This window comes from Mesocricetus auratus, unplaced genomic scaffold (assembly GCF_017639785.1).
Source record: "Mesocricetus auratus isolate SY011 unplaced genomic scaffold, BCM_Maur_2.0 Super-Scaffold_100021, whole genome shotgun sequence".
In the NCBI taxonomy this organism is placed as follows: domain Eukaryota; kingdom Metazoa; phylum Chordata; class Mammalia; order Rodentia; family Cricetidae; genus Mesocricetus; species Mesocricetus auratus.
In genome coordinates this window covers 35,317,155-35,605,512 of record NW_024429202.1, presented here as the reverse complement: position 1 = coordinate 35,605,512, position 288,358 = coordinate 35,317,155, and the positions used below count along the sequence as shown (strand labels likewise).

The 288,358-nt window shown below is 45.2% G+C and overlaps 1 protein-coding gene and 2 long non-coding RNA genes across 8 annotated transcripts; 1 reads left to right on the top strand and 2 right to left on the bottom strand.

Moving 5' to 3' along the window:
• Positions 1 to 21,472: 21,472 nt before the first annotated feature.
• Positions 21,473 to 22,999, bottom strand: LOC121133284. Its single transcript, XR_005870104.1, has 2 exons — positions 22,684 to 22,999; positions 21,473 to 22,449 (listed from the first exon to the last, which is right to left on the bottom strand). It is a non-coding gene; the product is annotated as an uncharacterized LOC121133284 (long non-coding RNA).
• Positions 23,000 to 54,349: 31,350 nt separating this feature from the next.
• On the bottom strand, positions 54,350 to 174,448 carry Nck2 (NCK adaptor protein 2). Of its 6 annotated transcripts, none has more exons than XM_040729228.1 (6): positions 174,430 to 174,448; positions 155,222 to 155,293; positions 106,608 to 106,810; positions 85,475 to 85,716; positions 66,891 to 67,612; positions 54,350 to 55,675 (listed from the first exon to the last, which is right to left on the bottom strand). In XM_040729228.1, exons 4-6 carry the CDS (start codon positions 85,698 to 85,700, stop codon positions 55,481 to 55,483), a joined length of 1,143 nt encoding a protein of 380 aa, XP_040585162.1. In that variant the 5' UTR covers positions 85,701 to 85,716; positions 106,608 to 106,810; positions 155,222 to 155,293; positions 174,430 to 174,448; the 3' UTR covers positions 54,350 to 55,480. The 6 variants fall into 6 exon arrangements, with proteins under 6 accessions (XP_040585162.1, XP_040585161.1, XP_040585165.1 ...); XM_040729227.1 differs by lacking the exon at positions 174,430 to 174,448 and adding an exon at positions 173,831 to 173,849; XM_040729231.1 differs by lacking the exon at positions 174,430 to 174,448 and adding an exon at positions 173,450 to 173,626 and having other exon boundaries at positions 85,475 to 85,713.
• LOC110341876 lies at positions 172,860 to 200,620 on the top strand. The gene is made up of 4 exons (XR_002383875.2): positions 172,860 to 173,027; positions 193,119 to 193,310; positions 193,948 to 194,065; positions 200,316 to 200,620. It is a non-coding gene; the product is annotated as an uncharacterized LOC110341876 (long non-coding RNA).
• Positions 200,621 to 288,358: the final 87,738 nt, after the last annotated feature.

Here is a 288,358-nt window from a genome sequence, read left to right as displayed (position 1 = left end):
AAAGTCAATCCATCTAACGCTCTGTTTAACTTCAGATAGGGTTCCAATCCCTAAGAATTGAACATTAACCTCTTTTAAAGCCCAGTTTTGTGGCCAGGACTGCTGATTAAGGATAGTGACGTCACTTCCGGTGTCCAGTAATCCGTAAATCACCCTATTATTTACCTTAACCGGAAGTTTGGGTCTATGATATTGTATAGAAGTTTGCCAATATATATGTTTTGTATCTCCTCCTGATGTAATTGATTCATCCTCTGGAGCTAATGTATTATCCAGTGCCGTATTATTTACAATGGGCAGTGGATCTTCTAATTGTCCTGGGAGAGGCTGTCCTCCACTGTCACTGGGAATGACCGGATAATCTTTCTCTTCGGGGCTCCATGGAGCCCCGGAAGCCCGTTTCCCTGCTGTAAAGATCTACCTTGTCTGTCTATTGTGGAAAAGCATTCATCAGTCCAATGGCGCCCCTTCCCACACCTCCTGCATAGACCAGGAGGCTTAGGCCTTCTGTTTGATACATTCCTGGTAAAAGCATTATTTCTAGGAATGCGTTGTCTACAGTTCCTACTAAGATGTCCCATTCTACCACAGTTAAAGCATTTTGCATCTTTACGCCTATTTAAATTCTTTGAGATTGCCTTCCCTACCCATGCCTCTATATCATCACAGGTAGGGTATTTGGCATCCTGGTGCCTCCTCAAACCTGTAGAAATAGCTTCACCTACCCAAGCTCCTGTATCCTGACTTTTACATTCCAGGTTCGCTGTATGCAGGACCCATTCCTCCAAAGGCGCTGATCTTATTTTTAATGGCCAAATCACCTGCCTGCATTGAGGATTCGCGTTCTCATACGCCAAAGATTCTATAAGGAGACGCCTGGATTCTGGGTTCGCTACCTGTACCTCTACTGCTCTGGATAATCTCTCTAAAAATTCAGTGAACCTTTCCCTTGGGCCCTGTAATACCTTGGTGTAGGGTTGCATTATCTCTCCTGTTTCACAAACCTTATCCAAGGCATTTAAAGCAGCTGTACGGCACAAAGACAACATGTGCTCGTCATATGCAGATTGGACCTGCGTGTCAGCGTAAGGACCCTCCCCAAGAATCTTGTCTTGGGGTACTTCATGACCGTTCTGCAATTCCTGAATCTCAATTGCTTTTGCTTCTTGCCTCCACAAAGCTCTCCATTGAATTTGGCAAGAATTTTCGAGTACTGCAGAGGCTAATTGGGCCCAGTCTTTTGGGGTTACTTTATTTACAGTAGCCCATGAGGTTAGGAGCTCTCTGACAAAGGGAGAATGAAGACCATACATGACAATGGCCTCCTTAATATTTTTTAGATCCTTCATCTGTATAGGCTCCCAGTGATAAGCAATGGGACCATTTGATTGTTTTTTCGTTGCTGGTTTTTCTGATACAGATACTGGAAAAACCATAGGGGAACGCATAGCAACCTTAGGGAAATCATTCCGGCATTTGAGAAGCTTTGGGAAACTCCTGTCCTGACCTGTTGCCTGTATTTCTGATTCTGAAGTATCAGATTGAGCGTCTTCTAAATCCTGCAGTCTATTCATCATTGTTTCTCTGAGCTCTTGAAGTTCTTGGGACAAATGATTTTCTAAGGATGTCATGGAATCTTTCATTTTCTTACATTCATCATTTACATGTGATTCCAAATTTCTAATATTCTCATCCTTAGCAAGTACCTCAATAGCATGTAAACTGCCTTCAACAAATGATATTCTATCAGTTAGTTTACCATTGCTCTCAGACATGGAACAATTCTTTTCTGGTAGCATTTCAATTTTATGTTCCAGTCTTTGTAATTTGCTAGTGAAATCATCAAACATGGAACCGTGTTTGTCGTTAAATGTTTCCACATTATGTTCCAATTTTTCAATTCTATCTATGGAACACATTTTTCCTGAAAATAATTCAATTTTGTGTTCCGTCTCTTTAAACCTGTTCGTCAGACCTACATTATCATTTTTAATATCCTGAATATTTTCTACCAACCCTTTCTTACTCTCCTGCAATGAATTTTGCATTTCCTGAATCCTTTGTATTAAGATTTCAAAACTATCCTGCGATGACTGTATGACCTGTATAAGTTTATTCCTATTTTTGAGCCATTTCATTAACAAAATTATATTGATTATGAAGCTAATAATCACCATCGTGGGTAGGAAGTACCTTTCAGGTAGGTCCTCAACCCTTTCTAAAATCCCATCCATACAAAAAACAAGAAAATTCTTAACATCCTGCATCATAGTGTTAGCTGTTGACATTGTATAAAGCAGTTACGTTTGTTACCAATGGAGTAATTCAGGCCGAAATCAACAGGCTGCCAGTGAGAGAGCACGTGGCCGGAGTCAGCTGGCCGCCAGTAAAACAGCACGTGGCCGTGAGAGAAACCTTGGAATACCTAACCTTACCGGCAGGTAGAAGGTGCTGGTTCCTGGCGGCAGGAATCTTGCCTTGCCGAGCGAAGTGGTGAGGAACTTAGCGAAAGGAGAGTCCACGTGCGCCTGGTCGGGCCGAGAGAAGCCGTTTTTTTCTGGGTCCCGATTCCAATCCCGCTCCGACACCAAACTGTTGGCTTTACGGATGCTGTAACGATACGCGACACACAGTTACTGAAAGGGAAGCTAAGTATTTAATTTAGAAAATTACTCACACGATACCAAACCCCGAGAAGCCCAGCAGATCTCAGCTAGCGACTGGACCGGAAGCCGAACTCCAGGAAAAGAGAGCGAGACTTCCTGTGCGCTGTCTTTTATGCCTTCCCCCCGTAACGCCCCTAGCCATGCCCAAAAGTGGGCTTGGCTAGTGACGTAGTTCCGCCTACGTACGTATACGTCTTTACGTCCAGCCGTATACGTCTTTAGTCCTGCCTAAAGTGGGTGTGGTTAGCGGTGTGGTAAACCGCCCTTTTATTACCTCATCTGTATGCGCCTCTAGTAAGTCACATGTTTAATGGCGACATAGACTTCCTCCTACAGAGGAGAGACAATTATGCTCCTGAGGTCTCAGCCCTAGACCAGGAGATCATTGAGGTTGATCCTGACATCAAGGAGACGCTGAGGCTTCTGGACTTAGGCAGTCTCTCCAACCTGCAGGTCACTCAGCCTACAGTTTGGATGAGTTTCAAAACACCACGTGGAGCCGTTTGAATCTGCTCTGTCATATTTTCTTTTCTTTCTTTTTCTTTTTTCTTTTTTGTTGTTTTTTGGAGACAGAGTTTCTCTGTATTATTTTGGAGGTTGTCCTGGAAATCGCTCTGTAGACCAGGCTGGCCTCAAACTCACAGAGATCCACCCGCCTCTGCCTCCCGAGTGCTGGGATTAAAGGCGTGAGCCACCAGCTCCCAACCCATATTTTCAATAAACCTGAAAATAACTTTAAAAAAAAAAGATGAGAATGTTTCCAGAAGCTTCGATCAAGTAAATCCCTAGTGAGCAGACCTGAGCCTGAACAGGGCATGACAGGGTCTAAGATACTGCATAGACACAGGCAGGAGACTTACTGGTGCCCCACATGAGAGCAGTGTCTCTGGGCAGGTAGGTAAAGGGAAGAGCATCGGCAAGTCAGATCTTGATGAGCAGAAGGGCCCCGGGCATGCGGAAGTAGGTGCGTCCAGGCATCGGCATCTGAGCTGAGCTTTAAGAAAGTTCCTTGGTTGCCACGGAGATAATGTAGCTAGGTGAGAGCACACAGAATGTAGAACTGTGGGAACTTCTAGTGTTCTCCATAGCTATTTGCTTCCCCAGACAAGTCAGCCCATTCGTTAGCTGTGATCACAGCAGCCATTTCAATGGTGTCCTGTCTGAACTCCGCTAAAAGTCAAATCGGGCACTCAGCTAAAGGACCGTTTTTAACCTAGGTACACCTTCTGAGAACAAATGGCAGCAGTCACTTTCCCTCCTGGGAAATGAGATATGAATAGTGGGAGGGAAGAAAAGGCCTGTGGGGCCGGGCCGTGGTGGTGCACGCCTTTAATCCCAGCACTGGGGAGGCAGAGGCAGGCGGATCTCTGTGAGTTCGAGGCCAGGCTGGACCGACAGCCTCCAAAACAATACAGAGAAACCCTGTCTCGTAAAAACCAAAAGAAGAAAAGAAAAGGCCTGTGGGGCAGTAAAGTCAGAAGTGGGTGAACAAAGTTCATTTCCTAGGGATTGGTCCTCAGCGCTCAGACCTCAGCCAACCCATCCACTGATCTCTCGAGCCCACAAGGCTCTCATCCTTTACCAGGGGCTTTCAGCCAATCCAGGCCCAGCCACGTACCACACAGTACAGCTCAGGATCCTTGAAGCACAGCATCTAGTTCTTCAAGTGCTATTACTTTTAACCATCCATAGAAGATTTGAGATAAATTTAATAAAACAATAAAAGGGGCTTGTCCTCGAGGGATGGGCTTTTTATGATATCTGTTTCTTTTCTCTGTCATATTTTTACCGACTCACAGCTGGTTAGAGGCACAGTTCAGAGAACTTCTGAGCATCCTTCCCCTGGGGTCCCCAGCGGTTACACTCTAGGTGACTCTGGGCAGCATCAGATTCAGAATCCTGAAGTCTGCAGCATTCCGTGAACTTAACTATAGCTACTTGAGAGAGAGAGAGAGAGAGAGAGAGAGAGAGAGAGAGAGAGAGAGAGAGAGAGATTGTGCATGTGTATGTACACATGTACATGTAAACACATATGTATATAGTTCTACATACTTGTATCACATATAGAAATCTGTTTTCATATTTCAAAACTATCATAACCAAAGTGTATATTTTCCAATAAGAGAAAACATTACTTTCTCTCAGAAAAAATTCTGAGTTACGTGCATTACTAGGCACAAAAATATTTATTGTTAAATTACAACAGGAAAATGTAGGTCATCGAAGTGGCTTACTAGGGTAATTGAATGTTAGGGTAGCTTCTTAGCTAGAAGGAATCTCTGAATGAGTGATTGTGCAACTATGTGTAGTATTTAGGAGAAAGGAGGACATAGATATCATGGATGATATTTAATATATGAAAGCCAAGCTAGAATTAAAGCTGCGTGGCTGGGCTGGGGAGAAGGAAACACCAACGTGGGGAGCAGGGTGAACACCAAACTGCTCTCCCATCACTTATGTCAACTCTGAGCTCCACCCTGAAGACTGACTTTCCAGACATTATTATGTGTCACTTGGTGATTTTATTAAAGTACCAGTTCTGATTCCTTGCAAGATGAGGTACCTGACTGGGATGTCAGTGCAATAGCGATACAAGCTCTTGAGAGACAAAAACTACTCTGATTAAAGGTGTCCTCAAATGCCAAAGTATACCCTCAGTGGGGCAGGAGAAAGGTCCAGTAACATCCCTTGCCCTCTCAGATTCCATTTGGGTTTTTCAAACAAAGACAATAGAGGTTTAATCTTGAACACTGAGCTTATTTTAAGGCTCAGAGTTATCTGGTTGGGTCACGTAGTCACATAGGTGTAGTTACTGCCTCTCAAGGGGGTGTCTTGTTGATTTACTGCTTTCTGGTGCTGGAGAGCAGGCCCCTTATTGAGCCACCTAAGGGATGCGAGGACATAGCTCCAAGACGTTCCTCAGACACTCGCCTCTGGCTCATCAGCTGCAGATTGAGAAACCCCTTTTAGCTCCACTTAGCTCTTTCTCGGCAGCCTGAACAGTGAGGCACTTTATTCTTCTTCTGTGGTTCAGCAGTGGCTGTTTTTGTTATAGCTTTGGCAAATGGACGATAGCACAAAACTTCCTACTTCAAGTCAAGATGTCTTCCTCATGAGCCAATCAAACAGCAGGTTACAGTTTGTAAGTGATAGATCTCCATATGGTTCTACAAGCATCACTTGACTTTTGTGGCGCGTTCCTTCCTTTAAAAGTAATGGATCCTGTGTACGGTGTGTGTGTGTGTGTGTGTGTGTGTGTGTTCCCATATGTGTAGGCATACATGAAGGTGGAAAGGCTGAGGTTGATATGGGGGGGGTCCTCCTCAAGCTCACTCTGCCTTATTTATTGAAGCAGACAGAGCCTCTCAGTTGAACTCAGCTCTCCAACTCGACTAGTCTAGCTAGCCAGCTTGCTCCAGTGTCCCCTGCTCTGCCTTCAGAGTGCTGGAACTGCAGGCAGTCACCATGTCTGCTTGGCCTTTATGTGGGTTCTGAAGATCTAAACTGTTGTCCTCTTGCTTGTGTGGCCAGGACATTACCTGCTGACCTAACAATATAAACCTTCCTAACAATATAAAATTTTAAATGCAAAAAACTATGACAAATTTCCTCTACTAGTTTTACTACCTACAAGTGTATTTGGCTGCAGCCTCCTTCTACCCCAACAGAATCATGTGTGTCTCTCTCATGTGTGTGCATGTGGGGTGGGTAGAAGGGTTGTATACTTGTCTGTGTGTGTACATGCAGAATCCAGGGTTAACTTCAAGCATCTTCCTTCATTGATCTCCACCTGATTGTTTGAGGCAGAATCGCTCAGTGAACCTGGAGTTTGCAATTTTGGGTAGATGATCTGCCAACAAGACATATTTGTTTATGTCCCCCTCCCCCAAACTGGTGTTACAGGCACATACTGCCTCACCTCGCTCTCGATTTTACATGGCTTCTGGGGGCCTGAACACAAGTCCTCATGCTTGCATAGCAAGTATGTACCCTGAAAAATCATTCCCCTAACCAAGCATGTCAAAAAATCTTTAATGAAAATGTTGTTATACTAAGTGACACTTTTGTAATGCCTGCTGCTTTTTATGGATCTACAAGTCATTTGGGAAAGAAACAGGACAATTTTTATTAATTTCATGTCATTGGAATTGATCCATTCATGATAACATTTCATGATGATCCCTGGCCAGTTATAAAAACTCCTCCTCAATGGACGTATTTCAGTATTTATTCAGCCATCATGGCTGCATCCTCAGTCTTGAATGTCTCCCACAGGCACATGAAGCTATTGGGATGTGGTGGGACCTCTACAAGGTGGAACCTATAGGAATTCTTAGATGGTTAAGGTCATGACTTTGAAAAGGATTTTTGAGACATGGGTCTCGTCTTTCCATGCTTCCTGGTTGTGATGAGATAAGCAGCTACACTTCAACACAGGCACATTCTCCTTGTAACATGCTGTCTCTTCATGTCTTCATTGGAGTCAGTATCACCATGGAATGAATCCTCCAAGACCATGGACCAACATGAGTCTTTCTTTCCTACAACAAGGGAAAGTTGGCCAACACACTGTTCGTAGTGGCACACCCCAGAAGAGGGACCCTCAGGTGAGGAATTCTCTCCATCAGATTGACTTGTGGGTATGTCTGTGGGTCATTTTCTGAGTGCTAATTGAGGTGGGAGGGATACTTCTGTTGGTGGTGTCATCCCTGGGCAGATGGGCCCAGGTTGTAAGAAACGTAGTTGAGCATGAGTCTAGGTAAGCAGCATCCCTTGACAGGAGCAAGCCAGTAGGCAGCACGCAATCCCCATCCCCCAGTGTTCTCTGCTTCAGCTCCTGCCTCCAGCTTCCTGCCTGAGTTCTACTCTGTCTTTACTTCGTGATGGGTTGCCATCTGTTAACTGAAATAAAGCCTTTCCTCCCTAAGTTGCCTTTGGTCACAATGCTAATCAGCAACAGAAAGCAAGCTAAGACAATGATAAAGTTCTGACCGCAGCCACAGTTGTTCAACAAATACAACTGTGTGCAACAGACTCTCAGAGTCAAAGGAAACACTAATTCCTAAATATAGGTTGGATGAAATAGAATTATAGAGGGATCCCTCTTCTAAAAGGAAGCTGTAGATAATGATAAACCTTTTTCTATGGAGACTAGAAAATGACACTGAGCCAAAGCCTATCAAAACTTTTCCAACAAATGGTGCATACTGTGGAATACCATGGTGTGCTTTGCACCTATTCGGGCAGCATGGAGGGCAGACAGCCCTCAGAGACACACTAGAAGAAGGAGCTAGGCACATGTGCACCTAAAAGACAGTCTCCCAGAAGTGCTGATACTGGACCAGGAAGCTCTTTGGCCATAGAAAGGGACTTATGGTAGTAGAAAGGCATTGGCAGAATTCTAGAAACCTGACTAGCATCATGCCTGGGTCTGGATGGAGATGTTCTCTCTGGGGCCTTCTCTGTGCTCTGCACTTGCCATGCATTTTTAGAAGCCTACTGGTTTAGAACTGAGAACAAGGCCTGTCTGCATTTGCAGCTCTCACACAATCTGCCCAGTGACTCGTGTGAAGGGGACAAAGGCCATTCTCTCCCATTTTGATTCTTTCAGCACTCAAATACATTCATGTAGCTGAGTAAGACTGACCTAAAAGAAAAATCCCCTGTCCACAAGGCTTGCTTTCCTGCCACCTGGTAGGCATTGGACCATTTGACTCTTTGATGCACAGCATTCAAAACGAAAGAACACCGACCTTCAAGTTTCAGTTGGACCCTGAGACATTCTCTCCATCTGTTCTCCATTAGTGGGTGCTCCCCAGAAAGGGATAGCATGCTAGGAAGAAAGGACTGGCCTCTGTCTTTATTGGAGACAGCCCCAGGAACTTTGGAACTGGTTGAAATGATCTGGAAGGTGCTCCAGGGATACAGAAGTCAGTGGAGTGTCTTTGTCTACAGTCATCAGTTGCTGTCAAACAATGAGAACAAAAACTAAAGCAGCCCCGTTGCTCTACTCTATTCTCAGCTGGTGACAGTGGGTACAGCAGAACCAAGCAAACCTGGGATGGAGGCCAGCTCAGCCCGCATACCAGCTGTGTGGCTAGAGGCAAGCTGCTCACAGCTGATCCTGTTCTCACAACTCGAAAAAGGCTAATAAGCAACCCTAACTAACTATGGTGGGGGACTGGAGGAAGGCACGTATAGACAGACAGTCAGTATACAGGTGGGCAGACAGCAAGTGATTTACAAACTATCTATAGACATAATGTTCCTCTGAGCGTTCATTTGTTCAGTAAACATGAATGAGCCAGAGCCCTGCCTGGCACTGGGGACGCAGAAGAGGTGGTGATGAATGAGGTTAAGGATGTTCTTACCCCTGGAGTCTCCATTCAAGTGAGTGGAAGCAGAAAATCAGTAGCCAAATACACAAACAACATTCTTTTCCAGATTGTAATGAGGGGCTGTGTGAGAAAACACGGGATTTGGCCCCTCTTTATGGAGGGCCAGGGAGACTTCTCTGAGAAAGGTGTTTGCTCTGAGCCAAGAGCATGCAAATCAAGTAGAATAAGAGGCTGTTACAGCGGGCAACATGCAGGAAGGGGAACCAATGGATAGAGAGGCCATGTGGCTGAAGGATGGGGGAAGGATGATCAGGAACAGAGATTAAGAGTAGGCAGGGTCCAAATGAAGGGAGATGAAAGCAAGGACACGCTTACTATGATGGTGGGTTTCAATTGGGCATTGTCTTATTTAGGGTTTCTATTGCTGCAATGAAACACCAAGACCAAAAAGCAAGTTGGGGGAGGAAAGGGTTTATTTGGCTTACACTTCCATATCACTGTTGATTATCAAAGAAAGTCACGACAGGAACTCAAACAAGGCAGGAGCCTGGAGAAAAGATCTGATGCAGAGGCTATGGGTATTGTTTACTGGCTTGTTCCCCATGCCTTGTTCAGCCTGTTTTCTTATAGAACCCAGGACCAACAGCCCAGGGATGGCTCCACCCACCACGGGCCAAGGCCTCCCCATTAATCACTAATTAAGAAAATGTCTTTCAGTTGGATCTTATGGAGGCATTTTCTCAATTGTGGTTCCCTCCTTTTAGATAACTCTATCTTGTGTCAAGTTGACATAAAACTAGCTAGGACAGCCATGAAATATGACCTGTACTGTAGTAACTTCACATTACATAGTGTCAGGAGAAGAAGTTGTGAAATAATGATTGGGAGAGAAACCAATGAGGTGATTGTAAATCTGTGTTAGCATCTTAGCCCAAGGGAGATGGTGGTAGAGAGAGAAGGACAGCAGCAGAAGATTCTGATGGAAGAAAAACAGGGAGTGAGGGAAAGGAGGAAGGAAGGTGGTTCCTGGGTATAGGGAGTGAGCTGCCTATGATTTGAAATGCGGTCAGGTTTGGCATGATTGTGGAGGTTTGTGTAGACATCAAGAAGAAGGCTGGAAATATGAGGCAAGAGTTCAGGAAAGACAGTCCAAGTGTCTTATAAAGTCTGGGATCCTTGATAAAGTCTCTTATGGAGGGTGAATAGGAGAATAAGACCTGTTCTGAGCCTCTCCAACATTTAGGGGCCAGGCAAGAAGCTAGCCAAGATCACACACACACACACACACACACACACACACACACACACACACACACACACACACGAGATATGTTATTTCTAGAGCTAAAGTAAGGGACTAGTCAGTGCTCAGTGAATGGAGATTAAAGTCAAAGCAGAGCAGAGCCATGTCCTGGTGGTGTAGCATGCGCTTGGTAAACTCGACATGAGTTTTCAGTCGTGGTGAGCATGGAATGTCAGTCTGAAGTGAAGGAGTGGTAAACTAGAGTGAGGCAGGATGCTAAAGTTTTATTTGCTGAATTGAAGTCGTTCAAATTCTAAGGGGAAGAGAGCAAAGCAACGGCGGTCTCTAGAACCTGGGACCTTGGTAGACTGCAGAGCCCGAACTTGTTCACCTTGGCATAGTGAAAACCACTCCTTGGCAGGGATCCATATGTGATGCTTGACCTCTCCTGCTGGCTGCATATTTCTTGTGCTGTTTCTTTCCAACTGTTTCTCCTGATGAGTGTGTGGTGAAACAGGAACACTGTTTCACACAAAATTTCATAATAGATGTGAGGTGTCCTTTGGTTATAACAAAAAGGAAAAATTTCCAAAATCTACTAATTGTTGAGTGCCTCTGGAAGAAAAAGTGACTTAAGTTGTTTGCAGGGAATTCTTCCAGTTGATGGGAAAGAATTATTCATTGGGGCTAGGAGTGAAAACAGGAAAGGCAGGGCAGATTTGCAGTGTGGGTGGGTGTGTTTGCTAGTGGAGTTTTTGTTTTTCCTTTATTAGATGGGAAACAGAGCCCATGAATGAAAGATGTCTTCTAACTGTGACATCCCATGTTTGTAGATAGTTCCCAAGTAAGAGTCACAAGTTCCAAAGGGACAGCTGGGGCTTAGTCACTGAACTAACCTGTACTGAGAACCTTGAATGTAAAAGGAAAATTAAAAGTTAGCAAAAGATTGTAAAATAAAGTCTTGAAGATTTAGTGGAGAAATATAAAACCTAATAAGCTCCTTCAACTAAATAAGAAACTGGAAGCAGATAAGGTGTATTTATAGTGGTTACCCTGTCCCTGCGATAGTTACCATTTTGTTTTCGTCCAATCTACTTTTAGGGGTATTGTATCTTCTTGTTTCTCTTGAGTGTTCAGGTGTGTCTTTAAGTTACTAATATGAGATTTCTCCATTTTTAATGTAGACAGTTAGTGTTATGAAATTGCTTCTTAGAATTGTCTTAATTGTGTCCCAAAGGTTTGAATATTTTGTGTTATTGTTTTTATTCATTTCTTTAAAGTTTTACATTACCTTATTTATTGCTGTCTTAACCCGATTTTCATTCAGTAGTGATTTGCACTTCCATAAATTTTTAAACTTTGGGCCGGTTCCGTTGTTTATATTAAACTTCAGTCTATGGTGGTCAGCTAGGATGCAGGGTATTATTGATTTTTTTTTTACATCCGTTGATTGACTTTATGCCCTAAAATGTGGTGATTTGGGGGAAGTTACATGGGCCATTGAAAAGAAAGAAAATATTTTAGTGTTTGGACTTTATATTCTGTTAGATCCACTTGGTTTACGACCTTATTTAACTCTAGTGTTTCTTTAGTTTTTGTCTAGATGATCTGTCTATTGTCGAGAGTTGGGTATCACAATTACCCACTGTCACTGTGTGAGGGTCAATATGTGATTTTAGCTGTAGTAGTGATACTCTTGTCTGCCATCGTATTGGTGCATAAATGTTTGGAATTATAGCAATCTCTTAGTTATTTTTAACTTAGTGTTTATGGAGTATCACTCCTTAGCTCTTCTGATTAGGTTTTTTTCATGTCTGTTTTATCAGTCACTGAAATAGCTATACCTGCTTGCTTCTTGGGTCTGTCTGCTTGAAATATATTTTTTTCATCCTTTAATCTAAGGTGATGTCAGTTCTTGGTGATAGGTTATGTTTCTTGGATACAGCAGAAAGACGGATTCTGTTTTCTCATCTACTCTCTTACTCTATGTCTTTTTATTGGGAAATGAGGCCATTGATACTGAGAGTTACTAATGAGCCGTGTGAATTAATTCCTTTTATTTGTTGTGATGGTGTGGGGTTGTTTTCTCCCTCTGTTGACTAACTATCCTGGGATTATCTGTTCCTTGTGTCCTCTTGGATGTAGTTAACCTTCTCTCCAGTGTAAAGTGTTCCTTCTAGTTCCTTCAGTAGAGCTGGATTGGTAGAAAGGAATTGCCTAAGTATTTTTTACTAGAAAATGTTTTTTTTTTCTTTCTCTACCAATTGTGATGGATAATTTTGCTAGAAGTAGTAGTTTGGTCTGGCATCTCTGGCCTCTCAGAGTTTGTAGAACATCCATCAAGGCGTTATTGATTTTCATAAGTGGGCCTGTCTTTATAAGTGACTTGGTATTTTTCCCCTTGCAGCTTTTAATATCCCTTTCTTTGTTCTGTACATCATTTAGTGTTGGACTATTATATGCTCTTGGGGTTTCTTTTCTATTTCTGTCTATTTGGTGTTCATATGTTTCTTGTACCTTGAGAGGCATGTCTTTCTTTCAAAGAATTGGAGACCTTTCCTTCTATGATCTGTTAAAAAAAATACCTTCTGACCTGAGTTTTTCTCCTTCATCTAATGCTATTATCTGTAGATTTTGTCTCTTCATAGTGTGCCAGATTTCCTGGATGTTTTGTGTTTTTTGTTGGTTTGGTTGGTTGTTTTGATTTAGCATTTTCTTTGTCTGAGCTAGCCATTTCGCCTTCCTCATCCTTCAGACTCTGTGAGACATGCATCTGAAGTTTTTCAGTTCACATTTTATTTCGGTTTGGGTTTCCTTGATTATATTTCTTTGTTAAATTCTGTGTTCATGTCTTGAATTGGTTTCATTATTTCACTTCAACTGTTTGTATTTTCCTGTCTTCATTAAGGCATTTATTCACATTGTCTTTTCATCTTTAAACATACTCATAATTGCTATTTTGAAGTTCTTGTCTTGTGCTTCAGCTAAATTGCTTTCCTTGGGGCCTAACACAATAGAGTTGGTGGCTTCTACAGGAGGTGCATTGTCTTGGGTTGTTTATTTTTGTAATTTTGCACTAGGACCTAGGCATCTGAAGTTACGGTGTTGGAGGTATTTCTTAGTGTAGATATCTTGCTTCATCCAAGTTAGGTGGGTGTTCTATTCTTTGATTTTTTTTTGTTGCTCAATTTAGGTCCTAGACAAGTGTAGCAGTTATGGGAGTCCCTGAATCACAATGAAGTGTGGTGGCTGTAGGGTTCTTGGGAGAGAGATGTTCTGCAGATCACAAAAGAATGGTGATGGGCTAGAAGGAAAGATTGAGAGGAGCAGCAGGAAGAACTGGACAACCCTGGGTAAGCACCAAGAAGCCAATCCCCCAGGAATACAGATGGGCTTGGAAGAGGAGCTCCAGCATGCAGGACTAAGGGTCTAGAGAGTCCAGAATGGAGAACAGGAAGGAGAATAAAGGTACCTTACTGAGTCCCAGTGTGGTGTGGCAGCTTTGGGTCCCCAGTATAGAAAGGTTCTGTGGGTTGGTGGCGTCACAAAGGACTGGAGATAGGCTAGAACAAAAGGCTGAAGGGGTCACCAAGAAGAGCCAGAGCAGCAGTTTTCAACCTGTGGGTCACAACCATTGGAAAACACATATTTCCGATGGTCTTAGGAACTGAGATGCTGCTCAGTAGCAAAATTACAGTTATGAAGTAGCAATGAAAATAAAATTATGGTTGGGAGTTGCTAAGACCATTGTAAATATGTGTTTTCCGGTGGTTGCAACCCATGGGGAGACCCTCTGAACTGGAGGAGCCCAGGTCCATCTGGAGGCTGAGTCCCTAGGGAATGGTGCACTTTCTGCTGTATCTGAGGACTGTGTTCTATTTCCAGCACCCACAAGGAGGCTGTGATAGATGTTTATCTGTAACTCTAGCTCTAAGGGCTTTAACGCCCTCTTCTGGCCTCTGTGGCCACCAGCCACATACCTGGTACACAGACATACATATAAAATAAAAAATAAAATAAAATAAAAACAATTAAAGCTGTTCTCACCTCCATGGGCCTACAACCTTCACATTTCCAGAGCCTGAGAAGACACTGGGATGCACTGGAGTAGATCTCGTGACCTGAAAATGGGAAAGGCTAGCTTACTGCAACTTGTGTGCTTTTATAGTCTGTCCACAAGGCCATCCAGCGCACTATCCAAAACTGGAGACTAAGAGCTGGGGGAAGCCTTCATTGGCCTTACTGTGGCATGTCCAAGGAAATTTATCTAGTTTCCAGGAAAACACATCTAATTTTGGTATTGCTGCTTACTGACTGAAGCCCAGTAGCTTAGTTTGGGTTACTATTGCTGTGATAACACATCGTGACCAAAGGCAACTCGGGGGAGGGAAGGGTCTATTTCACTCAAAGCTCAATATAAAGGTTCCTCATCAAAAGCACTGGTGGGAGGAACTCCAGCACAGCAGGAACATGGAGGCAGGAGCTGATGCAGATGTCTTGGAGATGTGCTGCTTACTGACTTGCTTCCCATGCTGAACCTTATTTGAGAACTCAAGACCACAAATCCAGGAGAGGCACCACCCAAAATGAGTTGGGCCCTCCCATCAATAACTAATAATAACATTTTCTCTGGTTGAATCTCATGGACGCATTTTCTCAGTTGAGGCTCCTTCTTCTCTGATGACTCTAGCTTCTTGACATAAAACCAGCCAGCACACCGGAGATTTATGTCCATTAGAGGCTCTAGTTTGCTGCAAAACACTTGCCTGTGTCATTCCCGACCAAGCGATCTTACCCTGTCACTGTGGCATGGTTTGGAACTGAGCTGTCGCCAAGTGCTAAAGTCTTAACCCAGTTGGTGGCACTACTAAAAAGTGGTAGAGCCTTTAGGAGGTAGGGCCTAGTAGGAGGTTTGGCTTAGGTCACTCAAGATCATGGATCTGTAGGACCCCCATCTCTTCCTTTCGTCATGTTCTAGCCACAGTCAGGAGAACTGACACTGTAAGTGATCTCACTTACTGTTTAAAAGCAACAGACCAATCATCCACCAACTTCTGAAGCCATGAGACAAAAAAAATAATTTTCCCCCTTTAAGCTGATTATCTCGGGGATTTTGTCCCAGAGAAGACTAATGCATCTTTTTTTTTTCTAACAAAGTGTGTGTGTGTGTGTGTGTGTGTGTGTGTGTGTGTGTTTGGGTATGCATGTGCACATATGTATGTGCATGTACACACATGTGCCCACATGCATGCACATGAATGAACCATAGTGCTCACGTGGTAGAAGTTAGATAAATACTTATTAGAGTCAGTTCTCTATATGCGGGTTGCTGGGAATGCAACTCAAGCTATTTGCCTTGGCAGCAAGTAACTTCACCTACTGAACAATATCAATGACCCCACATACTTATTTTTTTCAATTCCTAAAAATTGAAAGCCTAATGCTTTCTGAACCAATGATATTCAATTACTATTGGCCTTGTCTATCTTTGGTAAATTTACTCTAGATTTGTATCTTAATTTGTTTGTGGTGCTATAACAAAATACCACAGACTGAGTGCTTTTTTTTTTATAGGCATCTATTTCCCATAACCCTGGGATACAAACGGCCCACGATCAAGGTTCAGTTTCTGGCATGAACTTTTTTTCCTCTGTGTCTTCATGTGCCAGAGCACAGAAAGGGAAGAGAGAATGAGTGTCCTGTCCTCCTGTGGCAGAGAGAGGAAGAGCAACTCAGTCCAAGGTTTCCTGAGGCCTCGTTCCCAAAGTCTTTAACCTCACCAACAAAAAACCCGAGCCTGAAGTCCTACCGTCTTCCTAAAGATCTCACCATTCAATGCCTTCACACTGGTAACACTTGCATTTTAGAGGTGATGCGTTCAAATCTTAGCTCTTGGACTGACAATCATAGTGCTACTTTTGGAGAGTTCTGCTCCATGCGCTGAACAGCATTCAGGAACACAAAAGGCAAGTTCTGTGCTCTACAATATCCACAGCAGCCACATAGGACAGCAAGTAGCAGGCATCACCTGGAAGAGGTCAAGCAAATGCAGTGAGAACCAGGAGAATTGCAATCGACATTCGGAAATAGGAATCTTCGACAAAGAAAGGGATGCTGAGGGGTGACGGAGTGAGGAGGGATTGGGGGAGGGGGCCTGTGACATTTGGCTTACTTTGGGCTTCTGTGATTTCCTCTGTCTTCCATTTGTCTGTTAATTGACCTTTCCCTTCATTTTACATCCCAGTTCTCCCTTCCACTTTCTCGTGTCTTCTAGCTTCTTCCCTGCTGGCCCTGCTTGCCTACCTTTAGAAGAGAAGTCAGTAGAGAAATGCAGCAGGGGCTTACCCAGAAAAGAGGCTGGGCAGGAAGCACCAGTGCAGCAAACTGGAGTTCCCTTGAAAGGAGAGAGCTACGAAAAAGCCAAGAATGACAAAGGAGACTAGGGAGTTGGCAATCTGCCTTTATTTAAAATGATTTTGGGGCATTGGCTGTTCTCTTTAACAGGCGATTTAGAACAATCATCAATGTTTAAGTGCCATTGCAGTAGCTGCTACTAATGCTGCAGCACCTTTGTCCCGAAGCAGTCAAGAATTATAAAGACACTGGTCTGATTTTTTGGATGATTAGAGGCAATTGCTCTCTGGAGCAGAAACCATGCTCCCAGGGCACAGTGAGCCATTCCGAGCACTGGAAGAGGCATCTACTCACTGGTCTTTGACAGCCTTGCTGAGTTAATACAGCTCCCAGAGCAGTGGATGAGTTATCAACCACCAATTCATTCAGGCTCATTACCTTGATAACCAGGACCCCGAGTGCACCAGAGCCAGAGAGTCTTCTCTTTTGCCTGAAAAGTGAAAAGATGCTCCAGGCTGTGTGTCAACACAGAAATAAAGCTGTATGTGTAAGTGGCCTTGAGCTTTGGTGCTCACTAAACACCCAAAAACAGGAAGATCAAACTTAATGTACATCCTCCCAGTGATACTGAGCCTAGATCACTTGGGATGCACTGTGACATCTCCAAGGGAATTGGAAAAGCAAGTTCTGCTCAGGAAGTTTGGGGACCCCATGTCTTTTTGGATTTGCATCCATAGTAGTGAGACATAGGGATTATCAAAATGCAGTATGGCCATCCACCAAGGGCAGGCTCTCCCAGGGTAGCTCTATAAAGGCCTTCCTTTGGCCAAAGGGATTTGCTTTCATTGATCCCATTCTGTTTGCCCTGATGTACCAATGAGACTTTCTGTAGTGCACAGTAAGGGACTACACATCTCAGAGCAGCAAGGAGACCGGTTCCTGAATGGCCTCACTACAAAAGAAAAGCAAAAGCAAAGGTTAAGGTGGTGGATATGCCAACTGATTGGATCGCTGCACTGGGCATACGTGAAAGCATTTTAGTGCCCTACTGCTGTACCAATCAGAAAAGCCGTACAAAGACATCCCAGGCTGCATCCATACCCTTTATTCTTGAGTTTGTGGTGTGTGCTGGCTAGATCAGACACATGTATAGGTAGCCGTGACCAGTAGTGTAGGAAACAAGAATAATAATAACCAACAGCTAAAAAAAATCTGTGTCAGTAGGTGTCACATCTACTATCGCTGTCTCAAATGACGAGGTTCTTAACAGAAAACTCCTAAAACTGAAGCTTACACAAGCCCAGCGGGTGAATAAAAATCTGCTTTATAAATATCTGTGGGTTAGGAGTCTGTTAGGAAAACGGCTATTTCTTATTGGATCCAAGAATCTTAGCTGCCTAGGTAGAGACAAGTTGCACAGAAAGACAGCATGACTAGAGACATAGCTCAGTGCTGAAGTGCCAACCAAGCACGCATGAGACCTTGGGTTCCAAATACACAGTCAGTCAGTCAGAGGCAGAAAGCTGCCTGGCCTTTCCTTTGGGAAAGCAATTCAAGAATCTAAACAGTCTTAGAAATATTTTTAATTATATTCCCAAGCATTTCATTCTAAGTCTTGATTCTGTTCGGAAAGCCAATTATAGAAGCCTGGTGTGGTAAAACACACTTGGAATCTCAGCTCTCATGAAACTAGGGAAGGAAGATCTGCGTTCAAGACCAGTCTGGGGTAAGATACTGTCTGAAGGTGCGCGCGCGCGCGCGCACACACACACACACACACACACACACACACACACACACACACACACACCAGAGAGAGTGGGGCCAGGGGCAACTCAAGGCTGGGTGGCACCCTCCCCACAAGTACTGTGATATCAGGCTGCTCTGGGAATCTTGTTCCTCCCTGGAAGTACCTTCATGAAGATCTATGCATCTTCCTGGTGCTTCCCCCACAAGAAGAGGACACAAAGAGGGTCTCTTTCCCAGGAAAGTCTCCTCTGCCTCCATTCCCGGCCTCATTCCAAATCTGATCATGTCACCACATCTAATTCCCTGAAAGCTAAATTCTAAAGCACAACTTCCCAGACACAGCAGCTAAGCACAGCTAAGCTAACGTCTCATTCAGATCAGTACCATGTAGGTTTGGTGACAGTGGTGACAGAAACAAGGATGGGATAGTTGCTCTGCTCCCTGTCACCACTATAGAAACCCAACCCACTGCCATCCGTGGCTTGTCCTCTTTGGATCCATGTGGTCCTTCCATACATCTCACCTAACTTTATCCAGACGGCAATGAGTACAATTACTGTCACCTCAATTCCCACTGTACTGCTCTGTCATACAGACAGGTGATGTGCCTCTACCTTGGCTAAGAACAGAGTCATGAACACTAGTTAACTCGCACATTGACCTGAACAGAACTGCCCCCTGAACGTAGTTCACTAGCATTAGAAGATACATTTTGTTAAATTCCTTTTTGTCGACAGACTAAAAGCCCTACTGTATCCAAAAGGGACTCAACAGAGGGGTATCTCAACTCCAGATGGTGTCTTCTTCCAAACAGACAGAGGCTCATTATCTCTAAGTTGCCTCAAGCATCACCAAGATTAGAAGTTTTCAACACTTCTCAGTCTTTTGGCTGAGAGCAAGTGATGATGAGAAGTTTCCAGGAGCATGTGTGGATTCAGGAAGATGTTGTCCCTGAACTTACGTGACACCCATTGTTCTGGATCTATACTGATCCTGGGAGCTGTTAAACAGCTGAGCACAAGAGGCCTGACTTACTTGGAATTTGGGCCAATAAAACTCATGTCATCCTCCATTGGGATCAAGCTTGAAATACAGAATGGACAGGTATTTCTGGGGTTGAGGACCATAGGCTATTGCTGGTCCATGGGCAAGTAGCTCAGGTTTTGTCCAAGAACAGTGCTGCTATCTGACCAGCACACCTCAGAGGGGTTTGGAGGTAGACACAGCTAGTTGGAAGGAGTCACAAGGGAGAAAGGGAAGGAGAGTTCAGGAGAGCAGGTAGCCTTCCAGGAGAAATGCTGCGAGAGCCATGATCTGACATCTGAAGAGCCGGCAATGGAGGCCACACCTGGACTTTGCACGTATCACTCTGCAGGCCCGGAATGAGCACTTCTCTTATCTCGGGTCACATCTTCCTAGATAACACAGAACTCATTGTCCAGGACTGCGAGTGCCTAGCCATTCTGTCTGACAGCCCTGGATTTCTCTCAAGCCCAGAGTAATCCTGGCACTCAGAGTCCTTCAGAAACAATATCTGTCCATCTTAGGGACAGCTGTCTGCCTGCTGGGTTCATCACACTTTCTTATGCTTAACACTAACGCTAATCCACTTCCAATGCCTTCTGGTTTAAATGTATCAATAGTCTGAGATGTGTGGCTGTATTAATTAGTCAGGGGTGTCAAGAGAAATGGCTGAACAGGTAGATACATGTACATTACAAATAACATTAATATGTTCTATGTATATACATACTATTATATATAGTATACATATAACTAATACATACTATTAATAATATATACTAAGAATATATAACATGTAGGGGATATATTACATGTAAGTAGATACTAATTGTTATACTATTCTGTATGACTATATGTCATATATATGTGTATATATATATATACTGTTGTACGTATACATGTACTAATAGATATATGATATTAAACTTAAAATCCCAGGCTGAGGCAGGAGGATGTGTGATAAAGGACATCCTGAGCTACATAGTAAGACCCTGTCTCAATTGACCAATGAACTGATTATTTGATTAATAAAAAGGGACTAGATTACCCAGTTGTGAACACTGAGAAGTCCCAAGATTCACAAATTGCAAATCAGATACCCAGAAGAACCAGTGGTCTAGTTGCAGTCCTGGTCTGAGCCCAAAAGCAGGGGAAGACAGTCATTGAGACAGCTGGCTTTCTATGACTCAGCTTTTGACTCATGCAGTTCTCTCACAAAGGAAAAGACACCCACTTAGGTTGGGGGCAGCCATCTTCTTTACACAGCCACTTAAGCTGAGGGAAGCCATCTGCTTTACCCAGCTTATCTAATCAATTCCATTCCAAATATCCTCACAGACACACCAAGAATAAGATGACCCAAATATCTAAGCACCCAGTGGTCTACCTAGTCAAAACACGAAGTTTTCTACATCAGTGGTCATGGGAGTAAGTGGTGGTACTTTGTGCCTTGAGAAGTACGGTGCATGGACTTGCAGCATCCATGCTTCCTGGGAATTTGATGGAATTGCAGGCTCTCCACTTCCAATCCAGACCTGCAGCTCCAGATGTTCTAGAGATGGCCTGGGGGGTCTGCTTGATCTTGCTCAGCTGTTTGTTTGAGTTTGATAACTATTAGCCTCCAGGTTTCAGAGCTCAACACTTTCCAGGAGGACTTCTTGATTGAGAATCATACAACAGCGTCATTTTTTAAAAAAGATTTTTAAATTTAAGTTAGAAACAAGCTTGCTTCACATGTCAACCGTGGTTCCCTCTCCCTTCCCTCCTCCCCCACCCTCCCACCAGTCCTCCCCCTCCCAGCCCCTCACCCAATCCCCACTCCATTCCCCAGGGAGGGTGAGACCCTCCATGGGGGATCTCCAGAGTTTGTCATTTCGTTCAGGGCAGGGCCTAGGCCCTCCCCACAAGAGTACAGGCTGAGAGAACATCCCTCATTGTGGGATGGGCACATAAGTCCATTGGTATGCCAGGGATAAATACTGATCTGCTACCCAAGACCCCATAGATTGCCTAGGCCTCCTGACTGACACCCACATCCAGGGGGTCTGGATCAGTCCCATGCTGGCCTCCCAGCCATCAGTCTCAACAGCACCATCTTATAATTGTATAACACTGTGCAATTTATTAAAGTTATCTATGTACATGTGATCTTCAGATTGACTAAAAATGGGTAAAGATAATATTGCAAAAGAAAAAAGTTGAAGCATCGACCTTGTTAGTCCTACCATCGTGCCACCTCATGTTATAGACATCTCCCTCTTCCTTCTTCCCTTTCTCTGACCCTTCTGCTACAGTGTATCCCCAAAGGGTACCATGCTGGGACCCGGTCTCCAGGGTGACAGCACTAAGAGCTGAGAACTAGGCCTAATGGAAGACTGCCTGATCCCTGGCACAACACCCTCGGAAGGAATTCCTTTAGTTCCACGGAGCGTTGGTGAGTCCCGACAAGAGTGGAATGCTGCCAGACAGTCCCCTTCTCAGTCCCTGGCTTCCTGCTTCGTCTCATGGTCCCTCCATCTTATACGTGCCTCCATCACTGGGTGTGCCACTTGCTATGTTATATTGCAGAAGGGGGTTAGAGGGAGCTATTAGAAGCTCAACAGATGGAGTCAACTGATTTCTAGCTTCAGAAGTATGAACTAAACAGACTTCTTTTTAAACCTCAGGCATCTAATTGCAGCAACAGAAAACAGACGAAAGCTCATGCCCGCTCTGCTCACACCCCACACACAGACACGCTGTTATTCTCTGTCATGAGGCCCAGGCTCCTTTTCAGGAATTAAGGCTTGTTCTCACAGCTGCCAGAGATCTCTCTTGGCCATCGCTCTGCGAAGCTGTCTTGCCTGAAGACAATCCCCTTGATCAAGCCCACACTTCCTTCATGAGGCCATACTCCATCCAGCGAGTAATAGATATAGGAGCAGGAAAGCCTAGTCCAGTGTCTCTTCCAGGTACACGGCAGGCTAGAGGCCATGCTGCTCATGGCTCCCTGTGACTGGTGGTGGATTCACAACTCAACAGTCCCTTCTTGGTAGGTTGTTCACTGGCCCTGTCTCCATTGGGTCCAAGGCAGTCTCTGAAAAACATCCTACTGTTAATCAGCATCTAGAGTCAGAGTCTATGACAGCTACCAAGCGAGTGGCTTCCACTACAGTAGAAGATGCATTGCTCTGGCAGTTGGCAGAGTAAACACACACACTGGCACATATACGCACTCACACATGCACATGTGTATACAGAGAGAGAGAGAGAGAGAGAGAGAGAGAGAGAGAGAGAGAGACAGGCTACACATCACATATCATTGGCCTACCTTCACAAACCACCCCAGACTTTGGCTTCCCATTGACAGCCTCTGGCTTTTGAAGAGCCCATCTTCTGAGGTGGCCTGAGCTGGCATCATTTCATGTGCCTGACACAAAGCCTTCTCTCCTCCTGCTCCTCAGCTGTTCCTCTGGAAATTGAGGCCCTCCCCAAACCCTGTCACTGCCTGTCCACACAACGCTGAGCATCCTGACCACAGAGCCACACAGAGGTTGCTGCTGGCAGCACAGAGAAGCCATTGTGTCCCTTGTTCAATGTCAGACATTCATATCTGTTTTCCCCTCCTGACAGGAAAGAAAGCTCAGGCATGCTCTGAGGCATGGCATCCTTGGCATCGGATCTGACATCATTTTTTTTCTGTTTCTGTTTTCAAGGAAGCCATTCCTAAATGACTTATTGTCTCCATGAAACAAGCCCGAGTCAGCATGGATTTAGTGTTGACCTTCCTCTTCCAAAAACAAAATCATCCTTTATGGATCGAGGGGCTGGCATGTTAGAAAAGTGTTGGCAGGGGGGGACAATGCACAGCAGGATAATTGTGAAGTCCTCAGTGAGAGCCACAGAACAAGAAAAAAAACTTAACACTCGAGTCATTGCTACAAAGGGAAGACCTGCTGCCTGCCAGAGCCAGGACTGCCTCTGATGGTCACATGCTAGCCACGGAAAGGACACCAACATCTAGCCCAACTCATTTTGCTGGTCAGAGCATAGGCCTTACCTTGTAGCTGATCCCTAGAAGTAAGGTGATGTCCCCAGGGACAGAGCAGCCAAGTGCCCCACCTAAGGTCACACGGAACCTCTGTTCCTCAAGCTCGTTCTTGCTGTTCCCACACCCTCATGATCACAGTTATTATTTTGAGCCATTTAGACCTTGTTACTTACTTGGAAATTTTTTATACATTTTACAATTTTAGTTTTAGAGATAATTGATTTGTATAAAGGAAAACGAGTTGCTCATTAAGATTGTCACTGATTACATGGGTGGCTTTAAATTTCACCAAGGAACAATTTGTAGACACGTAAGAATCATCTTGAAAACACCTTCCTTATTATTTTACCACTGAGAGAATAAGTTCTTTAAATTTTGTTGTGAATTATGCGTTATACACAACTTAAAGTTTTGCTGATGATTTTGAGTCCAATTCAGTAGCAGTAAGTACATATACCTTGCTGTACTATAATCACCACCACACACATCTAGAACTTTCCCATCTTCCCAAATAGAACTGTGTCCATATTAAATAACTCCCTGACCTTCCCTCACCCAGCCTTGTTTCTGTCTGTGAATTTTTCCCTTTGAAAATTTCATGCATGTCTATAATGTGTCTTGATCATATTCATTCCATAACCCCTTCTATTCCCCTTCCATTCCCACTGAACTCTTCATTCTTCTCAATGACTCCTTCCTCTACTTTTATGGGGGTTTTGGTGATGCACTGAGTTTAATCATGGTTGCTTGAATGAACATGGGTTATTTACTCAAGCAAAGACAACTTACCAGAGGCTACACCGCTGATGGAAGACAACTCTTCCTCCCTCAGCAACCATTAACTGATACCTCCTCAGGGAGAGTGGGGACTCATGAGCCCCTCTCCATTCCACAATGCAGTGTTATGGGCTCAATCTTGTGCAGGTAACAAGAGCTTCTATGAATTCAAAGTACAGTGTCATGTCCAGAAGACACCACTTGCTAACACTACTCTCTTTACTCTGGCTCTTAACCTTCTTTCTGTCCTCTCTTCCAGAATGTTCCTTGAGCCTTGGGATGGAGTGATGCAGATGCCTAAATTGGAACTGACTATTCAACAGTTGCTTAGTCTCATCACTTGCACAACTACTCATCACTTGCATTAACTACTGCTCACTGCAAATAAAAGCATCTCTGACCAAGGTTGATAACAGAATTAATCTGTGCGTATAAACAAATATTTAGAAAAGAATTTGAGAATATTCCTATTTAGCAAAGCAGCAGTAGTAGACTCTCTAACAGAGACTATGATTTCCTTAGTCATGGGCTTTTGATCATGTTTGCAGCAGTAGGCACAAATTCTGTTCTATGGAAAAGGCCTCAAATGCAATCAGAAAGTGATTGGTTGCTCCCATAATAATCATGCTACTATTGCCTAGCAGATCAGTATGTAGCACACAAGGATCACAGCTTGTATTTAGAGTTAGCAGCCTGACTACAATTCCTGTGGCCAGTGTTGTGTGTCTTATTTTGAAAACCCTGCAGAAGCACATTATGTCTTAGCTTCTTATGCCTGATGACATGGTCAAAAAGCTAGGGGTTGTCAGTCTACTCCATGTGATGATCAGCCCTCTGACAATGCATCGACTCAGTGAGTGTCCTAGGAGTCACTGGTCACTGTTGTTGCATTCATTATTCCATGGAGGATATATTTTCTGTTCTAAATAGACCTCAGATGAATTCATGACTCCATCAACTCTCCCGTGCTTGTGACTGTCTGTAGGTGTCATGGACACAAGAGTTAGCTATAAGACAGGCAGCAGGGGATAGTCAAGCAGCAGGGTTTTCAATATATATTTCGATGTAAGATACCAGGAAGGATGATGGTCTTCTCATCTGTGACATGTCCTGGAGAATCTGGGCTTGAGTCTCTGTCCTAAGGCATGAGGCCCATGGGTCTTTCCTCTACCCACCAATTCATGTGGACACTTCAGTGATGTCATAGTGTTCTCTGTTCCACCTGGATCCTACTTAAGAAGTCAAACCACATTGTTTGCATTGGATATTGTCATTTTTAACCAAAGAAGTTAGTGCAATGTGAACTAAAGGGTCAATGTGACAACACAGAGGCCAGGGCAATGTGAGACACAGGCCAATGTGATATCACAGAGGCCAGTTCAGTGGGAGACACAGGCCAATGCATGCCATAGAAGCCAGTACAATGGAAGACATAAGCTAATGTAATTCACAGAGGCCAGTACAATGGGCTACACAGGCCAATGTGATGTCACAGAGCCAAGTGCAATGGGGCATACAGGCCAATGGAATGTCACAGAGCCAAGTGCAATGGGAGACACATGCTAATCTAATATTACAGAAGTCAGTGCAATGGAAAATACTAAGTCTATATGACATCACAAAGGCCATCACAGAGGATGCACAGGCCAGAGCATGTCTCAGAGGCTAGTTCAATTTTTCAGTGTTCTTTCTCCAAATCAGATGGCTGGGTCATTCAACTCTGTGATCCTGTCAGATGTGTCATTTCACTAGGTAGATGGATTCTTTTATATGTCCCAAAGCTGGACTGTCTCAGTATGCAGGCACTATCCATTGTATCTTGTCACAAAGTCCAGATGCTGATGTTGTCTTGTTCTATTTATGCAGTCCCAAGTGGGAAGTATGGGATTTTTCTTTCCCTTTGTATCTCATCCATCTAACCCCAGGGAAGGTGTATTAGACTGGTTATCTTAGGTGACTGGTGAAAATGGGGCCTTCAAACTTAGTAAAATTTAGAAGTCAATGAGAAGAAACTAGAAGCAGAGACCAAACTGGAGTCCAAATCAGTAGAAAAACCAAGCTTAGACTAGAGTGCATTTCAGGAGTATGTGGTGTGACTACGAGAGCTTGGGAAGGAAGAAGGAGCATATCTCAGTAACTGCCCAGGAACAGGGAGAATCATGGTAATGTGGGGCTTCTCTGTGGCCCTTGGAAGATGATGGCTATATTGACAAAGGTAACACTTACTTCTTGACTCTGAGAATCTTCAAACTGGGAATTCAGTTCTCGGCTGAGCCCCTGATTGTTGAGTTACATAGAGATGAAGACATGTAGGCAAATCTTATTCATATGTGTAGCTCGGTATAAAGAAGGGGATGGGATGGTTACAGAATGAGCTGGTGAGTGCTATATAGGAAGGGGTGTATGAATGTGTGCCTGTATGTATACATGAAAGTGGTTGTGGTTGGGGTGTGTGCTAGTGTGTATGTGGGTATGGCTATGTTAAATAGAGTTAAATTTATGTGTGTCTGTGGAATGTATAAGACTGCACCCAAGTATATGTTTGAGTGTTGTGTGTTAGGAGTGTCAGTGTCTGAGGGCCACGTGAGTTTGTATGTGAGTGTGCTTATGAGTGCATGCATGTATGTATGTCAGGTAGGAATATGTGTGTTGGGGGTAGTAAGAGTGAATGCTGGGTAGTGTCCAAAAGCACTCCTTTCAAGGAATCTGGACTGTATCTAGAAGTGAGTATCCCTCCCAATTTCTTACTTCCAAGACAGATATCCTGGGACTGAGTTCTGGTGCTCCGATCACATGGCTTTCCTCTTTTCTATCTACTAGAGAAAGACATCCTAGCATGTGCCTGATTCATAGGGATTTGCCTGGCAAGATGCACACCCTCTACTCTAGTCAGTGATTTAAGGGATGAAGGCAAACAAGGTCTGCTTTCTCAACTTTGACTTTCACGCAAGGGTGGGGAAAGGGTATCAAAGCTGTTTGGTGGATAGTGGACTATTTCAGAAGACCAGAAACTGGCTATCAAAATATGAATGGAGTTTTCAGGGCAGACCACAAATCCTCAGAAGCTATTTTTCAATATTTAACAAATTCAAATTATATCAAAAGCGGGTGGAGAAGGGGGCTGTTCATAGTCAACTATGAAGAGCTCTTGGTTCAAAGGAGCAGGTGTCTATGCAGAGTCACACTAACCCTTTTAACTGTCATTTCCTGTGGACTCCTAAAAGTACCTGTTCTTAGGTTAGAGAGATGTGCACACTGATCTCAGGAAGAAACACAACTTGGTGAGATTCAGCGAACGTTTATTGTGATAACCAAGATACTCAAGAACATTTCCAAACACTGCATTATTAATCACCTAAAAACTCTCTAACAATCCTATTTTCTTTGTGCTGTCTTCTACATTTTCCATTTCTATTTAATTTAAATTAATGTAATTGTTTCTCTAGTTACCCAGTCTTTGGTCAGAGTGTTTAAAGGGTATTTGTGAGCCGTGGAGACAGATCAGTCAGTTAAATCCTTGTCCCACAAGCCAGAGGATCTAAATTCAATCTCTAGAACCCAATTTACCAAGGCAAAGCAGAGCAAAGAAAAACAAAGCAAAAATCAGTCATGATGGACCACACTGGTAATCCCAGATCCAAATAGATCGATATAGGTCAGTCCTTGAGGCTTACTGGCTAGTGAACATAGCCTACTCAGAGAGCTTCAGGCCACTACTGAGAGCCTATCTGTGATACACACACACACACACACACACACACACACACACACACAGAGGGGGCAGTGTTTTTTCTTTCAAATGGGCCTTGGGGAGGGAATGGCTGAATCCTTGAGGGCTGCCTTCATTTCCCTAAGTCATTAAAGAAATCCTTGCAGGGGCTGAAGCAATCCCCACAGTCTTGACCCTGAGCTTGATCTTCCTGTCTCAGTTTGCATACTTGTGTGAGTCTATCTGCAGCAGCAGATTTGACAACTTGGCAAAGCATGGGCATAGCACCAGGAGGGCTACTACTTGGTAACCACTTCCAGAATACCAAAGACGTTGTGAACATGGGTACCCATGTCTTTCCTTAGCTCCAAGCTTATGTTTATGCAGCAGGCCATGGGCACAGTTATCCCTGGGATCCATTTCATCTGTGAAGCTTCCAGAACACCCCACTAGCATTTACTGGGTTCCTAGATCTTATGCTCTCTCCCTCCAATCCCAACACTAAGTGCTTCAATGGTGGAAAGACTACTCCCACAGTGGGAGACCTGGGCTTGAGACCAGTGAGCTCACAGGGATTGTTTTGTGCAAGGATTTTGGCTATTCTGTGAATGGTCTGGGGCTTTTGAAATTTATTTCAAGGTTCCTAGTTTTCCCTAGGTTTTAACCACAAGTGTTTTCAATCCTCATTTCATGTAGAATTAGACATCTGGAAGGGATTCACAATGTTTCCTTCATCTACATTCCTTATGAATGGAGATAGTAGGTGTGGGATTCACAGCATGTCCTTCATCCTTTATGAGCGAGGATCAGTAGGTGTAGCCATCTGGAGGCAAAGGCACACACCCACCTTCTCCTTTTCTGCTATTTGCTGGTCTCACTGTCTTGAAAAAAATCCAGGGGTTTTCAAATCCCTGGTCTTATGTATTTTACCCGTGTGTCACTTTCAGCAGACTTGATTGTCCTACCTGCTTCCTAAAGTGAATGAACTAACTTGTCCCCACACAGCCATGCTTAAGCATTGAGAGTCATCATCCCCTTAGGGATTTCCCACTGGAGACATCTGATGCTTCCCATCCCCTGCTATAAACTCTGTTCAGTGAGGGTGTCTCTGGGGTCTTCAATTCCCCTACCTTTACTTCCTAAGTACCTGGCATATCTCTTGGTAGCTGTAGTCACTCAGTAAATATTCCAGAATTTCTACTCCCATTATTTCTACTTCTCAAATGTCTTTCCTAATCTTCCTAGAACACCCCTAGCTCCCAGGAATAAACCAAGTATCAATGTTTTTGTTGCCACCAAGTAAACCTCCCTGTCCTTTCTCTTCAGCTTCAGTGTCAACTTCTTCATCCAGAGTGAGCACTGACCTCCCTGGTCATTCTAGACTGAGGACGGTGCCTTTGTACTTCCTGAGACCAGTTACTGCCACTGCCTCAAGTTGTTCAAAGTTCCCTCTGAATGAACTAATATGAGGGATGTTTCCCCTTGCTCTTGGAACCCACCTTACCCTTGCCTGCAGACAGTTGGTCATCTGGAGTTGTCCTGGCATGTGACATTATCCATCTTCACAATGCATTCTTGTGCTTGCAGTTTTGTCTTTCAGGGTCTGTAGACTTGGTCTTGCTTTTCTGGGGGCATTTCCATGAAACGGAGCTGGGAAGCGTTTTAGAGTACATGCTCCTCTTGGAGAGCTCGGCAGGGTGTCTTGTAGGAAAGAATCAGCTACTATAGAGTGCCAGCCTAAAGGGAGGCAGGAGAGAGAATATAGTAGCCAATATAGCTGAATGTGGCAGGGGTGTATGACCAAGACTTACCTATTATTTTCTCTATTAATTTTTTCATTTATTTTGAATACCAGTTTGCCCTCCCTCCTCTCTTCCTGTTCCTTCCCCCACATCCCATCTATCCACCCCCTCTCTACTCCTTTTCCATTGAGAAAGGGGCAAGCCTCCCCTGAGAGTCAACAAAGTATATCATGTCACATGGAGGCAGGACCAATCTTTCCCGCTGCATCAAGGCTGGGCAAGGCATCCCTGCATGGGGAATATTATCACCACAGGAACAGGTTCCAAAAGAAGTCAGCTCAAGCACCAGGGAAACGTACTGATCCCACTGCTAGGGGCCCTACAAACAGACCAAGCCATATAACTGTAATCTACATGCAGAGGGTCTAGGTCAGTCCCATGAAGGCGCCCTAGCTGTCTGTCTAGAGTCTGAGCTCCCATTAGCTCAGGTCAACTGTCTCTATGGGTTCTCCCAAGACTCACTTTTTCCATATATGCTTGAAGCACATCAGCTTGTGAAGCAGGCGGAGATGGCTCCTTGAGAACTGTCTAAATAGTAGGCCATGGGTCCAGCCTTATCACCAGAGAAAGCCTCGGTGCTTTTCTTTCCTCCTAGCCCATCACTTTTCCACTGAGTGTCTTCTTTAGAAGTGAAAACTTTTCTGTAATTTGAAGCGAGGTCACAGAACTAGCTCTTCCAGGACTCTACAACCAAAACTTTGTCTCCAAATAACTCTGGATTCATGGCCCCAAACTATTTCCGAAACAAGTCAGTTCTTGCTAAAGGGAACACCTGTGTTCTCAGAAAAATGAAGCCACAAAGCACGGGATCTCGTGTTTGAAAATAACCAGTCTCCCCACAGAAATAACAGAAGCCGGGCCCCCTGCATGAGAACATAAGGGGTGTGTTTGGTGACTTGAATGAGAAATGTTCCCCATGGGTAGAGCCGGTTCCTAGTTGGTTGCACTGTGGGGGGATGTTTAGGAGGTGTGGCCTTGCTGGAGGAAGTATGTCACTGGGGATGGGCTTTGAGAGGTTAAAGCCTTGCGACATTTCCAGCTTTCCCACTCTGCTTCATGCTTGCTGTTAAAGCGGTAAGCTCTCAGCTTCTCGCCACCATGCCTGCCACTTACTGCCATGTCTCTGCCCTGCCACAGTAGATACCCGTCTCTCTGAATCTGTAAGACAAACTAAACTCTTCCGTAAGTCATTTCTGGTCATGTGCTGTATCACAGCAACAGAAAAGCAGCTAATATATCATGAAATAGTGATGCATATGAGCAATGCCTGAGGCTTCCCCTGCCCCTCACTGGCCTTACCCCTAGTCACATACTCTAACCCTAGGATTGTCCCCCATGCCAGTGTAAGCCTAGAAGACTCCTTCTCAGGGCTTAGTCACAGTTTAGATCATCTACGATCCTTTTTATCAAAATATTTTTCAGACATTAATTTTGGACTTTTTAGTCAATAGACTTTTTAAAGATTTATTTTATCTGTAATTACATGTCTACATAGTGGTACATGCATGTAAATGCGGATGCTTGCAGAAGGCAAGAGTCAGTGTTAGATGCCCTGCATGTGGGTGCTAGGAGCTGAATTCAGGTCCTTCTCCAAAGCAGTACAGGTTCTTAACCACTGAGCCATCTCTCCAGCCCTGCAAACGACTTTTTAACCCTGTCAGACTATACAAGGGATTACTGAATCTCTCCATCTCTCCTTTTTCCTGTCCTTTTGGACAATTCAGGTTTTCTATTTGTTTGGCTAGTTGGTTGGTTTTGTTTTGTTTTTTAAGTAAAAGGTAAGGAAAAGCAGGGAAAGGGGAGAAGAGAAAGGGGGGCAGGAAGTAGGGAAGCAAGTGGCTCCCAGGACTGTGTATGGAGCATTATGGTAGCTGAGAGCACAGCCTGGGCAGCTCCTTCCTCCTTAGTAGGGGGAATGAGATAGCGTTGCTGGTCAAAGAGAAGGGGAGCTTGGAACCTCAGGCCGCTGGACACAGGGAGCTGCTGTGGCTGGTTGGATGTGGTGCCTTGCCACAGTCATCTCTAAGCCTGTCCTACTGAGGACTCACTCTGCCATCGTGGAGGAGGGGAACCTGTCACACGTCTTGGAGCCGGAACTTCTGTTCCAGAGCCCCATCTGATGCTCTCTGGTCTCAACACAGTGAAGAAATGACTTCTCCCTCCGGTGAGGACCTTTCTCACCTACAAACCAGGGTGGCTATGGCAGGCATGCGCCCTCCTGTTCCAACCGAAAAAGCAGGTGAGTTGAGCAGAAATTTGGCCTGGTAGGGTTTCAGGTTGGAAGAGGTGGGGGAGGGAGTGGAGCTGTTCATCTTAGGGAAAACACAGCAGGAAGCTGTGGGTGGGACATTCTTAGTGACTGGATGAGTCTCATGCCCTGAAGGCAGCTGCAAGACATCAAGCCTGCAGAACCAGACATGTATGACCTCGTACCAATAGTGGTCCCACTACCCTCCAGGAGGTGAAGTAGAAAAACACAGAGGACTCCCTGCAACAAGCCCACTCCTGAACCTTCTCTAAGCTGAGACACAAGCAGACCTCATACTGGTCCCCACCTCCACCAGCTCCCACCTGTCTGGATAGCAGTGACACATGAGTTAGAGAAGCTTCCAAGCAGGGTGGGCCACAGGAAAAATCATACACTGTCCTCACCGGGCTCCGGGGACTTGGATGTGGGGCATGGAAGCCTTCAAGTAAATATGTGAGGGGTGGAAAGGGAAGTATATTGCAGTCAAACCCACACAGGTCTTAAGATTGAGCCTGTCCAATTTTAAGGCTTGTCAGAACACGCCTCTACCCCCCATGGAAAATTCCTTTCTGTTCAGAAAAAAAAAAAGTGTGATGCTTACAGGCTACTCCCCTTAAGCTATTGTTCATTTCCCAAGCTTGAATGAGACAAAGAGAATTGGCAGAGCTACAAGGACAGATAGCCACACTCCCGATCCAACCCTAAGAGCGACTGCTTGTGTTCAATTCTCTTTCTGTAACAAGATCCCTGAGATAAGCAAATTAAAAGGCAGAAGTTTGATTGTACCTGAGGTTTTTGAGGCCAGTACATGGTTGGTGGGTCTCATTGCTTTGGGAACCCTGATGAGTCAAGACATCACCGTAGGAGTGAGTGACAGAGGGAATAAACTAGATAGATCCCCAGCAGGCAGACAGATGGGAAAGCGGGCCGTCTCTAAAAGTCAGAGATAGCAAATGCATAGCTTCTTCGTCACCCTCCAGACTTGAGACAGAGCCCTGGCAGGGCTTTTCCTCTGCCAGCCATCTCTCCCCACTTCTGAGTATGTTCACCTACAGCTGTGGGCCTGTTTCTCATTCTTCTCTAAATGAACCCATTCGAAATAGGGAAGGGAACTTATCCCCGGCCACAAGAAACACTTAAAAGCTCCATCTGTCTAAGGGAAAAGCCTTTCTGATCTACAGGGACTATCTCTCTCCCTGAGCCTTGTTCTTTGTAAAGTTTATCACCTGTTGCTGCCAGCCGCATCTGAGATTTCTCCTGCCTTTTAATTCTTTAATTGGCATAGAAAAGAAACCCTATCAAGACCTCCTAGATAATAACAGACACTTCTCACCAAATGAGGGTCAGAAAGTAAAGAAATAGAAGAAGGGGCTATGGTCCTGAAGAGGGCATGTGTCCGATAACCTAATTTCCTACCTTTTATTCCTTCAGTGTTTGGGGATCTGGCCTGGTTATACAGCTAAGCTGGGCTGGACCTCTCACAAGTCTTCCTGCTTTGGTCTCTCCATGCTAGGATTATAGTGTACTGCCTAGTTCCCACCTAGTCCACATATCACAGTGGCCTGGGGACCAAGCTCTCACACTGGGAGTTTGGAGGTTGTTCAGACATAAACTGTAAGCAATATGTAGACAGGCTAGGAGTAGGTTTGGGGGATCCTGGGAAGACAGGGGTCACAAGGTAGTTTCTCAGAAGTAAAAATCTGAACATATTAGAAACACATTATAAAAAGCTTACAGGATTTCATAGTAAGAGTTTTCACACTAATTTTCTACTCTCCAGGGGCAGAGGAACAGGGAAGGAACCCAATCATACGCACCTAGCATGGCAAACCTGTGTTGCAGCTCAGAAAATGATCCCCTTCCCCAATATGGCATTTTGACCTGCTTGCTAAGAAATCTGGTCTGAAACAAGCAGTCTCAGAGACAAGGTCCCCCACCTCTCTCTTCTGAGACTCGGGGAAGGAAGGGGCTTTCTCTGAAGTCCTCTTTCCTCCTCAAGTCCAGAGCTTCCAGAGAATTAACTTTCAGGAAAGGTCAGAATTGACCCAGAACCCAGATGAACTTTTCTCCTGACCATTGTACTTCTTCGGGCCTATTCATCTCTAAAAAAGTCATTTACAGTTCCTCCAAATTAAGATAATTTGCCAAAATTTATCTCAATCTGAGCCCTTAGGAAAAACCTCTTGGTGTTTCTAGCATGTTCTGTTCTGGACCACCAGATCCCACAGTAGCGAAGGAGATGCTTCTGTAGTGAGACACCTGCCTCTCAGAGTGGCTTTCAAAGATAACAGTCTGGAAAGACCCCCCACCCCAACAGGGTCTCTAGAGACCCCTGAAACACGTCTTGTCTTTCATATGGGTGTTTCTGAGTCGTCTTTGTGGCCGAATTCATGAGGCTGGTGGTACTAGTGATCTCAGAGCAGAGAATTGGTCCAAAGCACACATCCTCATGGCAGGAATTCTCAGAGCCTATAGTCGTTAGCATGACTCCCTGAAAGCAAACCATTGTACACAACCATGATGGTTGACATTGATCATTATCTTTCTAGATTATGTTCTTTGAGGTGGGACACCCAATTTAAATACAGGTGGTACTGTTCCAGACAAGGAAGCCAGACTGAATGAAAAGAGGAACGTGAGTTGAAAACCAACATTTGTCACTCTTTGATTCCCGGCTGTAGCACAATGTGATCCACCTCCAGCTCATACTGACGTATTTATCTTCTCTGTCATGGTTGGCTGCATAACCTAGAACTGTAAGCAAAAATAAACCTGAAGTTGGTTTTAGTCAAGTATTTTGTCAAATGACAAGTAACTAATCCAGTGACATTTTAAATTGTCCAGGACAGATCCCTCTCCTTTTTACTAGCCACTGAAGATCCATTGAGGAAGGTTGTGTGGGCTCTGATTTCTGCATTTATAACAAGGGCCTCTTCCACTCCGAAAGAAATGCTCAAAGGTCTTAGGGGCATCAACACTGGACCCTCTGGGAAGTAGCAATTGTTTCTCCTTCCTGGTATTGTGCTCTCCAGCATCTGGCTGATGACACTGGATATGACAATGACAGGCAGGAACTTGTTAACAGTGGATGGAGTGAGACTATTGTTCTCAACCTGGTTTTGACATTCTTTCTCTCTGAATCACAGAAAAACACAATTGCCCTCTGACTTGTATGAGTGTAGGAGATCTGGAAATAACACATATATGTATATGTGCGTACACACATATGTATATATGTCTGTGTATGTATATTTAATTTTATACAATTTAAGTGCTGGGGGTAATGGAGAGAACCTCATAGCACACCTAATTCACTTAACTCGGGAGGAAACTATATAACCAATTTCTAAAAGATGGTTTTAAGATTGTGAAGTGTTACATTAAGAACCATACTCAGTAAGTCATCCCAGAATGTCATGGTATATAACAAAGCCTATCTTCAGCTTGGTTTCAGAAAGCCGCTAGCCAACGAGGGCTGAGCTTGGCTGGAAGGGAATCAAGATGTTCATTTGTCTCTATTCATCTTGCCAGCAGGGCTGCTAGCCTGTCCCATTGCCTGCCCTCCCTCCACCCCCAGCCCCTTAAAGCTCTGAGATGCCTCCCAAATCCTCGGTTCAGACAGCAGCTCAGCTGACCACCCCGTCACAGCTTTCAGCTTCAGCACCCCGCACTCGCTTTAAAATAAAAGAATGGCAAAGTCAAATGTCACCTGTATGAGGTTGGTTGCCATCCAGGCATCTTCTTCCACTTGCTTCTTTGGTCCCCCTGGTTTTGTAATGAGTGAACAATCATTTATTAAACACTATGGTCTCATTGTGCCCGGCACAGGGCTACCTCTGAGCCATGAGGTGTGCCTCTTCTGGGTTTGCATATGTAATGTAATGGAACCTTACCTGAGGTTCCAGTTATCTTTGGTCAGCAAAAACCTGAAAACATGCAATGGAAAGTCTCAGATATAAGAGTCATAAGTTTTTAGTTGCACACTATTTTGAATAGTGTAATAAAATCCTAGCCTGCTCTGCTGTGTCCCTTCTGGGCCATGAGTCATCCCATTATCCAGTGTCTCCACATTGTATTGCATGTACATATGGAGGAAATTACAGCTATCAATAGCGAGAGACAGTGTGGGTAGACTGGAGTATCCGTGGCTCAGGCATTCACTGAGAATATACGAAGTATTCCCTGGGACTAGGGAGTAAGAAACTGGGTAAAGGAAGTCGGTGGATCTGGGTTTTCAAGGCCAGCTCTGCATTCATTTGGTTGAGTTCTTTCTCCCTCTTCATCATCTTCATGGTGACTAAATTAACTATTGACCTGTCTTGGAGAGGACCTCTGCCCGTAGCTTCAGGTGACCTTCTCTTTTGAAATGTGAAGATCGCAGTGCCATTGCCCTGCAGAGGGCCGGAATACCCACCCTCTTCCAGCCGCCACGGCATGCCCTCTGTGGCCAGCCCCAGAGCAGAGCCATGTCATGACTTGGCTTCTGCAAGTTTGAACAGGGCCAGTCTGCCAAAGGCCTGCAGACACCTGGTGTCAGCTGACAATCTCGTATCACAAGTCAGGAAACAAAAGAGTAATTCAGCTCTGGAGAAAACCTGCCAGACTTCCACACACAGTTTCCTTCTTGAAATCACTTTTTCTCCCCATCACAGAAACGAATTCAAAGGAAAATGAATAATTGCCAGGCTATTCAGAGCCATTGGTCCCCTACAGACAGGGTTGTTCCTGCATGAATCCATTAATTTTCATTTCCAGAGTTTTCAAATGTAAAACAAATGTTTGATGTAATCTGCACTGCTGCTCTGTGCTAATTAACCACCGCCTACCACCTAATGGTGGAAGCACTTCATCGATCAGTAATAAATTTGGTCCTTAGGAGATTGCCTTTATATTTGTTTGACTCATGGGAAAATGGCTGCAAGTATTTTGTGAGGGTTCTTGGCTGCTGTCTCCCTCCCTGGCTATAATAATAGTAACTACTATTCCTGTTTTGCCTTCCTGTAATTCTCACTGGACAGGAGGGGGCTCAGTGCACATATGCTTGAGGCGAAAAGGGAGGTTTGCGATCTCAAATTACTGACAAAATACATTCAAGTCCAGGAACACTTCCTCACCATCCTGACCACAATTTATGAAGTGTCCTGTGTGTTCTGGGAGCTAGTGCGGTGATGATGATGTGAGCCCTCCTATGATTGAAAGAATGTCTTTTATCATCCACTTTCCCTCTTCTGCAAGATAAGGTGGTTGGGTTCCTGCCAGACCTCATAACGTAGAGTCTACTGCTCACACACAGCAAATGGGAGGCTTGGGTAGCTTTCTAGCCACCATTTCCCTGTTGCTCAATTGTTGATATATAATGGGTCTGGAGTGAGCCTGGTCTGAGGCAGGAACATGTGGGTTGTCGGTGTTTTGTCACTCTGCTACAGTTGGATGGCAAGGCTCCTACCTGAGTTTTCTGTCACATAGTCTTCATGCTGCTTTTCCTTGGGGGTTGAGTTTCAAAAAGAAGAATCCACCCAAGCTGGTTTAAGTTGAGAGGATTTATCCCAGCTTGCTAAATGGCATAGGAAGTCCTCAGTAAAGCTGAAAGAACATATTGTAGTCACCTAGCAGAACCTGTTTCCAGCAAGGATGCTGGCTGAGAAACCTGCCAACATCCCGTTCTCTCTGTCTCAGACCCACCCCCTCTGTTCTTACCTCGGGAGCAGATATTGCAGGGTGTGACTTTCTGGTCACTAGGCTGGCTCCAAATGAAATGTCCCCACGTGCATCAGGAGGTGGATCTCTGGTGAGGTCAAGGACTCTAGTTTCAGGAGACTTGAAGAAGTGAGTTCTTCACCTACCTACCTACCTCTGCAGACTAGAAGATTCCAGGCATGCACTGTTAGATGTTGAATGGCAGCTGTGCCCATTGTCAGTTTCTCCAGAGCCTGTACCTGTGTTTGTATTCACTTTTTTAATGTGGGGAGTTTTACTGGGGGAAGGGAAAAGAGTGTAGGAAAGGGAAGGAAGCGAGGGAAGAAAGAGAGATAGGGGAGAAAGAGAAAGAGAGAAAAAGAGAGACAGAGACCTGCCTGCTTCTTCAGAGAAATGCCAGAAAGAGAACTGTATTCACATTTCTGAAAGCTATCTGTATAGTGAGTTTAACTCTATGGGACACTGGGGACCTATTTCTATTGGCCAGAGACCAGGCAGGAGCCATTACGTGCTAGCTCATTCTAGTTCAACGACTTTTCATTAAACACATTTCTTTGCACCATTCTCAAATTCTGTGAAAAGCCTTTTGCTCTCCCCAGAACCCCTCTATGCTGCTTATAAGGGAGAAACTCCACCCTACAGTGAAAATGGTGCTCCAGGACTTAGCAAGTCCCTGAGCCGAGTCACCCAATCTCCTCTGCAGCCTGTGGGTAGGATGTTAACGTGACTGGCTGTGGCTCTCTTGGTGCCGGAAGCTGGAGAAAGCACCTTAGAGACAGTAGCTCAGATGATCAGAGAGCGGCATTGATGGTGGGAGTAAAGGAGGAGGCCAAAGAAGCAACAGAAGGGATGCCATAAAATGGCAAGAGCACTTTAATGTCACTTGAATGCCATCTGTCCCTCCTCTATCCCTGCCACACACCTGTCTTTGGGCTCCATATTCCAGTGCCCTTGTAATATCCCCATTCACTTCTACTTGAGTCGCCCTGTGCCTTCTGAAGCAGAGCCCCAAATAGTGTTTACTGAATGTATTGAGTGTGACTCTTCTGGACCACTGTCAGGCTTAGAGAGCCATGCGTGTTCCTAACTCACACACACGCTGTTAGATTTCTGAGGCAGCTTAAAGAGACAGAAGGCAGAAGAGTGACCAGTCTGACCTTGGCAGGTGGGACTGCTTATTTCAACATCAAAAAATGGACGCAGAGGGAAAGAGGTATCTGTGAAGGCTGAAGGGGATACTTGGAGTTTATAGAGGTGACTTGGGGTGTAGGATATTAAATGCAATTGCTGAGGCTATATGCAAGCCTAGTTACTCACTTCTCCAGCTGTCTAGACAAGGAGTTTTATTCTTAGACACTGTCTTGCCCAGGCTAGCAGGACATATGATATATAATGAGTGACTGAGTTTTACAATGGCCATGATGGGGAAGGGGCTGGAGTTTCAACATTAAGGACTTGGTCAGAGTCTGACAGAGTTTGTCAAAGGTTTGTTCTAACCACACACACACACACACACACACACACAGAGACAGACACAGAGATATATATATATATAAAGAGAGACAGAGACAAAGAGACAATGACACTTCTCTAGTTTTAATGTTGTGTTCCCTTTGCTGCTACAACTTGGTAGAGCTGTCTATACTTCCATGTACAGTTCTGGTCTTAATTGTGTCTTACAAAGAATCCAATCAGGGTGCTGGAGAGATGGCCCAGACTAAAGCTCTAAGGGATCCAATGCCATCTTCTGCCTTTATGGGTACCAGGCACACAAGTGGTATAGATATACATGTAGGAAACTCTCTCTCTCTCTCTCTCTCTCTCTCTCTCTCTCTCTCTCTCTCTCTCTCTCTCTCTCTCTTCACAATCTACACACAATTCAATTGGGGTTCTCATTCATTTACTCTTTCTCCTCTTCCTCTTCTTGCTGTGGTTCAGTCTCAAGAGTTTCCTCCACTGAATTGCCATTCTCATTTATCTTCTGGATACTCAGAGAGTGTGACTCCTCTTCCACTTCGTGGTTAGTCCTGGTCTCCCATTCATTTCATCATAGCCCTCACATCTTCACACTTCCGTTGCTTCTGGACCCCATTCTTCCATTCTATCCATTTCCTTGTACTTGTTCTTATTATAGGAAGCTACGCTTCCCATAGGCTGGCTCTGGTTATTTGAGGGTACTGGTGAGAACACTAAGCCACCCCCAATACTTTCCACCATCAACCTAAATGGCAAAGTTTTGCAGATGAGTTGATTCATCAGGAAGCAAACTTTGTGAAGGTGGGAGCAGGCTGACACCCATCAGCATCCCCAAGATGGTGTTTAGAGGTATTTATATGCTAATGAACCAGGTAGATGGGGGAGTTGGGGAATGGGGTGTAAGTAAAGAAAGGTGCCATAGTCAGTAGACTTCATCGCTTTTCATTGGACACATGCTGACAAAACAGAGTTGTTTATCTGCTCTGTGCATAGAAATTTTCTGAGCCCTTTGACAACAAAATGTCACTCACAGACCCCTGCAGAGGTTCAAGTGAAGAGTCAGGGACTCCTTTCAATTTAAACTTTAGGCTATCTCTGAATCCCTAAAATATGCATGAAAGCAATCCAAAGATACAACAGACAGTGGAGGTGTTTTCTACAATATGGCCGGCAAGGGTCTTGTCTTCAGGTTATTTATTTATTATTTATTGATGTGAAGAGACACTATGGCCACAGCAAACTTTTAAAGAAAACATTTAATTGGGGAGTCTCGTTTACAGTTTGAAGAAGTTCAGTCCATTATCATCATGCTTGGGGAGCATGGTGGAGAGCCAGCAGACACGGTGCTGGAGCTGAGAGTGCTACCCCCTTGACTCAGAGACAACAGGAAGTCAACTGACCGGCACGCTTGAGAAATTAGATCTCAAAGCCCGCCCCCACAGTGACACACTTCCTCCCACAAGGCCACACCTCCTAACAATGACCATGCCCTTTGGGGCTCTTTTCTTTCAAAGTGCCGCAGGTCTGTTACTCTACTGTTCAGTGAAGAGGGGATGCCAGTGATGAACTCATGCAGTCAAAAGCTAATGAAGTCAATGGAATTCCCCATGGTCCAAAGGACAGAATGTGCTCTGTCCAGTCTCTGAACCTTAACTGTGAAGGGCAACTGACTCAGACTTCCTGAGTCAGACCAGGACAGGGCAATAGAGGAGGTGTAAGCATTGTTTCTACCTGTGGGGTCTGACACATTATTAAAATCCTCTCAAACCACTCTCATTATGACAGATTCTATAGGGTTATATACAAGTACTCTTCCTAATACTCATTTTCCTGTAAAGAAGAAAAGACAACGGGGATGGGAAATTTTGACTCCCTAATTAGCAGCTTTGGCACTCTGTCTCGTTAACTCGAACAAAAGGACTTCCAGCCTAAAGACCACCCTCATGTGTGCTCCAGCCATCTTGAGAGGTGACCAGAGACAATGACATGCAAAAGAGTGCAATTGATCTCTCTGGCTCCTGAAGGAAAGACCCCTCCCTACTAGGGTTGTTCTAACAGTTCCTACCAGGAAATTTGCAATCACAAACATGGCCAAAGAGGGCGCACTTTCCCTGGCAGAGTGGTTGAGCAGATGGGTTGGAAGTCTTTTCTCCAGCTGTATAAACAGGCTGCTTAGACAGTGAGTGTCCTATTTCCCCTGGTGTTACAATTCCAGGTCCAACAAAGGTTCCTCTCAGTTGCCTTCTCTTTCCCGACCTACTTTCAGTGGCATAGGCTGAGCAGGAAACAAAGAAAAGTGACGGAAAACAGGTCGGGGTTGCGGGGCAGGCCTTGAACAGTAAGTATCACCAGCCCTCAGTGGATGGGTTTCACAGGCCACACATAAACTTGGCTATGGTTGCTGTGTGGACCACTTGAAGGCTTGAAAACTGAAGCGAGCACTCATCTCCCCTGATAACGTGGTCCCAGATGAGAAGCAAACCTGATTTCCCAACGACTGTGCACTGCCTGAAGCTGGATGGATGTACATTTTGCAAAGCACCATGGGAATTGCAGCCTCCTGCATTGCATGTTCCTTGTGGACCCAAAAGAGCCAAACACTACCGCTGAGTTCACCACTTGTGCTGGTCCTGGATCATGGGCCTCTAAACAGTCCATTGTGTGTTCTTTTATTTATTTATTTTTATGTGCACAGGTGTTCTGTCTACATGCATGTCTATGTACTACATGTATACTTGGTGACTGAGAAGGCCAGAAGTGGGCATCTGACCCCTTTAGAACTGGAGTGAGAGATCATCATGAGCTACTTTATGAGTTCTTGGAAATAATCCTTGATCCTCTAGAAGAACAGCCAGTGCTCTTAATGACTGAGACATCTCTCCAGAACCCTGTTATGTATTCTTGAGCCTTGGACTTTCCATCATAAAGGCTTTCACTACAACTTGACAGATGAAGAGGTCCCATGGCCTCACTGGTAGTATCAGTGGCCAACACCTAATTTCTAATATCTGGCATCCATTTCCCATGTACGGGGCAGCTTCATAGCGCAAAACACCTGCAACTGTAGATTACTGAGGAGTACTGTGGAGGCCTTTGTGTGGCCCTCTGTGACCTCCACTCTCTACTTGTTGTCCCCTTAGATTCGAATACACCTTGAGATGCCAGTATGGCACCACAGCCTTGGACTGCCTACTGATCCCGCCCGAAGACCCCATCCTTCACAATACCACCCCTGTGGGAGGGAGTTCCTGCGCCTGAATGATCCTAGCCATGCCTGGTGCCCAGCTCCCACAGGGACATCTGGGTGCTCCAACCTCCAAGGGCTGTCTCAACAAATGGATACCTGCAACTGTGCTGGCAGTAGCCACTGATGCTGAAAGAGCAGCTAAATATTTTGAGAGTGACCGGGGCAGGAAGAAGGGGAGACAAAGCAGCGATGACAATGGAGTGGAGATCCGAGAAAGGTGAGGTGCCAAGGAAGGGATCCTGCTGTCCCCTGGTCACCAGAAGAGCTCCAGACAGCTGCTTTGTCTTCAGGGCTGGGAGACTCATCTCCCATGGGGACTACATTGCTTGTAGGGCTGAGGAACTTTGCAGGACTGTCCTATTTAAAGAATGCTTTCTGTCTCTTCTGTTGTCACTGCTCAATGCTGCTAAGCATTTGACAGCTCCTAGCAGCTCACATCTGAAGCTCCTTGTCTACCCATGATTTCTAACTAGATAATTCACAGAACCCTTGGACAGGTGGTTGTTGATGCGCCTATACAGGAAAAAAAATGAATTTCATGCTGGGGCTTTTTACAGTGGGAGATTGGAAGGAACTGGGGGATTGCCAGCAAGAGAAGCAGTTTTTCTTGTCCTTTTGGCAGGTGGAGCACCTCTGAAAAGTCCTTAGACCTGATAATGTCACTTACTTATTTATCAGAAGATGCAACTATATATATATATATACATATATATATATATAATCTGAATCTGCAATAGAAATTGTTAGAATTAATGACTTTAATGCAAATGATTGCAAACATGTCTTGCTAAAATCTCTCAAGTCAAAATTTTAAAATAAGGACTCTGGATTACAGTAATGGCTTTCCCTGTAATATGTGGAGTTGAAAACATGGTGGTTACTGATATCTCAAGGGTAAATGAGCTCATTTTTTTTTCATGCATTAGCCTTTGAGATGATACAGTCACAGCTTCAGAAGCAGAGTGCAATAGGCCAACTCATTGTCTCAGTGAAATCCGGCTTAGCTCGGCTACAATTGCATTTTACACAGAGAAGAAGAACATTGCTTGATCCCAGAAAGCTTCCAGGTCAGGAGTCTTGAAAAGGGATTTTCTGATTCAAAAATTAGCATTCGGTTACTGGTTATTTGATGCTTCAAGTTCAGGAAGTTTGCCTGCTTCTGCCAAGGACTGTGTGTGGTAGCCAGTCTCTAAATTCGGTTTCTACTAGATGTGAGTTTTCCTGGGCCCCACCCAGAAACTCCAGTGGGGACCAGAATCTTGATTCATCTATGTTATGGGAGTTCTGGTGTCTGCTAAAGTAGACCCAGGGCCACTGGTCTACAGAACATGGGAGTGAAATTAAGGCCACTTCCATTGTCATTTTCTGTGTCTGAACTAACACCTGAAGTAAAAATGAAGCAAGCATCCCCCACTTTCCCCTTTTCTTCTTTTTTTCAGTAGTTTTTTTTCCTTTTAAATAAGGCAACTTCCTGGGGGTTGAGCAGCTCATTAAAATTTGGATAACACTATTCACTTCTAGTAGTCAAAAAAGTCGTGTCGAGAGTAAATAAATGTATTTTATCTATTAACACAATAGAGTCATTAATTGGTAATAAGAATGGATGAAATAGAGGCACAAGCATTGCATTTTACTTTTATTAATGGAATATGGGCAAGGAAGCTGAGTACAAACTAGTCCAGTGTGATTTCATCTAAGTAGAATTTTAATGCAGGCGGAACCAATCTATGCTGCTCCAGGATGCTTCCACTGGAGTTGAAACGGTGGACAGAGTCAAGAACAAACTGTTTCTAAATCAATGGTCCTCTCTGCAGGGAAGAACTGTTTCTTAGAGGAAGAGATTTATCAGTAATGGGTTCTGGGGGCCCAGTAATGCTCTCAGATGTGTCCAACCTTTCGACATTGCAACATGTCATTGTTATTTAAAAAGTTTGTACCCCAGACTGATGACTGGATGGACAGCATGGGACTGATCCAGACCCCCTGAATGTGGGTGTCAGTGAGGAGGCCTAGGTAATCTATGGGGCCTTGGGTAGTATTTATCCCTGGCATACAAATGGACTTTGGCTGCCCATCCCACACTGAGGGATGCTCTCTCAGCCTGGACTCTTGGGGGAGGGCCTAGACCCTGCCCTGGATATAATTACAGACTCTGGAGATCCTCCATGGAGGGCCTCACCTTCCCTGGGGATTGGAGTGGAGATTGGGTGAGGGACTGGGGGGGCTTGAGGGGAGGAGGAGGGGAGGGAGAGGGATTGGCATGTGAAGCAAGCTTGCTTTTAACTTAAATAAATAAATAATGATGGAGGGCAGAGGATACAACTCCATGATAGAGGGCCTGGCCTATTGTGCCCGAGGCTTTGGGTGATACTCCCATCTCCAACAGAAAAAGGTTAGCAGTGACTGGAAGAGAAGAAGGAACCACAATCAGGAAGGAAAGTGCTTCCGGTGTACCTTCTAATTCATCATCTGCAGCAACATTCCCTGTTCCTCAACAAACCATGCTTTTCGTTCAATACTTATCTTACAAAATAACTAAATGCCAACACTGAAATTTAGAAATCTACTAACTTTAATCTTATTTGGTAATAACAGACTCATGAGTATGTTAAATAATAAATAATAGGTTAAAATGAAAACTAGGGTTTAAAAACTTATGTTGATACATCTTATGCACTGCATGTCTTAGATGGTATAACTGAGTATTTTAAGAGTGCAATGCCAAAATCTAATCGCCTTTTCAGATATCAGGCAAAATAACCTGCCACTCAGCTGAATTTGCTATGAAAAGAATTATAGACATCACTAAATTCTACAAGATAGCCAACTCTAGTTAGCCTTGCCGAAGGAAGCTGAACAAAAAGATAATAATATTACGATTTCACTATTATAGGTGTTATGTCCATGTCAAGAATATGTGGAAAAATACCTAAGCACTGAAATCTGCCAGCAGCTAAGAAGATTAAATTTCAAAACTCTTTTGAACCATTAAAAACCAATTATAGGTCACAGCAAACAATGCAATTTCACACCATCTTGAAATACTGGTAGTCCCTGGTACAATCACGATATTCTGAGCTGGGCATGTGCTGCTCAATCTACGGCAGGAGGATCATGAATTCAAGTCCATCCTGAGCAACTCAGCAAGTACTCATCTCAAAAAAAAATATTGGTTATTTCCAAGTTCAAATTATGGAGAACTTTTAAAATATGTCATATAAACCATGTATTTATACACAGTGAAATATTTTAGCTTTCTTTGAATCTTCTAATGAAACTCCTTAAAACCTAGACTGTAGATAGTATTTTCTCTTGGATGTGTAAAGTGTATATATAATAAACAGAACTGCAAAATTCTAGAGAAGACAGAGCCCTGTTTAAAGCAATAGTGATGTCTATAAATAGTTTATGTTTTAGATACAATTAAAGTAATTTCAAACAATAAATATTTTAACGAATGTAAATAAAAAATAATAAAATAAGAAGCTTGTGTTCCAGTTAGTTGTGATAGCAGCAGCAGCTGCAGCAGCAGTTGTCACACACCTTTAATCCCGGGACTCAGGAGGCAGAGGCAGAGGCAGGTGGATCTCTGTGACTTTGAGGCCAGCCTGGTCTACAGAGTGAGTTCCAGGACAGCCAGGGCTACACAAAACAAACCTTGAGAAACAAAACAAAACAAAAAAATGTATGCTCTGGAACTGTGCAATGAAGTTACCCAAAACAACAGAACAAGGGACACGGAAGAATCTAACTCAATGTTGTGAAGTAAATGTATGCCTTTGTCTTGAGCTGCACGTAGCTATCCTCAGCCTCGTGTGGCTGTGCATGGTTTATGGGGCACAGCTGGACATGTGTCTGCGGTCCTTTTCCTGACTTGGGTGGTATTTTGTGGGCATTTGTTTTACAAACATGTTAAACAAGGGGCTGATTGTGCATGTGTGGTCCTGAGTTCAGATCTCCAACACTGACCTCAAAGTCACGCTGACAGTTTGCACCTGCCTCCCTAGAACTGTGGGCCTGGAGGCAGGAAGATCCCTGGAGCTCTGTGACCAGACAATCTACATGAGCTCCAGGTCCAACGAGAGACCCTCCCTCAAAAATCAACAGGGACACTCTTTTTGACCTCTGACTTCCACATGCATGTGCATACATGTGAACATACACCAACTTGAACACACAATACACTTCACGCAGACACACAGAGATAAGTCTATCTCTTTGTACGGGGATGATGTACTCCACAGTTGAGCACTATCTTCAGAAGAAAGGTACGTTTCCATGTCAGTCTAAGAAGGGAGACCTTACCTGGACAGCCAGGCTCTAATGGAGGGCCCCTCCCTGGCCACAGCTTTTCTCCTTTACCCAGTGTAGCCTTTGAATTTGCTCTTAGTCCTTGTGTGTCTTGCTAGACATATGTTCTCACATATATAACCTCAGAGTATACAGCCCTGCTCTGTATGAATTTGTAATCATGGATAATCATGCACTACCTATAACGTTTCTGTGTATGGTTACTCAACAACAAATCCACGCACACTCCCAACTATGTCACTCATTAGCACTGCTGATGACACCACAGTTTACCTACCTACCATGTCATTGGTCAATATCTGGTTGATTTTAACTATTGCAATCTATTCTATGCAGTATCACTACGAACACACTTGTATTTATTTCATAGTCTCTGTGTCACTGTATTCACATATATACACTATGCTATGAATAGACCAGAAAGGTTCATTTATATACACGGAAGATAATACATTATGGGATTATGTATACAGTTGTCCCTCCGCATCCATGAGGGAGTGGATCCAGTAGCCCTGTGTGGTTACTAAAAATTCATAGGTATGTAAATCCCTTATTTAAAATGGCATGGTATTTGTATATAATGTATCTATATTTTCAATCATATAATTTAAAGATTCTCTGGGTTACTTTTAATGTACAATGCAATGTAAATGATTTATAAATAGTTATATTGTTTTGTTTAGGGAATAATAAAAAGAAAAAAAGGTCTGTACATGTTTAGTATAGACAGGATCCTTTCCCAAATATTTTTCAATCTATAATGGAAACCTAGGGACACAGAGGACAGATATTATTGTGTAAATATATGTATATACATCTATCTATCTATTTACCTATCTATAGAATTTTCTGGTGTGTCTAGCAGTAGAATTTTTGTTATTTAATAAAGTTATATTCAACTTGATTATGATATTGCCTGTCCAGCTGGGGCTGGAACAATGACTCAGTGGTTAAGAGCACCGGCTGCTCTTCCAGAGGATGTGGATTTGATTTCCAGCACCCACACAGCAATTTACAACTGTAATTTCAGTTACAACCCTCCTCTGGCTTCCACAGATGCCATTTACACACATGGTGCACAGACTTAGAAGCAGGGAAAATATCAATAATAGAAAAAAATTTTAAGAAGTTGTTGTTCGTTTGTTCCTGAAAGAAGTTAAATCCATTTCTATTCTTATTCTAGAGATTAGTTCAGTGTTTAAATTCTTGATGGGAGTGTACAGGGCCCTGGATCCAGCACTCAAACAAACAACAAAAATCACATTCCTCAACAACAGTACACAGTGAGTCCCAGCATTACACACTGTGCACGATAGGTAGGAAAAGATAGACATTTGGCTTTAGTCTCATTTTTGTGTTTCCTGATCCTCTCATGCCGCCATTTATGTTCCCTTGGCTATACCTATCCCTTTACTCGTTTGCACATTGCACATATCTGTTTCTCTTTTAAAGCCCTTACTAGTAAAATATGTTAAATATATTTTCTTTCAATGCCTGATCTATCTTTGTATTCTTCTGCAGCCTTCATGTTTGTTTCTGAGATGAGGTGCCACTGTGTTTCTAAGGCTGGACTTGAACAACTCAGGCTCAAAGCCACCTCTGCCTCCCAAGAGCTCAGACAGCAGACAATTCGGTGTGTCTGCTTCTATACTATTGTTAGAAGATTAGTAATCTGTTGTGAGATATTTAATTACACTATGTAAAGATATGTCACTATGATCGATTTAGTAAAAAGCTAAATGGCCAATAGTTAGGCAAGAGGTATAGATGGGACTTGTGGACAGAGAGAGCTCTGGGAGGAAGAAAGGGGGAGTCACCAGCCAGATGCAGAGGAAGCAGGACATGCAGGAGGAGAGGTAAAAGCCACCAGCCACGTGGCAGCATAGAGATTGATAGAAATTCATTAATTTAAGTTGCAAGAGCTAAATAGAAACACGTCTAAGCTAAGGCCGAGCTTCCAAAATTAATGAGAAGTCTCCGTGTCATTATTTGGGAACTGTCTGGAGGGACAGAGAAAGAGAGAACACTTTTAAGTTCTGGATTACCTACCCTGTGATATGGATAAGATTAGATGTCTGCATTGTGGTCTGACCATGCAACCTCTCCCCAAAACCCTGCAATGCCCCGACAGTTCCCACTCTGAGTACTTCAAGGCCAAATATCTGGACAGCAGCAGGGCACAGAACTTCCTCCATTTTGCAGTTTTTGACATTATCTAACGAATTCCTGTGATGGTAGAAGAGATCTAACTTCTGGAACTGTAGGGGCCAATAGTTTGGACAGTTTTCCTCTTGTCCTTTTCTCCCCTTTTCTTGAATATAAGAATTCTGGTAATTTGATTTTTAGTTTTTGTATATCCAATCACGTAATTTCCTCTCCATTTTGGAAGATTTTCTCAACATGATTGTCCAGTCTATGAAGCCTGTGAGTAAGGTCACCTTGTTCCCAGTAATTCACTTCTGATTCTCTTACTCTTCCAGTCTGATAGCATTCTATTGTTTGAGTCTACCATATTGTGAGTGTAGTATTGTGTAGAACTTGGGGACCAAGCTGGGGGAACTGGGGCATTGAGGCAAGCTAATGGCCTAGGGTAACACTGTCACACAGAATTACAATATGATTAAATTATGCCACTTAAAAATGTTTGAAAGTGAAACGGAAAAGATTCAAATGAACTTACTATTATTAAGCCCAACATATACAGTTTTTTATGCTTTCAACATGCAATCAATATAAAATAGTATGAGAGAGCTTCTATTCTTTCTATATTTGGTATGTATTTTACACTTAAGCATGTCTCCACTCAGATGTTCCACATTTTCCAGTGGCCCAGTGTGTACAAGTGACCTGTGATAACAGTGTAGCTCAGTTCGGGTCTCAGGAAACTGCACTAGCTCACTCCTAAACTTCTCAGGCTCAAGAATGTCCTTAACCTGACTCATCTTCCAGGATGACCATTCCTGGGGAGGTGGCCCTGGATTACACAAGAAAGCAGGCCGAGAAAGCCAGCGCACGGGAAGCAAGCCAGTAAGAAGCACCCCTCCATGTCCTCTGCATCCGCTCCCTCCATGGCCTCTGCATCAGCTGTCTCCAGGTTGCTGCTTTCTCTGCTCCTGTCCTAACTTTCCTAGGTGATGGGGTTCTAAGATGAAATAAAGCCTTTCCACTCCAAACTGGTTTTGGTCAGTGTTTTATCACAGCAATAGAAAGTAAACCTGGACAGATTCTGGGTTTCACTTAGACCTTAGCCGTGCTCCATTGGCCTTGTCCCGTAACTACTGCCCAGACATGTGGCTAAAAAATGTGCATTATGTAGATATTAATATAGGGAAGGATATTGAAGAAAAAGCAAAAAAAAATTGCTAACTGTTGAGCATTGGACAGTTCCATGTCAGGTGTGCATAAAAGAAGCTGTTTGTGGAAAGCCCACACAACCAGACCTATGGGTAAAAATACCCATAGCCCAGTATTTCTAAGTGCTTTACATGCAATAAACCACCTTGTATTCATAACTTTCCTAATTGCCTCCAACAAGTGGAGTTCACAACCTAATGGAAATTTATGTCCTTAACCTCCATGTTACCTTAACTTGAATAAATAAAATTTGTGTCTTAATGGCCTAGTGACCTTCACCAATCCACCTAACTCCTGCTTTACATGTTTGTTGCTTTGGTAAGGGAATACTAACCCTGGGTGTCTGTGAGGAATGAGAAAAAGGCTGCATATAGTGGCTGTTTGATAACTTCTGTTCTAAATATCTCATTATGATCTCATTTAATACTGACATCACTTGTAAAAAAGGCATCTGAATTCCAAAACCATTAAGCTACTCAATAAAACTACACAAGATAGCGGTGAGAAAAAAATGTGCATTATGAAATGATACACTAATTATTGGAAATGCCCAGTAGCCCATATCTCTAATATTTCCAAATTTAAACTTTGTATAGGACATGGACCAACCCCATTCTGATCACACTGGCTCAAGAACTGCCATGGATTAGGCTACAGTGTGTAGGGCTTGGCCTTAGGGCCTTTGCATAGGTAGGAAGAGGCAATGCAGCAGCTAGAAACACAAGCTGGGACAGTAGGCAGAGGTAGGAGCCATGGCTCAGTGTTAGGAGGCAGGGCAGTAGAGTAATAACACCCCCCATCCCTGTGCCCCTGCTGTTACCCTCCACCTCCATCAGCAATAAGGAAGCTCCACCCATGGCACTCAGGAAGCTCCGCCCAATCAGGTCCCAGGCAGATGCACTTGGTGAGTCAGCCTTGGCCCCACTGCCTCCTACTGACTTACAGCTCACACAGTAGTCCTTTTGTGTCACTCTATTTAGCAGTGGTTTAGGTTCTAGCCAAGGGACTTAGCCAGGGGACTTCTAGGGACAGAGAGAAACAACTATGAGAGCAGCCTTAGTGCAAGTCTGTTCACAGGAAGGAATCCCTAGGGTTGTAGTCAGTGTGCCTGTGGCTGAAGAAGGACAATGCTGACTAAGCAGAAATGGATCCTGCCCCTCGCCTGGACTGAAGTTCGGTGGGTGTTGGAAACTGAAAAGGAAATGTTTCAAATAGGTAGGAAGCTGCTGTAAATTTTCATCGGGTGTTCAGGCAAAAATCCCTGAGCCTGTAATCTAAGAGAGATTTGAGAGGTCCACCGATGATGTAATGGTTTAACCCAATGGGACACTTGCATGCATTTGCTTTTCTATTGCTGCTACATGTAGAGACCTACCTGAGATTGCTTAAAATGAAAAATTACGAGTGGGTTAGGATAGCCAAGGGACTTCTAGGGCCAACACTCATACTGCCCCAAGGCGATATTTAAATCCATTTTTCAGGTGTTGACATTTCTGATCAGTTATTACTTGATGGGTACACTACTCTGTCGCATGTTTTGATCACCAAGCTTGAGGCAGCAGCAGCTTCTTTCTGAGACATAGAACTTTCAATATCCAGCTAGAGATGGGGGGTTAAGGGGGAGCTGAGCCAAGTCTTTGGCCTGAGGTGCTAAAGCAATGTCTCTCCAGGGGTACTGTCTTGCAAAATATGACTTCAGGTCTTCACACACTTGGAGATAGACAGTGTAGAAGGCTTTGAGTCCCTGTGGTGTTAAGACACTAGACACACAAGCTCTATGATCCAACCTGAGGGCTCCCATGGGGATGTTAGCAAGGATAACTGATGTTTCCAGCTACATCCCATTGGTGGAGATCCAGATCCACTTAGCTTCATCCAGTGATTTCTATTGACACTGGGTGAGTCTTGCTACTCTATAGACTTCTTGCTTAGATCCCAGATGGATTTACAATACTCTTCCATGGAAGCCTACCTAGTCCATACCTAACACTTTGATACTGGTACATTTCCTGGGATACTATTTTCTTCGGGGCATCTTCCAGTGTGCTGGGATGGAAATCCAAGGTGTAAAGGGAAGGGGCTCTCAGAAAGGTATGGTATTCTTTGTTCCTTATTTTCTTCCTTCCACCTGTATGCAGATTCATTCATGAGGGTCAGGAACTCTCTCACACAAATTCATTTCTATTGATCTCCTGTCATGGAGACTTAAAGACTTGCCTTCATGGGTATACCCACTTGAGAGCCTATCCTTTTGGCAACTTCTAGGTGTGGCAGGACACACTTCTTGAACTCTTCTGGCTTTTGGTAGGGGCAGGAGTTACCAAGGCTGAGAAGAATATGGCAAATGTCATATCCCGAGGCAGTAGATTGGCTACCATATCTCAGATCAAAGAGCACAGAGACTATGGAGCAAGGTCTGTCAGCATGGCCCATAAGGCCAGGAAGTCAGTTTCGGAGGGAGAGATTCAGGTGAGGAACAATGGGGAAGTGTTCTTGACCTATGACACACCAGGGAGGTGTGCTTTCTCTTGCCTCAAGCAGAGTGATTTGTAATTTAGGAGCATCACATGGTGGTGTGGACATGATGTCTCCTGGAACTTGGGAACAAGAGTAACCTTTGAGCCTAAAGACCAAAGCATACAGTGGGAGCAGGAAGGAAAGAACGATGTTGGGAGCAGTCTGCTCCTGCCTGGAGCGTTACACAGATGTGATGCATCCCGGAGAACTCTACAGAACACTACCCTAGTTACCTTAAAAGGGAACTCATGAGTTCTGCCAGAAGCTTAGGAAGACTCCCCCAAGGAAGTTCAGAGACTGGGAAGAGTCCACCAAAGTCAGATGGTGGTCAAACATGACCATGTGAGCAAGGTGATGTCAAGGACTGAGAGTCAGAATAGGAATCCAGAATTGGGTCATAATGGTCATGACTCACTTAGTCAGATGAGAGGCCTCACTCTATGGAGGTCACTGTATGTTACTGTTCAGTATTCTGGCCTGACCACTATATTCTCCTGGGGATAGGGGTCAGGCCTAGGCACTGGGAGGTGTTTACCTATATAGTTTTTGTTAGTCAAGACTATGGACCTGAGGAAGAACCCAGGTTGAAAAAGACACATACGGCCCATGCCAGCTCCCCCAGATGACTTCTCCCTGAATTGCTGTGCAGTCATTTGAGTCACACTGGCAGAAGGCCCGAAGATAACACCCAGCAGGGGCGGCATGACAGTCCAAGGCAACTTCTGCCATCTCCACGGGTGAGAACTGATGCCTATGGTAATGACCTGTGCCACTCACCTGAATGAAGGCCTGTTTGCTATAACCAGTGGACCCCACCTCAGTCATCAGTCACACAACCTCAAGTGACTAAAATACACAATAAAAGGACAGGCTCTTAGGGTACAGTTCTGTGTCAGGGTTCCTGCTCACCCATGGAGGAGCCATGTGCATTGTGAACAGACTTCAAACCTGTCTTCACCTTTAGAATGAGCATGTCAGTTGGGTCACTGCACAGGGTTGTGACGAGTTAACAGATGACACCAAGCCCGCACAGAGGACACACTCCTGCATTTGGCAAAGTAGACAACTGAACAGCAAATACTCATCGAGAGAGCAAGGTTTCCATAGACAGCCAGAGGACTGCGGCTTTAGCAGTTCTGTAAACTTCATACTGGTAAGCCACTCATTTCCAAAGAAGGAACCTCCAGCTTGATGTGTTGGGTTCTCCTGGAGTTCTGCCACTAAGACTTGGCATTTCATCACAACAATGGGGACAATAGGGGCTGGTGAGATGGCTCAGTGGGCAAACGTGCTTGCTGTGCATGCCTGATGACCTGAGATTGACCTTTAGATACCATAGAAAGGTAGGAGAGAGCCAGCTCCTCTGATTTCCACACGCATATCCCCAACCCTCGCACAAGCAATCAATGTACTAAGCTCTTTTGAGAGCGCTCACTCTCATTTGTCTTTGTGATACATGTGAATTTGCGAATATGTCCATGCCATGCGCACTTGGAGACCAGAAGAGACCATGGGGCCATCTACTATTTTATCGTTCGAGACAGAGTTTCTCACTGAAGTCAGTGCACGCGGACTGTTTACAATGCCTAACCAGCGAGCTCTGAGGCTGTCTTTAGTGCTAGCGTTAGACACATCTGACCAACACTTGATTTTCTGTGGGTGGATATGAACTCAGGACCTCATGCCTGGGTAGCAGGCACTGCACCCACCAAGTCATCTTGCTTTTGTGATGGGTTCCCTGTGACCCCTGCAGTCGTCTGTCCCCCAGAAGAGAGTCAGGTCTTCCAAAACACAAACATACAGCTTTGTCATGATACTTTTTTTTTTATTACAATATTCAAAAAACTGGGTATGCAAGTTTAGGGGATCTCAAGACCCCTTCTTCAATCATAGGAATGTGCCATCTCAAGACTCTATAGTCAAACTATAAAGAAGTTCAAATGGAAAGAAAAAAAAAGAAAATGCAATTTCTTCATAAACATTCTGTTACTACCAATCACATACTCTTTTGTAAACCCTGAAAAATGTTTCCCTGTAAAGCAAATAATATATATATAATATACATATATTATATATATATATATATAGTGTGTATTATAAAGTATTGGTAGCTCACATCCCGAGAGATCAGCTGTTTTCCTTAATCATCTGTTATTAGTGTCAACAAACGGCTACAGATACATATTACTCTGAGAATTAAATACATAACTGTGAAATTCAAACAAGCCGAAGAGCAGGAGGGAAAGAGCACTATGCGGATGGCACACCGGGGGTACAGTACCCAAGTTTCTTTCTTCCTGCAGTCGCCTCTTTTGCAGGCCAAAAAACCAAACCGAACCAAAACAAAAAAACAACCCTCTTTTATTGCAAGCACAGCCTCAAAGGCACTGGGCAGGTCCCTCCCCACCACCTCCCCAGGGTTTCCAGTATTGCTATCCGCACATTCTTGAACTCCTGCAGAGCCTGCAGCCAAAAAATAAAATAAAATAAAATAAAATTGCAGGCCCTGGACCAGCATGGCTGATGGGAGGCACCAAGCACCCATGGACACAGCTCTCAGAGTGTGCTATTCACTACATAACAGACTTTCTGCCCTCCGAATAAGCCCCAGTCTTTGTGAGTGTGTGTGTGTGTGTGTGTGTGTGTGTGTGTGTGTGTGTGATTTCAACAGACTGCTTCCAATTATAAAGGAAAAAAGTGAGCAGTTTTGCTCCCTTTGACCCTCACCACCTGAAGGTGGCCAGAAGGTGGTGGTTGTGGGCGTGGCTACGAGGGCTTGGGTGTCTATGGTTGACCGACAGGGCTGCAGAAGACACACTGGGCCACGGAGGTGATCCAGGCTGCGTGGGTGGAGGTGGCTGGCAGCGCTGGGCTCTGGGAGGCGGAGGTGGCAGCGAGGGCCCACAGTGGGCAGGGCATGGAGAGGCCGATGGCTGCCTTCACTGCAGGGCCCGGACGAGGTAGAGCTTCTCCCCGTGCTCGCTGGTGAAGATGGGGGCTTTCTTGTAGTGCTCCACGAGCTCGTCCATGCTATGGAACCGCCGCTGCCCAATACAGTAGACGCTGTCCACCAGCTGCACCTTGAAGTGCTTGTTCCTCCCTGACGCTTTGAGAGACACAGAGAAGTCACTGGGCTAGGGAGGAAGCAAACGGGAGTTACCAGCAGGGTAGACACCACCGAGGGTCTGCCTGAGCAAGCACTGTGTTTACCCAGAGATGCACAGTCCTCAGACCGACAGGCAGCCCAGGGCTTTCCAGTTTGCAATCAAACACTAATGAAATTCTGCCTCACATGGATTCGGGGGATGAATGTACTCTCTGACAAGCAGGAACTCATTATAGAGAGAATGACAGTGGGGGGGGGGTCAACCTTGAGGCGGAAGAACCCTGAGATATCTATTTCCCCAAGTTATTTCTGACAAACTGGGAATTATTCAAAATGGCTTTCACGCAGGCGGGAAACCGGGAACTGTTTCTTTTTATTTCTGTTAGAATTTAAACTCTTTTAAACAATAGATACTGTCAAGGCAGTGGATAGGTTGGGTGTATTTTAAACAGCCTGCTATGTCCCAGAGATGGCTCCATGGTGGTTCAAGCAGATTTCAATGAGAAAAGTCTAAATTCTGTGATGAGTTCAGTTCCTTACTGACTTGAGTATATTTTGGCATATGCTAGCATTTTTAGTAAAATTGGCCACCCCGTACATTTACTGAAAGTCAACAGGAAGGCTACTGAAAGGTATCAACTGATTCAATGTTTACTTAACGTTGGTTGTGCCAGGCAGCCCATGCCCTGCCTATGGGCATATGACTCTTTAAATGACACCCGTAAGGAGGGCGAGTATGGAGGTCAGTCCACGACTGCAAACCATGCTACCTTCTATAAAGAAAAAAGGGTATTCGTGAGTTCATGAGCTGGGGGACAGAATTTTAGGTGTGTGCTTTGAGTGCATGAAGGAGCAGTGCATTTGTGAAAGCTGTGGAATGTGAAGCGTGTGTACATCCGTGTGTGTGGATACATGAGTGTACATGCGACTATTGTGATCTATTTGCACACTTGTGATGGAGCCAGGAGAGGACTCTACAGAGGAGCTGAACTAAGTTATGGGCAGCCGGGCTTTGCAGGCAGTGTGTATGGGACATACTGTAGAGACAGGAGGACTGGTTTTTCTGTAGCACTGGGGCAGTGTGGCTCAGGAGGAAGTGAACAGACTCACACTCCTGGACCCTTTCACTTCCGCCTACGGTGTTCTTGAACTGTCCTTTGTCCTCTAGTTAGCCATTCCCTAAAGGATATTCTCAAACATTCTAAATCCCTCTAAAGCCTGCTTGCCTGGGCAGGGTCAGGCTGCACCTCAGGACTCACCCTGAAGCAGTAAGCCCACACCCATGACAGGACCTTTGAAGCCTGCTCCTGCTTTTGCCTTCCCTGGGGACTTGCTGCTACTCAGGAGCCAGGAACTAGCCCTCTTTTCCATCGGGTCTTCTATGGGAAGTTCACAAAGCCCAGCAGTTTATCTGATGGGGTGGGCAAGAACAGCAGACAAGTTGTCCATGCTTGCCCTTGGCCATTCTAGGATAGAAGCCTGGGGCAGTAGGCTCAGCCACCAGCCACTGATGTGTGAAGAAAGGAAAGACAATTGATAGTTTGAATTTATGTTACATCTCCATGCTCCGCCCAGGGCTGGATGGCAGGCAGGAGGCCCAGCAAGAGATGGGCCTCAGAGTATAGGTTTTTAGTATCAGGGTCATGCATGAGCACCTGGGTGGATAAGACACAGAACCTGACGTTTTCTTCAAAGGATCATGGACTCTGACGTCACAGGTGAGCATGCCAACTGGCCCCATGAACAACATCTACAACACAGAGACCCTTTTATGCTCCAGGAACTCCAGTGATGCTGAAAGCTGCTTTCTTTTGGATCACTGATCCTGCCTTCTAGTGTCAGTATAAATATGGTTACTTGAGCAAAGTGATATGCTATCCCAACCATGGAACTGGTAACCAAGACAGTTATAGATGAATACAAGTTAGAAGTATGCCAACTAGCTTAATCAGCACCATCTACAACAGATACCCATGAATGCTGCAAACTGCAGTTTGATGCCTTTTGGAATACTCAAATTGCCAGCACCACTGCTGGTGCCTTCTGATGCCAGTATTAAACTTGAATGTAACCAGTGATATTCCAACCATTGACCTGATAACCAAGATAGCTACAGATGGAAACAAGTTAGCCTCAGTAGGCTCTGTGGCCCACTTGGAAAGTAAGCAACAGCTACTACCCAACAGGCACATACTGCCTGTTCACAAGCCTAGGCACGGGCACTAAGGTCACCAGGAAGTCATTAGTTTCGTACAAGAACACACACAAGTTGGGAGCTGTTCATCTCTCTCCCAGTGGCCCCAGGTTCTCTTTATGGGGGGTTATATTTTAGTTCCAGGCTCTTCACTATTAATACTCTACAAGTATATTTTTTCTAAGCTAAGCTGGGGTGTCCTCCCTGTGACAGCTTGCCAGAAAGATGATTCTTTAACCAATCATGTCAACGAAGCCTTGTTTTCAGGGGCGGTAACTGGGGGTGACTGTAGTAGGCATATGATGTGTCTGGTATTTGTTAATTAATAAGACTTTCCAAACAGGGAAATTTGCTTTTCATCTGAGATCCTTAATTTGACACCATGATGTGTGTGGGCTTGTTACCGCGCGGCAGTAAAATGATGCAGCCGGGAAGGGGATTTTTAATTTCATGGGCTTCTTGAGCTCAAACTGGAAAGTCAAGGACACACAATCAACTCATGCTAAGCAGCAGTGCCGGTGAGTCTGGAGTGTTCTTAATTCAAATCGAGGAGATGTTCCCTCAAGCAACCTGAAAATGAGCTACACCAGTAGACATCCCTTCATGTTACAGGTCCAGAATGCCTCTCAAATATTTAAGAAGTATTTTAGATTTTAGATTTTTTTCTCTTCTTTTTCTATGGCCAGGTTCTGCCCTGGGTGAGTGTCTGTTTCTGGAGCAGACCCGAGAACCTCCCTTGTAAAGTCCCCAGATAACATCCCTGATGCTGATCTGGGGACCACTGAGCTCTGCCATCTCTGGGCTGCACTTAATGTTGATATGCTCTCCATCCCAAAGAGAGGGCAGTCTCTCGGCTTCTTATCAAACCCTTATCAATCCCCAGATCTTTTCATTTGGGAAATGGATACCTTTCTTTCTACATCAGTAGGGTAAACATATTTTATCTAAATGAAGAACCAAGCGTGAGAGGTAAAATGGGCTGTAATGATTAATATCCATACTTCACTTCCCCTGGGTGTCCGATGTATGCCATTTTTAAGTCAAAACTGACTGAAGTGTTTTCACCAAAGCTGGTAGCACCTGTGTTTACACAGATTATCTTCTAGCCTCAAGCCTCTATTTACTCCACAAGCCTAAAGGTAACCCATAGGCAACACCAAGTATGCATTTCATTAGTGTGACAACACTTTTGTAACTAAAGGACATGCTTTGTTTGTTTGAGGTAGGCTTTGCTCTGTAGCTCAGGCTGACCTGGAACCTACCATGTAGCCCGGGATGGCCTCAAACTCTTGCTGATATTCATCCTACTTCAGCCTTGTGAGTGCTAGGACCACAGTTGTGAGCCACTACGCCCAATAAGTTATAATTTCACCATAAAATAAACAGTGTTCAGGTGGCTTCCCACAAACTTCCATGCCACGAGGCAGGACTTCTCAGGTCCCAGCATCAGGATCACCGGGGGAGGGGCCTGGTACATTGCCTTTCTAGCAAGTTTTGTGGCTGACAAAGACAGTGCTGCTTGTCTGAGAAGCACTGCCACAGAGCGCTGAGGAATTTCACCAGGGCATCTCCTTTAGCCCCTGCAGTGGATGCTGTTTCGTGTCTGCAGCTCACCAGATAGCTAGATCTTTAAAAAGTGAAGCAGAGTGCAGCAAGGAAGGCTCGCATGGGACTCCACTGTGGTCACCACACACTAAATCTAACGTGTGAAGCAGACTCCCTGGCACTGAACACGCTACCTTCTTACCCTGCCACTCCTGCTGTGACTCCAGGCTTTGTTAAGTGGCAGGAACGTGAGAAACATCCTTAGGACTCTAAGGAGAAATACAACAAACAGTGGTGAAAGCCACTCTGAGTGACGTTGAGGGGCAAGGAGGTGGCCTGCGGCTCGCCGAGAAAGCATGAGGAACCAAGTGTGGATCCCCAGAACCCATGGAGCGGGGGAACATGGTGGTGCACGTGGAGCTCCGGAGCTTGGGAGATGGAGACAGGGAGAGCCTGGCTGAACAGATGAGCTCTGGATTCAGTGAGAGACTGTTTCAACAGATTGGGTGAAAACAATTGAGAAAGGCAACCCCCCCCCACACACCATTAACAGGTTATATGCACCCACAGGAACAGGTAGACACACTACACACATACAGGTATAGCCAAGGCTACAAGTCAAAACCACTCTATATTCATTAGACTGTTCCTGGTTTGTTTCCTTAAGCAATAAATGTTGCCAAAGATGGAGAACTTGAGCTCCTGTGCATTGTTGGCAGAGATGGAAAATGGTTCAATCACTGAAAAACATGGATAGGTTTAACATTTGATTCAGCAAACCTACTAAAGGGTATACACAAGAGAATTCAAAGTAGAAATAGTTACACACCCACAATTACAGCAGCACTAATAAAACAATAAACACACTGGAAACACTTAAAAAAGTTCACCACCAGATAAATGGATACACAAGGTGGACTATCACTCAGCACTAAAGAGGGACAATTTCTAAAACATTGCTACAGCACAGATGAACTCTGAGGACATCAGAAGTGAACTAAACCAGGTACAGAGAGACAACCACTGTATAATTTCATTATAAGAGGCCCCCAAGCATAAAAAAAAAAATTAAGAGAGGGTGGGAAGGGAACCCCAGGGAAGAGGGTATTTAGGGAGTGAGTGTTCACCAGGGACAGTGTCGGTCTGGGACACTAATAAAGCTCTGCAGACTGACAGCTGCAGAAAGAGGTGAGAAGTAGCCACTGACAGAACTGCACACTCAAAAACTGTTGAGAGACAGCCAATTTGGTCTTAACGACGTTTTACCACAAAAAGTAAAGATTAAGTGATGATCTGCAAAAGATCTGTGACAATCTCGACCGGGACTCCAGGAAACGGAAGTAACAGAATGGGTGGGGAGGCTGTTCCCTTCCTACCACAGAAGCCACCAGCAGTGGTCATGAGGAGGAGGCACCGTCTTCAGGTGGTGTGGACGGTGCCTCCTGGAGATCAAACATAGCTTTTGCCTTAGGCCACCTGGTGACTATTTCGTTTTTTTCGTAGGGACCAGGAGAGACCTGAGAGATGGTCCCAGGCATCAGGGATCTCCGGACTACCAGGCTCATTCTTCTATGAATGACATCTTTGCCCATTGTTGAAAACTCCCAGGCACACTGACTGCGGCTGTTGGAGCCACTGTACCTCTCTGGAGCAGTTGACATTTATTTATAAGGTGGAAAGCAGGCAAAGGACAAGTTGTAAAAGAGGCTATAAAGCGAATTGCTACTGTAGTTTCAACTGTGTCACAGTTCTTTCGTTTTTTTTGCAGATGCTAAGTCTGTAAAAAGGGAACCGACAGTGAAAGTGTAAAACTGTTGAGCGAGGTTCCATGGCTTTGGGATGCCCCACCCCCTTTCCTTTTGGAGACAGGGTTTCTTTGTGTAATAGTCCCAGCTGACCTGGAACTCACTCTGTAGATCATAGAGATCCACCTGCCTCTGCCTCTTGAGTGCTGGGATTAAAGGCGTGGGCCACCACCACCCAGCTCAAGATGGCTCTTAACAAAAATGGAGGCTTATCCAGATGGTGGGGTTGGGGCCTGGGCAAAGTGTTTGTGAATGAGCTCTGTGACTGATGGTTTTGTCTGCAAGTTCCTTACAACAAAGTTATTTGATAACTGACCATTAACATTTCCCGTGGAGTTTCGTTGGGAAATGGCAAAGAACTCTTGAAAGGACACTGTTGTGACTTCTCACCTGTGAGATGGGGACCCTCTGTTTAAGAGCATCTACACCCGGTTCTTCACAGCATAAAGATGGTACTCACCCTCAGTCTGCACTGCTCTGCATGTGTTTTGTTAAAGACAAACATGTTCCAAGTCACACTGTTTCTAAGATTTCATCTCAAGACTACTTTAAGCAGTATGCCAGTGAGATTTGCACTAGGCAAGCTAAACTCTTTTAACTCCTATATGGGGCAAATGAAGGTCTCCATCTCCTTCAGCAAGGCAGACATACTCGGTGTCTTTTGAATAGCAAAAAGGTAACCCCAGAAGCTCCACTCCCTATTTGCACAGCTCACTCAGGCATTTGAGTGACTCAAATGAAAAAGGTGCATTTGACCTGGGTTTTTAAGTTTCCTTTTTCCAGTTTACTTTTCCATATTTGGGGTGACAACCATTTCTACCATATATGAGCAATTTTGTATGAACTCTCCGTAAATCTTCATATGAAAAGGAACTACTGATCGAAGGGATTTTAATGAGAACATTTCTGAACAGTCTTAAGGCTGAAGTGCTAATTTTAATAACCTTTCTTAGTCTGAAAAGCTGCATTAGCTGACAGTGGAGGACCTCTTTTCCCCTCACCAAGCTGTCAGATCTGAAGAGGCAGCATCTGGACCCTGCGGCAGTAGCAGCAATGGTACTTCAGAGGCCACGGGCATGACCCAAGCCAGCCAGCCAAAATGAACCCTCCCAACAGGAGTGTGCTGACTAATTTTAGGTCAGTTTGACACAATGTAGGGTCATTTTTGGAAGAGGGAACCCCAAATGAAAAATGTCCCCACCAGATTTGGCCCGTGTGTGGGATGCCTGTGGTACATTTTCTTTACTGATACTGGAAGCACATAGCTCACTGACAGCAATGCCACTCCCGGGCTGGTGGTCTGGATGCTAGATATAAGAAAGCAGGCTGAGACGGGCGGTGGTGGTGCACGCCTTTAATCCCAGCACTCGGGAGGCAGAGGCAGGCGGATCTCTGTGAGTTCGAGGCTGGGCTGGACTGACAGCCTCCAAAACAATACAGAGAAACCCTGTCTCGTTTAAAAAAAAAAAAAAAAGAAGAAGAAAGCAGGCTGAGCAAGCCATGGAGAGAAAGCCAGTAAGTAGCACCCCTCCATGGCCTCCTCTTCAGTTTAGCCTTCAGGTTTCGGATTTGACAACCTTTAATAACACACCGTGATGTGGAAGTATAAGATAAATAAACCGTTTCCTCCCCTAGTTTCTTTTGGTCATGGTGTTTATCACAGCACTAGAAACTCTAAGACAGGGAGAGATGAATATAGGTGTTGCTCAGAACAGCCTGCTTTTCCCTAATGCCTAGTCAGTCAGGAGGGAAGCTAGAAGTTGAGCAGTGAAAATCCTAGAGGAACTCACTTGTCTGCCCTTGTCTTCCAAAATGACCCAGAAAGAGCCTACACTTTGACAATGAGATCTTCTGAATTCTCCAACCCCAACACAAGGCAAACATAGCCACTTTATTTTCAAAGCTGAGAGGAGTTGTAAAAAAACAGTTCACAGAACATTTCAAGGCATGAATCCCACTTAACAAGAGCTAAGGACGCTATGAAAATTAAGCTTTCAGACAAAGTTTTAATTTCTACCTTCACACATTTCTACCATTCTAAGGATAGTGTATCATCCAGAAATGATGTTTTAATAACTGCTGTAAAATATATGAAAACATCTACAACTCACGATAGGGGCTCAGAGTGTAGCTCAGTGTCAGAACTCTTAGCTAGCATGCACAGGAGAAACCCTGCTTCTGTCTCCGGCATGGGCCAACCAAAATTAATGTAACAAGTATCAGTGGACCGGCAGCATTGATGACACCAAGGACTGTGTCAAATTGAAAGTTCTTGGGCACCATATGTCCCAGGTCAGGAATGCTGAGGGGGTGGGAGGGCAGTAATCTAGACATTCACAGCTCCTGAGGGCATCAAGATCTGAACTGCATTGTAAGAATCCCCAGTTAGACAGATGGGTCAATGAAATTGTTGTTAGAAATATTTCTATAAGAAATACATTCTTAAAATGTTGCAACTCATTTTTCTTAAACTGTGGCTAGAAACCTTTCTAGAAGAATAAAATGATCTTGGGCTGGAGAGATGACTTGGAGATTAAGAGCACTGTTGATCTCTGAGGATCCAGGTTCCATTCCCAGCACCCCATTGGTGGCGCACAACCCTCTGTAACTCTAGTTCCAGGGGCTCCAACGCCCTCTTCTGGCCTCCAAAGGCACCCTACATATGTGGTGCACAGACACACACAGGTAAAACATCCATAAGCATAAAATGACTTAATATATTAAATCTTTTTTTTTAAATCAAGGGTTAGGGTTAGGGTTCTCTACCTGAAACCAAAATGAAGCATGACAAACATTAGTCCGTAATTATTATCATAGCACATAATGCATCGCATGGGAATTATTAGTTCTCTGGGTTCAAAAGTCTACAGAGGGAATGCTCCCTACACTACCCTGATACTGTCCTGTATTAACCCAGCAGTGGCTCTATCTTTCAGAATGTCTCCTTACTTTGCACCCAACACCTTCTGAGTATTAGAAGCACAAGGGATCTAGCATCCGAGAAAGAAAAACAACAACCGAAACGAAACAAAACCAATAACACCCTGTACTGCTTGCCAGAATTGAATTAATTTTACATACAGCCCTGTAAAATCTCCATAGAACCAATGCAGGCAAACACATAAGGATTTGATGCCCGTACAGGGCAGGCAGGGCTTCTGTGGATTTTACATACAGCCCTGTAAAATCTCCATAGAACCAAAGCAGGCAAACACATAAGGATTTGATGCCCATACAGGGCAGGCAGGGCTTCTGTGGATTTTCTGCATGAGGCAGACTGACAAAGAACAGCACTGTGCTTCCCTTAGCTTTCAAGAAGAACTGATCGGTATAGGTAAGAAAAGAGAACAAGGGAGGAAAAGAGGCTAAGAAGAGAATGAGTGGTGGGTACCAAAGCTGGGGATGGGACAGTCAAACAGTTTGCTTGGTTGTTCAGTCCTCAAGTCCAGCACACTTCCAACAGAGCTCTGAAATGTCTAGCACTCGTCTGCCATGGAAGGCACAGATGAAGCAATGTCCACTTGCAATAAACCCTCTCTCCTCAAAAGCGGACTTCTGTGTACCTAGACATGAGTAGATTTTTAATTTGTCAAAGGAGAAAACCAGTAGGCATTTATCAGGACAGAATACCAACTGGAGCTCTGTTTACCTTGCAATGAGATAGATTTTAACTGACACCGGTCAGGAAGACGAGTTCCCCAAAGCTACTGTTCCCACTCAGGAGTCAAGTTCACTGACACAGAATGGAACTGCCAACAGACAAGACAGTAAATCTGTACATGCCTGTTCTTTCATTAGCGGATAAAACACAGCACAGCCTGGAGCCCCTTGTAACAGGTCCTTGGCACAGACACATACACGGCTTAAGGGGCCCCAAGATCTTCGGGATGGAAGCCACACAGCTGTAGGCCACTCAGCCAATCTCTGGAGATGATACACATTCTGATAAGGCCTTTGCCCCGACACAGCCCTGGCAACAAAAGCTCAGCTTAAGTTAGTCAAAGTAAGGGATGTCCACAAAAGGGGTTAAAACAACTTGTAAATAATCAATGCCTCCATCATCAGGAAGAAGGTTGCTTAAGTGGACACAGAAGATTAACAGGTCTTTTTTGGACCAGAAACCCCAGGGGACCTTTTACTCATCTGTTACTATGTGGTTCTTGCCCCCTTCCTCCAAGAAACCATTTCGAATTCAAACGTCTGGCTCACAAGCACTTGGACAGAGCATTCTGCACTCAGATTGGGTTTTCAGAGCCTTCCCTGTTCCTGCTCTGCAGTATGAGAGACACCACTGTCCTTAATTCCTCACAGGCCCAGAATGTGATCTAAAGGCATGGAGCCTCCGATGTGTGAGGAGAATGTCAGGTGAAGTCCTGCCAGCAACGATGAACCCTGGGCTCAATCAGGGCATCTCAGTATTCAGATTTCAGTCATAGTCAGCATTCTGGGTCCTGCCTGAGAACATCTAAGGCTGAAGCCGGCCCTGAAAAGCTGCTGACACCATAAAGGGATTCGGTTCCCGCTAGCTCCATGCTCCTTCTGCTACAAAGAGCAGGCTTCAACAGCCCCTCTCCAGAAGGGGCTGCGACCTCACCTCTCAGATCAGTCCTGTGGGGCAGGAGTGCACACTGCTCACTGTGCTAGCGGAGCAGAACACACGCATTCTGCTCTTACACTGTGCACTTAAAACATGAAACGAAAAGCCTAGGTGAGTCAGTTAACATTTGAACACACCCGACAAGACTCCTGCTTGCAGGTTTAGAAGAGTCACTGGGAAGAAGCTATCTCCAAAGTGGGTTATTCCCAGGAGGCACACGCAGGAAGGCTGCCTGTGGTAAAGCTGTCTGCTTCTGTCAGATCGTCCCAGTGAGCCATAAGCCCCCACAACCAGCTGCCTGCTGGAGGATTGACTGTGCCAGACAGGTGGCCTTATTCCCCATTTCCTCCTCTCCCCCGAGCACTCCGGGTTTCTGTCCAATCCTGTTTGTAAATACTTTAAGAGTTTTCCAGAGATGAGCTTTTCAGTGGGGCTGCCTGCAGCAAAGACAACCCTGGGATTACGTGATTGACAAAGAAAAGCAAACCAGCACCAAAAGGCTGCATGAGAAGCCGGGCACCTGCTAACTGAGATCCAGCACTGCGTGCTCAGATGCAGACGGTACTGACAGTAATCACAGGGGCCTTCCCAGGGAAGGAAAAGGAAGCCTGCATCTTTAAACTTGAAAGGCGGAGCCCTACTACAGGGACAAAACCACCCGTGAGAAGGAATGGCAGCAGGGACCTCAGTCTACCCAGTGAACACAGTATTTACCTAGCTTATATGCCCCCTCAAACACCAATGTGTCACTGCACATATAGTCAGTGACTATGACAAGAGAACGGCACACCAGTCATGTCACCCACATAGGTGGTTGGGAGGGTTCCAAGAACTCCAGTGGACACCTGAAACTGTGGTAGATGAGAACCCTAAAAATAAGTTTCTTTTGTTACATCCATTATCAAGTCTAACTTGTAAGTAAGACTTGGTAAGATATTTAACAATGTCGAATCAGGCAAATGGACTGTACTGAAAGCTGTAAGATCATTGACCATCCTCAGACCAGGGCTTGCACGAGTCCCTGAACGTGCAGGTGAGGGAACTGTACACTTAGGTTTCTCCTGGCAGTGTGGCCCCAGCAGAGGGGCGGCCGGGCACTTACCGAGGACTCGCTGTCCCTAATGAGAAAGTCGCCCTCGACGCCCCGCTCATTGAGCGCGCACTCGGCCTGGTGCCGCGTCACGTTGCCATAGTACCACTCACGACCAGCGAATCGCCCGCTGGCTGAGGGACCGGTGTAGCTGATCTGCGGGGTGTGCGTGGGGTGCAGTGCAGGCCCATCACTGAGGACCATCACGTAGTTCTTGGGGACCAGGCCCACCTGGCCCCGGGCATTTTTGCATTTCCACCACTCTGGGTCGTTCTCGGGCTTCTCAATCACCTCCATGGTCTCCCCCTTCTCAAAGCTAAGCTCCTCCTCAGTGACGGAGCTGAAGGGGTACAGCGTCTGCACCACGTGCAGCACCCGTGCGCCTTGCCCATTGCTCAGCGCGGCGCCCCGACGAAGGCTCAGAAAGCTGGGGGCCTCGGCTGCAGCCTCATCTGCCTCCTCCAGCACGTAGTTGGAGGGGAACCAGCCGATCTGCCCGTTGAAGCTGCCGCGCCACCAGCCATCGCTGCATTTCTCCATGACGGTGACACGGGAGCCCTTCACCAGCGACAGCTCATCCTCTCGCTCGGCTACATAGGCGAACTTGACGAAGGCGGGGATGTTGAGGTCATAGATGCGGTCAGCACCGCTGCCATTGGCCGGGTACTCCGCATCAGTGCTGGGCGTTGGGGATGCATCCCGAGCGCTCGGCTTCCTGCGCGTCTTTCCTAGGCCTGTGAAAACATGGCAGAGGGCTCAGTTCGCACTGGACACATGTTGTACACCATGCCCACACCTACACTATTAGGGCATGGAAGTCCTCCCGCCGGGGGGGAGGGGGCGCACAAAGGTTGGTTACAAACGACAGTTACCAGCTGGAAAAGAAAATGATACAGCTAGTGCCGCACTGACATGAAGCTACTAAAAGCTGATACCTACCCACCAACAGGTGACACAAAGAAGAGAGAAAAAATCCTTCTGGAAGGATGGCCAGCTTAGAGAACCCCTGGAGCTCAGGACTGAAACAATTAAAAAAAAAAAAAGACAAAGAGAAGGTGCCTGCAAATTTGCACGGGGTTAAGAAGTTGGACTAAATGAACGGGGCAATTCTACAGAGGGTCAGGTCATCGCCAGAAGGGCTTGGACCTTGCCCTGCATCCACTTAACCTCCCTCCTGAAGTTCGTAACCCCGCTCCAAGGCCCCTCCTCATTGGTTCCCCTCCTCATTGGTTCCCTCCTATTACCTGCCTGCACGCTGCCCCTTCTCATTTCCTTCCCCACTTCCAATGCATCTTTGATCACAAAACACTGGACTGGTTTTTCTACAACAGACTGACGGCTGAATTAGTAAAAGATCCGCTGACATACTAAGTCCAAGGCGGGTCTCTGAAGACTGTGATGAAGTGGACCCTCAGATCAACTCAACGGGCTGCCAAAAGCTGACAGATGGAGGTTTAAGGGAACAAGAAAATCTTCAGAGAGCACCGTGGTTAGCTTGGGCACACTGTCTTCAGCCACATGTGAACAAACACTGGCTTGTGATGTGAAACATACTCCTTTCCATACACAGGGGGGCGATTCTGAGAAGTCCTAATCTAAACATGCTTTTGATCCAGTTATGTTTGTAGACTCCAGAAAATTCTAGGGGAGGACAGTATATTGGCTAAGAGCAGGGAATGCATTGCAGGGGGCAAGACTTCTCCATTTTTCAGGGGACACTCTCCCTTCAGCTCTGCTTGGAGCATTTTGTGGAGCCCCTTGTACACTCCCCTCTTCCCCAGTGACCTCCAGGAGTTAAGCCCTGTCATCTTTAACTCGCAGAAGAAGCAGGCTGGCCCTCAGGGTTGCTTTGCCCAGGGTACAGGTCCAAACGAAGAGCTGTGCTACATCATCCTCCATCATTCAGGGGGGGCACCCACCCAGGAGCATTTGAGACGATACAAACTGGTCAAAGTGGATTCACTGGCCCAGGTAAGGTGACAGCATCTGCTGCTTCATTTTGGACCACTGCATCTGATTCAAGTGCGTGGGGACATAAAGGCAAGTCAGAAAACTTAGATCTCCATTCTACTTAAGAGTCATCTTGGTTTGCAATCCCAGATTCAGTATAAGCCGCACCGAGTCTTCTGTGTGTATCATTCTTCTTGTGCAAGCAAGTTGCACTGGGTTAGGGCCTAACTCTTTTTTTTTTTTTTTTTTTTTTTTGGCTTTTTGAGACAGGGTTTCTCTGTAGGTTTGGACACTGTCCTGGAACTCTCTTTGAAGACCAGGCTGGCCTCAAATTCACAGAGATCTGCCTGCCTCTGCCTCCCGAGTGCTAGGATTAAAGCCGTATGCCACAACTGCCTGGCAGGCCTAACTATTCTTAATACTCTTGTTTTAATTGCTATTTTAAAGGCCCAATCTCCAGATAATCCCAGTTTTGAGGTGGGGGCGGGTCAGGGTTTCAACATATATATTTGGGAGGGTTTAGATGATGCATATGAAACACAGAAGTATTCCAGAATCAAGATGTTCTTAACAGAATAAGGGTTTTGAATCTCTCTGATCAGAACAGTACTTTGTCACAAGAGGTCAAAAGTTCTTTTCAAAGATTCTTGGCCACAATCCTAGTGACGCCAGTAGGCCAGAGGTGTAGAAAGCCTTCTGGGAGTTGGGCCTCCACACCAGGTACTCTCATGGCAGCTGCTGGGACAGAGCAATCCAAGAAGCAGCTGTATAGACTGTGTGGTGGTGGGTGTGTCAATATCCATGGATGTTATCCCAAGCCTCACAATTTTCCCCAAGCAAGTGGGCAATCCAAAATGGTGAGAGACGGGGGAACTGGACGGACATTCCCAGACAGTGATGTGGCACAGATCAATTAATACACCCAATCGTAGAGTATTTAATTCACAATAGACCAGATGCCCAGCTCTGTCAGAGCAAACTGGGGTGTCAGTGGTTCCTTTTATGGTAGAAATGGAAACAGTTCTGGAGTCTCCAGTTAGAAGTAGGCAGAGCCCGAGATTTTAAGATAGGAGAAGTAGCATGAATAATGGGTGAGGAATAGGGGTAGAGTAGCAAGCGCAGACAGGCTGGGACAGGCTGGGGAGGTGCTGGGTGGGCAGACTGTGCATATGAAAGCCATGCAGGGTGCTGAGAAGGGGTCCACCCACCCACTTTTCTCCCCCATTATCCCTGCCCTGGACCTGCCCAATGGTAGGGCTAGAGTCATAGGAAACAGAAGGGACAAGGAACCCGGAGTGTTGGCACAACAAGCTTTAATCTGCCCTCCTCTCTCCACTGCTGAGGACCTCAAGGAGAGCAGTTGGTCTGGGGTTGGAAGCAGCAGGGAGCTGGGCACCCAGAGCAAGATGGCGTTACCTCCTGTGTGAGGACCCAATAGAAGCTGCAATCCCAGGTTCAGGCTAGCCTGGAACAACTCCCAGGCCGCTCTTCTGGCCTTGACTGCCCTGAGGCTGTGACAAGGCCACTCGGGTGAAGAGGGAGGGAACATATTGGCTCCCCCACTCCCTTGCTCTCTGTGTGTACATTCCTAGCATGTCTTCCCACTTCATCCCTTCTCATTAACCTCACTCCATCTATTTCTGTTATTTATAACAAAAAAACACAATTTGAACTCCAGTATGTGTTAACTTTTTAACACAATACTAGGACTTTTCTCCTAGAATCTGACATACTTCTTCAATGAGAGACATAAGTTATCACACTTATTTCTCAAGGACCCAAGCCACATTTACCAGCTATAAACAGCAAACCCATGTAAACACGTCAGATGAGAACCCCTATTAACCAGGGTGTCTCCTCATTCCATTGACACCATATGTAGGGCCTCCTAGTGCCATCTCCAGAATCCTTCTCAGTAGTGTCCCAACAACCAACTCCTGATGCAGGCACCAATGGTGGGGTCCCTCCTGATATGCTCAGTACATCTCACCCAGAACAAACGTGCCTGGTACAGCCAACTTACACTAACCCAGACACAGTGTCCACGGTACATCTCTACCAAACATTGACCTTTCCAGTTCTCGTACTAATCACAGAATCATCCCTCACAGAACTAACCCGAGGGTGTGAGCTTTGCAGCTGGGTGTGCTGTCACAGCTTGCTTTGCGTAAATCATATGGATGAGGATATCCAGAGGGAGCCCGTGAGGAACTTTCCTACTGCTGACAAGCTGTGTGTTGGGTCAGTGAAATTATCATGTTTGTGCAAAGTAATGGCTTTACCGGCAGCATGTTCAATAATGCATAAACTGAAATACTTTGGCATGGGGAAAAAATAGAACAAAGAGGGAATAGAAAATCCCAGCCGAAAAAATCCCCAAACAAAACACTTCCAAGACGTTTTGTTTTCTAGGTCTCAGGATTGAGATTTTAACATACGCATTGAGAAAATTCCCAACCTTCTGAAATCTATTACCATAAGTGCATGGCATTGGGCTGAGGGTAGCAGAACACTTACCATTTCCAGGGCCCTATGTTTACTTCTTCCAAAAGAAAAATAAAGCTGTGGCATTTACAATTAAGAAACCTTAGAGGCCCACACGTACAATAACCTGATACTACATAACACCACAGGCCACACAAACTCATCTCCTAAGTTCTGGAACCTGGAAGTCTAAACTCACAGAGCTGACAGACTGGGTGAGGTGCCCCCCCACCCCCGTTTCACAGCAGTGAAAGTGGGGCCTCCTGGTGGGGAGGGGAAAGCAGGTGTCCCTAAAGCCTCTTTAAAAAGGACACCAATCTGCCATTTTTGAGGCATCCCAGTGGCCCTATACCTCCCAAAAGGAAGTGGGGATGGAGTGAGGTTTGAACACATCAATTGAGACAGAACACAGATGCTCAGGTCATAGCAGCCTGGTCAGTAGTTTTCAGCTCCTGCTGTGGGCAGTATGGCCAGCCCTGTTGTGTACTGCCAAGGAGACTGAGGGGCAAGTGCCTATGTCCCTGACATTTCCTCCCTACAGCACCCCTGAGCAGCTACAAGGCTGTTTCCTCTCAGAAGGTCTAACTGGACCAGCTGAGTTGTCCCAGACTAGGCAGCAGCCCTTCCCGGCACAAAGCCACCCAAGGCGGGTAAAATATGCCTGCTATAGAAGGTGACCAAGATCCTACTGAAGCCACCTCTCTAGAGACGTAAGGAAAGACTAGCCACAGATTGTACCAGAGTGTCACCTGTACTTGATAAAATGTGCACTGTAGAATTGTATTTTTTCTGTTCTGTGAACAGACAACACTGTTTAAATGGTTAGCAGCTGAGCTAGATTTGAAAGTGGATGACGCTTTCTACTTTTGTGACAAATTTTGGCACCAGGTGTAAGCTCTAAGGTCCTGAGCTACAATTTTATTGATGATAATAGGCACATTTTAACTTTCCTGAATAAAATTACATACCCTAAAGACTGAGTTCTAATAAAAGTTTGAACATGTCATACATTATTAATGTCAGTCATTTTAAAGCCCGAACTCTTTAATGCACCCCTGCCCCCTGAAGATGAAGGCTATTACAGCAAACACCTCTGAGACTTGCTCTGTCATCTTCCAGCTGGAGCCCTGCAAATTTAAGATAAAACGTCAAACAAACTTGATAGCTCGGAAATATATTCAAGCTAACTCATTTAGATGGGGTGTGTGTGAATTTTGGGAACTCTGAGGGGCAAATCACTTAATTTTGCCACTAATCGCAACTGTAACATAAGTGATATTTAACCAAAAATATTCCTTACACTTAAAATACAATTTAAACTGTTGTGATTAAAGGGTATCAATGTGTAGGGATTTCCTCCATTAGAGCCAGGATCTATTATTTAAGTCAACTAAAAAATTAAGAAAGGCCTTTATTATTAGAGGCCATGAGATCTGACAAGATTTGAGTATGGAAAGTGACCACTGTACAGTTTTATGTGAGATGAAACATTTAACACTTGGCTAGTGGGAATCTTCACGCCACCGTCCACTGATTTGATTTGCATCCAGTTTTGTGGTAATGCTGGTAAGACCAACTCGGTTATTTCAGAATAACGTTGAAAATAATTTGACAACCACAACAAAACCACCCGAATAAGTGAAAAGACAAACTCTTAAATATGCTATGTGTGCTGGCTGGTGCTTTGTCAACTCAAGTTGAGAGTCATTTGGGAAGAGGGTACCTCAACTGAAAAAAGATGCCCCCAGCAGATAGGCCTGTGGACAAGCCTGTGGGGAATTTTCTTGATTAATAATACTACGGGAGGGCCCAGCTCAGGGGGGAGGATGCCATTCCTGGGAAGCAATCGAGTAAGGTGTTCCTCTATGGCCCCTGATTCAGTTTCTTCAGTGAGGGGTTTTTAAGGTGTGAGGTGAAATAAACCCTCTCCTCCCCAAGTTTCTTTTGGTCACGGTGTTTTGTCACAACAACAGAAACCCTAACTGAGACACTAACTGTGGGGACATCTGGACAGGTTGACCCTGTAAGATAATTCGGTGACTCTAGTTTGAACCTGGTCCGCACTTTCCTAACCCCTCTCCTACTCAAGGCTTTTCCACCTGCACTGCTGGGCCGGGGGAACACATGTTGTTCGAGCATTCCAGGGAGCATGAGGGAAAGCCATGGGCAGCATATGCCAGTGGCACTTGGCACTTAATGAGGGTGGAGGCGAGCAAGATAAGACCCAAAGAGACAGAGTCCCCACAGCATGGACCAAGCTCCTGAGTCCAACACACATTCTCATGATATAAGCTGACTTCAGTATATTTCTTTTTTGAAAGCTAGGTTTCAGCTGATCTTGTCTCATCACTGGCAAGTCCTGGGAAAATAAAACAGACTTCCCCCATCTTCACTCCCCACCCCCACCTTCTTAAATGTGCCAAACCACTGATGCCTACGTGCGAAACTTCTGTCTGTGGACAAGCAGGCTGAAGAAAGATGCTTTTATGGTTTGGGGCCACCTGAGTTTGGTTGTGGGAGAGGCAGAAGGTAGCACGCACATGCGCTGTATGTGAACCATGCTCATGGGCCCCATGAACCACTAGGGTGGCACACATTGTTTTCTGAGCCTAGGTGTCTTAGGTGTCACTGCCAGAGTTCTCATGAGCAATCTAAGACCAGGCAGGACACCAAGCAGGCTGTCTTCTGCAAGCTATCTGACTTGGTGGAGGTAGCCCAAATGCATATTTTTGTTTGTTTGTTTGTTTGTTGTTTTTTGAGACAGGGTTTCTCTGTGTAGCCATGGAGCCTGTCCTGGCACTCACTCTGTAGACCAGGTTGGCCTTGAACTCAGAGATTCACCTGTCTCTGCCTCCCAAGTGCTGGGATTAAAGGCGTGTGCCACCAACGACCGGCCCGACCAAGCACATTTCACTGTGGCCAATGTCTCAGACAGCATCGAAGAGACCCCACTTGTGGTTTAGGAACACAACAGGCTCTTGGGTACAAACCAATTTTAGACAAAGTCAAGTTTATATCCAAGGCACAGATGTGGTCAGTTCCTTTGGCCCTACAGACACTGGGCTGGGCCAGTAATGATGGGCACATTTACAGCACAGCAGAAAAGGGATCTGAAAGACCAGACCATCTCAGTCACAGCATAACCACTAAGGGTGGACAGAGGACAAGGTACTACCCAGTGTCGAATCCTGAAGAAGAGTATCAGTCTACTCCACCAGTGTGGGCTTAAGGGAGTGGTCTGGGGGCAGAACCACATCTTTACACCACTGCATGATCTCCCACACAACAGGTGGCTCTTAGGCCATAGAAGACTTCTAGAACATTCTACCAGACTATAGCTATCTCAACATCCTCCCCCCACCCCATCCCAACTACTGAGCTAGGGTCAGCCATGAATGCAGGGTAAATTTCTATAAACAGCAACTTTGCCTATGTCCCTTTTTTTCCCTCTGTCTTATCAAGAAAAACCTCTGTCCATTCAGTGTTCAGTGCTCAGCCCAAAGCAAAGCAGGAAGAATGTCCCCTCTGACCCCTTGGCCATCACAGACCAGTACAGAAGAATCATTCATGTAGACTCCAAGTACAGAAGCCAACAGCAACTTTTGCCACTATTTAGATCTGTACCCTAAGCTGAATTTAACCAAAAATCCTGCTTAAGATAAAATGCTGTTTATATTAAGTTATGATCAGAGGCTACTAATGTGTGGCCATTTCTTCCCTTACAGTGAGGGCCTATTATTAAAGTCAACTAAAAATTATGAAAAGCTATACTAAATGCCCCTATGGTGACAAGTACAATAAAAAGGACTCAGGGGAATGTCTCCATGAGTCTGTGGCTTCTGAGACTACATGAAGCAGAGGAGCCTTCCTAGATAAGGACCAGGAGTGCCCATGACAGGAACTGCAGGCTATTTGAGTCAGGAACAGATAGGCTTTGAGATGCTCCGAGATGTGGAAGTCTGGGTTCAGCACAGAGAGCAGGGGCAGGAGTTCAGAGGCTGCTTAGAAACTACAGAGAGAGGGAGTGTGCAGGGGAGAGGCAGAGCTCTCCCCAGAGGCTAACAGAACAACACTGGCAAAGCAAAGGCTTGTCATCTGGACATTCCTGCCTCAGTAACTTGCTAATGGGAAATCCCCTTTATCTGGCACTAGGGAGCCATCATTAGGAACCTGGGAATTCTGAATTCTAAAGGCTAGGCACCAAAGGCAACACACCTGATGCTTTCCCTCTTCCTTCAAGGATCACAATCACTCCATCCCATATCACCCCAAGACCTCAGTTGTTGTCACTGGGGTCATGTGGTGTCTTTATGTTCTACAGAGGGGAGAGTATGAATCCTCTGGCAGCCGGGATACGTAAACCCACAGAGATTGAGAGTGGGCAGGAAACTTATCCAGGAACTTTTATTCCTCCATGTTAACTCTGGCTTTGAAAAGTCAAAGGCAATGCCTTCTCCACAGGCTGAGTTGATCCCCAAAGTCCCTTTGTGGGTCACAGACAGTTGCATGGCAAGATGTCCTGGGCACATACATGTGCAATGACAATGTCCAAGGAGTAACATGGGCTTTCCTCCACAAGAGGGGGGTTTACCCCAAAGATCTGCTGAGCTCCTAGATCTGTCTGGAGTATAAAACACAGCAATGGAGCACCCTACAAGGAAGCCAGCTTGTCCTCAAGCTCTGAGGGCCACTTAACCATCAAAAAACAAACAACAAATGCTCAATTAATGAACTCCAATTTCCTCTCTCACCACTACCATTCCATACACTTTGTCAGCCATTCCAAACCAGTGCTGCTGACTGCTAGAAGCCTCGGCAGGTCAATCCCCTACCCCAGCATACACCCCACAGCCTTCTCCTAGAGCTATTTCTTCTCCTCGCCCTTTGAGAAAGCTCAAAATCTTACTGTGTGCCTGTAAGGGTAGAAGATGTGGCCAATGAGGGGTTGCACTAATTTCCCACGGTCCTCTCCTCTCTCCCGACTCTGAAACTAATGGTGACTCCTTTGTAGGAGTGCATGCCTTATAATGAAGTATTCTACCGAGTGTCATATAAAACTCCCAAGTTCAGAATGAATACTAAGGATGGAAGGAACTGGGGAGATCTGTGAGCTTGGTGAGCGCATCACCACCTGTCTTCTCTCTGCTCAGGAAGTCCCTCTTCCCCTGGGCAGATGCACGGAGAGTCAGCTCAGGCATAGGGGTGTGGGGGCAATCGCCTCTCTCCACAATCACACGGTTCCTTGAGCATAGGGCTCTGAACTCTGAACCCCCAGCACAAATGTAAGTTGTTCCTTTGTTAGCAGGCAGGTAAGCAATGTGATTAAACATTTAAGGTTGGAAAAAAATGATAGAGATTTTTTTAAACAAATGCAAAACCCAAAGAGTAACACAGATGCCGATGAAAATACCTTAAGTTTTCATTAAAATTTCTGATGAAACTGCATATTCAGCGCCTCGCAACACATATACCCAATCCAGGAGTATGACTATTTTGAATATGCAAAAAGGGTGAGATGAGGCACAGATTACAAGTGACATTCTCCAGTATGACTGGAAGTGTCAAACCACCAGCAAACGGTGAGCACACACCTTATCTTCCTAAGATTGTATTGGATCTACACAAACTGAACGTTACAGACTAAGATGAGTAAATGGTCAGGAGGAAGACACGGGGAAACAGCTCTCCTGGAGCACACACCTTATCTTCCTAAGATTGTATTGGATCTACAAAAACTGAACGTTACAGACTAAGATGAGTAAATGGTCAGGAGGAAGACACGGGGAAACAGCTCTCCTGCAGGACTGTCTGAGTCACATCTGGGACCCAGCTCCCATGCTGCTTAGCTCTTGAGAATTCTACAGCACCTCTTGCGTGGTCCCTGTCATCGCCTGCCTCAGATATGGATGGTTGGGGAGCGGTGCCAGGTGGGTGAAGTAGCTGGGGAAAGCCCTGGATTTAAGTGACTGGCACACAGTAAGAACCCAAGTAGCAGTTGCCCAGGGTTCGCTGTAAACAAGGATTTCGACTAATGCTAGAGTTGAAATTTGGAAGTGAATCAGTTGGAGAAACGTAGAGGCAAGGCTTTCTCAACTGAGCTGCAAGGATTTGTCTTCTATAGCATTTCCCAGGGGCAGGAGTCACCCTTGGGGGGCGGCAGTAAGAATTAGATTATGCACCAGAGTGTCCAGGAATCATCCAAAAGAGGCTACTCGGTCTACACAACAAAAGTTCTTAGTGTCGGGAGGAAAAAGGCCCCATTTCCAAGGCAAGGGTAGCTGCCCAGACTACCTTTAAAGCAAAGTGGACAGGTGACTGATGCCCAGTCCTCCAGAGACCTGTGTCCCTACCTCTAAGTCCTCAGCTACTGATGGCCTACAATGAACAGTGCCCAGCTGGGACACAAGGGGCACAAGCTCCTGGCTTTGGCTAAGCCCCAGCCATCTGACTTTCATAGCAAAGTATAGCAAAGTAGTCCGTAAGTACTTTCTAAAAATCAGAATAAAGTCTAGAAATCAGCATAGTGTTCATAAACTACCTACACAGGAAAAAAGTCACAGTGGATCCAAGGGCCCTTTCGAGGACCACCATAACTAACTTTTACCAATGCTACATGGTAACTTAGCTTACCAGTGTAAATGGTATGGAGCTGGTCAGCTTCAACCATGACAATGACTACACATTCCAACTAACTCTACTCACAAATATCTACTTGCAAATTTTACAAGTCAGCCAGTCAACAGCTGTGTTTCCTAAGGAAACAAACAAACAAGCAAACACAAATCAAGCAAATTACCTACAAATAGCCATTACCCAAGCCATACTTCCTAGAAGAAACAGAGGTGGTGCAGCCTCAAAAATACGTAAGAATTGTCATGCAAAGTGGCTTCCGCAGCTGTGGAAACCAACAAAACCTGAGCATGTTTGTAGAGCCTGTGAATTCGGGAACCGAGCAGAGAAGCAACAGCAGCCTGGAAGGATAACCCTTTAGGCCAATGGTTCTCAACCTTCCTAATGCTTCGCCTCTTTAACACAGCTCCTCGTGTTGTGGTGACCCCTGACCATAAAGTTATTTTCATCGCTTTTTTTGTAACTGTTAACTTTGCTACAGTCTTGAATCGCTAATGAAAATATCTGCCACGCAGGCTGATATGTGACACTGGCAGAAGGGTCTTTTGACCCCGAAGGGGTCACAAACTACAGAATGAGAACCACTGCTCTAGGCTAAAGGTCACACAGGTGAGCACCTTGGCTAATATGTAGAAAAGTTCCCAGCACCACCTGTACTGGCTGAGTCTACTAGTAGACTTTGGCTCTCTGTGCACCTAGCAGGAGCCTTTGGATGCCCACCTACCCTCTCCAAACTATCAGTAGCAAGCCAGAGGAAAGCTGGTACCAGCAGGGAAGTATGGGGGGGTGGCGTTCAGCAGTCAGTACAGCTGCATGGTGCCAGTTAGCAATGCCCCAAGGATCCTCAACCACGGAGAGAAACATGCAGTAGAGAAAAGGAACATTTCAGACATATGGATAGAAGCAAACAACAAATGCAGGCCATATGGGCAAGGCAGTCAGAAACACAGGAAGACGGTTTTACTCATTCCCAGGCATTTTTAGCCCATGTAGCTCTGTTCCACGGCTTGAATTAACTCTTTAGTTCAGAGGGGGGGCGCTCTTTAGCAAGCTGCCACATCACGTGGGGAGACTGTATCCCGAAACACAGAGAGTCCTCAGGATCCCCAGGGCAGTGCACCAGGATCCGCCATGGTCGTCAAAACTCATGTCCCCTCATATCCTTTATATAGCTTGGCAGAGTACTTGCATAGAACAGAACTTATGTCCCCCATGGATGTCAAGTATCACCCAATATAATGTCAGTGCCATGTGGATGATGTACTGCATGTATGGAATAATGACAAGAACAGATACCTGTACATATTCACATAAACACATAACACTCCTGATTATTCAATCTGCTCATAGCTAAGTAGAACCTTTAACGGGTAACCTATACATAGACACAGGCTCACAGTACTGAACCTGACTTTCTGTCCTCAATGATGACACAAGGGGCTACTACAGTCCAGTGGGCAGAGCAACAAGGGTTTCATGCACCCCACTGATAGTTCCATACCTGTTTCTCCAAGTTTTCTGGGGTACACACTCCTTCCATATCTCATGGTCTCTCCTAGCTTTTGTCCTATTAGTACATTTTTTCCCCTTCAAAACAATCTGTCTCTATTTTCTAATTTTCCTCCCACTAATCTGTTGTAAGTTGTTTTACATTTTTGGGGTTCTAAATGCTTGGAAGCTTATGACATACAAAACCAAATCTGAATTTATCCTGAAATGTCTGGCAGCATAGTACTATAGAGGTTTCCATAGTATTTCAGCAATGATACATGTGACAGCCTGTTTCTATTGTGAACAGTCTGGTGAGACAGAGTTGTAATGGATTCTAAATTACAATGCATTATGTTTAATTCATGCTTGCACAACAGTAGATATTGCATGGCGGAGAGGGTGAAGTCAAGACAAAACACACCTCGGGAGAAGCTGGACATCTGAGACAGAATTGAGATCTTGCCTTTTCAATGGTATAATACAAAATTTCCAGGGGGAGCGCTGGACTTTGTCCTGTTCTTTAATGAAGCCACTCCATGGAGTGACTTGGCTAGGAAGCATGTTCCGGGCAGGGTGGCTAACAGCATTGTTCTCATTCCTGAAGAACAGTCAGTACAGAAAAGCCCACGACTTCTACAACAAACGCACTGCCACAAATCAATGTCTCTCTTAACAGGGTAAAAAGAATACAAATGCTCTCAGCATCCCCCGAAAATCTAGAAATACAGGGTGTCAGAAAACTGCCATTCCCTGGCCAATGCCAGGCACCCTACAGACAGAGTCCATGTGCTTTGTACTAGCTCCATTGAGAATAGCCACTAGTCATCAAACAACCTAACTGTAACGCATACAAACACCAAGAGATTAGATACAAATGCTAATAACTCTTTCAGAGGACGGAAAACCCAGGGGATATGATTTCTTCTAAGTTTTTCCACATATTCCAATTTTCTGAAAGGCACGCCCATTTTAAAGGCCGGAGACAACCATATGATAATTTTATGATAGTTTTTACATTTTTAATTAAAATATAATCGCACTACTTGTCTCTTTCCCTTTCCTCTCTCAACCCCTCCCATGCTCTCACCATTTCAAATTGGTAGCCTCTTTTTTCTTTGGATCATTATTGCTACATATATATTATTATATAAATGGGCAAATATATAAATACAACCTGCTGAGCCAATTTTCATTATGTGTGAGTAAATGAATTCAGGGCTGACTGCTGTGTACTAGCGACCATTACAGAAAATGACAGACAGGAGGCAAAGACCAATGGACTGCATGGATCCACGCCCCAACTGATTGATGGGCAGGCAGCACAGCTCCTGCTCAGGGAATGCCCAGAGAAGAGGGTGGCAGAGCCAGAACACCAGTAGGTCTGCTGTGAGACTTCCCCTTGTAGAAATAGCTGTGCAAACAAGACCTGAACGATGGCTCCAGACCAGTCTGGGCAGCTTCAGCAAGCAACAGGCAGCATGCATTCCTCACTCTCATCCTAGAGATACTCAGAAAACAGATCGACCACAGGAAGTTCCACGTCAGGCAGGGGCACCATTCTGATGAGGAGCCAGCAGAATATATGGGCACCTGTGGTTTTCCTGTGCCTTCTATTGGATCATAGTGTATACTCACCATACTGTCTGGTCTTTGAAAGGCTAATTCCAAACTGAAGTCACTACAGTTCTGCAAATGCTCCTGCAGAACTGGGGTTTGTGTCATAGTATCCCCTTGACCATAAGATGCCTTCAGGCCTAGGGTGGTCTCTAAAGAACTCCCTAAGTGTGCCTGTATGCTTTGAACGCACAGCAAGATGAAAGGAACCCTGTTTCTGTGAGTCATTTGAGACTAAGCTGCTGAGACCACCCCAGTACTACACACCCACCAGACCTGGGAAATTTATCCATTCATCATCATCATCATCATCATCATCATCATCATCTAACCTGGGACTTCCCTTAAGCTGTGCTAATCAGAACCTGGTTTTCTATGTCTAAAATGAGGAAGCTATTGTTTCTAAACTGTTCTCCAACATTTCATGATGCTAACTTGTAGACATTTCCAATCTATTGCACAGGGAGGCCTGCCACTAAAACCAGACGCTCAAATCTATGAAGACAAGCAAGTCAGTCGGTCAGTCAGAGGTGAAGTGCACTCTGGATCTCCTGTCTGCTGTCCTTAGGGAGATCACAGGGCCATTCTCACGCCAGGGTCAAATTGGCAATATCAAGGCCAGAAGTAGCCTGGGCTGGCTCACTGCTGAGCTCAGAGCTGTGTCAAGACACTGCCTGAAGAAACATCCTTGAAAAGCCATCACTCCTTGCTTTGCAGGGGAACATTTTCTTGACTGTTCATGACCAGGAGTCGAACATGAAAGGAGATCCAGCAGATATAAACGTTTTGCCCTCATGAAAGAAAATACAAGATCAGATTGTTTTACTCAATTACAAATCACTGAAAGAATGTTAATATTTTCAAAGAGATGTTTTTGTCAAATGTGCCATTGCCTTCAATCAGCTCGAAGAAGCACTGCAGGTGACAAGACTTTAAGTCTCCAAGGCACACAGGCAGCCACACGGAGCCACCGTCGCCTCCCTCACAGGTAGAAGCTCTAGTTCGTAGCATTGCGGCTCTGTGGGTGACTCCTCTGCAATTTGCTCTGCAGGAGGCATCAGGCATGGAAGTCCTACCATGGACCTCCAATAGGGTGGACTCCTATAGCAGATAAATTCCACATGGATGACAGCACGCAGTACAAGAAGCTAAGGGATGCAGGGGAGGTCAATCCTGGTTTGATACCTCCACACAGCAGAGAGGCTTTCCATTCTACACGTTCTGACTTGGAGGACACATGCATCCGTAACTAAACAGGGAGTCACAAGCATGTAGACTCCGAGGTTTGTATTACAAGAGACACCTGGGAGACAGGAGGGGCCACAGAAAGCACCTTCACCTTTCTGTGGCCTACAAGCTGGGTGTCAGGCTGTGGAGAAAGAAGCAGTCGCACACGGAGATCAATCACAGACGTGTCTCCCCCTTCTTCTTTCTGGACACTGCTTCAACAGGAAATGTGTGTTTAGACCACAAGCTTCCTCTGTCCAATAGCAAAGGCGATCGTGACTGTAATGCCGTCAACACACACACACACACACACACACACACACACACAGAAACCATAACAAAATACTAAAAGTGGGGGCCAAGCCAGGGGGCCCAATGGTTAAGGGTGCCTGCTTTCAATTCTGAGGATCTGATGAGTTCAATCCCTGGGGCTTGCACGGTAGAAACAAGGAACAGACTGTGGTGGATTATCCTCTGACACCCCCACATCCATGCTGTGGCACATGCGCCCTCACTTTGCACATGCATGCACACATCAAATGCAGAAAAAAAATTTAACGGGGGCCACTTCTCCCTGAGTCCCAAAGGCCCCTTGGCTGTGAAAGCTAATTCCTATTAATAAATAGATTATCTAGAAACAAATTTTTATCTGCATTTTTGCAATCTTTCATCCTTAATACAAATGTTTCCAAGGAACCATGTGTTGAAACTGAGACGGAAGTTCACAGAACCGTCACTCACTGAAGAGATCTGCTCTGCTTGGCAAAGCCCCGGAGGGCAGAGTCAGAGCCAAGGGGAGGAAGTTTAAGAAATGTAAAATCTTGATTCTATTTAAGGAAGCACTTTCTAACAATCTGTGTTCTCCAAAAATGGAACTGGCCTTCTGTAGCTGTCTATGCATTCCAGCAGGGATTGGGTAGCAATCTGTCGGGGACAGGGGAGCAGGCCCAGCACCAGGATGGGGATGTGCTGGTCTGCTCTGTGACTTGGGAGTGTGGCACGAGATAAACTGACCACACCTGGGGAAATCTGAACATCTGGGCAAAGATGAGGCCTGGAGCCCCAACCAGAGGCCTTGTCTTTCCTCCTGAGAAAGTCCGCAGGCAGGGGCTACATGACCTCAGGAGGCTTACTTTTCCCACTTCCAAATTATGTGCATTTTGTGGTTTACAGAATTCTGAAGATTTTTTTTTACTAAGGCAAAATATGTCAACAATGCTTATCATTGCTACAAAGGGTGTGTTAGGAGATGGCTTGAAAGTCAGTCAAAAACTCTCTGAACAACACCAACTCGGCTTTTTTTTATCATACGCAACTAGGAGTCCTAAGACTAGGGCAGTTCTTCCCAGTGACATTCTCAAGCAAAGAAAAAGAATGCACAGGGGAGAGAATTCAGCAGAAAAAGACCTCGGCAGAGTCTACACTGGCCACAGACATCCTGAGAAAAAGTCCATGTGCAGCACACAATACTGAAGGCTTCACCCACTGAACAGTGAGCATAGACCTTTAAGGACTGTACAAGGAGGAAGATGGGGGCCCCGAAACACCCACCCACCACATCCGGTATGACTTTGTTTTCAGTTTTCTCTCACCTCCGCCCCCTCTAATGAAATTAATCCTCTTCCAGTAACACAAAGAAAAGCCTACATATATATACTTGGCCTGGGTGATGATACTGGCCCACTTCCACTGGAAGTGACAAGCTCTGGCTACAAACACCATTATACTAACCCGAGGAGGAACCAACTGTAAGCTTGACAGCTCAGATCAGTTGTCCTTCCACAGAGCTTTCCTGCTTATATTCCTGGGTAATCTGAAGCAGTAACCATGGTTAGGGGGCACTGTGTGCACACTCAGGTATGCTGGCCACCACTGTGGTAAGAAGCATCTCCTGCTGGACCAGTGGCTACAGATTAATGTGGTTCGAATGCATCTCCTTACCTGGGTCCCTGTGTTGAATTTAATCCCCACTGAATAGTAGTCAGAAGAAAGAAACTGGTTCCTATCACACTGCTTAGAGGTGGGACCTTTGGGTGGCAAAGGGAACTAGATAGAAAGTGCATAAATGAATTCTGGTGGTTCTACAGAGGAAACAATGTCAGAAAACACACACATACACAGTTCTCTATTGCCCCCAGTCTCTACCATATGATACCTGTATCACACTGAAACTTTGCCAAGAAGGCAATACACATACAGCCACTTGACTTCAAGTAAGCCAAATTAAGCCTTTTTATTTATAAAGCGACCCACCACCGTCAATCAGTTTGTTATAGTAATAGGAAATGCACCAGAGGAAGAAAGGAGGCATGAATGGGAAGGACCAGAGAGTATCATAACTGAACAGGACTTGTTCAAGTATCCGCTTGTGAGGTTTCTTATGTCACATTGCTCATCACCCAGCTACACATCAACTAACTGCCTGAAACTGTGATATAAAATATCACAAAAGCGAAAACAGACCAAAATACACCTGTCTTCTCCTTCTGCCTGTACAAAGGCCAATGCATGGGAGTGTGTAAGAGAAAAGGGTTGGTGCATTGGCAGGGAAAGCTATGAAACTTGTTGCGAGTCAAGTCAGGGTCTTTGAAAGTTTGGATGCAAGGAAACAGCTGTGAAGGGGTCCATAGCACACAGAAGTGTTGATTTACCCAAGATCCTAAACTCTAGTAAGCTATACAGAAAATGGTAAGTAGAGTCTTTAACTTGATCTCTGTACAAAACCCAAGTAGGAGGCTGCCAACATGAACACCGGCCCCAACACACACACACACACACACACACACACACACACACACACACACACACACACACACACACACACACACAAATACCACATCATGCACCCTACACACCACAAATACACATACTACACTCATACACACACTATACACCACACTCACACCAAAAAACACATTACATACACACATACACCCCCCACAGCGCACCACATATACACACACTAAACATACCATGTTCACACACACCACACTCACACACACTATACATCACATTTCACACTGCATCTCTCTCTCTCTCTCTCTCTCTCTCTCTCTCTCTCTCTCTCTCTCTCTCACACACACACACACACACACACACACACACACACACACACACACACACACACACGCAGAAGCAGCAATGCTATCCTCTGGCCTCAGCGATGGCCTAGCTGTGCCAGGTGGGCTGTGGACGCTCACCTAGCGTGTCCTTGAGATTCTTCACCAGGGAGCCCTTCTTCAGGCTGTTCTTGCGCTCCACGTAGTTGGACGGCACGTAGCCCGTCCTGTTGGCTGCGTTCCTCACCCGCCACCAGGTCTTGGAGTCATCCAGCAGCCACAGTCTCTCGTTCTTCCTGATGTCGAGCTCCTGGTCCTGCTGGGCCGTGTAGTCCCACTTGGCTATGACAATGACTTCTTCTGTCATCTTTCATGGAGTCCTTCTGCCAGCAAAACATTTAAAGATGCTCATTAGCTACCTGAATGCCTCGTCCAGACTTGAAAAATTAGACAATGACAGCTCCTATGACCACACTGCCGCTAGTCTCCTCTAGGCCCTTGAAACTCTCGTCCTTAAAATGACCTTCCAGCAAGCTCTGGTACTGCTGAGAATCAACGTCTTGTAACCAAAGCCTACAGTACACCTCCCTGCACTAGATGAGCTGAACGTTTTACCGAAGCCAGATGCAAACTAAAAAAAAAAGCTCAAAAACAGAAATCTTATAATTAAACAGCTGATAGGTTTACACTTGTGTCCTCAGCATATGCTCAGGGTTTTGAAGATATTTAGCAAATATAACATGCCCAAACTACTTGTACAAACTCAAATTCAAATTACTGTTCTACTAATGCAACGTGGTACCCTGAGACGGATGGTAAAATAGAGACAGAAAATTGGTGGAAACACTGCTGAAATGTAAACAGAGCCTGGGCAACAGCAACGCACCCATGTTAATTAGTTTTGACAACTCGTGTAGCACGTTAGCATTGGAGAAATTAGCTAAGGGGTATACAAGAATGTTCTGCACCAATTAACTCTACAATGCTCCTGTAAAACTGAAATTAGTTTTGAAAACTGGTATCCACGCAAAGCCTGTATTTAGATATTTAGGCTACTTTATTCATAATTGTCCAAACTGGAAAATAACCATGGTATCCTATAGTAGGTGAACAGATGAACCAACTGCCTACCTGACAATGGAATATTTAAGCGCTGGGTAAAGAGCAGATGCCTCTTAGAAGTGAAAGCAGACGCTGAAGCCAGCTAGGCTGGGCATGAGGCTTTAGTCTTGGGGCTCCTCTGGGCAAACTTTACTGAAGAGTCTGGGAACCCTGTTCTCAGTGGCTTTTGTGTCTATCTTTGCATCACCCAATGTTAGCAAGATCCTCTACCCCATACCCGATCGGGTTCCTCGAACACCACCATGCTGCAGGCGATGTCTGGTCACCTGGCCTCTTCAGCAGGAACCCTGTTAGGCCTGCTCATCTGGGATCCCCTACTGCATTTCCTCTTCCCCTCCAGCTCTACGACCTCACACTTACCTTTAGATGGGGAGCTCAACTCTGTCTTCCCAACTGTAAAACTCCCTTACAGTACCCCCTGAAAGTCTGCCTTGACATCTCCTAACTAGCTTTTCAACAGCAATTCCACTATATAACATTCTGGGTAAAGCAATAAAAAGAAAGAAAGAAAGAAAGAAAGAAGGAAAGAAAGAAAGAAGGAAGGAAGGAAGGAAGGAAGGAAGGAAAAGAATGCAAACAGAACGGTGAAGGTGTGTAACTGAGAATATGTGTCAAGACACATCTGTGGTTCAGATCAAAAGGCGCATTAAAACCATGCCAGAATCCAGCTTATTAACACGACAGATGCCGCACAAATGTGATGAAGTCAATCCGGGAAGTAATAAACAGGGAAGAATACAACACATCCAGGCATCGTCCACTTCCGCAGCTCCGCTCTTCTCAGGCAGAAGATGCGCAAGGGTTTTTGCAGCAGAAAAGTCAATATCCAATCCCTCTACTGACCTGAGATGCCTCCAAATTACACAAGGAACAATGACAAGATCCTGCGCCCAAACCCCTTTGTCCTCCTGACCATGAGTTCAGAGTTACAGAGGAACCCATGCATGTGACTCACGGAGGCATGAAGAGGACACTTACTGCCATATCCAGGCACATAGGTATAATACATGTCTTCTCACTTACGAATTTCCACATGAGGAGATAAAAATGCAGTTTACATAGTGTCCAAGAGGGTGGAGTTTACACAAAGTTCCTCGAGAGCTGGAGGCCTGCAATCAGGGGGCCCCTAGCCCACACCTTGTAGCTCATACACACTGATCTCTCAGTCAGATGACACCCGTGAAAATCATCCGAGGCGGACATCTCTTTGAAAGTCAAGGGCAGGGACGACAGCAGAAAGAGGAATGGCGCTCGCTAGGCGGTTCCACTTAAGCACCAGATTTGCTGCTCACTTATAGAATTTCCAAAATGATTTAAAATGGGAACAGATCATCATTTCAATCAGCTGATACCCAGCCAACCAACAGCTCTCTCCCAAATGGCCTGCTACATCCACAGTAGCGACAGGAAGAGCAGGCGGCGTTTGCGTCCGTGCAGGCTGAAAGCACAAGGCTCTATAGAAACACATCTTCCTGCTAAGCCATAGACAGCACAGGATACTGGAGGGGCTGGAAATGTGCGGCGTTTGGTAAGGAATGCGGCGGGCACCCAGCACAACTGACCAAGAGAAAAGCCGTACGTGCCGCAGGTGGCCAGACTGGAAGCCCAGGGGCTCAGATACCTCCAAGCGCCCCAGATGCTGGACATGGAGGTACAAGATTTGGCGTTCATCTGGGTGGGCCCCAGTCTTGTTTTTGTGGCATCTTTCCTTGCTATGCCCCAATTCTTATGCGCTACTCTGTGTTATCACATATTGAAAGTATTCAATTTATTCTTTTATTTTATGGGAGTTCGTGGTTAAGATTTGTTTCCGGTCTTAGAAAAGACTGGATTTCAGAACGACATTGAAATAGGACCATGAAGACTTTCAAAGCCGGAATGAAGGCATTTTGCATTAAGAGATGGCCGTGAGTCCATGTGGCCAGGGGTAAAACATCACAGTGTAAGTGCTGTATTCCGGTGTCAAGTTGACAAGGGGTGTACTTGTGGTGGCCAGTTTAAACTGTCAACCTGACTGGACAAAAAACAAAACAAAAAAACCATCACCACCACCAACAACAAAAAACACCTCAGAGAATTAATGAGGCACAGGGATATGTTTGACACATTTGTGTTTTTCCAAAGAGATGTCTAGTTGAGGGAAAATCCACCCTGAATATGTGTGACACCAATCCATGGCTGGCATCCTGGACTGAATACAAAGAGAAAAAGGAGAATAGAATGGCAGTTAAGGTCCAGCATTGTCCTCTGTCCTTCATTTTCAGGCCACAAACCAAGCTGCTTCCGGTGCCCTAGCTTCCCTACCATGATGGACCTCGATCCTCTGAACTATGAAGCCAATTAAACCCTTTCTCCCTTGTGGGAGGTGGCTGCTTCCTGAGCCCTTCCTCTGGCAATTGTATCCAAACCTCCAGAAAAGGGCCAGGTACCAGGACACCCTCTCCCTCTCCACCTGTGCCTCTACCTTACCCCTGCATAATTCTCAAGTGATTTTCACAGGCTTTTAAGTGGAACCAAGACACAGAAAACTGAGCCACTGACTGTCTCAAGGATACTCAGTGGGTCAACTCTCTCAGCATAAGCACAACAAAATCAGACATTTCTTAAACTGTCAGTTGAGAATCCAGAAAGGTTGCATAAACCCTTCATGACACATGTGGCCACAATAAGACGTTTTTGAATGTGCAACCAACTCCCTACAGTCTTGGTTCTGCACGTGTAACACACCATGCAAATCCAATAAGGCTGCCCAAACCCTCAGCTCAACTGACCTGAGATATTTGCCCCATCTATACAAGAATCTTCTGTTTTTAAGAGAAACAGAATGGTTTAATTATTGGGGTGGGGGGCACTCAACAGTCTCCTGCTGTCAGCCTTCTCTGCATGGAAGTTCCAAATTAGTATACTTTGGGATGTAGGGTTGGTATCATGTTAGAACACTTGGTTTTTTAAAATGCTGAGTTGCTAACCTGAGTCTCATAAAAACACTGATAATAAACCCAGGCTTGGTAATCCCAACAGAATCTCCAGTAATTTCAGGCACGGCCCTACACACACTTCTGCTATTTTGTACAATGTATATGACGCAGTGGTCTCTGCATTGATGACTGCAAAAGAAAAATACAAATCAATTTGGAAAAATGTTGAAGATGGTCTTCACCCTGTAGAACCAAGTATCAAATAGAGGTTTAATTCTTCGTGTAGAAATAAAGAAGCCCATTAATATGGAAACTTGTTCTCCAGTGACATGGGATTGTGAATGAAGAGTTTAAGAAGCCCTGCTATGAGAAATAAATGCTGAAACCTGATGAGCACATGACACCTGTAATTTAACCCAGAGAACAGTCACCACTGTGGGCAGCATCCTTTAGGAGACTGAGATTCAGAGAGTGGTTTGTGTAACTACAGAGCCAGGATCTTTACCTAGAACTACGGCTCCCAGATCTGTTGGGTAACACAAACTGGAATTCATGGGTGAAGAGGAGGAGGAAGAGGAGGAGAATGAGGACGAGGAGGAGGACAGAGGACGGAGGAAGAAAAGGAGGAGGAAACCTTAAGGTTGGGTAAGAAGGAATGGGGGGATGGAGAGGCTGCCTGGAGTGTGTGTGAATATGATCCAAATATATTTTATGAAAATCTCAAAAAATAAAAATAGTATTCAAAAATAGTAGCAACAACATTTACTTAGCTTGTTTTAGTGATTAATAAAGATCTTAATAAAGATTAATATAGCCACTGGGGGACTGGCAGTCTAAACATGAGATTGAGGACATAAGGATTTCACAAACAAAATTCAAAATATACACATAGATGGTCAGGAGGGCAAGACAAGCCTAACACTTTATTGGCAGGATATTGACTTGAAACTTTGGGAATACATGTGGGTGCATGTATATACAGACACACCATAATGTGTATATGAGTAAGTAACTGACTCAGAGAGAGGGTAGGGGTGGAGGGACAAATTGAGACCAAATGGAGACAGATACCACCCCAATGTCAATTTTCAATAAAGTCTGAATTATCCAAATCATGCTAACAACTTCACTGAGGGTCTCTGGAACTTTTTATTTTGTGCGGTATATCATGTCTTGGGTGTTGGAGGACTGCAAATGATCAATTCGCGAAAACTCACTCAATACAGGCTTGGGAAGATGTGGTAAGCATGCGTTTGCATCCCAACAGTTGCAACGCTGGATCTGTAGGAATACAGGGCCAACAGGAAGTACTAACTCCATCTGCTCCCTCTGAGATGGGGAGACAGCCCTGGATGATCCAGCAGACTCCGGATACCCACAATCATCCTGGCTACTCCGAGGAAAGCCAGAGAGATTTAAAGTTGCTATGCTGCAACCAAGAGATGAATCGGTCTCCAGACACTGGAGAAGACAGTTCCCCTAGAGCCTCCAGGACATCCTGATTTCACCTAGTGAGACCTGTATCGGACTCTGCCCTCTGAACCACAAGAGAAGGAGGAGACACTGTTTCAGGACATGTACTCTGTGGCCGTTTGCTCCCGCAGCAACAGGAAGCCGATCTCAGTGGCAAGTCCTTTCTTTGGAAAGGGGAGCTTTCTATATTCTCCCTACTTATCACAGTGTTCCTGGTCTTTGGTTCACGGTCAGTGAAAAAAAGCCCATTTGCATTAAAGAGATTGACTCATGAATGGGTCTTAGAAGCAACTAAAACTCTTGATTAACTTCTCAAGATGTGTGCAGATGAACTTGCCAGATGCCAACTCATCTGACAGCACTTGGCAGGGCCTGTGGGAATCCTGTTGGGGGACAGAAAGGCCAGTTGGTGGCTTTCTGCAGCAGTGTCACTAATTGCAGCTAATACACGTTAATCCTACCTAGGACACAATATGGGATCTAGTGGCTGTTCCAATTCTTACTAAGTTAATTACGCTATGGCAATAGTCAAGGTCTTACCACCTCCCTAAAACAGAAAAGCACACCACATGTAAAAGAGAACATACACAATAGACAGTCCCATGTACAGCTGAAGGAGCATGAGGGCCTGGCACCACCTGCACCATCAACGGGTACATGGCAGTCAACGGAGACCCATGGAGCAGTGTTTCCCACGGATGAGTGCAGCGAATGTTCATAGGGACCCTTTGAAATAGATGTTATCTACAGATTCGTTTAGAAATGATGAAACGGAGGCTTGAGGGTGTTCAGCAACTCACTCAAGTCCGTGAAGTTAGAGAGCAGAGGATCTGGGGTTCAAACTCACCACAAGGCCCTTCCCACAAACCCAGGGCTTCATCTACTATTCTCACTGCCTGCTCGTGTGACTTGGAAGTAGAATTTTGCTGTCTCTCGAAAGAAGAAACCCCAGGGGGAAGATGGATGCTGATAAACAAAAGCCGAATTCAATTTTCGTTTGATAAATGAGTAGGTGGAATTACTTAGGAAGAAACGCCAGGCCCTGAGCTCCTGGGGATGACTCGGGACAGGATTTGTGGTTTTAATATTTTATTAGAGAGAGGCAAAGTCTCCTGGCGGTGAAGCTCAGGCTGGATGTCACAGGGAGAAGTCAGCTTGCCTCAGTGGGTTATCTCAGAGGGGCTCTTTTTGTGGTTTGTTTTCTGGCTTTGCTGGATAATGGCTTGTGAGGTCCCTGCCTTTGAAGTTGTGAAGGTTTCCCTCGGGAGTCCCCAGTGTGATCCCTTCTAAGATATTTTTCTCCAGTGCAGAAAGCCAGGGATGTAAGCCAGCCTGGACCACCAGAGAGGGTGGCTTTCGAGGGGAGGTGGCTGATGACTCACCACTGTCACTCCCTTTTTTTCTGTTTCTGTCTCAGCTATCCTACTCCTCAGCTTCATGTATGTATAGGTTTAGTTTCCCTTGTATGGCTTGTAGGGGGCAGTAGACATGGGTTGTTAACCTCCATCACTCTCCATCTAATTGCTTGAAACACAGCTTTCACCGAACCTGGAGCTATCCATCTCTACTAGACCGGCGGGTCAGTGAGCTCCTGAGGTCTGCTAGTCTCCATAGAGACTACATGTGCATCACCGTACCCAGCATCTACATGGGTACTAGGTTCCAAACTCAGGTTCTCGGGCTTGTTCAGTGGGTACCAACAAGTCTTAGGAATACTTCAGCTTCCTTCTCCCAGGGCTCCCACTGTAGCCAATACCAACGGCAAGCTTATAGCTAGGGGATTTCCAGTTACCCAAAGTACCTACCAGGATATATTTCACACAGAACTATAATCCAGCTACTACTGAAAACAAAAAGTTAAAATACCAGCACTTAGCACCTAGGGTAGGTGAACACCCAGCTTCTCCTGATAGGCTGAAGTGTCCCCAAGTGTCCCCACTGTCCTCCATCCTTCAGAAGCCTGTGAGAACTTCCCACTAGTGATGGGGCCTCCATTCCCCTGTCTCTGTTTCCAGAGCTATAGGATCCCCAACCATGAGACACAAAGGTTCGATGTCTTCTCCTTCTTGCTAGCATTTATTTCTAACAGCAGCCATCCTACTAGGTGTGAGGTACTCCCAAATCTCTTTATGAACCTTCTCAATGCATTCTTATTTATTATCTCAATAAAAAAAGAAAATTTTATACTGACAGTTTCTCCCTAACATCCTATTTCTGTCTTCCCATCCTATCAAAGGATCCTAGATTTGGCCTCTCAGGGCTGCTAAGGTGCCTCCTGACTGTGACAATGACCAGACACTCCCTGCTTTGAGGAACGCCAGTCAGATGCTCTGTAAAATGACCTTCCATTAGAACTCTTATGATACTTTTCTCCTCAAGAGCCCTGGGCGGTGGTCTGGGGAACTGACATAGTTAGGATTTTATTGCTGTGAAGAGACACCATGACCACGACAACTCTTATAAAGGAAAACATTTAATTGGGGCTGGCTTATAGTTCGGAGGTTTAGCCCATTACCGTCATGGCAGGAAACGTGGTGGCATGCAGGTAGACACAGTGCTGGAGAAGGAGCTGAGAGTTCTTCTACATTTTGTTTCCATGGCAGCAGGAAGAGGACTGGCTTGGAGTTCCTGAGACCTCAAAACTCACCCCCTAGTGACACACTTCCTCCAACAAAGTCACACCTACTCTAACAAGGACACTCCACCTGATAGTGCCAATCCCTATGAGCCTATGGAGGCCATTGTCTTTCAAACTACCACAAGGAGGAGAGCACCATGCTTCACCAGTGTGCTGAGGGAGTACACCCACCATCAACACGCATGGCTGGTGGTCTAGGCCTTGAGTCAACTGTGGCTGCCAGGAGCTCTGGAAGCCAGTACCTTTGTCCCAGTGGTGCATCCCAGCATTTTGAGTTTATGTATATTTGTTTGCTTTCTTAGCATAAAAAGAAACCCACAAGCAGTTCCAGGCTTATTACACCTTCCACCCCAGTCCCAGAATCTATGTATCCTATAGTGTGCAGCACTGTCTACACCTACTTCTATAGCACACATGCTTTACAAAGCAGAGACTTTTTTAGGTGACCATAATGCAGACAGACTTTCAAACTTGTGTGCTACTCCAGGCTCCTCAGTCGTGGCCCTGCAGAATGCAAAGAGCTATGCTGTGAACCTGACCTGGATACCCAGAACTCTACCCAAAATCTTTCTTCTCAACCTCTCTAATCTTCCTGCCTTTCTGCTTTCTGGGATGAAGGATGAGGAGCCGCCAGGAGAATACATAATTGCTCCTGTACCTGGGAGCACTCCAGAGTCCCCTGTGTTACCAGACTGAGCTGCCTGTGGCCCTGTGAGGCAGTCTGCCTCCTGAATGGAACCTGTCTCAGCTCCCCGGCTGTAGGATCTTTCTAAACCATCCCATCTCACATGTGACAGCATCCCCTAGCCCAAACCACATCTATGGCATCTCTTTCCTGTACAGCAACACGACACACTTTCAACAGCTGTCTACCCGGCCATCTCTACCTGCTCTCCATTTGATCTGCAATTGAGGCTACCGAAGGCTTTTATCCCTTCCATGTTGCGCCACCCTATCCAGTGGTCTTCACTACAGCAGCAGCTATGGCCGGCACTTCTGCAAACCTTCCTCTTGCACTGAGCTGCCCTGCAGGCTTCTCTTTCCTTGCCGTTTCTTCTTAGTCTCCTGTGTTTCTGTCCTGGGGCAGCCTCTCCTCCATCTACAACCTTAACTTTTTTTTTTTTTTTTTTTTTTGGTTTTTCGAGACAGGGTTTCTCTGTTATTGTTTTGGAGGCTGTCGGACCAGCCCGGCCTCGAACTCACAGGGATCCGCCTGCCTCTGCCTCCCGAGTGCTGGGATTAAAGGCGAGCGCCACCACCGCCCGGCCTACAACCTTAACTTTATACTATCCACATGCTGTTTTCCAGCTCCATCCCCCTACAGCCAGACTTCTACATTCAGCTGCCTAAAGCACATCTCCATGTGGATGTCCAATGCATGCTTTAAATCTGGGATGTCTAAATCATTTGGATGCTCCCACTCAAAAAAAGAAAAACCAATGCAACAGACAACAAAAACTCCGGAGTTGCTTGCATGGGGATTCCATCCTGGTACATGAAATGCCACGTAACTACTCAACTGGTGTCAGGTCAAAACTCTGAGATGTTCTCCCTCTCTCTCTTCCCCGCCACTGTACCAGCAAACCCCGGCATGCAGGCTGGCCTTGAAACTGTGCCTCAGCTCTAATCGCTTCTCTTTCGCTCCAATGCCCAGCCTTGCAGCTCTGCTGTACCTCTCCAGGCCTGTTCAGATCCTCTAACCTCATCTCTACACCTCCTTCAACTCACAGGCTGTTCCCTAGGTTCTCCAGCAAGCAATTACCCTGGGACAGATTAAAAAAAAAAGGATAAAGGTTAATAAAGCACACGAAATGCCCAAGGAACAGCCTGAGACTAGGTGTCTACCTGGTTAAAAAAAAATCTGCACAAAAAAAATCTGCACACTTTTAATAAAATTCTGGCATTTAAAATAAACACTTGTGTTTGTCATCACCAGCCCTATGATTTATAGATAAGCTGTGGAATGAGGAAACAACAGGAAAAGTCCTATTAGCTCACACGATCTTCTGACATGAAAATGCTGACTTTTACAGAGTGGTTATCCACTGTCCGCTCAGGTAAAGACTGGAGACTATTCTAGTTAACCAGAGGGTCTAGCAGGAGCAGTCAACCTTCTGAGAGCACAATATAATGTTGTCATCCAAGAAGCTCACACTTCAGATGGTACAATCACATTTTTTAAAAAATGCAAAGATTCTCCGAAAATATTAATATTTTTAAAAGTGTGTATGTGTGTGTGTGTGTGAGAGAGAGAGACAGACAGACAGACAGACTATGTATACACATGCTTGCTTGTGCACATAGCTGTGAGGGCCACATAGAGGGCATTCAATCCCCTGGAGTTGGAATTGCAGGTGGCTGTAAGCCACGTGGGTGCTGGGAACCGGACTGCAGTTCTCTGAAGAGCAGCAAGCTGTCTTGACTGCTGAGTCACCTCTCTAGCCTCTCCTGTTGGACCACACCCATAAGACTCCTAGGGCAAGCCCATCAGCAGGTCACAGACTGAACACACCTGGCGGCACCATGGGCTAAATATGCACATAGGAATTTTGGATTTAGAGATCAAAAGACTGAATATGCTTGTTTTCAGATGGCTGCTAGGAAGCAATGTAATGACAAATGGCTGGTGTCTAGAATAATGAAAACCCTTACAATGCTGAGAAAAAGACCAAGAGAAAAGGCAGGCAAAGCATAGTCGCTGAGACAGACTGCACAGATGGTGAATGCACATAAAACAGCACTCAAACTCATTCATCACCTGAGACCACAGCAAGAGCCCGCTTTAACACTAGCTGGGGAAACCAGAAAAGACGGCTGGTCGAAGGGAGTCCACATGCTCCACTGAGGAATGGGCGGGGTATGCTAGGAAGCAAGTCCGAGTGATCCTACAGAGCTGATCGTGGACGCAAGTACAAGGCTGCACTCCCACTGACAATCGGTAAAGACACTTTCAGTGTGTTCAGGGACAAGGGACATACACAATGACACTCAGCAGCCATAGAGATGATGATGGTGAAAGACAAGAAACAGCCCAATCAGCAGCCAAAGGGACAGATGGGCAGTGATGTCACACAGCTCAGCATCCTACAGCAGTGCAAACAAATGAAGCGATCATCTCTCCCTGCAGTCACAAAGGTGACTCAGAATACAGAAACAGCAGAAGTCTAAGACTGTACGATTCAAGCAAAACTAGACAATGTGACTTGGGCTTACATACATAGATGCTGGAATCAATTTTTAGAAGCAAAGGCAAACAACTAGTAAGCAAATAAATGAGGAAAATCCTATGGGCAGAAGGAACAATTGGGAGTGCTGATGTGCATCTAGCCCTGCTCCCATAGAACAGCATATCAAGAAGGAAGGCGTCACTGCAGAGGAGAAATGTGACAGGTGCCCAAAGTCAATGCCAACAGTAAAGTCATGCTGTGGAGTTACTTACAGAACCCATCTGATTATGAGAAAAAAACATGAAACAATGCCACAAAGGGGCCTTCTACAAAATACTGAACCTCTTACAAGATATACCACCCAAGACGCAGTACCTAAAGGGTTTGGTGACTAACAAGGTGGTGTACAGGATGACTCCCGGGACAGAAAGTCTGTTAAAAGCCCAAGGGAAGCGGAGCATTCGGTTAGCAGCAATCTAACAGGCTCACCATTTACAACTGGTGTACGGTAATCAAGTAACACAGGCAGTGTTTGTTGTCAGTCAGCAGTCCCCGAGGCTTCTTGGACACTGGCTGCATGGGTGTGAGAATCCACTTTGGACTTCAGCACCAACCACATGACTACTGATAAGAGCCGGAGTTTCTAAGTAAGTCATCAGTCCAAGTCACAGAGAAATGGAGTGTATGAAGTCATACTCAGCTAGATTTCTATCAAAATGACATTTCAGTGACCATGACTTTCCTAAGGCCGCAGCCAATAAGAACAGCGGGCAATCGCTGTTCTCCACAGAACACATTCTGACTTTGGCTCACTGGGTGCTCACCATGCGTGGAGTTCACCCCAAAGCAGCCTTCCCGGGTTGTGTCAAGCCTGCTACTCTACAGACAAGGAGACTGAAGAGCCAGGGACCCGCTCAAGATAAAGAGCAAATGACATGGAAGCCTGCGTCTTCTGATCCAGAGTCTGTAGATGTAATAAAGAAGGTACTTCATTTGCAATATCTGACATAATTTACAAATCCTTGTTTGCAAAGCCATTGTTTACAGCCTTGCTTGTTAGGCTTAGCGGTCAAAACATAGTAAACACTGCATTCATTCCACATGTGCGTGCGTGTGTGCGTGCGTGTGTGTGTGTGTGTGTGTGTGTGTGTGTGTGTGTGCGTGCGTGTGTGCGTGCGCGCGCGCTCATTGGGGGGTGACTGGGATTTGAATTGTAGTATTCTTGTAGTCATTACACATGGCCTCAATCTAGTCTATTTGAGTAACATTAGTTCAATCCAAATTACTGGAGATTATAACCATGAGCACAGCTAGGGCTCCAGGAGAGAACAAGAGAGGTACTGCTGACAGACCTTCTGCAGCAATCCTGAGGGGGAGTTCCAGCCCTACCCCTGCCCTGTCTCCTCCCTTCTGTGAGTCATTCACTCACAGCAATAAAACTGGAAAGTCTTAGACTCCGAACTACAGGATCCTGGAACAAGGGACAGCAAGATGGCTTTCCCTTCCTGTGCGCCAACTTTTAAAACAGCTGTTTAAACTTCCATCCTGAACTAAGCATAGATTCCCAGGAAAGTCCCAGGACTGTGCAGAATTCCTTGAACCCAGCAGCTGTTTCTTCTAAGGCTTACATGTTACCTAGATAAGGACACTAACGGCAGGCCTGTGTAAGTGGTTCTGCCAGCTCACTGTGTGGGGGTTCCTGTAGCCACCAAACCATCACGACGGAGAACTGTCCCATCAACAGACCCCTGCTCATGGCCACACTCGACAGGCCTGTGCAAGGCCGTTTCACAAGAGCCAGAATATGGAATAGAAGAGGTTCCTTATCACATGGCGGCCAGGCAGCGGAGAAGATGCCACATCCTTCCACTACCCATTGCCAATGATCTCAGCCAGACCCCACCTTCGAGAGTTTCCACCACCCCCAATAGTCCCAGCAGCTAGGGACAGAGCCTCTAACACAGGAGCCTCTGGGGACACTTCCTAGAAAACACTACTGTAACCCCTCTCTTGCTTTATTTTAATGAACATGTAAACCATCCTTCCAATATGCAATGTAGGTGCATAAACTTGTATACATATACAATGCTCTACAATGTGCCAAGGTAAGTGGTTCAAGAATGCTTTCAGAGGAACAGACAGAGCCCAGGACTTCCTGTGACAGATAGTGGTCCTGTGGGGACTAGTGAGGAGCAGCTCAAACTGGGTGTTCCTGGTCCTTTATCATGCAATCTACTGAAACTTGGTTCTGATGTGGGTACATGATACTTATCAGTTTTCTTTATTTACAGAGAAAACAACTAATTGATAAGTTATTCTACATCAGCATTGTCCTTATTCTTTTTGGGTTTTTTTTGTTGTTGTTGTTGTTTTTTGTTTGTTTTTTTGGTTTTTCAAGACAGGGTTTCTCTGTGGCTCTGGAGGCTGTCCTGGGACTAGCTCTTGTAGACCAGGCTGGTCTCAAACTCACAGAGATCTGCCTGCCTCAGCCTCCCCAGTGCTGGGATTAAAGGCATGCGCCAAACGCCCGGCTAAGTTTTTATTCTTTACACGGTCAAAGTAACATGTTTCCTCACAAGCAATATCCAAATTGTTAAGCAATTCACTTGAGGAAGACAGACCACAGAATCAGCCTGCTGAAGAGCCTTGGGCTCCCCAAAGCTCCAGCAGGCTCTCACAGAACCAATGATTCTAATTCTAGTCACAGTGACATTAGAACTGCAATCTTGAAGGCAGCAGGGTCGGTTAGAGAAAAGGCAAGCGCCCATTAGTCTTAGTCATTGCTCTATTGCTGTGAAGAGACACCACAGGCAAGGTAATTCTTTGAAAGAAAGCAATTAGCTGGGGGGGGGGGGGGGGCTTGCTTTCAGTTTCAGAGGTTCAGTCCATTAGCATCATCTCAGGGAGCATGGCCGGCACACATTGTGCTAGAGCAGTAGCTGAGAGCTATATCCTGATCAGCAGGGTGATGGGAAAAGCTCAAAGCCCACCCCCCCCCCCAGTGACACACTTCCCCTAACGGGCCACACCTCATAATCCTTCTCAAATAGTACCGCTTCCTGATAACTTCAAATATATGAGCCTATGGGGGTCATTCTTAATCAAACCACCACAGAGTGCACACGCTGCCCTCAGTAAGGTGAGCACAATTTCTCATCCCCAGTGTTCTGTGGCAGCCAAGAAAAGGGTCCCAACTGGCATTTATGAAAAACCTGGATTTATAAGTTCAGTTCTAACCAGGTGTCCAAGTGGAGGCCTTGGAACACGGGGGTGAGGTTACTGCATATGAAATGTGTGGACTAAGCGTGCCTCTGTGTGATCGAGACGGGTAAAGATAGTATGTCCGCTGCTGCTTACACACCACGTACAAAGAGAGCAAGGGTAAACAGAACCCGGAGCGATGACTGGCAGAAGACACAGCTATGTAGAAAAATGGAATGCCAAGTCTGGAGACTCCCGCCACCCGTGTCCCTGGAAGACACAAAGTGCCTGAGTACTTAGGAGGAATGCCACTGCTCCCTCCTTTCTGGTTTGAAGTTCACATGGGTCCAGGGCCACTCCGGACTGTGGCTTGTGCATCTTGTAGTCTGCACAGGCCTTCAGACAAAGTTACAGAAGCCTGTGCCCTGAAACGGCTGCAGCCTTTCAAAGACAGAATCGCCTTGAATTCCTACAGTTGGCATCGCACTCAATGCTCAGCAAAGGACCTGCCAATGTCACGTTAGGTGTGACCAAAAGTCCTGGAGGGGGCATGTCACTACACAGGGAGCTAAAGCTGACCTCCAGGGTCACAGACCTTGAGGTCAGCTTCCACCAAAGCAAATTCTAGGGTCTCCCTTTGTTTCCATGTAAAAGAGCTTTTGGACACACACAGCACACAAAACCTATCCCCCTAAACTGTTGTCTCCAACAGTGTGGTTTTTTTCATGTTTTCATAGCCATTTTAAATCTTGGATACCACAAACATTGCCAGTGACCTGGGAAAAAAAGGAAAGAGTCAAAAGGAAAATTAATCCCGACAGGAGGAAGCTAAAACTCGGGCTCCCTTGGCTCCTATAGAGAGATCCACCACAGGCATGTGCTTAGGCTCCCCCACACTGCCAAGGCTACAAGGACCACCAGGCACTGCTTGCTCCTGTGTGTACTCTTGGGGGGAGTACACATGGGGACACTGACCTACAGTCCTCAAATTGGCAAAGCAATTCACTTTTCAGTTACCTAGTCCCTTTGTGAAAAGCCTACATCATCTGCTCTGACGCATACAACAGGAGTGTGTTTACCTTCTGCTCTGACACACACAAGGAGTGTGTTTACTTCTATCCTGACACATACAGTAGGAGTGTGTACACCTTTGCCCTGACATACACAGCAGAAGTGTGTACACATTCTGCCCTGACACACACAGCAGGAGTGTGTACACCTTTGCCCTGACATACACAGCAGAAGTGTGTACACATTCTGTCCTGACACACACAGCAGGAGTGTGTACACCTTCCGACCTGACACATATAACAGGCGTATGTGCACCTTCTGCCCTGACACACATAAGTGTGTTTACTTCCGCCCTGACACACACACCCTTTCGTTTTCCTAGGAACAGTCAAAACAGACCACTCTATTCTTCCTGACTTCAGAATCTCAAAAGCATCTACACTTTTCCATTTACGGCTGAGTGGCTGCTTCCTCATGACTGTCCTCTATGTTCAAGGCATCTATGTCCCTCCCAGTCCTGCACACAGGCAGGACAACTACACCACAGCTGGTCTCTTACAGAAAAGCCACTGAATGACTATCGGGAGGGATGGTATACCAGGTGGACACACTGGACGAAAGGGCGATTCATAGCCTGAGTGGAGCCCGGCAAGGAGAGAGAGTTCAGCGGAAGTCATAAAGCTGAAACTGAATGGATTGTTTCTGGAATTCCCTACTCACTTTTTTCTGGGAATGGCTGAGTATAGGTAACAAACTACAGAAAATGATGCCTCGGATAAGAGGAGAGAATATTTTCATTTAAAACAAAGCAGAATATTAGTTATTCTACTCCTACTAATCTGTCAAAAAAGGAAGGTAGATATAGGCAGAGACTTGACTTTTCAAAAAAATTGTTTCTCTGGTTTTCTAGGAAGCTGTGGTACAGGGATGGCGTCAGTGAAGAGAGGCAGCTGGGGAAGTGTGACTTGTCACTACCCCAACCACAAGTGAATGGTCATTCCACTGACCACACATGGAAAGGCTAAAAAGCAACACGGAAAGCTATGCTCTGCAGAAGAGCCCAGAGGCAGTGCTAGAACACAGGAAGAGGCTATCGAGCATCAGGCACTGTTGCCTCTGTGGGTGACTCCTGTCAAGGCAGGTCTCACTCAGTCTGAACCGGTGGGCCAAGAGGACCCTGAGCCCCAAAGCCTGTGGGGTTAAGCAGCCTAGAGAATTACCTCGGCTCAGCTCAAAAACTGCCACTGGGGTCCCTGTCACCTCCTTCTCACTGTCCCTTCTTCCCTTCACAAGCTTCTGAAAAGGATTCTTCACCTCCTACTTACTGGCTGGGGATTTTCCTACGGGGGGGGGGGGGCAGGAATGAAAACACAAACAACCAATCAAACAAACAAACAAAGGAAGTTGATGTAAAAAACTTTATGTAAAAGGCTTTGGGGCAGGGGGAGGACATTCTCAGCCTCCTGGATACTTGGGAGCACTAAACTCTGGCCAAAGTATTTCTCTCACAAAGTCTGAAGTCCAGGGTCAAGATAAGCAAGGGTACAGTTGTCGTTGTCATCTCCAGGGCATATTACAAACAGTAACATAACAGTAAGGGAGGGAGGAAGCCCCGCCCTGCAGCAGGCCCCGGTTCAAATGCTTACCTTACCTACTCACCTAGTACATGAGCAATCCATCTGCAGAAAGGCCAGACCCACCAGAAAGGGCAAAGCTCTCGCGGTCCCTACCAAGGTTCTGTAACCATCCCATTACAGTAACTATAGAGGAGGCGATGCAGTAGGGCTTTTGTATGCAGCTGTAAATGCTCACTGAGCGATTATTTAATCAATTATTACAGATCAGTCCCCTATAAAACCTGCAGCATCAAAGAGACTGTGGCCTGGACTATCACAGGCTCCTTTGTTTCCACAGAAACTCAACAGGTCACTTGCAGCCAACTGCAGCAGCAGCAGCAGGAGGCCTAAAGCCCTAAACACCCATCAGACAGCTTAATCTGCAAAGAGCCTTTGCATGTGAGTCACTGTAGCAACCTCCAAAACAACAAATTCAGGTCCGTGCTAAAAGATAAGGAAAGAACAATCCAAGACACGTTTTCTACATGCATTAGTACGGCTTGGATGTGAGTTGAGGCTCCTCCAGGGTTCATGTGCTGGAATCCCCACTATATATAATAAGGAGGTATAAAAGAGGCTGCAATTTAATCTATGACTCTTAGAAGACTGTCTGGAATTAGACATGATCATCAATATGCAGATCCATGCGTGACTGACTGTTGGTGGCCTTTAAAGGAAATGGAGAGAGAGAACAAAGACAAACTGTCTCTTGCATGTGCATATGACATCGTGGACACAGCCCTGGGACTCTGCCAGCAAAAAGGCCATCACCGTGGAGGTACCACAACTGGGAGCTAAGCACACTTCTTTTCTTTATAAATGTTCCCCTGGCCTCAGGAATTTTGTTGCAGTCATACAAAACAGACTGATACATGTTAAGCCTTAGGAAAATTTGCTTTTATATAAATTTATATAAATGTGAATGTAAGTCGTGAAACTTTCCCTCATTAATGAAATATTACTGGATAGTAATCTTAGGCTTGGTGCCCTGTTTTTCTCCTGCACTGTGGTATCTATGCAGGGTGGAAAGGGATGGACACAGCATCACGGCTTGTATCTATATCGTAGCAACCACTGACAAGTGGGTGAAATCCAATGGACAGCATGCCTCCTCTCGGTACAGTGCACAATGGCCCCACAGCATCCACCCCACCTCCAGCAACGGGGAATTTCAGTTTTCATGTGAAATATCACGTATACGTAAAATGAGGAGAGGGAAAACGGGGTGTGAGCATCCTGTCTCCATGGTCTCCATTCTCCAGAGTGGGCAGGCCAGAGGTTCCCCCAAATTTTGGGCCTTTCCTTCAATGAGGTAAGACCACGGGGCAGGAAGACACAGTCCTGGAAACGAGCTCAAACACCCCATCCTCGTGTAAGCGCTGCTGCAGCCCAGCCCCAGGTGTAGGCCTAGTAACTTGGTATACGCCTTTGGTACCCAGTAACTAGGAGATGCATTCAAGAACTACCATCCACCCCAGTCATCACTCTTCCTAGATGGCACCCAGTGTGGCACACTGAGGATGCCATCCAGCCACTGTGCTTCCCTTCCTACTGGTACTTCAAAAGATCACCGACCAGAAAGTATGTCTCCTGCCCCACAACCACTGCCTCTAGACTCATAGCCACTCAGGCCACCAGGCCTCCCCTGTGCCAAGCAGGACAATTAAGATTCTACCCACTGGATCCAGTATAGCATCCTTGGGCCTTCCCAGGCTTCCCCAAGGGCAGTGCTTCTCTGCCCCAGACAGACAGGTGATAGACGCAGGGTACAGCCCCATGAAGTCTAGCTGGTCCTACCTAAGCTCCCGCCCTCGCCAGCCAGGACACACAGAAAGGTATCTGGAACCGTGTTTTATCTGGTTTTGTAGTTGCTAAAAGACAGTGCGAAAACAACAGCGGTGAAACGGCTTGGAATGTGGCAGGCGCTCGCCGTGTTTTTATTTATTTGTTTGTTTGTTTTTGGTTTTGCGAGACAGGGTTTCTCTGTATTGTTTTGGAGGCTGTCGGTCCAGCCCGGCCTCGAACTCACAGAGATCCGCCTGCCTCTGCTGGGATTAAAGGTGTGCGCCACCACCACCCGGCTAACCTGCCGGGTGTGTTTATTACACAACTGCTACCACAAAATGGAAATGCTTTCTGTATAGATTTCGTCCTGTTTGAAACAAACACAGCACTTGAAATCACCGCCTGGCCAGTGCAGTTCACTAGCCGAGCGTGCAGGCTGGTCTACAGCCAGGAGCCAGGAGAGTCCTCTCCCGCCTCATCCGTCCGCGGCACTGACAGATCATTACAAACTTCCTCATATGCAGTGCCAGTCTGTTCCTAATGAATTATTAATGAATTCTGGTGACCGGATATGAAAAGCTGTAATTTCTTCTAACTTACACGCCCATGAAATCTGACAAACCGACTGACAGATGACCTGACCCCAATAAGGCTCCATTTCAGTGACCATTTCTAAGACCTTGAGTCACTGGGGTTTGAGAAGTTTCTTCTGTAAGCGAATGTGCTATGATCAGGATATTCCCTACCCTCCGTGGGCTTATCTAGGGGAGGGTGGAGAGTCCTGCGAAGGCAGGAGGTGATTGGAAGCTCAACAGCGCCCTCCGTGGGCAGTGATGTGATAACAAGCATGGGGGGGGGGCTGGGACTAGGGTCCCAAAGTCCGAGTGTCAGCTGTGGATCCAGGCCAGCACCTAATTCTGAATCCACCTCAAACACACAACACACCTGGGACAGTGAGCCACTTTCTCCACAGCAAATCATAAAGACGCCAAGGTAAAACACTGGGGCATTTCATTAATTGCACCCTCATGAATAAGGCCTATCAGCATCGTGGAATTCCAAATACCCACATTGTAACAGTCACAGAAAGGACATTAGCAAGTTTCCAGACTAATGTTTTAAAAAGCATCCAGGAGAGACAGCACAAAGTGTCTCAGTGGTCATTAGACCAAATGAAAGAGAGACTTCTAACTCATATAAAGGTACATTTACAGGCATCATTATGCCAAACTCTACAGATCAAATCACAGGTTTGGGATTATCTTAAGACAATCTGTATAAGAGAAACAGCATCAGATTTGCAGAGAAAGAGAAGGCCAGCGGGGTGGGTGCCGGCCCTGCAATTCTGAGGCGACCCTCTCCAGAGGACAATACACCTTCTCACACGGTGTTTCTATCAAAACAGTGGGAACACCGAATGACCGGTGAGTCACCGGCTGGGGATACAGTTCAGGTATAGAATGCTTGTCTAGTATATACCAATCGCAGCAACACGCACACGCAGACACTGCCCCCCACCCCCATCTCTCTTTCATATATTTGTCCCCCAGCCTCATCTTTGTCCACCAGTACCAGTGTGGGGGCTCTGCCGGTCCTGGCTACACAAGGTTAACCACAGTCAGCACTTCCTTCTAACACAGCTTGAGAGCGCATCTCTCCTAGAGACTTTATGAGAGTCCCAGGAACCTTTTATTTATTTGCATTTCCCCTGATGTGAACTTACCCTCTCAGTGCCAAGCTGGACTTGAACCTGACCAGTCTGAAGACCACTTTCCTTCCTGGCTGTATGTTTCCGGTCCCCAGTTAGTACACGGGCAACCTCAATTCAAAGCACGTTCCAGAACCTCACTGCACGTGAATTGGATTACACACTTCTATGTAAACACTCAAAACCACCCGCTCTCAAGTCAGAACAGTAGCAACCTAGTTTTTGAACTATGTTCCCTCAGAGCTTAAACTTAATGCACAGTTCAACAAACCAGGGCCATCACCTATTGCTGTAGGAATAGTTTAATAACTACTATGCAGAGGGCTAGAGAGATGGCTCATTGGTTAAGAACACTTGCTACTCTTGCAGAGGCCGGATTCAACTCCCAGCACCCACAATGTGGCTTACAACCAACCATTACTCCAGTTTCAGGGGATCTGACACCTACTTTTGACCTTCACAGTGACTAAGGCACACAAATAATGCACATAAACATCCAAAAACATCCATACACATCAAATAAAAAACGTTAAAAATTTAAAAAAACTATTATGCAATTTACGCACTCAAGGCAAAAAAACAACAAAAACAGTCAACTACTTTGGCCTCTTTTATGCAGAAATTTACAGGCTTACCTTTGGCACGCAGTTGCAAGAGGTGACTGGCAAAAACGTAGCACTCTTCAAAAAGATGAGGTTTGTTTTGTTTTTTTTTTTCCCAGCTGAGGACACCTTGAAGGTTACAAAGCTGCAGTGATCCTCTGAGAGCCTGTGTCAGTTCAGACCCCAGCAGAGAAGTATGAGCTGGAGCAGCACTGTAGGAGAAGATTCTATGGGATCTGTAGAGAAAGAGAAAGGCTGTATTAGCATTACATATAGACATAGGAAACACCTATTCTGTTAGGTACGCTTGCTTGTTTGAGCTCACCTAACCATTAAAAGAAGAAGAAAGGAGAGGAAGACACTGGTGAAAAGGGGCTGGAGAGACGGCCCAGCAGTTAATACTGCTTGCAGCTCTGGAAGAGGGACCAGCATTTGGTCTCAGCACCCATGTTGGAGGCTCACCACTGCTCACAGCTGCAGCTTCCCAGGGATGCGATACCCTATTCTGGCCTTCTTAAGACACCTGTTCTCACATGAGAAACACACGCTCACAGACACACACTTAAAAAGAAATCCCCAAACATCTGGTGATTGATTGATTGGGGAAAGCCCCTCCACACTGAGAAATACCCATCTAACACGAACACTTGTCATTCCCCTTTGTCAGCTTCCTTCCTCCACATGCTCGCCTGCAGGGTACACACACACACACACACACACACACACACACACACACACACGCACGCACGCACGCACGCACGCACGCACGCACGCACGCACGCACGCACACGAGCAGCAGGGGAAGAAATGGCAATGAGGAATGGAATCCCAAGCATCTCCAGTGCTCTTCTCTACACATGCCCCTCACAACACTGCTGCCCCAATCAGAAGGAAGGCTTTCAGATGCAACAGAGGTGGACCACACAGAGCCCTGTCCAAAACAGTCTCTTACACTGCCATTTTTACCAAGGTGTCACCAACTGAATCCCAGTCCTAGGGCTAAAAGCATCCTCTGCCCCCATACCAGAGCTACCTGGCAGTTAAGGGGCAAATGGCTCGATTGTAAAGGTAGCCACATTCCCTCCGGCTTGTCCAGCTGGTCCTGCATTCACTGTGCACACACTTGGGCAAACACCTCTGGTTTCCTCTACCATTTTCAAGGGGACACTAGTGTGCTCTGCAGATTCCCAAGCAAGTTCACTGGCATCTTTAATCACATTTCAAACCCAGAAGGGTCCTGTCTTGACAGTTCACTTGGAGAAGATCTATTAATTCACCTCTAGGAATGATTATGACCCAAAAATGTTAAAAAAAAAAAACCCACAGAAAAAATTGAACTCTATTTTACTGGAGTAGGAAGTGATAACTCAAGCAGAACTATCATAAAATGTTACAAGGCAAGTTCATAGCTTTTGATTTAAAAAACGAATCCCTCGCTATACATTTTCAAGTTCTATCCCAAGAGCTGGATGGTTTTAACAATACGACTTACTAGAAGGAAAAAGTCGTAAGCAAATGCAATGAACATCCTAGGTACCTTTCTCTCCGTCAAGTGTTAAGTGTAAGATGAAATGAAGTACTAGCATCTGGACACACGTTCTTACTCTACTGCTGACACCACTGGCCCTGTTATTTATGTGGCTTAGCTACAGCCCTGCCGATCATCTCTGTATTTCTAAGTTCCAGGTGCTATTCTAGAAGAAGGTTGGATTTTTTTTTTTTCGAAACAGAGTTTCTCTGTATTGTTTTGGAGGCTACCCTGGAACTCGCTCAGTAGACCAGGCTGGCCTCGAACTCACAGAGATCCCCCTGTCTCTGTCTCGCGAGTGCTGGGATTAAAAAGGCGTGCACCACCAATGCCCAGCCGAGGTTGGATTTTTTAAGATTTTAACTGAGAAGAGGTTCTTGTCTGAAGTCAGACTTTCTAAAGTCTATCTGTGCAGTGTTTGGACACACATGAATGCCTCAACTTCACAGGGTGTTAACTCCCTTGGGGACTGTGGAGGTCAGCTTTCTGTAGCTATGACAAAAACACCCAAGGATAATAATTGACTTTGATGGAGGAGAGGTGTATTATGGCTTGGGGTTTTAGAGGATTTAGTCAATAGCAGGCTGGCTCTGTTGCTTTGGGGCGGTGGCAAGGCAGAACACCTGGGAAGGAGTACATGGTAGAACAACCCTGCTAAGGACGTGGGAGAGAAAGTGAAAGAGAGGAGGTAGCCTGGCTCCCCACAACCCTAAAAGGACTCAGGAAAGAGGACCCAACTTCCTTCTAGACCATGGCTCTCAACCCTCCCAATGCTTCCACCCTTTAATGCAGTTCTCATGTCGTGGTGACCCCCAACCATAAAACTGCTTTTGGGATTACTTTATAACAATTCTGCTATTGTTACTAATTGTAACGTAAATATCTGTGTTTTCTGATGGTCTTAGACAACTCCCGTGAAAGGTTCATTCAACATCCCCCTAAGGGGTCACTACCCATTGGTTTAGAACCACTGTTCTAGACTTTACCTCCTAAAAGGTTCCATCAGCTTCTAATGGTGCCATAGGCTGTAGACCAAGCTTTAAACTCATGGTCTTTGTGGGACATTTAAGATCCAAATCATATAGCAGGGCATGGACAGTCTTCCTTACTAGGCTTTACAGACGGAAATTCACCCGGTCTTTGTACCCCCTTTGCTTCTTCTGATGGTGTGTGGAGAAGAAATGCTTCCAATAGGAACAGGGGTGCAGGTGCACCATATCCACTGACCATGAGCAAAACTACGAGGTGGAAACCCTTGATGTCCAAACACAGTGCCTGTTAGTACAACAGGCAAGGAAAGCCAAGAGGCCTCAGGGCATGATTCGAGATGGCCGAATAGTTGGGATGGTGATGCAACTGCTTAGAAGCCATCCTAAGGTGCCGGAAATCCTCCCTTATGCAAATATGAGAAATATTTACAGTGTTTTCCACGAGAAAAGCAATGGGCTGTCAAACCATCCGCATACCAAGTGTGCACAGAAATAGGGATAAACATGGACTAAGACCTCACCATGGGTTTAAGTGAAGTTCATCACTGTCTTTGTTGAATCTGGGACTATCAGTTTATTCAAAACTTTGGTTAAGTAAGTACAGTTCAAATCAGGTCTTAATGACAATCTGTGATCTAAAAACACTGTTATGCAAAAGCCATCAGCCTGCTTAGATAATGGCTACCAAACACATGCAGAGTAGGAAGACCTCACTGGAGAATTTATTTAAGAATCTCCTGAAAGTCATCATATGAGAAGATACGAAAAGGTGAGTGTGTGCTGCTTTTAAAAATGCATCTGCACTCTCCTAGAAGTAAAAAAAATTAGATCAACATTTAGACTATATGTATCTTAAAAAAAAAAAAAACCTTTAATTTGGACCTCAGTACTATAACAGTTTTTCCTCTGTAAGATCCAAAGGTGGATCAGATCTAATTCCTGTTAACACTGTGATTTTCTTTGGTTCAACTAAAGCTACCCCTTGGGCTTAGTACAGTCTGCTGCAAGGTGTGTAGAGGCAGAACTTGTTTCTTAAAGAGGATGCTCCAATGAAAGCTTGACCCCATGGGTTGCAAAGCCTGGCAGTGCTTTCTCACCCAGCTTCAGGATAGACACAGATAAAAAGCTGAGTGCAAGCAGACCTCAAATACTCTTTTTCTTGTTGTTTCATTTTGAGACAGGGTCTCTCCTTGTAGCCTTAGCTGTTCCAGAGCTCATTATGTAGACCAGGCTAGCTAGGAACTCAAAGAGATTGATCTGCCTCTTCTTCAAGAGTGCTGGGATTAAAGTCATACACCAACACATCCCCGGCCATTCCAAATTTTTAAAGGCCTGCTGCTGCGTGTTCTGTGTGATGCAGGGCTACTTCCTTCCAATCTAGGGTCTGATATGGACCCCTAATGCTGGCATCTATAGCTAACACACTTCTCTCCAGCTTGGTCCCTTTGAGTTAATACAAGGGTTAGGTATGCATATTTTATAGGCTTGCTACTACTGGACATCGGGACTCCCCTTGCTTCAGAAATGGCCAAACCGTCCAGATGGCTACCATAGAAGTTACTCTTCAGAAAGCTCTGGAAATCTACTTTTCCTCCCTGTCCCACTGATAGAAACACAACAATGGGCAGAGAAGAAGAGGCAGTGGTACCACTGCCACACTCACTAAGGCTGACCTCAGCCTCAGCAAGCTGCACAGCAACCTGGAGCCTGTGCCCATCCTTCCGCCAGGAGCCAGCCCATAGGATGCAGCAGCTAGAAAGGGAGCGAATGTTCTCTCCATACAGTGATCACCATGAAAAGGCTAGCAACTGCTACTGGTGACTACTGCCTTCCTGGAGTGCTCCCTATCCTAAAAGACTGGCTTCAAACCCAACCAAGCAGATAGTGCCAGCTTTTGTGGAGACTGGAGCCCATGGGGGCACGGTGGCTTCCATTTTTAAAGTGACTGCATGTCAACGCAGCCATGAAAGACCTGCTGAGTAACAATGTCTGGCTGGGCTAATAGCACACACAGACCAAGGCTCAGGTATGTGGTTAAATACAGGCTAAGAAAATATTTCTGATTCTGAACTATGTGCATACATGTTATTAGGCTTGCATCTCTAATCCAAAGACCTGAAATTTAATATGTACCAAAATATGAAACTATTTGAGCACCGAAAAGACTTCAGATTAGGAAAGACAAAATGTGAATATAAAACACAGAAAGACCCCCCCCCCAACCTGCCCAGCTCAAATCAAAAGAAAGTTCAAGGTGATTGTTTTTAATCCTTTATATAAAAAGAAAAGCTCATGTGAATAGCAAAGCCTCCAGGCTCTGGAACATCTCCTTGCTATACCTTACTCAGTGGAAGACACTGGTTTCTGACAGCGAACAGAGCAACAAGCCAGCTTGAATGATTTCACTACAGTCCAATCTTAGCTTCTCTGGCTAACCTGATCTTGAGCAGCTCAGAGCCTGTCCATCTGAGTCACGAGTCAAAACGGCTCAAGGAGGATGACCTCAACACTGTCTATCATCCACAGCACCAAAAAGGCACCAATCAGGGTCCCAGGAGGGCTGAAATCCACTGGCTAGTCACAGGATTCCAACAGGTCCTAGAGAACCCTGAACTTTCCGTCAATAGAGAGCTCTCAGGAGATGGCAAAGTACCAAGTTTTCTGTGCTGACCTGAGCGTATACCAATTCTAAAGAGTAATGCCGGTTATCAGATTAGAGGGCATTCCTGACAAAGCCAGTATTGAGTCTAACCTCTGCAATAATGGTTTCTGCCTTCAAATATCCCAGGAATGAGAAAAAATCAAAACTGCAAACAGCAGGTCAGCCCTTAACAATTACAATTCAAATACGGAACAAAAAAGCAGCAACCAGCGGGGGAGAACCACTGAGCTGCAGTTCCAGTTTAGTCAGATGTATTTATGCTTCCTCACACACCGTGTGTGCGTGCGCGCGCATGAGCACGCACACATGCATGCGCAGTGAGTACACTCACATGTATACATATCTTATGGTTGTTCCTTAGGAGCTGTCCACTTTGACACACACACACCACCAAGACAGAGTTCTGGGACTCACCAATCCAGCTGGGCTAGCCCACAAACCCCAGGGATACTCCTGTCTCTGACTCCTCAGTGCTGGGATTACAAACACAAACAACTATGCCTAGCTTGAAGATGGAGCTCAGGTTTTAACTTGAAAAGCAAGCACGTTACCATACAGGCTTTCTCCCCAGGCCCTTCAGAATCTTGAGGACCTGACAGGACCCCTCAAGAATTCTTTCTGTTGTTTGAAAATAAATGACAATGGATCTTACACTATCAAATTTTGATCATGAGACAATCACGAGTTTATTAAAGCGTATCTAAAATAACAAGAAAGTCGTACTGCAAATCTTAAACTGAACTTCAATATAAATTTTAGAATCATCTGAAATGCAGGCTCTCTCGATACATGGCGAATGGTCTGCTAAGTATTTCCCTACGCCTCCCCTTTAGTTCAGTCCCATTCCCCTAATCAGGAGCATGTCTTGCAATGCCTCTCAGCGGCTTAATGAGAATCTAATCACATTCAGCATTTGGAAAAGGTTCAGCAGGGTTCTTTTCCTCTCTGTGGTTTTGTTTGTTTCTTGACACTGGGTCTAGCTACACAGTCCAGGTTAGCCTCAAACTCAAGATACACCCCTTCCTACACTTTTGTAAATACAGGTGTGTACATCACAGGGTTTAGTAATGGTCAAGATGTATACAACACTAACAAAACGTATGCACACACACACACACACACACACACACACACACACACACACACACACACTTTTCTTTCTTTCTTTCTTTCTTTCAGGAAAAGGAGGGAAGGAGGAAGGAAAAATGAATTCCTCCTACCTGACACAATTCAAGTACATTTCATGACTGAACTAATTTAGCCTAACGACAAATATATGTCAAACACTAATTACTTCCCAACCCTTACCTTTGGAGATAAAGAACTGAATAAATGAAACTGTAAGAATGGCCAAAGCTGCCGGGCGGTGGTGGCGCACGCCTTTAATCCCAGCACTCGGGAGGCAGAGGCAGGTGGATCTCTGAGTTCGAGACCAAGCCTGGTCTACCGAGTGAGTTCCAGGACAGGCTCCAAAACAATACAGAGAAACCCTGTCTCGAAAAACCAAAAAAAAAAAAAAAAAAAAAAAAAAAAAATGGCCAAAGCTGACAATGGTAGATAAAATCAGGGCTGCAAATTCTGCCTTTGACATGTTTCTCCAAGTTCTCGAACATGCACAGCACCTCCCTCCCATTAAAACACAAACAAAAATCTCTCGAAAAGGGAGCCAGGAAGGCAGAGGTAACCACTGCTAAAGCGGTCTTCTCAAGTGACAAGTTCAGAAGGATGAGAAACACATTTTCACTCAGCTTTAAGTACGCCATGAGAGATCTTTAAAGAGGCGCCTAAGCTAAAGTGAAGCAGTCAGGGTGGGATCCTGCTCAGAGGACGAGGCACGAGGTCTGTACTCCAAGGAAAGCCTACATGAGGTCATCTTCTAGCTGAGGAAGGTCTCAGAAGAAATCAACTCTCCTGACACCTAGGTTCTAGACATTTGGCCTTCTGAACCCTGAGAACAGACCTGATGCTTCAGCCACTCAGCCTAGCTTGAACCTTCCCTGAGACTGTCAACTATGATCTCTCAGGACTTCCAAATATTTTATGAATGAAGCTTAAGTCAAGCATCAAACAGAAGCCCTCATCTTGGGCATTGGCCAGTGCCTTCCTCCTGTACGCAAGAAACAGACTCACCAGCTCTCCATATTTGCCGTCTCTCAAACCCAGCATCAGCACCACAGCCTTTAGGACCTTACCACCCAGTCTCCTCTACACCTTCGCAAAGCCCTGAGGCATCACCCACCGCTGCTGTACCATAACCAAATACATGCAACAGTAGACACAATACATGTCCACTGCCATACACTCTGTCATCTGACCTCCACAATTACAGGCACATACACAACCTGCCCTGGGTGAGTTTAAAGTAAATTGCACGGACAACTTAACTGACCCAGACAACTCAACATACACACCCCAAAAACCATGTATAACACTATTACCACATCAAAGCAACTATTAATTCCTTAATATAAACTTCCCAGCTGTATTGTGCATAACTGTCTTTTTATATATAGCTACTGAACGAGGGCACGAGTCCTGTCCACAAACTACAATCTCTAGTCTGTCTTTTAAGGCACTGCATTTCATCTTAGTGATAGGTGCTATGGTACTAAGGTGTCCATTCTGCAGAGATACAAGATTGGGCATCATGTGGATCCAGGCTCACTGGTGTTTCCATACGCTCCCCAAGCCCTGGCATTTCTCATAGGTTAGCAGTTTACGTCTAGAGACCCCTTAGATGGGAGAGATTATCTTGATAGAAGGGGCAGGGCCCTGACTGAGTGGCAGACATGAAGAATTCCCCCATTTATTCAGTGCTTTAGCAAACAGGAAGTCCACCCCTTCCTAGCCCTGTCCTAGCCCCTGCCTCTATCCTTACTACAACTTTCCTGAGGGGGCAAGGCTTTCTCCTTTCCTCTTGGCTTAGGGTTCCTTCTGGAAAGAAGTAAGTATACAATATATTTTTCTGGCTGTGTAAGGGCACATGAAATCTAAGTCTAAAAATTACAAAATCCCCTGAAGCATTGCCGAGGTCAGGTTTTCTGGTTTTAACCACCTCAAGGAGTCTCTGTAGGGCCTGGAGAACTACAGAAAGTGATTCCATATACCAGGGGATGCCCCCAGGAAACCCACACCACCCTGGAAAAGTGGCATTCATGTCCCCAAATGACCCTGCTGAGAAACACAGCACCATTTGCTTCCCTTTCCTCTCATTTTTAAAAGACAGCCTCCATGTAGCACTCAAGTGGACCCTGACCTCACTATGCCATCCAGACTGCCACCAAACCCAGGACCCTGTTTCTGCCTCCCTATTTCAAGGACTACAGGTGCACCACTATGCCTGACATTCTCTGTGTTTTTTCTGGAAAAGTCACATTTTTTTCCACATAAAGAACATTTTATTGTCTTATATAAACCAGAGTTTCCCTGTACCCTAGAGCTGATCAAATCAGAAACCTCACAAACCTCACCCCTGCTATTCAGTGAGAGCACCTGAGTGCTATTTTAGAGCACATATTAATTTATCCAGGCAAATGCTGAGCCTGTGAAGCCTGCCAGCCACACATCTGTGTGTCCCAGAATGGAACTAGCCAGAGCTCTGGGCTGGTCAATGTCCAGGTTCTCATTAACTCAGGATTAAAGGCACTGTACCTCCAGGTAAGACGGCTATGTCAGGACAGGAAGCACAGCTGGAACTCTACCCTTATATCATAGTGTCAGCTGCTATGGTCTGGATCAGGCCTATGTGTCTCAAGCTCGCCTTCAAGCCTGCACTATTACGAAGTAGTAGTAGAGCCTTTAAGGATGTTAAAGCTAACAAAAGAATAAGGAAACAGTGTCCACCGAGAGACGAATGGCCAATAAAACGTGAGAAACATGCACACTGCAGAACATTACTTAGCCCAACAAAGGAAGGCATAGGAGCTACAACATGGGTAAGTTGGAGGACTTCACGCTCAGTGAAAAATCTCAGATGCAGAAAGACAAACAGGGCAGTCTCGATGCACAGAACAGCAGGAAGCTGGTCCCCAGGGAGTCTGGATAGGGATCTGTGCCAACAGGTGAGAAATTTCAGGAAAAACATGCGTAAGTCCTGTAGCTCTAATTTCAACTTATTTTTGATAAAAAAAATAATAAGTGGCGTTTTAAAAAAGCTAATGGTTGTAAGAATTTAACGTGGAGGTTTCTAATTATTGTAACTGAATTGAAATGTAATCCATTGTGCTTTTTACGTCCATTTAGCTGTTGTAACATATTCTGAATGTTGCCAGAGCACAGGCGCCCACATTCTTTCCGCGTGCCAGACCCTTCGCAACCACGAGTCTGTGTCTGCAGTTTCTTCTCTGCCCTGGAAACATCTTTGTCTCGGCTCCCCACTTCATTGTCCACCTCAACCCTCACAGCTGAGGCATGAATGCAGAGAAGCTGGCTCTTCTGGAAGGCGGCCTTCTATTCCCACAGAAACCACGGACCACCGTCTAACATGCCTGCAACTGTCCAGAGAGGAAGAGTCACCACAAAGAGAATGCAACCTCCCCTGTGCCAGTGTCCAAGTGGCGCTCGCTGGCCAGTCTTGCAGAACAAACTTCCAGGTTGTTTGGGGAGACGGAAGGCGGGGTGTGCTACTGTTGTTGTGTGTTGTCTGCCTGTTTTGTTGTGTTTACTTTGGATACAAATTCTCACGTTAGTCCAATAGTTTAGGTTGGCCTCCCAAGCGTTGGGTTTATAAGCCTGAGTCACCATACCCAGCTAACTGTCACTTCTTAATTGTTTATTAACTCCGTAAGATCCGCTGCTAATACCCGATGGACTGCGGCAGTCAGTGCCACTTTGGGCCCTAAATCTTTTCTTTTCAAATGTCAGTTCCTTACAGACTATACTCTTGAATCAGTCTCAATAGTCACATGCACCTTGAATTCATAAAATCACAAACATTCCACAACCAAAGGATAGTTATACTTATTAACTATATTTCTTAATTTCAAGGCTCTTTATTTATTGTCCTCTCTCTTCCCCGCCCTCTCTCTCTCGCTCTCTCGCTCTCTCCCTCTCTCCTTCCCTTCCTCCCTCCCTTCTCTCCTTTAATTTGAGGCAAGGTCTCACTATGTAGTACTGGCTGTCCTGGAACTCACTCTGTAGCCCAAGCTGGTCCTGAACTCACAAAGATCCACCTGCGTGTCTCTCTCTCTCTCTCTCTCTCTCTCTCTCTCTCTCTCTCTCTCCTGAGTGCTGGGAGTAAAGATATGTGCCACCACACCCAATCTGTTTATTGCTTTCAGGTCTGTCTTCATTTTGTCTTTGAGATAATGTATCCCTCTACAACCTGAAGTGGCCCAGAACTCACTATGTAGACCAGGCTGGTCCCCAAGTGATGGGATTAGTTATACACCACCACACCCAGCCTATTTATTGTTCTCAAGTATGTCTGTCATGATTTTCTATCTTTTGAGATAAGGCGTCCGTCCCTCTGTAACCTGAAGTGGCCTGGAACTCACTACATAGCTCAGGGTGGTCTCACAGCCACAGCAATCTTCTTGCCTCGGCCTTACTACAGAGATGAACTACCACAACCACGGCCATTTTGTTTATGAAACAAATCAGCAACAAGCCAATGAAAGGGACTGAATCACAGCACTTCTAAACTCTAATGTGAGTGTGAGTGAGTGAGTGTGTGAGTGTGTGTGTGTGTGTGTGTGTGTGTGCATGAGAGAAAGACAGACAAAGAGAGACAGAGACAGAGAGACTTCCTATGGCAGCAGCCCAATTAATGTAATTCATAAAGAACCATTCAGATACTGTGTCTGGGCTGAAATCCAATTAAGCCATTTCTGTGTGAATATCCCCAAAGAGCCACCCACTGAGCTGGAAGTGGAAATAGCCATAAATGCTCGGATTAGCTGTGTCAGCGCTTCTGAAACTGAAGTCACACAAGAACACAGAGCTCGTCAACACGGCAAGCCCTTTGGCCAGCACAAAGAACTAACGGGCATGACAAAAAGCACGTGGAACCAAGCCAGACCCCAATCCAGCCAGGTCTCCGAAAACCCTCACCCCAAGTTGAGTCTACCCATTTGTATATATTTTTAAATGATCATGCTGCAATGTGATGTACTAGAGAAACAGTCTCACAGACAGACTTTGAACTTTCTCTGAATTCGTAATTTTCTTCATCCGCCTTACAAAGTATATTCTTGAAATTAGTAAATCCCAAATTCACCCCTGCTTTTGTGCATGTGATTTGTCTCATGAGAAAATGTGCAAGGAAAGCCAAAGTAAACAAAAAACAACAAAACCAAAACCAGAAAGATCTGAGGCAGAGGGAAGGGCTTCAATAATGAAATTAAATTACTCCTTCACTTTGCCATCAGAATGCCTGCAGGTTACCCCAGTGGGAACCGGAGTGCTGAGAGTCGATGAGTTCAAGAAGCAGAAACTCATGCCGTCCATCTTCATCCCAAACAAATCCCACCTGAGACCTACAGAATTAGAATACATGATGCCACTGACCAAAGCTCCCCAGTGCTCCCCAGTGGTTAGGCAAAAGTAGAGGAAATGAACAAAGGCCAACTGGAAACACCTCAAAATACAAACAGAAAGACTGGCCTGGGTGAGGTCGCTGGCATCCTTCTGCACGCCATGCAGAGGACACAGACTGTTTCAAACTGGAAGCAAATCCCAGGTCCACAGCCTGTAGGAGTATAATGCTGAGAACACACTACTTAACTCAGAAGCCATGTTTCCTCAGAGCAGGGGTTCTCAACCTTCTGGTGCTTCGACCCTTTAATATAGCTCCTTGTTACTTCCTAATTTGGCTACTGCTATGAATGGTAATGGAAATGTTTCTGGAAACAGAGGTTTGCCAAGGGGGTCTCGACCCACAGGATGGGAACCACTGCCTTAAAGACTACATCAGTCACCTTGTTGGCAGAGTTAAACGGAAAGTTTCATTTATTAAACCAAACATACCGCACACCTGCCACTCGTAAACATTGCCCTGGCCTTCAGAAATAAGCCCAGCCTAGTGGGGGTCAAAGGGAATTACAGCCTGGCTTCTCCATTATCCCCTGCAAGAAAATCTACTAAGCAAACAAACAAACAAAACCCCTAAGCTTTAAGTTTGCTTCTAAAACTGCTCTGGACTATACAAACTATCAGTCTTATAATAACCATTCTATGGAAACAATCCCAATGACTGTTAATAGTACCATAATTGTTTTAGATAAAATCTAAGAAAGTGTATCTAATCTTCCTTCGCAGGGACTGACCTCGAAAAAGGAACCAGAGAAGAACTTTCCTAACTTGACAAGCGAAAACTAGTAGGAACTATTCTTCCAGATATACTTCAAGTTAACTCATTCAACAAGTATTATGGAACAAATACCAGCCCTGAACTGGATGCTGTCAACCTTCCCAGCAGGTACATATGCAGGAAGATGAAGCTGCGACCTGATTCGGGGACCACACACCAGCCCTGGAGCCGACATGCTCCATCGCACAGCTGAGTCTAAAACTGGGTGAGAAAGCACATCTTTCTCGGGAGATGTGGAGAGTAAAGAGAAAGGAATGTCTTTCTGATGTGTAAATGCTAAGTAGCATAAAAAGAACCCCCATAAATGCCTGCCCACAGGGGTTCTATTGCTGCAATAAGACACCATGACTAATAGAAACTTGAGGAGGAAGGGGTTTATTTCAGCTTACAGTTCTCAGGTCAGACTCCACCACTAAGGGAAGCCAGGGCAGGAACCTGGAGGCAGGAGCTGATGCAGAGGTCATGGAGGGGTGCTGCTTGCTTACTGGCTTGTTCCTCGTGGTTTTTTTCAGCCTGCTTTTTTGTACCATCCAGGACCACCTGCCCAGGGATGGTACCACCCACAATGGGCTGGGCCCTCCTCCATCAATCATCAATCAGGAAAATGCCCTACAGACTTAATTACAGGATAATCCTCCAGAGACCTTTTCTCAATTAAGATTCTTTCTTCCCAAATGACCCTAGCTTGTGTCAAGTTGACAAAACACTAGCCAGCACAGGATCCAATCTTATGCAATGCACCCTGAGATCAACCCACTGTGCCCCTGTGAGGAAACACAGACAGTCAGCAATTCACCAGCTTCAACTCTCTTAGAAAATGCACAACAGAAAGAAAAAAAAGAGAACCATCAACAATGGGCTGGGCCCTCTCCCATCAGTCACTAACTAAGAAAATGCTCTACAGCAGGATCTTATAGGGGCAAATATGCTCACCTCATGATGTCAGGAAGCAAACAGAAAATGTCCTCTTGAAGGGTATGCCCCCAATGATTAACTTGCTTCCTTTAGATGCCGCTCTAAAGGTTCCACGACCTCAAGAAACACAGACCAAAGTCAGACAGAACTTTCTCTCAAACCTGAGCTGGGTTTCGACCTTATACCTGTTAATCACACATACACCTCTTGGTTTGTGGTACATGGGTCTGAACTCAGGGCCTCTCGTACATAACTCTAAACTGCACTAGCGCACATTATCCAAGAATTCGTTTCCTATGGTTTCGGTCACTCCCAATTAACCACAGCAAGAGAATATTATTGTCTTGACTCAAGAGAGAGCACATTCACACCAACTTTATTATAGAATGAGGATCCAAAGGTTCTATCTTATTAGTCTCTTACTGTGCATAATTTGTAAGTTAAGTCTTATTGTAGGAAAAAAAGTAAACATAGCATTTGGTACTAGCCAGTTTCAGATGTGAGCTGGGATTCTTAGAACACACCTCCTGAAGACAAGGGAGGGATACCACATAGCTCTTCTCCTTGCCCTGTTGGCACTCGCGTTAAATCCTTGGAAGCACATGCTTCCGTGTTCACAAGCTACAGAGGAGACTTTGATGTTGACAGTCCCTTACTGAACATACCCTAGGTGCCATGGACATATATTACTACATTCAGTTGGAACAGCTGCGTGGCACCTCGTTACCCTCATACACAGCACAGAACTTAGATAATGTGCACCCAACTGACAGAAACAGGTGGTGTAGTCAGAACCGGGTGCCTGCTGCTTTCAGAGTATGTGACCTTCAAGTGTGTTCACTGCCCCTGTGTTAACCTAGAGACCAAGGACAACAGATCACACAGATGACCACCACACTGACTCCTCCTGCCTGCCACAGGGCGTGCCACAGGAGGAAACACCTAATGAACTCCATCCATCAGACACTGGTGCAGAGACACATCTAATGACACATCTTGCCAACAGTGTTCTCAAATAAGATGCTCCTGTAACCCGCTACCAAACTCTGCACAGGAACGACAGGGATTCTTACAGCCTTTCTACAATTTTTTGACTTGGCTTTTAGCCTCTCTAAGAGCCTATCTAAACACACACACTCACTATGCCACTAAAAGTTTAAATCAAATTTCTCACAAGCATACTTATTGCTTCCTAGAGCTAGGAGTATAGTAATAGTGAGCAAGGGTGAGTCCATTAGGGACCAACGGCTTCCTGCAGTGAATATATGTGGCCCACTTATAGACTTGAGCTGAGGGGAACCATCCACCCTCTTTCCTATGCTAAACTAATTCAGTGGCCTTCAGGCTGCTATTGTCTCATTTTCTTATAGATCATCAGGGTACAGCTGGTCCTTGGTATCCATAGGAGGCTCTTTCCAGGACCTCTTGGCTGTCAAAACCAGCAGGTGCTGAAGTTTTCTAAGATAGCTCTTACAAAACTATGTGTCATATTTACAAGTCACATATACATGTACCTAGATTATTTATTTAATGGTTAATACTGTGTAAGTAGTAACACTATCTATGGAAAAAAGCAGACATGTGTTCAGTAGACTCAATTTTTTGATCCAAATATTTTCCATATGAAGTTGGTTGAATCCAGATTGGCTGAATCTGAGGATGTAGAACATTGACACAGAAGGCTGACGAAACTTATTAACCTCAGGCTGATGAAACTTACTAACCTCAGGCTTTAATATATTAGCATTCTGTCTCTGCATTTGCTTTAAATTACAAAGTTTTCAAAGAACTAATCAATTCTGCTTTGGCATGGCATGGGAGGGTAGTAGAAGCTAATGAAATGTGGAATAGTAACACAAAAAAACAAGACCAGACAGTGGGGGGGGGGCAGGGGGAACTTCTCATTAAATGCCAACAATGTACATGAAGGTGAAGACACATCTCATACTTACACCAAAGTGAACCCAAAGCACCTACAATTTAGGGAAAAAAAGCCACAGGAGGAACATGGAAAACTTTCATTACCCTCGAAGAAAATTGCAACTAAATCTCCAAATGGTAAAAGAGAAATTCAATTAGATAAATACAAAACCCTTTCTCACATGTCAATACACTGGAGGCAGACTCAAAAGACAAGTAAGAAGCAGGGGAAAAAGTCTTGCAGTTTATGACACCAGGGACAAACCTTCCTGACACTGCCAGGGGTCCCACAAATTGGTCATAAGGTGAGCAAGTCAAGAAAACACAGGCAGAGAAAAACAGAAAACACATGGTTGTCTGATGTGGAAGAGGCTGGCCTCAGGAGAGACGTCAGCTCAAGAGACACCAAGACATCAACACTCTGTTCAGCCATCAACAGGAGACCCATATCACCCCCTTCCAAGGCTTGGGGAATATCATGGAAGGAAGAGGAGAAAGAATTTAAGCCTCAGATGATGGGAAAAGAGGACCTTGAGGTCTTCTGGGAATGACATGGATGCTATATTCATGAGGTTACCTACAGGCCTGCACAAGATGAGTCCTACCCCTATTCAATCACAGATGGGGGTTAGGGCACTTGTGGGACTCCAACCACTTCCAAAGGAGAGTGAGTGGCAGTTGATGGCTCTGGGGGTAGTGGGGGATTGTTATCTATGCTTCAGTGAATCGCAACACAAAAACAAGGCTGCACGGTGGCACATGTCTTTAGTCCCAGCATTTAGGTAGCAGAAGCAGACAGATCTCGAGTTCAAGGCCAACCTGGTTTACTTAGCAGGGCCAGGGATACAGAGTGTGACCCTATTTCAAAAAATAAAACAAAACAAAAAACCCAGACCCCAAAAGGCATGATAGTAGGAAGCTTGCTAAGAGAATGAGAGCTTGGTACACAGGGGATAAAATAGGGTGGGTGGGGTAAATGGGACCAAAATGTGCTATATGCATGTGCAAACCTTCAAAGACTAAACTACTGAAAAGAGACATTAACTCTCACCTGCCAAACTGGCAGGGTAGGATGAACAACACCTGTGCTGCCTCCAGATGAACTGTTTAGGGGAAGTGCTGGTATTGAACAAAACAGGAAGGGAGTAGGCAGGAATTCTCTCAAGTATTTCAGCAATGTTTTGTACATCTAAACTTATTTCAAAATAAAAAGATTTAAAAAATGAAGATAAATGCTTCAAGCACGAGAATGTTATGATGTCCAGGCTGGAGAGGTGAGTTGCGTTTGTGGGTGTCAGCAGAGCAGACAGGCCAGGGGACAGTGATGTGGTGAGACAGGAATAGCTGAACGCCTGTTAGCAGGTGATAGAGCACTGGTATGCTGGGATACTACCCACCACAGACTTCTGGTTTCCAACAGGCAGGAGACTTCGAAAGGCCGGTTAACTGCTGTTGTTTTCCTCTGACATACTTACCCAGGAAAGCGCAAGCACTGCCTCACTCCTTGCCTGGGCAGTGAACAGTGTGTTCCCATCTTATTCTCATCATCCAGGCTCGTTAATCCACACGCGTTTAATTACCGGAACCTCAATGGGCTCACTCCAGGCTTCCCAGCTAGGCAACCCATAAAAACATTTCTATTTTTAAATATATAAAAGGCACAGATCTTCTGGTTGTATTTCATCTCCTTAACTGGTCTCCAAACTTTGAAGTTATATTTTATTAATTTGAAATATAATTCCACATCTCATAAAAATATGAGATGTGCAAGGTGGTGCCTTTAATCTCAGTACTTGGGAGGCAGAAGCAGAGACACACACATCTCTGAGTTCAAGACCAGCCTGGACCTACATATTGAATTCAGGACAAGAAGGACTACATAGTGAAACCTGGTCTTTAAAAAAGTAAAAAGAATTCAATCCAGTGATTCTATCTATTCATACAAACTATCCTCTTGTGAACAAATGTCTGTATAAAAAGATACAGAAGAGTTGCAAGAGAGAAATCATGAACGTGGCCTCTGGGTGACAGGAACAGAAAGTTCAAGTGTGGCTCATATTAATATGTTATTCTTTCAAATAAAATGTTTTGCAGCAAAAGTATCCACAGTAGAACAAGCCCTTCCCCCAAGTTAATATGACCTCCATTGACATCCTAAGGACACCTGTGTTAAAAGGCTCTCTGGAAGCCAAATGACTAATATTGGCTCTGAAACAGAGACCTCAAATGAAATGAATTGAATCAGGTTTAAACAGCCATCCTCAAATGGTCATGTTGCTTACACCTGCAAGTGCCTCCAGCTTAGGAAACTTGTGAAAGCCTAAGTTAGTAACAAATTAATAAGTGAGTTGACACCAAATACCCGAGTTTCTGGACAGCAGATTCACGAATAAGTTTGCTTCTTCAGAGCATGGTGTTTCTGTGGGAAAGCAAGAGCAGCCAGGAGGCTGCCATGTGGACACTTTGCCTCATCTGTTTGGTGGTCCAGAAAGATTGGGCATCTGCTTGCCTAGCTGCTGAGAATCAAAATGAAGTTGTCTCTCAGAGTCTAACAAACTCAAGGACTTCTAACTTCCCTGCTAGGACACCCCTCTCCTCTCCCCGTACCCAATGAAGAAAACACTGCTTCCTGGCTTCCCTCACAGAAGCTCTGAAGAATGCCTTCCACTGGTCCACTCATCCTGGCAGCCCTCTACAAGGCCACACCAACTCCTTCCTTCCCCTTAGAAAAGCCTGGAGGGCATTTTTTATCCTCGCAGCACAATGATTCTACAGGGCTGGTGGACTCATCCTTGACCAGAACTGCAACTCAGCACCAGAAAAAGTACATGCTGGTTATTTCCTACTTAGCAAACGTATCAGGCAACATCATCGAATCTTGTCATATTTAAAGATTCCATCAAAAACCTGACATAGGGACTTAAAAAAGTAGGTCCTCTGCAGGATTCTGAATTTGACCAGAGAGCAGTTCAGAATATCTCTTTCTTATGAGACAACACAGAAGGTGCTGAGATTTAAAAAGGGTGGTGAATATGCTGGGAGGCAAAGGCCTAAAAATGAATAATTCTTTTTTGCCCTAGGGGCATACATTCAAAACAGAGGTTTGTGAAGACTAAAGCCATTTCTTAAGGATTGCCTGGAAGCCAGCAGCCCCACAGTCACCCAGGTACACAGAGCCAGCAACAGGCATGGGGAAACCTGTGGAGAGACTGTTTCCTGAATCCGACTATAAAAGTCTCTCCTGGGGACAAGGGCAGACAAGCCTGTGAACTGCACTGGAATGGCAAGAAGATCTTTATATATAACCTTCTGTGATACCCACTGTACTGCTTTTACTTTTGTCAACGAGAAATGCCGGCCAGCTGGAGTTAGATTTGTTCTGGTGTGGTCGTTCCTCCACCGACATTCATTTAATCCATATGATGGTGTGGGCAAAGCTAAGCAACGTTGCAAACTTCTGGAACAGCATTAAACTAAGGGGACACTCTTCTTCATTATTAGTCAATGGGAAGTGTCTCGGTGAAGTCCTCAAGCTCCCAAGGAATGACCAGATAGACTAGCCCTGACACATGAATTCTGCACACATCCAGCATGCCCAGACATGATCTCTGTGACTAAACTGTATTGCCAGTGTTCTACAAGGAAAAGGAACACCTCCCCCCACCCCAATCATCCATGCTTATATACACAGTTAAATTACTGACTCCATTTCAATGGAACTGAGTGGAGTCATTCAACAGTTGAGGCAGGATCCAAGAAATATGCCATTAGGTGACTTCCTCACTGAGGGAATACCTATCTAGGCAACCCAACTCCATGGGTCCATAATGATGTATGTGGCTTGGTTGTGTTTCATGAGATAGTAAAGTGGGGCAAAAGGAGAGACGGAGAGAAGGAGAGAGAGAGAGAGAGAGAGAGAGAGAGAGAGAGAGAGAGAGAGAGAGAGAGAGAGAGAGAGAGAGAGAGAGAGAGAGAGAATATGTGTGGATCAACCCAGAGTTCTCCAAGTCCTCACAAGTCTTCCCTGCCCCAATCGCAAGCACTTATATGTGACTTTGAACGACCCACCTTCCAGGGGAGAATATCTCACAAGGAACCCTGAAGAGAAGGAACCTACAACACTGCTGGTGTCCTGTGCACCTAACTCAGTCTGCTCCCCTGAGGCCTGTGGTCAACTACAAGTAGCTTTCCCAAACCACTCAGCTGCATACAAGACTTATCCTAGAAGAAGTCAACAACATGGGTAAATAAGGCACTGTTAACACTCCCATGACTTCCTAAAGTCCTAGCTGTGGACGTCTGGTTTTGCTGAAAAAGCAGCAAAGTAAAAGAGGAAGGAAGGCAGGAAGTGAACGGGGTTAGGGGGTGCGTCTGGAGGAAAAAGCACAAGTCTTCAAATGTCTGGTTGAATCTTACAGGTTTTCTCGGCCTTGGCATACCATCATTTGGGAACAGGCAGTGCTTTGCTGGGGAACTGTCCCCAGCATCACGGGGTATTTAACAGAAACTTCCACTCTCTTTGGAGTTGGAGCAATCAAACATGTCCCCAGATGTTGTCAAATATCCCTTGGGTGTTAAAATCATCCCAGTGAGAACCACTGAACCAGACGACATGTAAATTACGGAAGCAGCAATAAGCAGACAGGGATATTCATGTATTTTCTAACTATCTTGGCATATGATTAAAGTATTTAGACAGACGTTGCTGTAATTATCCCTTCTAAAATAACTGAATAAATAGCACGTTCAGTGAGTCGATGTCAGGATTAACTCAATTTCAACATGCCAGAGTTAGGAGCAAATCTTGAGACTCTAGCTTGGGCAAAGTAATTTTCCCTAGGTGTGCTGAGAATGGAGGCCAGAGAACAGGAGTTCCAACAGCCCACCCGCAGACGATGACAGGCAAGGGTGCATTTGTGTGTCCCAAGGACTGCTAGGCCAGGTAAGGAGCACAGCCACTCAGACACACTTCTCAGAGCAGAGAACCAGGGAAATGGAGACTCTGGCTGTGGCTCCTCTCAGGTAGGTGGAGGGCAGAGGCTCACACTCAGACACTCCACCTTTCACAGTGCCAAGGCCTAACACCTGCCAGCCTGTGATACTGAATATGTGATACTCACCAGGCCCTGCTCTGACTCAGTCATGCACGATGGACTAAAAATAGGTGGCGAGCAATTACACAAACTGCAGGAAGTCCAGAGTGGGTCTGTCCGTCAGTGTGATCCGATCAACAAACTCTAATAACAAGGATGGCGCTCTCTCTCTCTCTCTCTCTCTCTCTCTCTCTCTCTCTCTCTCTCTCTCTCTCTCTCTCTCTCTCTCTCTCTCTCTCTCCCTCCCTCCCTCCCTCTCTCATTTTCCTGTCTGAATTCTTTTTCTCTTCTTGGAAATAATCTTCTATCTTCGCATGATACACCTTGATTATAGTTTCCCCTCCCTCTACTCCTTCTAGTTCCTCCTTACCTCCCCTCTCACCCAGATCCACCCTCTTTGTGTCTCTCATTAGAAAACAAGATTCTAAGGTAGTGGTTCTCAACCTATAGGTTGTGACCCCCCCCCCCGCCCCCCCAGGGGCCGAATGACCTTTCACAGGGCTCATCTCAGACCATCAGGAAAACATAGATTTCAGAACACATTACATTTCATAACAGTAGCAAAATTACAGTTATGAAGGAGCAATGAAAAGATTTTTATGGTTGGGGGTCACCACAGCATGAGGAACTGTATTAAAGGGTCACAGTATCAGGAAGGGCGAGAACCACTGATCTAAGGGATACAATAAAATAAAACGTAACAAAAACTAACACATAGGAACAGAACAAACAAGCAGAAGGGAAAAGAGCCCCCCTAAAAGGCACAACAAACAAACATAGAGACCCACTCATTCACACACTCAAGAATCCCATTAAAAATACTAAACTGGAAGCCATAATATATATGCAAAGGACTAGGGGGTAGAAAGAGAAATATAGTGTATATGTATGTATGTATATGTATGTGTGTATATGTGTGTGTGTATTTCAAAATCTAAAAATAAGATTAAAAAATGTTCCAATACTACATTATGAGACAAGAAACCTCCCAAGATGCCACTGACTTAACTTCGTTTTCTGCTGGTCATCTACTGCTGGACATATGTCTTCTCCTTAAGTCACCCTTCTCCCGTGAGACTCCCATGGAGAAACCTTAATTTTCTTTTGCAAGTGGTCATCAATTGGAGATAGCTTCTGGTTGAGGATGGGGCATGCGCCCGCTTCTACTTTCAGCTCTAAGACCCCATCCATCTGGTTAGGCCCTGCGCATGCTGCCTCAGTCTCTGTAAGTTCATATGTGCAAGGATCCTGTTGATTTAGAGAGCTTGCTGACTTGGTGTCCTCCATCCCTTCTGGCTCATATACTCCTGTCTCCTCTTCCACAGGGTTCCCTAAGCCCTGATGGAGGGGATTTGAAGCAGACATCCCATTTAGGGCTTAGGGCTGAGTGTTCCGAGGTCTCTCTCTCTCAAGTACAGTTCCTTTGGGGTGGGCCGTCGCCATGCCCACACGCTCAGGTCTATAATGGACTTTGAGGAAGGAGAAATGGTTTCTTGTATTCTGGGTTTACAAGTCAACTTCCAGCCCTTCCTGTCCTACATACAGGAAACAGTATTCTATACAGGGGAGGCAGACAGAACCAAGAAGTTAGACGAGAAGCGGATTCCCCTCCCTAGCAGACAATATGGGAATCCATTACTGTTACACCCTCATTCCCATCTCCATCCTCCAAGGTGACGGCTTGGTTCCGGGTTCATTGTGAGAATTTTCTTAAGGAGTGTGTCCATCTATGTTGCACTTCTGTGTCTGGGGGAGAGCAGTGTTACGACCTGTGCAGCCCTCTCATCACCTGGGGACATTTTCAGAAATGCAAATTACTAGGAACCACTCCTGAAACTAGATGGCAGTGGGTGACTAGCAGCTGCTGTCTTTAAAAGACCTTCTGTGGGCTGGTGAGCTGGCGCCAGGCCTGACAACCCAAGGAACCCTGAAAACAGTGTGCGGAGAACCAACAGCACATATGACATAATCTTCTAACTGTCATATGTGCACAGCATGGCACATGAACATACACACCAAACAAACAAATGTTTAAAAAAAAGAAACTGTAACCGGACGGTGGTGGTGCACGCCTTTAATCCCAGCACTCGGGAGACAGAGGCAGGTGGATCTCTGTGAGTTCGAGACCAAGCCTGGTCTACCGATCAAGTTCCAGGACAGCCTCCAAAACAATACAGAGAAACCCTGTCTCGAAAAAACCAAAAATAAAAAAAGTAAAAAAAAGAAACTGTAAACAAAGGAATGTCTCGTCCAGAGAAAACCAACTTCAAGTATCCCAGACTACAAGGTGGGTCCTGAAAGGCAGATTGCGAATGCCCAGTGACGCATGCCTCCACACATTTTACTGCCTGTTAGGACTTATCTAACAAGAGAATCGTTAGGACTCAGGAAACCCTTTCTCAACTGAAAAGAACACCATTATCTAGGACCCAAAGAAACGGGTGTTCCTTATTGCATGAATGTTTGTGAGACACCTGGCCTCTCGCTGCCTAGAGGGAAAGGGAGCCAGACTGGAGTTCTTGCTCAGCTGAGACAGGTAGGCAGGCTGAGTTTTGCATCTGAGGCAACCGGTGTCCACTGGGGGGAAGAGCAGAAGTGGGCACTGAGAGATTCAGTCATAACATAGTCTAAATAATGAAGGATCTCTTTAGAATTCTAAGACAATGTCTGTAACTGGAATAAACAGACAAGCACTCAAACCAGCAAATAAAAGATCTGCTTTCCTGTCTATGATAATCTTGTCATAAACAACAGAATTAATGCAGATGGCTTTCAATTTAGAGCATGGAGCACCACATTACAGTAGCAGGTGACCAAGTTAACTTTCAGGAATGAAGAAGAGGAATGAAACCAGAGAAAGAAGGCATTTTGTGAATGAATAGCATTGGAAGAGAATAAGCAATAATATAGAAAACCCAGGGAGAAAGCACTTGAGAAAAACCAGTTAAGTCCCACAGGCCAACTGCAGCACCCAGGAACTGTACAAAACATCACTGGGTGATATTAGGAATCTCTGTTGCTTACAGCGTTTGTCCAAAGGGGTTGGAGATAACAGTAAACTCCATGATTACAAGCATTGACAATTCCAATGCAACAGTGGTTCAACTTAATGACTTTTGACCTTGGAAGAAACACTGAGAGAGACACTTGGCTACCTCTTTTGGCTATCAACTATTGAATTGGAATTTCTCCAGGAGTCTCCTGGCAGGGGAAGAAAAGGCTGAAGTGTAGTGCCAGCTACACAGGGGATAGCTCCTGTCCCAGGAGGTTGTATAGTTCTGACAACTTGCCAGGCAACTTTATAAGACAAACCAGTAGCCCTACTGATGGTGGGCAGAGCACAAGTTGACTATTAACTGCTTAGTTACACATACTGCTTGACGTCTATTCTATCTAAGCCTCCTTGTGATAGATTTGGAGGTCACCCTATCTCTTTTGTGTGAAACTCTTCCTAATGTGGTCACACTGAATAACTCTTTTTCTGCTTTTCACTACTTCTTATCTGTCCAATGGCCTACTGCGGATGGTGTTTGACCCTAGCTCCTTAGGGCTGCCAGGGTCCAGGCTGTAACCTAACAACTCTTGTAGGAAAAGAAATACACAGTGAGTAGAGAATAGACTTCAAATCTGGATCTTTTCCTAGGCTAGCAACATGCAGTAGGACTCTCTCTGGGGAGGATGTGCAGTGCTCATGACCTGGAGAAACCCTCAAACTAGCACACTGCTATTGGCAGCATTATTTCAGACATGATAGTTAATAAATTCCATGAGATGATCAATACAATAAAACTGGTTCTATGTTAGATGCCACCTGCCCAACTGTGTGCTGATGCAAGAATTATCCGGATATTTAAGGTAATCCAGGCTAGGTTATTTGGTAAGGTAGGTGTGTTAAATGCATTTTCAACTTACATATTCTCTCAGTTTCAACTTAGGATGGGCTTACCACAATATGAAACTGTAAGTCAAAGAGCATCTGCACACAGTCTAGAGTAAGAGGCTCAGAAGTCATCATTTCAACTCTGATTGACAGGATGAAGCAGAAATACAACCCTACCATAGCCTTGGGCCTTACTTTGTACAATGGCTTTATCCCACCAAAGAGAGTTTTATGGCTAAGTTAGTTTCCAGGGCAAAGGAAAAGAAAATCCTTTAAACCAATGACAGCCACAGTGCCTAGGTTTTCTAGCTTTTGTTTTCAATTTACGTAACTGACTAAAAGAGACGCATTATGCAGAATTGGCATCCCTCCTCCAAACCTCCCACTCCTCTCCTTCCCAGTAATTCAGATGAACAAGAGAAAGCAAGCAAAACTAAAAACTTTCAAAGCCCAAGTCATCATTTTTGCAGCCTGGCCTCAGAAAAAGGGGTATCCCAGCCATGCCATGTCACTGCCTAGTAGCACATGAACGCCACAGTTCATGTGCTACTAGATAAGCAGCAGAAAAGCCCAGGCCCATTTGGTCCTCAAAATAGGCCCAAGAACAGTAAGTATGTCAGGGGTCTGCATGTATGATTCTCATAGAATGAGCTCAGCTTACAACCAAAATTAAAACAAAAAACAATGGACTCAGCCTTCCCATCCAACTCCTCAGTAACATCAGGAGAAGAGAAAAGGGTTTTGTTCCCTGGCATGAAGAAGTCTAGCCAACAGGGACACCTTTCTGGATGAGTTACGAGTACCTCAGCACCTCATAAGATGGCATCGTCACCATAGCAAAGTACCAAGAGGGGCTCAAGGACTTAGTCAGCTAAAGTTGCTAGAAAAAGTAATGGACTGGGGTCTTAAACCACAAGTATTCACAGCCCAGGTTTATCCCGTCTGCAAGTCCAGGGTCGGGCTGCAGACAATTCCTGGAGCTATTCTCATCCAGGCTCACACTGGCCTCTTCCAGTGCCCTCGTGTGGTACAGAGACAAAGACCACCCTCCACTATGTTTGTTTGTTTGAGTCAGGCTCCCACTATGCAGCTTAGAACACAGAAACCCACTTGCCTTTGCCCCACAAGTGCCAGGATGATGGGCATGTACCACCATGCCTGGTTAGTATGACTTCTGGAAGGCTCTAATGTCAACATCTGGGTCCCCCACTCTTAGTTAACTCTAGAGGCCCCACTTCCAAATACAGCCACTCAGTTGCGCCACTTACAATCTGAGGACACTGCATTCACAAAGGATTCAGCCCCAGGCTCTAAATGCAAGCATAACAGGACGGGGTTCTTTCTTACACCATGGTAGGCTCAAGTTTTTTGAGTGTGTACAAGGAAAAAAGTCATCCAAATCCTTGAGGAGGAGAGCCAAGTGACTCAGGGCTGAGTGTAGAGATGAGCAGGGTCCCTGTGGCACTGATCTGGAGCAGGACCAGGGAAGGGGTCAAGCCAGGGTTACACCTTCCCACCAGGAGGGTCTCTGGAGGACACTGAACTGCTAAGGCTGGTCGTGTACCACCACCTCACAACCTTACAGGATGCTACCTTATGGGATGCTACTGGCATCCCCACAGAGATGAGGGACTGAGCAACAGATGGCAGAGATATAAGATGAGCCTGAGAACAGGCACCTCTAGAATGGTCAAAGGCAGCAAGGGGGGGGGGGGAGCCTAGGAGTGAGCATGGTGTGGGAGGGAAGCCATGTCCACAAAAGCAAGACCACGAACGTGACAATGGTAGAGACACTCTACACCCACACAGGAGAGCAAACCAAGCTACAGCCACCACAGGCAAGATGCTCTGAACATTTCACCTAAGGATGTCATATCAAGTTCCCATGCCCTGCAATAGGCCTTCCTTTTGGTGCCTGAATGTCTGGACAAAGCTCTCAGCTAAGGGCTGGCTTGGTGCCTCAAGTGTAGAGAGGAACAGACACAGACCCAAGAGTAGACCAGGGCCACCACCAAGAGGCCTACCCTGCTGGCGCAGCCTGCAATGGCTGCTCCCAGGGCTGATGGAAAGAATGGGCTTAGAGACTGCCCACAAGCGGCCAGTGCTCAGACTGTGCGGACTCAAACAAGTGGCACCTGACTGACAGGAGCTGTTTGCACATGGCATTCTTCCTGCACTGGGTGCTAAGGCTATCCACAACTGACTGCCCTGTCCACAACGCCAATCGCAGTGCCCTCAACAGCAGAGACTCAATAAAAGGCTGGCTGGATGAATGAATTAACTAATGAATGAATGAGAGAAATGTAGTGGATAGGACACGTGAAAGGGACAAATAAGGCAGAAGACAAATGAGAAAAGAGACAGGCATGAGTGAACACATACACACACACACACACACACACACTTACACTTGTAAGTCTTAGTGTATATGTCTATGCCTATAGGCATATACAAGAGGGTTAAGGATGGCCCAGGTTAAGAATTTGTGTCTTCCTAGAAAATCATGTGAACCAAAACATACTATACCACTCTAGCTGTAATATGTATTTGCTTCAGCACACCGGATAAAAACAGATAAATAAAAAGACTTGGCACTTACTAACAATTATGCATCTGGCACCCAGGCTCCAGCTAAGCCCTTGAATGGCATTTGTGTGCAATTGAGTTCTCCCAGGCTTTGCTTAAAGAGCAGCCGGGGACTCACGACTGAGCAGACCCAAGCACCTGAGCAGACATGGGTGACAAGGATCCCACTCGTGAGAGAAGGAGCCTCTTGCCTTTGTGTGCGAGGAACTCCAGCCTGTGGTGACACCTGAGTTCTGACAACTCCCAAGGAAGCATGTAAATAGGATTGTCCCTCAGCTGTCTTCTGGATGAAGCTTTGGATGTCAGTTTCCTCTCTGTCCTTTGGAATGGCAGTGATTTCATTCCCGTCTTTCCGCATGACAAACACCAGGATGACTTTCTCCTGTGTCCACAGACAGCTCAAGATCTCCCATTAAGGATCTTCATGCGACCAAGTGGACTCAAAGGCTCCGACCACCCCAGGAGCCAAGCAATACCACATACACATGACTGTAAGCTTTAGGCACCTATATGCCCCTTGTCTCACCCATGCATCCTGTACATTAGTAAGAATGTTGAAATGGGAAACACCAAGAACACCAGGACCTGGAAACACTCAGGGCCTGAAACAGCAGCTGAGCAACAGCGGCTGGGCAGGGAGACAGACTCACCCTCTGAAAGCAAACTTCTGGCCATTGGTTTGCAATCCCACCAGTCTAAATGAGACACCACTGTTGAGGAACACTCACAACTGTGAGATCTACAGACATTCGTGACGTAAATGACAGTGATTATCACAGTAGATATGAGAATGACACAAAATACATCGATGCTCAGCTACGTTCCAAAGATCTGATAATCAGTCTAAGCTGCACACTCCCTAACCCTTTGGCGGTCCTCTGGAAGGCAAGCCCAATGTGTCTGTGTGGCGTTCCTTGCTGTGCTGAGAATTCAGTGGAAGTACAACATTTCTGGAATTGAGCATGCTCCCTTCCTTACATAAAACCAGCACTAACAGAATGAACCTAGAGAGGCTGTCTCAAACTGTGAGGTACACACAAGGGGTTCCCGCCTCCTGGCTCATCCAGGCACATCCACCCAAGCTGAAACCCCTGCTATCAGGGATGTCACTGTCACAGAACCGCAGGATGGCGAATTTCCACTACAACTACTTCAGTCAAGGCTTTCATGACTGAACGTGAATTACATCACAATCAAACACCATGCACTGAGTTTCAGAGTATGAGCAGCATGCCACAGGTCACAGAAGGAAAACTGCCCCCAAGCTTAATAAGGCTCAGATGGCAGTAACAGAGTGACCCAAACTACTGTTCTCAGTATGCTGTAGGCAAAGGAGCTCGGTTATCCTGAAAATCTCCGATTTATCGACATTTCTCTGCAAAGCAATAATACTCGGAGTGGGAGGGGGGTCAGGAAGCTCCACTTTCTGGAAGGTTCCACTGGTGAATTCCCTCTTAGTCACAGGGCCTCACGGATGAGCTGAGCTGGAACAGGCTGCCCTGCTGTTTGCCTTTTGGAAAACATGAGGCCTTAATTTGTAGCCTTCTCGTGGGGGTGGAGGGAGCCGTGGGCAACCTGAACACATGTATGCAGGGCTATTACCCAGCGCATTTATTAGGCTTCCTCGGGCCAGCACATTTTTACAGTTCTCAAAGGAACAAGCTGAATCAAAGTTACCATTGTTCACCCGTAATGGCCATTCCACCAGCCACTGCCACCAACTGTGGGATAGACTCCGGTGTACAGTCTACCCACTAAGGGGATGGATGCCTGTGGCAGAGGTGTTACTTAGCCAAGTGCAGCCCCAGCTACTCTTGTTCTAAGTAAACATGTGTCAGGGGCCGGGGAGATGATTCAGTGGATAAACGCCATCACTACACAAGCTTGAAGACTTGACTTCAATCCCTAGGACCCACATCAAAACAGGAGCAGCTGCCCCATAGCTCCTTACCACCCCCCCAACACACACACACACACACACACAAAATCCACCAAGTATGCTCCTCGTGAGTTCGACGGCACTGGCCAGAACATGGGCGTCACCTCACACCTAGCTCTGCCCTTTCACACAACTGACAGGGAAGTACATCCACCCACAGTGCCAGCAGCAGTGACATCCCACAGGGACAAACTGCCACACGGGTTCCACCAGCGCTGCCTCCTATCCTGCGGATCTTGGCTTCTCTGCTCCCTAAGTCCGACAACCTAACATGTGACAATAGCATCTTAGTCGACTTTTGAAATAGCTTTGGTGACTTCACCCCTCTCCCTCTGCTCCAAAAGTGTCGACTTCATCTACAAAACTCTCTAGCAGCTAAGCCCAAGCCCCAAGAACTGAGAAAGCAGCTGGCCTTGGCACTCACAGCATGGCACTTAGCATGCTTCCTCCTCAGCCACTCATCCATTTTCTTAACGAGGAATCTGGGCTTGGTAGAGTGTGGGAGAATTGCCCAGGAGGGCAATCTGGGTCATGCGTTCAATCCCCACCAAGATCAACATCCATCTACTTTCCTAAAACTCTAAATGGCACTCTCAGAGACATACCCAACTTCCCAGCTGGACACAGGCCTGTACTCCAGAGAACATCACTCTTACAATGTACTGGCATAGGCCCTGCATCACATACTGCTCAGTCCAGACAGTGTCCTGAGCCAAACACACTTGGAGAAGGGACAAATGGGGCCCACATACTGTGAACATGCAGGCCACATACAGACCACAAAAGGCAAAAACTTTCACCCCTCATATCCATGAGTGATTTGACCCAAGGAACCCATTTCTGCCCCCAAGGGCTCCATCCATAGACTCTGGTTCCTTATTTAACACCGCCATGTTTGCGCAAACCCACCCATGCCTTCCCACACAAACACTTCAATGATCTCTAAGTGACTTATACTTAACACAATGTAAATGTCACAGTTACTGTATTATAGAGGGTGACACCAAAAATAAACAGGCTGTCCACGTTGAACAGAGTTGTAATGCGTAAATATCCCACATCTACAGACAATACAGCCCAAGGTTTTCTTGCCTATAGCCAGGAGGTGCCAGGCCTATTCCCTTCCTTCCTGAGAGCCCCACACAGGACCTCAGGGCACTTCTCACTATGACCCCCCAGTGGCCCCCACTTCTTCCCTCTGTTTTACAGGAAACAGGTTACCCACAGATGACTTTGTGACCCCATTTGACCCAAGAGCCTCAAGCCCAGCAGCACCTATAAGCCAAATACAGTAGCAACCATTGGGACAGGTCAGCCTGTGGCCTAGCCCTAAGAGATGCTAAGTTCCCTTGCCAGACACTTCATTCTCCAAACTGTCTCTTAATAAGAATCCTCAAAAACAACACCTCCTGCCTGTGGAAAGACAATAACTCTGAAGCCTCAAGGATCACTGGCCAGCCTTCCAAAATCGTTACTGCTGCATGGAATCTAGTCACAGAAAGCAGTGAGGTTAACGTCCCATTGTGAGCTTTATTACTAAGGCTGTGGCCTTAGAGCCCTGTGCAGAGAAACAGATTGACCTGTGTCCTTACCTATTCAGTCTCAAGAAACGGAGGGGTTGGTAGACGAGGTTGGCGGAGCACACCTGTAAACCCTGGTACTCAAGAGGCTCAGGCATGGGGACCCAAGGGCAAGGGCAGACAAAGTGTGACCTTATCTCAACATAAAGGTCAAGGACACGGCTCACTGGCTCACTGGTAGAGTGCTTGCTTAGCATATGCAAAGTCCTAGGTTCCATCCCCAGTACCAGAGGGGGAAAAGGGACAAGGGGGAAGGGGGTGGTGGTCAAGGGATTAAGAACAGCCAGTCACACTGCTGGCCCTCATATAAAAGAATAGAGGCAGAGGTTCAGCTGTGGATGATGCCAGGCAAACTGCATGTGTTTCATGCCAGGGTAGTGTGCCTGGCCACCAAAGAACACTGGAGGCTTGGGGGGGGGCACAATGCACAGTGAAGCTCATACTGTGTAAGGAGGATCTGTGTGGATAAATATGCACGTGTCCCTCTTCATGCCACAGAAGAGCAGATGGGGAGGTCACACAAAGAGGGAGAAAATGGGGGTCAGCTGAAGACCACAAAATGCCTCCAGGGAAAGACGATGAGCCCAGCAAAACCACACCAGGAGAAAGGCGGTAGTAGACAGAGAACACAGAAGCAAAAGAAACTGGGACCAGTGTGAAACCAGCTTGAGTGTCAATTACGCAGTCCACCATGAGACAATCTGTCTCGGTGACTTCTGCAATTAAAACATAACGTAACCTTCACTAAATGAAAATGCAAAAACAAATAACCACTAGACAAGCCCCCACGGCATCCTTTAGCTCTTAAATATGCCTTAAGCACACTTGATCCAGGCCCTAGGCAGGGAAGTTCTGACATCACCCAAGGAAGTCTCAGAAAAGGTGTGTTTCCCCTAAGCGCCTTGGCCGGTTTCAACCCATCAATTATCAAAGCACCAGGTTCTTAATTGCTCTCCTGAAAAACTTCAAGTAAGGAGTACATCTTCGTCTCTTTACAGGCATGGGCAAGTACATATACTCCTCTATTGCTTGCTAGAGACCAAACACAGCTTATAATGTTGGGGATTTAAGTAACAGGTCTATGAAAGTGTCTGGAACCCACCAGAGCCAAGGCTGTGAGTGAAGCAGAGTCAGCCAACTCCCATGCCACATAAACCAAACAAGACAAACCATTTTCAGTAAAGGAATTTATCTATACTGACACAGCAACAGATTCGTGAAGCTGCCGAGTGTTTTGCTTCTAACAGACTGCCCTTCCTCACGGTGGCCACCCGTTCAGCCTGAAAAGTGACACAGTGAGGATCTCCCTCAGGTTTACCTACCACAGTGAAGATGCGCTATTCATTCTACAGACAGACCAGCAACCATCAGGTGAGCCACAAGAAGACCATCATGGGCATGGACAGACTTGTGAATGATCAAAGAGGCTGGAGGGTGCTGCCCCCAGAAGGAAACTCCAGATCAGTTCTGTAAGACTGAGTTGTTCTCAAAGTGAGCCTGGCTCCTTCCAAGCCCGGCTTCCCTTTTCACTGTATTAACTCCCTGTCACATGCCTTCAGCTGCAATGCTATCACTGGCCATGATGTCTTGTGCAGAGGCTGCACAAAAGGCTAGCCAAGCAAGCTCAGACTTTCTGCCTCCAGAGATATTAATAAGCCCTTTGCTCTCGGTAAAGCATCCAGCCTCGGATATTTCACTGTAATCATGGGAAACAGACTAAGTCCCCACCAGGTAATCCCTGAAGTTGTCATCAACGTATCTGGGCACATTATTTCGAGCAGGCACCAACTCAACTGCCAGCTCAGGAGATTCCATCAAGCTTCCTGAATTTGGGACAACTTGGACCTTCAAACGTAAGAGAGAAAGTGGGTCCATGATCCCCAGAGACTATGTAAGAGGCTCCCAAGGCAGGTAAGACAGGCCATCTTAGCCTAGAACTTACCACAGTACTTACAGTAACTTCACCACCGTTTCCACAAACTATTACTTATCACTTCAAAGAAACCCCTATGTTGACCCTGCCATCTTGGGGGAGCTGGTTCTAAGGCACAAGCCCATTTTGCTTAGCCAGCAGCTTGGACAGAGAGCAAGGGGGAAGTTGGGAGGATGTGGAAACCACACTTCAGAGCTGTTACTTTCCAGAACTCTCTAACTTACTTGCAAGTCCCCACAAGGCAATCCTCACCATGTTGCCCAAACCTACAACTCTGCCAGAGACGGCAGCACTTCCCACCTGAGCCACTGGTGAAGAAGGGGATACATACCACTACCTTCTCCACCCATCAGTGCTGCCTTCAGCCACAGCAGCTGTCTCTCAGCACAATTACATGTCTGGTAGGAAGCATCCTAGTTAACAGACCAGCACCTTCTTCTCTGTGCCATGTAACACAACAGGCAAAGGGATATGAATGCAAATCCATTCAAGATGTAAACACCTCCCAGAGGTTCCCCGTCTAACATCATCACCCTGCAAACAGACTCCCAACACCTGAACTTCAGAGAGAAGAAAGCCTCAGGTACACTGCCTGGCAACTGTTTTTCTCTATGGTCAATGGCTTCCAGGCTCAGAAACTATGGGAATCACATTATTCCACACCCATTCCAACATGACAGAGGCCATAAAGGATGAGGATGAACATTAGAACTTAAATACAAACTCCAAATTAAAACGGAATGTATGAAACTGTCACAATAAACCCATCCTTCTGTATAGTTATCATGTACTAATGGAGAGGGAAGGGGAGGAGAAAGGCTAGGAGGGGAGGGAAGGGGTGGTATACTTCCTTTGGTTCAATTAATATGTACAAGAGCCATGAGAAAATGAGCATATATGGAAATAACTACGTATTTATAACTCTCAGAACCCAAGTAAATAGAGTCTAAAAAGCAAAGAAAATATTGAAAGTTTCACTTTAAAGGTTATTCAAATAATCTATAACAACTACTATTCTACATTTATCTTGCAACCAGAAACTTGAAGTGTGCTTTGTTTCTAATACATACAAAATATGCTTCGTTAAAATAGCACCATATACAAGGCAAAGGGTGAACTAAATAAATGAGAAGAAGGGTAGCTTATGACTAGGAATGAGTTCAAGAATTGAAGGCATGCAAGTCATTGAGACCCAAGGCGACTGCTCAGGGTGGGATGGATGGATGTGTAGGTGGCAAGTGGGTGGGGGATGGGCCGCTAGCTACTTCATAAAGCCTGCCTGTAGACGCCACATGCTGGTTTGGTTTGGTTTCTGGACAGTTCCACCGTTTCTACAAAGAAATGAATGCCACCATCCGAATGGAGGAACCCACAAAAGCAAATTTCTGCAAGGGAATTACCACGGGCATGTGCATGAGTGTGCATTTTAAACCAACTGGCTGGGTACAAAAGCTACATTATGAAAGCAACAGGATTATAACTCTGTTCCCCTCCCCACATACGCCACACTCAAGCAACTTCCCTTCTCCATGTGCCTGGCACAGGGCCAAACATGGAGCATGGACTGTAAACCCCTTCTCTTCAGGGGCCCAACCCTGGGAAAGTGAGCACTGCGTCACACCTGCTGAAAGGGTGACGTTACCTTACTCTGACAGTTAAAACCTCTACAGAGCAATCAACAGAGAGTACCCCTTTGTTATGATTTACATTTGGTTTAAATATGTCTCCCAAGGGCCAATGTGTCCAAACTGAATCTCTCCATTGTGAGTTCTTGATGGGAGGAGGACGAGCCAGAATTCTCCCTCTCTTTCCTCCCTCATGCAATGCTCTGACTCACACCCAAGACCATCCTGGGACTCTTTCAGCAAGGAGCCAAGGCCCCTTGACCTCCAGAACCTTAAGCCAGGATGAAGTTTTCCTTATTACTCTATTATTGCCAACAGAAAACAGAAGAAGGTGCTCTTAAATGGGTCTTTTTTTTTCTCCAGAAGAGATTCTAATTTTATTCTCAATTCTTAGTATGACTTAGTCTTACTACTCAAAGCTGATACTTGAAGGCAAGTGAAATTCTAAGTTTAAAAGGATATGGTCTCAGAGCAAACTCTTGACGCTATTTTTGGGGTTTTTTTATTCCCCAAACATGAGCTGATGCACATATTGACCAAGAACAGTGACAAAGGTGTTGATTCCAGTAATGGTGACCACAACTGACAGTCACTGTATCCTCTGTCACCTGTGACAGAGGTATCACCTGATTTGTTAGTAAATCTCACTGGACTCTGCCCAAAACTACTGTGCCTCCTTCCTGACCACTGCAATAATCAGGGCAGGTGTATTTTTCTGTGCCTCCTTCCTTCTCCAGGAAGCAGTCAGCTGGCAACTAATTGAACTAGGGCAAAGATGCCCCTCCCTGAGGGGTAAAATATCAAACAGACCAGGAAAATTTGGGCCGAACATTTGCGCCTCTATGCTGTAGATGGAGGCCACTTGCCACCACAAATAGTGAGAGAGGGACGGCCAGCCTACAAGAGACAACCAAAGTGGCGCTAAGAGCCACTGGTTGCACCAGGTTCCCGAAATCCACTTCAAACCTAGGACAGTGAGCCACAGAGGCCTAACAAGTGTCGTGTTAAGTTTTGGTTTTATATTTTCCAGTTTTGGCAGGTCTGTCTCTCTGCATCATTAGCATAGTTTCAATTGCCCAATGACACTGACCCATACGATGACTAAGCAGCAGCTACTTCAAGCTACCCACCCCCGGCCAGGTGTCCAACATTGGGTCATTAAGTCCACCTACACTGAAGAGAATCTGGTACCAAGTGTGTGTTGAGATCAGGACCTCACAGGCATTTCCCCACAAGGCTGGAGCTGAGGGCCTGAAAGCTGTATTTCATAGATCCTTGTCAGGTGAATTCTGGCTAGGGGCTCTGCCAGAGGCCCTGAAGTGATCCTACGGGACAAAAGGAAACACAGATCCCTGTTTCCCTTCTCCACGGCCGAGGACAGACTACCAGGCTTCTGCTCCGTGGAGGCAGGAGCAATGAGACAGGCCTGAGAGCAGGCTCTGGGAATCCCCTGTCCTCCAGCCACAGATGGCTTTCTTATTTTCTGATCTTTGCTTCCTCCAGCCCTTCGCACCGCTTCATAACCATTCTCTGAACTAGACGCTGCCTGCACAAAATACCTACAAGGTTTCTACTTACTAACGAGGGCCACGGGAGTGTGGCACAGGTCGCCTGCAAACTGAAGCTACAAGTGATGACTCACATTTAGTCAAAACAAGAAAGAAACCCAGGGGCTGTGCTACTCCTCAAAGGGTTGCTGTGGCATGACTTTGAAACATCCCTGGAGCCTGGGCAAAGTCCTTCCTGCTGGGGCAGCTGGGCTGGAACCAGCAGGGCCAGCTGGAGGAGGAAGGCAGATAGCTGGATAGCCTGCTCACTACCACTAGCTGAAGAGAGAAGAAAATTCACAAGCTGCTTTCCCTGGTCATGTCAAAATGTCCCAGAGGTCCCCAGGTGGGTCAGGGGACAATCCAAAGCAGTCAGACTGCTGAAGTCTTCCACTGGCAGGTAGTACCACACCAGAAGCAGTCCTTGGAGACAGCTACCCTGTACTGTCCCACTGTCTCTGTGACAAAGGCCTGCCCATACCCCAAATCTTCTATAGGTTGCTGTAATTTCAAGGTATCTTAAAGCTTGTGGAAATGAGGGGCAAAGGAGAAAGACAGATGTTTCACAGTGGGACAGAAGTTGGGGTGTCCCCACCTGAACCACTGAAAGATACACAGGAAGTAGTAGCAGGAGCTGATGTCAATCCTACACAGCAAAGCGGGCCCTGGGGATCCCTGGGAAGAACCCAGGCCTGCCACAAGGGCATCTTAAGCAACAGAAACATACAAGTAGAAGCCTATGCAGTTTTTAGCCAGTATTATGGTTCCAATGTGCTTTCTCTGGTTCTGAGAACAGCAGGCCTCATGCTCTCATTTACACAGAAGGAGACAAGCATTATTTGTGTATACATATAGGCACGCGCACACACACGCACCCACCCATCCCCACACTCACACACACACACAGTGGCTCGATGTAGCTGTGACAGCCTGGACCCTGGGGGTGAGATGCTCCTGTGATGACAGCTTGGAGGGCGAGAGAAAAAGGCGTGGGAGATCTAATTTTCAAACTGTTTAATTCGCTGATCCTTCTTTGCTTAGAAGGCAGCATGAAACAGCTCTCTTGATGACTGCAGAAGCCTCTTAAGGTAAGCCATAAAACAACCCAAAAGTAGACAAGAAAAAAGCAAAGTGCTACATGGCATCAGGGGAAAATAAGCAAATCATAGGGGGAAATAACTATGTGCAAACAAAACCAATTTGCAATTAAATCTTAAAAAAAAAAAGACATCTGGCTGCAGAGGGTCTCGAAAAGTTATCTAACACACTGGTCCACAATTTCCTTCAATAACCTAACAGTGAACACACAATCAGGACAAGGAGTGGGGATGAAGGTGGTGCCCCAGTGGCCACGACTCCGCCCTGATTCTGCAGGATTCAAGACATGTCACAACTCGACATTTCCCAAAATTACAAGAAGAGGAAACCTCGTAACAGAAACAGTCAAATTCACATCAAAGCAGGTCATGCGCCAGACTGGACAAACAGGTAAACCCCATCCCGCAAAATCTGTCACACTCCTTTTTTTTAGAAAACCAAGCTAATATCAGATGACAAGTTCTACACAAAGCCACCTGGTGATGATTTTAGAAAGCATTTTCTCCCAACAGTGCTCAATGCAAAACTTCTTGGGCCGTATGTCTTTCATCATACACGAGATTTGAAAAGGGTGGCTTTCCAGATGATGGACACAGACACTCCTTGATGTCTTCATGGGGGTCTGTAGATTCAGGGTATCTTCCCCCACCAGACAACAATCCCCGAATGCCAAAGTCCCTTATAAGAAAATGGTACAGTGTCTATAAAGAACTTACACATGCGCCCACGTTATGTGCAAAATCTAACACGCTGTAATGCTATGTAGACAGCATGAGAATATGCTCTTCAAGGAATTATGACAAGAAAAATGTCTCAAGTGCTCAGTACACATGGGAGCAATCGTGTTAGATCTAGCTGCACCGTACAGGCCGTAGCATTTTCCTTCTGAGGCTGGCTGAATCCAGATTCCAGGGACACAGTCTATACCCATGCTACTTTCCAGAAAAGGAAAGACTTCCCTGTTTGAGGTACCACTTACAGCAGGTACCATGTGGGTTAGTTCTGTTTCCTGTTGCTATGATGAAATGCCCTCTGACAAAATCTACTTAAGGGAGAAGGGTTTTTATTTGGCTCAGAATTCCTCATTACCACCCATCAATGAGGGGACGTGAAGGAGGCCAGGACCTGAAGCAGCTAGACATATCGGCATCCCCACTCAAAAGCAGAGAGCCGTGAGTCAATGTGTGGGCAACAACACTGCAGTTTTGTTTTCTTCTTTTTATTTCATCCAAAACCCAGCCCATGAAATAGTGCCACCCACATTCAGGGTGGTTCCAACCTCAATTAACTCGATTAGGAAAATCGCTCACGAGTCATCCTAATGTAGACGTTTCCTCATTGGGACTTCCTTTTCAGGTGATTCAGACTGTCAATCACCACACCATGGTAACAGCTCTATGGAAACTGGTTACCTGCCCCGGCAGCTCCAGGTACAGTGCAGGGTAACACAGAGGTGAGGAGGAAGAGGAGGAGGAGGAGGAGAAGGAGGAGGAGGAGGAGGAGGAGGAGGAGGAGGAGGAGGAGGAGGAGGAGGAGGAGGAGGAGGAGGAGGAGGAGGAGGAGGAGGAGGAGGAAATATTCCTGGGTGAAGCAATGGCCTGAGGAAGACAGAAACTCACTAGGAAAGCGAGAAGGCAGATCTGCTGAGAGCACGGGATGATTTGTTGGTGAAGAAATGAGAGAGAATGACAGCTGACTAAGAAAGAGGAAAGCCCTTGCAGTCACCGAAAGGAAGGGGAAGTCCCACACACGTGACACGTGAGATGAAGGCAGAAGCAGCCAGGAAAACTCCAGAAGGTGGGAGTTGGGAGTCTGGGATACAAGACAGGGCAGGGAAGTCTCGGGCTCTGAGGCAGTATTTGTGTCAGCGTCCTTTGCATTCCCCTTTATACTGGTGACTGTATGCTAAGCCGATGGTGACATGCAAAGTCTGATTCAGCACTGCCCACTGCTCAGGGCCAGTCCCAGTGCGAGTGAGAGAGAATGCAGGCAGGGGAGAGACTAGATGACTCTTGGAGAAGCAGTTCTGAGACCTGGACCCCTAGCTAAAGACGAAGTCTATGTAGGACAGTGAAATACAGAACCGTATCCCAGGGAGAAACAGCACATGTTTTCCTTCACCTCGGCTTCCTACTTTCTAAACACAGGCAGATGATGGGGCTCCGCGTTATTCACACGAAGGCTGGGCGGGCTGTCCTGGACCAAGCAGGTAAGCTCACCTTGCAGTCCAGTCTTAAGGAGTTAAGAGTCAACTATCTAAGTTAAGTAAGGCCTCGGTTCTCAAACTAGGGGGTGAGAGAGAGCAAGCATTTCCAAGAGGCTACTAGGAAAATACCAGAATGAATCACTGGGCCTCCCCCAGCTACCACACTGCCATCCTTAACACCATCTGCCTACAATCCTGCCACCTCTGCCTCCAGCAGAGTGAATGAAAAGGGGGACTCTACCAGCCCAAGTTCCCCAAAACTGGGAGGCTAGGGAGTTCCCGGACACTTAACAAGCCTGAGTTGAGAGAAGCAGGGAGAGGAACTGACAGGTAACCCCCGAGAGTGCCCATGGACTGGGGAAAGCCGAAGCCCCAGGGTGCTTCTGGGAACAGCTGTAGGCAAAATATAGATTTGAATGACAGGTGGGTCTGAGAGAGGAAAGGCAGTTTTGAGACGGGGACTTTGACTCTGGGCAGAAGAAAAAGGCTAGTTACCACTGCCAGTACCACCATACTTTTTCTAGAAAGGTTTACAGACTCAAAGAAAGTCTCAACTGCCTTCTTATGAGAAATACCAGCTTTTAAAACATTTTTTTTAGTCCTAACAAAATACTGGTTTCTACCCTAAGGAGCAAGGTAAGAGGAAGGTGAAAATTTTCTTGACCTATCTGTCCAAATCAGGTCCCAAGTCTCTTACTAGAAAGAACCACAGTTGTAAAAGGACAGAATCTCGGTGTAAGCATCAAAACGACACACAGGGACGAGAAGCAAGTGACACACCAGGCTGGTGCACAAAAACCCAGGCAGCTAGCTAGTCAGAATGACTTCCTTCAGTAGCAGAAGTGTTTTAAATGACCAAAAATAGGCTCTCAAAAGTATTTTCTTCAGCCTGCTAACCATCTTCATGTTCAAAATATTGAACACCAATTCAGGAGCCAGGGGAATAAATGGCTTGATGGGTAAAACACTTGCTGAGCAAAGGTTATGGGGCTGACTTAGCACCCTCTAAAAATGTCAGGCATGATGGGGCATGCCTGTAATCCTGGTGTAGGAAGGCAGGGCATGAATGGGAGTATCCTGGGGGCCTGATGGTCAGCCAGCTTAGCCAATCAATGAGACCCTGTGGAGAGCAAACTAGGAAGACATCGGACATTGACGTTGGCCTCCACTGGGCATCACTCCCACAGGAACACACCACACACACACACACACACACACACACACACACACACACACACACACACACACCAGCTCAATTCACTGTTGCTGTTCCCAACCCAGGTATCATCGCCCGCTGTGATACCACATGACATCAAGTTCTGAATCACACCCTGATTCGTTTACAGCTCTTTCTAGAACGCTGCTGACTCTACAGGCTCCTCCCTCCACAGACACTATTTTAAATACCATCATTTACACAAACACACCCACACACACGCTGTAAGTTTCATGCCTTCTTAACTACAGAAAAACTGCTTAACCTGGCTGTGTATCTTATCCCCTAGAAAGTAAAAGTCAGATGCAAACACCATATCCTTTGCCAAGGATCTCCGCATTAGAGCGAGGCCACAAGTGTGCTTATACCCTAAGACACTCAAAGGCCATTTCAGCCACACTCTTCAGTTTTAAAAAATCTGCACAAAGCCATGTCCAGAATAGGAAACGCTTAAACCTTTCAACTCTGAGACATTCCTTCAGCAGCTACGTTCCGTGAGCATCGGTCACCACTCTCTCCTATGCTGGCACTACTCCCGACATTGCCCACCCGTGCTGCATATATGAGGTGGAGAGAGCGCTTGAGTGAGGTTGTGCACAAGGCACTGCTCTGCTTGTCTCATCTGGAGTTGAACAGACTCTCCGCCACAGAACCACACCCCCCAGCCTTGTCCGAGTTCTAACTCTCCCTCATCTACAAAACTCACCTTCCAGTGACAGCAACTGAAACAGCAAGAAACACTCTACCCGACAAAGGCTGACTACAGAAGGCAAGATCTGAAGATGGAGCTCAGGCCCCGGAGTCCTGAATTTAGCTTCAGATAAAAACCTAAAACAAGAAACATTAAAACTCAAGCAGGCCGGGCGATGGTGGCGCACGCCTTTAATCCCAGCACTCGGGAGGCAGAGGCAGGTGGATCTCTGTGAGTTCAAGGCCAGGCTGGACTGACAGCCTCCAAAACAATACAGAGAAACCCTGTCTCGTAAAACCAAAGGAAAAAAAAAACCTCAAGCAGGTGTAGCTCAATGACTGAGCTCTCTCGCCCAGCACACACTCAAGGTACCCGGGTTTCTACTCCCAACACGAGGGGAAAACAAATGCAGAAACATCACACGAGTCAGAAGAGAGGCTAACGGCTACCCTGAGGACTTACAACCTGCTGCTACACTAATTTTTACCAGCAGCACCCTATCCCCCAAACCTGGCTGGGCGAGGCCGAGCTGTCTCTCAGGGCCGCTGAGGTTCTGAGGCAAGCTCCCAGGTTGGTGGGATCCACCCAGTGTCCACAGGGACGGTGGGCAGGAGGGAGAGTTGAGCCACATAGCCCGTTTCCCAGAAAAGCCACAGGGAGACTTATCTCCTGCAGCTCAGTTAGTCTTCAGCCAGTTATTGTAAGTGCAGTCACAATGCTCCATTTAAAGATCCCCAGTAATGTTGCTATATTTTCCTGCATTTGCTTCCTGAGAACCGAGATGTGGGGGAGTTACCAGCGCAGTGTGAGGTTCAGGGTTACTCAGACAAGGGCAAGGGAGAGTGGAAACTAAGAAAGCCTCAGCTGCTCACAGACAAGCGTTTTTAAATAGGTCTTGCCAGCTGGGGACGGGGTGGGGATGGAGTGGGAAAGGAGTGGGCCTTGAGCCGGTGCTGCCTTGGTCACGGAAACAATAAAAAAAGCATCCCTGGGCTGGTTTTTTGGCTTCTGATACAGAGCTCCCAGAATAACACTCGGAATTTCCTGAGTGACCGTGGCTCATGAGCCCCGGCAGGCCACAATGGAGCCTGTGCCTGTGAAGGGATGCGGCACGGGGATCCCGAGACAATGAAAGAGTGGGGAGTGTCGGATCTACATTCACTGCTCGCTGGTGGGGAAGGTGGACAGTGATGGGGTCTTTGCTCTTCAACGTGGGATTGGGGACTTTGTGGCTCAGTAAGCCCCCTTGGGGTGATATCCTGAAAGGAACTGCGGAGGGCAGGGGAACTCTGCGGCCCCTCTCAGGCTGCACCCACACCGTGTGCATCCTCGTTCCCGTCACTCCCAAGCTCCCAAGCTGCGTGCTTCCTAATAAACCAGCTATAGCTGATGTCTGCAAACTGTGTGGCTACAGGTGTACCGAGGGCCTTTCCCGGGTTGGGGTTGTTGTCACGGGACATTCGTGAACAGGAAGGGGGAGCCGCGGGAACTTGCAAGGGATCAGTCAGAAGCAAAGGAGGTTTTCTCGAAGCTGGCATCTGGGGCGGAGGGGGGGGGTGATACCACGTCTTGTTGGGCCAAGCGCTCATACTTGTCAGGAATGTACCAGCCTTGCACAGTCAGCGTCAGGAGTGGCTATTACAGGACAGTCAGCTGGTACTTGAGGACGAGACTGTCCACTATGGGGAGGGACTCTGGAGTCTTCAGGAAAGGCTGGCAGGTAACAAATTTGTTACACTGACTATATGTCGGCATAACGTGGGTTCCACTGGGTTAATCCACACATTATTAAACCTGTCTGCTTTCTTTTACTTTTTAAATGTGGTTGCAGGGGTCACTGAAGCTACATCCGTAGCCCGCACACAGTTTACAATCTATTCCTACTGGATAATACTTTGAAACGGATCTCAAATTTTCCCATGGAAAAGAAACAAGTCTACAGATTGAAGCATGGGATGAAAGATAGGGGGTGTTGCTAACATTTAGGAAGGGCTTGTTATCTTCCAGGAACCACACAGTGTTTCAGGAACCTTCCGCTGAAGGCTGCCTCCTCCTCCTGCCCCAGAAAAGAGTAGAGTTCTAGTGCCAAGAAAGAGACAGGCAAGGCTCCAATACAGCAGCATCCCACTCCAGTCCTGTATAGCCCTACACACACGGTAAACAGGCTTCTTTAAGAAAGGGTCTAGTAAAGACAGTATCTCAGCCTTCGTAGGTCCCAAGCTCACCATTACTCAATTAGACAATGCTACCACGAAGGCGGCCACAAATAGCACGCAATTGAACAATCCTGGCTGTGTTCTTTTCTTTTTGTCCTTTGTGTGTTTCTTTGAGACAGGGACTCATCTAGCCAAGCTGGCCTTGAATTCCTGATCCTCCAGCCTCCATGGTCCAAGTGTTAGATTTATGTATACTACCATGCCTGGCCAGGCTGTGTTCTACTAAGATGGATCACACAAGAGGTAGTGAGACAGATTCAGTCCATGGGCTGTTTGCCAAGCCCTGTTCTACACACGAAGACAGAAATGTTCCTAAATAAATGTGTCTTATCGGGGCACCAAGTTAGAGCATCTACAAAAATGCCTTCCACAAAACACCAGGGAAACACTGGTATAAAACACTGCTGGCTGAGTTAACTAGCTGTCAGGCTTCTAATCTTCCGCTGACCATGTAGGCATGTGCACTGGACGCTTGAGGTAACAACTGAATGACACTAGACTCTAGAGGCAGCAACTGAATGACAAATTACATTCATGCATTCCTTTCTTCTTTTGAAATGTGGTTACCAGTAATGTCAACACTAGACCTCTACTTCATCTATGTAGCTTACATTCTATTGCCTATGGTGGCTCAACGATGTGATAGCCATAAAATTAAGGGAATACAGAATGAAAGGAGACAAGACTCCACAATCAAACACTCTGGGCTTCCAGAACAGAGCCAACAGCACATATAGAGAGGGGAAGGTAAGCACGACTGTCCAGCATTCAGAGTGGGGACTTCACCTGCACGACATCACAGAACTCACTGCAATGGGAAAGCACTTAGAGGGACTAAAGCCCCTGCAGGCCCTCCAAAACAGAAACACGAAACATGGTTTGTGGATGGAACAGTGCTCAGTATCGGAAAAACCAACCCTTGGTTCCATCCACTACCGTCATCATCAGTCCAATTTAGAGATGAAAGCTCCACTTTCCTACCTAAGTCTCCACACGGGGGCCACACACCTAGGTGGATGGAGTTACACTACACACATCGGGGTTCTCCCTGAGACCAACACTTCCCTCCACTCCCGAGTCTCGCCAGCATTACGCATCAAGAAAACAAAGGGACTAGTCCACCATTACACTGATTTGAAGGCATTAAAAACTATTAACAAATCTAACAGCACTCACTGCAGAAGGAAACAGAATGGAAACCTAGGCAGGCCATGGGAGCAGACGCAAGGCGCGTGACAGAATCACACTGGCCTGCAAAACCCCAAATCCCCGGGTTCCCTAGTGCACGCCACACTGTGGGTTGACTGTGGGAAGAGAAAGCAGGCCTTGGGGGCGAGATTATCTAAGGCAGGTAAAGGCCAGAATGCACCAAGTTCTCCTACATCTTCCAGTGCCTAGGACCATCCTCAGCAGAGAGGGTTCCCAACTGCAAAAGACGCACAACTTGTGTGCAGTTCATACCATTAGCAAGGTGGCGTCTCATACCCACTGTTCCCCATTAGCCCTCCCTCCAATCATCTCCTCTTCACCCTCCCACTTCCCTCAAAACAAACAAAATACAAAAAAACATCTTAAAAGGTACCCCACAAAGAAACTTTTCTGTACTCTTGGAAAATCAGGGAAAACACCATAAAAACCTCATGAAGAATCGGAATAGTCATTTGGGGGAGTTAGCAAATGCTAACCAAGAAGTAATAAAAAGAGGTGTCTCCTGCGTGCTGTATTGGTCACCTGATGCTGCATAATAGAACAGTGCATATGCAGCAGCTGAAAATGCAGCAGCTGAAAACACACAGCCTATTACTGATCTCTGGGAATCTAGAGTCTGGGCATGCCATGCCCAATATGCACACCTACAAAGAAGCCCAGTCACAACACATCTCCTTCTGAAATTCAGAATCTAAACAGTACCTTTGGTAGACTATCTGCCCATTCCAGGCACAACAAATTAACTGAAAATAATTGTGTGCCATGCAATGAAATTTCAGTCATTGACAGATCACAAATGTAATAGTGGTCTCATAAGGGTTAATGGAACATAAAAGTTCATACAGCCTGGTGACATGACAAAATATATTTATGGTGATGCTGATGCAACACACCTACTATGCCACAAGTCACATGTAAGTGCACATGCAATTGTGTACAGGACTTTACACTTGATGAGAAAGGACTGCTCACAGCATATATATTTACTGTATTACACGTTTTATCATTAGCCTATACTCTTACTAACATTTTTCTTTAAAAAAGAAAGGGAGGAAGGAAAGAAAGAAAGAAAAAGAAGAGGTGACTATAAACCACTCTGCCACCTTTTATTGGCAGTGGTCTTAAATACTTGGAGCTTACTGTGTCCCCTGATTGCCCATGCTCTCTTGTACTCAATTTAATCTTTTGTTGCTCTGTCATCATGACTCTTCACACACACACACACAGAGAGAGAGAGAGAGAGAGAGAGAGAGAGAGAGAGAGAGAGAGAGAGAGAGAGAGAGAGAGAGAGAGAGAGAGAGAGAGAGAGAGAACAACCTACCGACAAGAGGGACAGTCACTCTTGAGAGAAAAAGATAAGCCAAGACTAAGAGAGCGTTTCACCTGCTCTCACTCAGGGAGTCCATTCAAAGAATGGGTGGCATTCCCCAGAGGAAACATAAAATAGGGCTGGCCACGGGAGCCATCAAGAGGCAGGGATAAGTCAGTGAGCCCCAGTACTACCCCTGAAATTCAAGACTGCTTAAGAGGAAACCAATTCTAAAAAACACAAGAGTCACAAATCCTAGTTGCCTGGAAGCAGCAGCAGTGTTGGTATTAGCTGACCTAAGACAAGATCATCTAGGGGAGATGAACTCCAATGCTGTTGTGGAGCAGCCATTTACACTCTGACTTCCAAGGAAGCAAAGACTGGGTAAACCTTGTTTCTGTGCTTCTGAATACTGGTGTGACTCTGATGGCCCATCACAGCAAAATGAATCAAGAGCCATAAAGTTATCCCTACTAAGAAGCTCTGCAGCCTCCTCTTAGGAGTTATGGCAAGGAAAGGACTCTGCTGCAGAGAAGTATAAAGAGGCATCATGTCTACTGGAAGAAAGCTTCAGTGTCCAACTCCATAGACGCCTTGCACAGGGATGGGTCTGAACTCCATAGATGGCTTGCACAGGGACGGCCCTGCAACTCCACAACCATCCTGCCCTAACAGGAAGAAACACTACAAAGATGAGCAGTAAGACAGAGAGCACATATTGAGATTATACAATGATACACAGTGCTCACAAATACAAAGACTGCAAATGTGCAAATTAGAAGAAATTTCAACATGAGAGGGATTCTTTTTTCACAACTGTCTTGAGGAGTCTGTGTGTGTTGTGGTCATCTTGGCAGTGCATGCACTTAAAAAATTAGAATAAAGAGATGCATTCTATAATGAAGAAAAAAGTTACTATGTCATCCTAGTCATTCCAAGAATATACCACAGAAAGCGAATAAATAAGCAGTGCCAGAAAACTGTATCTCAGAAACCAAGGTCTTGGATCAGGCAGGTGTGGTACAGTGGTAGAGCATTTGCCTTATCTGGGGTCCTGGGTTCCACCCAAAGCAATATATAAATAAATATAGAAGTAAATAAGAAAGGAAGGAAAAGGGATGAATCTGGGTCTCACTGAAGTACTTGGGAGTTCTGTTTGTAGCTACCGATCTTTTCACCTGGCAAAGCTATAATCCTCTTTAGACATCCACAGCTGGTTTCTTTCCCAGACAGACAGGACTGGCTATCCAATTCTGAGGCAGCATCACTGTGTTTTGTGCTTGAAGCCTGAAACAGCAGTCCTGGGAGGGTAGTCACAGATAAACATGAGGAACTCATGGCCACAGAGAAAGGAGCATGTCCACTCCAACTGCACGGCTAAAATAATTAAGGATGTCTTCCAGACACCATCCATTGATGGGGATGTCCTGTTATTTGTCAATAAAGCACTGTTGGCCAATAGCGAACCAAGATAGGAGGGACTAGGAGTCCAGAAGGACTCTGGGAAGAAGAAACACAGAGAGTCAAGATGTAACACCATGGGGTAGGAAGCCCGGAAACCTCTCCGGTAAGAGAAATACTTAGATTAACAATTGTGGGGTAATTACTTAAGTCAGAGCAAGCCAGTAAGAAACAACCAAGGCCAACAGCTTCATAATTAATATAGCCTCCTGTGTGTTTACTTGGGACTGATGCGGCTCTAGAACCAGGCTGGCGGGAAGGCTTCTCCCAAGGAAAAGGCTTCTCTTTACAATCCATTAACCTGGAAAATGCAGGTGCAACAACACGCCAAGAATCATCATGGCTATGGCCGATGCCAAGCACGGTGGCAGGGGCGTGCAAAGATAACACGCCCACAGGAAAATGGTCCGGAGCAAAGCTGCCAAGACTAGTACTTGGATAAATTGCTTAGCTTCTTCAAGCTGGCCACTTCATCTGTTAAAGGCTGAGGGCAGCCTCGCAGGGTTATTGAGAGAATCGAATTAGACAACAGGTATGAAATGCTCAACCCCATTAAGTACTCAATAAATATCATCTCCTACTGGCATGTCAGTGTGCTTTGAGACTGTACCTTTGTGCAGGCCGGCACTGAAGGGAATGTCTCACCTCTGCTATTTACAATGCTGTGCCCAGGGAAGCCAAATGCAAGCAGTATGTGTGCCAATTCTTATCCATGAATTTCACAGCATTTGTCTTTAAACACAGGGTCAAAAGAGCCAAGGGCTGCTTTGCCACAGTACCCCAGAGAGCCAAAAAGCCTTAATGCACAAGATCTTTTAAAGTTAGTGACATTTCCTGTTCCTAGAAGTCCCAACCCAACTGCCAGAATATTAAATAAGCACTTATCCCAAAACACATTTACATTAGTGTTTTTAGCCCAGGAAACAATATATACTTTCCTACTATGACAACTTAAACAATTAATTTCATTTATTTAAAGAATAATGGAGCCTTTTGTAACTTAATAAAATTATTTTTACATTGTTCCTTTGGATAATATATTTTTTATCTACCTGAGGGAAGATAAAACATTGCTAGGCTGGAAAGAGTTCTGCTTGGTAAGGAAACTGAGTTACTTTGCCGTAAGGCCTAGGTAGAGTACCTCTGGCCAGTGGCGAGGGCATCATCAGAAAGCAGGATGATGCTGGTCCTTGCCAGGCCAGTCCTCCTATGCCATAAGCATGTAACTACTACTCATTTTTTTTTCAAATGACACAATACCAAAACCTAAAGACTCTTTCTCAAGAGTTCTGGTGTTTTAAATGGTTTTGGTTTCAGGCTATTTAAATATCACAACAATTATTAATTCGGTATTCAAAACCAGATTTGATATAGTCACCTCGAGGCTTCTTAGTGCACACAATGAACCACAGGGTACAGTGGTAGGTCTAACAGGAGAACAGGAAGGGGTCTGTCTGCAGCATACAGCCACCATAGAATCACAGGAAAATCACTGCCATTTCTCCGGTAATTGCAAAGATTGTTAACTGTGCCACTAAAGTCACACTTAAAGGAAATACTAGGCATGAACTAATAGCTGATCAAAATTAAAATGCCCCCCCAAACAAATGCCCCTGAAGTCATCAGCAGAGGGATGTGGGTGGGCTAAGGACCCTTCCCCGGGAATTAACTCTGAACTCTGTATTGTAATACACCAGCCCCTGCCCTCTGGCCCCTACCCCCTGATTTCACAAACCTTTAGATCCCAAACTCAGGGCTGGAGCAGAGGTGAGCCGGCTTTCAGAGGAGAGTTTCTGAGTTGCTGAGACTGTAAGAAGAGAAGGCTAAGGTGAGATTACTGACTACAGGCCTGCCCCACCCTCCACCCCCATGCTTGTCCAGGATGTACTGGAACCTGCATCCTCCGGCCAGGCCCCCCCTCAGTTTGAATGGAGGAGATATAGAGAAAACCCTGGCTCAACCCCCCCTCTCATAGGCACCTGGGGCTTCCAGCAGCCGTGTGACTGGAAAGCCCCAAGGCAGGCAGGCAGTTACACAAACCAGCCCTGAATGTTTCCCAGCCCCATAAATGTCACCAGGAATCAAGTAAGTGAATTCCACACAAAGCCACTGAAATTCACATCTATAATCGCTAACTACTGATGATTTTTCTTTAAATACAAAACAAACAAACAAAAAAAAAACCTACAAACAGAAGCAGGTGTGTGATGGCCCTCACCTTTAGTCCCAGGACTCTGGAGGCAGAGGCCAGCAGATTACTATGAGTTCAAGACCAGTCTGGTCTACATAGCTAGTCTGGGCTGCATAGGAAGACACTGTCTCAAATAATAAATAAAACAAAAACTAAACAAATTAACACCAGAAATCTAGCTAGACATACGCCTGAAATCTCAATGCTTGGGAAGATCACTTGATTATCACTTGAGACCAGGAGTTTGAATCATGTGTTAGTAAATCCCTGAGGCCTTTTTTTTTTTACAACAAAGTCTCTCTCTCTCTGTGTGTGTGTGTGTGTGTGTGTGTGTGTGTGTGTGTGTCTGTGCATTTCTGTCAGATATCTGCAGATTAAAATAGACATCAATTACAACAGAAGCATGAACTGAAAAGAAAGCAACTACTGATTTTGTACTCAGGCATTTTAATGCACAAATGCAGCACCATGCATCATATTCATATAAAGGGGATGCAAGGAGGCATCTGTCATTCTGCAGATACAGAGCGGTAAGCTGTTCCCTGACCTCACACTCAAATGATATCACTACTGGGGTGGAAGGAGATGTTCAGACTTGGGTATTTCTTTCAGATAAGCTTAGTTTTAGATGGCATAGATGTTTGAGACATTTTGTTCATTGACACAAGTTAGTTTTGTTTTAAGTTTGAATATCTTCTTTAGGTTAATAGGGGAATTGTAGGAAGAGACTTTAGGACTGCGCCATTAGCCATGCGGTACGCTAAAGACCCAAATGGATGTGATAATGATAGGGCAGTGAACTATGCCACTAGCCAGGCCCACTTTTTGGTGGCTAGAGTTGTGTACGGAGGTTCTAATAAAAGACTCCGCACTCTTTCTTTTCAGCTTCCGGTTTGGTGGCGGTACTTGCCTCATCTTGGTTGTATTTCTCCTGTAAGTAATTTCTACAATAAGCAGTTACCTATACCCTCAACGAGTGTGCCGTTTATGTTACAGTTACACTGGGGGATCATGGGAACAGAAAACTATAGGCCTTGGCTATGACCTTGTATGCACCCAAGAGAAGGGCCAAACACCCCCCCCCCCGGCCCCCGCAAAGATGACAGCTCTAGAACTTCAGATTGGTAAGCCAATAGAGAATTCTCAAGATGCTCCCTCAAGCCAGCTTCCGAGCCAGCTCCTGCCCAAAGCATACTCAAAGCCTCCCACAGCCCTTGGCCAGGGGAATGGCCTGGCTTAGCAGCCTGGGTAGCAAAGGAAGCCAGAGCAGGCTCAGGGCAGACTAACACACCACATAGAAAGCAAGCAAACTCTTTACCTGGAGGTACCTGGTCTCAGCACTGGATTTGGATCACTGTGCTAACCCTATTCCTACCCAGAGCTTCCAGGGGCAATACCCGAGACAAGGACCACCCAGACCCCAAGGTCGCAGAGCCACTTTAGGCCACTGTCCACCACCTACTTCAACCAGGGGATCTGCCTCAGGGATGTGAAGCTATCTCATGGCATACCCACTGGAGAAGCTTGCAAACTGTTTCTCACTTACTTGAACACTGTCCGCACGGGGTTTGGGTATCCCTCCCTCCCTTGAAACACAACTACTTGGTGACAGACTTAGCATTTCAGGACCTCCATTCCTTGGCGAAGACCTTTCCAGGGTAGGTCTCAGAGCTGTCATTCAGTTTCTTCCTGTACTACAAATCTGAAACCACCAAACTGAGAACTGAAGTTGTCTGTCTAGAAAGAAGGGACCGTAGGCTCATAAAAAAGGAGCCAGTCTGAGGTAGTGGAAACTGTGGGAGGGGCAGTGTCTTACTTAGGGTTTCTCCTGTTGTAATGAAACATCAAGACCTAAAATTAAGTTGGGAAGGGAAGGGTTTATTTATTTATTAGGCTTACACATCTATATCACTGTTTATCATCAAAAGAAGCTGGGGCAGGCACCTGGAGGCAGGAGCTGATGCAGAAGTCATGGAGGGGTGCTTCTTACTGGCTTGCTCTCCACGGCTTGCTCAGCCTGCTTTGCTATAGAACCCAGAACCATCAACCCAGGTATGGAAACAACCACAATGGGTTGGGCCCTCCCCATCAATCCCTAATTAAGAAGATGCCTTACAGCCAGATCTAACAGAGGCATTTTCTCAGTTGAGGTTTTCCCTCCGCTCAGATAACTCTAGTTTGTGGGTGAAGCTGACCTAAGACTAGCCAGCACACACAGGAAGATAAAAGTTCCTTCATGGAGCCTCGGGACTCAGCGTATACAGCGGCACAGGGCTTCCACACAAGCCAAGTGACGAGAAAGGCTGGGATGTTAATCCACAGCAGAGGCCCTCAACTTCCCATGCAGATCAGAATCACCTGGGAAATCCGTTCAACAGAAGATTCCAGACCAATCTGTCTCAGAAGAATGAATCATTAAGTCCAAAGCAGGCCCCAAGAATTTTCATTTCTCCACATCCGGAAACCACATTCTCAAACTCTGATAAAGCACCACCCTCTTGCATCCTCTACTACTAGAGACAGAACCATTCCAGGTGCAAGAGCTCAACTCCCAGCTCCAAAAATGACTTTTCCCAAAGACCAGGGATGGAAAGAAGGAAGATCAACTTTAGAGAAACCTATACCTCAACCAGGTGACGAGATTAACATACAGTTGCAAACCATGCTGACAGTGTATGTCTACGACAGTTTAACCGTCAACTTGACACAATCGAAAATGACCAGGGTAGAGAGGCTTGGTCTGTAAGCACGTCTGTCTGTGGGAGATCTTTCTTAACTGGGTTAAGTGAAGCGGGAAGGCTGGCCCTGAATGTGGGCAGCACCCTTTCATGGCTGGCCCTTGAACTGCAGGGACAAGCAATGAACTTGAGCAGTAAGCACACATGAATGGATTCTCCACTCTCAGCTGGGGGTGTGACTAGCTCCTGCAAGTTCCTGCCTTGACTCTCCCAAAATTGTGAGATAAAATCCACAACCCCCAAAGTTTCTTTCTGTTGCATTTCATAGCACAGCAACAAAAATGAAACAGTCCATTGCCCGTGATATGGAGAGACTGGAACTTCATCCCTCAGCCCACAACCCCAATCTTACTATGAGGAAACCAACTTAATGACACTCAAAACAACTGCCCAATGTCCTTGGAACTATTGGGGGGGGGGGGGACCCAAGCCTCGGAAACTATGCCAGACTGTAGAAACCAGAAAGATAGGCAATGTGGGACACAAAAGGAGGTATTCATTACATAAATCTAAACACAGCACAGGCTTTTGTTGACATCATTTATCAACACTCATCATTAGAGGTAACCGGGGCACTACAGGAATGCCACACAATGAAGTGAGGAAAAGCAGTGCTGGGTATGTCACCGTCATCTGAAAATATTCTAAAATGTGCACATGGGTATGGCAGTACATACCTGTAACTCCAGCCCACAGGGCTAGCTAACATGAAGATCTCCAGTTCAAGCTTGGCTACATAGCAAATTCACAGCTTGCTTGTGCTATATAGGGAGATCCTTGGAGGGGGGGGTCATCGTATAAATTATAAAATAGACATATGTACCATGGTGGACTTGAATAGTAACAAACTGTACTCTGGTAAAATCTGTGAATCACAGTACTCAAGAAAATAAAGACCTTGGAGACACTGCCCGGTGGAAGGGCCTTTGCCCAGCAAGTTCAAGGCTGTGGGTTCTAGGTTCTGAGTTTAACACCAACTTTTCAAATTAAAAGAAAAAATAAAAAGAAGAAAAACATTACTTTTTAGCTTAATACAATAGAATGAGGCTTTCACATGACTGAAATCTAACAGAACATACTATGTATTCTTGAATACACACAAGCAAACATATCAATTTCTTTGATGAAATTGAACAAATTTTCTCCTTCTCAAGGCCCAAAATCAGGAATCGAAACGCGAAGCCTTAACCAGAGTCTATCATTGATTAATCACAGTATTTCACAAATTACAATAATCCATGTCATCCAGAGCCAAAGGAGATGGAGGTTGCTTCAGCGTGAATTAGTCATCAGTAATCATGATCCTACTTACATTGAAAGACAACACTAGTTTGTTTTCCTATGCTAAACAGGGCTTACACATAAAAGGTGACATCAGGCCATCTCTGGAAAACAGTTTCATAATGCCTCACCTTCAAGACACCTTTGTGATCTGGGCACTGGATTGAGAAGTCCCCGGTTAGAAAGGCTACAATGACAAAATACAAAAGAAGGCGTGGAGGAGGCCCTAAGTGCAACCCTCATTCGAAAAGAAGCATCCACACTATCAACAGTTTTGAGTTACAAAGGAAGCAGCTTCCAAATCAGACCTAGAAGAAAACAAAACATGCCTTTACAATGGCTGCCCTGGGCTGATCTGCACCATCCACTGCTCCAGAAGAAACAGCAGACCTTCCTTCTCTAAATTAAAAAGTGAGGGCATGAGACTGCTGTTGTGGCCTGTGCCTTTAATTCCAGCACTCAGGAGGCAAAGGCAGTTTCGTCTACAGAGAGGCCAGTTTTGTCTACATAGTGAATTCCAGGCCAGACAGGGCTACACAGTAAGACCCTTTCTCAAAAACCATAAATAAAACAAAAACCATTAAAAAAAATAAAATGTGAGGAGATGCATTCATACCACTACCAAGCAAAACGTGAAGTTACCAGTGTGCCACCTGAATGCTGTCGTCAGCTAAAAGCAGCAATAAGTGATGTCACTGATTTTTTAAGTAAGTAAACAATAGACAAGTAGTGTTCACATTATCTGAAAAGAACATGTTTAACTGACCCGAAAAACAAGAGTCCGCTGTGCGTCCACAAGGGTCTAACGCTCACCTGGGTCCTTGAAATGGATACATGACAGAATGAGGGTGCTGTCTGAGTAGTCACCAGCGGTCACAACCAACTCCAGGGAGCAACCCCACTTGGGTGTCCATTCTAGCCTCCATTTCTGAGAAATGTGGAGAAGCATCCTCCTCCTCAAAATACTGGAACTGCAGTGCTACTGGGGCTGCAGAGGGTGGGAGAGACTCTGTGGCATCGCTGTCTCTGACACAAAGGTGAAGATGGGGATTTTTTACTACTTGCCATAATAAGAATTAGAGGTGACTGGGAACCTGTACGTTCTCCAGGCTAGTTTACATCTCTGAGGGTAGTCTTTGTCTGGCTCCCGCAACCCTGGCACATAGGTGGTATCAATAAACATTCACTAAGAGAACATTAACTTATTCAAAATACAATCCTAACAGCAGCGCATCACACAGGCCAGATGAGGAAAAACAGAACACCTTTGTGACCGCCACACCCACCCACTTCCAGCCCTAACCACGGTCCAGGATCTGATGATACAAGTAGCAGGCCTCTGTATCTGCCGCTCAAATCATTTACTCATGCTGCTTGAAGGAAACATCCTACCAATCAAAGAGTATGGCACTCTAAGTTTAAAAGTCCTAAAGGCAGGCAGGCAAGAGGGCTCGGGAACACAGTGGCAAGCCCTTGTTTCACAAAACATGACAGGTATCAATTGAAGGTGAAAAGTAACTTTGAAACTAGCCAAATCAGTACCAGAGGCCTCTACTCAGCCTATGAATCAAGACTTCAAACATTCAAAGTTAAGTAAGCCTATTAATCAAACTCTGAATGATACGATCCAATCCAGCTCCAAGTATAATGAAAAACCCAAGAAATCCTCACCCAAGGCAGACGCTTAGGGGCTAACGGAGGGCCAGGAGCTATCAGAAGCATCCATCCACAAGATTGCCAGACTGCAGAGCTCTCTCCAGAGAGCCATGGACCAGTTTGAGTACCTTCTTCATCTACAAAACATCCAATTCACAACAGAGGACTCCTCCCACCCACGCTGGAAGAAGAAATGACACTGAACAGCCCACAAGTAACAAAAAGATATACAGACTGATCAGCATCTGGTAACTTCAGAAGTTCCCAAGGTTTCCCAAGAGTTACCACTAACTGCCCCGAGGACCCTCAGCCACCTGAGACACAACTGAAGAAAAGATAGGCTATGTTTTTAAGGCTCTCAAACCTGAAATTTCACCAACTGTTGCTACTGTATTTATCCTAGTAGCAGAACAGGAAGAGTGATAAGGCATTCAGTCAAAAGAGGAAGAGGACAAGGACAGGAAATAATCAACACAAAACAGACAGCTATGAGGACTAGGCAACTCCAACTGGCAGGCCTCCTCCTCATTTCTAGGATTTTTTTTCCTCCTTGATCAAGAAAGGGCCTGTTTACAAAGGGAAGAAGTTTCAGACAGTCATCATATCCTAGCCTGGCTAATCAGTAGTTCTGTAGACGCTGGGAGTCAGCAACTAACAGCCAAATTGGAATTTTTCCTTTCCTTTTCCTTCCTAAGGTCTAATTTGTGGTATCTGTGTCCTCTCCTTTGAAGAGAGTAAGGACCATACAAAGACAGACATCAAACATTCAACCTAAGGCATGCACCCAGCTCCAAACATACCAGGCTGAGCCCCGAAGCCCATGAACCTCAGTAATAAACACATCTCTCTGGATAATCATCAGTGTCAAGTTTCTAAGAAAACAGATGTCTCTGATTAGCCGTTGCTTAAGGAACTGATAAAGGGCCCTCCATCATCCCCACATCAGTGGGCACTCTGAGAGCAATGGACCTTATTCACATCCCAGCCAGGTGTCACGATGCCATCATCAGCTCTTCCTAGGTAAGCGGTACAAACATGCTGATCAGACATAGATAAGCAGACTGGCAAACTTTAACACTGCTCCAGACAAAAAGAGTCGATCACACAGAAGTGTCTCCTTTACATACTTAACGACACAGGTGCACAAACGGTGTCCGGGAGTTCTAAACATGCATTATTTTCACTATGTTGGTTAGAATGGAAGAATGAAACTGTTCTCCTAAAAGCAACCATGAGGCCCACTGTCACTGATGTAAAAAGCAATGGAGAGAGAACAGCATTCACTCACCTCAAGACCGATGAACTACGGACATCTGAGCCAGTTAGTTCCTGGCTGTGGAGACAGGCCTGTGTATCACAGGATGTCAACACCCCAGCCTGCACCCACTAACCACCTGCAACACCCCAAATCATGACAACAAATGATAATGTCTCCAGACGTTTAATGTCAGCATGGGAAAGCTGCCTGGCTGAGAATCAATGAGTTTTTAAAGACATGGGTTGAGGATGTTCAAGCCTCCATCAAGTTTTTAAAGATATTAACCTTGGAAAAGGCAATTTTGGTTTTGCAAAAGTGGATTGCCTCTATTTCCCAATCCAATTCTAATAGCAAATCAGATCCTGGAATGAACAGAAGGATGTGCATATCAGTACATTCTCAGTATGCTATACTCAGTATGTCAGAACACATATTTTCTCCCTCAGGCATGGAGCCCTGACCCAGGAGACACATTCATGAAAAGAGAATCCGCTTCTACAGAAGACAGACTCGGCTTTTCTTTGGATGACTGAGTGCATCGGTACGTGGTACAGTCAAGTCTGAAAAGAACGCCCAGACTCCTGACCCACAAGCGCCTCATCAAACACGCCTCAGTTCTGCCCAGGCACAGCAGAGGACTCATCAGAAGGGCGAAGAGTCTACCTTCTAAAGCCAAGCAGGCTATATCCCAGGGAGACCACGAACAAGGACACAAAGGGTAACGTGCGAGCCCAGGTGAACAGGCCACGTGAAAAAGCCTAGAGGCTGCACTGAAGCCCACACCAGAGTGAAGAAATGAAGGGAAACCCCAAAAACCCAGAGAGGGGGAAATGAAGAGAAGAAAAAGCCCCAATTTACTATCTAGCCTGCTAGACTCTGCAGAGGTTTGTTTCTTTAAATTCACTGTTAGCCACACCAAGATTCTGGAAACCTCCTAATATAACTCCCAAACCCTTTATTTCTTGCCGTAAAAAAGATAGATAGACAGACAGACAGACAGACAGAGTGAAATGCTTTTACATTTTCAAACATTAGTGTAGTTTATGGTTGTTCCGTCAACATCAAGCTGCCTTCTATCACACACAGTAAAATAAAAACAATTTATTACCAGTTCTGACTGGCCCTCCTCACACACACAGGCTTGATACAGCTTATAAAATGATTATCCATAAAATAGACCCAGCTGAGGGAAGAAAGCAAAGAAAAACAGGCAGTAAATGCTTCCTCAGCCAGGCTCCTTAGTGACATAATTAAGATCTCTGTTGACTTAAGGACATTCTGAAATATCCAGCCAAAATTCATAATTACTAAACTGAGGCACATCCTTGAAGGAAAAAAATGGAGACATAGACAGACTATTATTTCCATGCACTTTTCATCTGCTCGTGGAAAAGTCTCTTGATAGCCCCAAGGGCACTTCCGAACACTACCAGCCAAGTTTGGGAAGGTCTGGTACACAAAAACTCTCCTGGAATGGCAGCTAGTGCCTAGGTCCCGTGGGGGCTCTGTAGCAGCTGCTTCCAAGAATACAGACTAAGAGGTAACCCGGCCCTCTAAAACTAGAAAAGATACCAAAGCCAACTAGGAAATCCTCAAGACCCTCTCATCAGATGGCCACAGAGGAGCAGTCAAGAGAACAGTGTAACCCTTAGCAGTCACCTCTCCAAGGCCACTGAAGGACTTTTATTTATTCACTGAGTCCTTCCAAAGTCCAGAGCCTCCTTCCCAAGTAGCTGATAAGAAGTTTCCAGAATGAATCTATATCCAACTCCACTCCCTACCAATGATTTTTTTTTTCTCAACGTCTTTCAAGTCTTATCAAGATGCTTCGTGCATCTTGGACACAACAAAGGGACGGTGGCCTAGTTTAGAGAGTGAGGCGGTCAGAGAAGGCAGTGCCAGACCAGCAGCTCAGCAGTTGTGACATCAGGCAGTCAACCCAGTCCCCTTGCTTTTCTTCCCAAGATAAAGGCAGAAAATGCCACACTCAGGTCTGGTGAAGGTTCAGTGAGTTATTGTCTGTAATGCACTTACAACAACAGTTACTACTACAGTGTCTGGTGCAGTGCTCCTGTGTGTGTGTGTGTGTGTGTGTGTGTGTGTGTGTGTGTGTGTGTTTGTTAAGACCACTCAAAACTATGATTTTACCTTCTATACCTACATACAGATTAAGTACTTAGCACTGATCAAAAATATGTAAAAACTCATTTTATGTCAGCAATGCTAATCTCTAGAATTAAAAACACATTTTAAAAAGATTTGTAAAACACAGAAGGTACATTGATGACATATATGTACTGACTTGTAATTCAACATGATTCAGTACCCTAAAATGTTTTAGAGTGAGATACATTCTTTACACTACATAGGCTGTGCATCCAAAGAAAAGCATAACCATCGTGGCACCAGTAGTCCCCTAAACTGTGCCTACAATCCTAAGTACCAGTTTTAGCCACCTTCACCTGGAAAATGTGGGCTGAATGAAGCATAAACCATGAAAAGTGTATCCCCAAGTTTCCCAACACTGCAGCTGTGGGGCCACCCAAAATGCACCAAGAAGGAAAAGTACTTGCTATAACTACACCAAGTGTGCTCGATTCTGAAGACTTCACGATAGATAGACAGACAGATAGATAGATAGATAGATAGATAGATAGATAGATAGATAGATAGACAGACAGACAGACAGATAGATCAAATCACACATTATGTTTTATAATGATTATATACATAAATTAAACTGCTTCAGATATACTGGGTAAAGAAAAACACTTGTTTCTTTTTACATTTTCAGTGTGGTCCTGAGAACACTTAAAGTTACATCTGGAGCTGGCATTGGTGACTCACATGGCATTTCAATGGGATGGCACCGCTCCTGACAAATGATGACTTCATGAGGACCATACAGGGAGACACTGAGCTAAAAGACACATACCCAACGGTGCTTTCTGCAGACAATCTCTTGCCATAAAGAAGAGCCAGGCTCCAGCTGCCCTGTATGCAGAGTCACAGTTACACAGGAGCGCAGGAGTCTAGGGTTCACCCTCAATGGCCCCAGTGGGCAGCAGCGTCTAAGAGTGGTTCCTCACCAGAATTAGCACACCGCTGTCAGTACGTCGTTATAGACAGCGGTAGCTTACGGGAGAAGGAAGGATTGGAGAACAGAGAACAGCACATGTGTACATCCATGCATGTATACATCCGCATCCGTAACACCAGGGACTTGGGACATCTTGGTGTATGGAGCCTGGGGCAATGGGAAGTCACCAACTGCAAGAGGGTGGCCACAACTGAGTGTCAGTGGACAATGAGCAAACGGATTGGCAGGAGTGGTTGGAATCTGTTTTGATGTCACAGTCAAAGTCAAAGACGTGAAGGCGACCGATCGGTTGCAAGCAGAATCAACAGGGCAGATAACCAGATTGGGAGGACAAGGAGGAATTCAAGGATAAATGAGTTGATGGATGAAGAGGACGGTAACCAGAAGGCAAGGCAGGCCAGGAGATGGTGCAGCTTGGGACACTGAAAGTTTTAGAAATAATTAGGAAAGATAATTGATTCTTTGAACGAATGAAAGGACAAGCGAATCAACAACAACAAAACAAAACAAAACAAAAACGAAGCAACAAAGGAACCATGGACTAACAGACTTACATGGATGGAGAGTGATCACAGGTTAGCCCCCACCCTCCAATGTGGCCACCTAGAACAGACTAGCCTTGATCATAAACACACACTGATGATGGTTATGTATGTCTCACTAAACACCACCATGCACAGCCTGGGAAGGGCACACACTGGCCCACATGCTCACAACACTGTCACTGAAGTGGCACACTCTGCCCCACACTTTACCCCCTGGGGGGGGTGTTAGCAAATGCATTCCTTTTCATACAAAACCCACCATGTTCTCCGCTGTATTGATCAAAGTCCTCATTGAGTGAAAAAACAAAAACACAAGTGAAACACAGTTAAGTGCCCACAGCCAAACCACATGGTGAGGGCGAGCATCCATAATGGACTGAGTCAAGTCCTTTCGTCTTCGCTCTGCTTAAAGCCTCAAAGGCCAGTGCCAAGGCTTCCTCCCTGCCGAGGGATTTGAGGGCTAGACTCAATGAGTTGACAGTCTCTTTTTTACTTCTTATTTTTCTGTCCCTGGCAGTTGTCCTCAAAGATAAACAGATTCTAGGGCGGGTGGTAAAAGCAACTGCCTGTCCTAAAATCAGCCATTGGAGAACACAGAGTTACACTGTGACAGATGGGATTGATGCCCCAGATTCACACGCTGGGAGCCCTAACCCCCCCAATTATCATACAATCCTCTGCCTGCAGCATGGAAGATTGGTTCCAGACCCCTAGGGTACCCAAATTCTCAGATGCTCATATCACTTCTGTAGCAACATCACACAATCTCTGCACATCACCATGCACTTCATCCCATGTATTTTAAGTCATTCTAGATTATATAGAGATCCTATAATGTCGATGGTAAGGAAACTGTATTAACAAATACATTTAAGAAAAAAACTGTATATTTAGTACAGACAAAAATTTTGCAATTGGTAAAAACCACAGATGTTGAAAGCCAAATGTAACTGGACACAGAACGTTAAAGAAGATATTTTGAAGCTGGCAGGTGGCATCACCTTTAATCCCAGCACTCAGGAGGCAGAGGCAGGAGGATCTCTGAGAGTTTGAGGCCAGCATGGTCTATATAGCCAGAAATACACAGTGGGACTCCATCTCTTAAAAGAGCAATATTACTGTATTGGGGCTGAAGAGACGCTTACTGGTTAAGAGCTCAGGCTCTTGGAGAAGATGAGTTTGGATCATGCACCCATGGTCAGGCAGCTCAGAACTGACTAACTCCAGCTTCAGGGAATTCAATGCACTCTTTTAGCCCCATCGGGTACCTGCACTCACAAACATGTAATTAATAATATTCTAAGTAGGGGAAGGTTACAGTTATGACTGTTATTAAGAGTGGAACCCTTATCTAATAGAACTGCTACTCTCCTAAGATGACAAGGGCACAGCAGAGAACCCTTAGTCTGTGCTTATGGACGGGAGGGAGGGAGGGAGGGAGGGAGGGAGGGAAGGAAGGAGGGAGGGAAGGAAGGAGGGAGGGAGTGCCAGTTAAAGACAAGAAGGCCAGTAGGAAGAGCCAATACCAGACAATATGATAACATTGTCCTCCAGCTTCTAGAGTGCTGAGTAAACTCGCTCTGTTGCTTCCTTCAGCCATCCATACCATTCTACTACAAAAGATAAAGCAGACCAAAACACACACTAAGTAGGAAAGAATACCCTGGAGACTTTCGAGGCAGCTCTGGCTCCTAGAAGTGAAGCAAAGGACACAAAGTCGTGGCCATATCTCATGTCTGCCTCCACACAAATGGTTCTTCTTCCAAGGGCCCCCACGTGTGAACTGCCCCAACCACGTCTCCATACACCTGCAACATGGCCCAGAATAGATCTGCGGGAGGGCCCAGCTCACTGAGGGTGAGGCCATCCCTGGGCTGGTGGTCCTAGCTTCTGTAAGAAAGCAGGCTGAGCAAGCCATGGGGAGCAAGCCAGTAAGCACCCTTCCATGGCCTATGCATCAGCTCCTGCCTCCAGGTTCCTGTCCTGCTTCAGCTCCTGTCCTGACTTCATTGGTGAGCTATGATGTGGAAGTGTAACCCAGACAGACAGACAGACAGACAGACAGACAGACAGACAGACCCTTATGTTCCCTGACTTGTTTTTGGTTATGGTGTTTCATCACAGCAATAGAAACTATAACTAAGACTACCAAGGGCTATGACAATACTCCAGGACTCACTGACACTGTGGCCTCATCTGCTCCTTCTGAGAGGTGACAGGGCATTGAGTAAGAAGATTTCAGCCTAAATCCACAATCTACAACCCCTGGCAGTGTCCTGGATCCCAGTCTTTCGCAGATGTGAGTCAGACCTGATTATGCCATTCTGTGCAGAACACTAAATACCAAACACACAAAAAGCACTCTGCAAACTGTAAATCACATTGGTATCTTGTTCTTGTCTCATTATATTGAAGTTTAGGTCTTCCTAACAACTGTTAGCCAAACACATCTATTTCCTAAAACGGTGTTAAAAGAACTTGCAATACAGGTTAAATGTGCCTCATCCACCTGTTTGGGGACAAATGTGTGTCAGTCTTTGAGGTATGTTCATTATACGCCACCCTCAACCAGAACTCCTGGGCTAAAATTTATGTGTTTATCCTGCTGATGAATTAGTGATTTACTATCAGACTTTGGAGGAAATAACATCCAAGTCAAAACAAGAAATCCATGTGTTTCATATACACTTTATATATGCACTGAGTACAATCTTAGGCAGTATTTCTAGTCCACCTGAATTTAGACAATCTATCACAAGGTCAAGGTGGAATTTTCCATTTGTGGCATCATGGAGGTTGCTCAGAAAGCCTTCGGTTTGGTAGTGCTTTCTCAAAAAATGCCAATCATCCTTAGCTATCAGGGAACTACAAATTAAAACTTTGAGACTTCAGCTGGGCGTTGGTGGCGCACGCCTTTAGTCCCGGCACTCGGGAGGCACAGACAGGTGAGTTTGAGGCCAGCCTGGTCTAAAGAGCAAGTTCCAGGACAGGATCCAAAGTGACACAGAGAAACGCTGTCTCGAAAAACAAAAACAAAAAACTTTGAGACCTCATCTCACTCCAATCAGAATGGCCAAGATGAACAAAACTAACAACAAAAGCTGGTGAGGTTGTAGAGAAAGAGGAACCCTCGATCCCTATTGGCGCATGTCCAAAGCACTCTCGCCATGCTACTCCACAGATACCTGCTCAGCCATGTTTATTGCCCCCCCCCCATTCACAATGACCAGGAAATAGAAACAACGTAAATGTCCTTCAACAGATGAATAGATGTGGTACATAGATCTGTGGAATACTATTCAGCAGTAAAGAAAAATGACATCCTGAAATTTGCACTTTAGCACTTCAGGTTACAGGTGTTCAATGTGAAATCAAACTGGGTAAATCTGAACCTTCTTCTCTCAAAAACCCTACCAATACAGACAGCAGGAAGGAGGGATCTCACCAAAGAACTACTTCCTAGCAAAATAACCAATGCTCTGGCCAGAGCTGTCTCAACAGGCTGACATAGGCAGCCTTATCTATTGAAGCATCAAGCATTCAAGCTAGGCACGATGCCACACACCTGCAAGCCCAGCATTCTGGGGGCTGCAGCAGAAGAATCAAGTTTGAGAACAGCATAGGCTACAAAGTGAGAACCCTGTCTCAAAACAACAAAAGCCATTCAGGCAGCCTATGCCATGGCTCTGGGGTGGGGTTTGATTGGCTAGAGGAAGTCACAATGCAGGTACACAGAAAGGATTATGTAAGATTACCTTCAGGATATGCAAAAGGGGGTATAAAGCAATCTCATGGGTTTTTGTTTGTTTGTTTGTTTCTGTCTTTAGGTTTCACTGCAGGACTACAAATGACTTGCCTGATCAGAGAATTCACCAAACAGAGGCCACCAGGTAACATTTCCCCACTGTCTGAAAGTCCTAGGGACCAGGCTATGTATGGTGCGGCAGGGTTCTGAGCAGAGGCTAAGATTCTGATTTCATTACCAACCTCAATAGCACAGGCCAGAAACCAACAATGTGTTACTAAGTGGATCAAGGGGTGCGCCCTACACCCTCCAGCCCACAGCAGGTTAGGAAACAACGGAGACAACTGGGAAGAAGGCCACAAATGCCAAAAGGAAACTATCCAGAAAGTTCTCTGGGAAGTCCCAGGGCACATTCGTTGCCTCTTAGGTGAGATGCAAGATAGTGAGATATAGGAGAGATAGGGCCACTAAAAAGATGAAACTTGCCGGGCGGTGGTGGCGCACGCCTTTAATCCCAGCACTCGGGAGGCAGAGGCAGGGGAGATCTCTGTGAGTTCGAGGCCGGGCTGGACTGATAGCCTCCAAAACAATACAGGGAAACCCTGTCTCGTAAAAACAAAAAATAAAAAATAAAAAGATGAAACTTAAGATTCTCATACTCATGGAAGCTGTGAAAGGGACCAGATCCCTCTAGGGCTGCTCATACAGGTACAAGGCAGAGATGGGAAATACCACTGTGACCCTAACATGTCACAGCTATGTCAATCTAAAGAATGTTTTTCACTACCATGGCCTGGAGGACTGAGAATCTTGGATGGAAGTATACTCTGGGGAGGGGGGTGTCAGGGTGAGTTGGGGGGGATACAGAGGGTGTAATTCCCTAATAAGACTTTACCACAAGGTTCTCGTCGATATAACCTTAGTGAGTTGCTAAAAAATAAAGTCTTTTTAAAAGTCACACTATTCCAATGGCCCAAAGAAATGAGTTATTTTCGCCACGGCTGTATACCTTTGATAGCCTGTTTTAAAACGGTGTTTGACCACCTTCTGAACTGCCTTAATGTGGGCACTTAACAGCACAAATAGCATCATTTTTTTCCTACTTCTGTCCTTTGAGAACACCCTGAGAAATGTTTCCATCACTCACTTCAGGAAAAAGAAACAATTCCGAAGCACCACTTGAAGCCCCTCTGGATAGGAAAAACTAATTCCCTAAGTCTCTGGGGGAGCTGTCAAGAGTTCCCAGTCCATTTGTAAGAAAAGTTAGCTCCCTAGTTTCCCCAAACGCCGCTCACTATCCTGCTCCGCACGTGCGGCAAACAATCTGGAATTCCTCTGTCATTAAACTTCATTCCGAACATCAGAAAATCATTTCCACAAGCCATGTCAGCCCCCAGCGCACACTGCGAGCCAGTCGGTTAAGAGAACCATGTGTGCCATACAGAGCAACGGAGCCTGGCCTTGCCAGGGCACATTAAGCTAATTCAAGAGATCAAATAAAGAACTCCGGGTTGCTATGCAATCAGTGAGTCTTCGGGTGTTTTCAAGGGGTCATCTAGTCTGCTCCAGCAAGAAAGGCGAACGGAGACTTAACAAGGATGAAAGCCCATTTCCCCAACACCTGGGAGCCGCTGTTTGTTGGGAATGTTCAGCACCCCAAAGTACATGACAGAGGTCAGGACTATGACAGGGTCAACTAGAACAGAGAGGAAGAAGACTGAAGCAAGGAGCATGTAGGGAATGCAAAACGGAAAGCCTGGAATCAGACTACGGGGAGCTGGAAACCACCTTGTACCTACTCTGCCCATTTTAAAGGGGCCAGTCTCTCCGCAGGTGGGCGGATCAGCCTTCAAGCGGTCAGAACTCTTACAGCAACCCCCCACCCACAGACTGCACATCTAAGAGGCCGAGGGCAAGGCAGGTAGTGAGCTGTAACTCGAAGCTTTACGACTGCACAAAGTTCTCAATTTCAGCCTCAGACCAACTGGGACCTTTCTTTCTTCAATCAAAACTACATTAACCGACAAGGATGCAAGAAAGTTTAAGGTAGGATTGTCCCTCGTGGTCACTTAGGAACGACCCAAAGGTCTAAAACCTTAACTGCCTGAAGTGCATTTTCTCCTTGTGTCTACCTTCGCAATAATAAACTGGGCACATTAACGAAAGACTGTTTCTAAACCTCTGTATCTATAAACACTTGGAAAGTAATGGAGGGAGTGCCCACAAGCAGTTTAGACGTTTTGATAAAGTAGTGACCTTTACACTAGAAAACCACTGTTGAAAACTATACCCAAAACCCAGGCTTGAAACACGCAAAATTACTTTCATTCCTCCTCAAAATCCCTGCAGAAAAGCCTGCAAAGGTTGAGAAGCAGCAAAGGAGTCTACAAGCCATGACCACTGGCCACTGGGCTGTTTCATTTGGGGGTCAACCAAGGAGCAGGCCTGTGCACCTCCAGCCGAAACTGGGACCTGTTCATCCCAGACACAGACTCAAACTTGGCAAGATTAACCTTAAACCTGTTAGCAAAATAAGGAAAGCCAAATAAGGGACAAACTGCCGACCTGAACAGGCTAGGGTTGCAGAGCCCACTCCACTTAGCGCCCAGCTGTGTCCCCAAGCTGTTCACAATATTACTGTAAGTCACGTCTGCTATCCATTAACCTCCACCCAGCGTCCCGCGCACACCTCCGGGAGAATCGTTACTGTGTATAAATTACAGCGTTTTGCAAATAAAACCCCTCCACACAATGCCAAGCTAACAGCGCTCAAAAGGGAGGTGCCGTCGGGGCATTCAAAGTCCCACATCAAATTCTTGCAAAAACCAGTTGCTTAAATCGCCCTGAATAAACCGAAGGGGCAGGGCAGCTGAGAGAAACTTTGGCTCAGGAGGTTTAAGCCTTGGGAACCGGGGGCAGGGCGCAGGGACTGGAAGCCGGCACAAAAGCGCCCTGCACCGAGGCACGGACCTCTTACATGAGACGTGACAGCAGCTTTGTGCCGGATCACGAATAGTTCCAAATACAGTAAGTTCTCCCCGGCCATCGCAGCCTCTAGCTTCCTAGCGCCGGGGCCCTTGGATCCCAGGCTATTCTTCCCAGGCACGCGCGCCTGGCGACCCGGCCACTGCTCGGTCCCACGCCCGCCCGAAGGCCAGGGCTGCTTGTGCTCCCGAGAGCTCTCGGTCCTGGTCCCCGGTGTGAGCCCGCCGAGGGCGCCCCACCCCCACGCCAGCCCGAGGCTGGGGAAGGCAAGGGCTCGCAGAAAGGTGTGTATCCGAGGTGCGGGTACCCGGGGACGCCCAGGCCGCGGCGGGGCCGAGGGCACCAGCGGGGCGCGCAGGGGGACGCGCTCCCTGCTCCTTCCCGGGCGGTCCCTGCCCGCCGGCCCATCTCTCCCAACTCTGCCGACCCGCCCAAGTTTGCAGCCCCCTCGCCGGTCGCCTTACCTCGCTGCACACCGCACGCCGAGGCCGGAGGGCAGAGGCGCGGGTCCCGGGGCGGCGGCCGCGCTGCGCCCGCCCAGATGCCGCTCTTTGTCTACGCCGCTCACTCCTCCCGCCGCCGGGCGGACGCTGCCGGCCCCGGCGGACCCCGCCGGCCCGGGAGCCCCGAGCCCTGGCCGCCGCCGAGCCCTCCCCGCCGCCGCCGCCGCCGCCGCCGCTGCCGCCGCCCGCTCGGCCGCGCGCCCCGGCCTGCGATCCGCGGCGGCGACCCTCCCGCGCTGCGCCCGCCTCCGCGCGCTCCCCACCCGCCCGCGCTCCTCCCCGGCTGTCGTGACGCCGCCCAGGGGCCGGCCCAGCTCGGAGCGCGCCGGGCGGGGGACCCACCTGGGAGTCCCGGCCGGGCCCGGGAAAAGCGCCGCCTACGGGCTTCACGCAGCCACCCGCTCTCGATCGGAGTTGGGGGGCAGGCGGGCAGGGGAACGAGGAAGAATGCAGCGCGACTTCCAGCCCGCGAGTCCCATCGGGTGGTCTCCGCACCCCCGCTGTGCGTTGGATTCTTACGGCGACCACCCCCTCAGCCCCCCCTCCCCGGAAGCATTCCCACGGCACTCTCAGCCCAGCTGGCCTGGTGTCCGTCAGAAAAGTGACTTACATAAAAATGTCACTTCCTCCCAATAATTGCTTGTGGGCATTTTTTCTTTATTTATTTGCCTTGCGTCTATTTACTTTCCCAACTAGACACTTTTTTTACTCCATCCTCCCAGGCGGGACCACTTCCTAGGGGGAGGAGAGGAAACCCGACCTCCGCTGCCTCCCCGGCGCCCAGGCCAGCTCTAAGGAGCCTGGGATTTCTCATTTAGTGCAGGAGGAGGCTGGGAAGGCTTTAAAAGGCGCCCTCACTCACCCAGCCTTGAGTAGTGGCTAACCTGTAAGCAAATTTGGAAAGCTAGAACAAGGGGAAGGAACGCATACTCCTTACACACCGGAATCCAGATGTTTCTTCCCCAAGCTCCTTCTCTCATGGTTCCCCAAAGGAAGCCCTAATATTCAAATGAATTCAGTTTCTGGTTGGGTAGCTCACATTTATGTTAATGAGATTCTACCCTGGCCCTTTGCTCCTCCTTACTAAGGCAGAAACAATTCACCCTGGTTGACCAGTCAGCTGCCTCCCTCCCTAAAGGAAGTTTCCAGGCATGGGTAACCTGGGGAAGCTTGGCATTGTAATCATAGCGCGATTGTAGGCTCCCTGAACTGTGTCACCTTACACGTGTGTTTCACAACCTTTCTCAGCTTCATCACATGAGATGTATGCCTGCCTCCTATTTAAAGTATCTGGCACACAGCCCGACAAAAGAGCATTAGGTACAAAATCAGCATATCCGACATCCTCTTCCAGTCGGAGATGCTATCTCCATTCACTCTTTTGTGTAGACCTCATCCTGCTAATAACTAGCTTTACAATAAGGAAAGCAGAACGCTAATCGTTCACTCTAAATAAGGTAGGACAACAGGGACCCAATTTTGTTAGCTTTTGCTTTGAATAGCAGCCTCAGACTGCTTCTCTCACCGATTCTTTGCTAAGTCCCTAGGGAGGTTTGAAGAAGAATGGCTCCCACAGGCTCATATATTTGCCTGCTTACTCTCCAATTGATGAACTATTTGGGTTAGGCGGTGTGTCCTTGTTGTTGGAGATGTGTCTCTCGGCTGCGTGTGGACTAAGATGTACTTCTCCGCTGCTTCTCCAGCACCATGTCTGCCTGCTTGCTGCCATGCTCCCTCCCGTAATGACTTAGTCTCTGAAACTGTAAGCAAGCCCCCCAATTAAATGCATATGTGTGTATATGAATTATATATGTGTGTGTGTGTGTGCATACATATGGTGTCTCTTCACAGCAATAGAATACGAACCAAGACAAGTCCCCAATGGCATCTTGCATCTAAATTCAATAGCTCCTTCTCAAACCCTAGACCATCTAGTTTTCCTTCAGACAGATCACACTTGGGCTGTGGTCTGAAGTCCAGCATCTTGTGATAAGGTGTTTCATTCTCATTCTTACTTTTCTGGCCAGCCTGTCTCTCTCTGTCTGTGAGGAGTTGTCTTCCAAGCATCTGACAGCAGTATTCCCAAAGAGGGTATGGTCTCTTCTTTCCATTGTGAGATGGATTTTTTTTTCTGTCTGTATATGTGTGGTGTGCATACATGTATGCATGAGCACACATGTGTCCTAGTGTTTATGGAGGCCAGATGGCTTTTGTCTGGTATTCTCCCTGGTAGCTCTCACTTGAACCCGTAGCTCTCTGATTTGGCTACTGCAACTAACCAGACTGCTGGGGGAATCCTCTGTCTCTAGTTCCTGAGGGCTGCATATCCACCTGGCATTCACGGGGATACTGGGAACACAAACTCTGCTCCTCATGTTTACCTGGCAAGTACTGTATCACTAAGCCATTCCCCCAACCCCTGCAATATGAAAGGTCATCTTTTATATGCCACTATTTCAGATAACTATACTCTTAAAGAATTCCAGTTTATCTGCATTATCTCAAGGCTAGTCCACCCTGCTAGGCCACCTAATGTCCTTCCTAAGCCAGCTCTTTATCCCACAGCTTCTGCCATGGCCTAAAGTAGTGATTCTCAAACTTCCTAATGCTGTGACCCTTTAAAATAGTTCTTCACGCTGTGGTAACCCCACACCTGTAAAATTATTTTTGTTGCTGCAACATAACTGTAATTTTGCTACTGTTACGAATTGTAATGTAAGTATCTGTGTTTTTGGTGGTCTTAGATGACCCCTGTGAAAGAGTCTTTCAATTTCCCAAAGGAGTGGCAACCCATAGATTGAGAACCACTGGCCTAGAGTGATGTGGGATGTCCTCCCATATGCTGCGAATATGTGTTGCTTTTATTGGTTGATGAATAAAGCTTTTTTTGGCCTATGGCAGGGCAGAATATAGCTAGGCCAGAAATCCAAGCAGAGATACAGGGAGAAAGAAGGCAGAGTCAAGAGAAGACAGCAGCAGCCACTGAGGAAGCAAATACAGATACATAGAAAACGATACAACGCCACAGCCCCATGGCAATGCCTGGATTAATAGAAATGGGTTAATTTAAATGTAAAAGTTTGCTGTAAAAAACCAGAGCCATCAGCCAAACAACTATAGTTAATGTTAATCCTCTGAGTGGTTATTTTATAAGCAGCTGTGGGACAGACAAGACAACAGAAAAGTCTCCAGATACACTAGAGTTTACTTCAACTTCCAGGAGAAACTACATGCTATCTAGACCTCTTCTTGGCCCATCTCCCAACTGCCTAGCACCCTAGAGAGAAAACAGAGGGGTACCCCACAATCCCATGCAGTCCAAATGAGATTCTTGTGGCTCACAATTCTTAAACATTTAACTGTGCCTTCCCTCCCATTTCCATCATGAGATCCTGACATTTACATTATGCCCCAGCAATACTTACCATGAATTGTTACTGAATCTGGACATCTATCAACGCTAATGCCCGTTTCACGTCTTCAAAGCCCAAAACAGTGAAAGGGCTGAGGCAGAACTATGTGTCACAAGTCTCTCTCTTCCCGTTATTGCTGCCTTCCAGGTAGTCATGCCTGTTTTCTCATATTCATACGGGGTGTCGGTGGCATCTTATTAGCCTTGCTAAAATGCCTCTCTCCTGTCATCTCTCCTTGCTAAAAAACAAAACAAAACAAAACAAAAAAAAAACCCCTCCCCAATGCCCACCACAGTCTCATCAGAGATCTTCATGTCTTCACAAATCGGGAGACTGGAGCATTTCTTCCTAGGAAAACTTGGGAGTTAGCCCTAAGAAACCTACACTTCCTTCCTGGCGCTGCTGCTATGTTGTTAACGTGTGGTACTGGCACTACCTTAACAAATTAGACAAGATAATATAAAGCACAGTTTGTCCTTCCCACACTCTGAAGCCCAGAATCTCCCTCAAAGGCCACAGAGAACAGCCCTTCCTTGCCTCTTCTGGCAACTCATGCTCTTCCATTCTGTGACTTGCGTCTGCTCCATTCCAATGTCTGCTTAGCTCTAACATGCCTGGCCCCCAACCCAGCCCACCGTCTCCTCTTCTGTCTTCCTAAATACACATGCTTGGATTGAAGATATACACACACACCATTTGCGAAGACCCTCTTATTAATTAGAGTTGAGCTCATGGGTTGCAGGCAAATACATTTGGGGGGCTACCATTCAATTCACTAAAAGGCCCACCATGGAGGACATATTTTTTTTAAGTTTGTTGCATTTTAAAACATACACTGTATATGGTTTTGCATTCCACTTCATTGCCCCTTCTTTTACTATGAAAATGTCTTTGAAAGAGCAAAATGTATGGACCTTTAAAATCCCATCAACGATGGCCGGGCATTGGTGGTGCATGCCTTTAATCCCAGCACTCGGGAGGCAGAGGTAGGCTGATCTCTGTGAGTTCAAGGCCAGCCTGGTCTACAGAGTGAGTTCCAGGACAGCCTCCAAAACAATACAGAGACACCCTGTCTTAAAAACAACAACAGCAACAAATCCCATCAACGTTTAGCCCTGTGATCTATTTTCCAAAGGCAACTTACCTTTAGTTCCACCATAACGATTTCCTCTTTAACTCTGCTCACTAGAAAGCTCTTTGTTTCATTCACTCCCCAAGGTGCCTCATGGAGCCAAGCCAATGTCTACCTCCCTACAGTACAGACGCAGCTGGGAATTCCCTTTCCCTGTCCCTTCCTCCTTGAGAACTCCATTCAAAACCCCCAGCAGCTCCCTCTTAGTAAGGTAAGGCTGTGGATGCCACCCACTGCAGTCAGACTGCACAGGCTCAAGGTGTGCTGACAAGCCTGCTGCGTGAGCTCATCGGCCTCTGTGGACCTCTGGTAGCGCAGTGTCCCCTCATATTCATGAATAGCTACTCTGTGACCACCTCACCCACTGGAATACCGAAACCCGCAGAGTCTGTAGTATCTTACACAAAATGGTGTAGGGTTTGCATGTAGCCTCCACACATCCTCCTGCTTGCTTTGACTAATCAGTAGATGGCATGCAACACCTAATACTATATAAGTGTTGTGTAAATAGTGAGAAGGATGGGGGGGGGTGGAAAGGGCTCCAGCACTTCCCACCAGTAACTGCTAACCCACTTGGTTCTAAGTCTTGTCGTACTTAGAGCCTCCTAGTAAATTCTCTTGCCCTACTTATGGTTGCCAGGGTCACTGTCTCTTCTGACAACTAAAACCCCTGGGTGGCATTAACTGTGGGATTTTGAAGAGTGAAGACAGGAGTTCCTAGTGGGAGGACTTTAGGACTCAGCCGTGGGGAGGACCGTAGGAAGGGATTGGGGAAGCGGATGCCAGGGTGAGGATCCAAAGGTAAGGTCAGGAATGAGGCAGTCGAAAGGGGACATCAGCAAACTCCTTTGGCACATGTACCCAAGAGTTCCTGGTTAGGAAGAATGGGAATACATGACCATTACTCAGAGAGGCAATAGCACCACTAGAGTAGAGGAATGGATGGGGAGATGATTTAGGAAAATTGAGAGAAAGGACTCTGAAAGTTTCAGCAGCTATGGGGACATGGGTCATCAAGAGAACAAGAGGAGGGCATCAAATCTAGCCTAAGTACCCAGAGGTAGATAACTCGGAGGGTAATTGCTGGTAGCCATGTCAGAGGAGCACCTGATGGTACCTGACTTCAGGGTGTCAACCCACCAGGAGTAGAATCCCTGATGAGTGAATCTTTGAAAGGCAAGGTCCTGACACCAGAGACTCCAGAAGGTCTTTTGCTTCTGCTAGGCCTTCACATGTTTGCCGCTGCCATCTTTTTCTGGTGTCTAGTATGGTGTGAAAGGGTGTGGGGAGATCCCCACTGCCTTCGATGTAGTGTGTTTATTTCATGGAAATAGCTCCTTCTTTTTTTTTTGGTTTTTCGAGACAGGGTTTCTCTGTGGTTTTGGAGACTGTCCTGGAACTAGCTCTTGTAGACCAGGCTGGCCTCGAACTCACAGAGATCCGCCTGCCTCTGCCTCCCGAGTGCTGGGATTAAAGGCGTGCGCCACCACCGCCCGGCTGGAAACAGCTCCTACTGAGCGCTTTTACCTGTGGATTATTATGAAGATGATTTCCTCCTAAGTTGTGCTGTCTAGTTGATAACAATAATGTTAGTTTAAATGGAGTTTTATGATTAAAAAAAAAACAGGGATGTGTCACACAGCTAGAACACATGAGTTGCTATTGAGGAACCTTATAGACTGTGGCTTAGATTAATGATTAACAAAAATAAGTGAGTCCCAGTAGCCCAGCTAGTTTAAATTCTTTTCACCTTAATGCTGGGAGATGTGTTCACAGGTTTTGGAGTGAATCAGAGCTGAAACAAAGCTTTGAAAATACCTTAAAGTTGGACTAAGTTGTTTTCGTCAAATAGCATTGAGGTGAAAAATCCAAGAAGACAATCTAAAGTTTAAGAAAGGCACATAGTTCAGCATAGTTCATCGAGGAACAAGAAGATCAGGGAACAAGAACAAAGCAGCCCAATTATCATTAGCTGAAGTGCCTTTCTTGCTAGAACTGGTTGATGACCAACGATGACGATTACTTTCTTATACCCATTTCTGCCCTCAATCTCCTGATATAAAAAACTATTGATGAGTGGGTATGCACCCTAAAAACTTAAAGTAAATCTTATGGGTTGTCTCTCATGTATAAAGTCTAGATCTGTGATTCCTTATAAGATTGTCTTTCAAGTAATAAAGTGATTTGTCCTTTCTTTGTAACCACAAAACACAACCTGCCAGTAAAAGAATATCTTGCATGCTTACACACTGTTAATCTATAACAAGTTGCTTGGGTATGAATGTACTTGGGTTCTTGGAATAATTTTTTTCACCTGTAATATGTAAAATGTTTACTCATGTAAGGAATATGGAAAACATGCTGTTTTTTACTTGAAAAACAGAATGTAATTTCTATATTGCCTGAAAGATTTTGCTGGGGTATATAAGCTGTAAAGAAGGAAGAAAGATAGAGTTAAAATGAGTTAGAAGGGAAACATCAAGAATGAGAGAAGGAAATTGCTAGGAAAATAAAGAATAGAGAATACAAAAGAAGAATAAAGAAACCATCGAGAGACTGTATGTCTTTTCCCCTTACACCCCCCCCCCCCCCGCAGATAAAGGTCTAGCAAGCATCACTCTGTGGATTTTCCTTTGAGCCCTGTGCTGCTGGAGGCTGGTCCTCCACTCCCCACCCCCACCCCCAGGCAGAGATAGGTAATGGTACTGATATCGGAAGCAGAAAAGTTGGCATTGTCTTGTGAGGCATGAACCTCTCTCTCTCTCTCTCTCTCTCTCTCTCTCTCTCTCTCTCTCTCTCTCTCTCTCTCTGTGTGTGTGTGTGTGTGTGTGTGTGTGTGTGTGTGTGTCTTCTGTCCAATCCAATGGATTTATTTATAGCCAACTTAATGTAAGCAAGGACTCTCCTGGAGGCTCACAGGTGATCAAGTGACAGTTCCTGCCCTCAAGTGACTTTCTCATAGAAAATTATCTGTTGCTGCCTTAAATAGTCCTCTGGAGTAATGAGCCTTGTTCCTCTGTAATTGTGCCATCCATCTTGGTGCAGATCTAAACACCCTGAGGGTAGGAATGGAGGCTGATATTCCTGCACAACCCCAGACCAGGACAGAACAGTTTGTAAGTCTGTCCTGACGGTTAGAAATCCCACCTTCCAAACAGAGCAAAGAGATAAGAAAGCAAAGGGGCTAGGAGATTTTTAAAACAAATTCTAGTGGGCTTGCAGATATAGCAAAGGACAGTTGCATGACTTTCAAGACGGTGTGGTGATTTCTTACCCAGATGCTCTATCTGTCTTACTCCCTCTTCAAACTCAAGAGGGAACAGACATGTTAGAGACCTCTGGCACCTTCTCAGTGGCCAGCAGAATGAACAATTTTGAAAAGCCAATCTCTTGGTTGGAGTGTAGAGTTAGTTCTCAGTGGGAGAGCTTGTGACTAGAATGCACGAGGCCCCAAGTTCTACCCATGGTACCACAAGCAAATAACACCACTGTAAATCATTAAATTTCATGCCAACTCTCCCCCAAAATAAGATGTCACCTACATAGGATCAATATAAGTCTCCTGCTTCTAAATGAATTATGATCTGGGCTTCTGGAAACATCTGTGCACATGTCACTGTTTAAATTAAAGGGGGGAGATAAGGCAGCCCTACAGAGTTGAATATAGTTTAGGACTGAGCATGCTCGACACTTCCTGCTCTTTCAGTGTGCATTTTGTGAAAACATTTGCTGCGAAACTTTTAACCTCGAAGGCTAGCTAGCACTAGAAAATGAAAATGTTTGGACTTCACATTGTTTTGAATTGTTAGCACCAGGGAAGAATTCATTTTGGACAAAAGCAATTTGAAGAAGAAAGCTAGGATTTCCACTTAGAATTCCACCTTTCAGGTGACTGTCATGTGTGTGTGTGACATTTCTGCTGGCTGCAATCAACCCCCAATTAATCAGAACACTGCAGAAGGAGCTACTCTGCAAAATTGCATTTCTGTGTTGTTTAAAGATTAACTAGAAAGTTCTGTCGTCAGGAATATAAGTTGAAATCTTAGGAACAGATACATTGCAAATTGGTGTCACCTCAGAAAGCACCTCATAGCAAGGAGAATGGTCCCCAATGCTGGGACCCTCTGTGCCTCAGAGTCACTGTTCCAGTATTCACCTTCATCCTGCAGTGCTAAGTGTGTAGCAGAGTAGGTGGTAAGTTTGTGAAATCAAAACCACCTGCTAGTAGTGCTTTTTTTAAAGAGATAACAAAATTATCCAGGTGTGGGGACTCCTGTCTGTAATCACAGCATTTGGGAGGCTGAGGCAAGAGGATCGTGATTTCTAGGCCATTGTGAACTGCACAAGAAGCTCAAGGCCATCCTGGGTCACATAGCAAAACCCTTTCTTCCAAAATAGCAAACAAAAGTTAACAAGATTCACACTTTTTTGACAAAAAGTGTTGAGAGATTTCCAGTGACTGAAGGTTTCAATTAGCCAAAGTCTGTTTAGCCCTCATTTGCATGCATATTTTAACAGGAAAGACTTTTAAAATATAAAATCTTACCACAGCGCTGGCAAACGGATGCCTTCCTTAGTCCCGCCCTTCATCAAAGAGTAAGGAAGTCTGTTTTAGGGCTTTCGTGATATGACCCTTGTGACTTTGCTGTTTGTAGAACTCTGCTCAGAGTAACAATGTCAAATTCAATGAAAGTTTTCAGACTAGAAATGGGTCGTGCTTGAGGAACAAACCTGAGTGGTTTATAAATGGTCTGGGCCTGTCCAGCTAGACTGCACTGTCCATTCAGGATCCAGTGAGCTCTCTTGTTCTTACTCTATGACCCTCTGTGGGGGCATGTAGCCAAGAATGTCCTGTTTTCTAGTGATTCATGTCTGTATGACATGGCACACTGCTTTAGAGGCAAAGGATATCATTGGACCCCTGGAGTATCTCATTGGCATGTCACTCAAGGTTGGAAGTTATGGATGCTTTGAAGGAAAGGTATGAAAGAAAGGACACCTACAAATAGAATACTTTCCTTTCTTGTTTGTTGTTGTCTTAACAAACAAACAAATAAGGTATTGCCATGTATCCTGGACTGACCTCAAACTCATCATCTTCCTGCCTGGCCACCTGAGGGCCAAGGTTCTAGGAATGTACCACATGCTCAGCAAAATGTCAATTTTAAATGCAAACAAGTTTAGATTTGAACTACAAGCTATCATCATTGATCTGAAAGCCTGTCTTAAGGTTTCCATTGCTGTGACAAAACACCGTGACCAAAAACAAGTTGGAGAGGAAAGGGTTTATTTGGCCTGCACTTCAGCATTGCTGTTCATCACTGAAGGAAGTCAGGACAGGAACTGAAACAGGGAAGGAACCTGGAGGGAAGGAGCACACCTTAGTGGGGCTGGTTGCCACAACTCTTTGCCCTGGAGCATCATGGGCTAGGGAAAGTGAGGACACTTTCTTTGCTCTCTTAGGAGAAATCCATTTCCATCTATGGATTACACATTCTATCCCAGAACTTCTTGGAGGAGGTCAGGGATGCCTATGGTTTCCAAAGAAGTGACACAATTAAAAAGATATTTGGGACATAACCACAAAATTATAGGAAGCACAGAGGACAAGGAAAGTGCCCATCATAACCAAAACAAAGAACAAAGTGCTCTCTCCAAAGGGGTTGGAGGGAAGATATAGTTCTAACATGTCCTTTGAGACTCCTGACAAAGGCTTTGGCTATAGAGATGTATATTAGTCCATTTTTTATTTCTATTGATATAGAAGGCTGAATACTTAATAAAGAAAACGGGTTTATTTTGGCGCATGCCTTTGGTCCATGGTTGAGGGGCTACAGTGATCAGTGACATTTGTGCTGGCAGAATCTTAAGGTGTCACAGGGCAAAAAGATAAGGAATGTACTTTTATCTTCTGGCCTGTATGCCTATTATTATAAAGCCACCAGAATTCAATCGCAATGGCCCTGCCCTGATTAACCAGCTCTAATCACTGCCCAGCAGACTTGCCTCTGGTCAGATTAATTCTCCATCCCCAAGATGGAGGTCAAATTTCAATACAGGAAACTTAGAAGACATACTCAGACCACACCAGGGTGCTTCCCTTATAACCATTTGTTTTGGAGGGCACATAACTTCATGAGGGTTTCTATAGATGGGCCTCAGTCACCGGCAACAGCATCGAAAGATGATGAGTTATTGATAATTTGTCATGCAGGCAGATGTGAGCACTGAAGCTGTCAGCTCATGGTCTTGGGGCACGGTGTGACTGGAGAGTTCTGCATGGTGGTCACAGCAGGAACCAACAGAGAGTTGTTTAAGTAACACTTGGTAGGATGAAGTGACTGACTATAACCCTTCTGACTCCATAGCTCTCCTTATGTTCAGACAGAAGTTCTAGTAGGGGTTTTTTTTTCTTCTTTTTTAATTGTTCTCATTGGGCCATATGTGTGTCCAGAAACATCTTATGTTTCAGTCCAGAAGAAAAAAAAATCAATTCTTCTTCCACTAAGGGAAATGATACACTGTCTGCAGTAATCAAATCTGGAAACAAACCTCTAGTTAGTAAGAATTATTGACAAGAGATACAGTGAGCGGGGAGAAGGTGGGGTTTCCTTGCTATGTGTAGGGACCACCCAACAGCTGCTTGAAGTGCTCAAACCATGTCTGAGTGACCTCAGCTGCTAATGCCCAGCTGAGAGACATTCTGAAGAAAACAAAACAACAAACCCCAAACTGAAGGCACTGGAGACTATTGTCAAAACTCAGAGTTCTACTGAGGTATCTGCCTGCCAAGGCCCTCAAGACCTTCACTGTGCATATCAGGCCTCCTAAGAGATCAGCGGGGGCCACCCCTATGCAGTTTCTCTTGCAAGCAACCCTTGGCTTCCTAAAAACCTGCTGTGTGCATACACGCACGGGGCGTGATGTGCCCTTAGACCCCGAAACCTGGAGATGACTGTGTTATTTATAGAGGGAGTCCCAAAATAACACAAACTAGCAGGGAGCCGTATCAGTAAATTACCTTTCCCAACCAGTTAATATGAGCACAGGGCACAAATGTGATGCTGTTGATGAATCCACTCTAAGACACATGCTAATTTATAAGCAGCAGAGTAGTTTAAAAGAAGACGGTGTTGCTACTTAATTCAGAGTACTGTGGGAGCTGTCAGCACCCACCATGGGTTCTCAACCAGCAACATTAGACAGACCATTCATTTCCTTGTATGCCATGGCCTCCCATCCCAGACCTTGCTTGCTCTTGCTGGGGGACTCTCCTGGCTATAATGTGTGTCTGGCCCCTATGGAGCTAAGCCCCATGAACCTAAAAGCATGCCCATGGACAACTGTGTCAGCTTCTTTGTGATTCGTGAGGCTTATGAAGAGTGTTCTATATCTCTCAAGGCTCCTCTGCTGCCCCTGGCTGGGCCCCCTTAGTTACATTCCTTTCTTTTTCTAACCTCTTACTCTTCCCCTACGCTCCCTGCACCACTCACTGTCTTAAGTTACTCAGGAGTCAAAACAGAACAGATGAAAGGGACTGAACAATGCATTATGTCATTCTGGAGACTAGACATCCACAATCAAGGCATCATAAGGGGTTGGTCCCACTCAAGGCCTCTCTCCTTAGCACTGTGCCTCATATGTCCCTTCCTCTGCACAGACATCATCCATCCCCAGCATCTCTTTGATTTGGGTATCAGTCCTGTTGGAGTAGAATTCTGTCTTCAGGACCTCGTTGAAGGTTTGCCACCTAATGGTTCGTCTCCAATCACAGGCACACTAGAGGTCAGAGCACATGTGTTGAGAGTCACAGCTAAGTAGGAAGTGTCTCCCACAGAACCATGTGTGGGAACTTTAGTTCCTGGCCAGCAGAGCTACAAGAAATTATATGATGGCAGGAACTATGACCTAGCTAGCAGAGGACTAGGGTGGGCCTTGAACATGATACCTCTTCTGGTTCCTACCAGACCTCTGTTTCCTCATCTGCCAAAATGTGAACAGGCCAGGCTACAGCTCCTGCTGTCCTAGACTGACCACTCCAAGTGCCAAGCCTTCCTATTTATCGATGGACTATATCCCCAGAACCACGAGTCAGAACAAACCTTGCTTCTAGGTTGTTTCTGTCCCAGTGTTGAGAAAAGTGACTGCGTACCACGGGGGACACAGTTTTATTCTGTAAAGCCTACCAAACCAATTGCTTGTGCTCAAATCCTTATCTCGGCGTTGGAACTCAAGTGAAGATGGCCTATCCTGCAATCCAAAGTTTATATAAAGCACACGTTCACTCATACACATTCACACTGATCTGGTTTGGCAGAGCAGAGAGTTTTGCACACCCCAAAACACTGCCGAGCCTCCCAAGTCACGCTCTGGGCAGCTTCGAAGGATCCCACACAAGAATAAAACTTTGGGAGACTGGGTGGGGCTTCCTCCTTAACAGAAGCGAAGAATGGAGTCAGAACTTCACATTCCGTGTTCCCTTCTTTCTGCTCCTCTGATACCGTTGCTCTACACAAAGGAAGCTGTTTGTGAGACTATTCGTGAATGGTAGGGAGACCTGCCAGAGAGACATCGCCTATGGGAGCCGCCTCTGGGAAGGCCTCCTGTCATGTTTTTTTTTTTTGTGTCCTCTGTCCAAAGCAGTTCAGAAAAAGGCTTTCAGGTTCCTTCCAGGGTGAGCACATTCGTCCTAGAGGTGGGTCCCTAAACCAGTGTGTCTCACACACAGGGGCTGGATCAAAGCATATGTCTTGTATGTACCTAAACTGGTTTTGGGTTGTTTTTTTTTTTAGTTTATTTTATTTTTGAGATTTCTGAGGCAGGGTTTCTCTGTGGCTTTGGAGGCTGTCCTGGAACTAGCTCTTGTAGACCAGGCTGGTCTCGAACTCAGAGAGATCCACCTGCCTCTGCCTCCTGAGTGCTGGGATTAAAGACTTATGACACCAACGCCCAGCTTAGTCTTGGTTTTTCAAGTCAGGGCTTCTCTGTGTAGCCCTGGCTGACCTGGAGTTCGGGTGTGTAGTCCGGGCTGGCCTGGAACTCAGAGAGATTTGTCTGCCTCTGCCTCCTGAGTGCTGAGATTAAAGGCATATATTACCATTGCCTCGTTGTTTTTAAAACACATGCAATGCCATAGTGGTGACTATGATGAAATGTTTCATCCTGCCAGGCTACTGAATGCATGCAGTCCTTTGTTTTAAAGTAGAAGAAATTCAAACTACTAACACTAACATGCTGAGATCTTAAAAATAATATTGTTTTTGCAAGAAAAGTCTCCCTACAAAGCTTTGAAGTCACTGTTTTGTTTTGCTTTTCTTTTTTGTTTGTTTGTTAGTTTTTTCAAGACAGGGTTCCTCTGTGTAACAGCCCTGTCTGTCCTGGAACTTGCTCTATAGACTAGGCTGGCCTTGAACTCACAGAGATCCGCTACTCACAGAGATCTGCGTGCCTCTGCCTCCCGAGTGCTGGGACTAAAGGCGTGCTCTGCCACCACCAGGTGGCTGGAAGTCACTGTTTTATGCTGCAGTCGAGAGCGGTATCTACCTCAGTTAGTCTCCTTCAACCTCAGCACCGGATCTGTAGGCTGTCTTCTCCGAGGCCTCAAGGTGCCCTCACTGCCCTGGGGCTTTTACTCCAGCTGTTTGCCCGGTTCCTCTGCTCTCTTCTCCAGCCAGTGTTTCTCATTACATTCAGGTAGCTTTCCTCTTCTCGGCTCCCTCACCTCCTTCTCCATCCTTTACCCTCTTGTGTAGTGCTATTCCATTTAAAAACCATCTGAGGACTTGGAGAAACGTCTAGGTGGGTAAGAGCACTTGTATAAACCTAAGGACCTGGGTTCAGATACCAGCACCCACACAAAATTGCGGATGTAGTCATAGGCCTGCCTATAGCGCATAACCAGAACATGGCATGGGTCCTGGGGAAGAGACAGGTGGCTCTCTGGGACTTGCTGGCTGCTAGCCTTGCTAAGGGTTCAGTAAGAGATCCTAAAAAAAAGGTTAAGAGTTAGAAAGCAGGATGCCTGCAGTCCTCCTGTGGCCTCTGGATGTCTGAACACAGGCACATACACCCACACCTGAGCACATACACCACAGCCGCGCAGAGGAAACCCAATTAAAGTAAACCAAATTCTAACAAAAACACAAAACCCATCTAAACTACCTTTGTGTGTGTCTGTGGCAGCCTTGCAGGCCTCCTCTTGATGTAGATGTGTATCAGAGTCTAGGAAGTTCAAAAGGGTGATGATCCTTGACCCTGGATACTGGGTCTAGGGAACAGACGCAGCTGGTACCCAGCCCTTCACATGGCACCATCCCCCATACACGTTCACCCTCCTGTGACCCCTACCCAAGCACAGGCATAAGCAGGCCACAAGCGCTTCCCAGAATTGCCTTGAGCGAGGGTGGATGAGATTCGATGTTTAATAACTATTTCAGCTCCTTCCACCTTCAGGCAGCTCCAGTGGGTTAAGGCTCAGGTGTTCCCTGTAGTTCCCTGTCTGATAACACCTTGGGTTGTCTCTCATCCTCTCCAATTCTCCCCCCGCTTCGCCACTGACCATGCTTCCTGGAATCCCTTTCTCAGATGACCTTGAACGCTAAGCCCTGTACAGGATGATTTGGGGGAACACGCTCTGTAAAGATTGTTGCTCTTACACAATTGACATCATCCAAATTGGAAAGGATGACTCAGCAGCTGTACGGGACCACCTGGGTTTGTCATTCCTTGATTTGACACTGAAATAGCATAGCCGTAGTAGGCCCCTTTTTTGTGCCTCTTTTCAGTGGTTCTCAAACTATGGGTCGCCTAAGACTATTGGAAAACACTAATACTTACATTGTGACTCAAAGCAGTAGCAAAATTACAGTTACGAAGTAGCAACAAAAATAATTTTATGGTGGGGGGAGTCCCCACAATATGAGGAACTGTACCAAAGGGTTGCAGCATTAGGAAGATTGAGAACCACTGCTTTATATAACAGAAGGATTTGCATTAGAGCAAATTTTCATGATACAGTATTCCTGGATGAATTCTCCAGACAAAGGTGCACTGTGAAAAGAAGGCGATGAGAAACTCATTCACATTTTAAGGCTGCTGCAGGCGGAGGAGAAGACACCATCCTCGAGAGAGATGGTCTTCTACAGGGCACTCAGATCCTGCCCATCTCACAAGCAGAGGCTCTGACAGCCTTCCCTCCTTGGCTGCCTTCTAAAACTGCTGTTCAGTCTTGGAAAATGGAGACGGTGTCTCCCAGAGGACCAATGGAGGCTTTATTTACTGTCTAAAGTAATAATGATGCGGTTTCTTTCCCGTACAGTGGTTGCACAAGGTTATTAGCTTCAGCCCACTGTAATAGTCAAGCTCCCTGAGCTCCCGGTTCCTCCGCAGAGGAGAATCTCTCAGTGCACAGCATCGACCTGGGCCATTCTGCATCACCTGTGGGACTCAGAGGGCAAGATAGCCAAAGGCAAACATCAACAAGACTCTCACCGTGGGTCCTACAGGCTACTACTACCTGATGTCTTCCTCCAAAGGAATGTGCATGAGACTGTGGGAAGTACCCTTCGTAGCTAACCAGCCAGGCGAGGCCTTAGTATTTAATGTTGAGAAAATGCTGCTTAATCCTGTGCCATGGTAATGTCAATAACATGCAGTGTGGGAAGAGACTGAATAAGATACTGCTCACCACAAGTCAGGGACATAAACTACAGGAGAATCTAAAGACCCGGATCCACGGCTCTCACCATTGGATGCAAGCCTTGAAATTAGTCAAATGCTCCTCTTTTAAGTAGAGAAGGACATAGACACTACTTTTTTTTTTGCTGTTGTTCATTATTCATTATTCTTTCTTCCCTTTCCTTTCCTTTTTTTTTTTTTTTTTTGACAGCATTCATTATGAAACCAGGTTAACGTTTAACCGCACAATCTTGCCTTGGGCTCCCCAATGCTGGGATTACAGGCTTTCCCCACCACACCCAGCCTCTGCTTTTATGTATGCCCTAGGGGAAAAAGAAATTTATCGCTGTTTGAAGCACTCGCCATAGACCTTTTAGAAGCAGGGAAATTTCAGTGTTCAGGACAAAACACATCACTAACAACTGGACTGCAATGTAGCCATGTCTACACAGTGGATGTCTCTTAAAAGCAACAACAATAAAACTACCATTCCCATTAAGTCGATGTCCAGTATGTGCACAAGCGACATATTCTTGTAAAAAATCCAGGCTGCTGCGCTGAAAAAAAAAAGAAAAGACATAAATGTGTTTTTGTTTTTGTTGTTTTGTTTATTTTCAAGACACGGTTTCTCTGTAGCTTTGGGGCCTGTCCTGGAACTCACTCTGTAGATCAGGCTGGCCTGAAACTCACAGAGATCCACCTGTCTCTGTCTCCAGAGTGCTGGGATTAAAGATGTGTGTCAATACCCCCCACCCCTTGCTACAAATGTTTCTTTGTTTTTTTTAAGTGTTAGGTAATGTCATACAAACTTCTCAGTTCTGCTTTTGTTAGATGAACAGACTATCTCCCATATAACAGAAGACTATGGAAGCCAAAAGATTACTAAAAACCTAGAAATTGTGGCATTTTGTGAATGCTACTCTTTTAGTTCTGTCATAAACACTCTCATCAAAAACTACTGAGGGGAGGAAGGGCTTACCTCAACATATGAGTTGTTGTTCATTGTTGAGGGAATTGATGGCAGAAACTCAATTAGGAACTTGAAGCTGAAGCCATAGAGGAAGGCTGCTTGCAGCTCCCTCTCAAACTCATGCTTTGCTACCTTGCTTACACATCCCAAGACCACTGTACAGGAAACAGTATGATTCATAGTATACTAGTCCTTCCTACATCAATTTACAATCAAGACAATCCCCAACAGACATGTCTGACAACAGGTAATCTGATCTGGTAATCCCTCATCTGAAAATCTCTTCTCTGATGTCTCTAATCTCTGTCCAGTTGGAAGTCAGAGCTAATTAGAACATCTACCAATATGCTTTCAGTGATGTAAACATTTAGAATCACTGACTGAAAGAATATTTTGGTCTTTTCTGATGTTGTGTGAAAGTATCTGCAAGATAAAACGATTATTAAGAATCCTAATTTCATGCAATTAAAATGTTCTATATTCCTAATCACTGTATTATATTCCCACATATGTACAAATCCTATGTAATAAATGACCCCAGAATTTAGTTCCGAAAGCAAGACACATGCATTACTTCTCAGTTTCTATGGATCATAACACCAAACACAGTCTTGCTGGGGCCTCTGGGTACAACTCTCCATGAGCTATGTTTCTGACCAAGAGTATGGCCTTCACTGAAGGCCCTCCCAGGTATTTTAGACCTGTCTCTACCCTGACCATGCACTTGTTTGTTGGATTGGAGCTCTTTTGGGCTGTTGGGCTGATGGTTAGGTGTTCAGTCGAGGCTACTATTGTCTAACAGTTTCCTCTTTTATTGAAACATTCCATCCTTCAGGAAAGTTCATTGAGACAAAAAGTAAACAATCCAAAATAGCTTCAGGAAGTCCCTGAAACTGAAGAGATTCACTAGGCCCTTCTCTTACCAAGAATAAACAATAGGGACTGCTGAAGTCTCTCTCAGACAAGTCAAACAGCAAAGACTCTCAGATATGCCCAGATGCCTGGAAGAGGCAAAGCCCAGCTGAGTCACCAGGAAAGAACCTTCTCCAACCTGCTGAGTTTCTTGCAGGCTGTGCAGTTTCCAACTTTTATGTTTTATCTTTCATGCTGGGGTGGCCTTTGGTAATGCAGCTGTCTTTAAGTTATTTTTTGCTTCTATAAGTAGCCCCAGTAAAACTCACTGGTTCACCATTTTGGACTTTGGTGGTATCCATACTTTTGCCTGTCAAGGGCTGCCTATTGTCGATGAGTAGACAGTTATATTGCATCTCCCCAGGAAAAACCTGTCACCCAACAGTTAACCTCAGTTGTTCTTCTTTAAGTGGTCCTCTTCGTGATCAGCTTAAGATGGCAGCTGAGTGCCTTCAAGAAAAGGAAGTCTAAGTTAGAGTTTCCAGATTGGAACCACAAACTTTCCGTAATTTACCTTTTCCATGTTCTGTTTGTGAGACACAAGTTACAATGTCTAACCCTGAGGTGGGGAAGGATATCACATAAGGGCCCTTGACCCTGGGAGCTGTGTGTTACTGATATCATCTGGGAAGCCACTTATCAGAGAGTGTTATGACGAACATTCATGCTTCTGTAATCCAAATTTTCCTGATCCATACAACTTCCTACCCAGCAGGCAGCAAGACACCAACTCAAAGAGTAGGCTGCTGTGGTTTGAAATTCATGCTGACAGTGTTAAGAGATAGAAGCACACAGGGCCTATGGGAAGATACTGGACCAGGAGGCCTCTGCACTAGTGCATGGATTCAGCCTGGATGGATGGATGGATGGATGGGTGGATGTATGGATGTATGGGTTATGAGGATAATAGCAGTAGCTCTTTCTGGAAGATGTTCTCTGTCTCACCATCTGCTGCCATCTTCTCTGCTTTGCCATGACCCAGCCGTGGTTCCTCACTGGATGCTGAGCTAGTGCCAGTCAGACTTTGGATCTCTCAGTCTCCAGATCACGAGATCAACAAACTTCTATTCTCTATAAATCATCCAAACTGTGGCATTTGGTTACAAAAGAAAACAGACTAAAACACAGCAGCGGATGGTGGATCTCACCTACTACCAAAATAAAAGGGGGAAACATGCCCTGCTGGCAGTTCCTAGCCATCCAAGTCAAACATGGGTAGTGATGGCAGTAATGGAAGGTTCCAGAGCTTCCTGGGGAGTGGGGACCTAACAGCACACTTCACCACACGTGGAAATAGTAAGCTCTACTACACTCAGTAAAATGCACAAGAGGTACTGAACTCCTCTGTAATCAGAAGAGCTCCTTTCCGGGGCCCACTGCATACAAAATGACCTTGTAAGGGCAGGAGAATGCCTCCACCACAGCGAAGTTAGCGATGGTAGGTCAGCTGCAGCTGAGCCTTTCCCTACCTTCATCACTTCCGGAGTTCTTTCCTAAGATGACCAACTGCTATGCCTTGGATTTCAGGCCTGTCGCGTCAGCTCGTCCTGGAAGTACCCACCAGATCTCTGGAAAGCCCAGATCTTCACTTTACCTACAAGCACTTGGTGAAGCTTGATCACTTGTCAGCCGTCACCGCTGATAAAAGCAGCAGCTGCATGTTGGGGTCAAACAAAGCACTAGATATACACGTGTCAAGTTGTTCATTGACATGAAAAAGTGAGTTGCATGTGGGAACATGTCCTGGTGCGCAGTTAACAGCAGGCAATAACTGTCACAATTTAGGGACATGATAGATCTCCATGCGTTTAAGAACTACCCACACAGGGATGCTGAACTAATATTATCACTAGAAACATGCATGTGCTTCCAGGCCCATTACAAATGAAAACTTTTTCTCCCCTAGAAGAGAAATTGGGATTTCAGCCAGTCCTCCTGAGGCCTAAGTAGAATCTCATGACTGCAGTGGCAGGAGCGATTGATTCTCAGTGAGATTTGAGCTGCTGTCACTCCTCACATGGAGGCCGGAGGGAGTTCTGCCAAGCTATTTTGAGGCTACACACATTAAGTTAAGAAGTAGGGCTATTCTTAGCTCACGTGTACAGCTTCTACTATCCTAAACCAAAGGCTGAAGATCAGAGTAAGACACTGGGTCTTTTCTATCTGAATGTCCCTCCGGGGCTTTAGAAATCACCCTTGACCCAGCAGGAGATGAGTTCTGAAAAATGTAAATAACTGCTCATCGTGCAAACAGTTAACAGTGAATCAGGAGTCAGAGCCCCAATATTAAGCCAAAGAGATATGAAACTCCTTCTCCAAGCAGCTCCTTACACATGTTCTTTTTCTGGCTTCTCAGCAGTTGCAGGACACAGGCATCGTCAGGTCTCCTGGTGTGTCGCTGTCAATCTCCAGGGATGTGTTATTCCACTTTGAACGTAGTCTGGAAGGTCCAATCTCAAGGAATGAGTTCAGAGGTAAAATGAAGGAGAAACGTGAAGGGTAGAGCCTTGGTGATGGAGGTAGGACATTGTGTGGCAGGCTCAGAGCTTGGGTACTTCTCCTCACACGCCTCGAAGAATCCCTGAGCATCTCCATTTTCTGCTTTTCGACCACAAAAATTTTATAACAAGTATTTTTCACTTATTGATCTGTGCTTCCTTTAAGGCAGCGTGATAGACAGAGAAGTTCAAAGTTCCAGTACTGACTAAATAGAAAATCAAGTTTGCTATTTTCTTATAATTGAAGTCATTCCTGGGCTGCAGCAGTCTATGATATGCATGTAGCTAATGCCTCTCTCACTAAATTCTCCACACAGTAGGAGGATGGCCTTTCAAAGGAAAGTCCCAGGATGGAGATCAAGGGGTATTACAGTCTTTGGGCATGCACTTTATAAGCCACTGGGGTAAAATTGGCCTGTTCCGTATCATGGAAAGAGGCACAGACAAGTGTGTGCATGCAAGTGCTGACCAGACTCCCCCACTCCCCAAATTACCTTGTGCCCCAAATTCTGTAAGACCGAACATCCCCTACTCACAACTTGTGGGAAGGATTGTAGAGCAGACCACAGGGCAAAGTGGAGAAATCTGGGGGAATTCTGAGCAATTGCAATTTATCTGGCATTCTCTAGAATAGCTTCCTGCTCTCAACAAAGAGACAGATGTCTTGGTTTCTTTTTCTGTTGCTAAATGATAGGATAAAATGTCCGGAGGGAAGCAACATGGGGGAGAAAGGTTTTTTTTGTTTTTGTTTTTTCCCATGCACAGTTTCAGGGGACACTCTATCATGGCAGGAGAAAAAGGAGGTAGGAGCCAGAAGCTGCTGCTTGCATCACATCTGCAGAGAAAGGCAGGGTGATAGGATGGGGGGGGGGTCAGCCTCCAGGGAGATGAATGACCTGATCCCTGCCTGGAAGCTGTGACTGTCACCTCGTGGAGACAAGAGTACAGTACTGTGGAATAACCCTTTTGTTCCCCGTGAATAAAGAGCTGACTGGCCCATGAATAGGCAGGAGTTTTGGGGTCGAGAGAATGCTGGAGAGAAGGACAAAGTCAGAGGAGATGTCATGAGACACGTGAGCAGGATGGGAAGTTCATAACAAGGTAAACAAGCCTCAGGGCAGCACATAGATTAATAGAAGTGGGTTAAGTTATAAGAACTAGCTTAAAAAGAGGAGCCTAAGCCATCAATGGAGCATTTATACTTAATATTAAGTCTCTGTGCGGGCATTTGGGAACTGGCTGGAGGGACAGAAATGTTCACCTACAGTACAGATGTGATTTTTGGGTCCAGAGGTGGGTGATTATCTTGGATTACCCATATGAACCCACATGTGGCCTCATGTGTCTTTAAAGGAGGGGGATTTGACCGTAGGCAGAGGAGAAGGCAAAAGACTCATGGTGGCAGCGGGGAGCCAAAGGTGGGGCAGGAGTTGCCAGCTGGCTAGAAGGTGGAACCGGGAACCAAGGAACATTAGGAAAAGTCTCCAGAAAAGTCAAAGCAATGGCCCATAGAGGGAACTTAGCTCACGCACAGAGTGGTTTTTATACTCTTGTTGTTGTTCCTTGTTTGTTTGGGGTTTCTTGTTTGTTTTATTTGTGACAGGGTCTCACTAAGTAGCCACCGCTAGCCTGGAACTGTCTAGGTAGACCAGGTTGGCCTCAGACACCTACATACAGAGACCCTCCTTCCTCTACCACTTGAGTGCTGAGATTAAATGTGCTTCCCATCACAGCTAGCCACACAGGGTGCTTTTAGATCCCCAAAGAGTTTCTTCCACTTAGAACTTTTCCTAAAACTGCTAGGCTACACACAGCACTCTTTTTGTTTTTGTTTTCAATATAACAATTTTATTAATTCTCCGGGGACTTCACATGGTACACCCCGAACACACTCACTTCCCAGTCCTTCCAAGTCTGTCCCTCCACCCTTGTGACCCCCCCAAAAAAGGGTCCAGTTTGTGTTTTCTATCTGTTCACTGGGGTCAAACTCTTAGTGGCCTTCCCCTTAAACAGAACCGAGTCTTTTCCCTCCCCAACCCCCACGGGAAGCCATCAGTTGTGAAGAGTTGCACTTTAGCATTCCCGTCATACTCTTAAAGAGTTTTCTTGGATGACTTCCTGTCTAGGCCATTGCTTTTGGGTAGAGGTTGTCACCGGAAGTCTTCCATGTCCCTCCCTCTCAAAGACAGCTCTGTTTGATACTATCAGATTCACAGCTTTCTGTTGCAGCATCCAGGGGAAGTCAACAAAGACATCTTTTACTCACATGAGACAATAATTCATAGGCATTAGACAGGATCCAAAGCCAGAATGGACAAAAGACATGGATTAGGGTCCCTTGAGACATTCAGCCAAATCTGGATGGTCCCTTCCAGTCCACAACTGTGTCACTAGTTGGAAAACTAACATTTCCCCAATTCCCATCTTTTAAGGAGTCGACTACATGGATTTGATTTTTTTGTTTGTTTGTTTGTTTGTTTTTTGTTTTGGTTTTTCGAGACAGGGTTTCTCTGTGGCTTTGGAGGCTGTCCTGGAACTCGCTCTGTAGACCAGGCTGGCCTCGAACTCACAGAAATCCTCCTGCCTCTGCCTCCCGAGTGCTGGGATTAAAGGCGTGCGCCACCAACGCCCGGCGGATTTGATTTTTAAATACTAAATTAAAAAAAAAGAAAGGATCCCTGATTGACCCAGCTATCACTACCATCCTGGATTTTTTTCCATTCTGCCTTATTTTTCTTCAAACGATTACTTTTGTGTTTGATGATACACCGTGATCAGTCTGAATGTGTGGCCTACAAGCCACGCGCTGAAAACTAATCTTCAAGATGCTACTGTCACAGTGACCTTCAGTTGTCAGCTTGATACATCTGGGCAGAGGGAGCCTCAACTGAGGAATTGCCTCCATCAGATTGGCACATGGGCGTGTCTGTGGAGCATTTACATTTTTTCTAACAGATGTTTCTAACATACTGTGGGCAGTGCCATCCCTGGGCAGGTGGTCCTGAGGTACATAAGAAAGCAGGTTGAGCAAATCAGTCAGCAGTAAAGCAGTATTCCTACACTGGTCTCTGCTTCAGTTCCTACATAAAGTTTTTACCCTTTCCTTCCCTTCCCTTCCCTTCCCTTTCCCTTTCCCTTCCCTTTGCTTCCTTCCCTTCCCTTCCCTCCCCTCCCTCCCCTTCCTTCCTTTTCATTCAAACATTACCTTTCACGTTGCTCTGCTTGTCCTAGAACTCACAGAGAGCCACCAGCCTCTGTCTCCCGAGCGCTGGGATTAAAGGTGTGTGCCAGCACACTTGGCTACGTCAGTGTTTTATCACTGCAACAGCAAAGCACACGAACACAGCCATGCACAGGTGGGTGCTTGGAGAGGTGACTGAGTCGTGAGGAGCTCGTGAGCAAAATGAGCTCGTCTCAGTTCATTTTGTGCTGCTATTATCGAAACACCACAGGCTGGCTAACTCATCAGTAAAGAAGGATAGCTCTCTGGAAGCTAAGCATTGGCTCTGGGTGTGGACCAAACATTCCAGTTGGGCAAGTCAATCACCTGGCTAAGGGACCATCCCTGAGGAAGGCATGATCACCCTAGGCCGTGCTAAAGAGTTAGGAAGAATAATTATCCCTTGAGTGAAACTGTACTTTTTGTTCCCAGCCTGGAGCAATCGCTGTACAGCCACCACTAGCTTCTGGTCCTGACTCAAAGGCCTAACTTGTCCTCTTGTTTCTCTTTCATTTGTCTTTTTCTCTCGGGTCACTGCCAGAGCCCAGGTATGCCTTTTCTGGTTCTCTGGGTTTCATTCCTCCCTCTCTGAAGTTCCTTTTCCTGCCATGTGGCCGCTTGTCTGCTTTGTGGATATGGCTGATTTCCATACTGGCTTAACTGGAACAATGAACAGAACACCCTGCCTTTTCCTCCTTCTCCTACTTGGGACAGCTGCGCAGGTTTACAGCTTGTCACTCCGCGGTTTTTCTTTTTAAATCCCAATAAAAGTATCTTTGAAGTTTAAAATAAAACGGATGTGCTCGTTTCACTGGACTTTGAGATTTGAGTACAACTGCGCAAAGGATAAATGTCTTAGTTAAATATGCAAGTAGAAAACTGTCACTTCGTTGTTTTTATTCATCTGGCTTTGATGACAAGTCAGATGCCTGCCTTTTCTCACATTTTGTTATGAATTCGATTTCTGTTCCAGTTTGGATCGAAATACCCCCTCCCACTTCCCAGCTGGCATGAGAGAAGGAATTTCCTTAGCCTGGTGTTCCTCACCATGATGTCTCTTCTGGGCCAAGTAACAGGGTTAAGTGACCATGAACTGAAGCCTCTGACACCATGAGCCAAAGCAAGCCATTCTTCACAGTGGCAGAAAGCAGGCCTATACATACCTACAGATAATCCTATTCACCATTATTTGCATATAATCTCTGCAGGTTGCAATATTATTGCTTGTATGACCACTTGAGCTATCAAATGCATCGAGCATTTGTCTATCAAATTCACCTGGGTCTGTTCCTGTCTTTTCATAATGATGCTATGTTCATATTGAAATTATTTTTTCTCATAATTTCCTGGCCGAGCAAACTAATCTTCCCTGCAAATTTGGGTATTGTGTTTATTATTTAAAGTTCTCCTGTGTGCAGATGTTTCCATGCTCTAGAATTCCAGGTAAGATCTGAAAGCTTATTCTTCTTTCTCAGACTCTAACCTATTTGGATTCCCCCCTGCAGATGGTGGTCCTTTCTCGCTGGTGGGAGTATTCAAACCGTATCTTGTGTTTTGAAAAACAAAATGATTTTCATCAACCATCATTCCCTGGCTTTGCCACAGAGCAACAAAAATTATTCCTTCACTCCAGCTATATCCCACGGCACCTTTATCTCTTGTATAATAACTTCATTTTCTATTCTTTTAAAAATTTACCACCTTTGCTATGGAAATTCCAAACTTTATCTGTCCTTATCATTTACTTGATACCATCCTCAGCATAGAGGGAAATAACACTTCTATTTTTCCTCACACTGATTTAACCAACACATTGACTTTTTCACCAACACCTGAGGAGAGGAATTATTGCCTATGCTAAACATGGCCCTACGTTTATTTTATTAATAGGGTTCCTTTCCTGACTGGGCAGTGAGGTTTTCAATGTTTTACTTTTGCTCAAGCATCTGTGAAAAGTAAATATTCTCTCCTTGAAACCCCAGTGATTTAATTTGGGTGATTTAGTGGTACTGTGCTAATGCAAACTTCAATAAATTGAAAACCTGAAACTACAAATCCATCCAGTAGTGCAATAAGGATGTTGTCCAAGAAAACAAGACTTTTTGTAGGAACTGATATGATGGCCAGTGAAAGATTTTTGTAATCAAAGTAAAGGAGTGACTTACTTAATGAACAGTATGTATGAGTGTCTATCAGTTTGGAGCAATGCCCACTTAGATCATGTAGCAACGGCTGGTGGTTTCCTCCAGAACAACCCTCTTATTCTATTGACTTCTACATGGGTGCTGGGATCCAAACTCAGGTCCTGATGCTTATACATGTTTATACAGCAAGTTTTCTCACTCACTGAACCATCGACCCAGCCTAAATTCACTCCTACTGGGAGAAAGCAATTTAAAGTAGGATTTGTAACCTCTCAGATTGGTATATAGAAATACAACCTGATAAAAATGGCAGTGAGCATCAAGGGAGTTGATGAGAAAAAGGACCCCAAAACAAGTATAAAGAAAAGGAAAGTCATGCTGCTATTTCCACAAACTAGCCATTGATGCTGCCAGTATTGTAAAATGCATGCCTTTTAACAGGCTTGTCTCTTGTAGCATTTGTCAATCTGTTACGGTACAATGATCCCAAATACAGCAAAGTTATATTCACTGTGGTGATATCTTATTTGTATTCTAACAAATAAAGCTTGCCTGAAGATCAGAATGCAAAACTAGCCACAGTCATAGAGGCCAGGCAGTGGTGGTACACACCTTTAATCCCAGCAGCCACACTAGTTACCCACAGAAGTTGGGCCGTGGTGGTGCATGCCTTTAATTCCAGAACTAGAGAGTTATATCAGACAGGAGCAGTTAGTCTCCAGTCATGATGAGGATAGGATCATCCCAGCCTTGGTAGAGGTGAGAACTCTCTGGTGATTTGGCTGCTTTGCTTTTCTGATCTTCATTTTGAACCCTGATATCTGTCTCTGTGTTTTTATTTTTCATGTTACAATTCATGAAGATATTCACAGCATCATCATCATCTTAGTAAGAGTCAGAATCAACATGGCCAGCAAAAAGAAGTGGGTTCTATATCCACTCAACAGAACACACAGCCTTCATTTCAAATGACGCTTCTAAAACTGCAGCCAGTGACAGGAAGATTGATGCTATTTCGTTGGAAGCAACACGCTTTGAGCCTCTGCACACAGTTAGTTTTGTTTCCACACCAATCCTCTCTACATCACCTGCTCTGAGGTTTCAGCCTCATTCTTTTTCTTTTAATCTAATGCCAGATTTCAGATGGCTATCACTACCTATAATATACCTTGCCCTTTCCAATAAATCTTCCCTATGTTGCAAAAATAATTCCCTCCCTGTTTATTGGACAAATATTTACTGAGTGGTAATCATTATCCAGAATACTTCCCAAAGCAGCCTGGGTTGCTTCACTGGTCAAAGGAAGTCCTCTGAATCTCCAGGGAGCTTGAGCTTTCTAGGAATGACCATCCTAGGTGAGACAGTGAACTGTGGTCTATAGAAGCACTGTAATGGCATTGGGGGAGATAGGATAGACCAGCAGGCACAAACCCTCGACAGGAACATGGAGTTGGGTAAATGCGTATTTGAGGGCAAGCATCCAGGCTCAGCCACAGATGCAGCTCCAAGTGGGGTTGTCCTGCTTTGCTGAAGGGCTGAGGAAATTTCTGTGGCTGAAGGGGAGTATGGGGATGGACCAGGATACAGCAAAAGCGTCGCTCTAACGTGTGGAAATGGAGCAGTCGTGCGGGTCTGAGCAGGAGAGGGGCTCTGACAGGGCTTTTGAAAGAGTTCCCGTCCTGGGCTGAGTGGAACAAAGGGAGGAAGGGTACGGGCCACTTCCAGGCATCAGGGTAGGAAGAAGCGAGTGGATTCTGAGTCTCCTTCGGCACAAAGCTACGGGTTTTCCTAATGAGATATGTGGGAAATAAAGAGAAATCCAGAGCGACCACAAGCTACGTAGCTTAAGCCACTGGAAGGATATAATTGTCACCAGCTGTGGGGTCGTGAGATGCTTGATATAACTGCTAGAACTCTCAGTGTCCATGCTGAAGCCAGAAGCACAAAGACTTCAGCCAGAAAGTCCATCTGGTCTGTTTTGTTTGGGTTTAAGTTTGATATAAGGTACTGTATTCCATAAGCTGAGCTCTGGTTAGTCATCCTCCTGCCTCAGCCTCCTGAGTGTAGGGATTATAGGCATGTACCACCAGGGCTGTCTTGATATCCACTAGTTAGCATTACGTCATATCCCTTACTGACACTGCATTTCTGTGGAGGCCCATAGAAACGGCTCCATTCCATCTTGTCTTAAGGTCAGAGAGTGTGAGCCTATTATTGCTCCTTCAAGGTTAAACCACAGTGTGTTTGGCCTAAGGTACAGGTATTGTATGTCTTGCCTAGACAATAGGATGTTTGACCTAAAGTGTAGCTAATAGACGTCTTACCTAGGCAACAGGATATTTGGTTTAAGGTGTGGCTACTTGATGTTTCAGTTGTTAAGGAGGTAATTACATTTGTTTGTTCCTTGTATCATTGTAAGGAAGCCTTTTGCCTTCCCCTTTTGATTGGGGTATATGAGAACTTTGAGCAATAAACTTGGGGCTGATCACAGTATTCACTGGATGTCCTCCAGACTATCTTCTGTTTCTTGTCTATTTCTTTCCTCAATCCAACCTCCTCCTTTCAAGCACAGACCAGACAAGTTCACTGGGCCAGATACATTTCCCCCTTGTTTTATAGCCAAACACTGGCTTCCAGGTCTCAAAGACTCTCCAGAGTCTGTCCACCCTGGATGACATGGCTGTGACATATTCAGTGGGCCAGGAGTGTGGGTAGTGCTCTTATCCATGAGACCTGAGCTACTGTTTAATCTTATCTTGTACAATTGCTCCCACCTACCACCCCTTCCAACTTCTCTAATTCATCTAGAATAGCGTAGACTGTGTTTCTATTCCTATGGCAAGATACCAGAACCTAGGTAATTGATAAAGAAAGAGGTTTTTTTTGTTCGTTTGTTTGTTTTTTTGTGAATTGCTTTAGAAACTGGGATGTCTAGGAACGTGGCACTACCCTGTACTAGGTTTTTAGTAAAGATCTCATGCTTTGAGGATTCCTGAAAGAAAGCAGAAGGGAAGTGTGTGTGTGTGTGTGTGTGTGTGTGTGTGTGAGTGTGTGTGTGTGTGTAAGAGAGAGAGGGAGAGAGAGAGAGAGAGAGAGAGAGAGAGAGAGAGAGAGAACATGCCTTGTTTTATAATAACCCAACCTTTAAGAATTCACCCATAAAAAACAAGCATTGGACTGGTCTACATGACCCAAACACCTCTCACTGGTTTCCACCACTGATTCATGTGGAATTAAAGTTCCAGCTCATCTGGTTTGAGGCATACAGTGAGACTACAGAGCAGCCCTATCTCCTATTTCCCTGAATAACATGGTGTCTGACACTTGGATTACCTGTGCTATGATTGCTCAGGACCCTTCAAATGCTGCGTTCCCTTTCCTTATTACATAATTGTCGGAAGTTCTGATGACCCAACAAAGCACACATCTTCCAGCAAAGGAAGGGGGTGCACCTGTTTAAAAGTTCACATCTCTGTATTTATAAAACCAATGAAAAACACAGATATTCTGCTTTCTTTCTCAGTCTCTCCCTTTTCCCTTTGACAATTCGAGGGTGCGTGCATGTGTGTGTGTGTGTGTGTGTGTGTGTGTGTGTGTGCATGAGAGAGAGAGAGAGAGAGAGAGAGAGAGAGAGAGAGAGAGAGAGAACAGACTACATTCTCAGTAAATTGCTACTGATAGAAGTAAGGTGTTACTAATACAATGGAAATGGATTGTAAAACATTGTGTATCAAATATGCTTTGGCATGTTTGATATGGTTCCCCAGTATTTATGTGATAACATTTAAAAGTTACAGAGGATTATTTTGCACACACTACGTATTTACACAACAGTCTTTGGAGGTGGGGACAGCAAGAGACACTTCTTTTCTACTGCTAGAAGCAAAAGACACAGAGGTGAAGTTATCACACTGGAAACAGATTAGTCAGGAACTAGGAGAATTGTGAGCCTCGACTGCTTGGGCCTGCCTTTCCAGAGTGTTTAATCTGCTCAGAGCATTGTGTTCTTGGGGCTCAGAGTACCCCTAATAACAGGCACTCTAATATAACTTCACAATAGCTACAGCTGAGTCACCCTCATAGAGAAAGTCCAGGCAGAAGTTTCAACTCACTGTGACATAAGCACATCTATTATCACCTTCCAGTGTGATGATCACACTCACGGTGACGCTGGGAAACTTGTAGCATGGAAGACGCCAAGGATTCCTGGAAATGACAGTGGCAGCAGGACATCAGTATAGACATTATACCCAGAAGAGCTCTTCTCTGCTCTGTAGTATCCCTTTGCCCCTAGAGTGACCCCAGGAGGTACTAGCCTTAATTCCATTGCTATACTCTGCCAACCACCTTGCTAAGTAATGTCATGCCCTGGTGGTACCAGCAGCCCGGGCAAGTCAACACCTTAGTCATTCGAAGAGTGGGCATGTCAAAGCTGGCACTTTCTTTTGGAAGGTATTACATTTCAGTGTATTTCCTTAAGGACTTCGCTCAGGTCTGTAAGGCTTTGAAATGTCAAGGTCCTGTTTCTTTTCCTACTCCTGACATCTGACCCTTGGAAAATTGTCACTGAATTGTGTTCAAATATTTGAAGACCTCTATCACATTGTTTCTCACACTCAAGAGACCAGCAACAAGTAGCACAGATCTGATGGCTACATCAGGAGTCCCTAATCATTGTTTCTTTTGCCCATGGATATATCTGTCTGAAGCTCCATGCATGTACAGAACTGAATCTTTGTCCAGAGAACTGCAGCCTGCATCAGAACAGGAAGACTATGGGCTTCCTTTGAGATGGAAAGGAGCCCCCATTCAACAAGTGCCAGAGGTCGAGTTGTCTGCTGCAGGAAATGGCAGTCCACTGGGAAGGAGGGGGAGGTAATTGCCCAAATTAAAATTGAGATCCAAGTTAACAACTTTGCCTTTGTGAAACTCACAGCGCAGTTTGGAAGCAGCTGACATTCTTGAAAATGATGTGGCCTGGCTCACATTTGCTTGTAGTGCTAGTGTTTAGTCTATGCGGTGGAAGTGCTACAGCAGGGGTGTTCAGTCCTTGAGGGGTTCACCTCACAGGATGAGGGCTCAGGCACTGCGGTTCCCACCCTGTCTCCGTTCTGTAACCTGGAAACAATGCAGCCGTAGATGTTCTCCTGCTCACAGCAATGGGAACTCTTTCACCCAGGGTCTCTCACTTTAAGTGGGCATTGGACTTCCTGGGGAAACTTATTAAAGACAAATGCTCAGTCCACACCTCAGAACCCGTGAGTCAAACCCCTGGTGTGGTTCCCAAGGATTTGTATTTCTTTCAATTCTGAGCAGTGAGGGAGCTGCTGCATCCACAGTCACAAGTAGAAGACTACTGGGCCACACCAATAAGATTGAATTCTCTGCTGGGCAGTGGTGGTGCATGCCTTTAGTCCCAGCACTCAGAGGCAGAGGCAGGCAGATCTCTGAGTTTGAGGCCAGCCCGGGTCTACAGAGCAAATTTCAGGATAGCTAGAGCTACACATAGAAACCCAGGGTTACACACCAGAAATCCAGGGTTACACACCCGAAACCCTATGTCGATAACTACTTTTAAAAAAGTTTGAATTCTTCTTTCTTTTGTATAAGCCCAGCAATGGCTTAGAGAGGAAAGGAGACCGACTCCAGAAGATACTCCTGGGCCAGATTCCAACTCTGCCAAATGAGCAGCTGTGCCGACAGGGAGGAATTCTGTGCCCTCTAGAGAACCTTCAGTTCCCTTACTTGTAGGATAATGAAAACTCTCAGGCAACTTTGTTTGAGTGACTAAAGAAACAATGTAGATCATCCACAGATGAGTGGGTGTGATCTCCGCTGCCCCAGACCTTGGTCTCAGACATTCTGACAATAATCTGTATCCCAACAAACAAAAATCTGTTTTAGGAAGATTTGGATTCTGGGTTTTGACATGGATTGCTGTTTGACAAGAACACGGTATGGAAGTCTGTAATTCTATATTGACGGTGCCTTTTAAAAGAGAATGTCCATCCAAAGCACAATGGCATTTGGTCTGGAATCAGGGTATTAAGCATACAATGGACATGGAATTAAATATATCACCAGTGAACCAGTGTCTGGAAGTTCTGTCTTGGGGTAGCAGACATTGATCCTGCTGCAATTTGTTTCCAACAGAATCTGGTCTTTGGTCATGTTGCACAAAGCTGTGTGGGAGACCCAGGGGCAAAAGTGTCTTGAATCCTTCTCCGGATAATCCTTTCCTGTGATAACTTCTAAAGAAGCAGGTCAAGGATGACTCAAACTGTGACTAAGAACAGATGCCCGGGAGTGTGCCTGTGTCCCTTCTCCTCAGGCCTGGGAGCAATGCTATCTCCATGTCCCACTGATTAAACACCAATTACCCCAAGGAGCTTTGCAGATGCCTTTAAAATTCTTACCTGTCCCCTCTCAAGCCCCTCCTGCCACTCCATAGCAAGTTGTCTTCTCAATAGCCATGGAAAGAAAGCAGCCCACGTGTGCTGGCTAGGATTTTTGTTTGTTTTGTGTTTTGGTTTTTTGAGACAGGGTTTCTCTGTGTAACAGTCCTACCTACCCTGGAACTCGCTCTGGAGACCAGGCTGGCCTGGAAATCACAGAGATCCTCCTGCCTCTGCCTCCTGAGTGCTGGGATTAAAGGCGTGTGCCACCACTGCTTGGCTTGCTGGCTAGTTTTATGTCAGCGTGACACCAGTTAATGTCATCTAAGAGGAGGGGACCTCAGTTAAGAAAATGCTCCCATAAAACTGATCTGTAGTCAAGCAGGCAGGCCATTTTCTTAATTAGTGATTGATGTGGGAGGGCCGAGCCCACCCGGCTTTTGTTGGAGAACAGGCTGAGCAAGCCATGGGGAGCAAGTCAGTAAACAGCATCCTTCCATGGCCTCTGCCTCAGCTCCTGCCTCCAGGTTCCTGCCCTGACTTCCTCTGATGATGGATAGATGTGGAAGTGTAAGCCAAATAAACCCTTTCCTCCCCGAGTGGCTTTTGGTCCTGGTGTTTCATCAGAGCAATAGTAACCCTGACTAAACCACCAGTGTCCAGTAAGACACACACAGATAAGAAAACGTAGCATATTCATCCAGTGAAAGACGCAGTCTGAAAAGGAAGGGAAGGAAAGTGGTTTCCCTTGACAAGTGTCTTCATTAACACTTAAGTGAAATAACCCAGCGACACATATTGTGTAGTTTCACTTACATGGAGTACCTGGAACAGCCAAATCCACAGACACAGGAAGTGACGCCGTTGCTGGAACTGGGAGAGAGGCCAGTTAGTGTGTAGAGAGTTAGTGGTAAGTTAGAGGCAGGTTTTGCTCGTGTTTAACGGACCTGGGGTTTCTGGTGGTGGACAGTAGTGGAGACTGCACAGTACTAGCTGTTCTCAATGTCACTGAACCACATGCTTGAGATGGCTAAGATGGGAAACTTTTAAATATGCATTTTACTGAGAGGGGAAATGGAAGGCAAAACTCAAATGAATTCAGCTGCAGGGGAGGGGGGTGCTAACTAAACGCAGAGACAGAAGAGGCTGCATTTTTCCGAGTTACTGAGTGACGTGAGAATTAACCCGTCCCTGTGCCTGGCGTCTGCCCAGCTGCCACATTAAATGCACACTGCAAACAGGTAACAGAGGGAATTGCTCAGAGGAAGAATGCTGCTGAAGGGAAAGCAATAGGCATGCAGCACAATGTAGGAACGTTGACTAGGAGTCCCAGAAGTCTTTGCACTGTTTCTGAAACCTAAGAAAACTGTCGAAAGCTGGTGGGAATTTAATCATTTGTCTCCCCCATGCTGCTTAGCCAACAGTTTTCATGTATTCAATAGCAGGAGATTCTATTGCATACCATGGAATCTACGGTGGCCTGGCTGGTCTATAAAATGACTTTTACTGACAAATTCTGTTTGGGAAAGCTGTGCCAGAAGGGTCTTCTCTCAGCTTTCCCATTCGGGCTGAGGGAGCTCTTTGGCACAGGCAATGAGATCTTCAGAATCTTCCAAGGGTCTCAGCCTTGCTTTCTCAGTGGCACATGGCTGATGGTACATACTCCCCTTCCGTCATCGGCTTCTTCTGACTTACACAAACCCATGTGTACTTGAGGGTCCAGGGAGATGCTGGCAAGAGACAGATTTGCTCTTCAGGGGTGGCAGGGGAGTGATGATGTAGAACAGGAGAAGCATCTGAGTTCTGATGGACACTTGTGCTCCGGATGCCGGATGTCGATTTTTATTACTCACTCCCTACTATCTTGTTGCTTCCCTGTTGACAGTGGGAAAATTAAATTAAAGTTCAGGGAATTTTTCTTTAACTTTTAAGTAGAATTCCACAACCTGGAAGAAGGACGTGGAGGAGGAGGGGGGGAGGAGGAGGAGGAAGAGGAGGAGGAGGAGCTGTAATTGATACTTAGGATCAAATTTTTAAAATTTTTGCATTTTTCTTTTTGCCACTGGTGGGGAAACCTCTGGTTTGTTTGCTTCTCTTGTTTATTTTAAGCATCTGAGTGATGGACAAGGATGGTTTTACCAGCGGGTGCTCCATGATTGAGTAATAAGGTGACTAGGAAAAGTGAAAGGAATTTATCGTGTGATACAGTGCATCCCAGATAAGTATGCAAATGTGAAACAGCGAATGGGCACCCAAGTGCCTCCCCCCACATGCTCAGGATGAATGTGGAGCACAAGTAGAAGTAGTAACCAACTTGCCCTTTAGATACACAATATTTTTCTTTAAAGAACACAGAATGACTTTGTACTTATCAACATTGTGTTGCAATAAGGAAACACCCAAGTCAGGCTATGTCAAAAAGAAAAAGGGTTAGTTTGGATTGAGATTTAGTCTCAGAACAAAGGGAAAACAATGAACATATAGGAAACGACTCTTATTTGAGGTGAGAATTCACTGTGTGGTCCACGCTACCCTCCATTTGGGTTCCCTGGTGTTGGGATTATAGGCATATGCCACTTTATCTGCCTTGAAGGTTTTTTGAAAGGAAAGTAGGAAAATCTGTGAACCTCATTTAAAATGTATGATTCAGTACTGCAGAGCACATGGAAGATAAATCAAAGAGGGTTAAGACACACAAGCATGAGGTTCAGTGCTCTGTCTTCAGGGGAGTCCACAGAAAAATCCCATGAAGAAAGGAGAGAGTTCATGCTTCTCGCATGTGTTGTTTTCCTCAAGTGGAAGCAGGGACAGAGAGATTATGCAAGCTGCCATCTTTGTGGGGCACAGTCTGGAGAGCTGGCTAAAGAACCAGAGTTTGGATGGCAGCTAACTCAGTTTCCAACCACAGAACTGTTGATTTGGGGAGCCGACTGAAAGAGTCTTGCTTTCTCTTAGCTCTCTCTCTCTCTCTCTCTCTCTCTCTCTCTCTCTCTCTCTCTCTCTCTCTCTCATACACATACATGCATACAATGCAGTTTGTATGCAACAGACATTTATTTTGATTACATACTTCTTCATACTAGTCCAGATCCTTGTGTTCTCTGTTTCTCAAGACTTGCCTACAATTAACACGTAAAATAAAATAATAGAAGAAACAGACCTGGGATGTCCTATAATAGCTGAGTCAGTATTATTAAAAATCTCCCTCAAAGCAGACACCACAAAATCAGTTCTAACATAGAGTCAAGATATTCTACTTTTTTGTTTGTTTGTTTGTTTTGTTTTTTCGAGACAGGGTTTCTCTGTATTGTTTTGGAGCCTGTCCTGGAACTCGCTTGGGAGACCAGGCTTGGTCTCGAACTCACAGAGATCCACCCGCCTCTGCCTCCCGAGTGCTGGGATTAAAGGCATGTGCCACCACCGCCCAGCTAAGATATTCTACTCTTATGCAAGCTTCTTTTTCCCCCTGAAAACTAAAAATGGTACCCTCCAATCATCTTGAATGTACCCATAACATACTAGAAATGAATAGGGACAGTACAAGAAAGGAGTTCTATATGGATAAAATATGTTCATTAACATAGATATTTCATTGTATTTACAGATTAAGAAAATAATTGTTTTAACATGTAAAAACAAAAGCATAGACTATAATTCAATACTTATATATTACTCCTGACATTCATATATATATATATATGGACTCATAGCAAACGTGATAGAGTATAGTTATCAAACACTGTAGCAAGCTGCTGATGATGTTTGTGGCTACGGTGCTACACTACTTCACAATGATCTGAGGTGAAGGGCTAGGGATGTAAATAAAGGCAAAGACAGCGGCTCCTTCTTATAAGGAGAATGGTGTTTATTTAAACAAGGGTAGAACCTTATATACCAAAGACAGGTATGGTGGAAAAACACCAAGGTCAGAAGCTTACATTCCCAGGGCCCTCTGGCAAAGGGTGGGCCAAAACCAGAAATTAGCATTTAGACAACAAGGATGGGCAAAAAACAGGAACTTGCGCACAGGCCTTACTGGGAGGAGGGGACGAGAAGTGTTTTGCTAAAAGCTCCTAGTCACAAGCGGTCAACAGACCCCCATGGGGGAAGGGTGCAACAAAAAACCTATACAAATCTGGTTTGATGGCACAAGCCTATGAGTGCAGTACTTGAGAGGTAGAAATAGGACATGAGCACAAGGTTAAGGCCACCCTGGTCTTCAAAGTGAGCTAAGGCTACACAGCAAGACTGTTTAAAAAAAAAATGTAAAGGGGGACTGAAGGGATAGCTCAGCAGTTAAGAGCACTTGCTGTTGCTCTTCCAAAACCTGTTCTGTGTCCCAGCACCCACATGGTAGTTCACAGCTATCTGTAACTATATCCCGGAGTCTGATGCTTTTCTCCTTGTTTCTAAGTGCTTCTGCACACACGTGGTGCACATACATTCGCACAGGCACACACCCATACACATGAACAGAAAGAGAATTGTTTTAAAATGAAGAAAAATGTTTTAGAGCTAATGAGATTACTCAGTGTAATGTGATTTCTTCCTGCCAGCCTGGTCCCTGAGCCGTGTCAGTCCCAAATGAACAGCAGGGCACTATATTAATTATGAAGCTGTTGGCCATTTTCTATGGTTTCTTTTTGATGAGTTCTGACTTAATTACTAACCCATAACTGCTAATCTGAGTATTTCCATGTGGTCTTCTCTTACCGGAGAAAGGGTCCGGACCTCTTACTTTTCTCGTGTCCTACATGGTGATTGACTGTGCCTTCGTTTCCTAGAAACCTCCTGGACTCCTAGTCCCACCTATCTTGCTTCCCTGTTGGCCAACAGTGCTTTATTCATCAACCAATAAGACAAGCATAGACACAGAAGGACTTCCCTCATCATCCCCTCTTTTCTGTCTAAATAAAAAGAAAGGTTTTAACTTTAACATAGTAAAATATATAACTAGGCAGTTATTAACCAGGAACTATAAATACAGTATTTTGTCCATTAACATTTAGCAAGATTTAAAGAAAATATCATCTATCCTATCTTTAGGCATCTAAAGTCTTATATGTAACATCTTTTATCATAACTAAGGAAAACTATAATTATAGCTATCTGTCTTCAACTCCATCAAAGACCACAGAATGATAATATATAAACACTAGGATTGACAGAGACATCTTGCCACCTGGACAGTCACCTAAAGTTCCTTTGTAACGTTGGGGCATCCATCTTTAGCCCATAGGCCACAGTGCATCTGGCAGACTTCTCAGCAAAGCAGTACATTTTGAACAGTTTGCCTGCATTGGCAGTTTGTCAGTCTTTTTTCTGTGTCCTGCAGAATGTCTGACAAACTCTTCAATGAAGGACAAACCCATTAGGACTGTCCATCTTGTTTTGCAAGTTTAGCAGTCACTTTCCTGTGGGTCCTGCGTGTCCAGTTTATACAGCAACAAACAGTTCAGGCAAGAGCAGTTTCTTGCCCAAATGGCTAATCTTGCCTTGTTAATAGCAAAGACTTAAAGAAGGAGTTTTCTATAACTTGGCAACAAGCCAAGGAAATAATACGAAACTGCCCCACCTGTTCATTCAATAATCAAATGCCATTACCAGCAGGAAGTAATCCCAAAGGTATTCGCAGAAATGAAATTTGGCAAATGGATGTGTTTCACTGTCCAGAATTTGGAAGTTTAAAATATGTGCACCATACCATAGGCACATTTTCAGGGTTCCAATGGGCTACTGCTCTTAGCTCAGAAAAGGCTGATTCTGTTATCACATACCTCTTAGAGGTAATGGCCATTATGGGTATACATACACAAATAAAAACTGATAATGCTCCAGCATATGCCTCCAGCAAATTGGAACAGTTTTTCAAATATTATAACATAAAACACATAACTAGTATACCATACAATCCCACAGGACAAGCAGCGGTTGAGAGATTTAACCATACTTTAAAAGAAATGCTCCATAAACAGCCAGGGGGAACAAAGACCCCCAAACACAGATTACATAATGCTTTATTAACATTAAATTTTCTTAATGCTAATGAGAAAGGACAAACAGCTGCAGAAAGACACTAGACTACAGAGAAAACTTCTGAACTAAATCAGTTGGTATATTTCAAGGATGTAATGCCCTCAGGATGGAAACCAAGATATGTGTTACATTGTGGAAGGAGGTTTGCCTTTGTTTCTGCAGGAGAAGAAAAAGCTTTGGATTCCATCAAAATTGATCAAGATTTGATCCAAACAGGAGAAACCTCGGGAGGAGGAAAGATGACAGCTCATCCACAAAGTCATATTCTACGAGGTATAAGGAAACCCCATAAAAGGAAAGGGATGTGTTTTGTTCTTGTTTTCACAGGAAAACCCATCTCCATACAGCGAGAAGATACTGAATGTGTGGATATCTAAAGAAGAGAGGATGGCTAGCCAAAAAAATCATCAAACAGAAAATAATCTGATATTTGGTGTCAATGTCTAATTTTCTTAACTTTTGTCCTTATAAAATCTATTTCTCTTTACTTCCTAATAAAGTAAAGCTTTTGGTCCCAGTTCACTTAAACCAATGCTGGCTTTGAACTTGGATTTGGGTGTCCTCCTCTAAATCCAAACATGTTGCTAAAATAAAATTCAGAGTTTCTGTATTATATTAAGGAGTCAATTGATGAAAGACAGAAGAAAACAAAATCTGGGGACTGTTATCTCTTTATACTTGCCTCTTTCTCTGAAAGTCTAATTTCTCATATTTACTATCTTCCTTATTGTTGCCTTTCCTGGTGTGCATACTTATATAAAAGCTGAAATTTCTTTGTTGACATTAACGTTTGAGTTTTCCACAGAGAACAAAGAATTTCCTAACAGCAATCTTCAAACACTCCAGAAAGAAAATGGGGCCCCACTTCATAGATTCCACCTGATCTGACTTGATGCATCTGAAATGACAAGTACCACCCTGAAACCAGTTTGGGACTACATCAATCTACACAACTCCAGACTAATTAACTGATATGGTGCACCTTGTACACTCTGGTCAGAGCCTCAGACAAGAGCTTCAATCAAAAACTTCAATCAAGCATTTCCTGCCAAACAGAAACTGGGTACAAATGTAACTAGTGCACTCCAGACTTAAACTACACTAACAATTTTTTCCTACAGGATCCCATGAGGTTATCATTGTCCCATTTCATCAGGAAGTAATTTTGAGACTACTACAACCCCTTTCGCTACTGTTGATATTATAGGCTAATTTACACCTGTTAAGATTGGTTTTCAATTATTTAGGGTTGGGATTGGAAAGAGGTGTTCAGACTTGGGCATCTCTTTCAGAGATGTATATATGCTTTATATATTGTTTGAAACAATTCATTTGTGTTTTAAGTCTAAATCTTTTTTTTAGACTAAAAGGGGAATTGTAGGGAGAGATCTTACGTACCCATAGCACTGGCCACACCCAAACAAGTATGTAGTGGGGGATAAAAGAGCTGGGAGGAAGGAGACATTCTCTTTATGGGTTCTGGTTGTGCCTTGGAGAGTATACGAACCTTTGGTTCTTAGCTTTCTTGGCTTCTCATGTAAGCGACTTCTCCCTCAATAAAATATCATAGGACATCCCTACTTTATGTAGCTTAGTATTTCCGCAATAGCTCAGCAGTTCAAAGTGCTTGCTGCACATGTCTGATGACCCGACTTTGATGCTCAGAACTACCTCATAGTGGTAGGAGAGATCTGATTCCCACACATTGTCCTCTGACTTTTCCATGTGCACAGGAACACGCGGCCACCCACACCGTCTCTCTCTCTCTCACACACACACATACCATGTACCCGTGCACAAAGTAATAACAAGTGCAATTTCAGATTTAGAACTTTAGAGGAAGCTTTGCACGAATGGGTGGAATGTGCCGTGCTAAAGGCGTGAAGAGGGATGTTCATGATCACTTTTCCCAGTGTCACTATACTGGAAACCTCAGCCAATGCAGCAAGAAGCATAGGAAATGCCAATGTGAGGAAGAAAAGCATGCCATCACTTACCTGTTGTTTGGGAGTCTACACAGGAAAAGCAATACATTGAAGTTGTCAAATAAAAGATGGACAAGTTAAAAATATTTCATTGCTACATAACACCAGCAAAGCAGAAAACAGTGTTTAACAAGAATTCTGTCTTGAGTAGCAAATCATTAACAAAGCTTGGAAGGAATAAGAAGAAAAAAAGGGGGGGTAAGGACATTACAGGAAAGAAGAAAACAACATCCCCCCACAGAAGATTTTATAGAAAGCCACTGAGCCGTACTATAGTTCCCTCAGGACACCTGCTGTACTGTGGATCCTCATGTCAGGGGGGAGACACAGAGCAGAAACCGGTGGGTAAAAGCGCTATTGAATGACTGTCACCAAGCATGCTTCTGAGAAGGTGTCCAGCTCACAGATGGTGTGTGGAGGAAGGGATTCCACACCTGGACTCTGGGAAGCTGGGAAGCAAGCTCAGCCTCACAAGTGCCAGGGTTAGGGTGGGGGAGGGGAAGGGAAGGTAGGGGCAGACTGCACACAGGCCCTGAAGTAGGGAGGACCATTGCTACACTGAGAAAGTTTTAAACTCCTTTTTTTCCATAAAATTAACAAGTGATATTGTTCCTCCTGCTGGAAATACTATTTTTAAGCATCATTTTAAGAGGGGATGTGTTTCTCGTAATTCACTGCACCAATCTTTTTCTTGCCCATTGAAATTGATACATTGTTTTTCTTATGAGTACTATGTCCAGTCTCTAGTCTCTGGATACATTTTGATTTGTTCTCTTAGGATATGTTCTTAAGACCTAAGTGTTATGTCAGAGGGAGCTCAAATGTGAGTGTGCTTAATACTTACTGTTACAAAAGGATCTAGAGTCTTTGTGTGGTGTGCATTTCCATCAAAATATCATTCCATGTGGCCAACACCATTACTGTCTTTCAAAGTCTCACTGATTTTGGTAAGGGATAATTAATGTGTAATATATTTCTCTGCTATCACACAGTACCTTTGGAGCAGCTTGGGCATGATAATATATCACCCCACTTTAGCAATCACTCATATTTCTTCTCCAATCACCCAAATACTCTATTCAGTGCACATTTTCTGATAAAGCATGCTTTTCTTGAGTGGGAAGCATGCTTACATGAAAGGTATCTGTCTTTTCTAAACTTTTCGTGGATCACCTTTGCTCTTTTTCCTGTGTTTCTTTCCCCATATACAGAGGTACATTGAATCTTTCCACATACCTGTGTGTGACTGTACCTGCACACATGTCATGCAAAGTTCTGCAAACAGAATTACTAGATCAAAGAATAGGTGCATTTAAGATGTGTGTGGCTATTCCTAATTACCTGTAGTTAATGGGATTTATATATGAAGTATGGGTAAATATAATTATGTATTATATGTGAATACTAATTTATGAACTATATGTAACCAATATGGGCAAAGTAGAATGGAATGATGCATGACAGTGTCCTAATGAAATTTATTCTTTTGAATTCTAATAAAAAATTAACCATTAAACATAACGGTAGGTGTTATTAACGACAGGTTTGTATAAATCCAATTTTCAGTTGGCAACAATTCAAAGAGACAGCTCCTGCTGTTGCTTTTACATGGATGAGGAAGTAGAGGCTAACAGTTCACACTGTGTTTAAAAAAAAGAGAACTCCATTTGCAAAATCCTGTACTCTTCTGCAAGCAAACAGCCTTGCAGAGATCACAGTAAGCAGTTTGTGGTAAAGCAACATCAAAAGAAAGCATGGTCTAAGCCAAGGAAAGGAAACAGGTTGAAGGCTGTCACCACCTCTGCTGCAGCCAGGTCAGCATGTTACTGAGAAGAGGTAGCCAGTCATCTCTGTTTGCAGGGGGTGAATCCTCCACGTTAGATCACAGGAAATACATCCCCATCTCTTCAAGGATTTTTTAAAAGTTTCTGGGTATTTTAGAACTGGTGGGAAATCTTATAGAAAAATAATTACAGGCATTGAAAACAAATTCAATATTCTACATATTATGACTGAGCCTATGGGTAACATGAGAATACATATATTATTATTTATTACTTCCCTTTGAGAAATGATGTGGCATCTGGAAATGCTGTAGCATCGCGAACTTGTCTTTCATCGTCCGTAACTTTAGCCTCTGTCTCAGAAGTAATCAGTTGTGGGAGTTGCCAGAGAACTTGAACATTGCAATGGCTTCCAACCTCTTTTCTATGCCACAGCCGTATACCACAAAGGCTTCTGTGTTGATGAAAACCTACATCTTAAAGAATGGAAATAGCTCTTCAGAGCAGTCATCCAATCAAGTGGAACAGCTACAGCCGCAGAGAAACGATGGCAACCACTGCTATTAAGGATCATTGCTCTGGTTCCCAGTCCCACAGGACAGGCCTGGTGGCCAGAGAGGATTGATAAGTAACACATTTCATAGAACCAAAGGACACAGGGTTTTATTTAGTGACGATCCTGGCGCAATGATGGCGTTACAGCCAATGGCACCTTCCACAGGACAGCTGGCCATGTTTATCAGGTTTTTTTTCTTTTGTTCTTCTCTTTTATAATGATGTGAAAAACAATAGCATGCCTTTCAACTGCTAGAGCCCAATGCAATAGGTGTGACATATGAGCAAAGCACAGAGGCCATCATGGGAGAGGAAGCAGCATCATTCATTCCCGCAGCTGTCAGTTCCTTTTGGTTAAAGGATGAGGGCCCCACACACCGGCCGCGATGCAAGCCTACCCAGATGCTAAAGGCTAGGGAAGAGAAAGAAAGTGGGGCTGCTTGATTCATGATTGAACTTAAGAGAGTGACAGCCGTAGACCATCAAAAGATATTGTTATGATACTTCCTTTCTCAAAATCAATGAGATGGTTTATTTATTTCTTAATATGGATATTCCTGGGCATTTGCCTTACAGCCAGAAATCAGGGCTTTGATGGGAAATATTGGATTGTTTTGGGCACAACATTTGTACTTATCGATTGTGATTTGTAACAATTAATGAATGCTCAGATGTAACAGCCAAACAGAATACTTCTGCCCTGCAACATGATTCTAGGATTGATTTTCTACCAAGCACTTTAAAGGGATGTGGGCATTACAGCTGGAGAGATGTAAGGAGTGAAGCTTCAGAATTCAAAGTGGAATGGATGCCAGAGATTTAATTCAGAAAAGTGATAGATCACACCATGGTGGCATTTAGATACACTCAACCAATGTCACTCATGCCCTCCTGTGTGATTTGTGAAGACACAGGAGAAGCAAATAGAGTCTGGCATGGACAGTTTATAGTTAACACCACCTGACTTTAGTCTGGTGAGGAGGGAAGATACCACAAGGGGAGAGTAAGTGACAGGAGTCATCAAAGGACTGCTTTTTAGCCCTGGTTGGGTTGGGAAAGGGAAAGCTTGGAAGGTACACAAACTTTAAGATGAAACTTCATGACATAGTGATAAAAGGAAGAAATGACATATTCTACAGACTAGGGTATTCATGTGCCTAAGACAAAGTGACAGGGAAGACGGTATTTGGGACAGTGACATTTAGTTGTGGCTGAACATTACCTGGGAATTTCGGACACAGTTGTGCCTAGGCTCAGACTTTCTACCTAGCTAGAAACTTATGTAGAACCAGAATAGTGCCCCTACCACAGGGTCTCAGAGGGGCCCACACAGTGATGGATAAACTTTTGTTCAGTGGTTCCACCATCAGAACAGAAGGCCTCTGAGTTTTCACTCAAGTTCAAGGGCAGAGAGAGGTATTAGAAGATGGGATGATTTTCTGGAAAGCATCTGTGTCTGTCTTGTCCTGGAAGGAAACAATCCCAGCTAGCTGGATGAGGACCCCTGATGATTCAGAGGCTGACTGTGGCACTTGGGACTTCAACGGGGTGGGAAGAGGGGGGACTAAGGCATGGAGACTGAACGGAGGGATGCTCTTCATCTTAAGTCTGGGAAAGGAAGAAGCGAGGGAAAGAGATACAGCAGCCAAGGAATGGTACCATAGAGGAGGGACTGGGGCAGTCTTGGAGTCATATGATGCCAGAAACACAGCTTTAGGCAGAGAACTCTATGCAGGGAAAGGTTAAAAAACACACCCCACCAAGGACAAACCCACTCTCTGCCCCACCTGCAGAAGAATTGTGCTTCTTCTTGGGGTTTAACCAAATCACAGTCTGAGGAAGTCCAAGTCTGACATGATTAGCTTCCCGAGAGCAGAATGGGGAGTGAGGTGGAGAAGGAAATGGCAATGGGTGGTGGGTAAACGGATGCAGTCATGGGTAATCACAATGACTGGTTCCAGGTCCCCAAAGGTACTGGCAGATGCTCTAGCCCCGTACTCTTGGTTCTTGGTGGCTGTGTGAGAACATCAATGGGAGAAAGGAATGGTTTCTTTTCTTCATGGTTTCAGGGGTCTGTTGCCTTGGGGCCCATGTGTTTTAATGGAGAACTTGCAATGAAGGAAGCTAAGCCTTTCATGGCTTCTGGGAAGCAAAGAGAAGGAAAGGAGCAGAGTCGTTGTGTCCTCATCAAGCTCGTAGTTCCAGTAATGCCAGGCTGGCCACCAAGCCTTTACCATGTGATCCTTAGGATTCAAAGCATAGGAGGCGCTCTGGGAATCGTGAACGCTTATGCACAGTGTCCTGCAGTTTTTAAGTCACTCTAGATTGTTCATAATGCACAATGCAATATGTCACTGTTAGACACTTGTTTAGAGAATAACAACAAAGAAGAAGTCTTCACATGGTCAACACACATGTAATATTTTCATGTCACAGAAGGCTGGATGTATAAGCAACAGTGTTAAAGGTCCCGTGAGAAGCCTGGCTTCAGGAGTCAACAGGGTGCCCTTGAAAGTTTCTAATTTTGTTAAATTAAAATATAGTTACTTAATTTCCCCTCTCCCTTTCATCTCTCCTATCCCACGAACTCCTCCCTCCAGCCATGGTTTCCTCTAGAAATCATGACCTCTTTTTATTACACACACACACACACACACACACACACACACACCAAATATTTGCCTAAATATATAACTACAATTTGCTAAGTCTGTTTAGTTTTTATGTTTGTATATGATTTCAGGGCTGACCATTTGGTATTGGATAACCAATTAGGGAAGCACACATCCCTGGGAAAGACTATTTCTCCCTCTTGCAATGGTCTTTAGTTGCCTGTTGTTCTTTGTCTTTGGATGGGTCTTTGTTGTTCTTTGTCTTTGGATGAGATTCCCCAATTCCAGGTTAGCATGCCTATTGGTGTTGTCCTTGTTCCAGTCATGTTAGACAACCACAGTGTTGAGCATCCTTGTCATTTTTAGGAGGCACAGTCTCACAGTGGATTTCCTGATCTTCTGGATCTTACAATCTTTCCATCTCCTCTTCCAAAATGTTCTATGCGCCCTACTGCCGAGGTTGTGTTTAGGTCTATCAAGTGGTCCCGGACACCCCACAATCACCTGTTCCCTGCATTTTGACTGGTTGTGGTTCTCTGTAATGGGTCTTCTTTTGCAAAGAGGATTTTCTTTGATGAGGGTAAAAGCTATGCATATCTGTGGTGTAAGGACAAGCATTTGAATGCAGTTAGGAATGCTGTTGGTTTAGTTTAGTAAAGTGGTGGCTGTAGGTTCTCTTCCAAGATTCATGACTTCAGTAGCCCTGGGTAATTGCCTAGGTTTCCAGTACCAGGTACAATTTCTCTCCTGTTGAGTAGGTTTTAAGTCCATTTATAGAGCTGTTGGTTATGTACAAGATATCAGCCACTGTTGCACCCTTAGGGTTATCTTACCATGCTGGTCATTGTAGTTCATGGCATCCTAGCCAGGTAGGACTATTGATTGCTTCCTCTCTTAGAAGAGTGCATGGTGCCTTCTGGTACCATGGAAACTGCTCTTCGGAGAGAATGCTTTGAAGCCAGGTCCAGCTTGCGTCCACCATTAAAAATGTCTAAACTGTCATGATATAAAGAGTTAGTGTCTGTGAAGGGAATCTTGATGTGAAGTTAATCAAGACCAGATTAACCATATTTTCTGCATGCCTGTAGCCATGAAGTCTGGGGTTGAGGGATTACACTACATCATTACACTACCCAAGTGGTAGAACACTCCTAGATAGCCTTATATTGATCTTGGCTCCTACTGTGTGAACTCATTACTAATGCTCCACACTAAAGAACACAGCCCTGCCTGTCATTCATTTGTTACATTGTTAAGGAATGAGCCCAACTTTCTGGGATTGATTCAACCTGGGTCAATGTCGAAGTCCTGTTAAAGTGCTGGCAAACAGGGAGGTAAAGATTCTGAATTTCTGTGTGGGATTTGGGAACAAACTATGTTTCCATGGTGGATGTGTGGGAGAAAAAGGGATAGCAGCCACCCTGGCAGAACAGAGGAGTGGGGGAGTCTCCTCTTCCGGTAACTGGCTTGCACTGTTTTGTGTGGGAAAGTCTTCACAGGCCTTTCTGTGCAGAGTAGTTGTAAGTTGGGGCCTAGAGTCATCAGAATTCAGCCTCTGACTTGGAGATGTTTGAAAAGCATCTCCGCTGAGAGATATGGAGCAGCGTGTGCAGTATGAATCGGTCTACCCTGACTGTGCCTGGAGCAAGGACCAGGCAAAGGAGAATATGACAATAGGCATATTTTTGTAAAGAGAAGCCTTTCCTTGCTAGCCGCTTTGGTTTATCACCCGCCAGTCGCCTGGGCTCTGCCACGTTGTAGTCCCCAAATAACACACAAGATGCTGTATTAATTATGAAGCTGTTGGCCTTGCTTGTTTCTTACTGGCTAGCTCTGATAAGTATTTATCCCATAATTGCTAATCTAAGTATTTCTCTTACTGGAGAGGTTTCTGGGCTTCCTACTCCATGGCCTTACATCTTGACTCCCTGTGTTTCTCCTTCCCAGAGTCCTCCTGGACTCCTAGTCCCACCTATCTTGATTCCCTATTGGCCAGCAGTGCTTTATTGACATATACACAGGACTTTCCCAACACATTTTATTCAGTTAATGTAAGCAAAATCTTTCACTCAGAGTTTCCCAACAAAGAGACAAGCTCTTGTAAAAGGGCAGACTCCCCATCCTTAAATGAGCCCAAGAAGACACTTGCTGGCTGCCTTTATGGCTGATGTTTTAGAAGGCATTCCTACAGAGACCAGGGCAGGAGGTGGGTCTGGTAACACAATGTTACAGTGTCCTGACTTGTCCCTTCCTCCCAACTGCAATTCATATCAAAGTCCATAGTACCCAATTACTTTATTTGGAGGTAGTGAGTCAATAAAACCCAATGTGGGTTTTCTGTTTGTTTTGTTTTATTGCAACAAATTCTTACTATGTAGCTCTGGTTGTCCCAAGTGCTGGGATTAAAGTGGGCACTACCCAATCCCTCACCAGTTGTAGCATCAGAGAGCACGGCCCCTGTGCCTCACCTGGGCACAACAGTGGTGTGGGCGAGCCAGTCCTGAGGGCTTGAGAGGGGCATATCTGGTGCCACCTCTCTTGTCTGTGGTGTAGTAGTGGGGGGGGGGCGAGGGGAAAATGTCCTCCCCCTACCACCTCCCGTTGGCAAAGGAACTGACCCTCCCCTTTACCAGCTGAAACACTCAGGATAGCAGGCCCTGCACCTGGTCTGGGCAGCACAGCAGAGCTGACCCTGTTGATGGGGGCTGGGATGAGCCTGCCTGGGAACGTGAGTGTGGGAGATCTGGCCCCACCCCTCATCTGCCTTATGCTGGCCTGGACAGGGGACAGATGCCTCCCCCATTCCTCTATGTCTGAGGCTAGTTGGAGAGCTGGTCCCGGGGTCATAAGAGCGGGAGAACTGCCCCTACCCTACCCTTCACCAGCTGTAGCATTTGGGAGAGCAGGACCTGCACCTTGCCTGGGCAGCAAATTAGAGCCTACCCTGTTGACAGAGATGTGGGTGAGCCAGCCCTGAAGTTGTGAGCATCAGAGAGCTGTCCTCACTACTCATGTGTCACTTGGAGATGTGGACAGGGAGAGTTGTTCCCCACCACACTGCCCCTTACACCTCACTGTGGGTGACAGAGGAGGGAGCTGACCGCCCGCCCCCCTTACCAGCTGCAGCACACAGAAAAGCAGGCCCTGTGTGTAGCCTGGACAGCACAGTGGAGCTGATCCTACTGACTGGGTATGAATGAACCAGCACGAGTTTGGGAGTTTCTTGTCCTGCACCTCATCTGCCATACGGTGGTATGGGTGGAGGAGAGATGTCCCCACCAATGCCTGTGTCGGGGTAGGTTCTGAGGTTGTAAGAGAGGGAGAGCCGTCCCTGCCACTCACCAGTTGCAGCACTCCGGAGAATGGCCCCTGGGCAACGCAGGAGAGCTGGCCCTGATGGCCTAGGTGTAGGGGAGCTGATGCCGACAGCATGAAAGGAGGAACACTGGCCCCGCCCCTTGCTCAGTGCTGCAAGGGGCGAACCAGCAAAGGCAATACTGGGAAGCTGTTCATCCTGGTGATGAGGACAGAGGAGAGCTAGTGGGCTGACAGCCCTGCAACCACCCAGGCCCAGATCCACCCCAACATCCACCCCATCTGTGATCTTCTGGGGTACGTGAAGGGGCCAGGTCCCGCAGACTCAAAGCTACAGGGTCTCCATGACACAGGGGGAAAAACAGGATAATGAGTCCCAGTGAGGGCCCAGTATTGATAGGGTAGGAGAAGCCAGAGGCCTTGAACCAGACCAATGACTCTGTGCGATGATCACTTGCATATCTGGATAAAAGAGTTTACTGTGTGACTCGCTGTTACATTACAGCTCCCATGACGAGATTAATTTTTCCTTTTTTCATCTTCTTTTCTCTTAAATTATATTATATTTTATCTGGGGAATGTGTAAGGGCAGAGGGCAGATACCAAGGGGCGAGAAATGAATGGTATTGAGATGTATGATATGAAAGACACAAAGAATAAATAAAAAGAAAAATTTTTAAATGGTGCACCACCATGCCTGGCCTAAGATGTGTTCTTTAAGGTGAGTCCCCATACAATTTGACCAGAGTCTTTGTAAGAAGAGGAAATTGGGACACAGACAGGGAGAGCCTTCTGGGACGGTTAATCTTGACTGTCCCTAGGCAGTTGCAACACAGACATCCGGGCTTGTCCATGAGAGGAATAAATGAGCAGAGAGACTCACTTTGAATGTGGGTACCACTCCATGGACCAAAGTCTTGAAGTGAATACAGAGGAAAAAGGGAAAAAGTGAGCTGGGCAGTACACTCACCACTCTGCGCGTTCTGATGTGGACCCAATGTGACCAGCTATCCTCCAGCTGCCCCGCGTTCCTCACCACGATGGACTGTGCTCTCAAACTGTGGGGCGAAATAAACCTTTCTTCCATTGGTTTGCTTTTCCTATGTTTTAGCCACGAGACAAGTAAACAGTATAGCCCCAGAAATATCAACCATTTGACACCATGACTCAGGCCTAGAAAGCCACTAGAATGGCAACAATAAATTCCTGTCGTATAAGCCACCCAGCCTGGCTTTTACACTTGAAACATTTCTGAGATTTCTATGCCATTTGGAAAAAAATTTAAATGTATTCTCTGGAGTCCAGGATAACACTAAGGATAACAAACCCTGGCATTTAATAACACGGCAGGAGCCTTGGGCTGCAGCTGCATATTACTTAGCTTCTTCAATAATTGAAATAGGAGGCTTCCACCAAGAGGAAATCACTGGCAGGATATATTCATTCATTAATGATACCTGTTATGGGCTTTCTGTGTGCCAAGAGCATCAAATCAAAGCCACAGGGAGTCAGCTGGCCCGTTCGCAGAATGAGGAACTGTTGCATCTGCCCACTGGCATCCCACAGCAGAAGGGCAGGCAGGAGCATCCCAGCAGGTAGCCACTAGATACCTAGGTATGAAGATGTAGAGGACATTGGCTCCTGTGTAGAAGGGAGAATGGACTCTCCCTGCAACCTTGCAGCTAAAATTAATGAGCAGAAGTTTCTGAAGTTGATTTTAGCTCGATGTTGGAGGACTTGTCAAACTCTCAAGGTCTACAGAACTAACGTTGTCTACCACTGAGAGTGAGTATAGTTGTGAACAATAGGGTATTGTCACTGGTGGGGATGTTCTGCAGGGTCAGGTGCCACGAGAAAAGCCAATAAGAAGAGCTTTCCAACCTTGTCCTTCTACAATGTTGGAGGTCAATTAATTTCACAGTGGGGTGATGGAAGGATGGGTGTGGGGAGTCCTGTTAGGACACCCCAGAAATAACCCAGTACTATAGCTCCTTGTGTGGCTATCAGGGGAGAGGAAAGGACGAACTAGTCACGGTGGAGACAGGGACTGCTCTGTCCTTTCTACACAGCCATTCTGCTGACTTCCCTGTGAAACATGACTGAACAGACTCAATGGTTTCTATATTTCCTGGAATGTGGCCTTGCTTAGCCAGCAGGAAATGGGAAGGAGGGCAGAGGGGAGAGGAAAGGGCATTTACTCCCTGCTCTCTCTTGTATCTCAACAGGTTGCACTGATATGGTCAAAGTAGGCCTATTCTGCCAATTCCCTATCCTGGTGTTTGGTTAGTGACAAGTTTTCTAGAAATTGGCTCATTTCAAAATGCATGTTACATGAGATGGGACATTTTTGTGTGTAACCAGAAGGAGTCAATCTCTCCCAACCTCTTGGGCTTTTTCCTAAAATCCCAGCAACAGGAAGGACTCAGTTTGGAAACCCCTGACATACTTTTAGGGACACAGAGATCCTGGCAGAAAGGAAACTATGTCCTGATTTTAAATGTAGGGCTAAAAGCAAAGCCCAACTCTCATTCAGTTTTTTGTTACAAACTTCAAGTGACCTGGCCTTGGCCAGTGCCATACCCTGTGACAACACAGTCAACACAAATGGAATACTGGCACCATTCCATGTAGCTTAATAAGTCTGTACTACTAACGAGGTGGAGTGACTTAGTGTCTAAAAACATCTACTCTGCTGCCTAAATTATTCAGGTAATCTGTATTAATCAAATCAGCTGGAGAGTGGCCAAAACTCCACTTCTCTTTGCATCGCTAAGGATGAATGTTAAAGAGGGGTGGGAGGGACTCAACATTCTTTGCCATAAAGATGCTCTAAGACAAGAGCCCCCCCCCACAAATATGTCTCACAAGCCCATAGGAGAATGCCAGAACATTACTTTTCTGATGATGACTCTCGGATCTGAGATCTAGACAACCTGTGTACCCCAAATGTCAACGCATAGGCATTTTGATGAGAGTTAACTCTAGAAACTGCAGAGGGACTAAAATGTGAGAATCCCAAACCATTTTCTTTCCAGTGTTCCTGTATTCAGCTATCCAAGGCACTCTTAACAAAATCAGATGCAAAGCCAAAACCCCACCAGCTAATACAAAGAAAAGACGTTCTGCCAAGTGTCAGCAGCTGACATGTCAGCACCTGCATTCAGTGAGGGAGGTCAAGTGGAAGTGAAAACAGACAGCGTTTCTATAAGGTGTCAAGGGAACGGGTGAAATGAAAACACTCAGAATCGTTTGGGGGCGGAGGCTGGAGTTCCTGAGTATTGGGGGCTGTATTGTTTCGGATGTTTAGAGAAAAGCCAACAGGACGTTCTGTTTAATGAAGCCCAACACTGGCTTAGTACGGAGTTCTGCAAGAGCTTGTCATCATGGAGCCCCAGACCTGACGGTGTCCCCTGAGCTCCGGGTCAGCAGCAGGCATGGTAGGCTCCCAGTAACTCTGGAAGACTGGCTCCCACTGTGAAGTTCTGCTCACTCTGTGATCCCAGCTCCGCTCCTTATTTTCTTCTCAGTAGAATTGTGATTAGAAAGAGAATGGTTACGAACCCCAGAAGAGCTGGTGTGGTCACTAGTGAAGAGTAAAGATTAATAGTGCAATCTTTCTGGAAGAACTTTCTGGAAGGAAAGGCAATGAGCCATGGCAAAAAGCTTTGGCCTGGAGAGAGCTCAGTTTTCAGGCAAATTTGAGTGTAGAAATAGGGGAAAGGCCTCTTTATAGATACTGTACCTGCTCAGATGGAGTCCATGTTAGCTCCAAGAGTGGAAAGAGAAACGTCTAACACAGAGGAGGCGCCTCAGGAGAAAAAGATACACTCCACTGGAGAGGGAGTTGGCTGTAGAAGTCCATCATCTCCTGTAAAGGCACTGTGCCACAATCTTGTATTTTACTCACCAGTGAAACACCAGCTTTTCTCTCTGAACAAATCATCCAGGGGAAATGATAGAGTTCTCAATGCACTAAGCAATCTTTCCCTTTCTTCTAAAAGAGAAGAAAAAAAAAACCCAGAAAATCAAGACACAGATGAGTGGTTTTCACGTACAACTGCTCTCAATGTTAAAACGTTTTTCTAACTGCAGTTAAAGTGTGGCTTTGAGTTCCTTTTATACATAAAGCAACATCTTAATGGATAGCATTTTAGATCAGAGAAGCTAAAAGGATTACCTTCTCCACATTAACAATCCCATGGATGATGGAAGTGTTCCAGTTTTGTGTTTGGAAGGTTTGATAAGAAAATTTGAAGGTCAAAATTTGTTCACTCAGAATCCTCAAGTCTGGATACCCTCTTTGAATGTTGAGAGAGAGAGGGGGGAGGGAGAGAGAGAGAGAGATTAATAGAGAGAAAGAGAGAGACATACAGAGAGATTGAAAGATAGACAGAGAGACAGAGAGAGAAAGAGACAGAGAGAGAGATTGAAAGAGAGAGAGAGGAACAATGTGAGGTGCACTCTCACCCTGAACTCTTGGGGAAGGGTCTAGGCCCTGCCCTATATGAAATGACACACTATGCACACCCCCATGGAGGGCCTCACCCTCCCTGGAGAAATGAGGGGATAACGGGGGGGGGGAGGGCACGGGAGGAAGGGAGGGAATGGGAGAGGGACCTGGAACTGACTTGTGAAGCAACCTTGTTTCTTATCTAAATTTAAACTGGAAAATAAAATTAAAAAAAAAGAGAGAGAGAGAGAGAGAGAGAGAGAGAGAGAGAGAGAGAGAGAGAGAGAGAGAGAGAGAGAGAGAGAGAGGTGAGCTAGGCTTGTTCTTAGTGAAGGACTACACTGCCTCCATTCTCTCGGGAATATTTTCAAGGTAAGTTTGACCAGGGATCAATCCAGGAACTGATACATACTGGCTTATCAAGTCACCTCTTTTGATTTTCAGGCTTAAATCAAGGGTGCATAAGATAATTTAACATGGTCAAGGAAGATACTGAAATGTCACAGTCTAAATTAGTGACCAAATGAGGAAAATTGGAGATTTCTTTCTATAACACTGTCAGAACACTAGCAGATTCTCAGTGGGTGTTAAGATCTGCAGTTTGGAGAACTTAAAATATGGATTAAAAAATGCCTCTGAAATTTGTAGCTCTCCAGAAAAGCAAAACAAAATGAAGTGCCCAGCAACTTTGAAGTGTAGAAACTTAGATCATGCTGCCTGGCTTTGCCATTCCCAACTATGTGAAAACAAGTGACCTTCAGTTTTGCTTTTAACCTGGTAGAGCATTTAAGGAACACCAGCAGGCTTCAAACTGATGGCCCAGAGCATGCTGAGTGGCAGGAACACTGATGGTAGAGACTGGATTGGAGGGCTTCTCAAGTTCAAGAGAGATACCGCGTGCTATGATTTTAAATGCAGGGCTGGGACCAAGGCCTATCAGAACTTTGAGCCTGGCCTGCATGAGATCACTTTGAAATTGAAGACTTGGTGTACGAACTGCAATAGTTGCAAAGCATTCCTTTCTCACACAGGGCAGAGGCCATAGCAGTTTAGTGAGACTGGCCATGTAGACAATCTGTGTCTGGCATCACTGTGACATACCCACCAGACAGACAGAAACAAGTAGATGGAGGGAAGACTTGGTTTTGTTCTTGGGGTCAGTCTGTGATGGTGGGGGAGGGCATGGTGGATTGCATGGTGGGAAAGCATGGGGGAGGCAGTGTGGTGGGTTAGGATCTGGATATGGCTGGAACGAGGAACAAGGCTGTATCCTTCAAAGAGCTACCTTTGGTGACCTACTTCTGCTCGCCAGCCCCAGCCTCTAAGGGGTCCTCAAATGATGTCACCAGCTGGGGGACAAGTGTTACAAACACAAGCCACAGGGGTCATGTCAAGATTCAGACTGTGGTGCAAGGAGAGACGGAAATACCAGCAGTGAATGAGTCAAATTCCCAGAGTTGTGCATCCACACAGACATTTCCTGGCAAAGAGCATAGGGAGAAAGTGACACCCTTACCTCTGTATTTGCGAGAGGTGAATTCCAGGACTCCTAGTGGACACCTGAACCAAACTCTGTGTATATACATTAAAATACATGCTTTGGTTTTTTTCTATACATACAGACCTATGTTAAAATTCAGTTTATAACCTATTAAAGCTTAATAATAATAACTGATAATAAATTAGAATTATTGTGAGTATACTGGGACATGAATCAATTAAATATGTAATAAGTGGTTTGGATCTATCTAGTTCCCTTGAAAAAACGCCTCATCCTGGCGGGACTAATCCCATTGTCTTCTAGACTGAGGAAGGAAAAGTGTCTCTGAGGAAGTGACTTTTCTGTGTAGGCATGGGGACCACTCACCACAGCAGAGCTACAGATGGTCTATGTGGTGTTCGATGAATGGATCTGAATTTATTTTGAAAATAAGTGGTGAAAAACAAACACAGAGCACAAGGCCTGATAACAAACTACACACAGTTCTCATCTGCTGCAGAAGCATGTTGACTTGGGTATCTTGTGTATAACCTCATGGAAAATGAGGATAGCTCAGCCATTTTCTTCTCTCTCTCTTATTATTATTATTTTTTACATTAGAGACAGTGCAGCAAAGCCATCACTTTCATTGTTACAGAAGTGTCATGATAGTGAGAATAATACTCAAACCTCTTTTCTCAAAAAAAACCCTTATTTTTAAAAAATAAACTAAAGCAACTGCTGTCTGTGTACAACGGCCCCTATAGGCCCCATTTCACCACCATCCAGTCATTCTGTGTTGGGAGTGCAGATGGGGTACATGAGGTGGTGAATAAAATGGATGTATTGTTTTTGTTCTCTTCAAGAAACTGGAGGGCATATGGTAAGCAAGTTGATGGCAGGGAATTTTGTGCTGTCAGGAAGAGAGCAAAGACTTCCGTTAGGATTTGAACTGTCTTGACTCAGAGTTAGAAACAAGAGTGAGGGCTAAAGATGATGGGAGGGAGGATCCTCCAGTCCCTCTTAACATGCCACACACACACCACAAACACAGCGCTCACACACAAGCAGACACGAATTCACAAAATACACAGCCCGCACCCAAAACACTCACACTCATAAATACACAACACACACTCACACACATCTACAGATAGCTCACGTACACACATGATACACATGTACGAATCATGAGCACATGACTTTGTGGTGGTTTGAATGAGAATGCCCTCCATAGGCTCGTCAATTTGAATTCTGGTCCCAATGTGTGGAGCTGCTTGGGAAGGATTAGGAGGTGTGGCCTTGTTGGAGGAGGTTTGTCACTAGGGTTGGGCTTTTAGGTTTCAAGAGCCAGTGCCATTGGCAGCTAACATTCTCTCTTATTCCGGCTTGTGAATCAGATGTAAGCTCTCATCTGTTGTAGCACTATATCTGCATGTCTGCATTCCTGTTACTATGCACTGTATTCTATTTCTTAGCAAAAAAAATAATATGTGGAAATTGAACTTGTTTGGTTGAATTTAAATGTTAAAAAGTCATGACATCATAATTACTGCTTGTACAGCTAGCCACATGTCCCAAAACAGAGGAACAAGTTTTGAGAAACTCGATGTTCAGTCATTTCACTGTACCTTACACACAATACCTAGATGGTGCAAATCTTCCATTGCGTGTGGGCTGATGTAATCAAGAGACAAAGTAAACACAACATGTGTGAGGCAGCTGCTGGCATAGTACAGCATCTGGCTTTATTTGTCTTGTACTTAGAAAGAGCACGCTGAGCTCAGATGAAGTCCAGCAGAGTAAGCACACAGCCAGTGGTTGTCACCTGCTACCCCTCTCAGGGAAGATGCTTTGCACAGAACTGTAGAAGTTCTGTTTCGATGGGCGGTACAGTTAGTTTGCTTCCACCAGCATCAGTACCGATAATGGAGGAATGTCTCCTGCTGAGATGCCTCTAGACTATAGGAACTTTTTAGATCCACTGTTATGATCTCTAGATGCCCCTGTAGTATATGGTGTCCATCACCTACAAGAATGCTGTTTTGCAGAATGAGCTTGGATGCAAGTGTTTGAACCACTATATACATGTTATAGATTTGAACACATGTGGACACACACACACACACACACACACGCACACATGTGCTTGTGGGCGCTTGTGCGTACACACTTGCATGCACGCCCACACACAAAACAGGCTGTGTAAGTTGTTGAGGGACACCAGGCTGGCACCTGACTCAGATGGAGATGGGGGTCTGGACAACCCCTGGAGGCCAGTGATGGTAAACTTAGTGTTCTGGTGGAAGCTCCACCCTAGTCCCTGGCATCCACATGCCCAAAGACTCTGGAATGTTCTGGTGAAAGTTCCACCTCAAGCCCCATCCCCCATTTCTCTCCAAACCCTGCCACATCTCAGAAAGTCCACCAAATGATAGCCCTCCCCCAGATATGCTCAAGACCACTCCCACAGGGCATTTAAACTGCCCCCCACACCAGAAAACAATCACTTGGGTTTTTCAATCTCTCTTCCCTGTCTCCTCTCTGAGGGGCTGAAAAATCATCCAGGAATGTTTTACCCATTAAATCTGGGCTTTTGCTAATTTAGTTTGATTTTGATTGCTGTCAGCGGAGAGGCTTACCGGGGTACAGAAACTTTTCACTTCGGTCTGCAGGGAATATGATTTGGGGGAAGACACGACACTGTCCATTCTGGAGCAGAGACAAAGCTGAGGTAAGGACTGAGGTTCTGTAGAGCAACTGTAGACTTCATGAGAGGATTTGCTTTCACTGAAGACACAGTGGGAAGCCGAGAGGAGGGAACCAGCGGTATGACCAAGCCAGGGAGGGGGGTTCACCTGGGTCATTGATGGCCTGGATGTGAAGGGTATTCTGTCTTGAGTGAACACTTGAATGACTTCTATGTTGTCACACATCAATTTGTTTTTTGGCATGTGCCCTTCAGATTATGTAAGTACTCTGAGAAACACTGCTGTCCTTGCTTATGACAAGGTCTTGAGACTGAGTTCTACTTCCTCAGAGGCAGTTCCTATGTCCTACCAGGAAACAAGCATTTAATTTAATCTTTCTAGCATTTATAGAATTAATTTAATGGCAACATACTAGTTTATCTTCTGTTACTGGGAGACACTCCATCTGATACTAAGACTGATTAGAAAGCCCCATGAGTAAGAATGAAGACGATCAGCCTCTCTACTGCTGTGTCTAGGATGTGTGTGGGGAGGGCGGTGGGGCAGGAAACCAAAGCAAAATAAAACCAAAACATCCAACTAAACAAAGTGATTTTTCCGTAGAGCAAACAGATCAAATGCTAGATGACTTTATTGATATTTAATGTGACTTATTCAATAAGATATTTGAAATGTACTTATGAGAAAATATTGCCATGTGATCATCTAGTTACAATTATAATTACATCATCATAAAAGGCATGAAAGTTGGGGCTCTCTCATTTTCTGAAGCTTGAATTCTTTAGTAGCCGTCTGTCTATCTTCCTTGAGGCATAGAGACAAACTCGTAGGAATTTAGGGGGCCCAGTGGTCCATGTTGGTGTGCACTGTGGAAAGACGACCAGCGTTCAAGCTCGTGCGCACGTCTATCACTTCACTCTTTACTGATTTTTCGTAGTGGTTGTTTTCATAGTGAGGACATTGAAGATCCAATCCTGACACTTTCATGAACGCAGAACAGCTGTGGCTGCTACAGTCACCCACTGCATTATTAGATCTCTAGGGTTCAGGGGTCCCACCTGCTAGGAACTTTTTGATCAGCATTTCTCATTTCCCACCCACAGCCTCAGACACCCACTATTCCTTTCTCTGCTTCAGAGTTTATCATGTTAAAAAACCAAACGTCTCAATATCATATGTAGTTTCAAATTAACAGAGAGTAGAGGCTTTTAATAAACAGTAATTCCTCCCACAAAAGAAGTTTTAAGATATTTACAGATCTGAGGTACAGTTAATTAATTTTGGAATTGCTAATAACACATGTTGTCAAAACGACTAAAATGTAACCATGGGTCTATTAAACGAACATATTGGGCTATAAAAATTAAAAATTAATTTTTTATTTTCCTGCCTAGGAAATCATGTATCTTCAAGTGACTCAGCTAACATGGCACCTGTGAGGGGATTTTCCAAGTGTATTAAAATTGTTTTCTATAAATAATTTTCAAGTGTGTTGAAAATTTTTCCCATGTATTGAATTGAACAGCTAGCAAGTTGACATAATAATATGTTTTGTAGACATTTAATGAAATGTTTGTAGATGTTATTTTGGCTGCTTTTCTTTTGCTTTTGTTTTGATTTGCTTGAAATTACAGCTTTGCAACCAAGAGCTATGGGTTTAGTGGACTCATACTCACATTTCTGCTTCCTCTGCTGCCCTGACCTTGGGTAGTTGATAGGATCTTTGTGCACATCCATTTAGCTATCTGTATAATGGGCCACAACCACTGTCGATCCTTCATCTGCATTTCGGAAATCTATAAAGCTTGACAGGCAGAACTGGCCAGGTCCATCAAGGAGCTCTGTATTCTTTGTTTATCCCAGGGAGTACTTTAGGATTATTTCTGCCTGTTATGTGGGGTCCAAGGTTTGCACCAGCTTCTTCCGGGGACTCAGAGAATGTGGGGTACATTGCCATGTTTCTATTATTAAAAAATCATAAATGCTCTGAATAAACATTCTGAGACCTAGTTTGTTCTGAAGAACGTCCAATAGGAGATTGTGAGCCTACCACACCTCCCTCATGGGCTGGAGGAGGATGAGATAGGAAACATTGGGGAGGTCTGAGCGCTTAGTGGGAGCTCTCCAGTGGAGCCAGACTAGTCTCTCTTAGCATTCTTCTCAGGTCTTAGAATTTCATGGGGATTCTTAAAGGCAACACTCTGCCCCCTCAACCAGTGCCTGGTTATTTTGTTGGTGGCTGTTCATGTGGCCACCAATACACACCTCAATGATACACTTCAATCAAGATTTCTTTCTTTGCTGCCTTGGTCTTAATTATTGATGGCAGCCATGATGGACACTCATTCTACACCTGTTTTCTCCTCTCCTTCACTGTAAATGCTTATATCTCAGTTTACCTACCACGAAAAGACAAACCCATCTCCCACTCCCAGTCCATTTGTGCTGCTATAACCAGGTCATTTATAAAGAACAGAAACTTGTTTCTTGTGTTGATGGAGGCTGTGGAGTCGAAGCCCATGGCCACCACCAGGTTTTACTATCTGGTGAGGGCTTCTTCCGATTTCCAAGATGGCACCTTATTGCTGAGTTCTACCAAGGGCAGAAGCACTATATCCTTATTACAAGAAAGTCTGATGCTGGGTGCAGTCTGAAGGCTACATGAATGACCTCACAGCCTTTATGGCTCAGTCACCTCTTCAGGCTTCACCTCTTTCCACCATCTCATTGGCCATTGAGTATCAGCATCTGGGCTCTGGAGAGGACACAAAGAATAGCATTCACTTTGTGGGGTGTTTGCTAACCTTGTTTCAGCCTTTGCCTCTTCAATTCTTTACCTCCCACCAAAGCTGATGCTTTTAAAGCTAGCCAAGGCTACTTCTTCTTTTACTACTCACACAAGGAACCTGAATGTACATTTAACTCATTGCATCAGAATGAGACCAAGACATCAACATGTATACAGGATACAGAAGAACCAGCTTTCACCAGGAAGGGTTCCAGGGACAACATCATTCTGTTACCATGAGTAATCCCAGTAGCAGTGACAAATTCACTTAGGGAATTGAATGAGAAAAAAAAATCCCTTTCTGGACTCATGTCCTGCTCACCACACTCCATCTGCTTCAGTATCTTTCAGTGTTCCAAATCTATGCAAGACAGCTACACTTTGTATCCTGCATGTGCCGGTGAACGTCATTGGGATGATCTGCCCTCTGGTGCCTGCATGTCCCTCACTGTCTGGAAAACTTTACTTTGATGCTCTTTCCCTGGTGTTACTTCCCTTTGATCATTCTGTTTAGCCTTGAACTACTCAATAATTCCAATCACCTTAGCTGGCTCATCTCCCTATGCCTCCAAAAGGCACAATTATACCTGCTGTGTTCATAGCTCAGATCTCAGCTCATAGATTAGTACCTGTGGTCATAACACAGTCACCTGTCAGTATTTGGGAGGATGATTCTAAAAAGCTTTGTGGACATAAAAATCCACATATTTGTTCTGTATATAAAGTGGTGTTGCATTTGTATATCTCTATGTATCTACATATCTATCTATCTAATCTATATATATATCTATATATTCTTTGTCTATATCCTGAGATTGCCATCATTTAATTTAGGATTTACAATGGTATAAAAGCATATATACATAATCACTTTTATTTTCATGTCAAGTATGGTATTCAATAATTGCGTGAAATAATCAAAAATTTATTATATGATGGATCTTGCCTCATTAGATATTGACTGAGGGTTGCTCCCAGAAGGATTAGCTATCAGAAACTTCTGATAGACTCTGACAGTCGGAACAGGCCTTGGATTGAATGTCCAGGAGTGTAAAGGCCAGAGTAGAGAGGGTGGGGATGGCACAGGTATGGGATGGGGTCTACCTGCTGTCTGTCTGCTCATGTGGCAATGAGAAGCTCAGTGCCCAGGAGGCAGAGTTGTGTCTATCTGATTGCTGGGGGAAGAAACAAGATTCCTGCGTAGATGATCTACTAGTATGCCTGAGTTTTGTAAGTTCATGAGGCAGCCCTGGCTCACTGGGAAGTGCTGTGAGTTCTTCCCTTCAGAGAACTAGAGTCCCCCAAGAGATTTCCCAAAGATAAGGAAAAGGAGACATGTGAGCACGCAGAGTCTTCCTCTTTCCGGTGAGGCCTGTGCCTCATGCTAGATGCCCACTCAGCTTTCATGGAAATTCCTCCAGTACCACCCAGGGAGTGGTGCTGAAGTCACAAGGACTGGAAATGTGCATCATCACAGGGCTGCAGTGTCTCCTCTCTTCCTTTCTCAGACTTCAGTAGACTGTACTGGAACAGAGTCCAAAAGAATGGAGATGTCTATGCACCTGGGTTGAAGCTGGCAAAAAAAAAGGGAGGGGCATGCGAATAGAATAGTCAAGAGCAAACAGGCCTAGGATTTAACAGATTATTGCCAGTTGGTCCCATCTAATAAATGAATTCAAACCATCCCTCTCCTCACACAGCAGGAATGAGCATCTCACAGCTGCACATTTATCTGTGGTTAAAGCATGGACTGGATAACTTAAGAGCATCTACCCTCATCACTGGGGCAATGTCCTGGAAAAACATGCCACTCCATGCTTACGCTAAAATAAATTGAACAGCAAGTATGACATGACCAGAAAATGAATGACCATGCTCATATTGCTAGAAGTTCTCGGTATCACACACATCAGTGGCCATTGTAAACACAGTGCAGTGAAGCTGTGAGTGTTCCTGGGAGCCAGTAGCCATGGTCACATGGCCAAGAGAAGGATGCTGCATTCTTGGCCATCTTGGGACCAGCATTAGGTAATAGCAGAAACAGGAAAGGGTGTCGTCAGAATTAGCTCTACCTGATGGACACTGACTGTGGTGTGGGGACATAAAATTAGGCAGAAACCACAGATTGGACAATAAAGAATGTGACCACATGGGCCACACACATATACACACAGGCACTGTCCATCCTCCCCAGACCACCTCAGTGACTCACCCCAACTCAATTAAAAATAGATCTTATTTTCTCCTCTCTACCACAAGATTTACATGCCCCCTGCCCCCGCTGCTTACAGACGCTATTCTTCCTGTACCAGCATTAGCAACAGGAAATATGTTCAAGCTCTGCTGCCCCACGGTCTCCATCATGTGGGGGCAGGGCCCATGTTCTCACCCTTTCTTCACAGCTGTCCTATCTTCTCCCAGCCGTGTCCTAGGTGTCCATCTACCTGGTCTGGAAGGAGAGAGCTGGGGACTGTGGGGAAAGGTCACCTTCCCTCTTGAAATCAATTCCAGCCATGTTTCCTTGTTTACCTTTTGGTCCATTTGCCATGAGCCATTTTTCCCTGAAGTATGAAACATGTTTCTCCTTAGAGACTGGAGCCCTACTGTACAGCATGAGGACTAAAGTCAATAAAATTGTACCCATTAGGGACTTCCATTAAGGAAGTAGATTCTAGCAGCTCCTGTCACACATACAAAGAGGGGCTGTGGGAATTGATATGTTAATCTGTTTCACTATCAAACATTCATGAGTGCTGAAAGGTTATGTGGTAAACCTGAAGTATACTTAAAATATGTTTTGCAAAGGAAGAAAAACATTTTTTATATATTTTAACACTATGTACTCACCACTGCCTGTAGCATGTCTTCTCAGTGCTGAGTTTGGATGTGGATCCTGATTGTGACTCCTCCCCTGCCTCCACCAAGGAATCATGTGTTGAAATTTAACTGCTACTATAAGGTATTGGGTGGGTGGAAACTTAAGATGATGGGGGAGGGGGATCATTGAGAGTTGACTAGAGTTAGACTACATCATTAATGGTTGAAGTGACTTTCCAAAAAGGAGATACATAGGCACTTCTTGTCTCTTCTGCAGTGGTGCCTCTGTCAGCAAGAAGGACATCATTAGGTGCAAACACTTGACTCTTCAGAACTGTGTGCCAAATAAACCTTCCTCTTTCTAAAGTGACTCAACCTCAGGCATTTCATTATAGTAATACAAAGTGGATGAACAAACCTGGGTTTCCTTGTTTATGTGTTAAGACTTAATGTCCCCTGAAGTTTTCCTATATGTGTCACCTAAAAGGAGGAGTTTCTCTCTCCCTGTCCCTGTTGATTTGTGAACATATAATAGGATTATATGCTCCTATTACAGCAAAAGTTACAGCAACTGCCCCCACATGTATGACATCTAGAAGTTGAAATTTTTGTTTTGGAAACAGTTTTTTTGCTTTAGTTTTTAGTTTTTAACAGTATAGAAAACAGACTGGGCTGGATCTAATTTTTTATCATAAAAATAAAATATAATTGGGTAAGCATGTTTTTCAGGGGAATCATTTACATTGAGCACTCATCATGATAGATGCCTCATAGAGAGCAGCTGATAGTTTTTTTATAAGAATTCTATGCTGCTCAGTTCTCAGCCCAGGGCCAGGAATAATTCAGGTTTCCTCCAGTGTCCACAGGGGACTAGTTATGGGACTGCGACAAACCCTAAATTCCAAGATGCTCAAGCCTCTCATGAACAACGTTGTCATACATACTGGCATGTAACCTACACACACCCTTCCAGGTACTTTAAGCCATCTCTATGTTACTTATAATATATAGTGCAGGATGAGGGCAGTGTAAAAAGTTTTTATACTGCCTTATTTGGTGAGTAATGAAAACAAATGATAGGAAAATAAACCTGTATATGTTCATTAGGGACACAATAAACTTGTGTTTTTGGTTGGTTGAATCCACTCATTCAGAACCCACAGATGTAGAAGGCCAGCTGGCTGTACTTGGTGACTCTGGTCCTGACTCTGCCAGCTGTCCATCTAACCTTGATGCGCTACTTCCCCAATAAAGCTGTTAGTGTTCAGAGCAGCCTAGTAATGGCTCACCTTTTTTGTTTGTCACCAGTTTTGCTGTACACACAGGTCTGATGGTGAAGACCACAGGTGCGGCTTCAAAGGAAGCCACGTCCCTCAAAAATAAACCAGCTTCATTGCCACCTACCATTGTTTCGGCTTCCTTCTCTTGCTCCTCTTTCTGCTCCATGACTGTGATGCAGGAACCTGAGTAGCTGTTTGTGACTATGAGGACAGGTTTTCATCATAGCACGGAAGGGAAGGAGAGTGTCCTAAGGAGCAGTTCCAGACCTGTGTGACCTGGTCACACATAAGCTTCTTGTATGGCTAACTCAGTGTTTGCCTATTGAAGCCCGCAATTTTGCCTCTCAAAGGGTATTTCTCAATACCTCAATTCAATGTAAGCTGAATTCACCTTTATCACCAAATCCCTTCTCTTATGTTCCTTCCCCAGATCGGTTTCCCATCTTGAATTTTCTCTGTCCATAGCCTTCCCTCTCAAGCCCACAAGGTTTAGTCTGTCTCAGACTCCATATGGCCTTCAAACTATGATTTCGTTTCTTAACTAAGTGATGCTTCATCATCTACTCTTTACCTAGGAGCAGCTCAGTTTCACGTGGACAGCCAGAAGGCTTGAAGAGAAAGCCTCTGAAAACAAACAGCGCCTAAGCATGTGTATCTCAAGAGTGAAGGGCTCAGCGGGATCTGAACACACAGTAGGCACTTTGTGATAACATAAAGCCTTGTCTTGGGCTTTCCTTTGGACAGAAGACAAGCAGAATGGTCATAATTGAATCACAGCCAAAAACCACACTCTTGTACAACCAAAGGATGCTTCCCATCAGTGGCGGACCGCATACACAACTGTAGTCCTGGAAGATTGTAATGAGCCAAAGAGATTTTGTTTCTTAGCAATATCACAGCCATCTAATACCACAGCAGAACACACTCTTCATGTATTTCCGATAATGCTGGTGTGGTCACATTTCTTGTCCTGGCTGTAGTCATATGAAAAGGTGACATTGCAGCACATAGAATTATATATAGTCATAATGCTTAGTCATTAGTACCTGACACCTGCTGCTCATACATTTACTGCCCATAATTTTTATTGCCATTTTACAGTGAATTCTTTCTCCTCATGTGTCTATAAAGCAGTGTGTTTTGTGATACCCCATCAGCAGACTCATTACCTTATGGTATCTCTCGATTACATGAGGAGGCCTCCATCTTGTTCACACAGTGTTGTGATTGCCTGTGTACCCACTGCTAAGCAAGGGTCAACTGTTTTGGTCTAAAGAAATGTACCACCTCCTTCTAACAGGCTTTTCTTTCTTCTTCTCTCACTAGTATCTCTGTAAGTGGAAACTTTCTCATCAATGAGCTGGTTCCCCAAGTCTCCTTTCAGCCCAGCATCCTGCAGGCAGTCAGACTGAGTTAAACAATAGTAGTCCGCGGATGTCAGGAAAAGACTCATTGTGTCTCCATAAAGCCTCCCGGAAAGTTACAGTTGGGTGCACCTGCCTGCAAGGACAGTCGGCATTAAAATCTGCAATGATTAACAACTGACTCCAGAGACACAACATCCACTAGAGATGAAAGAGAGAATTAACTGTAGAATACAGGCTGTTATTTAGAAGAACAGTGTTTTTAAAGGCAACAAGAAGGAGCGCAGCATGAAGGGCCATTGTTGATGGGGGAAGTCCTGTCTATATGTCAATAAAGCACTGTTGGCCAATAGGGAAGCAAGATAGGTGGGACTAGGAGTCCAGGAGGACTCTGGGTAGGAGAAACACAGGGAGTCAATATGTGTCCGCCGTAGGGATAAGAAGCCTGGAAACTTCCCGGGTAAGAGAAATACTTAGATTAGCAATTATGGGATAAATACTTAAGTTAGAGTTAGCCAGTAAGAAACAAGCAAGGCCAACAGCTTCATAATTAATATAGCCTCCTGTGTATTCATTTGGGACTGATGCGGCTCTAGAACCAGGCTGGCGGGAAGGCTTCCCTTTACACATTGTTATCAGTGACTCTTGCTGGGATTAAACACCTTGACCAAAGCAACTTGTAGAAAGAAGGCTTTGTTTGACTTACAGTTCCAGAGGGCCAAGAGTCCACGATGGCAGTAAGGACAGACATGGCAGCTTGAGCAGGAAGCTGAGGGCTCACATCTTAAAGCACGAAGCAGAGAGAGCCAGAAATGATGTGAATCTTTAAACTCCAGCAAGGCCACACCTCCTAAACCTATCCAAATAGTGCCAGCCACCAACAAGAGGTGATGTATTCAAGTGCCGGTAATTAACATTCAAACTACTATCTCCACTGTGTTCACGGTGACACCTTTGGAAGGTCTGCTTGCATGAAGGTCCTCCTCCTCCTAGGCACTACTTTCTATTTCTGTTTAACCTGGCAGATAGAGCTGATGCCACCACCCCTGGAAAGCACCCTACAGTGGTGCTGGGATTGAACCCAGGTCCTCAAGCATTCTAGGTAAGTGCTCTACCACTGAAGTGTATTCCCAGACTAGCAATTTATTTCAGTGAACTTAAATATGTCGGTAAAGCTAGAATTTTAGGTCTATAATACATTGTTAAAAATCTCTGTCTTTAAAACAAAACAACAACAAAAAGTGGCTCATATAAATGGAGCTAGTGCAGCTGGGTCAGGAAGGGGCTTACCCCGAAAGCCTGTGGATGTGTGTTCCATTTCCAGGACCCATGTACAAAGCTGGGTGTGGTGTACATGCTTGTTATCCTAGTGCTCGGGGGACAGAGACTGGTGGGTTCCTGAGGCTTGCCTGAAAAATAAGGTGGACAGTCAAGGAACAACAATAACAACACAACAACACACACACGAGACAGAGAGAGAGAGAGAGAGAGAGAGAGAGAGAGAGAGAGAGAGAGAGAGAGAGAGAGAGAGAGAGAGCGTGTGTGCATGGTCATAGCCCCTTCTAATTGTGCTAAAACAGGTCACAATTATCTCTGAGTTGATTTTTCTCCCTGGAGAAGTTCTCCAAACTCAGTCCTGGGATCTTCGCCTTGTAATGAGTTAGGACTTTGTCCATAGAGGCTTCTGGCTCCTCCCACCATTATTTATGAGCTCTCTAGTGAGGCCCAGGAATCAGAATTGGCATCAAGGACCTCAGAGGATCCTCAGTGCTCATGCAAGTTTGAGAAAGACTTCTGACTGCATGCTTCATAGGTTTCAAGTTCACTTGGGAAACCAAAGGTACACCTAGAGAGGTTCTGGGGGACAGAAGAGAGGAGGCAGGGACAGAAGAATTAGCAAAGGAAGGAGACAAAAAAGAAAATATTGTAATCCCTACAACATTTTTCTTTGAGTGAAACATCTTATTAAACAGTGTGTGCATCCATTAGTGTCCATCAGCAGATGCATAGTTTCTGTGAATGTTCTAGAAAATTCTATTCCCGAGTATATGAGGACATGCTGAGAACACCTGCTACAGGCAAGCTTCCTTGTCCTCTTCTCACTACCAAGATGGGTGTGGCAGAAATCACTGAGATGGTCTCCAGTCAAAGCACACAACATAGACTTTCTCTCATAGACTTCCTGTAGTTTCCTGCAGTGACCTGTGGCCATGACCTGAAAGTGTCAGTGGGCGCTAACAATGTACATTAAACTCTTTTTTAAAGTTGTAATATTAATATTTTGGAGGGAAGCCATGTTCTGTATGGTGCTGCTCACTGTGTCGCAAACTCTGTCTTCTCTTGAGTGCTCCATGGGAAGATGCTCAGGGAGGAGGACATCTTCATCACGCTGGTCAACTTGGGTATGCACAACAGTGGACACAGGGGCGGTGCTCTATGGACACCAAGTGGAACAATGGTGATGCGCCTATGCTCTCAGGATTCAGGGTCCTGGTGGTATTACAAGGATGCCATCCTCCTCCTCACAACATCCTCATGGCACAGCAGCCTCAGTCTAAGCTGCCACCTTTCCCATCATGCTCCTTCATTCAATTTGCTAAAAAGGAACCAAGCCCAGCTCTAAGCCCCACCCTTGTTCTGTGATCTAGAGGCTGGAACTTAGTCACCTCCATTCTCCAGACCTACTTCCAGGGAGTCGCTATTGGTTTGTGACAAATAGAAGATACTGGAAGAAAGTTGGGAACTGGCAGGGGCAAGAAGGGCTTCTACTGCCATTGCAAGACTCGTCCTGAAGTAGCAGACAAGGCTTAGGGGCTCAACATAGTCCTTTCTCAGAGTCCTAGACACTGGCTTTGTGGAGCTGCTTGCTTACATCCTCTGGCCCCAACTGCTGACATCTTCCCTTCCCTCACCTTCCTTTACTTTTAGGGTTGGAGCTGCATCTGAGATTACCATCGAGGTCACTTCAGCACCCCTGCTTATGTCCTCATGCTCCTATCCCTGCCAAGGCCAGTACCGCCTCTCCTGGATGTGAACTACCTAATCTGTTTTCCTGCATAGCTGTTACTAAGTCAATTTTGTAAGGCCAAAACAGATTGATGGTGCACAAACCAGGCTTTGTTCTGAGAGATAAGGCTTCAGACACAGAGAGCTGCGGGCTGTGAGAGAGATTTCACACACAAACAGGCCAGGGCCGGGCCACACACAGAAGCACACTGTGGCCTACAGCCTAGAATCACAGCCCAGAAGTAAATCTACCTGCCGAGTAAGAGCCAGAGTCGGGGGAATTCACATCATGCCCTCTGGTTGTGATCCAGGAAGCCCCTGGAACAACTGACCCAACCAAACTGCGTGTCACTTCTCTTAACTCCTCTCTCACTCCCGACTTAGCACAAGCTGGGAAAAGCCCTGCAGGTCCCTCTAACCAACCACACTGGAGGCTTCATTTCTAGTTAGCTTGGCCATAACCTGCCCATCCCAGGAGTTTCCGATTAGAGCTAACCTGGAACTTCCGTTTTTCCCACGCCAGCCTCGCTCCCACTACCCAGCCGGCATTTGGGTCTCTTTCAGAGTGTGATAGATGTGGCAGCTCTCTCATGCTACACATTACAGATAGCGTCTGCTCCTCTCGTGTGCACAGCCGTTGTTTGCATAGCAGATACTATGGTGTTTACAGCCAAGCTCACAGATGGAAAAGAACGCCAAGATAATGGTCATTTCCTCTCTGGGAAAAGAGAGAGAGAGAGAGAGTTCCTGCAGGGTCACATAAATAGGAGGATGGGACAACACCCATAGGTGGTAGTCAGAGGGTCCACCTTGCTTGTCCTGAGGCAAGCCTCGTGGAAAGAGGCAGTGGGTGTTCAGGTGTGGTTAGAGGCTTACCACCTGGTTTGGGGGATTCATCTTGGGAGGTAGTAGAGTTCTACGCCTGAAAGGGCTCCTGTTAAAGTTCAGTCTTGGCAAACGTTTCTTGGGGGCCAGGGGGGCGGGAGCTGTTTCCTCTGGTGGAGGCAAGGGAGGGAGTTGAGGAGCTCCATACCGGTGGACCTGAGGAGTCCGAAGGGTAGGCCATGGATGTGCAGACCCAGGAGGGTAATGGAAAGGTTAGGCATGAGGACCCATAGAGCCATGACAGCCAGGGCTGAACAATAAGTACCCTGACACCTCCTTACTAGAAGGTAACTACCCCAGGGAGAGCAAAGGAGGAAAACAAATTTAAAGGAGAGAGAAACTCATGACTTAACTAATTTAAACTTGAATTTCCCACCTTTAAAATAGGCAGATTCATCATCCTCTGTTAATCAGACCTAAGGTTTTGTGAGGGAACCTCGACTCAGTTCTGGGTCGGCATAAAATGCACGCCTCATCTCGTGTATGCTCGAACCGTTCACACAGATGAAATTATACTACCCGCTGTCAGCTGTGAGAGCAACGTCTCACTCAAAATAGCTGAGACGCCCTTTCCGCCTCAGTAAGCTTTTGTTGATTACTGATGCTAGCAGCTCTCAGTGGCTGGAAACTGGGAGGTTTCTCCTGTTTGGCTCCTACAGGCAAGACCAGCAAATTCTATGGCAGAGTTGATTCCAAGATGGTTCCAAAGGCTGCTACCCACAGCAGGCAAATGTTATCATCCTCCCATCTCTGATGCGAACAGGAGTTGTGCTCATGCCATCAATAGGCTGACTTTGGGTTAACTAAAAGGACATCTTCCTAGGTGAGCTGGTCCCACCCAGGCTCAAGAAGAAAGCTGTGCCCATGCTGTGTCACAAGGAAATACATTCTCCTGGTGATCCGACCCAGCTTAGACAAGAGGCCTGGGCTCCAGGGAAGAGTCTCAGTCTAGCTCATGAGACCCTGGTATAGACCCAGGTTCAGTATGTTCAGACTTCTGGCATGCAAAGGTGGAGGTAATGAATGGCTGTACTATGTATACATATATATTACTAAATTATTGTGATTTACCATACAGTAAAACCTTAATACAATTACTCTTGCCTCTGGTCCTTATTAACTAATGTTAATTGTATGTGTTAATGGGGTTTGCTGTGCTTTTTAAAAAAATTTTCCCTCCTCTCCTCTTGTTCCCTCACCCATTTCCCTTCTACCCTGCCCCTTATCCGCTCCTCCTCTGTTTCCCTTAAGAAAGGGTAAGGCCTCCCATGGGAATCAACAAAGCATGCCATATCAAGAAGAGGCAGGGCCAAGCTCCTCCCCACTGCATCAAGGTTGAGCAAGGCATCCCACCATAAGGAATAGGTTCCAAAAAGTCAGCTCATGCACCATGCTAAGGGCCCCACAAACAGACCAAGCTGCACAACTGTCACCCACATGCAGAGGGTCTAGGTTTGTCTCATGTGGGCTCCCTAGCTGTCAGTTTAGAGTTTGTGAGCTCCCATGAGCTCAGGTCAGATATTTCTGTGGGTTCCCATGTCATGACCTTGACACCCCTCACCCCCCCATCAGACAAACTATATCACTATATCACCCCAGCCTCCTGAGTATGGAAAGGAGTTATCATCAGTCCATGGTCCCGTTACCTCCCAGGATTTGAATCCAACTGAGGACCAAGCCTTTGGAAGACCAGTATGTTGATGAACACTTAGTATCCAAATTGTAGTGGGAAGTCATAACACATTGGAGGAATTTGGTAAGGACCTGGAGTTTCCCACTGAGATGCTAGAAAGGTCATGCCTCCAAATTAAACATTTTGATGGGGATGTTAACACCCATTCTAACTCAAGAAGAGAGCCATAGCTGACTTGCTGTAACAAAGCATGAAAACAAATTCAGGACAATAGTAACTTAATTGCCTGTTGAAACAAATTTCGCACTCTTCAAAGCACACAGTATGTCATCTAAGACGTTTAGCATAAAATTGAAAAGTTTTCTAGGTTCATGACCAAAAGTAAAAAGTGAACCACACTCAAGAACAAAAACAGCCAGCAGGAAATGAACCTGAGATTAGCTAAATAGACGCTGAGTGAGAGACTTTGGATCTCTTAGTCTAAAGACGCTCATGAACTTAGAGAAGGCGATGGTCTTTGAGAGTAAATAGACAATCTCAGCGAGAAATTCTACTCAAACCTAGTAGAATCAAAAGGAAATTGTAGAACTGAAAAGTACATCTAAAATACAAGTTCTATAGACAAATAGTATCCAATCTAAAAATCCAGAAAAATGAAGGGCTGACGCCAATGAGCAGAATCACAGTGGCCCATGGGACGTAACCAAGCAACTTAATCAAACATTATCTTTGACATCTCAAAAGGATAGAAGAAAGAAAATGAGACAGGAAGAGGACTTTAAGAAATAATGAAAAAAATCAGGCATTGGTGGCACACGTCTTTAATCCCAGCATTCGGGAGGCAGAGGCAGGCGGATCTCTTGGGAGTTCCAGGTCAGCCTGGTCTACAGAGCGAGTTCCAGGCCAGCCTCCAAAACAATACAGAGAAACCTTGTCTCGAAAAAAATTGAATAATGAAAAAATCTTTAATTTGACATTAAAAACTCCTCTTGGAGTTCAAAGAATTTCAATAAGGCATTGTAGTACACCCCCTCCAAAAACAAATAAACAAAAAAAAAGCCACAACAAAACAAAACCTATAGGTAGCGTTGATTAGCTGAAAACAAAAAAAGCAAAGAGAAAGCCTTGGGATCATCAAACTAGAATGTGTTTCACATCATAGGCTTGTCATCACAAGTTTCAGTGGCCAGGAGTCAAGAAAACAGATGTGAGATGTGAATGAACTCAGATCTGTTCCAGCAAAGATCAGTTTTTACAAATCATAGCGAGCTAAAAGTATTTTCAAACAACTGAAAGCCGAGATAGCTTGCTGCTAATTAATTTGCCCAGAAGAAAAGCAGAAGGACCCTGTGGGCTGATGGGAAGCTGACTCCACATGAAGCTAGAGTCATATCCACAGAGAAGAAAGAGGACCAACAGAAATGGAAAGGTGTGGGTGCATTAAAAAAAGATAAAGGAGAGAAAAAGACTACATTTTTCTCTACTAACCTAAAAAACTGTCTAAAATAAAACTCACTGATGGGAACTACATAAGTGGGACACTAGGAAGGAGGGGCAAATGGAAGATGCTGTCCAACTTCTACCTGGTTTTTGGAGACATGGCCCAGCAGTGGATCTCTATAGGCTCTGTCCAGGCATGAATATATAGAAACCCTGTTGTGAAACTCATCCCCCACCCAAAAAAAGGAGGAGGAGAAAGAAGAAGAAGAAAGAAGAGGATGAGGAGGTGATAGAGGAGAAGAAGGAGAAGAAATAGAAGAGGAAGAAAAGGAGGAGGCAGTGGAGAAGGAGGCGGAGGAGGAGGAGGAGAAGGAGGAGGAATTAAAGCCAGAAGAGGGAGAGACAATTATTCTATTCACATCAAAGAAGGCAAGAATGGGAAAGGGGGATAAATTCACTGGAAACAAATGAAAATAGCAAAAGAATAAGCTTATGTACTGTCATATACTGCCCTAGTTAAGGTTTCTATTGCTGTGATGAAACACCATGACCAAAATCAAGTTAGGGAAAAAAAGGTTGATTTGCCTTCCACTTCCACATTGCCATTCATCATCCAAGGAAGTCAGGACAGGAACTCAAGCAGGGCAGGAACCTTTGCGCAGGAGCTGATGCAGAGGCCACAGAGGAATGCTACTTACTGATTTGCTCCTTTTGGCTCACTCATCCTGCTTTGTTACAGAACCCAGGGCCACCCAAGCCCTCCACAACTAACCACTAATTAAGGAGATGCCCTACAAATCTGCATACAGTTCAATTTTGTGGAGGCATTTTCTCAATTGAGGCTTCTTTCTCTGATGAATATAGTTTGTATCAAATTGACATTGACCCAATTTCATTTTATGTAAACAGAAAAGTTAAATGTGGAAACTGGCAAAACTTAATATAAAAACAGATGCATCTACATAGTGTGGTAAAGACACCGGTAGACTGAAAGAGAATGAAGACAGTCTACCACCAGCCAGAAATATGAGGAAGTGGAGTTAGTACTGGACAGCTGACGAAGCAATCATCACAGAGGGTATTTCCAGAGACAAAGGGAATATTTGATGACTATGCTTGCTTTTGATAAAAGAGTATAGTGCTGGCTAGTTTTCTGTCAACTTGACATAGAGTCATTAGGGAAGAGTAAACCTCTACTGAAAAAGATGCCACCACCAGATTGACCTAGGACTCATTTGCTCAATTAGTGATTGATTTGGGGGGACCCAGATCTTTATGGGCAGTGACACCCCAGGCAGGAGTTCCTGGGTGTTATACAAAATCATGCTGAGCAAGACATGAGTAATAAACCATTACTATGCATTCCTTTATGGCCTAACTTCAGTCCTCCAGGTTCCTGCCTTGAGTTCCTGATGTAACTTCTCTGGATGGTGGACTATAGGCTGTAAGATGATATAAACCCTTTCTTCCTCAAATTGCTTTTGGTCATGGTGTTTTATCACCAATAGGAACTCTAAGAGAAGTATCAAAAATATGATGTGAATGAAGAGAGACTTGGAAGATGCAGAATCTTACTTGGAAACTTGAACATTCTTCTCTTAGACTAAGAGAACTAGGCAAGAAACAATACAAACAAAAAGTTTTAAACATCAGTCAACCTCTCTTGAGTTGACAGTGGCTGTGTGATGTACTTTCTTTTTTTTTTTTTTTTTAGACATACTTTTGTTTTACAGTCATAACACATTGCATGCTGGGGTATTAATTAAGACTCAACAAACTTCAAAAGATTGAATTATTTTTCCTCATCATAATAGAATTAGATAGAAAATGAAAATACAAAAAGTCTCCAATTACCTTGAGATTAAATGTGACACATCTCTGTAAAACCAACATATTAGATAAATTAAAAAGAACCTTGCCTTGGTGTTGATAAAGTTGGTAATGCCTTGATGTGCCAAGTTGTGGGGATTCAACTAACACGGTACTTTAGAGAAAATGAATAGGCTCAATGTTGATAGTGATAGAAAGAGGGAAGGCTTAAACATCAACTAAGTTTGCAGTGCCAAGAGTCATACTAAGAAAGCAAGAAAAGGCAAGCCTAGAGGTATGGGTCTGTAAGTCCAGCTACTGCAGGGGGATCAAAAGTTCAGAACCAGCCATGGCCACAAAACAAGTTCAAGGCCAGGCTGTCTCAAAGGAAAAACTAAAATAGTTGAATACATTAAAATGAAGGGCTGTGGATGAAGTTCAGTGGTGGAATATTTGTTCAGCTTGCATGAATGAAGTCAATGAAATAGGAACCATAAAGATGATAGTGAATTGTAAGCTTTGTTGGCTCCTATCAAGACTAACGGTGATGAAATGTATGAGACAGAGTCCAACTTCCACAAGTATGGCCACTGCAGATCCTGCTGACCCTGAAGGGAGAAAAGGGAGCTCTAAGTAACTGAATGCTAATGCATCTGATAGCTTGTGTGCTGTGTCCTAATCCTTGAAAAATGTAGCTTGAAATAAGTGGCATATAAACAAATAGCAAAATCCGACTAGCTTTACAGCTCAAGAACTTTAACTCATAACCAAACACATATTCAAAGACACCTTCCACGCTCAGATAACTCACTGAGGAATTCTATCAAAAGGCTAAGGAAGAAGGGATGCCAAACTTATACAGAGTTATGGGTCACTAAACTGCAGACGCCAACAGGGCACGTGGATTACGTGAAAAGGAAACTGCAGACTAATATCTTTCATGAAAATATTTTTTAAAAAATACTCATAGACAAAAGATGAGCAACGTCAGGCTGGAAAGAGTGTTCTATAGCGAGGTGCACTTGCTGCAATTTCCAAGGACTGGGGCTTGGTTCTCACTGACCACATCCATTTGTAACTCCAGTTCCAGGGTGATCATCCAGTGTCCTCTTCTGGCCTCTACAGGGCTGTATGTATGTGGTCTACAGACAGACATTCAGGTCCCATGCTTGTGGTGCAAAACACTCATACACCTAAAATAAAAATAAAGTCTTAAAAAAAATACCAGAGATGTATAAAAAGAATAAGAAACATGTTAGGGTTAACTGGTGCTTGTCCTATTTGTGTTTAACATTTAAAAAATCAACCAGTGTAATCTATGTAATCTATCACATCACAGAGCAACCAGACTCATGCCAGCAGAGGCTGAGCAAGCAGTTACCAAAACACACCACACCATAAAAGTCCTTAGCAAAAAGAACTTCATTCCACTTATAAATGGCCTCCAGGAAAATTCCTTCACTGCTTAATGGTGAGCCAGGGAATGCTGGGAACAGCAGCCCTTGTGCAGTAAGTAGGTCCTTGTCAGGGTGGGAATCCAAGAATAAGAAATGAGAAGCCGAGTCTGAGAAGGAAGTATAAAATTGACTGTAATCACAGATGATGTGACTGTTCATGCAGAAAACACATGAAATCTCCAAAAGCTGCTAGACAAGAAAGTGAGCCTAGTAATCGCTAATAAAGAAAGTTGATATACCCAGACCAATTTTTTTCATTTTCTCATCTATATTCCATTTTATTTCTCTGCTAAATTCCACCAAAATAGAAAATGCTTCAGCAATTTAGCAGGCGGTATGTAAGACTTCTTTGCACAGAAATATCACTGAAATACTTTAGTGACAATTTATATCAGTGAGTTAAATCAATTACCTAAATGGATTGGAACAGTAGCTGCATTTTAATCTACAAATTCAAGTCAATCTGTATAAAACCCTGCAGACTTCATTCCAGAGTTTAAAAGGTGATTCCAGACACAGTAACCAGAGTTATCAAATCCTTAAAAGAAGACTAATGTTGGAGTATAAAGCTACATTGACCGAGACAGTGTAATATTGGCATACTGACAGTCAGGTAGATCAATGGGATATAATTAGACACAACTATGTAGTCTATTGAATCTTAATAAATGTGTCAAAACAATTTACTCAGAGAATAATTAGTTCTTTAGAAAGAAAGTAGTTTTTAACAACTATGAGGTTAAAATCAGACTCAGCCCTTGGTATAATTCTGGTTTGAATTCTCATGTGTGTGATCTGTGCCTAAGTGGCTACCTATAAGCCTGGTCCCTTGGATTCCAAGGATAGGGTTTTCTATCTTTGCAAAACAAACAAACAAAAATGCCACTGGGTTTGGTGTGGGTTGCATTCACTCCATGGATCCTTTTGGGCAGTTCATGAAATGTTCATTTCCGGTTGTCTACTTTGTAGTTTTCAATGCACAAGTCTCTTGTCACCTTGGTTTAGAATTTCCACACTATTATAAATAGAATTTTTTTATTGTTCATTGTTAGCATGTTGAGTTTTGTATGCTGGTTTTATACTCTGCAACTTTGGTGAATTTAAGGTTTAATTTTGACACATGCACTGTGTGTGTGTGTGTGTGTGTGTGTGTGTGTGTGTGTGTGTGTGTGTATCTGAGAAAAAGATGGGGGGTAGACAGAGTGCTTTTTGGAAATCTTCACATATGACCATGTAGTCTTCCAAAGGTCCTGACCAATTTGAATCCATGTTCTTTCACTTTACTGTGGCAGGGTATTGGCAAGGGTGGGGACTAGCAGTGTTGACAGCAGTCATCTTTGCCCTCTGCTCATAGAGGAAAAGCTGTCAGCCATTCTCCACTGATCCTGCTGTTTGGGGGTTGGTTAGGGTTAGTCCATCCATTATTAGTTGTTGATTTTGTTGTAATTATTCATGGGTGTAAAATGTTGTCAGGCCCTCTATTTTTGCATAGTCAGAATGGCCTGATGGAATCCCTTCATTCTGTTAATGCTCTATCAGAAGGAGTTTTGTATCTTGTTCCTCTCTACCCCCTGCAGTGCGAGAAGTTAGCCAAGACCACATACATTTATAGTTTGAGGTCCCAGCTTTATCCGTCACTTCCTCCTGCATTCCAAGAATAAATCTTACCCGGTCATTGTGTATAATTCATATTTTTAAAGAAATAATTTCTTGAAAATAGCGGTTAAAAACATATTCTGGAGACATCTCTTTTATTTTTAACTCAAAGCTTGAAATTCTAAGATAAAAACATAGGTAGTTATGTCCCTAATACTAATACATGGCATAACTTTCTCTGTATACAATTAATGTCTCCTAGCCTTCGCTAATTCCTAGCCTTCCAGTCTTCCCTACCAAGTGAGAAAATTATCCTTGAAGAAGTTTGACACAGACATAAATTAATGGTGTAGGATTGAACACACAGGGACTGGTCCACTGCAGGGTTTACTCTATCACATAGGTGTAGATGCTGGTTATTGGTAAGTATTGGTTCCCTGGTTATTGGGCTCCTCCGCCAATGCATTAAGCCAAGTCAGATTTAATAAACAGTGTGTAACACAAATAACAAAAACTGAGACAGGTATTGGGGTTCAAGCTGAAGATCAGAAAAGCAAAGCTGCCAACCACTAGAGAGTTCTTACCTCTTCCAAAGTTGGGGTGATCCTGTCCTCAGTGTGCCTGCAGACGGAACACACTGCACTCCTGTCTCCACCTACCTTATATTCCTCTCTAGTGCTGGGATTAAAGGCCTGAACCATCACAGCCCAGATTCTATGGCTAACTACTATGGCTGCTGGGAATAAAGGTGTGTGCCACCACTGCCTGGCCTGTGTGGCTGAATAGTGTGGCTAGTTTTGCACTCTGATCTTCAGACAAGCTTTATTTGTTAGAGTATAAACAAAATGTCACCACAAAAACGAGCAAAGCAAAGCAGAGCACTCCTGGGTGCTTCTCAGAAAGGAAGGAGAGGAATCTTGTGGCAGAGCTGGCCACCAGGTCTTAAATAGTCTGTAGGCGTGGTCTTGAGCAGCTCCAGGGGAGGAGCTGACCTTTGGTGGGCTTCCTGAGGGCGGGGAGTGGTCTGGAATGGGAAGAGTGGGGCAGGGTTCCCAGCTGAATACCTGGGCAGGTTTGGAACGGGGGAGAGTGAGGCTGGAGCGGAGGCAAAGGAGGCAGGGCTCCCATCTCAACAGTTAACACAGAGTGCGACAGAAGAGATCCTCAGGTATATCAAGATTTACCATCCTATTTCTCAAATGGAAAAGCCAGCGTTCTTAACACGTTAGGTTCTTGCCCAGCCATGTGGGTCTGTAAGGATTGAAGAACCACCAGAAGCCTGGCTTCTGACTGGTCGTCCGTTTACAGATGGCTACTGTCCAGTGTTGGCTCAACAACATGTTCCCTTTCTCCCTTCGGCAGTGGAAGAAGGTGGCTAGGACCACACACAATTATAGTCCCCTGACCCCTCCCTCCTCTATCCTCTGCACTAGCAGGACATAGGGGTGAAACCTAACCCTGTGGCTGTCCGTGTGTACTTGCCTGTGGTGCTTCCTCATCCCACAGAATATCTCCCAGTTCCATACAGAGGAAGAGGAACCTGGGATAATGCCATCGGATAGATGCTAACCTATACAAGACAGCTTTCCAGTTTTTCCTAACAGTACTAAACAAACAAACAAACAAACAAAAAAAGAGATCTAACTGGCGTTGGTGGCGCACGCCTTTAACCCCAGCACTCAGGAGGCAGAGGCAGGCAGATCTCTGTGAGTTCAAGGCCAGCCTGGTCTACAGAGTGAGTTCCGGGACAGCCTCCAAAGCAATACAGAGAAACCCTGTCTCGAAAACAACAACAACAACAAAAATATATTTATTTTTATTAGTGTGAAATCTGTGTATTGGGGGGTGGGGGGAAAAGCTTGAACACTTGAGTGCAGTACTCAAGGAGACCAGGGCCAGTGGACCCTCTGGAGCTGCAAGCTGCCTGATGTGAGTGTGGGAAATTGAGTTTGGTTCTCTGAAGGACCTGAATGTACTCATAGCCAGTGAGCCATCTCTCTAGCTCAATAATGTGACACCCCTAAGTAACCTCAGATGATGTGCCTCTCCCAGACCAACAGAAAACACATGGTTACTATCCACCTCTGTGTGCATGACATTACGTGACCTTATCCGTTCACCCAATTGTTGTCCTGCAAGCATGAGTCATTCTGTTTGTGGCAATGATTTTCTATAATTATGTGGAGGTTTTATTTTTGCCTCCTCAGAGTTTTAATTACAATGTTGGAGTAAACATGCTTAAGTGAGGAGAAAGTACTAGAATATTCCTGTCATGAAATTTTATTCAAATAAATTCCTCTAAAGTAGATTGGAGAAGTTGCCTTTAAAATATATTAAGTTAGAGATTACAGGGATTTCTTTTGTTGAAATGCTTTCTGTGTTTATTCCCCTGATGAATTAATACAGGGTGCTTCTTTTTGAAGGGCTCTCATGGAAAATGTGGAAGAACATTTATGAAGACAGTTGTTTTGATTATTTTTGTGAGTTACACCTCTTCTCCAGATATTTAATTATACACTCACACAAAAGATACATACTTAGTTGACTTTTGAAAGCATACACTGAAATTTTCAGGTAATAATGTTACCTAAGTATCTAGCTAAGCATTTTAAAAGATTTTAAAACAGCTGGGTGATGGCAGCACACGCCTTTATTCCAAGCACTCAGGAGGCAGAAGCAGGTGGATTTCTGTGAGCTCGAGGCCAGCCTGATCTACAGAGTGAGTTTCAGGACAGCCAGGGCTACACAGAGAAACCCTATGTTGAAAAACCAAAATCTACACCTCCCCCCCAAAAGAGAGATCCTGTTCTTTGAACATTCATGAAGATGTTCTCTAAGCACTAATATTTGGACAAGAGGTTAGATCTTAAACATTCAGCTTGCAGTCCATGGTCATTATGGCACGTGACTGTCTCATAAGCTGGAAGACCCTGGATGTATGTGGCTTTACATGCACATTCTTCGAACCCAGTCCCGTGACTCCTCCACAAACATTGTAGCTTCACCAGCTAGATTTCTTGGACATAAGTTACCAAGGACAGATTTGGCACTTGTTAGCCGTCCATGTGGAAATCTGCAGCCATCTGTACACAAACATACTCTGAAAAAGAAAACAAGCCCTGAGCATACAGTAATGACTCTTCACGGGGCTGTGCATTTTTGCAGAGAAGTCCTTGCGATTCAAATCCAGCCTTGCTTTTGAGAATGATACGGTTTGGGATGATGGGGTTACTATTTACAACATTGACTCTCAAGGCAAAACTTTAACTACCTAATTTACCACTGCCTCCACGGGGCCTCAAACTCTCAAATATCTTTGAAGCCACTTTTCAATGCCAGTTCATTCTCCTTGGCAATTATCCCAGGAGCTCATCTTGTCAAGATCTTGTCTCCTATATCTATACAACCATGGTTGCTTCTCTGCAGTTGGCCACCCCAAGAGCATACAATGTGCACTGCAAATATCCTCAGGCCTTAGATTATTGGAAATTTGACTGGTTCAAGTCTTGAATTCCTGCCTGGAATCTGCTCTCACTTACTGAGAGCCATTCCTTAGATCTGAGAATACCGACCTTATACCCTGACCTCCCACTCAACTTGAGTACCACAATCTTGCGGGCACATATTACCATTCCTTAAGATGGACAGACCATAGGAGAGGCATTTTCTTTATTGATTGATTGATTGATTGTAGAGGGTGTTGGAACTAGGGTTTACCATGTGCTAGATAAGTGCTCTACTACTGAGTTGTATGCTAGCCATACTTTTCGACTTTTTTAAAAAAAGTATTTCTTAGTATGTGCGTGTGTTGGGTATGCATACATGTCTGTTCGTATATGTGTGTTAGTATGTGCCTTTATCTCCTCTCTCTCTCTCTGTCTTTCTCTGTCTGTCTCTCTCTGTCTCTCTCTGTCTCTCTGTCTCTCTCTGGTGAGTGTGTGTGTGTACCCAAAGTTGATGTCCAGGGTCTTTCTCAGTTGGTCTCCATTTTATTTCATCGAGGCAGGGTCTCTCAATGGACCCAAAACTTGACAATTGTCGTTAGTCTATGTAGCCAGCCAGTTCCAGGGAACCCCTCCCAAGTCCTGAAATTACAGGCAGCTGCCATGCCTGGTGGCTTTTATGTGGGTGCTTGGGTCTGAACTGCAATTCACAGATTGCGTGGCCACCTCCCCAGCCCTACTGATTCACATTGATGCTATCCACGGGAAGGCGGAAAACAGGAGGCATTCAAATGGCAAAGCTTTGGTATTAAAGGATGATGGGGGGAAGGGAGGCCCCAGCTAGCTCAAGGAGCTTTTAATAACTTCACATGCTTATGCTGTGGAGAGCCACACTGATGTAGAGATCCCATATTTGAAGTGTTCAGAAAGGGGACTGGGAGGCATGAGAGAAGCCTGTGTACAGTGCTGGGCTGGTGGGATGTTACAGGAGAAGCCTGGTGGAAGGTGCTGGAAAATATATGGCCACCTCACTCCGGGAGTGCGAGGCGACGGGGTCTTGAAGGATCAGCGTGTCAGTTTGTTTTGTGTCACTGTGGTCATGTATGTGACTGAAAAAAATTAACAGGGGTTTCACATGGTTCACTCCATGGTCCTGTGATTCCGTGTTTCTGGCTCATAGTGAAACCGTGTATCATGGCAGCCAGAAGGTGTAGCGGAAGTTATTCACCTCATAGAAGACAGGAAGAAGGGTGAAGGAGCTCATGTGGTAGTCAGAAAACAAGACCCAGAGAGGAAGGAATCAGAGCAAGATATAAGCCTTAAGGATGTGTCCTCCAGGTCTACGCTCACTGTCTAGCCTCTGCTTTCACAGTTTACACACACTGAATACGATGGGTTAAATTATTCCTTTTCAGAGCATTGATGATCCTATCAGTTCTGCAAATGCTCTCACAGGCACCCCCAGAGGTTTCCTCCACTGGTCTCCTGGGCATTTCCTTGTCCAGTCAAATTCACAGTCAAGGCTAACAGGCTCAGTCAAAGTGAGCTCTCCCTAGATTGCTACAAAGCAGAAACACCCAGGTGCTTGCTTCTGCATTTGATCATTCCCCCTCTCTGCTTCTCAGTCATGCTGTAAAACAACCAAGAAGTCACACTGGTTTGAACTTCCAACAACCAGAATGGTGAATTAAATAAACCTGCTTGCTTCTAAAAACACCCAGCTTCATGTATTTTCTTACAGAAACACAAAACTTACCAACAGGATCTTTTCAGCCCTTCCCATGCAGATATCTTGTTTGTTTAGCTGATATTCCAAATCATAGCTCAGTTTGATTTCCTGTAGTACTCTGGGATGCAGCAGGCCTATGAGAGGGTAGGGGGTTAGAGGCATTTTAACCATTGGAGTGATAGGGACAGATTCAGAACATAATTTAGAGGGAAGGGCATTGCCAGGAAGCCGGAAACCTAGGTTTAAGCTTGCCCCTGTCCCTTAATGAGTTGATGAGTGCAAATCAGAAAGCTTCACTGGACCCCTGGTATTGCAGTGAGAAATGAGATGCTCACAGCAGATATACCCTCCATCCTGGGCTTGCTTCCCTCAGGACTCAGCTAACACACTTACCAGGTGACTTTCCCCCTGGGCTTGGTAGTCACATCTGGTTGGAATCAAGAGAGTGAATCAGGACAGAAAGCAACTGCGCTGGTTAGTTTATTGTCAGTTTGACCCAAGCTGGGGTCATCTGGGAAGGGACAGCCTCAATGGAGAAAATGCCTCCATCAGATTGGTTCATGGGTGTATTTTCTTGAGTGGTGTCACTTCCAGGCAGGTAGCCGACTGAGCAAGCCATGGAGAACAAGCCAGTAAGCAGTGTTTTTCCATGGCTTCTGCTTCAGCTCCTAGTTTCAAGATCCTGGTTGGGTTCTTGCCCTGACTTCCCCCAGTGACGTGCTGTGATACGGAAGTGTGAGCGAAATAAACCCTTTGCTTCCCCGAGTTTCTTATGGCCATGGTGTTTACCACAGCAGCAGAGAGCTACTAGGACACCAACAAGACTGTGTTCTTTCCTTTTAAAATTAGTATATAGCAATTACGCAAAATAAGGGACTTTGTTTTGACCTGTTTACCGGCGTATGTGATGAGTTGGGATCACATTCACCCCCCCCCTTATTCCTGGATTTTTCTCCTATGGTTTATTTGTTTGTTTTGAATCTGGACTTCACATACAAAAGACACCCTGTGATATTTGCCTTTTGGAATTTTGAAGTCTCATATGTATTATGCCTGTTTTCTTATGTGTGCCATATTTTATTCATTCATCTTCGTGGCTGGCAAAGACATTCTTTTAAAAGATTTAGTGTGTGCGCGTGCGTGCGTGCGTGCGTGCGTGCGTGCGTGTGTGTGTGTGTGTGTGTGTGTGTGTGTGTGTGTGTGTGCATTCATGCATGCACAGGTGAGTGAAGAGGCCCAAGGAGGCAAGAGGCATTAGAGTCCCCTGGAGCTGGAGCTACAGGTGGTTGGAGCCCTAACTTGGGTCCTTAGGAACCAAACTCCAGTCCTCTTGCAAGAGCTGAGCCATTTCTCTTTAATCACCAGAACAATGGAAAATGACTCTGCTGAAAAACCTGAAAGTCCAGCGTACTAAAGAAAACACCTCTTAGTAATCACTAGGTGCAGTCTTAAGTCACCCAAGAAGCCGTTTGCCCTAAAGGACACAGGCACAAAGCAGACAGACGGGGGTGGCAAATACAGGTTAGATCTGGTGGGAATAGAAATTTTAGCTCTCTGTATGAGTCCATCATTGTCCTGTGGAGAGGGCAGCATCTGTTTACAGTACCTGGTCAGCTTGCTTCCCGGCCTGCCAGTGACTCACCGTCTGCTGATGGAGAGAAGCAGACATCCAGTCTTCAGTAATAAACTCAGGCTCAATGCTGTTAGGGCTTATCTCACATGTAGTGTTCTGAAAACTGTTGGTCTGGGTAGCTCATTGTTAAATGCCCTTTCCCCTAGCTTGTGATGCTAGTGTTGTCTGTCTGGACAACCTTTAAATTTCCAAGCCTCCATTTTTTGATTTGTACAAAGAATTGACAGGATTGTGGCTTTAGATGAGGATATAAGAAATTTCTCAATACAAGGTAGTTGTTATGAAAATAGTAGCCATTGTATGGGTGTTATTTTTTAGAGCAGGTTTGGGCCCATAACAAACTGAGTAGCAGGTACCAAGATAGCCTGCCTTCTACATACTATCCCCATTCTCAGCATCTCCACCACCACAGTGGTGTACTTGTCACCACTGATAAACCTACAAGACATACTGGTATCACCGCCCAGATCATAGTTTACATTAGGGGTTACTCTTGGGGCAATGTTCTATGAACTTGCAAAGGGTACATTGATATATACCCACCACTGCAATGCTATATAGCAGCTTCATCACACGAGCTTCATGCCATTAAAAAAAAAACTCCACATTGCATCTATGTCGTATGCCCCTTGCCTCTGGTTGTGGGTCTTTTCAATGTCTACAGTGGTTTGCAATTTCCAGAATGTCATAGATTGCCTAATACAGTCTAACACTTCCTCCGATCAGCTTTTCCACTTAGTATTATACATTTACGTTTCCTCTGTTTCTTTTCATGACTTGGAAGTGGAGTTATTCGTGACAAATTGGTCTGAGATATTTATAACTATAGGCATTAGTATTGTAGAAGGAATATGACAGGCAGTGAGGAATGGGGAGCATCCTAACTTCCGTCATATTGGCAGAGAGTAGTCAAGTAATAGTAAGAAAGATATAAAGAGCACACATACACTCATCTGTCCGCAGTCCCAATCTACACACCCTGGATCCTTCCAGAAGGGAAGACAGGCTGCTCACAAACTCCAGTGCTAGGAGGGTGAATGCTATGCTTCTACAGGCTTGACATAAAGTGCACGTGAAGGGGCTCTGGGTACAGCTCCACTTCTTGTCACTTCCTTTTCTAGGGGGCCCTTCCCCTTCCTAGCCCCTAGTGAAAGCTAGCTAAGTGGAAACAGTTGAGTCTTCTGCCCTGGTCCTCCCCAACGGAGCATCTCTCTGCTTAGTTTGCTTGGTGATATATTCACTCCTTGCACATATATCCCTATTTACTCGGGATCACCCATTTACAATGCCTCTACTGCATCCTTCTCCATGCCCTAATTCAGGTCTCACAGAAAGGATTCGGTCATAGTGGACTCTATGTAAAGAAATGGGCCTGTGGTCAAAGCTACTGTTGGGGTGATCCCAGGTATATACACTTAACTCATCACTAAGGCTCCTGTTAGGGCTTTCATCTCATTTAAAGGTAAGGAGAGGTAGATAGAAGCCCATAGTGGAAGCGTCTTTCTTCTCTGTGGCAACTGCTAAGCCATGATTGGATCTCAGTGTTCTACCTTAAGGGACACGAGTTGAGCTTGTTGAGTTAAGGCAGAGTTCCTGTGGCATTTGACAAGTGCCCAAGCTTCACTATGTCCTCTTGATCCAGAAAGATGAGATGATAGAGATGAAGCCATGCTAAGGATCTAAGGAACTAAAAATATATGTGCAATGTCATACAAAAGGCGAGTTGTTGATCTCAAAGTGGGGTCAGTTGAGGGTAGTGGTTCTCAACCTATGGGTGGTGACCCTTTGGGGATCTCAAGTGGCCCTTTCACAGGGGTTGCCTAAACCACTGGAAAACACAGATATTTACAACACAATTCATAACAGTAGCAAAATTTCAGTTGTGAGGTAGCAACAAAAGTAATTTTATGACTGGGGGTCAGGACAACATGAGGAACTATATTAAAGGATCTCAGCATTAGGAAGGTTGAGAACCACTGGTCTAGGGTGAGCTGTGGGAGCAGAGGTTTAGGGCAACCAACCTTTCTTCGGCTTAACTCAGTGTTAGGTAAAAGGAAAACTTTAGCTAAAGCTCTGGTGTCCTCTCCTCCTGCTGATGTTCTGCCAGTTGCTCATTGACAGCAACCCCAGCTGTCTTCCTCACTGCCATTACCTTCCCTCCCTCTGGTGATTTGAATAAGAAATGTCCCCCATAGATGCATGCATTTGAATACTTGGTCCCCTGTGTGTGGCGCTGCTGGGAAGATTATGGAACATTTAGGAGATTCAGATTGTTGGGGACAGGCTTTGAGGTTTTATAGTCTGAACCCACTTCCTGTTCCCTTTCTCTGCTTCCTGTGTGTGGATGAAATATGAACCCTCTGCCTACTGATTGCCGGGCTGGCCGCATAATGCATTCCTGCTTCCTTGCCTTCTCTTCCACCGTGGACTCTGTCCCATGGGAACTGCAAGCCAAAATACACATTTATTCCTTACATTGATTTTACCACAGTAACACAAAAGGGATTTTTTTTTTTTTTTGGTTTTACGAGACAAAATTTCTCTGTATTGTTTTGGAGGCTGTCAGTCCAGCCTGGTCTCGAAGTCACAGAGATCCGCCTGCCTCTGCCTCTCGAGTGCTGGGATTAAAGGCGTGCGCCACCACCGCCCAGTCACAAAAGGGAATCTTTCATTCCTCTGGGGAGCAGAGTGCACTGAGGAGCCCTTCACACCCAGCCTGTCCTAAGACTGCTTCCCATTGAAATAGACGGGAGTCCTCCTTTAGGTCTTCCCCACTGCAAAGATCCTTTCTTTATTCTTATCTAACCATAGTGTTAGAAGGTAAAGAGTCGATGACAGTAAAATGAGCAAGAACTCAGTCCACTGGAAACAGGAGCTGGGCACAAATTAGTGCTTCATTCTCTGTGCTCTGTGCTGCATGAGTGAAAGGCCCACCCAGGGTGAGTCCATACTCAGAATATTTTTCAACTAAACCCGACGTTTCTCTCAAGGCTGTATAGCTGAGCTGTTAGTAGTCTCTGGAGGTACAGTTAACTGAGTTCTCAGGACCTGTTGAGCTGGAGCGGGCTCTCCAGGAATCAAGCCAGTCTATGATGACTCTCTATCAGGACCTTGATACTTTCCCTCAATTGTTTTGGCATAAAAATTGGCCTTTCTGTGAAACTGGCCTTGACATGTGGTCCTAGTGACCCCTCCCATTGTCCTATAACCTGGAACCTTCAGCTTTTCCTTAGTTAACCACAATAGGCCTGAGCACCTACTCACTAAACTTGGGAGCCTTTGTAGAATGCAGTCCAATTTAGATTTGAGACAAGACACAGCACTCTTCCTCCCTGGAATTCACCCTCGAGGGAGACTGGGCAAATTGTCAAGGACGGATGTCTCCCTTCCTGAGTTCCTTTCACTCCCCCATCCTCAGAACATCCTCTCTCCTCCCCAGAGACTTGACATCTCCTTCCACCTCTCAGGAACTGGTCACCTCCTCCTTGCTCTTGGCACCCTAGCCTGAGACTCTCTCCATTTGTTTCTTTGAACTCCACAGGCTCAGAACTCTGTGGTTAGCACATGAGGAAATTAAGTCCTGCAGACATTAAAGGAAGCCAAGGTCACAACACCGGCCAGGACCAAATCTGGGACCAGAGCCCCGCCTTCAAACTTTGGTGCAATGGTCCTTTGCTAATTTGTGGTTCATCCCAAGGATCTTAGAGAATTCCATTTTCTGTGTTGCCTCAACCTGCATCTGCTCTCCTGCTACCTTAAACCATGCCAGACACAGGCATCTTGGCTTTGGTTCCTTTACACTCCTCATTTACAATAGAATGGAGTCATGCTTGAACTTCACTGGGGGCCTAGAAGTAAAGGCCTTGACCTTCTAGCTACTCATTAGAATGATAAACAGAAACTAAAAACAGTCTTTTGCTCTGAATATGTCCTGAATGCTGTGATTTACTCAGACTCATTGAAGTTTCATAATGACTCTGGGCAGCATGTGGAAAACTTATAGATGATGAAGCTGACCCTTGGAGAAGATTAAGGAGTTGGCCAACATCCCCCTCTCTGAGAAGAAGAGCTGGGGTTTTAAGCAGCTGTGAGTGGCCTCTAGCACCACCCAGCACATCAGACATTCTGTGACTACTGCTGCTGTTTTGTCAGCGCTGGGGACTGAACCCAGAGCTTATGCATGCTGGGTAAGCACTTACCTCACAGCCTTAGACATGAGGTGTCTCGAGCATTGTCCCAGATCAACAGCTTCACCTATGGAACTTGCTAGAATGGCTGACTGCTAGCCCCACTGAAGATCTACCAAATCAGAAACTCAAAGACTAGGACAAGGTCCTCCCACTCCTGCATGTCCCTCTACATGTTGCCCCTTTGGGGAGGTGGGATCCTTGCTGCCACCAGGACCACTGTCCCATTGGCTGAGCAAATCTGTGTGGAACACAACATAGTCTGTCCTTTCTGTTTAATAATTCCAAATCACCAGAGACTGTCTTCTCTTGTATTTATCATTAATAAGGAGTTCAGCATGCTGGCTGTTTATCTTCTCTAATAACAGTCCATTTCACTCATATATCCCTTGTTCATTCATTCATTCATTCATTATTTCATTCTTTATCCCTCGGAAACAGGCGTGTACTAGAAAATGGGAAGCAAAAGATGCAGAAGCATCTCCCAGCCCCCACTTTGCCTTCCAGGAACTGATCATCTACAGAGGGACACCAGCCGGGAAGCCTGGCATCTGTCAAGGAGAGTAATGGGGGTCATCTACGCAGCGCCTTGCAGTCTCCAGGCACATCCTTGCCTCCCACTTAATACCCATGACATCTTGTGAATGAGGAAGTCAAGACTTTGATGTGGATTTGAAAGCAGAGAAGCAGAAAGCTCTCAATGAGAAAGAAACCTCCCCAGCATCTCTTAGAAACACTCAGGGCTTTGCATTCTGAACAGGTTCTCTCTCCACCCCCATCGATAACCTGCTAAGAAACAGGTTCACGTTGATGCTGAGTGGTGTCAAGTTATGTTTGCTGACATGGGCAGCTCAGCATACTAAAAGCCTGGCCGGCTTGTGGCTTTCAAATTAGACCTTGCCAGGACATTGTGGTGATAAAGGGGTAAAGGAAAACAATGATGGAAGGGACCCAGTGGGTTGGGAGAAGAGGGGAGGAAGCCAGGGGTCCTCTGTTCAGATTCTCTGGGGGGGGGGGCATCAGGGCAAGTGGAATGGGAGGTCTTGAAAGCACTGTAATTGGGTCTTTCTGTCATGGCCTCATGGGTAATACAGCCTACATCTTCAAGCCTTGTTGGGTTGAGTGATAAGCCCTTGCAAATGAATGCTGTCAGAATAAAGGTACAGGCAGGGCAGGGCAAGGTGGGGTGGGGAGGGGCAGGGCAGGGTAGGGTTTGGCAGGGTTGGGTAGGGCAGGGTTGGGTAGGGCAGGGGTTGATCCTCTAGGCTCCTGGCATGATTAAGAAGTTTATCCTCTTTTCTGCCCGGTGGTCTGGTGAGTTCTTTCTATTTGGCAATAAGAAGTGAGTATATTCCCCGTTCACTGCTGGAAGATGACTTGGAAGATGACAGAGACCCAGCTCAAATGCCAGTTATTCCCAATGAAACCAAACTGAAACACCAGGAAGTTATTTGGGAAGCCCCCGTCACCAACTGGAACAGAGAAGGGGCGGGCTTGAGGATCAGTGAATCAGAAGGAAGCTGAGTCAAGGCTGTTTGGTATTCTATTTGTTTCTCTGCAAGAATGTGTTGTTTTATGCCTCGTTGTTGACATTATCTTGTTTGAATTGAACATCTGCCATGTGCTAGTTACTGTTTCCCATTCAGGTTTTCTCACACGAAATCTTTTGCATTTGGGCACAGCTGTCTTAAGCGGTTGTCTGGCTCATATCCCTTCCATTCTCTCTTGCCTTATTCAGTCTAAGAAGTACAGGACATGAAGTTTGCCCCTGATGTAAATTTTGCTCCAGATCCCAAAGTATGAACAGATGGTATATGTCTTTTGGAACCTGAGGAACTATTGCTGGGGTGGCTTGTCCCCTACTTTAGGTGAAAGTGCCGTCCAGCATATACTTAGACAGCAGAAGTTTCGATCTTCTGCCTCTGGGCTTATCTAAGAGGTAAAAGAGCATGTCCTGAAGCAGAACAACTTTATTTGCAACACAGAAATCTTACAGCTGAGTTTTCTGACCAGCCGAACGTCAGGAAGTGGCCTCTGCTATCCAGGGTCACAGAAATGTCAGTCTCCAAAGTCATTAATTTCCTTTGTGAGCAGCAGGCATGTGGACAGGGACTACAATAGAGCTCTCTTCTCCCTGGAGTCGGGATGTTTAGAGACTGCAATCTGATTGTCCCTGGATAAACCGTCACTGTGCTGTTTGCGGATAAATAGAGACCAGAAGGAAAGTGTTGTGTCAAGGGTACCTCACAGTGCAGCTGTCACAGTTACCCTTCCAAGAGCCAACCCCCAGTCACAAATGGGACTTTCGTTTAAAAAAAAATGGTCTCAGAACTAAAACCACCTCCTTAGTCTGGAAAGTACTCGAGCCTGGCTGGTGGCAGCATCTGAAGGAGGGGCCCCCTTGAACACCCGGAGCTGTTAGTTCACTAGCAAGGGTTTCCTTCTGGTTTGGTTCAGGTGGCTCTGCCTGGAAATGCAATGAATATTTACATGGGGCCATCCTTTTTTAGCTGCCTGGTGATGAAGGGTTGTGGATGGCCATTGTTCCCTTTGTTCCCTCAGCTCAGAAAACAGAAAACATAACATCCAGGAGAAGCAGTTCGTACACACAGTTAGCTGGGGATGGGAGTGGGAGGTGGGGGGGGATGGGCATGACCTTCAGACCGTCTCCTTTCTTTTCAGGTCTGCTTGTTGGGAAGAAAAATGTCGTCCTGGCCCATGTGAAGTACACAGTGTAACTGAACACCATACTCTCATAGGGTCTGTGTTTTTTTGTTTGTTTGTTTGTTTTGTTAGACTTGGTCAAGGGTGCCAATCCCAGGTTCCGAAGATCCATAAAAGTCCTTCAGAGATCCATGGGAGATAGCTACAGCCTGTCTCTCAGCTGATGGAGCTCAGGTGGTGGGAAAAGTGGTCTTGCGTCATATGTGTTCCAGCTAGCATCAGCTCACATGGAATGCAGCAGTCCCACAAGACAGCAAAGGGCCTAAAAACTCCCGATTGCCTAGGACTTTCGCTTGTGCCTTCTGTGTTCAGATACATAGACACTCGCTGTCGTGAAGCAGTGGCCCACATTACCAAATGTCACCAAGCCGTGCAGGTTTGTGGTCTAGGAGAATGGACTGTGTGCAGGGCCTGGGTGTGTGATAGACTGTTCCATCCAAGCCCAGAGCTGATGGAGAGTATAATCTAGCGAGTTCACACAGTGATGAGACTCACTGGTGATGCTCACAGCAGGTAGCAGGAAGTCTGTCACTAGGCTTTTGGATGTAGGACTGTAGGACTCTTCCCAGTTCTTTCTTGTTTCCATCTCTCCTTTTTTTTTTTTTTTGAGATGTTATCTCCCTATGGGCTGGCCTTGAATTCATTGACCTTCCTGTTTAAACATCCTCGGAGTGGGATTACAGGTTGGTGTTACCATGTTTCCTGTCTTTACTTACCATTTGTCTCAGTTTGGGTTTCTTTGCTGTGAGGAGACACCATAACCACGGCAACTCTTAAAAAACGAAACATTTAACTGCAGTGGTTCACTTACAGTTGGGTGGTTCAGTCCATCATGGCAGGGGAGCATGCATGCAGGCATGATGCTGGAGAAATAGCCAAGACTCCTTCATCTTGCAGGCAACAAGAAGTCCACTGCCCATCACACTGAGTGATGCTTAAGAAAAACACCTCAAAGCCCACCCCCACAGTGACACACTTGCAACAGAAGCTGTGGCCCACATCAAAGGTGTGTCCTCCAGCCTCAAGGTCTGGATTAAAGGCATTCAGCCTCCTCCAACAAGACTATACTTCCTCCAATAAGACTACACTTCCTCCAACAAGACCACACCTCCTAATAGTGCCACTCCCTATGAGCCTACAGGGGCCAAAAATATTAAAACTACCACACCATAGACATTGAGAGTCAACTTCTTACTAGTGAGTCTATCTCCTAGTAACACAGGACCCAGTAAGGCTCATTGACTAAAGGGTTTGGCATGCAGCCTAGTTGATGGCTTGCTTTCTCTGTCTAGTTCAATCTTCTGTTTGGCAAATCATTTTCTTCTTCACACCCATTCTTTGCACATTGTACAATGTTCAAGTTTCCAGTGTCCTATCACTCTAGCCAGTTGGCCCACCTCAAAAAGACTCTTTTTTTTTTTTTTTTTTTTTTTTTGGTTTTTCGAGACAGGGTTTCTCTGTGGCTTTGGAGGCTGTCCTGGAACTCACTCTGTAGACCAGGCTGGCCTCGAACTCACAGAGATCCACCTGCCTCTGCCTCCCGAGTGCTGGGATTAAAGGCGTGCGCCACCAACGCCCGGCTTCAAAAAGACTCTTATAAATTACTTTACATTGGGACTTTGTTCACTTGTACAGTAGTCTCCCTACCCATGAGGAACACATTCAGAGATTCTCCACTCTGGTGCATTCCTGAAACCACATGTAGTACTGAACCCTATGTATACTATGTGCCTTCATGTATATGCATGCTTGTGATAAAACCTACTTGATAAGTTATAGGCAGTAAGATGCTGACATCAATAATAATAAATTACAACAACAATAATAACACAGTATAATAAAAATGTCAGGAATGGGGTCTTCCTCTTATATTTTATTGTCCACTGTATGTTTCACCCATGACTGACCACCTAGGAATGGAAACCACAGAGATTTGACAAACAGACAAGGGGAAACTTGTATGTAGTCTGTTTTCTTCCTAACCACACAACAAACTCTATAAGTGCCAGGGATTGGTATTATTTAGCTTTTGTTCAGAGCGATGATTAAACACCATGCTTTGCAAATAATAGGGACTTATAAGAATTTTTATCCCTCAATTCAACCCACAGCGACACTCAGGAGCAGACAGAGATGTTGATTTTCAATGAGGATGGAGCAGTAAGGCTGTGTATTCTTGTAAGGTTACATTAGATAACAAGAGAGGAGGGTCTGGGCTCTGCCTACCCCAAAGCCTTGTTCTGGGCTAAGCTAAACATCTCATCGGTAAGCTTGGGGAGGGGGTACTGAGAAAGTTTGCAAAGCCCTCTATCATCACTAACATTCTGCTAATAAACTGTCATACCATCAGATATCCTTATCCTCAGGTTTGAATCTACAGATTCAACCAAGTCCAGAATGAAAATAACAGAAAGAAAACCTAATCTGTACTGGACAGTTTGCTTTTCATGACTCTCCAAGTGAGACGTCAGGATATCAACTACTTACACAGAATTCACAAGAGCTGCCCTGGGAGGACCTATGGGCCATAACCACCAGTTGACCAATCAACCCAGGACAGGTCACCCAAACCTGGAAGTGCACCAATCCTGAGACTGTTTCATATCCCTAGACACTCCCATTATACTGCCCTTTAAGATCTCTCCCTCAAGGTTGCTGCAGGTCTTTCTTTAGCCATCCGCCATGTTGGCAGGATGTAGGGCCTGAGCTAATGGGTTTAGCTCGTTAAATAGCTTCAATAAAAGACTCTTTGCTTTTGCTTCGAAACAAACAAACAAAGAATTCGCAAGAGACTAAATATCAGTGTGCTCTACAGACAATTTAAAGCTTACGGGGCACGTATAAACACCACACCTTTTTGTCAGGAGACTTGCACACCCATAGTCTGGGTCTCTGACAAGGATTCAAGAATCAAGGCACAGCATCTGCTCCTTGCTTGACATGCTCCAGTGGGTCCTGCGCCTGGCAGACCTCATCTGTCAGCTGGTTATGGATGGGCTGCACTCCAACAAGGGAATGAACAATGGGCCTATTGTCACCCTCCTCCTGGACACTGTACTCTTATTTAATACAGGCTAACAGCACCCTGGCTTTCTTTGGCATCTATGATCCATTTTTCAAAAATCAAAATAAACACATGGTTATTTAAAGACCAAGTGATCTTCTTAGAGAAAAAGTCAAGTCGTTTCCCCAGTTCCATTAGCAGACATTGTTCTTTAATTTTATCTAATTTTATCAGATAACATTTACCAGCTTCTTACTGGTAAATTTTTTTCATTAAAATGAGGGTTATTTTTGTATGTGGAATCTTAAGCTCTTCAATGTTTTTCAATATTATATTCCTTGTATAGTATTTTATCTTAACAAGAAAGGACAATTTTAGAAAGTTTTCATTCATAAGAACAAGGTATTTTTCTTATATGTTTGAGTGTGGTGTGTTCACTCTGCTCCCAACCTCTCCTCTGTGGAATATTCTATATCGCACATGTGTTTGGAAAGACCAGGAGAGTTGAACAAAGGAACCATCAGTGCTTAAGTGCTGTTGACTAGAAGAACAGTCACCTATCATTGGCATGTTGTTTAATTGGGAACAAAATTAATCATGACATCCACGGAAGAAGGCTGGCGATTATTGACTCTGTAGACATTTTGGAATGCATCTGTCCTCGTCATTAAACTTCCTGTTGATTCTTGAGTAGAAACAGACTATCCTGGCACTGTAAGATATTAACATTAGGCTGGATTTAGTTTTCATTTTGACTTCCTGATGAAGGTATTAGAAGCAGAGAATGTTCTTCACAATGTCTGTTAGGAGAACACAGGAGAATTAAAGATAGGAACACTAACAAAAAGTAAGGTTGCACCAGCATTAACAGGTGCAACCTTCTGAAAACCCAGTTAGACACATTGTTCTTAGAGTGGAAGGAATATGAAGATAGGTCTTGGGGAATCTTTGTGACACCATGTGGTCACTGAGACTCAGCCACACACATTTTTCCTAACACATAAGTGAACCTCGCCTTCAGAATCTGACATTTTTAACCACTGCTGTGTGTGGCTGTTTGCTTCTTCTTGGCACATTTTAAAATGAATGTTTTCCTAATAAATGCAATTCCATACTCTTTGTAGAAAGTGAGACAGATAAACAAAAACATAAAAAAAACTCCCAAGTCTTGAACTATATTCTGAGGCATTTCCCTATTGTTTTTAATTTAGAACTATGAACCTATAATTCATAAGCAAAATGACATCATATATATGTACATATAATTTCATAAGCTTCCTTTCTCTTCAGAACATAAAATGGGAAGCTCCATGTATCATTTTCCATTGTTAAGTGTTCAGTCTTAGAGTAGCTTCTCTCTCTCAGTGTGTGTGTGTGTGTGTGTGTGTGTGTGTGTGTCCTTCAGCATGCTCATGGAATTATTCTAGGATTCTCATAGATATCAATATCTGTGAATGCTAAAGTACCTCACACAAAATACAGTAGTGTTTACACATAACCTACACACATCCTCTCATATACTTTAAATCCTCTCTAGGTTGCTTATAATATCTGGTACAATGGGAGTTACATAAATTAGTGCCATATTTTAGAGAATAATGACAAAAAATCCTGCAATAAGTCCAGTACAGACATAATTTTTTAAAGAGTGTTTTCAGTCTGGATGGGGATACAGGTAGACCACTTGCAAGGATGGGAACTTTTAGTCTGCAGTTAGTTAAATACACAGATACAGAATTCAAGGATCTGGAAGACTGACCATCCATCCATTTCTGAATGTGTATGTGTGAGAAAGATAGAAATATAAACAAATCCCTGTGCAACTCTCTCGTGTGCGCACACGCGTGCGTGCACACACACACACACACACACACACACACACACACACACACACACGGACCATTAAGCCAAAAACTCAGTCCTTAGGGGATGGAGAGATGCTCCGCCTTTAAGAGCACTTGCTGCTCTCCCACAGGATAACAAGTGACTGTAATTCCAGTTCCAGAAGATCCAACGCCCTCTTCTGATCTCCATGGGCATCAGTCACACACATAGTGCACAGACATTACATAGGATGCATGTCTGTGTCCTAATTGAACATAATTGCTTGATTTAAAATCTTTTACTGTAATGATACTGTCTGTGGACCCTGCCCTTTCATTCTGGAGATGGAGTCCACACCCAAAGGATGCTAGGCGAGCACTGCATCACTGTGCTATCTCCCTAACCCCTGGCCACATGTCCGAAATCAACTGTATTTTGAGAGGGGGAGTGTAGAGAATGAAACCCACAGCTTTATGCACGATAGGCAAGTGTCATACTGCTGAGCTACACACTCCCAACCCAAGTACCTGATTACTCGTTTAAGATAAATTAGTCGAAGCTGGATCATTGGTTTTAAAGGCATTAATTGTTTTTAGGGCCCTTGACACATATGGGCCAATTTCTTTTGAAGCTTTTAATTGCCTTAAGCAGTCTCATTTCAGGAGTGGGTGAGAGTGACTCACATTATCCTTTATAGCACTGTGTCTTAGTTATTCATCATTCGCCCATTTGCATTACACAGTACATTCTGGTTCTAATTTGCATTTTAAAGTAAATACGGACAGTGACTTTTCTAGGTGTCATGGAGAGAGGTTTCTTCTACGAACTCCATCAATCATTGCTCACCTAGGTAGTGAATTTTATAAGCCTTTATCCTAACCCCTCTTTAAGGAAGTTTGGCCGCTGGACCTTTAGAAGCTGCTGTGTTTTTGTAATGTGCTATATGTGAAAAAGGTAAATTAGTAGGTAAATAGAGCTAGTGATTCCTCCATAAGCAGCGAGCTTAATTTCCTTTCCAAAAGCTGTTCTTTTCCTTTAAGAATTCCTATTTCCTTGGCTGGATGACATACAGGTGAGTTATATAGGAGTCAGGATAATTTCTTAGCATGCAAGGAGGGACATAAGCCAGCCGGAAAAGCATGGCTTTCTTCTAAGACACATAAGGGTTCTGCTACCAGGATCTCATGTGCCTGGGTCTGCTGTTGGGGTTATCAAGGCAAAACCTCAGTCCTTGGGGGATGGAAAGATGGCTCAGCAGTTAAGAGCACTTGCTGATCTTCCACAGGACCTGGGTTCGATTCCTAGCACCCACATGATATACAACAACCAGCTATAATTCCAGTTCCAAAGGATCCAACATCCTCTTCTGGTCTCCATAGGCACCAGGCACACAGATATTGCATATACATACATGCAGACTGAAGACACCCACACATTAAATATATTAATTAATTAATTAATTGAAAAATATCAGCCACTTGGTTCCAGTCAATAATTTTTAAGACAATGGAGACAGAAGGCTGTCCTTCAAACAGCCAAACTGCTGGGTATAAATGTGATAAGAGACTTAATTCCCTGTGTATTGGGTTCAAATACTACTTTGATCCAGATTTCTTTTTACACTTTTCTCTGGTTCATCCCCGAGTGTGGGTAAAACGAATGTGGGTAAAACGACTTCCTTTATTTTCCTACCAGCTCTTTATACAAGACTTCTTGTGGTTTTGACAGCCATTAGTAAAGTCTCATAATGATATGAGAAACCCATGAAGGTCTGTTCCATGCACAAAAGCAAATTAAGATTTGGATGAGCTGCTAAATGTGTTAATCAGAAAACCCACAACAGTTCCTGCCTGAAGCCCGCAGCTCAAGGTGTGCCAGCGGGGAGATCTTCCTTCTGTAAGAGACGTATCTGTCTCAGAGGCTCTTTCTGAACCCACAGAACAACAGCTGAGACACGGGAAAGGCATGGGTGATGTGCGATAATGTTCTTGTTCTCTGTAAACATTTGTCATTCATTTTGGTTTAATAAAATGTTTTTTGGCCAGTAGCCAGGCAGGATGGATAGGCGGGGCTACCAGTCTAGGAGAATTCTGGGAAGATGAAAGGCAGAGAGTCAGTAGTCAGCCAGACACAGAGGAAGCAAGATGAGAATGCCTTACTGAGAAAAGGTACCAAGCCAAGTGGCTAAGCATAATAAGAATTATGGGTTAATTTAAGTGGTAAGAGCTTTTTAGTAATAAGCCTGAGCAAGAGGTCAAACAGTTTATAATTAATATAAGCCTCTGTGTGTTTATTTGGGACTGAATAGCTGCAGGACCAGGCGTGACAGAAACTTCCATCTACCCATGGGTACCAGGGCTCCGTCACCATGGTGTTTGGTGGCTAAGAGAGCAAGGAGTTGTGTGTTGAGTTGCAAAGTCAGTAGATAATTATAATGAGGATCTTTGATAATGCAGATTCTAGTATCAAAAGGAAGAAAGTTGAAGAATATAGTTTAAATATATAAGGCAATTTTAACATACCAGGGGAAGTGCTCTAATGCCTTTTAAAACAGGCTAGCGTCTGGTGACAACAAACAAAAACAATAATGCTTCCCTGAGCATTGTGTCAATGGTTGTCTCAAACCCAGCCCCAGCCCACGTTGATAATCAAATGAGAGAATGCATGCCTCCAGGCAGTGAGTATGGGTCAGAGTGCAAGTTTACACTTCCCTCAATCAAAGCAAGCTTTTTGGCAGGTAGTGTCATGGAGTGTGTGTCACAGGAACATACACAAAACACACATAGAGAAATTTTCTATGTGCTCAAACCATGAAGCCTCAAGGTAAAACTCAGCAGGAAGTTTCCAAGGATGAACTCACAGCATAAGCTGTAACTTGCTTATCAATGGCGATTGATTTGCCTCTGAAATCCATCTCCTACCCAACCTCTAGCCCAAAGCCCATGAAATCACATCCATGCTGGCATCACCCACCAACTTCAACAGTTCACAGAACTGCACTCACAGCCTCCAGATCTGAAGAATCTACATTTATAGAGTCAACCAGCAGCCAATGCCAGAAAACACTGTACCTTTTAAGAATGTATTTAGTTGGTTAGTTATTTCTTGTCACCATCTCCCAAACAACACATTGAAACAACTTTTACTAAGTATTCATATGATACAGATAATGTTAATTTTATTGAGACTATGCAAAAACTACACCTTTTTACAAAAAAGTCTTGAATATTTATGGACTGTGGCATCTGCAGTCAGTCCCTCTAGCTATCTCAAGGTGATGGTATGTGTTGAAGAGCATATGAATGGCTAGGAAGCATTTAAGTTGTCAGCAAGGAGAACCTGTCTTGGTCATTTCACCAACTCTAGTGTGTACAAGAATGTGACATGATGCCGGGCGGTGGTGGCGCACGCCTTTAATCCCAGCACTCGGGAGGCAAAGGCAGGCGGATCTCTGTGAGTTCCAGGCCAGCCTAGTCTTCAAAGAGAGCTCCAGGACAGTCTCCAAACCTACAGAGAAACCCCGCCGGGGAAGGGGGGGAGAACATGACCTTACAGAAAGGTAGCTTTTGATTCAGCAGTGTTCTAGTGCAGGCCTGAAATAAAGCATCTTTGAAAGCTCAAGGGATGCTGCGGCTGCTGCTGGTATATGGACCACAAGCAGCAAGTCTTCAGGAACACATCTTTCCCCAGCGTTACCAAGCACTACCATAGCCCAGGTGTGTATCTCTTGTTGATATGGTTATAAGCTGTGGGAAGGCCAGAAGCTCCTGAGAAGTGAGATGCTTCCATACCAAGACAAAACACACTGCAGTAACAGGTGATCTCTGACTCACTGTATAGGAAGCCCATCTTTTTAGCAAGAAAAATCCAACCAACTGTGGTGGGAGTTTGGATATGTGAAGTTATTCTGCTACTCAGTCTGGCAAAGTTGTGCCCCCTTCAACACAAGTTTCCAGGCAGCCCTGGGACTTAGGAGAAAGAGTAAAGAAGCTTCACGCCAGGCTCCTGCTTATCCCATTGCTGAGGAACTGGTCCCTCAGCCTCTCCAGATGCGCAGGAAATAGGATCGTCTTCTGTGGCTGCACAGCTGCCTCCCAGCACCTCCTCTCACACAGTACGAGGCAGGCACAGCTGTCCCAATGCTGACAGAGTCCTCAGTTGTCACACAGCTGTTGCCTTCTGCAGCGTGGACTTCGTCATCCCTAACATCATTGCATTCTGGGGCAGGATGGCCACTGCAGAAATGCCATCAGTTATGTGATATCCATTTCACAGTGTGGGTTGTCACTTAAAATAGCGTGTGGAACAGTGGAGTAACCTAACCAGACACCTGAGGGGCCATTCTCCGTCTGCTCACTGGCATTGCACATACAGGAGAAACCAAGGGGCGTGAGCAAGTCATGCTTTGCCATGATCTCTCACGAGACAAGGGGTGTCTGTGTGTTCTTTCCTATAAAAACTCCAGCTTACAAGGGGGGGGGGACTGTTCTGTTTATTCTAAAACTTGAGGGCCTGGCTTAGGACACTTCTCTGGGTCTGATTTCTACTTGCACTGGCAACAGAAAAACCCGATCTTCACCTTCCTCAAGCTGCCTCACCTGTCTCCCAGAGATCACCACAAAGCCGGAGTTAGTCTTCCCTGGCAACACCAAAAGTAACGTCTGCTGAGGTATAAAGATTTCAGTAAGGTCTTTTCTATTTAACCCAGTTTTAAAAACAAAATCACAAATCTTACAAATGATGTGGACCATTGCACCAAAGAGACACCTGCCGGTGAAAAAGCAATTGCTTTTCTGGGTCCTGGTGAGCTCCTAGGTGGCCTGAGGGATGAAGAAAAAAATAAAAGGAAGAAAGAAAAACAAAGCCCAGAGTTGGGGGCAGCATCCTCTGGTCCTCACTTTGGTTTAGTAAAGAGGATGGGTGTGTCCCTCATGGGCACAGAAAAGCAATTCGCTGCATTGTCACTAGTGAGGGCTCACTGTAGAGGGCAGCCTCCTCTGGTTCCCTTTGGGAATTCCTGCTCAGTGAACTCATGAGCATGCCAGAGAATTTGAACTTCTTACTGGAAATCGAGGGAAGAAAGGCAGTTTAATGAGAAAGGTTACAAGCACAACTGATTTTCTTCTTTTCAATATTACCAATCTCTCTAGCTTGGCTTCAAAGCAGGCTTTTCAGGAAAGTCATTAAGTAAAACACAGGATTGACCATTTCTATGCTAGCTGGTGGGCACTGTCACCCGGCAGTCACAGGGATCGATTTAAGATTAATATTTAAAGACTTACAGTTATAATTGTAAAGTCATGTGTGTCATCGTGTGGGTTTGTGCATGTGAACAGTCATGCTCTGAGTCTAGAAGCGGGTGTTGAACCCTTTGGAGCCAGAGTTACACATGGCTCTGAGTCACCTGGTGTGGATGGTGGGAGCTAAACTCCAGTCCTCTTTAAGTGTAGGGAGTGCTCTTAACCACTGAGCCCTCTCTAAGGCCCCCTAAGAATTCTTTTTCTAACTTCTGTGAATCCTAGTGGCAGTGTCTTAGTTTGCATTCCTCAGAAGCAGTCCTGGAGATGAGATGGCAAAAGAACTTCACAGAGCAGGTGGGACTGATGACCAAACAAAGCCACTGAACCAAGACCAAGAGAAAACACTGGAAGGTAGTGGTCATACGTCCCACAGGGAGCTCTGGATGGTGAGGTCCCAAGGTGTTGTAACCAGGAGGCAAAGAGCTCCCATGTTTCCACATTCAGGGCTGGTAGTCATTGTCTAGAAGTGCTGACCTCTGGGCAGCCTTTGGGGCACAGGGGTTCCAGTGATAAACATGGAACACATACAGTACCCACTAGGTGCTGATTCAACATGAGAAAAAACATGTCTCAGGTACCCTTCTCCTATAATATTTTGAGACCTAGTAGATTGTCAGTTCATTCATTCATTCATCCACCCATTATTTTATGATAGTCCTACTGATCTCCCACCTTCCTATCTGCCCACCACTTTTTATTCACCTGATTCTGAATTCAGTAATAAAAAGAAATGAAACAGTTTCTATCTTACGCATCTCCCCGCTCCCCCCCCCCCAATTTCCCTTATAGGCCCAGAAGCCTCCTCACTAGGGAGGGAAGACAACTTTGGGGAAGCCACAGATGGCTTGCAGACTCAGGAGGTCTGGATGGGTATCCTCCCACAGGCTGTCACCCCTCACACCCCATCCCTGGGCAGCTGCACAGCAGGCGGGTGGCTTCATTTACAGCATTGCGATCTCCGGGAGGTTTCCAGGCTGGCTACAAAGAAGAGAAGCAATAGAGACAAGACAATTCTTTGGGGATGCCACACTGGAATTAAGTTGTCTGTCCTGGGATAGTGGCTGATTCAGCTGTCCCAGAATTCAGGGATAACACTGCAGTTTTACAGATTTTTCACATGGGTTGTGATGGGCTGTGGATATTTGATTTTGCTTTGTGACATGTTAACTCCATGGGAGTGATTTTAAGAAGTCAGCTCGCCCTCTTGAAAACAAAAGGAAAGACGAGCCATTGTCTTCTATGCAAGGCCAGGTGTTACTTAGAGCCCACGCGTTGGGGTGTACATGCATCTTTTTAGCAATTGTCTTTGTTTACAATAAACACAGAGGCCCGATCAGAACACCACCTGTGTTTGTGAGAACCGTATTTATCGGTGATCTTCGTTTAGAAACTAGAGGCTACGAAGGACAAAGAAGCAGTCCTGTCTCCAGTCCCGAACACTGGGGCTGGAGCTCTTGGGCCGTCCTCACAGCCAGGGCACCAGCCGAGCCCAAACAGGCGGCTGCCAGCCTGTGGTGCACCTGGCAGTCAGCAAACCTCAGGGTGAAGGGCAAGAGAACCCCAGGCAAAGAGAATAAAGTAGTCTCAGTTATCCAGGGCTCAGGGTCTCAGATGTCACCAGGCTGGCTTTGAGAACAGAGAGGAGCTCGCTCATTTATGCACGATACCCTTTCGGCTGCTGGAAATCCGTTGCAGCGCAGGCGCAGAGCTCACTGAATGCTATTATTCTGCTGGGTGGTGTGACCTACATACTCTGGAACCGAATTCTGCAGAAAGGGTCTGGGCCAAGCAAGGTGAATCGAATGTGAATCTGCCCAGTCACCTCAGCCCCCATCAGATAAGATCAGAGGGAATGTTAGGCCTATTTTGTTGAGGGCCAAGTGACCCAGAGTCCTTCCTTTTGGTACTCAGCCCCTGTGCCCTGTGTGGCAGTTGCGTGAAAAGGTGACGCTAAGAGCTATGGAAAGCCAATGGAAGCGCTGTGAAGTTCTATTCTGTGTATGGCTGTATGTTACCTTGTACTATCCAGTTGTGCCTTTTCAAATGACCATCTACTCCTTTAACAATATCAGGCATTACTAACAGTCAGGAGAGACACCTCCCATGCCGTTGTAGCATACACTGGAGGTGGCTCTGTCGGTAAAGTGCTTGCTTTGCAGGCATGAGGACTGAGACTGGATCCCCAGAACCCATGGACCAAGCAGACGATGGTGGCACACACTTGCAGCAAGATAGGAAACAGAGATAGGTGGACCCTTGGGAACACACAAGTCTGGCTGACATGGCGACATTCCAGGCCAAAGACAGGCTCTATCTCAAACAGTGACATGAGAACTCACACCCAAGATTATCCTCTGACCTCTGCGTACACACATTCACACCAATGCATGCACCCACACAAATGCAAGTACATGCGTGTGCACACACACTTGAAAATATGACGAGAACAACATTCTTATACCTGCCCACCCCCAACAAAGTCTCCTTGCTGCCTGGAACCCTCAACTTTCTTTTGGACTACTTGGGTGACTTTCCTAAACACTTCTTTGTACATTTATCCCATAAACCTACGTTTTTAAAAACACACACACACATTTATTTATGTGTGTATGTGTATGTCACAAAGGTCAGAGGATAACCTATGGGAGTTGATATGTCCTACTGCCATGTGGATCCTGAGGATCAAACTCAGGTCATCAAGAACCTTTATCCACTGAGTCGTCTTGGAGGCCCCTCATATATTTATGTTTTTAAGCAACATACAGTAAAGGGTTTTAAACTAAAATAAGTTAATTGGGATAATGTGTTAGACATGGAGGTGCCGCCCTGTAATTCCACTACTTAGGAGGCTGTGCCAAGAGGATCATGTACTCCAGACCATCATGAACTGTGCAGTGAGATTCTATCACAAAACAAAGTAAAACCCTAACTGCTGTTGTCATATATTGATGGGAGATGTCATTCTGTAAATCTGTCTCTCTTATTGGTTGTTGAATAAAGCACTGTTGGCCAATAGGGAAGCAAGATAGGTGGGACTAGGAGTCAAGGAGGATTCTGGGAAAGAGAGGCAGAGTCAGACGCAATGTAGGCCTCCAGAGGAGTAAGAGGTGGACCCTTTTCTCCGGTAAGAGAAATACTTAGATTAACAATTATGGGTTAAATACTTAAGTCAGAGCTAGCCAGTAAGGAACAAGCAACTGCCAACAGCTTCATAATTAATATAGTGTCTTGTGTGTTATTTGGGGACTGCAACTGTGTCAGGGTCCAGGCAGCTGGCAAGGAAGACTACACTTTACAATATGTTTACCCTCAATTTGCTTATTTGTCTCCCTATTACACCTTCAGTTTGGGAGACTGGTCCCTGAGGATTCAGGCCCCCTCCATCCAGCCATCTCCACTGGTAGACAAGCCACCATGATATGAATGTACTAACTATACCTACGGTCCCAAATTAGGCATATTTATTTTTTCTAACTTTTTCATTAACAAATACCATTACTACTGGCGTTCTTGAGTATGTCTTCTACTTTCTCATACTTGAGAGTTTCTCTAGGGAGTAAATCTGCAGAGGAATCATGGAGCAGAGATATCTTCCATCTCCTGCACAGCGCTAAACTCTACTGTTTTCCTCCCACAAGCCTTGCCTAGAAGTGATGTTGCGAGAGTCCTTATTAATCCAGGAGCTTGCTGGACTTTGAAACTCTCACTAGTCCGGTGGGTTTCAGTGGTGCTATTCTATGGTTCTGATTAGCATCTGCCCATTGTGTCAAAGCACCATCTTTAAGGGAGACATAAGGAAGGGTCACAGCTGATTGGCTGTCCCCTAATTGTTGTACATACATGTTTCCAAACTCTCAACATACAAACAAAGTTTCATTGACCGTCCTGAAAGAAAACTCATTCATAGAATGGATGATGACTCTTGTATAGGATAAATGTATGAAGATATATATTACTCAAAATGCTTTAACATGTTTTCTCTTGTGGGGACACAACCTCTTACTTACTGCCTCTCATCTTCTGGGTCTGCCTCCTAGCTTGGACTTCCAGTTAGCTTGGACTTCCAGTTTAATATTACCTAATAACCAGTGTCTATCCACTTAATAGACAGATGATTATAGTTTGTCTAAATTTCCATGCTATTTCTTTATTGAAGAGTTCATTCACATTTGTATGGTTATCGATCATTCACATTTCTTATGTCGCAAATTATTACTACATCTGGATTGTCTTTTTTGTTTTATGTATAGGATGAGATAGTTTGAACATTGGAAATATTGCTATTTAAGTAAATTTTCTGTCAACACAACTATAAGAAAATTTCCCCACAAGCAAACCAAGGTCTGTGTATGATGGCCTAGGCCACAGCTGAAAACTAATAATCAAGTCCCACGGTGCCACTAGGGGACAATTACATGAATTCAAAGTTTCAGACTCACTTGAGTTTTGATTTAAGTTTGGCCAAGTTACTGGATGTTTCCTTAAAACGGTAAGACTGAAGATAAGTAAAATATGCAAAAAGAACATTTTTCTATGAACCCAGGGTAAGTATTCGGCAGAGACAAAGCCCACTGTACCTAACAGCTGCTTTCAAAGCACCCACAGGAGTAGTCACAGCACAACCTCGCAGTGATGTTCCTCATTACAACCTGGTTATAGGCGAGGACATGGTTCAGGACTGAGACAGTTTCCACTGTGATGCAGAGCCAGGAGCCGCTCACTCCAGCTATGAGAGGAGTCATAACACGAGCTGGTGATGGAGCTCATTTGCAAGGGAAATGCGGTGTCTCTGCAGGCTGGGTTGATTGCTCTCCTTAAGCGGGAAAAAGATTGTCATCTGGGTCTCACAGGACAACCATGCCTGGCTCAGAGTCAACCTTTCCCCTCTGTAAATGGCTGTGAGAAGATTGGGGATATTGACACGGCATTTAATAAAATGGCAACAAATTCGCACACATGTAAGAATAGTGAAAATGGCTGGTTTAGAGTGAAATACTTCAGAATTTTGAACAAACGGCATGTAAAAAAAACCAAAAGACCAAAGTCCAAGAATCTAAACGTCCGTAAATTTGATTTTCATAATTCATAGTACTTGCATTCTACAATGCCACCATCAATACTGTATTAGTAAATACTAAATAAAGCTCCCTTGAGGGAATAGAGGGAAAGGTTGCTATGAAATTCTGATCGTAATTTTGTCAGTTGATCAATGTATGACTACATGTTATGTATGTTTCTCCATAAAGTGACCTACCTTAGTACATGCCATTGATTCATTAATATTTAATTCATGGCAAAGAATTTCATAATTCATGCCTACAGAAGGCTTATCTAACACATAGTTTCTTTGTAAGGTGCATGGCACCTTTCTTGTATACAGAGACAATACTTCAGCCGTATGCTTTGAGGTCACATAAAACAGTGTACCAGGCTTTTTGTTTTATGCTACCAACCAGCTCCCAAATCATGACATGGAGACTTATTATTAATTTTGAATGCTTGCCCTTAGCTTGGGTTTGTTTTTTGCTAACTCTTATAACTTAACCTGTTTTTCTTCACCTATGTTTTGCCTCAGGACTTCCTCCCTCCCTCCCTCCTTCCCTCCCTCCCTCCCTCTCTCCCTCCCTTTCTCCTTCCTTCCCTTCCTTTCTTCCTTCCTTCCTCCCTCCCTCCCTCCCTCCTTCCCTCTCTCCCTCCCTCCTTCCCTCCCTCCTTCCCTCCCTCCTTCCTTCCTGTGTATATAACTTTCCTGTGGTCTCCATGGCTGGCTGGCAGTTGCTTGGCTTCTGGCCCCAGGCATGTCCCTCTCTTTCTCCTTCATTCTCTCCTTCTCTCCCCTCTAGATTCCTCCGCCTATTTATTCTCTCTGCCTACCAACCTTACCTAACCCTCTCCTGCCTAGCTATTGTCCATTCAGCTTTTTATCAGACCAGTCAGGTGCCTTAGGCAGGTGAGGTGAAACTTCAACACTTTACATAGTTAAACAAATACAACACAAACAAGCATAACACGTCTTTACATCATTAACAAAGGCAGCAGAAACAAATGCAACACACCTTCACATAGTTAAAGTAATATTTCACAGCATAAACAAATATAGCACATCTTCCTCATTTAAAATAATATTCCACAACAAAACAGTGAATGGAAGGAATGATTTAGTGAAGAGGAACATTTTCTACAACATGAAAGGTGCAATAAAAAGACAGAATGTAAAAGACATGGTGACACACACCTTTAGTCTCAGCACTGGGGAGGCAGAGGCAGACTGATCTCTATGAATTCAAGGCCAGCCTGGTTATACATAGTCAGTTCTAGGCCAGTCAGAGCTACATAGTACATAATAAGATGAGAGAGAGAGAGAGAGAGAGAGAGAGAGAGAGAGAGAGAGAGAGAGAGAGAGAGTCCATTCTACTTAGCCTGGAAGGTGCAACTCAAAATTTCCACCATTCTATATGTGCAAATAACCTTGGAAGCATATTAGTCTTAACCCTGAAGAAGTAGTATTGATTTGAGGGCTACAAGAGAATTTTAATGAGTTAGTGAATTCACAAGTATGGAAAAGCCACATTTTAGATGCCCTACTTTGGTGTTGCCTTTGTTCTAAGTGTGTCAGGTAAAGACAAACACCTTCTTCCCAGTGGCAGCCCTTAACCTTCATCCCTCCATTGTCTGAGGAGCTTGCTTGCTTATTTATTATTTATTTATTTGTGTATGTACGTATTGAGACACTCCCAAACTTCACGGTGGGCATTCTGTGTTTCAGTCACAGATCCCACTATCTGCTGGCTGATGGTTGTATCACTCTGACAGGATTCCTCAGAGAGCTCGCAGAATATATAACACATGAAGCCTGGCAATGTCAGACTTCGTCATGGTTGAAGCTGACTCTCAATGGCAGGAAACAGATGGGGTTAGGGTCCCCCAGTGTTGTCTGGCACTTACTAATCCTCTGCTTGTGTGTGAGCTAGAGTTTCTTCTGAGGTGGACCAACTGTCTGCACTAACGTGTGTCCTATTTGGAGAATGTAACTATTAGTCAGCTTCCGTTCGGGCCATCTGAGGTGACCAACTCATGGAGATGAAAGGCTGGTCCACCACTTTGAAGCAGTGCACCAAGTCGGGAAGCATGACTCAGCAAAAATGTTGTGGAGGGAGGAGGGCATTGCCAGAAAGTGAATGAGGAGAAGCAGAGGCTGAGAGTCCACCAGCCCCTTCAAGGGCACACCCTCAGTGACCTGAAAGTCTCTCAGTCGGCTGCACCTCTTAGAGATTCCACAACCCCCCAGAAGCACTACATAGGCTAAGGGTGTTTTGTGGAATATTCATTTACACTGTATGAAGATGTGCCACTGTGATTGGTTTAATAAAGAGCTGAATCGCTTACAGACAGGCAGGAAGAGGTTAGGTGGATCTCTGGGGACAAAGGACTAGAAGAGGAAGAAAGGCAGAGTGGCCAGCCAGACACATAGGGAGCAGGACACACAGGAAGATAGGTAAAAGCCGTAAGCCATGTGACAGCACACAGATTAATAGAAATGGGTTAATTTAAGACTTAAGAGCTTGTTAGAAATAAACCTAAATTAAGGCTGAGCTTTCATAACTATTAAGTCTCCATGTTGTTTTTTGTGAGCTGGCTGCACATTCTGAGCAGTAACAACCTCAGTGGTGTCCTTATTCCTGGCAGTAGGGTGCTTTGTCAGGCACCAGGCCGAGCTCCCCAAAAGGCAGCATCCCATCATCCCACCCCTTAGAGTCAAAAATGTAGCATTTCCCAAATGCCACTGTGGGAAATGTGCATACACTTACCAGCATGCTTGTCACTTGGAAGTTTAAAACTACTATATATATACCCACTGATAGAAACAGGTGTAAAATATGCAAGTACATCTGGCTATTCACTGCTTCAAATTTTGACAGCTAAGCCTCAACAGCTGTGGAGAGCCACACCTGATTTTTCTTCCAGGACTACTAAGAACATTAAGGAGAAACTGGCAGAGGATAGAAGATTCCAGAAAGCAAGCACACTGTCTCTCTCCTCTTTACTAACTAGCGACAGCCTGATTAGACAATGGTTTTGTTCTTGCTTTTCAAGCAAATGTATGATGAGTCTTAGCATAACCTGCAGTTAGCTAGGTGAGCTAGCCGTGGTTGTTGAGATGGCAGGTGTGGTTTTATGTTGTCACACATGACTGTATTCTCAGACACTTGTGTTTGAGAAGCAATGGTAAAAGTAACTTGGCTATTTTATTTTTAGTTTTTGATTACATTTTACTCATTTACTTATTGTGTGTAGGTGTGTGGGCACACATTCCATGGCAGATATTTGCAGGTGACAGAACAACCTGAAGGAGTTGATTCTCCCCTCCCTTACGTCGTTAGGATTGTGGGTCAGTCACCTTCATCCACTGAGTCATCTGACTAGCCCTAATTCAACTATTTTTAAGGCAGCTGTTCGTAAAATCCTAAGGAGCCCATTTGTTCATTTATTAAATAAATGTCTAATGTTTGGCTACCATGCTTCGGACTGTGAAATTCATTCACAAACAGTAATCAAGAACTTCAGGAAATCCAGCTTTCTGTCAATTGAGTCTCTTGCCGTGGTAGAACAGTGCTTAATTGATGTTCTTCAGAAGAGCAGAGTTAATAAAATGGCCATACATTACAAAAGGTGATTTTCTTTACATCATTGGCAACACAGGCAATGGCTGGACGCCCACAAGAAAGGCTGAGAACCTGGTAGCTGCTCAGTCCACAGACTATGTCTCACCCGATGGGGTACCGAAGTCATGGAGACTCCCACAGGGCCCCTGGTCTTCAGTTCACAGTGGAAGGGCAAAGTTGTTGGGCTTCACTGGCAGCACTGATGGCAATAGCAGTAATAGCTAGGATGGGAGCAGCTACAAGAAGCAGCCTCACAGCAAGGAGCACCCCTTGTCCATCTTTACATCAGGGCTGCCTGCCACCAGAGTTACTGCTCATGTGGGGTGGGTGTCAGGGGACAGTCTTATTAGATAACTCTTCCAGGAGACACCCAGAGATGTGCTCCATAGCTGATTCCAGATCCAATCAAGATGACACATTGGGATTAACCACCATAGACGTGGTCATACAGAAATGAATGACTGGAAGAGCTCTAAGCCCGTTTGGTTTGCAGAGGCTGACAATTCATAGTGCACCTTGAACTTCAGCACTGCATTCCCAAGAGCTCATTAGAAAAGGCAGAGTGGAACCTGGGAGATGGTGCCGTTGACAAAGGTGGTGGTCGTTGACACCCTGAGTTCAGTTCCTGGAACCCACACAGTAGGAGGGGATAATGGGCTCCAGGAAGTTTTCCTCTGACCTTATGTGGGGGCTGAGGCATGTACCTCCATCCCAATAAATAAATTAAATCAAGAAAAGAAACACAGAGTCTCAGTGGACCCAGACCTGCTGAGTAAGTGTCTGATGGCAACAAGATGTTTCCAGTACTCGCTCATTTTGCTGCCCAAAGAACACTGGGTAGGACTAGTGACATGTGAAGGAGGGGCTGTGCACACTACAAGGGGACTCTGAATGATCCTGAGGATTTTTCTAGGAAATATGTGGTATGCAAAACTGGGGTTACAAGTGTAGATATTACAGTTCTAAGGGTAAAGGCATCCTGGCAGTCAGGTCCCAAGGAATGTCACAAAGTCACACTGCACAACAAACCTCACACAAGAGATTTATTGGGAAACACACAAGAGGGTGGCTGCCTGTGCTTGGGAGAGAAGCAGCAGGTACCTGAGCAATGGGCAGGCCTTATATGGGGTTTCTTTGTCGGGGAGAAAGCTTTCCAGGGTGGCCTGGGACTGCTGAGATTTTGTGTGGTCTGATCTTGATCTTAGGACAAGCTCAGGGATTGGTGGGATTCTATGTCTTGATCTTGAGCTTTTTTTTTTTTTTCCTCTATAGGGCAGAGCTTGGCCTCCTGCATCTTGAGGGTCTGGAGACAACTTTAAAGCAAGCAGTTAGAGCAGTCTGGGGGCAGAGCCTGGCCACTGGGGCACCTGGGGGGCCTTACAGCAGGAAGGTGCAGGTTGGGAGGGCTGAGGAAGTTCTGTGTGAGAACAGGGAGCAGAGACAAGGAAAGGGCCCCCTCTGATAGAGGACCCACGCTGTAGAGCAAGGCCAAGAGCTGGTCCTAGGATGGAGTGTGGTGTGAGAACCTGGGGTGTCAGCAAGACTACAAACTGGTCTTCAGAGGCTAGAAACAGTCAGGAAACATTCTCCAGGAGGCCTCCACTATGGCTGTGCTAATGCCTCAATTTCAGCCAGCTGACACCTGTTTCCAACTTCCGACCTGAGGCATAAGATTGTTTTAAAGCCAAATGTATGTGGTTTTGTTACAACAGCAACAGGAGATTTTAAAAAATTGTCTTTTCCTGGAGAGGGGAGGAGTGGAAGTGAGGGCATCAGTTTTACTACTAGCTAAATTGCTAAAAAACAAAAAAACAAAAAAAAAAAAAAACCTCATGATAGGCTGGATCAACCATCGAACCAAAGGGAAACAACGCTTCCGAGAGAGAGCTGATCCCATCATCACTGAAGGAGTTCAAGATCCCTGGGAAGGTATTTGTGCTTTTGTGTGGGTTGGAGGAGGAGCAAAGAAAAAAGGATTAGTCTAGAATGTTCTCTCTAATGCTTTCCAAACCTGAGTTTCCATTATTCTGAATTAAGAAGGACTTTTTTTTAATGGTCAAATAACAAATCCCTTGTTCTAACCCTGGGTCATTTCTATGCTTTTGCATTTGGAAGTTGCGGAGGTGGCCTATAATCCTGGGTTTGAATAACATCCAAGTAGCAGAAGGAAGTCGCTACATGGGGGTGCCTGGGAACTAGGCTTGCTGCTTTTTCCTTCCTAAAGGATTTTCTGTGGTTCCAAAGCAAGTCAACTTGCTCAGGACTATGTCACGAACCTCAGAACCCCTCCGTTCTTCTCAGCCACTGAGGCACTTGGGCCACAGAGGAGAACTGGAAAGTCCTGTGGGCTCTGGAACCACAGGCAGTCTCTACAAAACCAAACCTTGGGCTGGCAATCCATGCATGCCAGGGGACCCACATGAGCCTGAGACTTCTTGTCTATAAAATACGGGTGGCAGTGCCATTGAAAGGCTAATGAATCAGAGAGCACAGTAACAGTGGACCCAGGACCTTCAGCAGGTGTCCAGGACCTTCAGCAGGTGTCCAGGACCTTCAGCAGGTGTCCAGGACCTTCAGCAGGTGTCCAGGACCTTCAGCAAGTGTCCAGGACCTTCAGCAGGTGTCCAGGACCTCTTTGCATCATAACCCTTTTTGAGTGTGTGCTCTGTTGCATGTAGCCCAGACAGGGAAGGTTTTCCAGGCTGTTTTGTCAACTGGCGTCTTTCATAAGTCAATCTTTTAAAACTATTTATCTATTTACTTTTATGTGTGTACACACTTGTGCTGCCCGTGCACGTGGGTGTTACAGAACAACTGGAGGAAGTCGGGTCTCTCCTTCCGTCATGTGGGTCCCAGGGACTGAACTCAGGTAGTCAGGTTTGGTGACGTGTCTTCACCCACTGAGTTATCCCCCCAGGGCCAAGATGTTAACACTGCCGCTGCTCTTTTCAGTCCTCCCTCTCCTGACACAGTATTTGGTTCTAACATTTTGGACCTAAGCTGTGCAGAACACAATCTAGCATTCCCTCTGGAGGATCTCATACATTCCCCGTGACATTGTCCTCCTGGGAGCTGTAGTTAGATGTGGTTTGACAGTGCCCTGGGTTTCACCTGCTGTAATTAAATCCCCATTGTGAGGCACTGGGAGGATGGAAACATATTCAACTACAGTGTCTAGAGGTGGGGCGTTTGAGAGGTGATTTTCATGAGGTAAGGTCACAGTAACATGAAACAAATTAGGAGACATGCACATTGCGCAGAATGAAAAGCTAACAACTTGGAATTGCTCTCCTCATCAGACACCCAACCCATACCCCTGTGTTGTGTCAAGATGCGAAGCTCACATCACTCTCACAGTAGCAACAGAGAATGGAGTTTTCTAGAAAGAGCTGTAACTACAGGCAATTCCAATTCTACAGCTAGCTTTGGTTTGCTTGTGTTTACTGGGCTTTCTGGTGTCTCAGTAAATATGTGAAGGACTTCCTTTTCTTGGTCATGCTGGACTCACTGATGAGAGGACTACTCTTTGAAGTGGGTGGGGCTATGGATTAGGGAAGAACAGGAAGTCAGTTATGCTTTTAGATTTGATGAACTTAAAAAAGACAGGCTGTCTGAGTCTTGGGGTGATGCCCAGGCAGAGAAGGTTGGAGGTTGGGAGCCTTTGCGTGTGTCAGACATAGGGCCCGGTGTCAGGTGTGAGGTCCTGTCACGTTTGGGAACTGTGGCTCCAAAAGCCAGGATGAGCAGATGCCCTTTGCTGAGAAAGCTCCCCTTGTCTCATAATCCTGCTTGGTCAGGGGACAGGCCCATTTGGGAAGGCTCCTGGCAACAGGGTGGACTGAGCTCTCCAAGGCCAGTTGCAAAAGTGAAGCTGTAGCCAGTGAGTGGCCAGCCTTTGCATTATGAACCCTGGAACCTAGAGGACACTTGTCACTGTATTTGTCACTTATCGGTTTAGTCTTAATGTATTTCATTTGTAAAGAATGAAATGGTTTTGGAAAGTGCTACCTGGGCGCACAGCTGAAGTGATAAGGATGCAGGAGGAAAACTGGAGTGAATTCTGGCCACAGAAACACTTATCCTGTAAGCACAACTGAGTGTCTACTGATACCGCACACAACATCAAGTGAAGAAATGCCATGTTCCCTCCTCCAAGAAGCCATCTCACCTTGGATAGATTTACAAGTGAGGCTGCAGTTGCAAACCACTAAGATAGCATGAGCCTCTCCAACAAGGGATGGCATGTCACAGCAAAGAGCTAAAACTAAGCTCAGAGGGAAACAATCAATACGGGCCTACTCTCCGGAAGGGTAGAAAAAAGTTTACTGCAGTGAAGGCTCGTGTGGTCAAGAGCAATTCAGATGGGAGCATGGTTCCTGCACCCATGTGAGGCTATGGATAGTGGTGGGTCATAATGAAAATAAGACATAAAAAAGAAAGCCCTGTAGACTGACCTTTGAGAGCATCAGCCTGGTCGGTTGCTCAAGCTAAAATACACACAATGCTCCTGGGATGCAGCCACCGGGCCACACACCCTCCGAATAGTTTTTACCTTGAACCATTGATCCTGCTTCTCAGGAACTCTGCTACCCAGCAAGCAGGGATGAAAACAGTCTCACAGCGAATAAAGGAGTGCGAGAGGCACTCAGGAGAGCAGATAAGCATCACCTTCCCCATCGTCTAAACACAGCAAATGAATACACAGGGCCGCTGCAGAAAGCAGGTATCCTGGCAGGAGAAGTATCTCGGAGGCCTTACCAGCCAGGATGTCTGTTCTTTATTTTATTATTATTCAAAAGGAATTTATTAGATGGGCTTGCAGATTGCTGTCTGGGTGATGCAACCATGGCTTTCTCATCCTGGGAATCCAGTTGTTCAGGCAACAAGGCTGAATGCCCCAGCAATCTCAAACTGATGCTAGAGTCCTGGAGGATCCCTGGAGAGTTCCTGTTCTTTAGTCTATGTTGAAACGCTGGAAAAAATTGGTTCTAATACCAGAA

What these genes read in the sequence shown, in the direction of transcription:
- Nck2 (XM_040729228.1), bottom strand. Translation starts at nt 85,700, where the DNA reads ATGACAGAAGAAGTCATTGTCATAGCCAAGTGGGACTACACGGCCCAG. An exon ending in GAATCTCAAGGACACGCTAG is followed by an intron (nt 67,613 to 85,474) that starts GTGAGCGTCCAC and finishes ATGTTTTCACAG; the next exon opens with GCCTAGGAAAGACGCGCAGG. An exon ending in TTAGGGACAGCGAGTCCTCG is followed by an intron (nt 55,676 to 66,890) that starts GTAAGTGCCCGG and finishes CTTCCTCCCTAG; the next exon opens with CCCAGTGACTTCTCTGTGTC.